This window comes from Oreochromis aureus, linkage group 15 (assembly GCF_013358895.1).
Source record: "Oreochromis aureus strain Israel breed Guangdong linkage group 15, ZZ_aureus, whole genome shotgun sequence".
Lineage (NCBI taxonomy): Eukaryota > Metazoa > Chordata > Actinopteri > Cichliformes > Cichlidae > Oreochromis > Oreochromis aureus.
In genome coordinates this window covers 8,509,054-8,739,911 of record NC_052956.1, presented here as the reverse complement: position 1 = coordinate 8,739,911, position 230,858 = coordinate 8,509,054, and the positions used below count along the sequence as shown (strand labels likewise).

Sequence of the window (230,858 nt, the reverse complement as noted above, 5' to 3'; positions counted from 1 at the left end):
GACCAGGCGGCGCTGAAGGCCGCAGGTGTGCTGGAAGCCGGAGGCTGAAGAGGCCGCAGGTGACGGCGAGGAAGCCGGAGACGAAGAGGCAGGGTGACGAAGCGAGGCAGAAGCCGGAGACTTAAGAGGCCGGAGGTGAGGCGCAGGTGAAGGCGAGGAAGCCGGAGGCGAAGAGGCCGCAGGTGACGCGAGGAAGCCGGAGGCGAAGGCACTGCAGCTGGCGGCGTAGATGGTGAGGCTGCCGCTGGCGTGGATGGTGAAGCTGCAGCTGGCGGCGGCGTGGAGGCGAGAGGAGGCGCTGCAGCTGGCGTGAATGAAGAGGCGGCAGCTGGCGTGGAAGCCAGAGACGAGGCGCTGCAGCTGGCGGCGGCGTGGAAGCGGAGGCGGGCGCTGCAGCTGGCGGCGGCGTGGAAGCTGAGGCGAGGCGCTGCAGCTGGCGGCGCGTGGAAGCCGGAGGCGAGGCGCTGCAGCTGGCGGCGGCGTGGAAGCCGGAGACGGAGGCGCTGCAGCTGGCGTGGGCGAAGAGGCTGCAGCTGGCGGCGGCGTGGAAGCTTGAGACGAGGCGCTGCAGCTGGCGGCGGCGTGGAAGCGGGACGAGGGCAGGCGCTGCAGCTGGCGGCGGGCGTGAAAGCGGGGGAGGCGCTGCAGCTGGCGGCGGCGTGGAAGCGAGGCGCTGCAGCAGGCGGCGGAAGCCGAGGCGCTGCAGCAGGCGGCGTGGAAGCGGAGGCGCTGCAGCAGGCGGCGTGGAAGCCGAGGCGCTGCAGGCTGGACGGGTCCCTCGGATCCTCCAGCAAAGGCTGATGACGAAGGCGGAGCGGTCCTCGGACCCTCCAGCGGAGACTAGAGACGAAGGCGGGCGGTCCCTCGGACCTCCAGCGGAGACTAGAGACGAAGGCCGGAGCGGTCCCTCGGACCCTCCAGCGGAGACTAGAGACGAAGGCGGGCGGTCCCTCGGACCCTCCAGCGGAGACACGAGGCGAAGGCGGAGCGGTCCCTCGGACCCTCCAGCGGAGACTAGAGACGAAGGCCGGAGCGTCCCTCGGACCCTCCAGCGGAGACTAGAGACGAAGGCGGGCGGTCCCTCGGACCCTCCAGCGGAGACACGAGACAAAGGCCGGGCGGTCCGCCGGACCCTCCAGCGGAGACACGAGGCAAAGAGGCCACTAGCCGACATAAAGGCAGCTGGCACTGCACGGAGCACTGGCTTTGCCCAGGCAACGCTAACATGGAGGAGTTCTCTGAGGGCTGCTTAATCTTCAGGGGTCCAGTAATAGCTGGGGTGAAACCTAGCTTCTGGGGAAGCCCTGGAGTGCATAACTCGCCTGAAGCAGCTAAAGAGCAAGAATCTCCTGGGTGGAACTAAGATCTTCTCCCTGCCTAAAGCGAGAGTGTGACACTGGAGCTACGGGGGCACAGGGGCCTGAGCTACGGGGGCACAGGCGGCACTGGGGCCTGAGCTACGGGGCACAGGCGGCACTGGGGCCTGGACTACAGGCGGCACTGGGGCCTGGACTACAGGCGGCACTGGGGCCTGGACTACAGGCGGCACTGGGGCCTGGACTACAGGCGGCACTGGGGCCTGGACTACAGGCGGCACTGGGGCCTGGACTACAGGCGGCACTGGGGCCTGGACTGAGGGTGAAGCTGAGAGCACTGGAGACTGAACTACAGGTGAGGCTGGGGGCACTGGAGACTGAACTACAGGTGAGGCTGGGGGCACTGGAGACTGAACTACAGGTGAGGCTGGGGGCACTGGAGACTGAACTACAGGTGACGCTGGGGCACTGGAGACTGAACTACAGGTGACGCTGGGGGCACTGGAGACTGAACTACAGGTGACGCTGGGGGCACTGGAGACTGAACTACAGGTGACGCTGGGGCACTGGAGACTGAACTACAGGTGACGCTGGGGGCACTGGAGACTGAACTACAGGTGACGCTGGGGGCACTGGAGACTGAACTACAGGTGACGCTGGGGGCACGGGAGACTGAACTACAGGTGACGCTGGGGGCACGGGAGACTGAACTACAGGTGACGCTGGGGGCACTGGAAACTGAACTACAGGTGACGCTGGGGCACTGGAAACTGAACTACAGGTGACGCTGGGGGCACTGGAAACTGAACTGAGTGTGAGTGAGCAGGTGACGCTGGGGCACTGGAAACTGAACTAAGTGTGAGTGAGCAGATGACCCTGGGAGCTGGGCTACTGGAGGCTGGGCAGCTAAGTGAGCCACTAGAGGCTGGGCAGCTAAGTGAGCCACTAGAGGCTGGGCAGCTAAGTGAGCCACTGGAGGCTGGGCAGCTAAGTGAGCCACTGGAGGCTGGGCAGCTAAGTGAGCCACTGGAGGCTGGGCAGCTAAGTGAGCCACTGGAGGCTGGGCAGCTAAGTGAGCCACTGGAGGCTGGGCAGCTAAGTGAGCCACTGGAGGCTGGGCAGCTAAGTGAGCCACTGGAGGCTGGGCAGCTAAGTGAGCCACTGGAGGCTGGGCAGCTAAGTGAGCCACTGGAGGCTGGGCAGCTAAGTGAGCCACTGGAGGCTGGGCAGCTAAGTGAGCCACTGGAGGCTGGGCAGCTAAGTGAGCCACTGGAGGCTGGGCAGCTAAGTGAGCCACTGGAGGCTGGGCAGCTAAGTGAGCCACTGGAGGCTGGGCAGCTAAGTGAGCCACTGGAGGCTGGGCAGCTAAGTGAGCCACTGGAAGCTGGGCAAGAGTGACGGAGCGAGGCTGGGGACGAGGAGGTGGGAAGTTTGTGTAGCTCGAGCGTGGAAGTCCCAAAAACAAAGCAAAGGATTGTAGCGGAGTAAGCCCAGTGTCCTCCACCACATAATCCTTCCTTCGCCGCTGCTTGCTCCTCCTGCAGGACCTGGCTTCTGAAAGCAGCGGTGGAGTGACACCAGGAAACTGAGCAGAGCGGCTGCTGAGCAGGCGATGAGCTGTTCTCAAAATCATCTGCCGCACAGAAGACAGCCCCAGAATGAACAGTCACATAGTCCGAAAAAGAGCCCTCACTCTCCACAACCGGCGAATTAAAAGTCCGGATGTCCGGCTGTGGGGTGGCGCGCCGGCGCGCGATCGACATTTCCTCCCGCCGGCGGCTCCGACGGGCCAGGCAAGATCACATTCGGCGAGTCGGGCGGCGAGGCAGGAGTGGCAGAGAGCAGGTGAGGTGTGCGCTGAAGGAAGGCCTGAATGGTCGGAGAGAGCGAGCCAAACAGCCACGGAAGACCAGAGAAGAGCCGATGTGGCGAGTTTCCACAGCGACGAAGCTCCTCCGGGATGTTCCAACCACAGGCTGAGAAGGTTCTCAACGGAGAAAATGATGTCATCCTTCAGCTCCTCCGAAGGGTCGCAAGCTGCTGGGTCCATGTTGGCTGTTTCGTGCTGTCACGGTTTGCGGGTGCAAGCCGTGTGGGAGTTAATTAGTGGGACCGGCAGCAGCAGCTCAAGTGCAAGTAAGAATTTATTAACAGAAAGGCAAATAAACAGGAATGGCAAGTGACACTAACAGGTAACCTAAACTGGGAAAACTAACAAAGCAAACCAGAAACGAAGATGCAGGGAGGTCCGAGGAAACACATATGGAGAAAGCGAGGGACATCTGGGGAACCAACACAGGCGAAACAGCAACTAACAGAGGCAGACACGAGGTTTAAATACACAGAAGGATAACGAGGGAATGAGACACAAAAGGAGGGCACAGCTGGGAGTAATCCGACCTGACGAGACAGGGGAAAAGTAAACTGAACACACTGACGTCAGACACAGACCTTCACAATAAAACAGGAACTACACAAGCAAGGACACAGACTAAGAAACGCGGACTAAACACAGGAACACATGGGCAGAACTGAATAAACACTGCACCGAGGAAGGACAGAACCAAAATCACAATAATAGAAAACACAAAACGCTGGGTCAAAAGGACCCAGGATCATGACAGTAGTAATAACTGGGGCCTTAAAGAAGCTACAGTCCTGTGTAATGAGCTCAACTGTGGAGATCCAAAAAATTCCAAAGACATCTTTTACTTTGGTGACAGCTCACTGCAAGGGTTCACAAGTAGATGCTCTGATAATGTGAGCTCTATCAGCCAATGTCAGCTTCAAGAACACACAGGATCATGTGAAGGTGTTTCTCTTGTATGTTTAGGTAAGGGGCAAAACTATACATATGCTCTGCTACTGCTTGCTAAGAATAACAAAGGTCATGTTTGCTCATTAAGAAAAGACTGTCTTATGTGCATTCATTAATTTTACCTTTTATTTAATACTGAATTAAATAATAGGCTTGTCAAAAACATTCAACTGAAAGTCTAAATCTGAAAGACCAGCCCAGTGAAAGACACTGACATGTTAAAGATAACAGAACGAGTTACAGTTGTACAGTTAGGTTTTTATAAATGTCTTGAGATTTTTGCAGTATAACTCTTAAGATGCTGTTTATCTTCCACTTTACTGATGTTTTGAATCAGTGGTTTTCTCTCAGTCTCATATTTCTGACAGTTTAATAAAAAACATGTTCGAAGGTTTCATCTTCTCCACAATAGTTACATTTCCCCATAAGGTGTTTCCTTACTTTTGTTACAATAGTATAACAACTCTGATTTCCAGGTAATGTGAGATTAACCGGTGGATCCACTCATTGTGATGGAAGAGTAGAGTATTTTGATGAAGGCCAGTGGGGGACTGTGTGTACTGAATCATGGGACATGAATGATGCAGCAGTGGTGTGCAGACAGTTGGACTGTGGGAAGCCCCATAAGCTTATTCAGCTTGGCCCTGGTACAGGACAGACCTGGACTGATCAAATTGAATGCAATGGAAAGGAGCCTACATTGAATCAGTGTCCACAAAGACCATATCCAGACAGAACTTGCAACAACACTGTAGTGGCTGGTGTTTTCTGCACAGGTAAGAAAAACATGCAAACACGATTCCATAAAAAGTTTGATGTCTTTTAAACTATAAATAAAAACAGAATGTAATGATTTGGACATCTCATAAACCAATATTTGATTTACAATAGAACCTAGAAAACACTATTTTGTATTTTGCATCTTAGTACTGCTTTTCCTGAATTGTTTCTTTGTACTCCCGGGTTTTGGTTTCACATATAGTTCTGTTCATGGTTTCAGTTTTATTGTATTCCCCGTATATTCCTGCCTCTCTTTTGTCTGTGTTTTGTCTTTTATCTTTTTTTGGTAAATTAGTTGCGTTTTCTCCAGTCTGTTGGCTCCTTTCCTGGTTTATTTTGAAAACTGTAATAAGATCTTTAGTTCCCTTTTGTGTTCTTTGGAGTCCCAGTGTTGTCAGCATTTGTCCTTTGTGTTTCCATGTTCACCTGTCTAGTCCTTTTGTTCCCCCTATGGTAAATTAGTTTTTATTTCCTGTTCAGTTATGTCTACCTATTTTACTGGGGTTGTTTTCTGTATCGTGTGCAGAAAATAATTGTGTTTATTTCCCTACATCGTGTCTATAGTTTCAAGCTGTGCTTGTGCTCTTTTCTCTGTCCCTTATTACCTTGTATGCATTTACAAGAGGTATAAATACACAGCTTGCCCTTTCTCATGTCCTCCAACAGTGCCCCTGTGTTCTGTGTTATGCATAGATCATATTTTTTCCATCTCTGTAGTATGCCTTCTTGCCAATTGGTCTTCCCTAGATTTCTGGGTTTTTTTGGAAAACCCAGAAATTAAAGCTGTTAGGTTCCCATTTTCCACTCATGAGTCCTGCATATTGGGTCCTAATCCTGCCAGTCACACAGTGATTCATCCAGAACAGTTAATCTCGTGGAATACTAGACAAGAATGGGACAACATCTCTCTCCCCAAAGTCCAATAGTGGGGCTCCTAAGTTCCCAGATGTTTATAGACTATTGTCTCTAAACTAATATTTTTCTTAGTACACTTTATCGATTTAAACTCTGACAGTTTTCTAGTTTCTTTATAGTTTCTTTAAAATATAGGTTTATCATTAAATTCTGTTTTAACATACATTTCATATAGGATCCTAACTTAGATTTCTCCATAAAATGCCAAAATGTAACATTAGCAGTTTAATTTTTTTCTTAGTTTCTTATTTTTGAAGATATTGTCTTCCGAATTTCAGTAGTATACATACCAAATTACGTCACTGTTTTTGTTGATTATTCTTCTACACCTGTTCATACTTTGGCTACATTTTTAGTTTGCTTAAATTCACAGAAAGCTTTGCAGTCCGGTTGGTTAACAGCACTGATGAGTGCTCTGGAAGAGTGGAGGTCCGTCATGGTGACCAGTGGCACACAGTATGTGATGAAGACTGGACTCTAAGTAAAGCTGAAGTGGTGTGTGAGTCGCTGGGGTGTGGACGTGCAGTGAAAGCTCATGGCGGTGCTTTCTTTGGCCAAGGCACTGGGTCAGTGGTGGAGGCTAGCAATGTGTGTTTTGACAACGTGACTTCTCTTCAGCAATGCTCAGTCAAAGGGTTTAGAAGCGCAACCTGTGGGCATGAACATGATGCAGGTGTTCTCTGTGCAGGTAAGGCCTTTTATACGCTGTGCTCAAAAATGTCACATATTTTTTCAACAGATCATAGACTGTACAAAAGATCGCTTTAGTAACCGTCATGTCAAAAACTGTTTAAAGTCCCATTATGGAACACTGAGATGAGTATTCACTTTAAGTATCTCACTATGGGGAATCCTCTCTCTGTGTCGTCTACTGTATATCATTATTCCACTCAGAATGGACCGATCCAACACCTTGGTCCCTGGGTGTTAGCATAGGTCCTGTTTCCAGCTCCCACTCTTTTAACCAAAAAGCCAGGTTGGAGATTGTGTTAAGCTGGTTTTGTGGTCCTGAAAAGTTGGCGCCTTCACTGTCATCTCCACTGCAGGCAGACTGTCAAGGCTGTGTAGCTGAGTGCAGAATTTGGACCCCAAAGCAGACACAGTAGACCGTGATTTCAAAGGCACTCCCTTTTATTAAAAACAGAGTTCTTAGTTATGGGTGGGGCAGGGAGAGTGACTCCCACGGGAGCATCCACTTTAACAGAGGGAGAGGGAAAGGAGAGCACACCCTAGTGCACTGGAATGTGCATGGAAAAAAAAATATATGCTGAAAAACATTATGCCCTCAAACTGATCATGTACAGCAGCATTTATCTGTTGTCACTGAGGACTATTCAGTTCCCAGGAGCTCTGAAATGGGGAACAGATCTGCTGTTAAGGGGGGAAACCACAATACTGGGACTGGACCCTGCGCCCCCAGATGGTAACCCAAATCTGGACCTGGTTTGGCCAGCCACAGGTCAACCTGAGGAAGAAAACTCATTGTCCACTGTATTTCTCACTGAGGGAATAGGAGGCTACACTGAGAATAGACACATTCGAATATGAATGGCGGCATACTCCACTTTATGAGTCTGAGAAAAAGGCTTAAAGATGATCCTGATTACACTAAGGTGGGCGAGGTCCCATTGGTTAGCGGAGATGATCCCCCTTTTGTGGAGCCAGGCATGGCCTCTCCCCCTGAACTAAGACCTGGTCTCCAAGGCCAGGGGAAAGATTTTTTACCCTCACCCAGAACACCTAACCTCAGGACTCCCCCAGGGGGTCACAGTGCTTTGACGCTGTACACTTAATGAGAATGTGGAGGATATTTGAAGTGTGGTTTGGAAAATCTCTCACGATCTCCCTTTAGTACTTTGTGACAGCGATTCTCTTTTCTCCAAGAGCCGACCCTCCTTCACCCAGGCATGACGACAGTCAGCCAATGCTGGTTAAAGAAATGATAACGCTGAGAGATTGTTCCCCATAGTGAAGCAGTGAAGCCCTCAGCTGACCAGCAGTCCCTTTTTGATTGCAATGGCTCTCTCCCAATACTATTTCCAGGTCTTCTCAATCAGCAGCTAGGGCTGGGCAAGGCTCCAGTATCTAGCGTAGTAAGACACGTCAGCCAACAAGTGCAATGTCCTTTTTATTAGCAGAACTGTATTTCAAGTATATTTACAATATACTTTTATATTTGCTATTTAATTGTACTCACTGTTTTATTCTGTGGAATGAATGCATGAGTGAAAGCATGTAAGAATATATGTATACTAGTCTTCTAAAATGTAAGTTCTAATGTTTGAAAAAGGTAGACTGCATGGCTATGTGCTTGATTTGATACATTTGTGACAGTGGGATTAAATGAAACATCAGGATTCAATGATTAAGAGGTGTGGCATAATAGTTTGGTCCACATAGCATATATTTACACACTGAGATTATTTTAGCCAAGAAATACAAGCAGACAGTGTTGTTAAACTATATTTTGGGAATCCTCTTTAGGTGTCAGCACTAGTGCTGCTCAGCTGATTTTGTAATAGTTTTCGTCTGGAAATGAACCTGAGCTTTAGCACCAAAATTTCCTGGTTACATTTGGTGAAAGACTGTTTTGGGTTAAAATACACCTTAGGGCTGGGCGATATGACCCAAAATTCATATCTCGATATTTTTTAGCTGGATGGCGATATAAGATATATATCTCGATATTTTTTTAAAGCCATAAAGTAAGAACAAAAAGAGAGTTCTTACTCAAAGCTGTGTCCCAGATGTCACACAGGCACTTTTATTAACATACAACATAGATGTACATGAAAAAATTACTCAAAAATAAATTATGAGCATTTATTAAATAACAGTGTTCCAGAAATAAAAGAAAACAATGTTGTTTTTGTGCATAACAAAGAGCTCACAATTGTGCAGTCAAAATGTAAACTAAAAGACGCTGAGCATAATAACAAAGACAGACAGATTTCACACCTGCTCTTCCCAACTTCTACTGCGTGACTGACAGCCTTGAGTTTGAAATCCGCTTCATAACCATGTCTCTTAACAGGTGCCACTTATGGTCCTCTTACACACACAGTACGGTAATATTACGTTGAAGCACAGTACGTATTACTCCGCGAGGCTCCTCGGTAGCCGTAATGCTCCGACAATCCATCAAGCGATGCAGCTCTGTTGCTTACCAAAGTCGTACTAAAACATTTTTTGACGTATTGCTGAGCGCCGTGTACCACATAAAATCGGTTCGCGGTCATCAAGCACAACCAGAATTCATACATAAGGCGCGCTGTCAACTTTTGAGAAAATGAAAGGATTTTAGGCCGTGCAGCCCCTGTGGGCTGCATAGCGTTAGCGTGGTTAGCTCGTTAACACGTTGACGGCGTCCAGCCCCACGCACGGGGCGATGCGCAGTAACTCGTTAGATTTGCCGTGTCCATCTTGTCGCTGCCTGCAGGTGAAGCGATGGGGGAGGAGGGGGAGTTGTGTTCAGTGAAGGAGAGGCGAGGTCGAGTAACGTTGCGTAGAGACAAAAGTGGATGAAAGAGAGGCAAACTTGTGGCTCCACAAGTATAATTAGTATTGTATTGTCACATCTTATATCTCGTATAAAAATATATCAATATTTTTAAAAAACTCAATATATCGCCCAGCCCTAATACACCTGTTGAAAGTAGCCACATGTTAAAGTTTCTTGGATAACTACATACGACCAGTCCAGTATGAGGTATTGTCTGAAAAGGGGGACAGCCATTAACTTTGGGTTGTAGTTCAGATAATGATGGACTCTTCTGAGCGTACTGCATGGTGAAAATAATCCTTAAAAATCTGTTAACACTGAAAAACTGAGAGATTGACATATTCATTGCTATTACTTTCATGTGTGTCCAAAGGTAAACCACCAATAAGGCTTGTGAATGGTGCTGACCAGTGCTCTGGACGAGTGGAGATTCTGCATGAAGGCAGGTGGGGAACAGTTTGTGACGATGAATGGGACTTAAAAGATGCTGAGGTGGTGTGCAGAGCCATGGACTGTGGACCACCTCAGAGAGCCAAATCCAGTGCCTTCTTTGGTAAAGGCCAAGGAAAGATCTGGCTTGATGATGTCAACTGTCTGGGTAATGAGACGTCCCTTGGGCACTGCAGGCATCCATCATTTGGAGAAAATAACTGTGGTCATGGTGAAGATGCAGGAGTGATTTGTTCAGATAAAAACGATTGATGTTTCGTTTAATACAGTGTCTTTTTTTAACATTTAAATGTCATTTCAGATTTTTTTTTGCTGATCACAAATTCTGTTTGTGGTTATATTGCAGTTATTTCCACGACACGAGAATATCACATGGATTTCATTTAATACAATTTATGGCACCAACTAACTATTGTTTTTCTCTGTTTTTAAGCCATTCGACTGGTCAATGGGACTGACATGTGCTCAGGAAGGGTGGAGATCCACTATGGTGAACACTGGTCACCAGCATTTAATGTTAACTGGGGAATGAATGAAGCTACAGTGGTGTGCAGAGAGATAAACTGTGGAGAGCCTGTCAAGATCTCAGAGTCATTTGGTCAAGGTGGAGATCTGAGAGGATATGAGATCCACTGTAATGGTACAGAGAGCTCTCTCAGACAGTGCATGTTTAGAGACTTTACCAGCTATGCCTCTGTGGTATGCTCAGGTAAGACTTGATGTCAAATAAAAACTAGGGTTTAAAAAAGTCAATGCATCGTTGATATTCATAGCTAACAGACCAATGATGTTGTTGGCCAAAACCACATATTGATGCTTGTGGTTGTACCAGATACGTTATAAATTGTGTCACTATGTTCACATATGTGTGCTATGGCCGTACATGTACTCTGAAAGAGTCAGTAGGATTTTGCCAGCCAAAACACACACAGATGAATAAGCACACAAAAGGTTTAGCCTGGATTGTATATCTCATGAGTTCATGTTAAGACGATTAACATCATGCTCAAGGATAAGAAGTAAGTATCGTGACTTTAAAAGCAATGGAGTCACTAAATAAATTAATAATAACGATTAAAAAAAAAAAGCAGGCTGGCTGTACGTGTTGCAGACCCAACGTTTTAAGCATTAAGTTGCAGATTTACTCTCTTCTTCCACCTTAGTGATTTGCTCTTAATTAATATTACATATCATAAAACCCTATCATTAAACAGGTCAAAATGACTTTTGGGACACTTGGAAATGAACAGTTTGCTGCTAGTTGGAACAGATGTGATATGGCAATTATTTAATGCCTGGTCACAGAGTTATTTCACTATTAAAATTACCAGCATTTAGCAAACACAACTTTAATGTGACACAGCAGATACATATTAACCACTTACAATGTTAAATTCTATTTCATTTGACAATGTACTAATATCAGCCAGTGAGGGCAATACAACCCCTTTGCTTTAACTACTTTTATTATCAACAAAACTGAAAAATTGTGAAGCAGAAGGAGAAAAAATATCTGAATGTGTACATCAATCAGTCTAGGCTTGATTTCAAGCAGACTCACATAATTCTCATACAATTCTGCAGACCACTTTGAGTGATAAGTATGTTGAAATTAACTCAATCAAAAGTAGCTGATTGTTTTATACTAAATAAAACATAAAATAAAGAGCAAAAAAAGGACAGTTTCTGTTTAGACCTCAGCCACAGATCAAGTCATGAGCTCGTACTCACAAACCAGTAGAGTTAGCAGTGAAACTTTGTCAACACACTGTTAAATTCTTTTTTTCCTTCATGACTTTGTAGGATTTTTATTACATAGATGGGGGAACACAGAAGTACCCATTTATGTGTGTAAACTATTAGGTTTAACAAAATTTAAAAGAAAAAGGGGAAAAGGCACCAGATAAAAGACATGGTCTTATCCTTTTTAATAAAAAAATAGTAAAGTTATTTTAATTTTTCATACACAAATTTAAAATTTGAGAATGGAAAGGAAAAATCTTGATATTAATATTAATGTTGTTTATTTTTTGTTTATTTGTCTTATCTTTTGCTTCTTTGTTTTCTTCTTCTCCTTGTTTTTGAAACAACGGGGAGCCACTAGAGATGAGCAAAAGTTTGAGATCCTAGCTGCTACCACCCTATACTGATATTTGGCTTTATGTCTGTGTCATAAACTGTGTGCAGCAGTTAGGAAGGGAGGACCCAAATGCAGACTTCAGGACGCAAAACGTAAACTCATAAACAGCTTTATTGCTGAACAAGGAACACCAACCGAGTCCAGAAATAAACAAAAACAGAGTTCAAAGCAAAAAATGCTAGAGTTTCAGAAATCAAAATCAAAATCAAAATCCCAGCAACAGAAGTCTAAAACAAAACCGAGGAGCTGGGTCAACCATGAGTCCAAAGAGGCACTTTGTTTTCAGCTGGGAGTTGTCTGAAAGTGCTATATAAATAAATTGCTTGCTTGCTTGCAATGTCCAAAAGCAGTTCCGGGTGCCGACCCAGAGGCCAATGGCACAACAGTCCATAATAGAGCAGTTCAGGGGGCCGACCTGGGGATTGACAGCACCATAGTCCTCAACAGAGTAGTTCCCGAGGCTGACTCCGTGGACGGCGGCGGTGACAGAGCAGGTCCGCAGGCCGACCGTGTGGAATACAGCAGCGGCAACAGAGCAGGTCCAGAGGCCGGCCGTGTTGAAGGTGCCAGCAATTGTGGTGAAGCTGGTCCGGAGGCTGACCACGAGGAAAGCAGCGGCAGAGCAGACATGGATGTAGGCGACAACCCTCGGGTGCCAGGCGTGCTGGACGTGGCTTGTTGGGCGCAGGACCAGATATAGGAGCTGGAGCTGGACCAGATGGTGGTGTGTCAGCCACAGGTGATGGAGCTGGGCCAGATGGCGGCGTTGCAGCTGCAGGCGACAGAGCACACGGTTGCACCGGTGGCAGTGTGGCAGCTGCAGGCGGTGGAGCAGGTGGTGGTGCTGCAGATGACGGCGTGGAAGCCGCAGGTGGTCGAGCAGGCGAGCAGGCGATGGCTGACTCCCAAGAGCTGTCAGTGGACACGAGGAGGTGCTGCAGCGGCCCACCGGAGCCACCAGCGGACACGAGGAGGTGCTGGTCGGGCTCTCCTGAGCCTCCAGCGGGAACAGGCGGCGACTGAACAGGTGGCGACTGAGCAAGTGACTAACTCTGAAGTGTTCTCCTCCGGGGAACAGGAACCAGGTGCTGGGCCTGGCCGAACAACAGCCATCCCCACTCGAGGAACATATACGGGTGCAGTGACGAACTGGTTTTTGGCTGCCCTTACACTGGGAACTGGCATAGATGCAGAGGAGCTGGTACGGGTGCAGGGTGAAGCCATGCCCGAGCAGCCCTAGGAGCAGGTGGCAGAGACGGCTCACCAGAGGCTCCAGCTTCGATAGAATTTCCTGGTGTCCAGAGTCAGAGTCACTGGGAAAACCAGGTTAATGGTGCCAAACACAGTTTCACAAAATATAGATTTAGGGCTGGTTGGCCTTAGAAAATCGGCTGTTCTTAAGCTCTCCAGGTTAGAACTAGCAGTCTTCGGAGAGGTTAGCTCAAGAAAGCTGAACTTAGTCTTTGAGGTGGCCTGTTCATGGCTATAAGCGTCCTTGGCTACCTTAACCACCGTTGCTACAGGAGGGTATTTAGAATTACCACTACTGGTGGTAATTAGTACTTTGCAGTCTGGTTGCGTGTCCCTCACAATTTTATGTGTGATAAGCACAAGAGTACAGTCATCACCTGGCACATTAGTGAGCCCTGAGACACAAACCTCACTGGTTTCCAGGTCAGGCACAAAATTACTCTCAGAAACTTCAAGCTTGGAAACAGAGGAATCCCTGAAATTACAGTCACTCTCAGAAACACAGTCACAATAACCCTCCGGTGCAGATGTTACAAACTGTCCAGCACTCTTCAGCCCAGGTGTGCACAACACTGGCTTAAAAGCTGGCGCACAGAGTCAAACAGATGAATGTGGAACAGTTCAAACTCTTGGCAAAGTCTCTTGGCTAACTTAGAGGTTGAGGTTGTCTCCCCATTGCCCTTAACATTAGCTTGTTGAGAGACCAAATAAGCAGTCACTAATTGAGAAGCTGGCTGAGCAACACCAGAGACTTCAAATGACAGAACAGGTGGAGTGACAAAACAGTCAGTAGGAGGAGCATAATGGCTAGCAGGCTCTGAACTAGGAGCAACACAGTCCAGGGAAGAGACAATGTATCAGTCTAACTAGTCTTCAACAATGAGGCAGTGTTACTCACGGGAAGTGCAGGCTCAGAAGAAAAAATTGTCTGTGGCTTAGACTTGGAACGGCATGAATGCCACTTCCTCTTGGGAACCGTGGCATGAGTTGCCAGGGTGCCTCCGTGGCGCTGGCTGACTGAGCCTCCAATGGGCCGAGCAGCGGAATTAAACATAATATAAAATGACAAAAACACAGGAAAACTCCAAACAGTGGGTCAAATGACCCAGGACCATGACAGTCTGTGTGTCCCTATAGTAAAGAAAAAAAGACAAAAGCCCACACACAGTGGTGGGGGTTAAGTTAGATTTGATGTACAATAATATAATACAATAATATTTGTTACATTAATATAGCAACTATCATTTCCAGGTAATGTGAGATTAACTGGTGGATCCACTCCTTGTGATGGAAGAGTAGAGTATTTCAATGAAGGCCAGTGGGGGACTGTGTGTGCTGAATCCTGGGACATGAATGATGCAACAGTGGTGTGCAGACAGTTGGACTGTGGGGGGCCTCATAAGCTTATTCAGCTTGGTCCTGGTACAGGACAGACCTGGACTGATCAAATTAATTGCAATGGAAGAGAGTCTACATTGACTCAGTGTCCAAAAAAACCACATCCAGACAGGACTTGCAACAACACTGTGGTGGCTGGTGTTTTCTGCACAGGTAAGAAAAAACATGGAAACCCAAGTCAGAATTTTTTTTATGCTGTGTAAAATATAAATAAAAACAGAATGCAATGATCTGAACATCTCATAAACCCATATTTGATTCACAATTGAACCTAGAAAATACAATTGCCTAATCCAAATCTTAAATTCTTTTTGGAAAACATGGAATCTGCATCCTCCAAAATAAAGAGGTGAGGGACTTGTTATCAGCATTTAGTTCCTTCCTATTGGAAAACAAACTGCACCCTGTGTCACATTGTGTCACAAATTTGGGAGTCATTATGGACTTGGATTTTAAATTGAATGAATAAACATATTAGTTCTGTGTTGCAAAAAAGCTTTTTCCAGTTAAGGCAAATAGCAAAGCTGAAGCCAGTTTTATCAAGACATGACACGGAGAAGGTAATACATGCCTTATTTCAACTTGGCTTGACTACTGTAATGCACTTTATGTTGGAGTCAGCCAAGGATCTCTGCACGTCTTCAGCTCGTTCAAAATGCTACTGCCTTCCTCTTGACTGGTACCCACAGGCATGAACATGTAACGCCTATCCTGTCCACTCTTCATTGGCTTCCTGTTCATGACAGAATTAATTTCAATGTACTAACGCTGGTTTATAAATGCCTAAATGGTCTTGCTCCCCCATACCTTTCCGAGATACTTCAGCCTTATATTCTGACCAGCTGCTTTTGGTTGTCCCAAAATCTAGGCTAAAACGTAGAGGAGCATGAGCCTTTTCAATTATGGTTCCCAAACTTTGGAATGCGCTGCCTTTAAATATTAGACAGGCATCTTCATTTCCTGTTTTTAAGTCACTTTTGAAAACACACCTTTTTTCAATAGTGTTTAGACTGGTGTGAGTTGATATGTTTATTATGTGTATTATTATGTGTTTATGTGAGTGTCAGTGGTTTTTATCTTGTGTTTTATCCCTTTGTTTCTGTACAGCACTTTGGGCAAACTTTGTGGTTTTAAATGTGCTATATACATTTATATGATTTGGATTTGAATTTAAATAAGCTTAATCACAACAGCATGACTATTGTTGAAATGACCATCTTGCAATCAGAAAATTCACCAATTGAAAACATTTTAAGCATCACAAAACATGACACAGAAGACTCAGGACTTTTGAGTGGACAGAACCCTATGTAATAACATTCCTATCACAAAAGTTTAGGAACTGGTATGCTCAGTTCCCAGATGTTTACAGACTGTTGTTAAGAGAAGGGAGGATGCTACAGAATGGTAAACATGGTGGAAAACAAACCTTTGCCAACTTTCTTGGAACATGTTGTTGCCATAAAACTCAAAATAAGCAAGTATTTTTCTTAAAGTTTTATATTTTCTCAATTTAAACATTTGACTTGTTTTCTATGTTCTATTGTGAATAAAGTATAGACATTTTTGTCGAAATTTTATTCATATTGTCTTATTTTTAACTATATATGTCTGAATTACAAAGTAGTGTACAATATACCTAAATGCATCACAGTTGTTTGTTGGTCATTCTTCCATACCTTTGGCTACATATTTACTTTGTTTGCCTTCACAGAAAGCTTGGCAGTCCGCTTGGTTAACGATACTGATGAGTGCTCTGGAAGAGTGGAGGTTCGTCATGGCGCCCAGTTCCACACAGTATGTGACACGGACTGGACTCTAAGTAAAGCTGAAGTGGTGTGTGAGTCGCTGCAGTGTGGACGTGCCCTGAATGCTCATGGTGGTGCTTTTTTTGGCCGTGGCAGTGGGTCAGTGGTGGAGGCAAGCAATTCATGTTTCGACAGCGTGACATCTCTTCAGCAATGCTCAGTCAAAGGTTTTACAAGAGCAACCTGCGGGCATGAATATGATGCTGGTGTTCTCTGTGCAGGTAAACCCTTATTATTGTGTTCAAAATTCAAACATAATTTTTCACGAGATCACAAACAGTATAAAAGATTGTTTTTAGAGGAGCATTTTTACCATCACAATCTCGGAGTTTTGAAACTAGATGTGTGTGTGTGAGGGGGGGCGGGGGGGGGGGGGGGGTGTCTTTAAAAAGAATGCAGATTCACTTTTCAGACACAGGGCATTCGACAAAGGGCTGCAGGTTGGATTTGAACCTGAGCCGACTGCTCTCAACCAGTGAGCTAAACAGGCACCGTCGAATTCTGCATTATTTTGTCTTTTGTGTCTATTATTATTTTCCAGTGCTTACGAGTTTTATTTATGTTTTATTTATGTTTGTAGCTGTTAGTTACTTCTCCAATTTTGTTCCCTTTCATGTACAGTCCATCTTAGTCTCGTCTCTGTGTTCCTCCCTAGTTTTCCCTGTTTGTAGTCTGTCTCTTCTCCATTTGTTTCCTTTATTGTCACTGTGTGTAGTCTGTCTCTCTGTTTTCTGTACTTCCTGTTTTATTTTGTAGTCCCTCATCATGTGTGCTTTATGTTTTCTTAAGTTTCTGTCACTCTCTGTGTCCCCTTCCTCCTGTGTCAGTTCCCATGTATTTAGTCTATTCATGTTCTTTTTATTTAGTGATTTCCCTGCCTTTTTCTTGTGTCTTTTCCCCATGTTTCATCCTTTTGTGTGTCCTTGTGAGGTCATTCATGTCTCTGCTTGTTTACTTTTTATATGTGTCAATTTCTGTGTCTTTGTCTGTAATTATGCTTCCTGCTTTACTTTGGTAGCCTGTGTCTCTTGTGTGTCATGTTCAATGTTGTATCCCCTGTCTCGGTACTGCTGATTTGTCTCTGCTGTGTTCTCAGCTGTCTCCACTTTCCAAATCATTCTGTGTATATAGACTGAGTATTGTCTCAGTCTCCCATTGTTTGCTTATCGAATGTCATTCATCTTCTCTTCATGTCTTTGAACTAAGTGTTCCTCTTTTCTTGTATTTCTAGTGTTATTCACCAGTATAGGTTTCTGTTAGAATTTCTTACTTCCCTTTTATAGTCTTTGGATTATGTAAATTTCTCTCCCACCAAAATAAGTTGCTAGCCTTTTGGTTAACCTCACCTGCCTGTGAGTTTGAGTTTTGCCCATAGCAATTTCACCTCTTTGGGTCATAGGCAGCCAAAGAGCTGAAATGCCCCAAAATTTACTTATTGGGGGCCCAAAAGGGCAAAACTACCGTTGGCCATGTGTGGGCACACCCAAATTGGGCTTACAAATGATAAGTGTGGTATTGTCTTGCCCACATAGCTCCACAGTGCACCCACAGCTACCCACTGTAGGCCTGGATGGCCTTTTTGGTGGGATTTGCTAAGCAACACCCCCTCTATGTCTTTGTATGGTAAGGGTTTTTTAAACAAGTGAAATAATCAGACAATTTTGTTAATATATATTTTGGTTTTTCCCCTTTGGTGTCAAAACTATTGCTGCTCAGCTGACTTCTAAATATTTTTCTTCTGGAAAATCATATGTGGTGTCGTATGATAATGTCTAAGGCAGGACAGATGGTAGGACAGATGACAGATGGGGGACCCAGGGCCAAGGTCCCAGGGTCCCAGGTGCCAAAGAACTGCCCGGCACCTTGCAGAGCCTCAAAAACTCAATCTCAGTTTCTAAACAGTGAAGCCCTGAAGCTGACTAGCAGTCCTTCTTTGACTGTAGTGGCTCCCTCCCAATACTGCTTCCAGGTCTTCTCAGTCAGCGACTAGGGCTGATCGAGGCTCCAGTATCTCCACTGTCTCTCGTTGTAAGCCATGTCAACCAGTGTCTCTTTCTCTGGCCCATGTACCGCAGGTAGTAATGGCAGAGGCAGTGGAGGTGCCTGAAGGCATTACTGTGCAAAAGTCCTCTGCACCAAAGTGTCTAAAGGATTACAAATGTATTGCTTTAATGTTTAGAGTCATGAAATGATTTGAAAGACTTCTCCTGTGGTATAGAAAGACCTGCCTCTCATAGAACCTGGTCTCTTATCAGTTTGCCTACAGGGCAAACAGATTGGCACAGCCCTACTCACAGCAGTCTGGCACGTCAAGCAATCAAGATACTATATCAGAATGCTCTTCATAGATTACAGTACAGTTTCCTATTTTATTGTGTTAGTCATCTTCTGTGTGCATTATGTTCTGTTCTACTTCCTATGTGTCATTAGCTAGATTTAGTTCAGCTGGTTATTTACCTTTTTCTAATCATCCTCATTATCCAGTGTATTTAAGCCCTCAGTTTCCTTCAGTTCCTGGCCTTGTTATCGTGTGTTTTGTGGAGGTAAACACAGACGACACGAGAGCTCTCGATTAACACTCCTCGTTTATTACTCATCACCACACAACTGAACACTTTTCCCTCCTAAACCCAGCAACAACACTTCCTGAGAACTGGGTGTGAGTGGAGCCCTCCAGTGGTCCACCACACATGCCCCCCCACGAACACCCAGTAGGGTCATCCCCTAGTCCAGAACCCTTGCTTTAATCAAACGTCCAGAACGGCTGAACCGGGGAGGTGGAGAGCTGGCTGAGGAGAAACGAGCCTGAGGACCAGGCTGGCATGGGCGGTCAGGAAAAGCTGAAGATAGCTTGGGCCCCGCCAGGTGGGGGGCGTTCCCAGAGGATGAAGCAGAGTTGTCCAGTCCAGTGGAAGGCAGATGGCCACGGCGGGGGGCCTGAGCCAGCACCACCTGATCATCCAGAAGCACATGTGCCGGTTTAAGTCTGTCAATAGAAACAGCCTCCTGCCGACCCCCAAAGTCCAAAAGGAAATGCTTCCGGCCCGGTTGAATAACCCTAAAGGGGCCGTCATACAGAGGACGCAGCGGAGGCCTATGAGCGTCATGCCTGACGAAAAGAAACTGCGAAGAGTCCAACGACCTCGGAACAAAGGTGTCGGGCAGACAATGGTGCACTGGGCCAGGAACAGAAAACGAGTCTCTTGGGGGACGGAGAGACAGCACAGAGGGAGCAAAGCACGGGGGTGGGCTCTCAGGCAAGAATTCCCCGGGGACCCGGAGGGGCTGACCGAGGACAAGTTCAGCCGGGGAAACCCCGAGGTCTTCTTTAACCGCGCAGCGCAACCCCAGTAAAACCGATGGAAGGCGGTCAACCCAGTTGCCATCTGTGAGAGAAGCACGGAACGCGGCCTTAAGCGACCGGTGGAAACGCTTGCACATCTCGTTGGCCTGCGGGTGGTACACAGTGGTTCGGTGGACCTTGACCCCCAGGCCGTCAGCCATGGCAGACCAAAGCTCGGAAACGAACTGGGGGCCCCTGTCTGAGGTGATGTCGGCGGGGAGACCGAAACACGAAACCCACGTTGACAAAAATGCCCTGGCCACCGCTGCTGCTGTAGTGGACGCCAGAGGCGCTGCCTCGGGCCAACGGGTTGTGCGGTCCACTACAGTCAAAAGGTGCGTGAAAACTTGTGACTGCGGCAGAGGACCAACCAGATCCACATGCACATGATCAAAACGCCTCCCTGGAACGCGGAAGGATTCAAGGGGCGCCTGTGTGTGCCTATGGATCTTAGCGCGTTGGCATGGGATGCACGCCGCTGCCCAGTCTTTCACCGATTTACGAAGGCCTGGCCAAACGAACCTAGAGCTGACCAGCTTGACCGAGGCCCGGATGCCTGGATGAGAGAGGGCGTGTACGGAGTCGAAAACGCGACGACGCCACGAAAGGGGAACTACAGGACATGGACGGCCGGTGGAAACATCACAAAGCAGGCTAGGCCCGCCGTTCCACACGGGTCTGTACTCCAGTACAAGGCCCGTTTGCGCAGACTGAAGGGCAAGGACGTCCGGGTCGGCCCGTTGGTCAGCGGCCATAGTGTCAAAGTCTATGCCAACATAAATGGGAGAAACCAACACGCGGGACAGACAGTCAGCCATGCGGTTGGACTTACCAGCCACGTGCTGAATGTCAGTTGTGAACTCGGAAATGGCTGCCAACTGGTGTTGCTGGCGCCCGCTCCACGGGTCAGAGACCTTGGACATCGCAAATGTCAAGGGTTTATGATCAACGTACGCGGTAAAGCTCTGACCCTCGAGAAAAAAACGAAAATGCCGCGTCGCGAGGTGCAGGGCCAGCAACTCCCTGTCAAAAACGCTATATTTGCGCTCACTGTCCCTAAGCGTGCGATAGAAAAAAGCGAGCGGTTGCCAGACAACGGAGACCCGCTGTTCTAACACTGCGCCCACCGACACGTCCGACGCGTCGGTGGTCAACACAATCTCCGCCGACAGAAAACGGGTGGGCCAGCAGGGCGGCGTTTGCCAGCGCGGCCTTGGCCCCAGAAAATGCCTGGATGCGTCCAGGGAGCCAATCAATCGGGTCCTTAGCAGCTCTGGGAGAAAACGGTTGTAGAAATTGACCATCCCCAAGAACTCCTGCAGCGCTTTAACGGACGTGGGACGCGGAAAAGCCGAAACGGCCCGGACCTTGTCCGGCAACGGAACCACACCGTCAGCGGAAGAAATCCAGAACCGGCAACCTGAACTGGCACTTGGAAGGGTTGATGATCAGGCCATGTGCCACCAAGCGCTGGAAAACCTGACGCAGATGGGACGAGTGCTGACTCTCAGAACAGCTGGCCGCCAATATGTCGTCAATGTACACGAAGACGAAAGGCAGCCCACGCAAGACAGAGTCCATCAACCGCTGAAAAGTCTGGGCGGCGCCTTTCAGGTCGAACGGCATGCGCAAAAACTCAAACAGGCCGAAAGGGGTAATAACGGCAGTTTTGGGAACATCTTCGGCGCGCACGGGAACCTGGTGACACCCCTGCACCAAGTCAATTTTAGAAAAAATCGAGGTGCCGGCGAGGTGGGCGGAAAAATCCTGGATGTGGGGAATGGGGTAACGGTCGTTCTCCGTGACATTATTCAAACGGCGAAAATCCCCACACGGCCACCACCGACCGTCTGATTTGGGCACCATAGGCCCAGGCACTATTCGAGCGCTGTACAATGCCGAGGCGCTCCATAGCGGCAAACTCTTCCCGAGCGACGGAGAGTTTCGCGGGGTCGAGGCGGCGCGCGCGTGCGAACATCGGGGGACCGACCGTCGGAATATAATGTTCAACCCCGTGCTTCGTTGCCGTGTTCGAGAAATTAGGAACAGTCAGTGAAGGGAACTCCAAGAGCAAACACTGAAAAACATTCCCTGAATTCACTAAATTAGCCTGATTCAGGGGCTTGATGGCGCGAGTGAAACAGGGTATTGAAGAAAAGGACAGGGCATCGATTAAGCGTCTGTTAGCGACATCGACCAGCAGTCCGTGGGCACAAAGAAAATCGGCGCCCAAAATAGGTACAGAGCTAGGGGCAACAACAAAGGTCCATTGGAAATCCCAATCATGAAAACAAACAGTCATGAACCTTTCCCTGAACGTTGCGATGGGAGAGCCATTAGCCGCAATAAGCTGCGGTCCGCAGCCCGCTGCTAAACTGTTGGCGCCGGTCAGGGGAAGGAGGCTCTTCTGGGAGCCAGAGTCGACCAGGAAACTTCTCCCGGAGCGCGAGTCTTCTATGAAGAGCAGTTTTTCTTTGTCGCCAGCGGTCGCGGCCGCTACTGCGCGCTGGCGGGGCCCGTGTCCCAGGGTCGGAAAAGCGCAAGGCAGCAGGCAGTGGCGTGCTCCGGCGCCAAAACGCTGATGGTAGAAACAGAGGTCCCGTCCGCGGTGTCGCTGTGCCGCGATCTTTGCCGTCAGCGAAGGATCGGATACGTCGGGGCAGGTCGGCGGGGAAGTGGAAGGTGCCGCCGGTGAGGCTGGAACTAGGTTGTGATCGTGGAAAGTGCGGGTAGCCAAGAGAATGCGATCCGCTTCCTCAGCCAGGGAGCGATAATCCTTCGTGCCCAGAAGCGGAGAGTTGGCGAGGCTGGCTCTCACGGCCGCCGGCAGCTGTCAGAGGAAGATGTGGGTGAAGAGGAATCCCCCGTCGTCCGGTCCGAGAAAGGATAGCATGTGCTCCATCAGTTCGAGAGCCGTACCGCTACCCAGGCCTGAGAGGGAGAGGAGCTTCTCGGCTCGCTCTGCGTCGGAGAGGGCATAGCGCCGAAGAAGCAGCTTCGTAAGGGCAGCGTATTTCCCTCGGGTAGGTGGGTCCCGGAGGAGAGTCAACGCACGACGGGTGGCTAGTGGGTTGAGAGAGGCCACCACATGGTCATATTTCGTGTCGTCAGCCGAGATGCCACGAAGGGCGAATTGAGCCTCCACGTGCACGAACCACGACAGGGATCGTGAAGCCAAAAGTCCGGCAGCTCGAGCGCCACAGCAAACGCAGCTGCAGCCGGAGGCAGAGGGCTGGCGGCTGCTGATGCATCCAGAGCGGAGTCGGTGCCACCATCGGACTGCAGCATGTTCGAGTCAGGGGTCACCAATGTGGAGGTAAACACAGATGACACGAGAGCTTTCGATTAACACTCCTCGTTTATTACTCATCACCACACAAATGAATACTTTTCCCTCCAAAACACAGCAACAACACTTCCTGAGAACTGGGTGTGAGTGGAGCCCTCCAGTGGTCCACCACAGTTTCCCTGTTCAGTTCAGTCAGCCAGTCATTCTGTTTCAGTCAGTTTCTCATATCCTGTCCATCCAGTCTTTATAATAAACACCGTCCACATCCTCAATCTGCCTGGGAGTCCTGCATTTGGGTTCTCTCTTCACTTTATCCACATACCGACCACTTGCATACCCTGGACAGTACCCGTTCAACCTCATGCCCTCGGGCAGGAGGTAGAGGTGTTTAAAAAACAGGAAAGCCAGGTTGAGAAACAGCTTTTTTTCTCTGGGCCATCAGAACACTTAATGCTAAGCCACAGTAGATCATTGTACAATATGCTAACATAGCATGGTGTAATACTCAAAATTGTTTACACTCTATGTCTGCTGCTACCTACTGACAAGTGCAGAACTACTTTTCATGTGTATTTACAGTGTACTTTTATATTTGCTATTTGATTTTACTCCCTATTTTATTCTGTGAAATGAATGCAAGAGTGAAAGCATGTAAGAATGTATCCATCTTACTCTTCTGAAATGTAAGCTCTGCTCCACTTTCACTGTGTGATGCCTCAGTAAAGCAACAATAAAGGAATATTTATTGTTATCCTCACGAATGAATGTATTTGGCAATACAATGTATCTAGGGAGGAAGACATTTCATGAACAAACTTGTCGCAAAGGTGGCATTCTATACTACCAAGCTCAGATTTAGTGACCTCTTTAGTGAGAAAATAAGGATACTAATGTCTGAAAAAGGTAGACTGCATGGCTAGGTGCTTGACTTTATACACTTGTGAAAGTGGGACCAAATGAAACATCAAGATTCAATGATTAAGAGGTATGGCACAACAGTTTCTTCCATATAGCGTATATTTACACATTAAGATTGTTTTAGCCAAGTAATAAAAGCAGACAGCATTGTTAAACTATATTTTGGGAATCCTCTTTAGGTGTCAGCACTAGTGCTGCTCAGCTGATTTCTAAATAATTATTTTCTGGAAATTGACCTGAGCTTTGGCAACAAAATTTCCTGGTTACATTTGGTGAAAGACTGTGTTTTGGGTTAAAATACACCTGTTGCTGAAGTTAGCCACATGTTAAAGTTTCTTTGATAACTACATACGACCAGTCCAGTATGATGTATTGTCTAAAAAGGGGGACAAGCCATTCACCTCTTTTGGTTGCATTTCAGATAATGACGGACACTTGTCAGCATACAGCATGTTGAAAATATCCATAAAAATCTGTTAACACTGGATTTTAAAAAGAGTAAGAGATTGAAATATTCATTACTAATACTTTAACGTGTGCCCTCAGGTAAACCACCAATAAGGCTTGTGAATGGCGCTGACCGATGCTCTGGCCGAGTGGAGATTCTGCATGAAGCCGAGTGGGGAACAGTGTGTGATGATGGCTGGGACTTAAAAGATGCTGAGGTGGTGTGCAGAGCCATGGACTGTGGACCACCTCAGACAGCCAAATCCAGTGCCTTCTTTGGTAAAGGCCAAGGAAAGATCTGGCTTGATGATGTCAACTGTCTGGGTAATGAGACGTCCCTTGGGCACTGCAGGCATCCATCATTTGGAGAAAATAACTGTGGTCATGGTGAAGATGCAGGAGTGATTTGTTCAGGTAAAAACGATTGATGTTTCGTTTAATACAGTGTCTTTTTTTAACATTTAAATGTCATTTCAGATATTTTTTCTTTTTTGCCGATTAGAATTGCAGTTTTTGGTTATATTGCAGTTATTTCCACAACCAGTGTTGGGAAGGTTACTTTTAAAATGTATTCCACTACAGATTACAGAATACATGCCCCAGAATGTATTTTGTATCGTATTCCGTTCCGTTCCGTTACTCAATGAGAGTAACATATTACATATGAATACTTTGGATTACTTAATATATTATCATGCATTTTACAACTACATAAATGTATTATTGCTGTGTGATTTATTACTTTTACTGAAGGTTATTTGCCATACCAATACCAACTAGATTTTTAAATCTTAATATAAAATGAGTAACAGTAGGGTGGACAATAGGTAAGGCTGCACTTTTTGCAGCGATCTCATATAGAAAACTGTCACGGCTCGGGGCAGCAGCCGTGTGATGTGTGGAAGGAGGACTCAAATGCAGCACTTATTCAGATGTGAGGGTGGTTTATTAAGAATACTGAACATAAAGTGGGGATGGCAAAACAGAACTAAGGATGAACTAAACTGGGAGAAACTAAACCAAAGAGTAGCAAACCTGAACATGGAGGGAGGACAGCAGGGAGAACACGCAGGGGATTCACGGAGAAATGCAGAGTACGCAGGGTGACACAGAGGATGAACACAGACGACGCGACGAGGACCTGAGGGAAACACACACTATAAATACACAGAGGGACACTAACACCAGGGACCAACAGAGGGAGCACAAACCCAGAAACCCAGTATCTAAAATCCCAAAACACAAACCATCCCAAAACAGCCCACAAATAATAACAATAAATACACCAAACACAAAATTACTGAGTCATGGACTCAGGACCATGACAGTACCCCCGCCTCAAGGGCTGGCTCCCGACAGCCACAGAAAAACACCACCAGACCCGGGTGGGCGGTAGGGGGTCCAGGACGGAGGGACCGGACCAGGACCAAAATGGAGGCCCTAGAGGCCCAAACAAAACGTTCACAAAACACACAGGGGAGCAGAGTCCGAAACATAGTACAGGTGGCCGGCCTGGGGCCCGATAGCACAGAAGGCCAGGATGGGGCAGTTCAGGAGGCCGTCCTCGAAGAAGGCAGTGGCGGCAACAGAAGTCCGGAGGCCGGCCACGCGAAAGGCGGTGGCGGCCACAGAAGTCTGGAGGCCGGCCACGCGAAAGGCGGTGGCGGCCACAGAAGTCCGGAGGCCGGCCACGCGAAAGGCGGTGGCGGCCACAGAAGTCCGGAGGCCGGCCACGCGGAAGGCGGTGGCGGCCACAGAAGTCCGGAGGCCGGCCACGCGGAAGGCAGTGGCGGCGACAACCTCGTTCAGGAGGGCGTCCACGTCGGCGAAGATGACCAGCCAGCGGCCTAGAAAACGGCCAGTGAAGATGAGGTGCCAGACGTGGACCGGATGGCGGCGTGCCAGCAGCAGAACCAGGCAAGGATGAGGAGAAGGATGAGGCAGAAACTGCTGCTGAACCCAAACCAGACGGGGCTGGAGCTGAAGCAGAGGCCGGGCCAGGCGAAACTGAAGCTGATGCAGAGGCCGGGCCAGACGGGGCTGGAGCTGAAGCAGAGGCCGGGCCAGGCGAAGCTGGAGCTGATGCAGAGGCCGGGCCAGGCGAAGCAGAGGCTGGACCAGGCGAGGCAGGACCGGGCGGCAGCGTGGCAACCGTGGAAGCCAATGAAGCTGAAGCAAGCCCAGGCCTGGATAAAGCTGATGCTGCAGGCGTGGGTGAGGCTGATGCTGACGCTGCAGGCGTGGGTGAGGCTGATGCTGACGCTGCAGGCGTGGGTGAGGCTGAAGCTGCTGCAGAAGGCGAGGATGATGAAGCGGATGCAGACACGGAGGCTGGACCAGACGAGGATGCAGACACGGAGGCTGGACCAGGCGAGGATGCAGACACGGAGGCTGGACCAGGCGAGGATGCAGACACGGAGGCTGGACCAGGCGAGGATGCAGACATGGAGGCTGGACCAGGCGAGGAAGAAGACACGGAGGCTGGACCAGGCGAGGAAGAAGACACGGAGGCTGGACCAGGCGAGGATGAAGACACGGAGGCTGGACCAGGCGAGGATGAAGCTGATGCCGACGCTGGACCAGGCGGGGATGAAGCTGATGCCGACACTGGACCAGGCGGGGATGAAGCTGATGCCGACGCTGGACCGGGCGGGGATGAAGCTGATGCCGACGCTGGACCGGGCGTGGATGAAGCTGAAGCTGACGCTGGACCGGGCGAAGGCGAAGCTGAAGCCGAAGCTGGACCGGACGGGAATGTTGCTGCAGGCGGCGGCGTGGAAGCCGGAGGTGGTGGCGCTGCAGGCGACGGCGTGGGAGCCGCAGGTGGTGGCGATAGCTGGATGGGCTCCTCGGTCCCCCCAGCGAAAGCAGCAGGCTGAAGCGGTTCCTGAGACCCCTCAGCGGAAGCTGCTGATGATGGCGAAGGCTGGACGGGCTCCTCGGTCCCCCCAGCGAAAACAGGCTCAAAATCAGTAGGCATGGGCGCCCCTGGCACACAGAATACAAAACCAGCAGGCTCGTGGGCCTCTGGTACCCGCGAAACAAAACCAGTAGGCACGTGGGCCTCTGGCACACACAAGGAGGGCTGCAGCTGCACAGAGCACTGACCCTGCTCAGGCAGTGACAGCCGGGTGCAGTCCCTAGCTGGCGTCTTGGCCTCCAGGGGTCCAGAGTTAGCTGAGGGTTGTAACCCAGCCTCTGGGGAAGCCCTGGAGTGAGTAGCAGTCTCTAATGTAGCCAGCTTTCGAGGAACAGGTCCATTGTGACACAGTTTGTCTCCCTGCTCAGAAACAGTGGCGGAAAAACAGTCCTTTAAGGGGCGAGTGAAGATTGTGACTCAGCCCGCAACTGAGCTACTGACTGAGTCATGGACAGGAATATGGGTTGCAGTGATGTTAGTGGTGATGGTAGCTGAGTGTCTGACTGAAATGGTGGCTGAACAGGAAATAGTGCACTTGGGGAGGCTAATGGCGGTGCTACTGACTGAGGAGCTAACGGCTGAACACAAAACTGAGCTGGAGGGTGGCAATAAAGTCCAGGCTCGGAAGGAGCGGCAGAGACACAGTCTTTAGGTTTAGCAGACGGTGTATAGACACCCACTTGGGAAGGGTCCGTTACCACAAAGGTAGGTAATCTACACATACTGTCTCTCATCCCACTCTGAATAGCCCCAGAAAACAAAGTCCCGGAAACTGGGGAAGCCAAAGTATCCCGCTCACTCACCGCATCTGGCTGCACGAAAGTGAATGCAGACGGGGGATGAAGTCCGAGATCCATGAGAAGAAATTCCTGCTCCCACGGATATAGCCAGAAGCCATGGGAGACCGGTCACCAGACGCTGTAGCCGCCTCTCTATAGCACGCTGGGACTCGTCATCCTGGCTTTCCAGCCACAGGTCGATTAGCTCCTGTGTGGCATTGATGAGATTCTCCCGTAGCTCCCTAGACGGATTAAGTGCTGCTGGGTACATCTTGTGGTCGCGTCGTACTGGCACGGCTCGGGGCAGCAGCCGTGTGATGTGTGGAAGGAGGACTCAAATGCAGCACTTATTCAGATGTGAGGGTGGTTTATTAAGAATACTGAACATAAAGTGGGGATGGCAAAACAGAACTAAGGATGAACTAAACTGGGAGAAACTAAACCAAAGAGTAGCAAACCTGAACATGGAGGGAGGACAGCAGGGAGAACACGCAGGGGATTCACAGAGAAATGCAGAGTACGCAGGGTGACACAGAGGATGAACACAGACGACGCGACGAGGAACTGAGGGAAACACACACTATAAATACACAGAGGGACACTGGGAAATCACACACAGGTGGGAGACATAGCTGGACCTGATTAACCTGACGAGACAGGGGAACACTAACACCAGGGACCAACAGAGGGAGCACAAACCCAGAAACCCAGTATCTAAAATCCCAAAACACAAACCATCCCAAAACAGCCCACAAATAATAACAATAAATACACCAAACACAAAATCACTGAGTCATGGACTCAGGACCATGACAAAAACTATTCCGCACGAATATAAAACAGGTCTTAGGATCCGAACCGTAAAGGGTTCCGTGTCGGGCTCGTAGCTGAAAACTAGCTTTACTTTGTTATCTGGGTCAACTTTGTATATATATATTGTAACGATGGTTAAATGTTATTTTACAGTGACATGTTGGTTATCTCTGCACGCTGTCATTTCTTTAAGATACATGTTTGGTTGTGCTGCAGGAAAAAGGGAGTTAATGTGTGCAGGAAGGGGAGAGGGGTCCTTGTTGTTGTGTGTGACTGTGCGGGGCTGAAGTGAGTTGTTGCACGAGAGCACTCTCCCCGGAGTTAACGGCCCGTTTGCCTGTGCCACTGAATAAACAGACAAACTGAGACCAAAACGTCTGGTTCTTGAGAACGTTACACTGGTGTCAGAAGTGAAGAACGACCACCTAAACCGCCCGACACCCTGTTGCTGGCGACGCTGACCGTCACGAGACACGAGGATGTTGCCGGACAAGATTAAGAGGGAGACGGAGGAGAGGGAGGAGAGGGAGGTTCGTCCGTGCTCGCCTGCCCATAGAGTGAGGGAAACGGCGTTGCGGCTGTCTGCTGAGGCTGGATTTTCTCCAGGTTTGACTAGGCTCGGGACATTTTCGCACCGTGGCCGCAATTCCGGTGGGAGGGAGTCGACCTCGCTCGGCGCGCCGTCACATGATGTAAACAAACATGGCGGCGCCCAGCAAGCTGCCGCGAACATAAAAACGCCTAAGTTCAGCTGCAAGACGCCATGGGAAGTGTGTATTGCACAGTTTGAGCTGTTAGCTGTTGCAGCTGGCTGGTCTGAGGAACATAAAGCTCTCCAATTGGCTTTGTGCCTGTGTGAGGATGCAGCTGCATGCCTGCTGCTGCTGACCGAGGAGCAAAGGGGAGATTATAATGCTCTGGTTGGGGCACTTCAGAGACGTTTCGGGCAGTATAACCAACCGGTGCTGCTGAGGTCGGAGTTCCACAACAGACGCAGATTGCCAGGAGAGCCCCTTCGCATTTTGGCCCATGAAGTCGAGTGTCTTTGCCGGAGGGCGTATGACAGCATGCCACCATCAGTGCAGGCGGAGTTAGCTCGGGACCAGTTCCTGCAGGCCCTGAGCCCTAAAGAGCTCCGTATGCAGACTCAGCTTGCTCGACCAGCCACGCTCAGTGCGGCCCTGGAGCTAGCATTGGAGAGGGAGATGCTTGCAGGATCCTCTGGGGGCGCTGATGACACGCATGTGGTGAGGGCTATGTCAGCATCCGCAGAGCAGATGGAGATGCCAGTGGGCCCGTGCAGTTTGGTTCAGACGGCTTCTCTGCAGTCGCCTTCCCCTCGGGCTGGCCCACGCCGCCGACCACAGGGCTGCTGGGGATGTGGACAAGTCGGACACCTCATCAGGCAGTGCCCCAAGCTTGCAGCGGTTCAGGGAAACGCCCACGGGCCCGTGTAGGTGGGAGTACATGGGCCAGGGAGAACGACATCCCCACACCACCGCCATTTCCACCCAGTGCGGTCATCGCTGTGGGCTGGACCCAGGTTGGCGACTTTTGCCATGTTCCAGTGATGATTGCGGGGGTGTCCTGTACGGCCCTTCTGGACATGGGGTCCAATGCAATGCTGGTCCGACCCGATGTCGTCCCAACCGGAGCTGCTGTGCAACCGACTAACGTGCAACTTAAGACTGTGACCAGGGATCTCGCCCCAATTAGAGGGAGGGGAGTGTTCCAGTTTAAGGTGGGGGACCTCGGTGTGCCTTATGCTGCCTGGGTGGCTGACGTGCAGGATGCCTGCATCCTTGGGCTGGATTTTTTGCGAGCCATTGGTGGTGTACTGGACTTGGGCAAAGGCTTCCTCATACTCCCTGATGGGAAGAAGGTGCAACTTATTCCTCCCCCGGTCTGCCCAGCATCTGCCGCAGCATCCACCTCCACCTCGGAGACCCCCGCAGACCTGCCAGCAGAACAGCAAGCGGGGGAGGAGGAGAGGCTCTCAGCAGTGAGGAGCATCTGGTCAAAGAACTGTGAGGGGCTGACTCCACAGCAGCAAGAGAGTCTATGGCAGGTACTAAGAGAGTTTAGTGACATTTTTGCCCTGAAAGAAAGTGATGTTGGCTTGACACACTTGGTAGAGCACATCATTGAGACCGGGGATGCCCAGCCTATTAAAGTGCGCCCCCGCCGCCTGCCCCTGGCTCATCAGGAGGCTGCTGACAGAGAGTTGTGTGAAATGATGAAGGCGGGCATCATAGAGCCATCTGATAGCCCGTGGGCCTCCGCTGTGGTGATGGTGCCTAAGAAAAACAGCCCAAGGATGCGTTTCTGTGTGGACTACAGACCACTCAACAAAGTGACAAAAAAGGACTCTTACCCCCTTCCCAGGATTGACGAGTCTCTCAATTTAGTAGCCGGATCCTCCTGGTTCTCCACCCTTGACCTGCGGAGTGGCTACTGGCAGGTGCCACTGTCCCCTGAGTCCAGACCGAAGACAGCCTTCTGCACCAACAGGGGACTATGGCAGTTCCTGCTACCTTTGAGAGGCTGATGGACAGTGTGCTGGCTGGTGTCCCACGGCAACGGTGTCTGGTCTACCTGGATGACCTTCTAGTACACGGGAGCTCCTTTGATGCTGCCCTGGATGCCCTGAGACAAGTGTTGGGGAGGGTGGCGGCTGCAGGCCTGAAACTGCACCCCGACAAGTGCCACTTCAAGAGGAGGGAGGTGGAGTTTCTGGGCCACAAGCTGGGTCAGGAGGGCATCGGCACTTTGGAGGAGAAAATTCACGCCATTACTGAGTGGCCCACACCAGCAGACCAGAAACAGCTCAAAAGCTTCCTAGGACTGGCGTCTTATTACAGGAGGTTTGTGAAGGGCTTTTCCTCTATAGCTGCACCACTCTTCCGCCTGCTGCAGAAGGACCGTGACTTCATCTGGACCCAGGACTGTCAGCAGGCATTCAACACCCTCCGCAGATCGCTGACAGAGTCCCCAGTCCTCGCCCCCCCTGACCCCACCCTACCTTTTGTCCTGGACACTGACACAAGCAATGTGGGGCTGGGAGCTGTGTTGTCGCATGTTGGGCCGGAAGGTGAGAAGGTGGTGGCGTACTTCAGCCGGGTCCTGAACAGGAGTGAGCGGCGCTACTGTGTCACACGACGAGAGCTGCTGGTCGTGGTGGCAGGGGTAAGACACTTTAAGTACTACCTGTGTGGCACATCATTTGTTATCAGAACTGATCATGCTGCCCTCCAGTGGCTGATGTCTTTCAGGGAGCCAGAGGGACAGGTGGCTCGCTGGCTGGAAGAGCTCCAAGCCTTCAATTTCACTGTGGAGCACAGAGCGGGGACGCACCATTCTAACGCAGACGCCCTCTCTCGCCGCCCATGTACTGCAGCTGGCTGCCGTTACTGTGAGAAGCGAGAGGAGACAGAGCGGGAACTCACAACAGTGGATGGAGCAGCACAGCTCACCTGCAGGGCTCTTCTGGTGGTGGATGCAGTGGAGTGGAGGGCATGGCAGGAACAAGAGACTGACCTGCTGCCAGTCCTGCAGTGGCTGGAGAACGAGGAGCGACCCCTTTGGGATGAGGTCACTGGGTTTTCCATCTGTACCAGGGGGCTGTGGCCCAAGTTTACAGCTCTCAGGCTGAAGGAGGGGGTGTTGGAACGTGCCTGGAAGGATCCTGCCACAGGGGAGGAGAGGTGGCAGGTTGTGGTGCCAAGGTCGCTGAGGTCAGCTGTGCTGGAAGCCTGCCATGGGAGCACTGGCTCCGGCCACTTTGGGGTCTCCAAGACCCTCCGCCACCTCCGCCAGGGCTACTACTGGGGTCAGCAGCGGAGGGATGTGGAAGACTTTTGCCGCAGCTGTGATGCATGTTCCTCACACAAAGGGCCACAGGACCAGTCCCGGGCTCAGCTTCAGCAGCAACCAGCAGGAGCTCCAATGGAGCGAGTAGCTGTGGACGTCATGGGCCCATTTCCTCGTACAGACAGAGGAAGCCGCTATGTCCTTGTGGCCATGGACTATTTCACCAAGTGGCCGGAAGCATATGCCATCCCAGATCAGGAGGCTGAGACTGTCGCTGATGCATTAGTGGAGGGGATGTTCAGCCGCTTTGGAACAGCAGAGACCCTCCACAGTGACCAGGGGCGAACTTTGAGTCCAAGGTATTTGCTGCCATGTGTGAACGCCTTGGGATTAAGAAGACCCGCACCACCCAACTTCACCCCAAAGCAATGGACTGGTGGAAAGGTTTAACAGGACGCTGGCCCAGCAGCTAGCCATCCTTACCTCAGAACACCAACGGGACTGGGACTACCATCTTCCCCTTATCCTCATGGCCTACAGGTCGGCAGTGCAAGACTCGACCCAATGTACGCCTGCCCTGCTCATGTTAGGGAGAGAGCTGAGAACTCCTGCAGAGTTGGCTTTTGGGAAGCCCCGGACACGCCAGAGGCACCACCAGGCCGGGACTACGCAAGGAGGCTGCAGGACCGGCTGGAATCTGCACATTCCTACGCCTGGGAGCAGCTGGCGAAGGCAGGCCTGCGCCAAAAGAGGAATTATGACATCACCACTAAGGGAGGCACTTCCGTGCTGGGGAGCTGGTGTGGGTCTACAGCCGAAGAGAAAGAAAGGACGGTGTCCTAAACTGGGTAGCAGCTGGGTGGGGCCCTGCAGCGCCCTGGAGCGAGTGGGGAAGTTGTTTACAGGGTGCAGTTGCCTCCTAGAGGGAGGAAAGTGGCGCTGCACAGAGACCGGATGGCCCCTATAGAGGGCAGTCCTCCCACCTTCCCTGAGGGACGTGTACAGAGCTCCCATGACCCTGCACAGAGGGACCTCCGGCCGGAGCTGCATTCCCCTCCTCGGACTCTTCACCTCAAAGCCCTGAAGCTCCGTGTACACCCCAGGGGCTCAGGAGGTCAGGAGGAACGAGGCTACCACCCCACCTCAGAGACTGTGTTGTTCCCTCGGGGACGAGGAACTTATTGCTGGAGGGGCAGTGTAATGATGGTTAAATGTTATTTTACAGTGACATGTTGGTTATCTCTGCACGCTGTTATTTCTTTAAGATACATGTTTGGTTGTGCTGCAGGAAAAAGGGAGTTAATGTGTGCAGGAAGCGAAGGGGGGTCCTTGTTGTTGTGTGTGACTGTGCGGGGCTGAAGTGAGTTGTTGCACGAGAGCACTCTCCCCGGAGTTAACGGCCCGTTTGCCTGTGCCACTGAATAAACGGACAAACTGAGACCAAAACGTCTGGTTCTTGAGAACGTTACAATATTATATATTTACATGCTTCCATCTCCCGTTTCTGGTCGGTGACATCTCTTACTTTTCGACTCTTTTTCTCCCTCCCTGGCGCTCACAGACACATAACGGGTATGGCAGTCCATTCTCCCTGCAGCACGGACTACACTGCCCATGAGGCTAAATTCTTTAGGGCTATGCCTGTAATACTCTGCCTACTGCCTTCATATTAAATCATTTTGTGAATAATTTTGAAAATATTTCTTCACGTCATGATGCGCAAGTAGAGGTGACATGGGCGCGAGATTGAGACACAGACATGAGAGCCTCTTAATGCGTGTTTTGTTTGGGTTTCCACGAGCGTGGACACCAAAAATATAGGGTTCATAGCCTTATGAAACAGGAAAATACCGTGTAATCCATTCATTTCAACAAAGTAACTGTATTCTGAATACCACCTTTTAAAATGGTTACTGTAACGGAATACAGTTACTCATATTTTGTATTTTAAATACGTAACGGTGGTACATGTATTCCGTTACTCCCCAACACTTTCCACAACACCAGTGAGAATATCCAAAATACTGAGTAGGTATGACAAACCTTCCAAAACAGAAGCATAAATAACAGAAAGTAGTAGAAGTTTCATGAAGAGCCAGGATGAATAATCTAAAGTAAATGCACATGACTTGAAAGAAGGCATAGCAACTTGACGAAAGACATTTAGATGGCCAACCAGGGGAGGAAGCTAATGTTTAAAGGATGGGCAGACCGGAAATTTGAGCAGGACTTGATTACTTAGGATGCCTAATGTGCCCAGAAACTCTAGACATGGTGGACAAATTGAGTTCTTATCTGAAAGGGGAAAGTTTGAGATGGCTTAGGATGAGTGTAAAGCCTAAATTTGGCTAGTGGAGAATCAGTAAGCAGATAACTGCCAGTCGCGGAGGCTAATAAAAAGGTTGAGCGTTTTATTTTTATGAGTATTATTACTATTATTATTACTATATAAAATTCCCAGGGTGTGGCCAATTAAACAATGATATGAGCACGGGCTGAAGCTGCATTATACAGAGGTTCTGGGAACCCAGACCTATTCGAAATTGAACATGGCTTACTGCCGAACCTAAGGCTGGACTAAAGAGAGGAAACACTGAAATGCTGACGTGAAAACTGCCGGATGGTTGCAGCCGGGCGTAATGCAATGTGAGATCAGCAAATTCTGTTTTCTTACAAGCCTTTCGAGGATGGCGGTGAAGACAGGATCGTAGACTATGCCACGAATGACTGAAATGATTGAGAGCAACTAATAGCATGGACGTGACAAAGACATGGACACGATTGCACGAAGGAGACTGCAAAGGAGAAGTGCAGTGAGATTTAAAGTACGTGGCATGAATGCCGTTTGGCCTATAGAAGGCCGGGAGAAAGTGATGGGACTACACCAGTGATGTCACAAACAGCTTGACAACATGGAAAAGTGGGAGTGATGTCAAGCTTAGATTTAGCCAGAACCCTATGTCATCCAAAAATGGAATAACATTCCTATCACAAAAGTTTAGGAACTGTTATCTTCAGTTCCCAGATGTTTACAGACTGTTGTTAAGAGAAGACAGGATGCTACAGAATGGTAAACATGGTGGAAAACAAACCTTTGCCAACTTTCTTGGAACATGTTGTTGCCATAAAACTCAAAATAAGCAAATATTTTTCTTACAGTTTTATATTTTCTCAATTTAAACATTTGACTTGTTTTCTACGTTCTATTGTGAAAAAGTATGGAAATTTCTGTTGAAATGTTCTTCATATTTTCTTATTTTTAAATATTATCGTCTGGATTACAAAATAGTGAACAATATACCTAAATGCATCACAGTTGTTTGTTGGTCATTCTTCCATACCTTTGGCTACATATGCTGTTTATTTTGCCTTCACAGAAAGCTTGGCAGTGCGCTTGGTTAACGGTACTGATGAGTGCTCTGGAAGAGTGGAGGTTCGTCATGGCGCCCAGTGGCACACAGTGTGTGACACGGACTGGACTCTAAGTAAAGCTGGAGTGGTGTGTGAGTCGCTACAGTGTGGACGTGTCGAGAAAGCTCATGGTGGTGCATTTTTGGCCGTGGCAGTGGGTCAGTGGTGGAGGCAAGCAATTCATGTTTCGACAATGTGACATCTCTTCAGCAATGCTCAGTCAAAGGTTTTACAAGAGCAACCTGCGGGCATGAATATGATGCTGGTGTTCTCTGTGCAGGTAAAACCTTATTATTGTGTAATTGGTAACTGGTAAACTACATGCTTATTGATTAATAATTACAAGTTGTTAGACACTGAGCATACTTTGAAACAGATAATGACTGAGATTTACAAAATGCACTTAATTATTTTTCTATTTTTCCCAAGAGGTCACCAGAGCAGATGAATCTGTATTTTTGATTTGATACTGACTATAAAAAGATACTCTTTCTGATTTAACCCTCCCATTTAATCTGGCTTCAAATGGGCACTGAGATTACACTCGCCTTCTCTCATTGTCATGGTTCCTTTTTTTTTACTTATTGTGGGGTTTTTTGTGGGTTTACGATTCATTTCTGGGTTTACTATGTGATTGATTTCTTTCTACATTTTTTAGTCTTTTGTGTCTATTGGTATTTCCCAGTGCATCCAAGTTTAGTTTTTCATATTTGTAGTTCTTAGTTCCTTGTCTAATGTTTTTCCCTTTGATGTACAGTCCATCTTAGTCTCATCTCTGTGTGTCCTCCCCAGTTTTCCTGTATGTAGTCTGTCTCTTCTCCATTTGTTTCCCTTTCTGTCTGTGTGTCTAGTTTGTCTCTCTCTATTTTGTACTTCCTGTCTTACTTTTTAGTCCCTCATCACTTGTGCTTTATGTTTACTTAAGTTTCTGTCACTCTTTGTGTCCCCTTCCTCCTGTGTCAATTCCCTTGTCTACAACTGTGGTCGATTGAACATATGTATTTATGGTTTTTATTTTGGAGTAGGCTGAACTTGCTCTCTTCCTCACTGACTCTATGTCTGTCATTATGTCACACATTGGCTCACTACAAAACACACCACAAATCCCACCAATGATTCACTTCCTTATAAACCACTGAATCGGGTACAGAAACAGTGACGTACTGAATGAAAATGGACGTCACTGATCATGTGACTCTGGCCAGACAAAATAAGTTTATTTAAGGATTTTTTAAACAAAGAAAATGAGCAGTAAGTATTTTTAAACTGTATTTTGGGAATCCCTTTGGGTGTCTGCACTAGTGCTGGTCAGCTGATTTCTAAATAATTTTCTTCTGGAAATGGACCTTGGCTTTAGGATCAAAACTTCCTGGTTACAGCTGTTAAAAGATTGTGTTCAAGCTTAAAGATACACCCATAGCTGAATTTAGTCAGTCCGATGTTACAGTTCTTGGATAACCAAGACATTAAGAGTCCAATATGAGACGTTGCCTGAAGAGATGGGAACAATCTTTACCCTCTTGTTCTGGTATCTCAGATATTGATGCCGTCTTATTAGCTTACTGTATTTTTGAAAATGATTCTTAAAAATGTGTTAGCAAAGGATTTTATACTGACTGATATGGTGCTCTTTGTTTTTTAACAATTTACATTAAAATATTGAGTTCTTAATAAACTGCTGCATGGATCTATTTGACAGCTTGTAATATTTATTGTTAATGCGTTAATGTTTTCCCTCAGGTCAACCACCAATAAGGCTTGTGAACGGCACTGACCGATGCTCTGGTCGAGTGGAGATTCTGCATGAAGGCCAGTGGGGAACAGTGTGTGATGATGACTGGGACCTCAGAGATGCTGAGGTGGTGTGTAGAGCCATGGACTGTGGACCACCTCAGAGAGCCAAATCCAGTGCCTTCTTTGGTAAAGGCCAAGGAAAGATCTGGCTTGATGATGTCAACTGTCTGGGTAATGAGATGTTCCTTGGGCACTGCAGGCATTCATCATTTGGAGAACATAACTGTGGTCATGGTGAAGATGCAGGAGTGATTTGTTCAGGTAAAAAATATTATTGTGTCATTTAATACTATTTTTTTTTAACATTTAAATGCCACTTTGGATGTTTTTTTTATTTTTGCAGATTAGAATTGCAGTTTTTGGTTATATTGCAGTTATTTTCCACTTTTCTCTTCTGGCTCTTGGCGAAGGCGGTCACACTTTTCTCCTCTCCCTTCCCTTATCTTCCTTGTCTAGTCTCGTCTATTTTTTTTACTCTTCCCTGTTGCGAAATCAGTTTTGCCCCGGTTCTTTTATTCGTCGAGGCATCCAGAGACGGCACCGAACTCAGTAGTCATTTTACAAAATCTTTATTCATCTTTATTCATCTTCATTCAAGCATGCACTTCTAGAAGGGAAGACGAGGCCGGTGTCCCTCTGTAACAATCTTCACCTCTTTGTTAGTCACAGCCAGCTTTATAGAAGCGGCCGCATCATAAAACCCCCACAGTGTGCTGCAAACTCTGTGTCTGTGTCTATATGCACGAGCACGTGAGTGCCTGTGTGTGCACGTTCCCGTGTGTATGTGTGAGTGCACGTGAGTGAGTGTGCATATAGGTGTGTGAGTGTAACAGTTTAAGCACTGTGTGTGTCTCTGGTACGTGACTCCCTAGGGGTCATAAAAAACCCCTCTCCCTTCCAGACCACAGTTATCAAGTTACAAATATTGAGACCCCCACACAGGTATCCTCTGGGGAATTTCCACTCAGCATTAACTCCTCTTTGTCTTACTTTCACAGTTCAATTGGGGGAGGGTCTCCTAAGGTCAGGTCCTAAGTCAGGCCTTTATTTATATCCAGGGCAGTGTCAGTGTCTCATAATAATTCTACATTCTATCTAACACATTTCTAAACTCTAAAATAAGCTAAACATTCCTACATCCCCTGGAACACTCTCTCACAGTCTGTTCTCTAAAACCTAAAAGAGGAATTATGGATTTGATCAACTGGTCCCTGAATGCAATTGACACCCTCTTCTCAACGAGAAGCCTGGGCTCGGGTGAGCCTGAGTGTCCTGGAGGTACTTTCCCTGCCGGATACACAATGGACGGGTGGCATAACTGGAGGGTTGTGTGCCTGGCGGGACTGTCGATTGAGGACATTGAAGATATCTACCTGTTCAGAACCATGACAACAGGGTTCTTGCTGATTGGAGCTGGCTTGGCCCTGGCTTATCGAAGATTAAAGAAAGCGGAATCGGCTGATCAAAACCCCACAAGGCTGCCCGCTGTGATTGAAACGATGGGACGAGTCATGAGCTCTCAAAACGGGCTCATTGAGCGCGGCACGGATAAGATCTTCGAGAAGCTTGAGGCTGCCGTGAACACTCAGAATAAGACCTCTGAGCGAAAATTGGATTACATCTTGGAGAAGCTCACAGTGGTCGTGAGTTCTCAGAATCTGCTCTTTGAGCACAAGATTGATAACATCATGGAGCGCAAGATTGATAACATCATCATAGAGAAGCTCACGGCTCTCCAATGGGAGATTGAGAGACCAGTGTCGGACTGCTAGAACAGCTTTGAAATTCACATGAGTTGTTCGCACTAAAGTAAAACCACCATCATTTCATGCGGCTACCACTTGGCGCCAGCTATGGTTTCAAGGCTGGAGCTGAACAAAAACACCCTGATAACAGACTCTGCATAGACTGTTTCTTCCTATCCCACGCAAGGCCACCTGGATTGGCTGGAAGACTGTTTACTTAGCCTGGCAGGGCGAAGGACACTGTCTCAGCTGAACTCTGGACACACACACACATATATATACACATGCAGATATACACTCATCCCCCTCCCCACCAAATGCCTTCGACGCTATTCCTCCCGATGCAGACGGTGGATGTTAGGTCTAATTGTTGAATGTTGCCATTGTGTTTCTTAAATTTGTACAGTCTTAGTTCAAGCAGTATTATCAAAGCTATTCCTTTGATCCTGAGCACCTCTAACCACTTTGTGTTGGGGGAGGTTTTATAGCAGATACATCCTATCTGGAAGATCTACTTCCTTTGATGTAAGCTTCCTGCGTTTACGACCCTTTGGTCAGCAGGAGGACACACACACACACACACACACACACACACACACGCACTTGCAAAACCACAGGCAAGGTACCCTTTGTGTGTATGTATACATCATATGTTAATGACCCTATGCACATTCAAGTAACCTCAATAAAAGGAGTGCTATGGGGAACCTGGCTGAGAGAGTCTGACGGAGGTCAAGTGGGTGGAACGACACTTGGCTCCAGGCAGGCCTCCTCATGCATGAGTAACACAAAGAACGTTGCCTACTTGTGTCTTGTTCTTGCTGTGTAGCAAATTGTCCTGAACGTTCCAGCGAATAGGTTTACGCTACGAACCTATCATTAATTGGTCCTTCGAGCCGGATCCTTCGAATCGACATTCACCGAGGGGAAAAGAGACACGCCGAAAGACTGACGTCAGCCAGGATTTATAGAGATCCTGCAGCAAAGCCCCGAGGCGTGAGAATTAAATCATCGGGCGGTGGATTAGCCGTCTGTTTTTCTCCTCGATGGATGGTGATTGACGGGATTCGGGACTGATGCTACACGCAATAAGCAACACCAAGTAAGTTGGAGAGTGACTCTATAACTGCGGAATTGGGTTTGTGTCCCGATATTGGGTGTGTGTCCTGAGAAATCGCCCTGGGTTTGTGTCCCGAGCGTTCCTTCATTGGGCTTTGTCGCGCGACTGGGTTAGTGTCCCAGAACTGGGTTAGGGTCCCAGGACTGGGTTGGTGTCCCAGTGGTCCGGTGTGAGTCCGGAGTAGGCCTATTTTGTGCTGTTGGGTGGATGTGTTTTGTGTGAGTGGGTGCAGAGCAGTACACGTGGTCTGTGACAGCTATTGTTGTTATTATGGGTTCCCAAGCAACTAAGAGTGCGTCAGAGGGTGACGAGAAGTTTATGATGAAATTTGCTCCTGGAAGCACAAAGTATGTAGGACATTGGCGCAAGAAATATGATTTTGAAGGTAAATTGATTGTAGGACAATGTCAAATGTCAGTAGAGCAGTTGACGGTAAAGGCTGCTTGTGCAAAAGGGAAATAGGAAACAAAAACAAGAAAAAAGGAAAAGAAAAAGAGAAGAGTGTTGCTGTGTTTGTGTTAATGACTGCGGACGCAAGCGATAGACCTATGTTTGTGTGTGTGGGCCAGACGTGGTCTGCGTGTGAGTGTGGCTGATTGTTGTCTTGTAATGGAGACTAAACTGAGTAAGTCTGCCTTGAAATAGGATGAAATACACTGCAAAGTTTTTATTGGGCAGCACGTGGTGTGTGGATCGTTGACGAATGGAGTGAAATTGTGCTCTAAGCAGAAGCGAGTGTGAGAGTGTCTGACGTCACGGTGTGTGTGAAAAGGTATCCAGTTGGGGCAGACGTGATTCTGCAGGTCACCTGCCCAGCGGACAAAGAAATAACATAAGTTGTGTGGTGAATGATAGCACGAAGAGTGTTTGGTGTTTCTCAGCCTGAAACAGCTGTAATGCTACTTTCTGTTTATGAGAGAAGGATAGTTTAAAAGAGAGAGAGAGAGAGATGTGTGTGGTTTTAAGCAGTGATGAGATTAATGAAATGTGATGAGAGGAACACAAAACATACAGAAAATGCATCAACCGTACTAACCCTACATGCATATACACATACAATGATACTCATGAAGACCAGACAGAGTCTAAGCATGAGATTCTGTTTGTCATCTTGTCCAAGTCACTAGTAAGATGAAAGTGATACATAGACTAGTGGACTGAATATTATTAGTAGGACAGATGACTGCATCATAGAGGAAAACAGAATGCTGATGAGGGTCTTAAATGAGTGAGCTGAGTGAGCTGATTGTGAGTTTCTGGTGTGTGAAGAAGTTTTACCATGGCACACATTTGGTTACATGAGAAGAAACTTATTATGTGATGAGACAACAGGGTTATGCTGTATGTTGTGTGTGGCTGATTGGATGAATGTTTGAGATTGATCTGGCTGTTGATTTGTCTTTTGTTACTAAGTTGAGCCTGCCAAATGGGTTGTTACGATTTATCCCCTGGCATGAAGAACACGTGTCATGACTTAAACAAGGCCTTTCTTTCCTTTGCTTTCCTTTATTTTATTTCCTTTCTTTTTATTTTGTTACTTTCATGGTGCACTGAAGGTTTCGTTTGATGATCTCTGTTTGAGCAGATATGCACGATTAGAACAGAAGCGTTATACGACTCGTCGTCGAGAAAACTGTTGCAAAAGTGAGTTTCTCCAAAAGATTAAAATGGGCTCGGGAGAAAGCCACTTATTTGGGACAATCAGAAAACAAGTCCCTGTCGAAAAGGATTCAGCGATGTAATCCAGTCTAAATTCTTTTTTCTTTTTGAAATGACGTCATTGCTGGCAGTAGAAACTTATTGCGTCACGAGGTTCTACTGTCAGCAAATAAAAATGGGGACTGACTGGACTGACAAAAGCTTTCACTGACTTGACACCAGTATGCAAGATTGCACCTCCACCTTGACCTGACAAAAGGGTGGATGTATGTATGTTTTTTTACAGGAGCAGAAAGGTGACAGCAACAGGTTGCATGGGCTTTTGGGCCATGCTGACTTAACCTTTAACTGCCACTTTCTGTGTCTTTGAATTTACCAGCAGTGTGTTATTCTTGACCTTGTATTGTTTACAGTGCAGAGGTCACTGTGAGAAAGTGTGCATACAGATGCGCTGCGCTAACATCTATTTTTCCACAGCAGAGGGCTAATCATATGATCTAATCACATGATTTACAGCAGGACACACCACTGGCTATAGTTTTCTTACGACAGGGCCTGGAGTGAAGCTACTTCAGGGAGAATCCTGGGAATTTTTAAGAGACAATGTACAACTTCATTGTGCATGTCTAATTGTGCTAAGCTGACATAGGGCAAAAGAGAGTTTTCCGGGAAGCTTTCATTTTAAATTGCAGAGACCGTGACATGAGAGATATGGAAGAAGAGACTGAAGTGCAGATCCAGACCACGACCGGGAGAGAAGGCTTCAAGAGGACCAGTGAGAAGCAGGGACCATCTGCAGGACAACTGACAAACGACAGTGGGCTGCACCACTGGGCTTCAAAGGATTGTCATGAGGAGATTTTGAACAGCAAAAATCTTAAAATAAAATGAAAGAGTTTCGACGTTGACGTTGAGGAAGACAACTAAGGTGTACGACGTGCTCTGCCTTAAATCTACAGCGGCATTGAAACGGAAATCAAGGGATGGAGAGAGCGTGCCAAGCTCCAAAAGTGACAGCGCAGAGGGAGACCAGCATTGGAATTATGACTCTGTAAACAGCACAGACACCAGGAGCCATGACTGGGACTGGGAATGACCATCCAATGCTTTTTTTCACTTTGCCATGCAAAGTACTTTGACACTCTGGAGAAGACCTTTCCTCTGTATCATTGTTGTTGCCATTTGCATGTGAGAGCTTAGATTGGGGGAAGATTAAAGATGAACAAAGGGTGGTGAGAGAACAGTGAAGTGAGGATACACAGTGTGAAACTCCTTTAAGTGTAAAATAATGTTGATGTGATATACAGCATGTCAGGAAAGAAATTCTGGTATTAATGTGATTCTTGATTTAAGAATCAAAGGGTGGGATTGTAATGGAATTTCTTTCACTTATGTACTAATCACATTATTTTATCGTATAATGCCTTGGTGCCACTGGATTTTAACATGTCTGACACCCATACTGTAAGACAAATGGTGGGGGTCTAGTTAGGAAGTTGCTGGAAGAAACACTTGGATACATCAAGCGCACTGCAAGAAGGTGACGCACATTCAGGCCAGCTCGGAGTAAGTGGCAGGAAGACCCGGGTACAAAGGGGGGGAAAGCCTCCAGGGCCCCTCGTCTCAATCCGGTGAAGAAACCAACTGAGCCACAGGTACTCATCAGAATGGCTGGGAATGTGCTGTGCGCCTTCTTGTGCCTGTGGACCCAGAGTGGGATGACAGGAGCACATTGGGACAGAGCAAACCACACCCAGTACCCACATGGGGTTTCAACAACTACTGGTGGCAGTTTGGGAACACAACTGCTCACATCAAGAACAAGACCAATTGTTATGTTTGTGCACACATGCCACTGTCTACACATTCTTCTGGACTGTGGCCATATAGCATCACTGAGAGCGAGACAGTTGTTTGGTTGCCTTGGCAACACATCCAGGAGTAAACGTACTTGGAACACTGCCAACTTTTCAGCTTCTGAACCTGAATGGACGGTTGGTTCACCAGTAGCTGGGAAGGTGAACGGCTCTGGTACGACAGACCTGCTAGTCCGACTCCAAGACTTGCTGCAGGACATTGAACAGCTAAATGAACTGGAAATAGGCCAGTTGCCTATGTGTATGAAGGGCAATGGATTAGTCCAAGTTGGAGATTTACCATGAAATCTGAGCAAAGTCAACTGATGTGTTTGAATGTCTATGTCTGTATACAGTTGTATTGTAGTGACATATGATTTTTGAGAATGTTGATTCTTCTTGTTTGACTGTTACATTCAGTTGTTTATTTGCAGGAATACATAATGAATTGCACGACAGGAGTAGATGCACCACAAGGCTGGATAACTTGGATAATGTCTGGTCCTTGGTGGCATCTTCTTTTGAAAATATTAATTCCTGTTTTGGACTGTTGATACTGATTTGCTTACGTATAGGATGTAGTTTACTGTGTATGAGATCAATGAGAAGCAGGTTAACTGCTTACATGTATTAACTGTGAACTTTTGCATCGATAGAAGGTGAATGAAGAGGAGTTGTGTATGAATGAAATCTACACTGTCACTGTCCAAACAAAGGGTGCATAAGTTGAAATTTAAGTATATACAATGACAAAAAGGGGGGAAATGTTAGGTCTAATTGTTGAATGTTGCCATTGTGTTTCTTAAATTTGTACAGTCTTAGTTCAAGCAGTATTATCAAAGCTATTCCTTTGATCCTGAGCACCTCTAACCACTTTGTGTTGGGGGAGGTTTTATAGCAGATACATCCTATCTGGAAGATCTACTTCCTTTGATGTAAGCTTCCTGCGTTTACGACCCTTTGGTCAGCAGGAGGACACACACACACACACACACACACACACACACACACGCACTTGCAAAACCACAGGCAAGGTACCCTTTGTGTGTATGTATACATCATATGTTAATGACCCTATGCACATTCAAGTAACCTCAATAAAAGGAGTGCTATGGGGAACCTGGCTGAGAGAGTCTGACGGAGGTCAAGTGGGTGGAACGACACTTGGCTCCAGGCAGGCCTCCTCATGCATGAGTAACACAAAGAACGTTGCCTACTTGTGTCTTGTTCTTGCTGTGTAGCAAATTGTCCTGAACGTTCCAGCGAATAGGTTTACGCTACGAACCTATCAGTGGATCAAGGAGACCAGTGCATATGCTGCAGGCCCTGATGCACTCTCTTCACTGGCTGTCTCTCACCCTTTACCCATCCCTGTTGCTTGTCATGTGTTTCTATGGTTTATTAAGAGTTTTTCATGTGCTATGTGCAGAGGTGTTTTTTTTCTGTTCTCAAACTGATCTCCCTCTTGGAGCTCAGTCTGGGGGGAGTTCTTTTTTCTCCTTGTCTTTCCTGATGTTGTGTATTTTCCATTGTTCGGTTCCGGGTCGCTGCTTGTGTGGCTGACCCGCTAGCTACCTAGCCTGACCTGTCTCTCCAATGTGATGTATGTATATTGTATGTACGGTCGGCAAGGTCAGTCTCTCAATTGCCCCTCGGGGATAAATAGTCTTCTGAATCTGAATCTGAATCTGAACACCAGTGAGAATATCCAAAATACTGAGTAGGTATGACGAACTTTCCAAGGCAGAAGCATAAATAACAGAAAGTAGTAGAAGTTGCATGAAGAGCCAGGATGAATAATCTAAAGTAAATGCACATGACTTGAAAGAAGGCATAGCAACTTGACGAAAGACATTTAGATGGCCAACCAGGGGAGGAAGCTAATGTTTAAAGGATGGGCAGACCGGAAATTTGAGCAGGACTTGATTACTTAGGATGCCTAATGTGCCCAGAAACTCTAGACATGGTGGACAAATTGAGTTCTTATCTGAAAGGGGAAAGTTTGAGATGGCTTAGGATGAGTGTAAAGCCTAAATTTGGCTAGTGGAGAATCAGTAAGCAGATAACTGCCAGTCGCGGAGGCTAATAAAAAAGGTTGAGCGTTTTATTTTTATGAGTATTATTACTATTATTATTACTATATAAAATTCCCAGGGTGTGGCCAATTAAACAATGATATGAGCACGGGCTGAAGCTGCATTATACAGAGGTTCTGGGAACCCAGACCTATTCGAAATTGAACATGGCTTACTGCCGAACCTAAGGCTGGACTAAAGAGAGGAAACACTGAAATGCTGACGTGAAAACTGCCGGATGGTTGCAGCCGGGCGTAATGCAATGTGAGATCAGCAAATTCTGTTTTCTTACAAGCCTTTCGAGGATGGCGATGAAGACAGGATCGTAGACTATGCCACGAATGACTGAAATGATTGAGAGCAACTAATAGCATGGACGTGACAAAGACATGGACACGATTGCACGAAGGAGACTGCAAAGGAGAAGTGCAGTGAGATTTAAAGTGCGTGGCATGAATGCCGTTTGGCCTATAGAAGGCCGGGAGAAAGTGATGGGACTACACCAGTGATGTCACAAACAGCTTGACAACATGGAAAAGTGGGAGTGATGTCAAGCTTAGATTTAGCCAGAACCCTATGTCATCCAAAAATGGAATAACATTCCTATCACAAAAGTTTAGGAACTGTTATCTTCAGTTCCCAGATGTTTACAGACTGTTGTTAAGAGAAGACAGGATGCTACAGAATGGTAAACATGGTGGAAAACAAACCTTTGCCAACTTTCTTGGAACATGTTGTTGCCATAAAACTCAAAATAAGCAAATATTTTTCTTACAGTTTTATATTTTCTCAATTTAAACATTTGACTTGTTTTCTACGTTCTATTGTGAAAAAGTATGGAAATTTCTGTTGAAATGTTCTTCATATTTTCTTATTTTTAAATATATCGTCTGGATTACAAAATAGTGAACAATATACCTAAATGCATCACAGTTGTTTGTTGGTCATTCTTCCATACCTTTGGCTACATATGCTGTTTATTTTGCCTTCACAGAAAGCTTGGCAGTCCGCTTGGTTAACAGTACTGATGAGTGCTCTGGAAGAGTGGAGGTTCGTCATGGCGCCCAGTGGCACACAGTGTGTGACACGGACTGGACTCTAAGTAAAGCTGGAGTGGTGTGTGAGTCGCTGCAGTGTGGGACGTGTCGAGAAAGCTCATGGTGGTGCTGTTTTTGGCCGTGGCAGTGGGCCAGTGGTGGAGGCAAGCAATTCATGTTTCGACAATGTGACATCTCTTCAGCAATGCTCAGTCAAAGGTTTTACAAGAGCAACCTGCGGGCATGAATATGATGCTGGTGTTCTCTGTGCAGGTAAACCCTTATTATTGTGTTCACAATTCAAACATAATTTTTCACGAGATCACACACAGTATAAAAGATTGCTGTGGTGTGATGTCACCAACTGCTTTGGAGTTTTGAAACTAGATGTGGTGGTGGTGGTAGGGTAACTGGTAAACTACATGCTTATTGGTTAATAATTACAAGTTGTTAGCCACTGATCATACTTTGAAACAGATAATGACTGAGATTCATGCACTTAATTTTTTTTCTCTTTTTTCCCAAGGGGTCACCAGAGCAGATGAATCTGTATTTTTGATTTGGTACTGACTTCAAAACAGATACTCTTTCTCATTTAACCCTCCCATTTAATCTGTCTTCATATGGGCACTGGGATTACACTCGCCTTCTCTCAGTTTCATGGTTTCTGTTTTTTTTTTTTTCCTAGTGTGGGTTTTTTTGTGGGTTTATTATTTGGTGGGTTTCTTTCTACATTTTTAGTCTTTTGTGTCTATTGGTATTTTCCAGTGCGTCCTAGTTTAGTTATTCATATTTGTAGTTCTTAGTTCCTTGTCTATTTTTTTCCCTTTCCTGTATGTAGTCTGTCTCTTCTCCATTTGTTTCCCTTTCTGTCTGTGTGTCTAGTCTGTCTCTCTCTATTCTGTACTTCCCGTCTTATTTTGCAGACCCTCATCATGTGTGCTGTTTTCTGTCACTCTTTGTGTCCCCTTCCTCCTGTGTCAGTTCCCTTGTCTCACGATTGTGGTCGATTGAACATATGTATTTATGGTTTTTATTTTGGAATAGGCTGAACTTGCTCTCTTCCTCGCTGACTCTGCGTCCTGTCATTATGTCATACATTGGCTCACTATTTCTTGCACCAAAACACACCAGAAATGCCACCACTACTAAATATTGTATGTTATTGTGCAGCACACAAGACCGACAGTGCACAATGTGCTTTGAGGTAGCAGCAAAGAAAGATATAGTTTGTGTCTGTGAGCACCCGTGTGCACATCTGTGTGCGTGAGTGCGCTTGTATTCAAAATGTTTCTCCATGTAATGATCTGCTAAAGGGTATGGGGAGCCATAGCCCCGCCCCCCAGGGCATGAAACAGGCATGGAGGAGATCCAGGCCCCAGATATCTAGAGGGCCCCCAGGCGCGAGAGCCCAAGGATGACCATCGGAGGCGCAACCACGCCACCCTCCTGGAAAGAGCTGAAGAAAGCCCCAGATGTGGGGTCACCCAGCAGCCCTGGTGCGGAAGCCATGGGGGGCTGCAGTGACGTGCCCACAGGCTCCGCCGGCAGCCACGCGCGACAGAAGGAACCGAGCCCTGGGCCGGAGGTCCGAGGGCCCCCCACCCGCTGAAAGGCGCCAGGCCCTGCCAAGCAGCCACCAGGAATGAGCCGGTACATACCTGAGCGCCCAGCCCTGGACACTGAGAACCAGCAACGCACCAACATCTGAGGGCATCAGCCACCGACAGGGTGTGTTGTGGGGGTGATAGGTCCCCACACCTGGGGCTGCCTGAGATGTGTCCAGAGAGGTGGAGTCTAAGATCCGACCTGACATAAAGACGCAGACAAACAGGCACACACAGACACAAACATGCATTCCCACCCTCATGCACACATATACAAATAATGGGCACTCGCCCCAAAGTGGAGACAAATAGAAATGGACACTGTACACACACTCACTCCCCAAGCATACTCTATACCCCAGGTCCAGGTATCCTTGCCTCTAGAGGGGTAATCTGCCCCTAGACCCAAGAGATGTTGCCCTTTTCCCTCAGTTGACAAGCACACCGTCCCTAGTCCTGCAGCAGCAGGGAGGCCCAGCATCCCAGACCCCGATCAGATGGCCACCTCCTCCTCCCAGCCCCCTGCCCCAATGAGGAACAGAGAACAGGGGTGTGAAAACCCCATACCTTTCTCCATCCGCTCATATGTAGTTTTGCTGTGTGCTGTTCTAAAGTGCATTTAAAACACGGGAGGGGCATGGTGCTTTGAGATGGCTTCGGATGAGTGAAAAGCCGCTCCGGAGAAGCTATTGAGTTGTTAATAAATTGCTAAATGGGATCTATTTGACAGCTTGTAATATTTATTGTAAATGCTTTAATGTTTTCCTCAGATAAATCAACAATAAGGCTTGTGAACGGCATTGACCGATGCTCTGGCCGAGTGGAGATTCTTCATGAAGGCCAGTGGGGAACAGTGTGTGATGATGACTGGGACTTAAAAGATGCTGAGGTGGTGTGCAGAGCCATGGACTGTGGAACACCTCAGAGAGCAACATCTAATGCCTTCTTTGGTGAAGGCCAAGGAGTAATCTGGTTTTCTTCTGTCACCTGTTTGGGTAATGAGACATCCCTTGGGCACTGCAGGTATAGCCCCTCTGGAAGTTTTTCGTGCAGCCACAGTGAAGATGCAGGAGTGATTTGTTCAGGTAAAAACTATTTTGGCATTAAATACTGTGTCTGTTTTATCTTAAAATATGACTTTTTTTTTTTTTTTTTTTTTTTTTGCTGATCAAAATTTCTCTTTTATTTATATTACAATTATTTCCATGACACCAGTGAGAATATTGCATGGATTTCAATTAATGCAATTTTCAGGCACCAACTAATTGCTGATTTTGTCCTCTTTGCTTTGTAGCTACCATTCGACTGACCAATGGGACTGACATGTGCTCAGGAAGGGTGGAGGTCCACCGTGGTGAACACTGGTCACCAGCATTTAATATAAACTGGGAATGAATGAAGCTACAGTGGTGTGCAGAGAGATGAATTGTGGAGAGCCTGTCAAGATTTCAAGGTCATTTGGTCAAGGTGAAGATCTGAGAGGACATGAGATCCACTGTAATGGCACAGAGAGCTCTCTCACACAGTGCATGTTTAGGAACTATACCAGATCTATCACGGATAGTATTGAAGAGGCCTCTGTGGTATGCTCAGGTAAGACTTGATGTTATATTTCAAAAAGAAAATGAATCCATGAAGTTCTTTATCAAACAGATCAAATATGATTTTTCCAATTTAAAGTGTTTATGCAAACCATCAGATCAATATTTTTGTAGTCTAAACACATGTGTTAATGCATCAGGTACAACCCGAGTTATAAATGATGTCACTATCTTCACATATGTGTGCTATAGCTGTGCATGTACCCAGAAAAGATCAATAGGATTAGGCCAGCCAAAGCACACACAGCCTATTCACAATCACACAAAAGAATTGGACCATATAAGATATAAGATGCTGTAAATAGGCTGTATGCACATGTTTCAGTCAGCTAGCTGGCCGCTACTATTTAGCATGAAGCTGCATCTTTGAACCTTTGTTTTTATATTGTTTTCCTCTCTTCTTCACCCTTCCTTTACACAATTTTGCTATTGAATTGCTCTAAATTATTATTACACATCATTAATCCCTTTACTTATAGAGGTCAACTTGACCTTTTTGATACCTTAAAATGGACAGTCTACTTCTAGGTAGAACAAATGCAATATGGCAAATTATTTTATGCCTAACAAGTTGTTTCACCATTACCAGCATTTAGCAAACACAATGTGAGAAAACAGATGAATATTAACCACTTACAATGGTAAATGCTATTAATTTGATGATGTACTGATCACCCAGTGAGGGTAATATAGCCAAGGGGCAGAAAAATTGAAACTATGAAGAGAGCAATTTCTGAGTCATTTTTGATGCTGTAAAACAGCGGTCCCCAACCTTTTTTCCGCCACGGAGTAGTTTAATGTCCTTACAATATTGTCACGCACCTGCCTTTAAGGTGTCGCAGATAAATACAACGAAATAAAATGATACAGCCAAGACAAAAACTGTGGTATTTTTGTAAATATAATAATAATCATGAATTCACTGTGTAATTGTGTAACTTTATTAGCAGCGTCCTCCTGAAATGTGCCAACAACATTGAGAGTAACATCCTCCTCTCTGCCCCTTAATGCTCTCTGGTTGCTATAGTAACACGTAAATATTTCTTTCAAAATAAGATGCACAACTACAACACGGGAAAAGACAGAGTTAACGATAAAACCCCGAAAACCATACATTTCACACCCGAGCCTCAACTCGTGCCCGGTACCAAACGACTCATGGACGGCACCGGTCCGTGGCCCGGGGTTGGGGACTGCTGCTGTAAAACATATTCCATCTGTAATCATAGCTGATTAAGTCTAAAATGGTCTGTTGGTGTTATGATTATTTGGTATTTTAGCTTTGCATTTTTATTTGCATTTATGAAATTATAGTACATTTATATAACAACTCTGCTTTCCAGGTAATGTGAGATTAACCGGTGGATCCACTCGTTGTGATGGAAGAGTTGATTATTTCAATAAAGGCCAGTGGGGACTGTGTGTGCTGAATCCTGGGACATCGATGATGCAGCAGTGGTGTGCAGACAGTTGGACTGTGGGAAGCCCCATAAGCTTATTCAGCTTGGCCCTGGTACAGGACAGACCTGGACTGATCAAATTGAATGCAATGGAAGAGAGTCTACATTGAATCAGTGTCCACAAAGACCATATCCAGACAGGACTTGCAACAACACTGTAGTGGCTGGTGTTTTCTGCACAGGTAAGAAAAACATACAAACCCAGTTCAAAAAACAAAAAGTTTGGATGTTTTTTGAAATGTAAGTAAAGACTGAATGCAAAGATTTCCAAATCCATATTTGATTCACAATAGAACCTAGAAAACAAATTCACATCATCAAAAAGTGAAATTCTTTTTGGAAAACAAGCTGTGTCCTGTGAAGTAAAGAGGTGAGGGACCACACTTAAAAAAGAGTAAGAGATTGAAATATTCATTGCTAATACTTTAACGTGTGGAAGACTTTTGCCGCAGCTGTGATGCATGTTCCTCACACAAAGGGCCACAGGACCAGTCCCGGGCTCAGCTTCAGCAGCAACCAGCAGGAGCTCCAATGGAGCGAGTAGCTGTGGACGTCATGGGCCCATTTCCTCGTACAGACAGAGGAAGCCGCTATGTCCTTGTGGCCATGGACTATTTCACCAAGTGGCCGGAAGCATATGCCATCCCAGATCAGGAGGCTGAGACTGTCGCTGATGCATTAGTGGAGGGGATGTTCAGCCGCTTTGGAACAGCAGAGACCCTCCACAGTGACCAGGGGCGTAACTTTGAGTCCAAGGTATTTGCTGCCATGTGTGAACGCCTTGGGATTAAGAAGACCCGCACCACCCAACTTCACCCCCAAAGCAATGGACTGGTGGAAAGGTTTAACAGGACGCTGGCCCAGCAGCTAGCCATCCTTACCTCAGAACACCAACGGGACTGGGACTACCATCTTCCCTTATCCTCATGGCCTACAGGTCGGCAGTGCAAGACTCGACCCAATGTACGCCTGCCCTGCTCATGTTAGGGAGAGAGCTGAGAACTCCTGCAGAGTTGGCTTTTGGGAAGCCCCGGACACGCCAGAGGCACCACCAGGCCGGGACTACGCAAGGAGGCTGCAGGACCGGCTGGAATCTGCACATTCCTACGCCCGGGAGCAGCTGGCGAAGGCAGGCCTGCGCCAAAAGAGGAATTATGACATCACCACTAAGGGGAGGCACTTCCGTGCTGGGGAGCTGGTGTGGGTCTACAGCCGAAAGAGAAAGAAAGGACGGTGTCCTAAACTGGGTAGCAGCTGGGTGGGGCCCTGCAGCGTCCTGGAGCGAGTGGGGGAAGTTGTTTACAGGGTGCAGTTGCCTCCTAGAGGGAGGAAAGTGGCGCTGCACAGAGACCGGATGGCCCCCTATAGAGGGCAGTCCCTCCCCACCTTCCCTGAGGGACGTGTACAGAGCTCCCATGACCCTGCACAGAGGGACCTCCGGCCGGAGCTGCATTCCCCTCCCTCGGACTCTTCACCTCAAAGCCCTGAAGCTCCGTGTACACCCCAGGGGCTCAGGAGGTCAGGGAGGGAACGTAGGCTACCACCCCACCTCAGAGACTGTGTTGTTCCCTCGGGGACGAGGAACTTATTGCTGGAGGGGCAGTGTAATGATGGTTAAATGTTATTTTACAGTGACATGTTGGTTATCTCTGCACGCTGTTATTTCTTTAAGATACATGTTTGGTTGTGCTGCAGGAAAAAGGGAGTTAATGTGTGCAGGAAGCGAAGGGGGGTCCTTGTTGTTGTGTGTGACTGTGCGGGGCTGAAGTGAGTTGTTGCACGAGAGCACTCTCCCCGGAGTTAACGGCCCGTTTGCCTGTGCCACTGAATAAACGGACAAACTGAGACCAAAACGTCTGGTTCTTGAGAACGTTACAATATTATATATTTACATGCTTCCATCTCCCGTTTCTGGTCGGTGACATCTCTTACTTTTCGACTCTTTTCTCCCTCCTGGCGCTCACAGACACATAACGGGTATGGCAGTCCATTCTCCCTGCAGCACGGACTACACTGCCCATGAGGCTAAATTCTTTAGGGCTATGCCTGTAATACTCTGCCTACTGCCTTCATATTAAATCATTTTTGTGAATAATTTTTGAAAATATTTCTTCACGTCATGATGCGCAAGTAGAGGTGACATGGGCCGCGAGATTGAGACACAGACATGAGAGCCTCTTAATGCGTGTTTTGTTTGGGTTTCCACGAGCGTGGACACCAAAAATATAGGGTTCATAGCCTTATGAAACAGGAAAATACCGCCGTGTAATCCATTCATTTCAACAAAGTAACTGTATTCTGAATACCACCTTTTAAAATGGTTACTGTAACGGAATACAGTTACTCATATTTTGTATTTTAAATACGTAACGGTGGTACATGTATTCCGTTACTCCCCAACACTTTCCACAACACCAGTGAGAATATCCAAAATACTGAGTAGGTATGACAAACCTTCCAAAACAGAAGCATAAATAACAGAAAGTAGTAGAAGTTTCATGAAGAGCCAGGATGAATAATCTAAAGTAAATGCACATGACTTGAAAGAAGGCATAGCAACTTGACGAAAGACATTTAGATGGCCAACCAGGGGAGGAAGCTAATGTTTAAAGGATGGGCAGACCGGAAATTTGAGCAGGACTTGATTACTTAGGATGCCTAATGTGCCCAGAAACTCTAGACATGGTGGACAAATTGAGTTCTTATCTGAAAGGGGAAAGTTTGAGATGGCTTAGGATGAGTGTAAAGCCTAAATTTGGCTAGTGGAGAATCAGTAAGCAGATAACTGCCAGTCGCGGAGGCTAATAAAAAAGGTTGAGCGTTTTATTTTTATGAGTATTATTACTATTATTATTACTATATAAAATTCCCAGGGTGTGGCCAATTAAACAATGATATGAGCACGGGCTGAAGCTGCATTATACAGAGGTTCTGGGAACCCAGACCTATTCGAAATTGAACATGGCTTACTGCCGAACCTAAGGCTGGACTAAAGAGAGGAAACACTGAAATGCTGACGTGAAAACTGCCGGATGGTTGCAGCCGGGCGTAATGCAATGTGAGATCAGCAAATTCTGTTTTCTTACAAGCCTTTCGAGGATGGCGGTGAAGACAGGATCGTGAGACTATGCCACGAATGACTGAAATGATTGAGAGCAACTAATAGCATGGACGTGACAAAGACATGGACACGATTGCACGAAGGAGACTGCAAAGGAGAAGTGCAGTGAGATTTAAAGTACGTGGCATGAATGCCGTTTGGCCTATAGAAGGCCGGGAGAAAGTGATGGGACTACACCAGTGATGTCACAAACAGCTTGACAACATGGAAAAGTGGGAGTGATGTCAAGCTTAGATTTAGCCAGAACCCTATGTCATCCAAAATGGAATAACATTCCTATCACAAAAGTTTAGGAACTGTTATCTTCAGTTCCCAGATGTTTACAGACTGTTGTTAAGAGAAGACAGGATGCTACAGAATGGTAAACATGGTGGAAAACAAACCTTTGCCAACTTTCTTGGAACATGTTGTTGCCATAAAACTCAAAATAAGCAAATATTTTTCTTACAGTTTTATATTTTCTCAATTTAAACATTTGACTTGTTTTCTACGTTCTATTGTGAAAAAAGTATGGAAATTTCTGTTGAAATGTTCTTCATATTTTCTTATTTTTAAATATATCGTCTGGATTACAAAATAGTGAACAATATACCTAAATGCATCACAGTTGTTTGTTGGTCATTCTTCCATACCTTTGGCTACATATGCTGTTTATTTTGCCTTCACAGAAAGCTTGGCAGTGCGCTTGGTTAACGGTACTGATGAGTGCTCTGGAAGAGTGGAGGTTCGTCATGGCGCCCAGTGGCACACAGTGTGTGACACGGACTGGACTCTAAGTAAAGCTGGAGTGGTGTGTGAGTCGCTACAGTGTGGACGTGTCGAGAAAGCTCATGGTGGTGCATTTTTTGGCCGTGGCAGTGGGTCAGTGGTGGAGGCAAGCAATTCATGTTTCGACAATGTGACATCTCTTCAGCAATGCTCAGTCAAAGGTTTTACAAGAGCAACCTGCGGGCATGAATATGATGCTGGTGTTCTCTGTGCAGGTAAAACCTTATTATTGTGTAATTGGTAACTGGTAAACTACATGCTTATTGATTAATAATTACAAGTTGTTAGACACTGAGCATACTTTGAAACAGATAATGACTGAGATTTACAAAATGCACTTAATTATTTTTCTATTTTTCCCAAGAGGTCACCAGAGCAGATGAATCTGTATTTTTGATTTGATACTGACTATAAAAAGATACTCTTTCTGATTTAACCCTCCCATTTAATCTGGCTTCAAATGGGCACTGAGATTACACTCGCCTTCTCTCATTGTCATGGTTCCTTTTTTTTACTTATTGTGGGGTTTTTGTGGGTTTCTGATTCATTTCTGGGTTTACTATGTGATTGATTTCTTTCTACATTTTTTAGTCTTTTGTGTCTATTGGTATTTCCCAGTGCATCCAAGTTTAGTTTTTCATATTTGTAGTTCTTAGTTCCTTGTCTAATGTTTTTCCCTTTGATGTACAGTCCATCTTAGTCTCATCTCTGTGTGTCCTCCCAGTTTTCCTGTATGTAGTCTGTCTCTTCTCCATTTGTTTCCCTTTCTGTCTGTGTGTCTAGTTTGTCTCTCTCTATTTTGTACTTCCTGTCTTACTTTTTAGTCCCTCATCACTTGTGCTTTATGTTTACTTAAGTTTCTGTCACTCTTTGTGTCCCCTTCCTCCTGTGTCAATTCCCTTGTCTACAACTGTGGTCGATTGAACATATGTATTTATGGTTTTTATTTTGGAGTAGGCTGAACTTGCTCTCTTCCTCACTGACTCTATGTCTGTCATTATGTCACACATTGGCTCACTACAAAACACACCACAAATCCCACCAATGATTCACTTCCTTATAAACCACTGAATCGGGTACAGAAACAGTGACGTACTGAATGAAATGGACGTCACTGATCATGTGACTCTGGCCAGACAAAATAAGTTTATTTAAGGATTTTTTAAACAAAGAAAATGAGCAGTAAGTATTTTTAAACTGTATTTTGGGAATCCCCTTTGGGTGTCTGCACTAGTGCTGGTCAGCTGATTTCTAAATAATTTTCTTCTGGAAATGGACCTTGGCTTTAGGATCAAAACTTCCTGGTTACAGCTGTTAAAAGATTGTGTTCAAGCTTAAAGATACACCCATAGCTGAATTTAGTCAGTCCGATGTTACAGTTCTTGGATAACCAAGACATTAAGAGTCCAATATGAGACGTTGCCTGAAGAGATGGGAACAATCTTTACCCTCTTGTTCTGGTATCTCAGATATTGATGCCGTCTTATTAGCTTACTGTATTTTTGAAAATGATTCTTAAAAATGTGTTAGCAAAGGATTTTATACTGACTGATATGGTGCTCTTTTGTTTTTTTAACAATTTACATTAAAATATTGAGTTCTTAATAAACTGCTGCATGGATCTATTTGACAGCTTGTAATATTTATTGTTAATGCGTTAATGTTTTCCCTCAGGTCAACCACCAATAAGGCTTGTGAACGGCACTGACCGATGCTCTGGTCGAGTGGAGATTCTGCATGAAGGCCAGTGGGGAACAGTGTGTGATGATGACTGGGACCTCAGAGATGCTGAGGTGGTGTGTAGAGCCATGGACTGTGGACCACCTCAGAGAGCCAAATCCAGTGCCTTCTTTGGTGAAGGCCAAGGAAAGATCTGGCTTGATGATGTCAACTGTCTGGGTAATGAGATGTTCCTTGGGCACTGCAGGCATTCATCATTTGGAGAACATAACTGTGGTCATGGTGAAGATGCAGGAGTGATTTGTTCAGGTAAAAATATTATTGTGTCATTTAATACTATTTTTTTAACATTTAAATGCCACTTTGGATGTTTTTTTTTATTTTTGCAGATTAGAATTGCAGTTTTTGGTTATATTGCAGTTATTTTCCACTTTTCTCTTCTGGCTCTTGGCGAAGGCGGTCACACTTTTCTCCTCTCCCTTCCCTTATCTTCCTTGTCTAGTCTCGTCTATTTTTTTTACTCTTCCCTGTTGCGAAATCAGTTTTGCCCCGGTTCTTTTATTCGTCGAGGCATCCAGAGACGGCACCGGAACTCAGTAGTCATTTTTACAAAATCTTTATTCATCTTTATTCATCTTCATTCAAGCATGCACTTCTAGAAGGGAAGACGAGGCCGGTGTCCCTCTGTAACAATCTTCACCTCTTTGTTAGTCACAGCCAGCTTTATAGAAGCGGCCGCATCATAAAACCCCCACAGTGTGCTGCAAACTCTGTGTCTGTGTCTATATGCACGAGCACGTGAGTGCCTGTGTGTGCACGTTCCCGTGTGTATGTGTGAGTGCACGTGAGTGAGTGTGCATATAGGTGTGTGAGTGTAACAGTTTAAGCACTGTGTGTGTCTCTGGTACGTGACTCCCTAGGGGTCATAAAAACCCTCTCCTTCCAGACCACAGTTATCAAGTTACAAATATTGAGACCCCCACACAGGTATCCTCTGGGAATTTCCACTCAGCATTAACTCCTCTTTGTCTTACTTTCACAGTTCAATTGGGGAGGGTCTCCAAGGTCAGGTCCTAAGTCAGGCCTTTATTTATATCCAGGGCAGTGTCAGTGTCTCATAATAATTCTACATTCTATCTAACACATTTCTAAACTCTAAAATAAGCTAAACATTCCTACATCCCCTGGAACACTCTCTCACAGTCTGTTCTCTAAAACCTAAAAGAGGAATTATGGATTTGATCAACTGGTCCCTGAATGCAATTGACACCCTCTTCTCAACGAGAAGCCTGGGCTCGGGTGAGCCTGAGTGTCCTGGAGGTACTTTCCCTGCCGGATACACAATGGACGGGTGGCATAACTGGAGGGTTGTGTGCCTGGCGGGACTGTCGATTGAGGACATTGAAGATATCTACCTGTTCAGAACCATGACAACAGGGTTCTTGCTGATTGGAGCTGGCTTGGCCCTGGCTTATCGAAGATTAAAGAAAGCGGAATCGGCTGATCAAAACCCCACAAGGCTGCCCGCTGTGATTGAAACGATGGGACGAGTCATGAGCTCTCAAAACGGGCTCATTGAGCGCGGCACGGATAAGATCTTCGAGAAGCTTGAGGCTGCCGTGAACACTCAGAATAAGACCTCTGAGCGAAAATTGGATTACATCTTGGAGAAGCTCACAGTGGTCGTGAGTTCTCAGAATCTGCTCTTTGAGCACAAGATTGATAACATCATGGAGCGCAAGATTGATAACATCATCATAGAGAAGCTCACGGCTCTCCAATGGGAGATTGAGAGACCAGTGTCGGACTGCTAGAACAGCTTTGAAATTCACATGAGTTGTTCGCACTAAAGTAAAAACCACCATCATTTCATGCGGCTACCACTTCGGCGCCAGCTATGGTTTCAAGGCTGGAGCTGAACAAAAACACCCTGATAACAGACTCTGCATAGACTGTTTCTTCCTATCCTACGCAAGGCCACCTGGATTGGCTGGAAGACTGTTTACTTAGCCTGGCAGGGCGAAGGACACTGTCTCAGCTGAACTCTGGACACACACACACATATATATACACATGCAGATATACACTCATCCCCCCTCCCCCACCAAATGCCTTCGACGCTTATTCCCTCCCGATGCAGACGGTGGATGTTAGGTCTAATTGTTGAATGTTGCCATTGTGTTTCTTAAATTTGTACAGTCTTAGTTCAAGCAGTATTATCAAAGCTATTCCTTTGATCCTGAGCACCTCTAACCACTTTGTGTTGGGGGAGGTTTTATAGCAGATACATCCTATCTGGAAGATCTACTTCCTTTGATGTAAGCTTCCTGCGTTTACGACCCTTTGGTCAGCAGGAGGACACACACACACACACACACACACACACACACGCACTTGCAAAACCACAGGCAAGGTACCCTTTGTGTGTATGTATACATCATATGTTAATGACCCTATGCACATTCAAGTAACCTCAATAAAAGGAGTGCTATGGGGAACCTGGCTGAGAGAGTCTGACGGAGGTCAAGTGGGTGGAACGACACTTGGCTCCAGGCAGGCCTCCTCATGCATGAGTAACACAAAGAACGTTGCCTACTTGTGTCTTGTTCTTGCTGTGTAGCAAATTGTCCTGAACGTTCCAGCGAATAGGTTTACGCTACGAACCTATCATTAATTGGTCCTTCGAGCCGGATCCTTCGAATCGACATTCACCGAGGGGAAAAGAGACACGCCGAAAGACTGACGTCAGCCAGGATTTATAGAGATCCTGCAGCAAAGCCCCGAGGCGTGAGAATTCGTCATCGGGCCGGTGGATTAGCCGTCTGTTTTTCTCCTCGATGGATGGTGATTGACGGGATTCGGGACTGATGCTACACGCAATAAGCAACACCAAGTAAGTTGGAGAGTGACTCTATAACTGCGGAATTGGGTTTGTGTCCCGATATTGGGTGTGTGTCCTGAGAAATCGCCCTGGGTTTGTGTCCCGAGCGTTCCTTCATTGGGCTTTGTCGCGCGACTGGGTTAGTGTCCCAGAACTGGGTTAGGGTCCCAGGACTGGGTTGGTGTCCCGAGTGGTCCGGTGTGAGTCCGGAGTAGGCCTATTTTGTGCTGTTGGGTGGATGTGTTTGTGTGAGTGGGTGCAGAGCAGTACACGTGGTCTGTGACAGCTATTGTTGTTATTATGGGTTCCCAAGCAACTAAGAGTGCGTCAGAGGGTGACGAGAAGTTTATGATGAAATTTGCTCCTGGAAGCACAAAGTATGTAGGACATTGGCGCAAGAAATATGATTTTGAAGGTAAATTGATTGTAGGACAATGTCAAATGTCAGTAGAGCAGTTGACGGTAAAGGCTGCTTGTGCAAAAGGGAAATAGGAAACAAAAACAAGAAAAAAGAAAAAGAAAAAGAGAAGAGTGTTGCTGTGTTTGTGTTAATGATCATGGACGCAAGCGATAGACCTATGTTGTGTAAAAGGGCCAGACGTGGTCTGCGTGAGTGTGGCTGATTGTTGTCTTGTAATGGAGACTAAACTGAGTAAGTCTGCCTTGAAATAGGATGAAATACACTGCAAAGTTTTTATTGGGCAGCACGTGGTGTGTGGATCGTTGACGAATGGAGTGAAATTGTGCTCTAAGCAGAAGCGAGTGTGAGAGTGTCTGGCGTCACGGTGTGTGTGAAAAGGTATCCAGTTGGGGCAGACGTGATTCTGCAGGTCACCTGCCCAGCGGACAAAGAAATAACATAAGTTGTGTGGTGAATGATAGCACGAAGAGTGTTTGGTGTTTCTCAGCCTGAAACAGCTGTAATGCTACTTTCTGTTTATGAGAGAAGGATAGTTTAAAAGAGAGAGAGAGAGAGAGATGTGTGTGGTTTTAAGCAGTGATGAGATTAATGAAATGTGATGAGAGGAACACAAAACATACAGAAAATGCATCAACCGTACTAACCCTACATGCATATACACATACAATGATACTCATGAAGACCAGACAGAGTCTAAGCATGAGATTCTGTTTGTCATCTTGTCCAAGTCACTAGTAAGATGAAAGTGATACATAGACTAGTGGACTGAATATTATTAGTAGGACAGATGACTGCATCATAGAGGAAAACAGAATGCTGATGAGGGTCTTAAATGAGTGAGCTGAGTGAGCTGATTGTGAGTTTCTGGTGTGTGAAGAAGTTTTACCATGGCACACATTTGGTTACATGAGAAGAAACTTATTATGTGATGAGACAACAGGGTTATGCTGTATGTTGTGTGTGGCTGATTGGATGAATGTTTGAGATTGATCTGGCTGTTGATTTGTCTTTTGTTACTAAGTTGAGCCTGCCAAATGGGTTGTTACGATTTATCCCCTGGCATGAAGAACACGTGTCATGACTTAAACAAGGCCTTTCTTTCCTTTGCTTTCCTTTATTTTATTTCCTTTCTTTTTATTTTGTTACTTTCATGGTGCACTGAAGGTTTCGTTTGATGATCTCTGTTTGAGCAGATATGCACGATTAGAACAGAAGCGTTATACGACTCGTCGTCGAGAAAACTGTTGCAAAAGTGAGTTTCTCCAAAAGATTAAAATGGGCTCGGGAGAAAGCCACTTATTTGGGACAATCAGAAAACAAGTCCCTGTCGAAAAGGATTCAGCGATGTAATCCAGTCTAAATTCTTTTTTCTTTTGAAATGACGTCATTGCTGGCAGTAGAAACTTATTGCGTCACGAGGTTCTACTGTCAGCAATAAAAATGGGGACTGACTGGACTGACAAAAGCTTTCACTGACTTGACACCAGTATGCAAGATTGCACCTCCACCTTGACCTGACAAAAGGGTGGATGTATGTATGTTTTTTTTACAGGAGCAGAAAGGTGACAGCAACAGGTTGCATGGGCTTTTGGGCCATGCTGACTTAACCTTTAACTGCCACTTTCTGTGTCTTTGAATTTACCAGCAGTGTGTTATTCTTGACCTTGTATTGTTTACAGTGCAGAGGTCACTGTGAGAAAGTGTGCATACAGATGCGCTGCGCTAACATCTATTTTTCCACAGCAGAGGGCTAATCATATGATCTAATCACATGATTTACAGCAGGACACACCACTGGCTATAGTTTTCTTACGACAGGGCCTGGAGTGAAGCTACTTCAGGGAGAATCCCTGGGAATTTTAAGAGACAATGTACAACTTCATTGTGCATGTCTAATTGTGCTAAGCTGACATAGGGCAAAAGAGAGTTTTTCGGGAAGCTTTCATTTTAAATTGCAGAGACCGTGACATGAGAGATATGGAAGAAGAGACTGAAGTGCAGATCCAGACCACGACCGGGAGAGAAGGCTTCAAGAGGACCAGTGAGAAGCAGGGACCATCTGCAGGACAACTGACAAACGACAGTGGGCTGCACCACTGGGCTTCCAAAGGATTGTCATGAGGAGATTTTGAACAGCAAAATCTTAAAATAAAATGAAAGAGTTTCGACGTTGACGTTGAGGAAGACAACTAAGGTGTACGACGTGCTCTGCCTTAAATCTACAGCGGCATTGAAACGGAAATCAAGGGATGGAGAGAGCGTGCCAAGCTCCAAAAGTGACAGCGCAGAGGAGACCAGCATTGGAATTATGACTCTGTAAACAGCACAGACACCAGGAGCCATGACTGGGACTGGGAATGACCATCCAATGCTTTTTTCACTTTGCCATGCAAAGTACTTTGACACTCTGGAGAAGACCTTTCCTCTGTATCATTGTTGTTGCCATTTGCATGTGAGAGCTTAGATTGGGGGAAGATTAAAGATGAACAAAGGGTGGTGAGAGAACAGTGAAGTGAGGATACACAGTGTGAAACTCCTTTAAGTGTAAAATAATGTTGATGTGATATACAGCATGTCAGGAAAGAAATTCTGGTATTAATGTGATTCTTGATTTAAGAATCAAAGGGTGGGATTGTAATGGAATTTCTTTCACTTATGTACTAATCACATTATTTTATCGTATAATGCCTTGGTGCCACTGGATTTTAACATGTCTGACACCCATACTGTAAGACAAATGGTGGGGGTCTAGTTAGGAAGTTGCTGGAAGAAACACTTGGATACATCAAGCGCACTGCAAGAAGGTGACGCACATTCAGGCCAGCTCGGAGTAAGTGGCAGGAAGACCGGGTACAAAGGGGGGAAAGCCTCCAGGGCCCCTCGTCTCAATCCGGTGAAGAAACCAACTGAGCCACAGGTACTCATCAGAATGGCTGGGAATGTGCTGTGCGCCTTCTTGTGCCTGTGGACCCAGAGTGGGATGACAGGAGCACATTGGGACAGAGCAAACCACACCCAGTACCCACATGGGGTTTCAACAACTACTGGTGGCAGTTTGGGAACACAACTGCTCACATCAAGAACAAGACCAATTGTTATGTTTGTGCACACATGCCACTGTCTACACATTCTTCTGGACTGTGGCCATATAGCATCACTGAGAGCGAGACAGTTGTTTGGTTGCCTTGGCAACACATCCAGGAGTAAACGTACTTGGAACACTGCCAACTTTTCAGCTTCTGAACCTGAATGGACGGTTGGTTCACCAGTAGCTGGGAAGGTGAACGGCTCTGGTACGACAGACCTGCTAGTCCGACTCCAAGACTTGCTGCAGGACATTGAACAGCTAAATGAACTGGAAATAGGCCAGTTGCCTATGTGTATGAAGGGCAATGGATTAGTCCAAGTTGGAGATTTACCATGAAATCTGAGCAAAGTCAACTGATGTGTTTGAATGTCTATGTCTGTATACAGTTGTATTGTAGTGACATATGATTTTTGAGAATGTTGATTCTTCTTGTTTGACTGTTACATTCAGTTGTTTATTTGCAGGAATACATAATGAATTGCACGACAGGAGTAGATGCACCACAAGGCTGGATAACTTGGATAATGTCTGGTCCTTGGTGGCATCTTCTTTTGAAAATATTAATTCCTGTTTTTGGACTGTTGATACTGATTTGCTTACGTATAGGATGTAGTTTACTGTGTATGAGATCAATGAGAAGCAGGTTAACTGCTTACATGTATTAACTGTGAACTTTTGCATCGATAGAAGGTGAATGAAGAGGAGTTGTGTATGAATGAAATCTACACTGTCACTGTCCAAACAAAGGGTGTATAAGTTGAAATTTAAGTATATACAATGACAAAAAGGGGGAAATGTTAGGTCTAATTGTTGAATGTTGCCATTGTGTTTCTTAAATTTGTACAGTCTTAGTTCAAGCAGTATTATCAAAGCTATTCCTTTGATCCTGAGCACCTCTAACCACTTTGTGTTGGGGAGGTTTTATAGCAGATACATCCTATCTGGAAGATCTACTTCCTTTGATGTAAGCTTCCTGCGTTTACGACCCTTTGGTCAGCAGGAGCACACACACACACACACACACACACACACACACGCACTTGCAAAACCACAGGCAAGGTACCCTTTGTGTGTATGTATACATCATATGTTAATGACCCTATGCACATTCAAGTAACCTCAATAAAAGGAGTGCTATGGGGAACCTGGCTGAGAGAGTCTGACGGAGGTCAAGTGGGTGGAACGACACTTGGCTCCAGGCAGGCCTCCTCATGCATGAGTAACACAAAGAACGTTGCCTACTTGTGTCTTGTTCTTGCTGTGTAGCAAATTGTCCTGAACGTTCCAGCGAATAGGTTTACGCTACGAACCTATCAGTGGATCAAGGAGACCAGTGCATATGCTGCAGGCCCTGATGCACTCTCTTCACTGGCTGTCTCTCACCCTTTACCCATCCCTGTTGCTTGTCATGTGTTTCTATGGTTTATTAAGAGTTTTTCATGTGCTATGTGCAGAGGTGTTTTTTTTTCTGTTCTCAAACTGATCTCCCTCTGGAGCTCAGTCTGGGGGAGTTCTTTTTCTCCTTGTCTTTCCTGATGTTGTGTATTTTCCATTGTTCGGTTCCGGTCGCTGCTTGTGTGGCTGACCCGCTAGCTACCTAGCCTGACCTGTCTCTCCAATGTGATGTATGTATATTGTATGTACGGTCGGCAAGGTCAGTCTCTCAATTGCCCCTCGGGATAAATAGTCTTCTGAATCTGAATCTGAATCTGAACACCAGTGAGAATATCCAAAATACTGAGTAGGTATGACGAACTTTCCAAGGCAGAAGCATAAATAACAGAAAGTAGTAGAAGTTGCATGAAGAGCCAGGATGAATAATCTAAAGTAAATGCACATGACTTGAAAGAAGGCATAGCAACTTGACGAAAGACATTTAGATGGCCAACCAGGGAGGAAGCTAATGTTTAAAGGATGGGCAGACCGGAAATTTGAGCAGGACTTGATTACTTAGGATGCCTAATGTGCCCAGAAACTCTAGACATGGTGGACAAATTGAGTTCTTATCTGAAAGGGGAAAGTTTGAGATGGCTTAGGATGAGTGTAAAGCCTAAATTTGGCTAGTGGAGAATCAGTAAGCAGATAACTGCCAGTCATGGAGGCTAATAAAAAAGGTTGAGCGTTTTTATTTTTATGAGTATTATTACTATTATTATTACTATATAAAATTCCCAGGGTGTGGCCAATTAAACAATGATATGAGCACGGGCTGAAGCTGCATTATACAGAGGTTCTGGGAACCCAGACCTATTCGAAATTGAACATGGCTTACTGCCGAACCTAAGGCTGGACTAAAGAGAGGAAACACTGAAATGCTGACGTGAAAACTGCCGGATGGTTGCAGCCGGGCGTAATGCAATGTGAGATCAGCAAATTCTGTTTTCTTACAAGCCTTTCGAGGATGGCGATGAAGACAGGATCGTAGACTATGCCACGAATGACTGAAATGATTGAGAGCAACTAATAGCATGGACGTGACAAAGACATGGACACGATTGCACGAAGGAGACTGCAAAGGAGAAGTGCAGTGAGATTTAAAGCACGTGGCATGAATGCCGTTTGGCCTATAGAAGGCCGGGAGAAAGTGATGGGACTACACCAGTGATGTCACAAACAGCTTGACAACATGGAAAAGTGGGAGTGATGTCAAGCTTAGATTTAGCCAGAACCCTATGTCATCCAAAAATGGAATAACATTCCTATCACAAAAGTTTAGGAACTGTTATCTTCAGTTCCCAGATGTTTACAGACTGTTGTTAAGAGAAGACAGGATGCTACAGAATGGTAAACATGGTGGAAAACAAACCTTTGCCAACTTTCTTGGAACATGTTGTTGCCATAAAACTCAAAATAAGCAAATATTTTTCTTACAGTTTTATATTTTCTCAATTTAAACATTTGACTTGTTTTCTACGTTCTATTGTGAAAAAAGTATGGAAATTTCTGTTGAAATGTTCTTCATATTTTCTTATTTTTAAATATATCGTCTGGATTACAAAATAGTGAACAATATACCTAAATGCATCACAGTTGTTTGTTGGTCATTCTTCCATACCTTTGGCTACATATGCTGTTTATTTTGCCTTCACAGAAAGCTTGGCAGTCCGCTTGGTTAACAGTACTGATGAGTGCTCTGGAAGAGTGGAGGTTCGTCATGGCGCCCAGTGGCACACAGTGTGTGACACGGACTGGACTCTAAGTAAAGCTGGAGTGGTGTGTGAGTCGCTGCAGTGTGGACGTGTCGAGAAAGCTCATGGTGGTGCTGTTTTTGGCCGTGGCAGTGGGCCAGTGGTGGAGGCAAGCAATTCATGTTTCGACAATGTGACATCTCTTCAGCAATGCTCAGTCAAAGGTTTTACAAGAGCAACCTGCGGGCATGAATATGATGCTGGTGTTCTCTGTGCAGGTAAACCCTTATTATTGTGTTCACAATTCAAACATAATTTTCACGAGATCACACACAGTATAAAAGATTGCTGTGGTGTGATGTCACCAACTGCTTTGGAGTTTTGAAACTAGATGTGGTGGTGGTGGTAGGGTAACTGGTAAACTACATGCTTATTGGTTAATAATTACAAGTTGTTAGCCACTGATCATACTTTGAAACAGATAATGACTGAGATTCATGCACTTAATTTTTTTTTTCTCTTTTTTCCCAAGGGGTCACCAGAGCAGATGAATCTGTATTTTTGATTTGGTACTGACTTCAAAACAGATACTCTTTCTCATTTAACCCTCCCATTTAATCTGTCTTCATATGGGCACTGGGATTACACTCGCCTTCTCTCAGTTTCATGGTTTCTGTTTTTTTTTTCCTAGTGTGGGTTTTTTTTTTGTGGGTTTATTATTTGGTGGGTTTCTTTCTACATTTTTAGTCTTTTGTGTCTATTGGTATTTTCCAGTGCGTCCTAGTTTAGTTATTCATATTTGTAGTTCTTAGTTCCTTGTCTATTTTTTTCCCTTTCCTGTATGTAGTCTGTCTCTTCTCCATTTGTTTCCTTTCTGTCTGTGTGTCTAGTCTGTCTCTCTCTATTCTGTACTTCCCGTCTTATTTTGCAGACCCTCATCATGTGTGCTGTTTTCTGTCACTCTTTGTGTCCCCTTCCTCCTGTGTCAGTTCCCTTGTCTACGATTGTGGTCGATTGAACATATGTATTTATGGTTTTTATTTTGGAATAGGCTGAACTTGCTCTCTTCCTCGCTGACTCTGCGTCCTGTCATTATGTCATACATTGGCTCACTATTTCTTGCACCAAACACACCAGAAATGCCACCACTACTAAATATTGTATGTTATTGTGCAGCACACAAGACCGACAGTGCACAATGTGCTTTGAGGTAGCAGCAAAGAAAGATATAGTTTGTGTCTGTGAGCACCCGTGTGCACATCTGTGTGCGTGAGTGCGCTTTGTATTCAAAATGTTTCTCCATGTAATGATCTGCTAAAGGGTATGGGGAGCCATAGCCCCGCCCCCCAGGGCATGAAGCAGGCATGGAGGAGATCCAGGCCCCAGATATCTAGAGGCCCCCAGAGCGCGAGAGCCCAAGGATGACCATCGGAGGCGCAACCACGCCACCCTCCTGGAAAGAGCTGAAGAAAGCCCCAGATGTGGGGTCACCCAGCAGCCCTGGTGCGGAAGCCATGGGGGGCTGCAGTGACGTGCCCACAGGCTCCACCGGCAGCCACGCGCGACAGAAGGAACCGAGCCCTGGGCCGGAGGTCCGAGGGCCCCCCACCCGCTGAAAGGCGCCAGGCCCTGCCAAGCAGCCACCAGGAATGAGCCGGTACATACCTGAGCGCCCAGCCCTGGACACTGAGAACCAGCAACGCACCAACATCTGAGGGCATCAGCCACCGACAGGGTGTGTTGTGGGGGTGATAGGTCCCCACACCTGGGGCTGCCTGAGATGTGTCCAGAGAGGTGGAGTCTAAGATCCGACCTGACATAAAGACGCAGACAAACAGGCACACACAGACACAAACATGCATTCCCACCCTCATGCACACATATACAAATAATGGGCACTCGCCCCAAAGTGGAGACAAATAGAAATGGACACTGTACACACACTCACTCCCCAAGCATACTCTATACCCCAGGTCCAGGTATCCTTGCCTCTAGAGGGGTAATCTGCCCCTAGACCCAAGAGATGTTGCCCTTTTCCCTCAGTTGACAAGCACACCGTCCCTAGTCCTGCAGCAGCAGGGAGGCCCAGCATCCCAGACCCCGATCAGATGGCCACCTCCTCCTCCCAGCCCCCTGCCCCAATGAGGAACAGAGAACAGGGGTGTGAAGACCCCATACCTTTCTCCATCCGCTCATATGTAGTTTTGCTGTGTGCTGTTCTAAAGTGCATTTAAAACACGGAGGGGCATGGTGCTTTGAGATGGCTTCGGATGAGTGAAAAGCCGCTCCGGAGAAGCTATTGAGTTGTTAATAAATTGCTAAATGGGATCTATTTGACAGCTTGTAATATTTATTGTAAATGCTTTAATGTTTTCCCTCAGATAAATCAACAATAAGGCTTGTGAACGGCATTGACCGATGCTCTGGCCGAGTGGAGATTCTTCATGAAGGCCAGTGGGGAACAGTGTGTGATGATGACTGGGACTTAAAAGATGCTGAGGTGGTGTGCAGAGCCATGGACTGTGGAACACCTCAGAGAGCAACATCTAATGCCTTCTTTGGTGAAGGCCAAGGAGTAATCTGGTTTTCTTCTGTCACCTGTTTGGGTAATGAGACATCCCTTGGGCACTGCAGGTATAGCCCCTCTGGAAGTTTTTCGTGCAGCCACAGTGAAGATGCAGGAGTGATTTGTTCAGGTAAAAACTATTTTGGCATTAAATACTGTGTCTGTTTTTATCTTAAAATATGACTTTGGATTTTTTTTTTTTTTTTTTTTTTTTGCTGATCAAAATTTCTCTTTTATTTATATTACAATTATTTCCATGACACCAGTGAGAATATTGCATGGATTTCAATTAATGCAATTTTCAGGCACCAACTAATTGCTGATTTTGTCCTCTTTGCTTTGTAGCTACCATTCGACTGACCAATGGGACTGACATGTGCTCAGGAAGGGTGGAGGTCCACCGTGGTGAACACTGGTCACCAGCATTTAATATAAACTGGGGAATGAATGAAGCTACAGTGGTGTGCAGAGAGATGAATTGTGGAGAGCCTGTCAAGATTTCAAGGTCATTTGGTCAAGGTGAAGATCTGAGAGGACATGAGATCCACTGTAATGGCACAGAGAGCTCTCTCACACAGTGCATGTTTAGGAACTATACCAGATCTATCACGGATAGTATTGAAGAGGCCTCTGTGGTATGCTCAGGTAAGACTTGATGTTATATTTCAAAAAGAAAATGAATCCATGAAGTTCTTTATCAAACAGATCAAATATGATTTTTTCCAATTTAAAGTGTTTATGCAAACCATCAGATCAATATTTTTGTAGTCTAAACACATGTGTTAATGCATCAGGTACAACCCGAGTTATAAATGATGTCACTATCTTCACATATGTGTGCTATAGCTGTGCATGTACCCAGAAAAGATCAATAGGATTAGGCCAGCCAAAGCACACACAGCCTATTCACAATCACACAAAAGAATTGGACCATATAAGATATAAGATGCTGTAAATAGGCTGTATGCACATGTTTCAGTCAGCTAGCTGGCCGCTACTATTTAGCATGAAGCTGCATCTTTGAACCTTTGTTTTATATTGTTTTCCTCTCTTCTTCACCCTTCCTTTACACAATTTTGCTATTGAATTGCTCTAAATTATTATTACACATCATTAATCCCTTTACTTATAGAGGTCAACTTGACCTTTTTGATACCTTAAAATGGACAGTCTACTTCTAGGTAGAACAAATGCAATATGGCAAATTATTTTATGCCTAACAAGTTGTTTCACCATTACCAGCATTTAGCAAACACAATGTGAGAAAACAGATGAATATTAACCACTTACAATGGTAAATGCTATTAATTTGATGATGTACTGATCACCCAGTGAGGGTAATATAGCCAAGGGGCAGAAAAATTGAAACTATGAAGAGAGCAATTTCTGAGTCATTTTGATGCTGTAAAACAGCGGTCCCCAACCTTTTTCCGCCACGGAGTAGTTTAATGTCCTTACAATATTGTCACGCACCTGCCTTTAAGGTGTCATGAGATAAATACAACGAAATAAAATGATACAGCCAAGACAAAAACTGTGGTATTTTGTAAATATAATAATAATCGCGAATTCACTGTGTAATTGTGTAACTTTATTAGCAGCGTCCTCCTGAAATGTGCCAACAACATTGAGAGTAACATCCTCCTCTCTGCCCCTTAATGCTCTCTGGTTGCTATAGTAACACGTAAATATTTCTTTCAAAATAAGATGCACAACTACAACACGGGAAAAGACAGAGTTAACGATAAAACCCCCGAAAACCATACATTTCACACCCGAGCCTCAACTCTCGTGCCCCGGTACCAAACGACTCATGGACCGGTACCGGTCCGTGGCCCGGGGGTTGGGGACTGCTGCTGTAAAACATATTCCATCTGTAATCATAGCTGATTAAGTCTAAAATGGTCTGTTGGTGTTATGATTATTTGGTATTTTAGCTTTGCATTTTATTTGCATTTATGAAATTATAGTACATTTATATAACAACTCTGCTTTCCAGGTAATGTGAGATTAACCGGTGGATCCACTCGTTGTGATGGAAGAGTTGATTATTTCAATAAAGGCCAGTGGGGGACTGTGTGTGCTGAATCCTGGGACATCGATGATGCAGCAGTGGTGTGCAGACAGTTGGACTGTGGGAAGCCCCATAAGCTTATTCAGCTTGGCCCTGGTACAGGACAGACCTGGACTGATCAAATTGAATGCAATGGAAGAGAGTCTACATTGAATCAGTGTCCACAAAGACCATATCCAGACAGGACTTGCAACAACACTGTAGTGGCTGGTGTTTTCTGCACAGGTAAGAAAAACATACAAACCCAGTTCAAAAAACAAAAAGTTTGGATGTTTTTTGAAATGTAAGTAAAGACTGAATGCAAAGATTTCCAAATCCATATTTGATTCACAATAGAACCTAGAAAACAAATTCACATCATCAAAAAGTGAAATTCTTTTTGGAAAACAAGCTGTGTCCTGTGAAGTAAAGAGGTGAGGGACCACACTTAAAAAAGAGTAAGAGATTGAAATATTCATTGCTAATACTTTAACGTGTGGAAGACTTTTGCCGCAGCTGTGATGCATGTTCCTCACACAAAGGGCCACAGGACCAGTCCCGGCTCAGCTTCAGCAGCAACCAGCAGGAGCTCCAATGGAGCGAGTAGCTGTGGGACGTCATGGGCCCATTTCCTCAGACAGACAGAGGAAGCCGCTATGTCCTTGTGGCCATGGACTATTTCACCAAGTGGCCGGAAGCATATGCCATCCCAGATCAGGAGGCTGAGACTGTCGCTGATGCATTAGTGGAGGGATGTTCAGCCGCTTTGGAACAGCAGAGACCCTCCACAGTGACCAGGGGCGTAACTTTGAGTCCAAGGTATTTGCTGCCATGTGTGAACGCCTTGGGATTAAGAAGACCCGCACCACCCAACTTCACCCCCAAAGCAATGGACTGGTGGAAAGGTTTAACAGGACGCTGGCCCAGCAGCTAGCCATCCTTACCTCAGAACACCAACGGGACTGGGACTACCATCTTCCCCTTATCCTCATGGCCTACAGGTCGGCAGTGCAAGACTCGACCCAATGTACGCCTGCCCTGCTCATGTTAGGGAGAGAGCTGAGAACTCCTGCAGAGTTGGCTTTTGGGAAGCCCCCGGACACGCCAGAGGCACCACCAGGCCGGGACTACGCAAGGAGGCTGCAGGACCGGCTGGAATCTGCACATTCCTACGCCCGGGAGCAGCTGGCGAAGGCAGGCCTGCGCCAAAAGAGGAATTATGACATCACCACTAAGGGGAGGCACTTCCGTGCTGGGGAGCTGGTGTGGGTCTACAGCCGAAAGAGAAAGAAAGGACGGTGTCCTAAACTGGGTAGCAGCTGGGTGGGGCCCTGCAGCGTCCTGGAGCGAGTGGGGGAAGTTGTTTACAGGGTGCAGTTGCCTCCTAGAGGGAGGAAAGTGGCGCTGCACAGAGACCGGATGGCCCCCTATAGAGGGCAGTCCCTCCCCACCTTCCCTGAGGGACGTGTACAGAGCTCCCATGACCCTGCACAGAGGGACCTCCGGCGGAGCTGCATTCCCTCCCTCGGACTCTTCACCTCAAAGCCCTGAAGCTCCGTGTACACCCCAGGGGCTCAGGAGGTCAGGGAGGGAACGTAGGCTACCACCCCACCTCAGAGACTGTGTTGTTCCCTCGGGGACGAGGAACTTATTGCTGGAGGGGCAGTGTAATGATGGTTAAATGTTATTTTACAGTGACATGTTGGTTATCTCTGCACGCTGTTATTTCTTTAAGATACATGTTTGGTTGTGCTGCAGGAAAAAGGGAGTTAATGTGTGCAGGAAGCGAAGGGGGTCCTTGTTGTGTGTGTGACTGTGCGGGGCTGAAGTGAGTTGTTGCACGAGAGCACTCTCCCCGAGTTAACGGCCCGCTTGCCTGTGCCACTGAATAAACGGACAAACTGAGACCAAAACGTCTGGTTCTTGAGAACGTTACAATATTATATATTTACATGCTTCCATCTCCCGTTTCTGGTCGGTGACATCTCTTACTTTTCGACTCTTTTTCTCCCTCCTGGCGCCACAGACACATAACGGGTATGGCAGTCCATTCTCCCTGCAGCACGGACTACACTGCCCATGAGGCTAAATTCTTTAGGGCTATGCCTGTAATACTCTGCCTACTGCCTTCATATTAAATCATTTTTGTGAATAATTTTTGAAAATATTTCTTCACGTCATGATGCGCAAGTAGAGGTGACATGGGCGCGAGATTGAGACACAGACATGAGAGCCTCTTAATGCGTGTTTTGTTTGGGTTTCCACGAGCGTGGACACCAAAAAAAATAGGGTTCATAGCCTTATGAAACAGGAAAATACCGCCGTGTAATCCATTCATTTCAACAAAGTAACTGTATTCTGAATACCACCTTTTAAAATGGTTACTGTAACGGAATACAGTTACTCATATTTTGTATTTTAAATACGTAACGGTGGTACATGTATTCCGTTACTCCCCAACACTTTCCACAACACCAGTGAGAATATCCAAAATACTGAGTAGGTATGACAAACCTTCCAAAACAGAAGCATAAATAACAGAAAGTAGTAGAAGTTGCATGAAGAGCCAGGATGAATAATCTAAAGTAAATGCACATGACTTGAAAGAAGGCATAGCAACTTGACGAAAGACATTTAGATGGCCAACCAGGGAGGAAGCTAATGTTTAAAGGATGGGCAGACCGGAAATTTGAGCAGGACTTGATTACTTAGGATGCCTAATGTGCCCAGAAACTCTAGACATGGTGCACAAATTGAGTTCTTATCTGAAAGGGGAAAGTTTGAGATGGCTTAGGATGAGTGTAAAGCCTAAATTTGGCTAGTGGAGAATCAGTAAGCAGATAACTGCCAGTCGCGGAGGCTAATAAAAAGGTTGAGCGTTTTATTTTATGAGTATTATTACTATTATTATTACTATATAAAATTCCCAGGGTGTGGCCAATTAAACAATGATATGAGCACGGGCTGAAGCTGCATTATACAGAGGTTCTGGGAACCCAGACCTATTCGAAATTGAACATGGCTTACTGTCGAACCTAAGGCTGGACTAAAGAGAGGAAACACTGAAATGCTGACGTGAAAACTGCCGGATGGTTGCAGCCGGGCGTAATGCAATGTGAGATCAGCAAATTCTGTTTTCTTACAAGCCTTTCGAGGATGGCGATGAAGACAGGATCGTAGACTATGCCACGAATGACTGAAATGATTGAGAGCAACTAATAGCATGGACGTGACAAAGACATGGACACGATTGCACGAAGGAGACTGCAAAGGAGAAGTGCAGTGAGATTTAAAGCACGTGGCATGAATGCCGTTTGGCCTATAGAAGGCCGGGAGAAAGTGATGGGACTACACCAGTGATGTCACAAACAGCTTGACAACATGGAAAAGTGGGAGTGATGTCAAGCTTAGATTTAGCCAGAACCCTATGTCATCCAAAAATGGAATAACATTCCTATCACAAAAGTTTAGGAACTGTTATCTTCAGTTCCCAGATGTTTACAGACTGTTGTTAAGAGAAGACAGGATGCTACAGAATGGTAAACATGGTGGAAAACAAACCTTTGCCAACTTTCTTGGAACATGTTGTTGCCATAAAACTCAAAATAAGCAAATATTTTTCTTACAGTTTTATATTTTCTCAATTTAAACATTTGACTTGTTTTCACGTTCTATTGTGAAAAAGTATGGAAATTTCTGTTGAAATGTTCTTCATATTTTCTTATTTTTAAATATATCGTCTGGATTACAAAATAGTGAACAATATACCTAAATGCATCACAGTTGTTTGTTGGTCATTCTTCCATACCTTTGGCTACATATGCTGTTTATTTTGCCTTCACAGAAAGCTTGGCAGTCCGCTTGGTTAACAGTACTGATGAGTGCTCTGGAAGAGTGGAGGTTCGTCATGGCGCCCAGTGGCACACAGTGTGTGACACGGACTGGACTCTAAGTAAAGCTGGAGTGGTGTGTGAGTCGCTGCAGTGTGGACGTGTCGAGAAAGCTCATGGTGGTGCTGTTTTTGGCCGTGGCAGTGGGCCAGTGGTGGAGGCAAGCAATTCATGTTTCGACAATGTGACATCTCTTCAGCAATGCTCAGTCAAAGGTTTTACAAGAGCAACCTGCGGGCATGAATATGATGCTGGTGTTCTCTGTGCAGGTAAAACCTTATTATTGTGTAATTGGTAACTGGTAAACTACATGCTTATTGATTAATAATTACAAGTTGTTAGACACTGAGCATACTTTGAAACAGATAATGACTGAGATTTACAAAATGCACTTAATTATTTTTCTATTTTTCCCAAGAGGTCACCAGAGCAGATGAATCTGTATTTTGATTTGATACTGACTATAAAAGATACTCTTTCTGATTTAACCCTCCCATTTAATCTGGCTTCAAATGGGCACTGAGATTACACTCGCCTTCTCTCATTGTCATGGTTCCTTTTTTACTTATTGTGGGGTTTTTGTGGGTTTACGATTCATTTCTGGGTTTACTATGTGATTGATTTCTTTCTACATTTTTTAGTCTTTTGTGTCTATTGGTATTTCCCAGTGCATCCAAGTTTAGTTTTTCATATTTGTAGTTCTTAGTTCCTTGTCTAATGTTTTTCCCTTTGATGTACAGTCCATCTTAGTCTCATCTCTGTGTGTCCTCCCAGTTTTCCTGTATGTAGTCTGTCTCTTCTCCATTTGTTTCCCTTTCTGTCTGTGTGTCTAGTTTGTCTCTCTCTATTTTGTACTTCCTGTCTTACTTTTTAGTCCCTCATCACTTGTGCTTTATGTTTACTTAAGTTTCTGTCACTCTTTGTGTCCCCTTCCTCCTGTGTCAATTCCCTTGTCTACAACTGTGGTCGATTGAACATATGTATTTATGGTTTTTATTTTGGAGTAGGCTGAACTTGCTCTCTTCCTCACTGACTCTATGTCTGTCATTATGTCACACATTGGCTCACTACAAAACACACCACAAATCCCACCAATGATTCACTTCCTTATAAACCACTGAATCGGGTACAGAAACAGTGACGTACTGAATGAAATGGACGTCACTGATCATGTGACTCTGGCCAGACAAAATAAGTTTATTTAAGGATTTTTAAACAAAGAAAATGAGCAGTAAGTATTTTTAAACTGTATTTTGGGAATCCCTTTGGGTGTCTGCACTAGTGCTGGTCAGCTGATTTCTAAATAATTTTCTTCTGAAATGGACCTTGGCTTTAGGATCAAAACTTCCTGGTTACAGCTGTTAAAAGATTGTGTTCAAGCTTAAAGATACACCCATAGCTGAATTTAGTCAGTCCGATGTTACAGTTCTTGGATAACCAAGACATTAAGAGTCCAATATGAGACGTTGCCTGAAGAGATGGGAACAATCTTTACCCTCTTGTTCTGGTATCTCAGATATTGATGCCGTCTTATTAGCTTACTGTATTTTTGAAAATGATTCTTAAAAATGTGTTAGCAAAGGATTTTATACTGACTGATATGGTGCTCTTTTTGTTTTTTAACAATTTACATTAAAATATTGAGTTCTTAATAAACTGCTGCATGGATCTATTTGACAGCTTGTAATATTTATTGTTAATGCGTTAATGTTTTCCCTCAGGTCAACCACCAATAAGGCTTGTGAACGGCACTGACCGATGCTCTGGTCGAGTGGAGATTCTGCATGAAGGCCAGTGGGGAACAGTGTGTGATGATGACTGGGACCTCAGAGATGCTGAGGTGGTGTGTAGAGCCATGGACTGTGGACCACCTCAGAGAGCCAAATCCAGTGCCTTCTTTGGTGAAGGCCAAGGAAAGATCTGGCTTGATGATGTCAACTGTCTGGGTAATGAGATGTTCCTTGGGCACTGCAGGCATTCATCATTTGGAGAACATAACTGTGGTCATGGTGAAGATGCAGGAGTGATTTGTTCAGGTAAAAATATTATTGTGTCATTTAATACTACTATTTTTTTAACATTTAAATGCCACTTTGGATGTTTTTTTTATTTTTGCAGATTAGAATTGCAGTTTTTGGTTATATTGCAGTTATTTTCCACTTTTCTCTTCTGGCTCTTGGCGAAGGCGGTCACACACTTTCTCCTCTCCTTCCCTTATCTTCCTTGTCTAGTCTCGTCTATTTTTTTTACTCTTCCCTGTTGCGAAATCAGTTTTGCCCCGGTTCTTTTATTCGTCGAGGCATCCAGAGACGGCACCGAACTCAGTAGTCATTTTACAAAATCTTTATTCATCTTTATTCATCTTCATTCAAGCATGCACTTCTAGAAGGGAAGACGAGGCCGGTGTCCCTCTGTAACAATCTTCACCTCTTTGTTAGTCACAGCCAGCTTTATAGAAGCGGCCGCATCATAAAACCCCACAGTGTGCTGCAAACTCTGTGTCTGTGTCTATATGCACGAGCACGTGAGTGCCTGTGTGTGCTGCGTTCCCGTGTGTATGTGTGAGTGCACGTGAGTGAGTGTGCATATAGGTGTGTGAGTGTAACAGTTTAAGCACTGTGTGTCTCTGGTACGTGACTCCCTAGGGGTCATAAAAACCCTCTCCCTTCCAGACCACAGTTATCAAGTTACAAATATTGAGACCCCCACACAGGTATCCTCTGGGAATTTCCACTCAGCATTAACTCCTCTTTGTCTTACTTTCACAGTTCAATTGGGGAGGGTCTCCTAAGGTCAGGTCCTAAGTCAGGCCTTTATTTATATCCAGGGCAGTGTCAGTGTCTCATAATAATTCTACATTCTATCTAACACATTTCTAAACTCTAAAATAAGCTAAACATTCCTACATCCCCTGGAACACTCTCTCACAGTCTGTTCTCTAAAACCTAAAAGAGGAATTATGGATTTGATCAACTGGTCCCTGAATGCAATTGACACCCTCTTCTCAACGAGAAGCCTGGGCTCGGGTGAGCCTGAGTGTCCTGGAGGTACTTTCCCTGCCGGATACACAATGGACGGGTGGCATAACTGGAGGGTTGTGTGCCTGGCGGGACTGTCGATTGAGGACATTGAAGATATCTACCTGTTCAGAACCATGACAACAGGGTTCTTGCTGATTGAGCTGGCTTGGCCCTGGCTTATCGAAGATTAAAGAAAGCGGAATCGGCTGATCAAAACCCCACAAGGCTGCCCGCTGTGATTGAAACGATGGGACGAGTCATGAGCTCTCAAACGGGCTCATTGAGCGGCACGGATAAGATCTTCGAGAAGCTTGAGGCTGCCGTGAACACTCAGAATAAGACCTCTGAGCTTAAAATTGGATTACATCTTGGAGAAGCTCACAGTGGTCGTGAGTTCTCAGAATCTGCTCTTTGAGCACAAGATTGATAACATCATGGAGCGCAAGATTGATAACATCATCATAGAGAAGCTCACGGCTCTCCAATGGGAGATTGAGAGACCAGTGTCGGACTGCTAGAACAGCTTTGAAATTCACATGAGTTGTTAGCACTAAAGTAAAAACCACCATCATTTCATGCGGCTACCACTTGGCGCCAGCTATGGTTTCAAGGCTGGAGCTGAACAAAACACCCTGATAACAGACTCTGCATAGACTGTTTCTTCCTATCTCACGCAAGGCCACCTGGATTGGCTGGAAGACTGTTTACTTAGCCTGGCAGGGCGAAGGACACTGTCTCAGCTGAACTCTGGACACACACACATATATATACACATGCAGATATACACTCATCCCCCCTCCCCCACCAAATGCCTTCGACGCTTATTCCCTCCCGATGCAGACGGTGGATGTTAGGTCTAATTGTTGAATGTTGCCATTGTGTTTCTTAAATTTGTACAGTCTTAGTTCAAGCAGTATTATCAAAGCTATTCCTTTGATCCTGAGCACCTCTAACCACTTTGTGTTGGGGAGGTTTTATAGCAGATACATCCTATCTGGAAGATCTACTTCCTTTGATGTAAGCTTCCTGCGTTTACGACCCTTTGGTCAGCAGGAGGACACACACACACACACACACACACACACACACGCACTTGCAAAACCACAGGCAAGGTACCCTTTTGTGTGTATGTATACATCATATGTTAATGACCCTATGCACATTCAAGTAACCTCAATAAAAGGAGTGCTATGGGGAACCTGGCTGAGAGAGTCTGACGGAGGTCAAGTGGGTGGAACGACACTTGGCTCCAGGCAGGCCTCCTCATGCATGAGTAACACAAAGAACGTTGCCTACTTGTGTCTTGTTCTTGCTGTGTAGCAAATTGTCCTGAACGTTCCAGCGAATAGGTTTACGCCACGAACCTATCATTAATTGGTCCTTCGAGCCGGATCCTTCGAATCGACATTCACCGAGGGGAAAAGAGACACCGAAAGACTGACGTCAGCCAGGATTTATAGAGATCCTGCAGCAAAGCCCCGAGGCGTGAGAATTCGTCATCGGGCTGGTGGATTAGCCGTCTGTTTTTCTCCTCGATGGATGGTGATTGACGGGATTCGGGACTGATGCTACACGCAATAAGCAACACCAAGTAAGTTGGAGAGTGACTCTATAACTGCGGAATTGGGTTTGTGTCCCGATATTGGGTGTGTGTCCTGAGAAATCGCCCTGGGTTTGTGTCCCAGCGTTCCTTCATTGGGCTTTGTCAGCGACTGGGTTAGTGTCCCAGAACTGGGTTAGGGTCCCAGGACTGGGTTGGTGTCCCAGTGGTCCGGTGTGAGTCCGGAGTAGGCCTATTTTGTGCTGTTGGGTGGATGTGTTTGTGTGAGTGGGTGCAGAGCAGTACACGTGGTCTGTGACAGCTATTGTTGTTATTATGGGTTCCCAAGCAACTAAGAGTGCGTCAGAGGGTGACGAGAAGTTTATGATGAAATTTGCTCCTGGAAGCACAAAGTATGTAGGACATTGGCGCAAGAAATATGATTTTGAAGGTAAATTGATTGTAGGACAATGTCAAATGTCAGTAGAGCAGTTGACGGTAAAGGCTGCTTGTGCAAAAGGGAAATAGGAAACAAAAACAAGAAAAAAGAAAAAGAAAAAGAGAAGAGTGTTGCTGTGTTTGTGTTAATGACTGCGGACGCAAGCGATAGACCTATGTTGTGTGTGTGCGGGCCAGACGTGGTCTGCGTGAGTGTGGCTGATTGTTGTCTTGTAATGGAGACTAAACTGAGTAAGTCTGCCTTGAAATAGGATGAAATACACTGCAAAGTTTTTATTGGGCAGCACGTGGTGTGTGGATCGTTGACGAATGGAGTGAAATTGTGCTCTAAGCAGAAGCGAGTGTGAGAGTGTCTGACGTCACGGTGTGTGTGAAAAGGTATCCAGTTGGGGCAGACGTGATTCTGCAGGTCACCTGCCCAGCGGACAAAGAAATAACATAAGTTGTGTGGTGAATGATAGCACGAAGAGTGTTTGGTGTTTCTCAGCCTGAAACAGCTGTAATGCTACTTTCTGTTTATGAGAGAAGGATAGTTTAAAAGAGAGAGAGAGAGAGAGAGATGTGTGTGGTTTTAAGCAGTGATGAGATTAATGAAATGTGATGAGAGGAACACAAAAACATACAGAAAATGCATCAACCGTACTAACCCTACATGCATATACACATACAATGATACTCATGAAGACCAGACAGAGTCTAAGCATGAGATTCTGTTTGTCATCTTGTCCAAGTCACTAGTAAGATGAAAGTGATACATAGACTAGTGGACTGAATATTATTAGTAGGACAGATGACTGCATCATAGAGGAAAACAGAATGCTGATGAGGGTCTTAAATGAGTGAGCTGAGTGAGCTGATTGTGAGTTTCTGGTGTGTGAAGAAGTTTTACCATGGCACACATTTGGTTACATGAGAAGAAACTTATTATGTGATGAGACAACAGGGTTATGCTGTATGTTGTGTGTGGCTGATTGGATGAATGTTTGAGATTGATCTGGCTGTTGATTTGTCTTTTGTTACTAAGTTGAGCCTGCCAAATGGGTTGTTACGATTTATCCCCCTGGCATGAAGAACACGTGTCATGACTTAAACAAGGCCTTTCTTTCCTTTGCTTTCCTTTATTTTATTTCCTTTCTTTTTATTTTGTTACTTTCATGGTGGACTGAAGGTTTCGTTTGATGATCTCTGTTTGAGCAGATATGCACGATTAGAACAGAAGCGTTATACGACTCGTCGTCGAGAAAACTGTTGCAAAAGTGAGTTTCTCCAAAAGATTAAAATGGGCTCGGGAGAAAGCCACTTATTTGGGACAATCAGAAAACAAGTCCCTGTCGAAAAGGATTCAGCGATGTAATCCAGTCTAAATTCTTTTTTCTTTTTGAAATGACGTCATTGCTGGCAGTAGAAACTTATTGCGTCACGAGGTTCTACTGTCAGCAAATAAAAATGGGGACTGACTGGACTGACAAAAGCTTTCACTGACTTGACACCAGTATGCAAGATTGCACCTCCACCTTGACCTGACAAAAGGGTGGATGTATGTATGTTTCTTTTACAGGAGCAGAAAGGTGACAGCAACAGGTTGCATGGGCTTTTGGGCCATGCTGACTTAACCTTTTAACTGCCACTTTCTGTGTCTTTGAATTTACCAGCAGTGTGTTATTCTTGACCTTGTATTGTTTACAGTGCAGAGGTCACTGTGAGAAAGTGTGCATACAGATGCGCTGCGCTAACATCTATTTTTCCACAGCAGAGGGCTAATCATATGATCTAATCACATGATTTACAGCAGGACACACCACTGGCTATAGTTTTCTTACGACAGGGCCTGGAGTGAAGCTACTTCAGGGGAGAATCCCTGGGAATTTTTAAGAGACAATGTACAACTTCATTGTGCATGTCTAATTGTGCTAAGCTGACATAGGGCAAAAGAGAGTTTTCCGGGGAAGCTTTCATTTTTAAATTGCAGAGACCGTGACATGAGAGATATGGAAGAAGAGACTGAAGTGCAGATCCAGACCACGACCGGGAGAGAAGGCTTCAAGAGGACCAGTGAGAAGCAGGGACCATCTGCAGGACAACTGACAAACGACAGTGGGCTGCACCACTGGGCTTCCAAAGGATTGTCATGAGGAGATTTTGAACAGCAAAAATCTTAAAATAAAATGAAAGAGTTTCGACGTTGACGTTGAGGAAGACAACTAAGGTGTACGACGTGCTCTGCCTTAAATCTACAGCGGCATTGAAACGGAAATCAAGGGATGGAGAGAGCGTGCCAAGCTCCAAAAGTGACAGCGCAGAGGGAGACCAGCATTGGAATTATGACTCTGTAAACAGCACAGACACCAGGAGCCATGACTGGGACTGGGAATGACCATCCAATGCTTTTTCACTTTGCCATGCAAAGTACTTTGACACTCTGGAGAAGACCTTTCCTCTGTATCATTGTTGTTGCCATTTGCATGTGAGAGCTTAGATTGGGGGGAAGATTAAAGATGAACAAAGGGTGGTGAGAGAACAGTGAAGTGAGGATACACAGTGTGAAACTCCTTTAAGTGTAAAATAATGTTGATGTGATATACAGCATGTCAGGAAAGAAATTCTGGTATTAATGTGATTCTTGATTTAAGAATCAAAGGGTGGGATTGTAATGGAATTTCTTTCACTTATGTACTAATCACATTATTTTATCGTATAATGCCTTGGTGCCACTGGATTTTAACATGTCTGACACCCATACTGTAAGACAAATGGTGGGGGTCTAGTTAGGAAGTTGCTGGAAGAAACACTTGGATACATCAAGCGCACTGCAAGAAGGTGACGCACATTCAGGCCAGCTCGGAGTAAGTGGCAGGAAGACCGGGTACAAAGGGGGGGGAAAGCCTCCAGGGCCCCTCGTCTCAATCCGGTGAAGAAACCAACTGAGCCACAGGTACTCATCAGAATGGCTGGGAATGTGCTGTGCGCCTTCTTGTGCCTGTGGACCCAGAGTGGGATGACAGGAGCACATTGGGACAGAGCAAACCACACCCAGTACCCACATGGGGTTTCAACAACTACTGGTGGCAGTTTGGGAACACAACTGCTCACATCAAGAACAAGACCAATTGTTATGTTTGTGCACACATGCCACTGTCTACACATTCTTCTGGACTGTGGCCATATAGCATCACTGAGAGCGAGACAGTTGTTTGGTTGCCTTGGCAACACATCCAGGAGTAAACGTACTTGGAACACTGCCAACTTTTCAGCTTCTGAACCTGAATGGACGGTTGGTTCACCAGTAGCTGGGAAGGTGAACGGCTCTGGTACGACAGACCTGCTAGTCCGACTCCAAGACTTGCTGCAGGACATTGAACAGCTAAATGAACTGGAAATAGGCCAGTTGCCTATGTGTATGAAGGGCAATGGATTAGTCCAAGTTGGAGATTTACCATGAAATCTGAGCAAAGTCAACTGATGTGTTTGAATGTCTATGTCTGTATACAGTTGTATTGTAGTGACATATGATTTTTGAGAATGTTGATTCTTCTTGTTTGACTGTTACATTCAGTTGTTTATTTGCAGGAATACATAATGAATTGCACGACAGGAGTAGATGCACCACAAGGCTGGATAACTTGGATAATGTCTGGTCCTTGGTGGCATCTTCTTTTGAAAATATTAATTCCTGTTTTTGGACTGTTGATACTGATTTGCTTACGTATAGGATGTAGTTTACTGTGTATGAGATCAATGAGAAGCAGGTTAACTGCTTACATGTATTAACTGTGAACTTTTGCATCGATAGAAGGTGAATGAAGAGGAGTTGTGTATGAATGAAATCTACACTGTCACTGTCCAAACAAAGGGTGCATAAGTTGAAATTTAAGTATATACAATGACAAAAAGGGGGAAATGTTAGGTCTAATTGTTGAATGTTGCCATTGTGTTTCTTAAATTTGTACAGTCTTAGTTCAAGCAGTATTATCAAAGCTATTCCTTTGATCCTGAGCACCTCTAACCACTTTGTGTTGGGGAGGTTTTATAGCAGATACATCCTATCTGGAAGATCTACTTCCTTTGATGTAAGCTTCCTGCGTTTACGACCCTTTGGTCAGCAGGAGGACACACACACACACACACACACACACACACACGCACTTGCAAAACCACAGGCAAGGTACCCTTTGTGTGTATGTATACATCATATGTTAATGACCCTATGCACATTCAAGTAACCTCAATAAAAGGAGTGCTATGGGGAACCTGGCTGAGAGAGTCTGACGGAGGTCAAGTGGGTGGAACGACACTTGGCTCCAGGCAGGCCTCCTCATGCATGAGTAACACAAAGAACGTTGCCTACTTGTGTCTTGTTCTTGCTGTGTAGCAAATTGTCCTGAACGTTCCAGCGAATAGGTTTACGCTACGAACCTATCAGTGGATCAAGGAGACCAGTGCATATGCTGCAGGCCCTGATGCACTCTCTTCACTGGCTGTCTCTCACCCTTTACCCATCCCTGTTGCTTGTCATGTGTTTCTATGGTTTATTAAGAGTTTTCATGTGCTATGTGCAGAGGTGTTTTTTTTCTGTTCTCAAACTGATCTCCTCTTGGAGCTCAGTCTGGGGAGTTCTTTTTCTCCTTGTCTTTCCTGATGTTGTGTATTTTCCATTGTTCGGTTCCGGTCGCTGCTTGTGTGGCTGACCCGCTAGCTACCTAGCCTGACCTGTCTCTCCAATGTGATGTATGTATATTGTATGTACGGTCGGCAAGGTCAGTCTCTCAATTGCCCTCGGGGATAAATAGTCTTCTGAATCTGAATCTGAATCTGAACACCAGTGAGAATATCCAAAATACTGAGTAGGTATGACTGAACTTTCCAAGGCAGAAGCATAAATAACAGAAAGTAGTAGAAGTTGCATGAAGAGCCAGGATGAATAATCTAAAGTAAATGCACATGACTTGAAAGAAGGCATAGCAACTTGACGAAAGACATTTAGATGGCCAACCAGGGAGGAAGCTAATGTTTAAAGGATGGGCAGACCGGAAATTTGAGCAGGACTTGATTACTTAGGATGCCTAATGTGCCCAGAAACTCTAGACATGGTGGACAAATTGAGTTCTTATCTGAAAGGGGAAAGTTTGAGATGGCTTAGGATGAGTGTAAAGCCTAAATTTGGCTAGTGGAGAATCAGTAAGCAGATAACTGCCAGTCGCGGAGGCTAATAAAAAAGGTTGAGCGTTTTATTTTATGAGTATTATTACTATTATTATTACTATATAAAATTCCCAGGGTGTGGCCAATTAAACAATGATATGAGCACGGGCTGAAGCTGCATTATACAGAGGTTCTGGGAACCCAGACCTATTCGAAATTGAAGCGCATGGCTTACTGCCGAACCTAAGGCTGGACTAAAGAGAGGAAACACTGAAATGCTGACGTGAAAACTGCCGGATGGTTGCAGCCGGGCGTAATGCAATGTGAGATCAGCAAATTCTGTTTTCTTACAAGCCTTTCGAGGATGGCGATGAAGACAGGATCGTAGACTATGCCACGAATGACTGAAATGATTGAGAGCAACTAATAGCATGGACGTGACAAAGACATGGACACGATTGCACGAAGGAGACTGCAAAGGAGAAGTGCAGTGAGATTTAAAGCACGTGGCATGAATGCCGTTTGGCCTATAGAAGGCCGGGAGAAAGTGATGGGACTACACCAGTGATGTCACAAACAGCTTGACAACATGGAAAAGTGGGAGTGATGTCAAGCTTAGATTTAGCCAGAACCCTATGTCATCAAAAATGGAATAACATTCCTATCACAAAAGTTTAGGAACTGTTATCTTCAGTTCCCAGATGTTTACAGACTGTTGTTAAGAGAAAGACAGGATGCTACAGAATGGTAAACATGGTGGAAAACAAACCTTTGCCAACTTTCTTGGAACATGTTGTTGCCATAAAACTCAAAATAAGCAAATATTTTTCTTACAGTTTTATATTTTCTCAATTTAAACATTTGACTTGTTTTCTACGTTCTATTGTGAAAAAAAGTATGGAAATTTCTGTTGAAATGTTCTTCATATTTTCTTATTTTTAAATATATCGTCTGGATTACAAAATAGTGAACAATATACCTAAATGCATCACAGTTGTTTGTTGGTCATTCTTCCATACCTTTGGCTACATATGCTGTTTATTTTGCCTTCACAGAAAGCTTGGCAGTCCGCTTGGTTAACAGTACTGATGAGTGCTCTGGAAGAGTGGAGGTTCGTCATGGCGCCCAGTGGCACACAGTGTGTGACACGGACTGGACTCTAAGTAAAGCTGGAGTGGTGTGTGAGTCGCTGCAGTGTGGACGTGTCGAGAAAGCTCATGGTGGTGCTGTTTTTGGCCGTGGCAGTGGGCCAGTGGTGGAGGCAAGCAATTCATGTTTTCGACAATGTGACATCTCTTCAGCAATGCTCAGTCAAAGGTTTTACAAGAGCAACCTGCGGGCATGAATATGATGCTGGTGTTCTCTGTGCAGGTAAACCCTTATTATTGTGTTCACAATTCAAACATAATTTTTCACGAGATCACACACAGTATAAAAGATTGCTGTGGTGTGATGTCACCAACTGCTTTGGAGTTTTGAAACTAGATGTGGTGGTGGTGGTAGGGTAACTGGTAAACTACATGCTTATTGGTTAATAATTACAAGTTGTTAGCCACTGATCATACTTTGAAACAGATAATGACTGAGATTCATGCACTTAATTTTTTTTCTCTTTTTTCCCAAGGGGTCACCAGAGCAGATGAATCTGTATTTTTGATTTGGTACTGACTTCAAAACAGATACTCTTTCTCATTTAACCCTCCCATTTAATCTGTCTTCATATGGGCACTGGGATTACACTCGCCTTCTCTCAGTTTCATGGTTTCTGTTTTTTTTTTTCCTAGTGTGGGTTTTTTTTGTGGGTTTATTATTTGGTGGGTTTCTTTCTACATTTTTAGTCTTTTGTGTCTATTGGTATTTTCCAGTGCGTCCTAGTTTAGTTATTCATATTTGTAGTTCTTAGTTCCTTGTCTATTTTTTTCCCTTTCCTGTATGTAGTCTGTCTCTTCTCCATTTGTTTCCCTTTCTGTCTGTGTGTCTAGTCTGTCTCTCTCTATTCTGTACTTCCCGTCTTATTTTGCAGACCCTCATCATGTGTGCTGTTTTCTGTCACTCTTTGTGTCCCCTTCCTCCTGTGTCAGTTCCCTTGTCTCACGATTGTGGTCGATTGAACATATGTATTTATGGTTTTATTTTGGAATAGGCTGAACTTGCTCTCTTCCTCGCTGACTCTGCGGCCCTGTCATTATGTCATACATTGGCTCACTATTTCTTGCACCAAAACACACCAGAAATGCCACCACTACTAAATATTGTATGTTATTGTGCAGCACACAAGACCGACAGTGCACAATGTGCTTTGAGGTAGCAGCAAAGAAAGATATAGTTTGTGTCTGTGAGCACCCGTGTGCACATCTGTGTGCGTGAGTGCGCTTGTATTCAAAATGTTTCTCCATGTAATGATCTGCTAAAGGGTATGGGGAGCCATAGCCCCGCCCCCCAGGGCATGAAGCAGGCATGGAGGAGATCCAGGCCCCAGATATCTAGAGGCCCCCCAGAGCGCGAGAGCCCAAGGATGACCATCGGAGGCGCAACCACGCCACCCTCCTGGAAAGAGCTGAAGAAAGCCCCAGATGTGGGGTCACCCAGCAGCCCTGGTGCGGAAGCCATGGGGGCTGCAGTGACGTGCCCACAGGCTCCGCCCGGCAGCCACACGCGACAGAAGGAACCGAGCCCTGGGCCGGAGGTCCGAGGGCCCCCACCCGCTGAAAGGCGCCAGGCCCTGCCAAGCAGCCACCAGGAATGAGCCGGTACATACCTGAGCGCCCAGCCCTGGACACTGAGAACCAGCAACGCACCAACATCTGAGGGCATCAGCCACCGACAGGGTGTGTTGTGGGGTGATAGGTCCCCACACCTGGGGCTGCCTGAGATGTGTCCAGAGAGGTGGAGTCTAAGATCCGACCTGACATAAAGACGCAGACAAACAGGCACACACAGACACAAACATGCATTCCCACCCTCATGCACACATATACAAATAATGGGCACTCGCCCCAAAGTGGAGACAAATAGAAATGGACACTGTACACACACTCACTCCCCAAGCATACTCTATACCCCAGGTCCAGGTATCCTTGCCTCTAGAGGGGTAATCTGCCCCTAGACCCAAGAGATGTTGCCCTTTTCCCTCAGTTGACAAGCACACCGTCCCTAGTCCTGCAGCAGCAGGGAGGCCCAGCATCCCAGACCCCGATCAGATGGCCACCTCCTCCTCCCAGCCCCCTGCCCCGATGAGGAACAGAGAACAGGGGTGTGAAGACCCCATACCTTTCTCCATCCGCTCATATGTAGTTTTGCTGTGTGCTGTTCTAAAGTGCATTTAAAACACGGGAGGGGCATGGTGCTTTGAGATGGCTTCGGATGAGTGAAAAGCCGCTCCGGAGAAGCTATTGAGTTGTTAATAAATTGCTAAATGGGATCTATTTGACAGCTTGTAATATTTATTGTAAATGCTTTAATGTTTTCCCTCAGATAAATCAACAATAAGGCTTGTGAACGGCATTGACCGATGCTCTGGCCGAGTGGAGATTCTTCATGAAGGCCAGTGGGGAACAGTGTGTGATGATGACTGGGACTTAAAAGATGCTGAGGTGGTGTGCAGAGCCATGGACTGTGGAACACCTCAGAGAGCAACATCTAATGCCTTCTTTGGTGAAGGCCAAGGAGTAATCTGGTTTTCTTCTGTCACCTGTTTGGGTAATGAGACATCCCTTGGGCACTGCAGGTATAGCCCCTCTGGAAGTTTTTCGTGCAGCCACAGTGAAGATGCAGGAGTGATTTGTTCAGGTAAAAACTATTTTGGCATTAAATACTGTGTCTGTTTTTATCTTAAAATATGACTTTGGATTTTTTTTTTTTTTTTTTTTTTGCTGATCAAAATTTCTTTTATTTATATTACAATTATTTCCATGACACCAGTGAGAATATTGCATGGATTTCAATTAATGCAATTTTCAGGCACCAACTAATTGCTGATTTTGTCCTCTTTGCTTTGTAGCTACCATTCGACTGACCAATGGGACTGACATGTGCTCAGGAAGGGTGGAGGTCCACCGTGGTGAACACTGGTCACCAGCATTTAATATAAACTGGGGAATGAATGAAGCTACAGTGGTGTGCAGAGAGATGAATTGTGGAGAGCCTGTCAAGATTTCAAGGTCATTTGGTCAAGGTGAAGATCTGAGAGGACATGAGATCCACTGTAATGGCACAGAGAGCTCTCTCACACAGTGCATGTTTAGGAACTATACCAGATCTATCACGGATAGTATTGAAGAGGCCTCTGTGGTATGCTCAGGTAAGACTTGATGTTATATTTCAAAAAGAAAATGAATCCATGAAGTTCTTTATCAAACAGATCAAATATGATTTTTTCCAATTTAAAGTGTTTATGCAAACCATCAGATCAATATTTTTGTAGTCTAAACACATGTGTTAATGCATCAGGTACAACCCGAGTTATAAATGATGTCACTATCTTCACATATGTGTGCTATAGCTGTGCATGTACCCAGAAAAGATCAATAGGATTAGGCCAGCCAAAGCACACACAGCCTATTCACAATCACACAAAAGAATTGGACCATATAAGATATAAGATGCTGTAAATAGGCTGTATGCACATGTTTCAGTCAGCTAGCTGGCCGCTACTATTTAGCATGAAGCTGCATCTTTGAACCTTTGTTTTTATATTGTTTCCTCTCTTCTTCACCCTTCCTTTACACAATTTTGCTATTGAATTGCTCTAAATTATTATTACACATCATTAATCCTTTACTTATAGAGGTCAACTTGACCTTTTGATACCTTAAAATGGACAGTCTACTTCTAGGTAGAACAAATGCAATATGGCAAATTATTTTATGCCTAACAAGTTGTTTCACCATTACCAGCATTTAGCAAACACAATGTGAGAAAACAGATGAATATTAACCACTTACAATGGTAAATGCTATTAATTTGATGATGTACTGATCACCCAGTGAGGGTAATATAGCCAAGGGGCAGAAAAATTGAAACTATGAAGAGAGCAATTTCTGAGTCATTTTTGATGCTGTAAAACAGCGGTCCCCAACCTTTTTTCCGCCACGGAGTAGTTTAATGTCCTTACAATATTGTCACGCACCTGCCTTTAAGGTGTCGCAGATAAATACAACGAAATAAAATGATACAGCCAAGACAAAAACTGTGGTATTTTGTAAATATAATAATAATCGCGAATTCACTGTGTAATTGTGTAACTTTATTAGCAGCGTCCTCCTGAAATGTGCCAACAACATTGAGAGTAACATCCTCCTCTCTGCCCCTTAATGCTCTCTGGTTGCTATAGTAACACGTAAATATTTCTTTCAAAATAAGATGCACAACTACAACACGGGAAAAGACAGAGTTAACGATAAAACCCCCGAAAACCATACATTTCACACCCGAGCCTCAACTCTCGTGCCCCGGTACCAAACGACTCATGGACCGGTACCGGTCCGTGGCCCGGGGGTTGGGGACTGCTGCTGTAAAACATATTCCATCTGTAATCATAGCTGATTAAGTCTAAAATGGTCTGTTGGTGTTATGATTATTTGGTATTTTAGCTTTGCATTTTTATTTGCATTTATGAAATTATAGTACATTTATATAACAACTCTGCTTTCCAGGTAATGTGAGATTAACCGGTGGATCCACTCGTTGTGATGGAAGAGTTGATTATTTCAATAAAGGCCAGTGGGGGACTGTGTGTGCTGAATCCTGGGACATCGATGATGCAGCAGTGGTGTGCAGACAGTTGGACTGTGGGAAGCCCCATAAGCTTATTCAGCTTGGCCCTGGTACAGGACAGACCTGGACTGATCAAATTGAATGCAATGGAAGAGAGTCTACATTGAATCAGTGTCAACAAAGACCATATCCAGACAGGACTTGCAACAACACTGTAGTGGCTGGTGTTTTCTGCACAGGTAAGAAAAAACATACAAACCCAGTTCAAAAACAAAAAGTTTGGATGTTTTTGAAATGTAAGTAAAGACTGAATGCAAAGATTTCCAAATCCATATTTGATTCACAATAGAACCTAGAAAACAAATTCACATCATCAAAAAGTGAAATTCTTTTTGGAAAACAAGCTGTGTCCTGTGAAGTAAAGAGGTGAGGGACCACACTGCTTATCAATGTTTAGTTCAAGCAACAGCATCAGTATGAGGGTGCATTAATGCCCATGAAACTGGCAGCTTGAAAATCTGGCAAAACACCAAAAATGCTGAAATCCATATACAGGTTTGAGAGAAACAGATGCTTCCAGCAAGATGACATCTTTTTCCATGTATATTTCAGTGACACAGTGCTAAACACCATACTACAGCTAATGTAGTATGGTGTTCTTTTGCACATAAGCTTCATTGCTTCCTTCTTCTTCATTCCTTCATTTCTCCCCAGAAGTCCAGCAGCTGGTCTTCCCAGTTTGCAAAAGTTTACAGACCGTTCATACAAGACATGGTCTTGTTCCAACTTTCTCTAGAGTTGCAAGCAAATTTAAAATACACTTGGAATTTCTTAAAATGAGAACTGGTTGCAGGGGTCATTTTGAGCCCCTCCAGCATCAACAGTAATAATGATAAATAAATAGTCTTTTCAGTTCAGCTTTCTGTTGCTCAGATCAGCCAGAAACCCAGCCAGTTCTCCACACATTTGGGCACACACTCCCCCGCTCTGTACTATCCTGCTGTACCCTGGCTCTGCATCACACAGGTGATATGTGGCTACAGTCCCCTATATATTTATTTGTCAATCACATCTAGCTAGCTCTGTCTTAATTTTCAGCAGCTTTCATGACAAAAAGTGTGTAAACAATCGTGTTGTTAGACAAACCAGGTGCAGCTTTTGTGATTTTACATTAATTTCTATGTGGTCAAAGTGACATCCTCAGAGGTTCCAGGTAATATTAGTACTTTTATTTGACATACTCCAAGTTCTGTACTAATAATAATGATTAGACTACAAGTTGTGATGTTAAAATTGTACATTTTCTCAGGCTGAACATTTGATATTTTCAAGATTGTATTATGAATAAAATATGAATTAATCACGGAATTCTGTTTTTTCATCATTTTTTTACAGAATATTTATATGAAAAATGCCAAAGAGTAATATTGGCAGCTTAAATGTTCTTTATCATTAAAAAAAAAGTTTAATATTGTCTTCTGAGTTTAACTGGTGTACAATATACCTAAATGCATCACAGTTATTTGTTGGTCATTCTTCCATACCTGTGGCTACATATTTAGTTTATTTGCCTTCACAGAAAGCTTGGCAGTCCACTTGGTTAACGGTACTGATGAGTGCTCTGGAAGAGTGGAGGTTCGTCATGGCGCCCAGTGGCACACAGTGTGTGACACGGACTGGACTCTAAGTAAAGCTGGAGTGGTGTGTGAGTCGCTGCAGTGTGGACGTGCCGTGAAAGCTCATGGTGGTGCTGTTTTTGGCCGTGGCAGTGGGTCAGTGGTGGAGGCAAGCAATTCATGTTTCGACAATGTGACATCTCTTCAGCAATGCTCAGTCAAAGGTTTTACAAGAGCAACCTGCGGGCATGAATATGATGCTGGTGTTCTCTGTGCAGGTAAACCCTTATTATTGTGTTCAAAATTCAAACATAATTCTTTACAAGATCAGAAACAGTATAAATTATTGCTGTGATGTGATGTCACAAACTGTGGTGGTGGTGGTTGTGGGAGGGTAACTGGTAAACTACATGCTTATTGGTTAATAATTACAAGTTGTTAGCCACTGATCATACTTTGAAACAGATAATGACTGAGATTTATGCACTTAATTTTTTTTCTCTTTTTTCCCAAGGGGTCACCAGAGCAGATGAATCTGTATTTTTGCTTTGGTACTGACTTCAAAACAGATACTCTTTCTCATTTAACCCTCCCATTTAATCTGTCTTCATATGGGCACTGGGATTACACTCGCCTTCTCTCAGTTTCATGGTTTCTGTTTTTTTTTCCTAGTGTGGGTTTTTATTGTGGGTTTATTATTTGGTGGTTTTCTTTCTGCATTTTTAGTCTTTTGTGTCTATTAGTATTTTCCAGTGCGTCCTAGTTTAGTTATTCATATTTGTAGTTCTTAGTTCCTTGTGTAATTATTTAGACATTTCCCTGTATGTAGTCTGTCTCTTCTCCATTTGTTTCCCTTTCTGTCTGTGTGTCTAGTCTGTCTCTCTCTATTCTGTACTTCCCGTCTTATTTTGTAGTCCCTTATCATGTGTGCTGTTTTCGGTCACTCTTTGTGTGTCCCCTTCCTCCTGTGTCAATTCCCTTGTCTACGATTGTGGTCGATTGAACATATGTATTTATGGCCTTTATTTTGGAATAGGCTAAACTTGCTCTCTTCCTCGCTGACTCTGCGTCCTGTCATTATGTTACACATTGGCTCACTATTTCGTGCACCAAAACACACCAGAAATGCCACCACTAATATATATTGAATGTTATTGTGCAGCACACAAGACCAACAGTGCACAATGTGCTTTGAGGTACCAGCCAAGAAAGATAAATTTGTGTCTGTGAGCACCCGTGTGTACACCTGTGTGCACATCTGTGTGCGTGAGTGCGCTTGTATTCAAAATGTTCCTCCATGTAACAATCTGCTAGATGGTGTGGGGAGCCATATCCCCGCCCCCCAGGACATGAAGCAGGCATGGAGGAGATCCAGGACCCAAATATCTAGAGGCCACCCCAGAGCGCAAGAGCCCAAGGAGGACCATCGGAGGGGCAACCACGCCACCCTCCTGGAAAGAGCTGAGGAAAGCCCCAGATGTGGGGTCACCCAGCAGCCCCGGTGTGGAAGCCACAGGGCGCTGCAGTGATGTGCCCGCGGGCTCCGCCGGCAGCCAGCCGCGCCAGAACGAACCGAGCCCTGGGCCCGAGGTCCGAGGGCCCCCCACCCGCCAGAAGGGGCCCAACCGAGCCACAAGCGGCAGGCCCTGCCAAGCAGCTACCAGGAATCAGCCGGTACATACCTGAGCGCCCAGCACTGGACACCGAGAACCAGCAACGCACCAACATCTGAGGGCCGGCAGGGAGTGTTGTGGGGGTGATAGGTCCCCACACCTGGGGCTGCCTGAGATGTGTCCAGAGAGGTGGAGTCTAAGACCCAACCTGACATATAGACGCAGACAAACAGGCACACACAGACACAAACATGCATTCCCACCCTCATGCTCACATATACAACTAATTGGCACTCGCCCAATGTGGAGACAAACAGAAATGGACACTGTACACACACTCACACTCCCCAAGCATACTCTATACCCCAGGTCCAGGTACCCTCGCCTCTACAGGGGTAATCTGCCCCTAGACCCAAGAGATGTTACCCTTTTCCCAGGGAGGTGCAGGGAGGCCCAGCATCCCAGACCCCGATCAGACGGCCAACTTCTCCTCCCAAACCCCTACCCCAATGAGGAACAGAGAACAGGGGTGTGAAGACCCCATACCTTTCTCCACCTGGTGTTGCTGCATGCTGTTCTAAAGTGCATTTAAAACACGGGAGGGGCATGGTGCTTTCTGCCAGAGAGTAGCAGGTGTCAGCACAGCCCCTCACGAGAAGCTATTGAGTTCTTAATAAACTGCTTAATGGGATCTATTTGACAGCTTGTAATATTTATTGTTAATGCTTTATGTTTTTCCTCAGTTAAATCAACAATAAATGGACCTGAACTTTAGCACCAAAATTTCCTGGTTACATTTGGTGAAAGACTGTGTTTTGGGTTAAATGTTAAATGTCAAAGGTTCTTGGACATACGAACAGTCCAGTATGAGCTATTGTCTGAAAAGGCGGACAGCCATTAACCTCTTTTGGTTGCATTTCAGATAATGACGGACACTTATCAGCATACAGCATGTTGAAGATATCCTTAAAAATCTGTTAACTCTGGATTTAAAAAAGAGTAAGAGATTGAAATATTCATTGCTAATACTTTAACGTGTGCCCTCAGGTAAACCACCAATAAGGCTTGTGAACGGCATTGACCGATGCTCTGGCCGAGTGGAGATTCTGCATGACGGCCAGTGGGGAACAGTGTGTGATGATGAATGGGACCTCAGAGATGCTGAGGTGGTGTGCAGAGCCATGGACTGTGGACCACCTCAGAGAGCAAAATCCAGTGCCTTCTTTGGTGAAGGCCAAGGAAAGATCTGGCTTGATAATGTCAACTGTTTGGGTAATGAGACGTCCCTTGGGCACTGCAGGTATAGCCCTTCTGGAAGTTTTTTGTGCAGCCACAGTGAAGATGCAGGAGTGATTTGTTCAGGTAAAAACTATTTTGTCATTAAATATTGTGTCTTTTTTGTAATCTTTAGATATGACTTTGTATTTTTTTTTCTGATCAGAATTTCTGTTTTATTTATGTGGCATGATTGAGTCACGGCAGGTCCAGAGGTTGTTGTTTAGAGCCATCTTTATTATACGTGGCTGCAGCTCTCAGCTGCAACCACACTTACACCAACTTACAACATTGATTCCCCATGTTTGAACACAGAGGGCATGATTGCAGATGCCGTGCTGGTGCATCTGCACGGCACCGCAGTCCACGGCCCACCACAATTTACATCACAGTTATTTCCATGACATCAGTGAGAATATTGTATGGATTTCAATTAATGCAATTTTCAGGCACCAACTAATTGCTGATTTTCTCCTCGTTGCTTTGTAGCTACCATTCGACTGATCAATGGGACTGACATGTGCTCAGGAAGGGTGGAGGTCCACCGTGGTGAACACTGGTCACCAGCATTTAATGTCAACTGGGGAATGAATGAAGCTACAGTGGTGTGCAGAGAATTGAATTGTGGAGATCCTGTCAAGATTTCAAGGTCATTTGGTCAAGGTGAAGATCTGAGAGGACATGAGATCCACTGTAATGGCACAGAGAGCTCTCTCACACAGTGCATGTTTAGGAACTATACCAGATCTATCACGGATAGTATTGAAGAGGCCTCTGTGGTATGCTCAGGTAAGACTTGATGTTATATTTCAAAAAGAAAATGAATCCATGAAGTTCTTTATCAAACAGATCAAATATGATTTTTTCCAATTAAAGTGTTCATGCAAACCATCAGATCAATATTTTTGTAGTCTAAACACATGTGTTAATGCATCGGGTACAACCCGAGTTATAAATGATGTCACTATCTTCACATATGTGTGCTATAGCTGTGCATGTACCCAGAAAAGATCAATAGGATTAGGCCAGCCAAAGCACACACAGCCTATTCACAAGCACACAAAAGAATTGGACCATATAAGATATAAGATGCTGTAAATAGGCTGTATGCACATGTTTCAGTCAGCTAGCTGGCCGCTACTATTTAGCATGAAGCTGCATCTTTGAACCTTTGTCTTCTTCACCCTTCCTTTACACAATTTTGCTATTGAATTGCTCTAAATTATTATTACACATCATGAATCCCTTTACCTATAGAGGTCAACTTGACCTTTAAATGGACAGTCTACTTCTAGGTAGAACAAATGCAATATGGCAAATTATTTTATGCCTAACAAGTTATTTCACCATTGCCAGCATTTAGCAAACACAATGTGAGAAAACAGATGAATATTAACCACTTACAATGGTAAATGCTATTAATTTGATGATGCACTGATCACCCAGTGAGGGTAATATAGCCAAGGGTCAGTGTGATGGACCGAGTTGAAAAACAGGAGGAGTCCCAGGAATTATTAGAAAAATATAGTTTTCATTTCTTTAACCCCCAAAAATTATATTTACAAAAGTAATAAATGTTGAGCTCATAAAAGAGGTCAAAGAAGCAAAACTGAACTCAGGCAGACTGCAAACTTAACAAACCAAATGACTGCCCCAAACAAACATAATTGACCTAACATGAAATGACACACAGGGGTATATATAATGGCTGATCAGACCATTGTGACACATGAGGGGTAACAAACAAACACAATCATAAATCACAAAACAGTGCAGTACAATCTAGTTTGTTAATAAACTAAACACCAAAGAAGAAAATCAAAAACCATTAAACCCCAAGCTCAAATATTTAATTAAATACAAATACTTTGTTTTTAAATTAAAGAAAACACACATTCTCCCCTTCAGTAGGAAGTGGTGGTGTGGTCCAATTATCCCCCTTTGCATATAATGGTTTCAAACCCTGGCTACCATCTTTTGTCCAGCAACTCCCAGGGATGTTGGCAGGTAAGAAATAAAAAGACAAAGGTTAGTCAAAAATCAAAGTAATGAAGTGGTATGAATACATAAGTAAACTAAATGTGCGTGCTTACAAATAGAACAAATGTATCCAAACCAATCAATAAAGTTATTGGTAACTAAAATGTGTTACTATGTTCAAATGAAGAAATGAAAATACAAAAGTTACCGACTTTAGAGTGTGGCCACGGGTTTGGCCATCACACACCCTCCCACTTCTGGATTTTCCATCAGGCAGCGAGAGAGGTAATCAGCAGTGGTGTTGTCTTTACCAGGGATATAGTGAACCTTAAACCGGTATGGCTGCATAGCCAGATACCACCTGGTGATTCTCCCATTAGTGTCTTTCATTCTTTCCAGCCACTGCAGGGCTTTGTGGTCAGTTTGAAGGATGAATTCTCTTCCCAGCAAATAATATTTGAAAGAGTCAAGTGCCCATTTAATGGCCAAGGCTTCCTTCTCAACTGTTGCGTAGCGGCTCTCCCTTGGTAGCAGCTTACGGCTGATGTAAGCGACAGGATGTCGATCCTCTGGTGGTCCCTGCAGAAGCACTGCTCCCAGACCCCTTTCAGAAGCATCAGTCTGCAATGTAAAGTCTTTTGTGAAATCTGGTGAGTGCAGAACGGGGTCCTTACTCAGGGACTGGCGAATTCCCCAAACTGTATCGATACTGTGTCGACACAGTGTTGCTATTTTGCTCCATACTGACACCCGCTGGACCTTAAATATCATTCCAGGCAACTTGAGACTTAAACAGACACTGATTCAATGACCTAGTCATACTTGTATACATTGTAAGGTATTGTATTTTCCATGGAATCATTTTATATCTTTTACATTTCAAATATTGTAGACATATTTAAAATATAGTGTGAAAGACATTAAGTGAAAATTAAAATGAAAGTATTGTGAATGTAATATTACCCATTTAAATGTAATTGACTCAGAGTTTATTATAAATTTTTATTCAGAAAAATAACTTTATCCAATGTTTTTGCATTCAGTCTATTGTGTTTTTTTGACACCATTTCCCTAGCTTTGGAAAACACACGCTCACAGGGCACAGATGAAGCTGGGGTACACAAAAACTGTAAAGCCAGGTGGAAAAGGTTTGGATAAGATATCTTCCTATTCCCCCAGTACGTTAAAGGATCCTCTGATCTTGGAATGTTTCTCTCCACCAAGTAGCGCTGGACCTCAATGATGGAGTCCACTGTTGCATTGTTGGTTTGTCTGCCAACTTCTTCATCGAGCTGTTGCCACAGGTTTTCTGAAATAATAAAAAATGCATGGCCGTTTTAGTTTTTGTCATCTACTCCAAATTAGTACACATTAGCATCAAAATAAATGTGCGAATAAGCTGATAATACTGAAGTTGCCTGGAACAGGTGACTGCTCTGATGAAGGTCCAGGCTGTGGCTCAGATGTTATGGGGGCAATTACTGCAGACCACTCCATTTTCACTCGTTCGAGTTCCTCCGCATGTTTTTTGGCTATCAATACCTTGATGGTCTGAAGATGAAACAAAATGAAATCAGTATGCAGGACTTAACATCAGCTACCTGATGAGACATTGTCTATATAAACCTTTCTGGTTGGCAAAACGTATGATGGATCAAGGACCTGAACCAGCTGCCTGAACCCCTCACTCTCCACAATACTAAGGGGTTGGCAGTCCTTTATAATAAAATTCAGGACTGCCTGGTCCAGAACAATCTTCCTAGATGCTTGATTTCAAAATAATATAATACATATTAATAAAAAAAATGATGATAATGCTGCTCGATGTCTATATAGGCCTACCTCTGTTCATTCTCGGTGTGTTTGTCTCCTCATTTTCATGTTTGACTCTGTAATGCCTAAACATTGAGGAGGTGCTTTTGTTTGTGTGAGAAAGCTCCACAGAACAGATGCAACATTTAACCTGCATAAAATAAATAATTTACACTGCAAGTCACATTGCTGTTTTTCCTATGTTGATAGATTACACTGAAACAAAGAGAAACAATTACCTTATTTGCAGTTAAAAGATCGAAATGATCCCACACAGCAGAAACTTTTCTTTTTCTTTCGGGCTCCATTTTGTTATGGAGAGATGTGTATTTTTTTTTTTTTATCTTTGCGAGAGTAACTTTGTTTATTTTTTGGTGGCGACTCATTCCGTTGACAGATGCAGATGCGGTACCTTTTAAACACAGTTTGGCGCGTTGGCAATGAGCGATACAGCAGCTGTATCAATCACGTGACTTTTTCGTAAAGCGCCGCACGCACCGATACAGGCTTCGCTCTGTGAGCTTGATACATGCGCCGGTGCGTCAGTGTTGGTGGACCCATCACTAGCGCTTACAAATAGAACAAATGTATCCAAACCAATCAATAAAGTTATTGGTAACTAAAATGTGTTACTATGTTCAAATGAAGAAATGAAAATACAAAAGTTACCGACTTTAGAGTGTGGCCACGGGTTTGGCCATCACAGTCAGCAACATTGAAACTATGAAGAGAGCAATTTCTGAGTCATTTTTGATGCTGTAAAACATATTCCATCTGTATGATGCAGATATCATAGCTGATTAAGTCTAAAATGGTCTGTTGGTGTTATGATTATTTTGTATTTTAGCTTTGCATTTTTATTTGTATTTATAGATTTATGTTAGATTTATATAACAACTCTGCTTTCCAGGTAATGTGAGATTAGCCGGTGGATCCACTCGTTGTGATGGAAGAATAGAGTATTTTGATGAAGGCCGGTGGGGGACTGTGTGTGCTGATTCCTGGGACATCGATGATGCAGCAGTGGTGTGCAGACAGTTGGACTGTGGGAAGCCCCATAAGCTTATTCAGCTTGGCCCTGGTACAGGACAGACCTGGACTGATCAAATTGAATGCAATGGAAGAGAGTCTACATTGAATCAGTGTCCACAAAGACCATATCCAGACAGGACTTGCAACAACACTGTAGTGGCTGGTGTTTTCTGCACAGGTAAGAAAAACATACAAACCCAGTTCCAAAAACAAAAAGTTTGGATGTTTTTTGAAATGTAAGTAAAGACTGAATGCAAAGATTCCAAATCAATATTTGATTCACAATAGAACCTAGAAAACAAATTCACATCATCAAAAAGTGAAATTCTTTTTGGAAAACAAGCTGTGTCCTGTGAAGTAAAGAGGTGAGGGACCACACTGCTTATCAATGTTTAGTTCAAGCAACAGCATCAGTATGAGGGTGCATTAATGCCCATGAAACTGGCAGCTTGAAAATCTGGCAAAACACCAAAAATGCTGAAATCCAGATACAGGTTTGAGAGAAACAGATGCTTCCAGCAAGATGACATCTTTTTCCATGTATATTTCAGTGAGACAGTGCTAAACACCATACTACAGCTAATGTAGTATGGTGTTCTTTTGCACATAAGCTTTATTGCTTCCTTCTTCTTCATTCCTTCATTTCTCCCCAGAAGTCCAGCAGCTGGTCTTCCCAGTTTGCAAAAGTTTACAGACCGTTCATAGAAGACATGGTCTTGTTCCAACTTGCTCTAGAGGTGCAAGCAAATTTAAAATACACTTGGAATTTCTTAAAATTTGAACTGGTTGCAGGGGTCATTTTGAGCCCCTCCAGCATCAACAGTAATAATGATAAATAAATAAAGTTTTTTCAGTTCAGCTTTCTGTTGCTCAAATCAGCAAGTTCTCAACACATTTGGGCACACACTCCCCTGCTCTGTACTGCTCAGCAGGATAGAGCTAATCAGAGTCTGCCTGTGTGTGTGTGTGTTTGTGTTTGTGTTTGTGTGTGTATTTATATGGATGTTTTGTAATGTTTTACTTCATCCATTTAAATAATTTTTATTTGATTACATTATCCCTCTGTTCAGCACTTTGGTTGACACTTAATGTCTTTTAAATGTGCTGTATAAATAAAGCTGACTTGACTTGACTCTACACTGGTTCAGCATCCCACCTGTGATATGTAGCTACAGTCCCCTATATATTTATTTGTCAATCACATCGAGCTAGCTCTGTCTTAATTTTGAGCAGCTTTCATGACAAAAAGTGTGTAAACAATAGTGTTGTTTAACAAACCAAGTGCAGCAGCTGTGATTTTACATTAATATCTATATTGTAAAAGTGACATTCTCAGAGGTTCCAGGTACTATTAGTACTTTTATTTGATGTACTCCAAAGTTCCGTATTAATAATAATGATTAGAAGTTACAAGTTCTGATGTTAAAATTGTACATTTTCTCAGGCTGAACATTTGATATTTTCAAGACTGTATTGTGAATAAAATATGCATTTATCACTGAATTCTGTTTTTGTTTGTAATTAACCAAATTCTGTTTTAACATAAGTGAATTCTGGTTTTACATATATTTTTTTACTGAATTTTTACATAAAATGCCAAAAAATATTATTGATAGCTAAAATGTTCTTCATAATTTTTAAAAAATATTGTATCTGAATTCAAATAGTGAACAATATACCTAAATACAACACAGTTGTTTGCTGGTCATTCTTCCATATCCTGTGGCTACATGTGCTCTTTATTTGCCTTCACAGAAAGCTTGACTGTCCGCTTGGTTAACAGTACTGATGAGTGCTCTGGAAGAGTGGAGGTCCGTCATGGCGAGCAGTGGCACACAGTGTGTGACACGGACTGGACTCTAAGTAAAGCTCAAGTGGTGTGCGAGACTCTGGAGTGTGGACGTGCCATGAATGCTCCTGGCGCTGCTTTTTACAGCCCAGGCAGTGGGCCAGTGGTGGAGGCTAGCTCTTCATGCTTTGAGACTGTGACTTCTATTCAGCAATGTTCGAGCAAAGGTTTTACAAGAACAACCTGCGGGCATGAACATGATGCTGGTGTTCTCTGTGCCGGTAAAGACTTTTATTATTATGTGTTAAAAATTCTGGCACATTTTTTCTTAAGGTCATAGACGGTATGAATGATGAGGGTAACCCTAACTTTCCTCACTGCCCTGATGTACCGTTATGGGGCTTTGAGATAAGTGTTTTCACCATCACCATCTTGGTACTTTGATACCCCCAGCGCTGGGTTACACTAACTTGTGAACTTGTTTTGCTGAGTTTGTTATACATACCAGTCGCAAACTGGGAATTTGTCACCTGTAAGGCAAATGTTTTTACCAGTACACTCCTGACTTACTATGATTTTAATCAATCTGACCTAACTGAATGACTGAGACCATGAATTCAGAATGAAAGTTTTCATAGGCATCAAGTCAGAACTCATTTTCCATCAAACTTCGGTAGGACAAGAGGCGTTTTGCAACCACAGATGTCGCTTCCTGGTGGCTGTTAAAAAACATGTAGGTTTATTTTTAAGAACCTGAAACTAATTTGATGTTTTGTTTTACCGTGTGAGACAAATACATAATATAGAGGAAATTCATCAGCATTTGATTCCACAAAAACTGAGGCATGACAAATTGTGATTTTATTTGCACAATGCAAATAAATGCTTAGTTTGTTATTTTTGGAAATACAATGTTTTTTACATTGTCCTGAACAAATAAAAAATATCTACAGCACTTTCGTGCTTGTAAGGTAAGGAAGTAGGTAAACCCAACCGCTTTGTATAACTTGTTATAAATTGGTATACGTAAGATTTAGAGGTGCTTACAGGTATGTTTTGTAAAAGTCAGGGTTGGCATTTCTTCCTTCACAGCTACCCTAACTTAGTTCATTAGTTTCTTTTCTTACATACTGTATACCTGAGTAGTATACACATTTAATGTTTGATTTTAAATAAAAGTGACTAAATGCTATATAATATCCAAATAATATTACATTAAGTAATTGTAATTCATTGAAAATCTAAAGAGTCTGTTAGCTGCATTTAAGCTATATGATCTACATATTAATATGAAAATATTGTACAATATATTGTGCACACATGTAGAGTAAATGTAGTATTTACTCCTTCTGTTCTCTCATGCAGTACAAGTCCGGTTGGTGGATGGCTCAGGTGAATGCTCCGGCAGAGTGGAGGTCTTCTATAAAGGACAGTGGGGAACTGTGTGTGATGACGATTGGGAAATGAGCGATGCTGATGTGGTATGCAGACAGCTTGGTTGCGGTCATGCTGTTTCAGCACCTGAAAGTGCTCATTTTGGTAGAGGCTCTGGTCCAATATGGCTGGATAACGTGGAATGCTCAGGCCAAGAGTCTGCACTTTCACACTGTTCACATCCTGGTTTTGGAAAAAATAACTGCGGGCATGGTGAAGATGCCAGTGTTATCTGCTCAGGTAAGAGGCATAGCTCATTTTGAACGGACAAATTATGTCAATACAGAAAGCTGTTTTGGTTAATAAATAACAAACATTGAATTTCTGTTTCTGTTGCTCTACAGAAGCCTGAAATCATAATGAACCCTGCTCCAGAGGTAAACTGGAGTGACGGAAATGAAATTATCTACATTATAATAAGAGAACACATGTGTTTGACATTTCTCCCATAAATTCTCCGATCACAAATCTTTATCTGACATTATCCTCATGGAAATGCTTCTGACTTCTCTGTTATAGATCAGTAACTTTGTGCTTTGTTTGCTCAGTTTTGTATAATTGTTGGTAAATCTATTTCTGATATACATACTATGATAAACATATTTTTGCCTTACTGGAAAGGCCCAGCATCTCCCTGATGTCACCTCATACAATGGTGATCTAAAGTCCTGACACAATATCAGTCGCTCGAGGCAGCACCTTCACTTGCCTCTGTTCATTCCACATACCTGTGAGTTCTGTACAATAGAATATGAGCACCAAGGACAGTAGATCTCTCTCTACAGTGTTAGCATCTCCAGAAAGTCCTTCTGTTCTTTTTCAGTTTGGACCCTCTATATCGCTGCAATATAAACCATTTATTATAGACCTTAAGGTGACTTTTGTGATTTGGCACTATATAAATAAAATTTAATTGAATTAAATATGGTTGTCCTGTCTGATTTTCTTGCTGATGATCAGCCAATAAAGTGCATTTGACTGATTAACACCTGGCTGCCTCTTACACTCTTAATTCCTATGGAAGCAGTAAGAATAAACTTGATTCTGCTGATATTACTCGTTAAGTAAGAAGTAATTAGTACATTAGCTTAAATAATTTTACTTATATACTGTAAAAAAATCTAACCTTGTTTTGTAGTTTCACAGCTTATTATACAGAGGTATGAAAAAGTATTTGCTATCTCCAATGATTTCTTTGGGGGGTTTTTTAGCATATTTGCTATGCTTAATGTTTGAGATCATCAAACAAATTTTAATTTTAGACACAGATAACCCGTGTCAATACAAAATGTAACTGTTAAATGATGGTTTAATTTATGGGAGAAAAAAAGCTATTCAAACCTTATGTTTGACACCCCTGTGTGAAACTTAATTGCCCCGTAACCAACTAACTGGTTGTGCCACCTTTTGGCAGCAAGAACTGCAATGAAGCATTTGAAAAAAACTGGCATTGTGTCTTTCACATCACCTAAGAAAATCAGAACAGAATGCCTTGGCTTATTGCTTTTAGAACAAGGATGTCAAACTCATTTTACATCGAGGAGCACATGCAGCCCACCATGATGTTAAGTGGGCCAGATGAGTAAAACTTCACTTTCTGTTGGTGTAAAGAAATTTAACTACATTGTATAACTGAGATGTCTTAATATAAGATAAAAAAGTATAATTTAAATAACAAATCTCAGTTTTTCTACATGATAAATTTGCAGAATTACAGAAAAACTTATGGTGGCTCACTGCCTAGACCAGGGGTGTCGAACTCCAGGCCTCGAGGCCCAGTGTCCTGCAGGTTTTAGATATCACCCTGGATCAACAGACCCGAATCTAATGATTAGCTCATTACCAGGTTTCTGGAGAACTTCAAGACATGTTGAGGAGGTCATTGAGTCATTTAAATCAGCTGTGTTGGATCAAGGACACATCTAAAATCTGCAGGGCACCGGCCCTTGAGGCCAAGGCCGAGTTCGACACGTGTGGCCTAGACTATCCGGTAAAGTTTTTGCTGATTGATGAAAATTCTCCCTTTTTTCTTAACAAAAATTTCTATAGCAGTGTTGATCTTCAGGGCCCATGACCCCTATACAGGAAGTCTTTTCAGGTCGCATCTTTAATCACATAAGGCTGGATGTTGAGACCTTTTACCCCTCTCTGTTATGACGAGCAGAGGGTAAAAGGAGGACTGCAATCTTTCTCGACGTCATGTCACACAAGAGTAGACAGTGAAAAAACAGGAACTTCTGTCAGTTATTTGTTTATCTATTACTTATCTACTTCTGTGTAGTATGAATGGCTGTTGGTTTATTGCAGGAAAAAGCTATAAAAATTAAAATATATTCAACAATCCCAAAATGTATGTCAGTCTTCATATTTTCCAAAGCTGTCCAGTGGGCTGGATTGGAGTCTTTGCTATGCCAATTTTGGCTGCTGGATCTTATGTTTGACACCCCTGGTTTAGAAGAAAGGAACACAAGTAAAATAGTCTGGAATTAGGTGCTCAATAAAGTAAAACACTTTGTATTGTCTGACCCCTGATGCTAAGAAAAGAATAGAAGGAAATAGTGAATTCCACCATGAGCAGGCCATGGTACTATGAGATGACACAAAGTAATAGAGATTATTTCAGCAGGATGCACTGTGTCTCTGAGGCAAGTGGACAAAATTGAGGCACTTTATATTATTTATACTAAACCAGATGCATCTTCTGTTCGTGCACCTAACAAAATAGAACAGGGTATTAAGGGGGATGCTTTCTCAAAAACAAAGAAAACCAGTCATCCATTATCAGAATAGTTACTGTACTGCGTCCCTAATAAATCTCTGAGGGAGAGCCCAGGCATCCTTTGGAGAAAGAATGCATGTAATTTCAAATGTTGCATTAGAAATTATCTGAAAGTTAAAAAAAAAAAGAACAAAACAAACATTACTTCCTTTATGGCCACCCCTGTTCTGTAATGCTTATCAAATGTTATATAGTACCAAGGCCACAACTTAGGCACACATGCACTTCCTCCGGACCGGCCCACTAACCAAGAGTAACAAACCTGTATTGAAGAGGAAAGAAGTAGAAAGTACAGATATTAATTTAAAAATGTAGGGAGTAAAAGTAGAAAGTTGTCAGAATAATAACTACTCATGTAAAGTACAGATATCTGTAAATTCCACTTTAGTACAGTAATGAAGTACAACCATATCACGGTTAGCCAGCAGTGTGCCCTGTAGGTCAGGTCTGGGTGACCATATTTCAGTAATAGCTGCTATAGAGTCATGTGGTTCACCATGTGCTTCTGTGGGGAGAACTGAAGCCAGGTTTAGAACAGTACATCTTTTAACTGTGACATTTCCAGTAACACAGTGTGATACCATAGCTAACAGCAGCAAATAGATACATAGTTTTTATCATAGGATGACTCTACAGCCTTATTCCAAGATGGATTAAAGTTTACTCAATTGAAAAGAGTAGAGGAGAAAAATCAAATTTTCCATTTTTTTTTTAATGGAATGGAAGTGTGTTCCTATTTGTTTTAGAATCATAAAATTAGTGATGGTCCATTTGAAGCTGATGCTCAGGTGTCTCAACCCCCCACCCAAAAAACCCACATTTGGTTCATCTGGTCAGAGTCACGTGAATCCCAGCTGTCTATTTTAAGTTTTGAGTGTGTACTAAAATGAAAATAAGTATTCTAACATCTTACCTGTTTGTTTTTATTCAGGCATTACATGTATACTATTTTTATTAAGAGAAATTAAGCTTGTGTTTCTGTCACGTAGTGCTTCTGCTTAACTATGAAGCTTATTAGACGTTATGAAACAGATGATGCGTAAAAGCGAATTTTGCCAGTGTTTAAGATACTTTTTTTAAATTATGTTTTTTCTTTCTTAAAGAAATCTACTGCATCACGTGTATTTTTTTTTATATCATGTGTAATTTCCATTGCAATTATTAATCACAGTTAAATTAAGAGGGGATGACAGTAAAAACCCCTTAGAGAAGATGTCATCAAGTACACTGCCATTCGAATGATCGCGCTGCGTCCGGACTCCCATGTGAACTTACGAAGTCCGGACTAGCGAGAATGCGAGCACGGATAAGGAAGTGATTGTTTGCGGGATTTGTGGTGTTTCGGTGCAAGAAATAGCAAACCAAGGTGCGACACACACTGGTTTTTACATAATCACGTTGAGGCAGGTACCTCATAGCACAAGCATTACGCCCAACCTATTCTAAGAGTGTAAATATACATTTAGAATTATTTTTTTATTTAATTGTTTACAAGTGTCAAGAGTCACAAACAAAGGGAGAGCACAATGACAAATGATAAATTTGATTAATAAACAAATAGACAACATTTTTTTCACTCCAAAATAATACAGCACCACAATGGTATGACACATAATTGTCACATGGTATTAAATAGAAGCTGTCACCTGAGCTCTTGAGCGGGAATTCATAATGAAGCAGTTTAATTTGTAGTATCAAGATGCTCTTCATGTTTTGGGCCACCAGATGCCACCAAAGAGAACTGTTGAAAACCGTTTAATAATGAACCCTTTTTCAATACAAGCTTCAGTGCTTCAGAAAGCTTCATTTGCCCATCACTACTTAAAATATGATATTGTATAATAGCCTAATGGAACAGAAGTGCTGTAGTTTGAACTTGTCCCCAACTACATCCCAAAGATGCTTGATTACATTATATTGCTGAAACCAGTCATCAGAAGATGGGTGCACTGAGGTCATAAGGGGATGGTTAGCAGCTACACTCAGGTAGGCTTTGGTGTTTGAAAGCTGCACAACTGATGCTAAAGGTCCCAAAGTGTGCCAAAGTTCCCATATACCATTATACTACTAGCACCAGTCTGAACCGTTTATACAAGCAGGATGGATCTATGCAGTGATTTTCTCTTTTTTCCTATACCACATATTTTCCCTATACCACATATTTTCCCTATACCACAGTAGGGTTTTGTTACAATCCCAGTAGATCAGCAGTTTCCGAAATAGTCAGACCATCCTGTCTGGCACCAACAACCATGTTCAAAGTCATTTAAATCCCCTTTCTTCCACATTCTGGTGCTTGGTTTTAACTTTAGCAGGCATGTCTCTTTCCCTAAAATACACTAAGATGCAGTCATGTCAAAGGCTGATTAGATGGTGTAGCCAACATAGTGATTGGTAAGTGTATCTGACTTTATTTTCTGTGGGGAAACTGCAGTGGCCGCTATTGGACTTGCCAAAAATGTTAGAACAATTCAAGCTGAAGTAGAGTGAGCGTTTGAAAGTTAAAAATAGTTCCTAACTATACAGTATTGCCTTTAATACATAACTTAAGGTCTTCAAAATATCTTAAGGAAAAAAGAAATAGATTGCCTTGTGTCAACAGGTGAACAGATGTTTGAAACTTAAACAGTTCTAAACTGACAGCATCAAAGCTATTCATTTCTGCAGGTCCATTAATTCATTGTGATTCACAGTATGGCTGCTAAGCTATGTTTTAAAAGCTTTTAATAATGCCATCTATTCCAGCAAAGTACTTGTCTTAAGGAAGTGCATGAGGTCTTTACAACAGTCTAATATTAACACAAATCCAAGCCAATAACAAGATAAAAATGCTCCTAGCGCTGCAATCGCTGTTTTAATTATAACTCTGGTGTATACACGCCTTTCTACTTATTAGACTATTATCCTGTTTGTGACATGACCACCCTGTTTATCAGACTGCACACAGTGTCTTCTTTTCATGTAGTTTTGTGATGTAATTTCCTATCAGAGAACCTCAGATCCTGTAATAATTTACCCAAATGTCAATATGTGTTTAACCTGCTGTCCTTTCAAACTCCAGTATTCTCTAACATTAGTTTCAAATTCTGCCATTGACAAAGTTTGGAAATAGAAGATTGCCAAGACTCAGTTCAATTCATTTTGCCAGTTAGTACTTTCACGTTATTCACAGCCTCTGGTTGTGCTGGCTACAACCCATTTTTTTCCTCAAACAGTCCCTATAAGGACATTTTCACTGCATGTAAGCTTTTAACAGATGAACCAAGTACTTCCCTCTGAGGACTGTTTTATTTCTTGCCAGGACTGAGGCAATAAGACTTTGTAACAAATAATATAAAACTGAATAGACAAACAAATGTATCTATTTTTTTCTATCACTTTATTCCCACACATCCTACTGAAGATGCTAAACTCTGGTTCTGAAGTATAAAGAAATGAATGGAGAGTGTTATAGAAATACACACATGCATTTTAAAGGAATCAACCTACTATGTGACTTCATTTTATGCAATATATGAAAAAATAGAGTATATATAGCATAGAATTTGGCCACAAGTCTAAGAGCAAACACAAACCAAGCAAAGCTGAAATATTTGGCCAGTCATCCACCCATTTTCTTAGCTGTCACCAGTCTGTTGCAAAACTAATCCAGAGAGACGGAAAACCATTCTCACAAACACACCTACAGTCAATTTACAATCAACAGTTAACTTAACATGCATGTCTTTAAACTGTGGGAGAAGACCAGAGTACCTCTAGAGAGGACGTAAAGGAATCGGAAGAACATGCAACTTCAAGATTCAAATCCATAAGTTTCTTGCTGTGAGGGGACAATGCTAACCTTTGCTAACCACTTTGGATTTTTCTGTCATTTGTCTGGCCACCCACCCAAGGTGGCCAGACAAATGACAAAAGTTCATTCACAGTATATCATAGGATATACAAAAATAAGTCAGTGTGGAAAAGCTCACTGTAGCATCCACAAGTGCCGGTTAAAGCACCGCCATGCAAAGAAGAAGTCATCTATGAACAGTCTTTTCTGGGTCAAAGCTCAATTAAAATAGACTGAGGCAAAGTGGAACATTGGTCTTTGGTCAAAGGAATCAAATTTTGAAATTATTTTTGGAAAACATGGACAACACATCCTCCAGACTAAAGAACAGAGGGACCATCCAGCTTGTTATGAACATTTAGTTTAAAAGCCCGCATCCCTGATGGTACAGGGTGCATTAGAGCCTATGGAATTGGCAGCTTGCATTGGAAACTCACCATCCGTGCAGTGAAAAGTAAATGCTAGGTTTTAGAGCAACATATGCTCCCATCTAGACAATGTCTTTTTCAGGTAAGGATATGCCAGCAAAACACTGCTAAACGGCATACTGCAGTTATTACAACGGCATGGCTTCACTGCAGAAGAGTCCACATGCTGAACTATCTGTCACTACCTGAAAACATTTGAAACACACCATGAAATGAAAACTATAAAAGATGACTTGTGACTGTCGAGCAGCTATAATCCTATCAGACAAGAATGGGACAACTACTCATCTCCTCTTATTGCTCAATAGTTGCTCACGCCTCAACAAAGCAGATAGGGCCATTTTAACACTGTGTAGGATCCCCTCTTCTTTGAACAAAAGTATGTAAATGGCAACACATTGGAAACAAACCATCAACTTTCTTCTCAATATTTTTCATTTTCCTTATTAAAATGTTGTTTTCTATTAGGAAAGCAAATATGAAGGAAAAGTAAGGAATAAATTGAGAAACATAGGCTGGAAAAAAGAGGAAGTTAAGATGATGTGACGCATATTGCTCTGTGTGACAACAGATAACAAAATCAGCCAAAATCAACTAAAATGCTGAATGGACAAATTAATTAGGAAATAGCAAGTAAAGAGTAATACAGCCTGCATGTACATGAACACAGTGTTCTTAGAAATCAACAAAACATTTCATCGAAAGGTCATTTTAAACGTCATCAATTTCTTATTAATCTGACTAATGAAAGTAATATATGCTTTTAGTATTTACAACTAAAAGAGGAACAGATTTATAAGACTGACTGAGACTCAGAGTTTCACAACAGGAAGTGCTTTGCATACCCAATCCCAGATGAGAACGCCTTGAATAATAAAATACAGGACAAGAACTGGATCTGAATAGTTTAGTGAAGGGACAAACTTCAGCAAGTTGAGATCTGGTACCTCAAACCAGAGTTATTCTTCATTATACTGATGAACAAAACCTACACTAATCTATTTTAAAGGTAAGAACATTATTTGCAAAATATATTCCAAATAGCTTATTTAAAGTTTAAAGTTTGGTTCATCTAACATAACAAAAGACTTCTTTCTTATTCTTATATGTTAGATGTACAGAGAGGAGAATAGAGATATCCTGCACAATAATCCAGGTCCAGAATATATATGAAAACTGAAATTCCACTAACATGTGTAAACGTTATTGTGATACTAAAACAACTACAATTAAGATGTATATTCAAGACAAATATCTGAAGTCAGCTGTTCTCTTGAGGGCTTCCTAAGAGAATCTGTGATATAGATTTTTATTTTAATTTTTTTAAAGGTTGTTTGCACATGAGTTCATCCTGCTTAGTGGAATTAAATAAAAGGATTGTTGCAACATGTACAAATGAAAGATGAAAGCACTGCTGTGAATGATAACCAGAGGTGGGGGGAGGCAGGTGAAGAGGGTGGTCAGTGGTCAAGTTCACCAATCGATATTTCACAAAAATCGCCCCTGTGATCTCTATTTCCCAATTATCTATGTTGCGTGCAAAAATAATTCTTACTGTTATAACTCTTTTCCAGCATAATGTTAAATTGTTGTTTCTCTTTCTGCTCAATTTCACACCTGTTTTTGTTTTAAATATTAATGTAGGCTTTGTGTAAAAAACAAAATCCCCTCTCATCATCTCCCCTTTAATGATTGATCAAAATGTCAACATGGATCCAGTTTGCAGTCCAAGTCTAGGTGGTCCCTTTTGATTCATAACAATTACTGGATATGTTCATGGGGCTTTTATCCTTGGGGTATTTCAAACATGAGCAAGTTAGTGTAAATTTTGATTTCATTTTAACAGTGTTCTAGACTTTGTGAATTTAAAAGGTAAGAGGACTGTATGATCACCTTTTGGATAAAAACAAAAAGGCTTAAAAAAGCTTTTCTAAACACAGCAGGAGAGGTAAAGCCGCTGTTTTAATTTTACAAAAATATTTTACAGCATTTGATCAACACTGAAGACCAAATATGATCCTCATCTCGGATGAAAAACGACATTTTGTTTTTTACTTGTCTCTTGGTGAGTTACTGGAGGTTTTTTCTCAGTCTGACTTCTTGTGTTTTTTCTTGAGCGGACACAGTTTGATTGCTTGTTAACATCATAAGTGAGCAATGGGAGTTTCAGTGTCTGCACTGAAATACTCTTGGATGACTGAAAGTGTTAAATATGCTTTACTGGATCAATTAGAAAATATTCTAGACTGTCTTATGTTCCATATTTATAATTTATTTAACATATTATAGCTATGACTGCAGTATAAGCTGGTAACTGAAGAGTATGTCTAAATTTACATATCAGGCCTGTGAGGCTTAATCACATCATTTTGCTATTTCTGCTGCAGGCCTCTTGAGTTTTCTACAGTTTACCGGTCAGTAAGTAACACATGAATATTAATATTATTTTTTTTGTAATGGCTTTATGGGCGAGGCTACACATTGTGCATCCTTTATGGTTTTGTTTTTCTCATATCCAGAATGTGAGAAAATTAGGCTGGTCGGACCTTCACGTTGCTCTGGTAGAGTGGAGATCTTCTACCAAGACAGTTGGGGAACTGTCTGTGATGATCAGTGGAGCATTGCCAATGCTGAGGTGGTGTGTCGAGAGCTAAGCTGTGGGACAGCTATGGAGGCCAAAAAAGGTGCTTTCTTTGGACAGGGAAAGGATGAGATCTGGTTGGATGACGTACAGTGTGTTGGACATGAGTCTTCCATCCTTAAGTGTCAACACAGACCATTTGGGCAAAATAACTGTGGCCATAGTGAAGATGCAGGAGTGGTCTGTTCAGGTAAGCCTTTATCAAATAGCACATTTTCTCAAAGAAGATGTTTGTGTATTTTTTTTCCTTATACACATGTATTAAGACCTTTGCCAGTCTTACTTTAGGTTCAAATATAATATTGTTTTGATGAGTGCAACATGTTTACATATGATTTTTTAAGGATTAAACAAGCAACACATGAAATGTTACACTAGCTGAGAAGGTGGATTTTGTCATTCTCAGACAGTCTGGCTGTTTCTACTATTCTCTGATTTTTCTGCTAAGCTAAGCAAGCACTGTACTAACCATTATCATTACCACTGACAGCAGTCACGCAGAATTCCTTCATATGAGCGAGGTGTCAGCTCAGCAAAACCCCCAACTGTCCCGCTCCATGAAATGTGGAACTGTAGTTGAAATTGAGAAATACTGCACAACTAAAAAAACCAGCTAACACAGCACTTATGTTAGGTTGTGGCATTATTGTATCTCCTGTTTTAAGTTCCTCTGTGATTGCTGCTTGTTGCAGCAGTACAACAGCAAGGTCAGCGCACTGATCTAAATATGAAGTCCAAAGTTCATGAGTATTTTTTGTTTGTTTGTTTGTTTTGAAAAGCAGGATTGATTATTAAAACTCTGCTTCACTGTTTAACCAGCTAGCCTCATGCGCAAAACAAAAATATAACTGATAGAACTGAATTTTATATATTGCTGTAGAAACCATTATAACCTATATAAATTGTAACATGCAATCATGTGTTCATGTGTTTGGTATTGAAATACAGACAGCTATCTGTGTATATTAAAGAGAAGATCCACTTATTTGAACAAAAATATGAGTAAAGATTTTATCACACAATCACAAACATTCATTTTTAGTCTTTTGTTCTTGCCATGCCCAACTACCCTGCTTTAAAGAGGTAATAGTGTTTTCCTCCACTTTTTTGGACTATTGAAGTAGTTCACGCCAGGAATTTGATATTTATTAGATTTATTATGTGTTGATACTTGCTATAAAGATTTAAAGGTTGTGAAGGCCTACATTTAAAGCATATTTTACAATCAGTGATGCTGTGTGTATATATATATACACTGCAGTGTACAATGTAACATGTACAATATATGCATTCATATACGCAAGACTATAATAATGTATAATACTAATAGTACTAATAATAACATATACATTAATATACACAAAATATATGTTTCTAATCTTTATTACTTAATGTCTAGTGAAAGTGTCAAATGAAAAGAGGTAAATTAACAATTTGGCTTACTGGGAAGTACACGTATACCTGTTACTGATCACTGATTACTAAGTAAATCATCTTAAACAAACAAGATAAACCTGTCTGATGGTGATAGGTGACTCCAGTTTTGATTCTGGCCTTAACCAGCCAGCTCCTGGCCAAGAAGTCTTTAAAATTAGCAAGCTAACTTACCAAGAAAACTTCCATCCATCCATCCATGTTATTTAATACCGACTTACCTCTTAGTTTTATACTTAAGAGATATTTGTTGATTTTATTACATTTTTTTTAAAATATAATTTTTATTTTTTATTTTTTATTTTTATTTTATTAACCATTTACAGAACATGTGCGGTTTACAAATGGAACCACTCGTTGTAATGGCAGAGCTGAAGTCTACAATGAAGGTCAGTGGAAAAAAGTTTGCAATGACTGGGGCAAAGAAGCAGCTCAGGTGGTGTGCCGAGAGGCCGGCTGCGGTGATCCTCTCGCTCAGACCGAAACACCCTATTTTGGAGAAGCACGTGACCTCACCGCAGTCAAAACCATCTGCTCTGGAAATGAGACCTCTGTCTCACAGTGCTCAGTTCTAAAAGTCAATGAAAGTTGCGATGATGCTACTGTTGTCTGTGGAAGTAAGTCACACATGTGCCCACAAAACTATCAGTAATTTGTTGTAAACGGACACTGTTAGACTGTCCCCTTTCTGAATAAACTTACCTTACCTACACTTTTTTTTAACCCAACAGACAGTCAACCCATTCGGCTTGTGAATGGGACTAATCGCTGCTCTGGTAGAGTGGAAATTTACTATAGTTCACAATGGGGAACAGTCTGCGATGACAGATGGGGGATGCAAGAAGCAACTGTGGCATGTCGAGAGATGAACTGTGGGAATGCTCTCGCAGTCAAGTACAAGGCTTACTTTGGGAGAGGCCAGGAACAGGTTTGGTTGGATGATATTGAGTGCACTGGTCATGAGATGTCCCTTGCTCAATGTCCTCACAGAGGTTTTGGTGAACATGACTGTGACCACAGTGAAGATGCTGGTCTCGTGTGCTCAGGTAACGCAGGCTCCATTCTGTTTGTTGCTCAAAACTGAGTTTTAAAGAAATTCTTAACAACACCAAATTTTGCTTTGCAGAAACAGTCAGATTGATTAACGGGACTGACGGTTGTTCTGGCAGACTGGAAGTTTTCCACGATGGCCGATGGGGGAAAGTTTGTAATAATAACTGGGGCCTTAAAGAAGCTACAGTTGTGTGTAAGGAGCTCAACTGTGGAGTGCCAGTAAAATCCCAAAACAACGTCTTTTTTGGTGACAGTTCACTGCGAGGGTTCACAAGTAGATGCACTGGTAATGTGAGCTCTATCAGCCAATGTCAACTGCAAGAACACATGGGATCATGTGCAGGTGTTTCTCTCGCATGTGCAGGTAAGAGACTAAAGATACAGATAAATTGTGCCACTATTTTCCAGGGATAGCAAACGTCATGTTTGATTATTTAAGAAGAATAGCTTATGTTCATTATCTTTTTTACTAGTTGTTTACTAGTAAATTAAATTAAAGGTTCAAGGCGCATCAGAAATATTAAATCTACCAACCCAGTGGTAGACACTGACAAGTTAAAGATAACATAATGGTTTCCAGTTATGCATTTAATAATTTATAAAGGCAAAAGTCATTTGTATTATAAGAAAATATTGAGTGAATAAGAATAGTAGGGAACAGTATAAATGGTGGATACAAAGTTATACTTTGTATCCACCTGGGCCACATCCATGTTACATCAAAGTTGTAGGAATTGCTCAGCGATGAAGTTCATGCCATGAAGCTCCTAGCACACAGTTGTTGTGCTGACTTTAACACTAGAGGTCTGGAACAGTTATTAAGTCAGCAGAACACATTAAACTATCCTACGACACTATCCTAGCTAATATAACCCTTGGGGTTCATGTGTGGACACTCGGCAAACCTACACAGCCCACAGTGGGCTGCCTAAATGGGACCACACTGTGGTCCGAACATGTGTCATGTCTCCTCCCATGCCCAAACCAGGAATATTTGCCTTTTAGCAAAACATATAAACCACTACCCTTTGGAGTCACTTGCTCTCAAAGAGAAAAAAGTTCAGATCCTATCAAACAAGTTTGTCTGTCTGTATAAACACATCTAGAGTGAAAAGAAGTGCGTGAAGAAGAAATGCTCAATGCATTATGGGCAACTTCCAGCAGCCCAGCTCTACTGCAACATAACTAGAGAGCATTTAGGCTTACCTGATCTAGCCATAACTATAACTTTTAACAAAATAGGAAAGCTTTTAGTCCAATCTTAAAAACAGATCGGGTGTCTGTCTCCTGAATCCAAACTGGGAGCTGGTTCCACAGGAGAAAGGGGGCAGAAAGCTGAAGACTCTGCCTCCCATTCTACTTTTAAATATCCTAGGAATCACAAATAAGCCAGTAGTCTGAATGTGAAGTGCTTTATTGGGCTAGTATAGTACTATGAGGTCTTTAAAATAAGAAGGTCCCTCATCATTCAAAATTAATTATGAGCCTGTTATTTACAATATGCATGTAACTGCATTTAGCTTAATAGAATCTATTTGAAAGTTTGTAATATTTATTGCTAATGCCTTAATGTGTGCCCTCAGGTCAACCACCACTAAGGCTTGTGAACGGCACTGACCGATGCTCTGGCCGAGTGGAGATTATGCATGACGGCCAGTGGGGAACAGTGTGTGATGATGAATGGGACTTCAGAGATGCTGAGGTGGTGTGCAGAGCCATGGACTGTGGAACACCTCAGACAGCCAAATCCAGTGCCTTCTTTGGTGAAGGCCAAGGAATGATCTGGCTTGATGATGTCAACTGTCTGGGTAATGAGACGTCCCTTGTGCACTGCAGACGTCCCTCCTTTGGAGAAAATAACTGTGGTCATGGTGAAGATGCAGGAGTGATTTGTTCAGGTACAAACTGTTGATGTGTCATTTCATACAATGCCTTTTTTTTAACTTTTAGATGTTACTTTGTTTTGTTGTTGTTGTTGTTGTTGTTTTCTGATTAGCATTTTATTATAAATTATACTGTAGTTATTTCTACAAAACTAATAAGAATATCACACGGATTTCAATTAATTCACTTTTTCTTTCATATGAACACCAGCTTATTGCTGATTTTCTCCTCTTTGCTTTGTAGCTACCATTCGACTAATCAATGGGACTGACACATGCTCAGGAAGGGTGGAGGTCCACCGTGGTGAACACTGGTCACCAGCATTTAATGTCAACTGGGGGAGGAATGAAGCTACAGTGGTGTGCAGAGAGATGAATTGTGGAGATCCTGTCAAGATGTCAGGGTCATTTGGTCAAGGTGGAGATCTGAGAGGGTACGAGATCCATTGTAATGGCAGAGAGACTTCTCTCACACAGTGCTCATTTAGAGACTATAGCAGATCTGCCACGAACCGTGTTGAAGAAGCCTCTGTGGTATGCTCAGGTAAGACTTTATGTCAAATTAAATTAGAGTTTCAAAAAGTAAGTGAATCAATGATAGCCTTCTTAAAAAATATTAAATATCAGTGGTTCCAATTAACGTGTTGATGCATCTGGTACCAATACCAAAAACATGGTCGCTATGTTCAGACATGTGAGCTATGCCTGAGCATGTACTCTAAGAAGGTCACTAGGATCAGGCAAGCCAAAGTACACACAGATGTATAAGCACACAAAATAATTAGCCTGCAACTTTTTAAAGCAACAATGAAATACATAGTTATCTCATCTGTTCAGATGATTAACCTCCTCTTCAAACAGCAGGTATGAGTATCATGAATTCAGATGCACAGACACTGAAACTTAACAAAGGCTAAGACAATGTAAACAGGATCTAGTCTTTCTGTTTCTGACCTGGCCCCTAAGTTGGATTTCACGTACATAAATTTAAAAACTCTGATTTCCAGGTAATGTGAGATTAACCGGTGGATCCACTCGTTGTGATGGAAGAGTAGAATATTTTGATAAAAAACAGTGGGGGACTGTGTGTGCTGAATCCTGGGACATGAATGATGCAACAGTGGTGTGCAAACAGTTGGATTGTGGGAGGCCCCATAAGCTTACTCAGCTTGGCCCTGGAACAGGACAGACCTGGACGGATCAAATCGAATGCAATGGAAGAGAGTCTACATTGACTCAGTGTCCACAAAGACCATATCCAGACAGGACTTGCAACAACACTGTAGTAGCTGGTGTTTCCTGCACAGGTAAGAAAAAAGCATACAATAAAGGCTGTGAAACTATGTGAAATATCAATAAAAACAGAATTCGGTAATGTGAGAATCTTATAAATCCATGATTGATTCACAATAGAACCTAGAAAAAAACAAAATTTGACATTCTTCTTGGAAAAAATGGAACCCACAAAAATAAAAAGGTGAGAGGCCATACGGCTTGTTGTCAGTGTTCAGTTCAAAAGCCTGCATCTCTAAACGTATACGGGTGCGCTGATGACTATGAAATTAGCAGCTTACAATCTGGAAAGAACCAAAATGCTGCATATAGGTTTTAGAGCGTTTCCATGCAAGATGATGCTTAATTCTGGGAACGCTTTGAGCAGTTAGAAATATAGCAAATATTTTTCTTACATTTTGTCAGTTGAAACATTTGATATGTTTTCCATGGTTCTATTGTGAATAAAATATTTTTTTACTGAATTCTGTTTTCACTTAGATTTTAAACAGTGTCCCAACTTTTCAGGAATTGGATTTGTACAAAAAATGCCAGAATGTAATGTCAGCAGCTCTTCTGAATTTTAATAATGTACAATATATCACAAAATGCTGATTCTGTTCATCTGGATGTAGCATTTTCAGTGGGAGAAACATTTCATCACTCATCCAAGTGACTTCTTCAGTCTCAGCTGACTGCAGGTCTCCTCAGCCTTATGAACAGTACATGATGAGGTCCATTCCTTGATCATTAATATTTGATCAGTGGTTGTTGATCAGTGGTCATGACAATTTGCATTTTAATGATCAAAGAATTCACCTCGCTCATTGTTCATTCAGTGGTGCTGGTTTCAGTCATTGTGCAAATGTACTGTTTATAAGGTTGGGGAGACCTGCAGTGAGCTGAGACTGAAGAAGTCACTTGGATGAGTGACAAAATGTTTCTCCCTCTGAAAATGTTACAGCCAGATGAACAGAATAAACCTTTTGAGATTTACTTAGTTGGATGATTGAGCATCCATCAAGACAGTATACAGCATACCTGAACACATCACAGTTATTTTGTTGACTATTGTTCCACACCTGTGGCTACATTTTTGGTTTACTTGACTTCACAGGAAGCTTGGCTATCCGGGTGGCTAACAGTAACGATGAGTGCTCTGGAAGAGTGGAGGTCCGTCATGGCGACCAGTGGCACACAGTGTGTGACACGGACTGGACTCTAAGTAAAGCTCAAGTGCTGTGCGAGGCTCTGGAGTGTGGACGTGCCATGAATGCTCCTGGTGCTGCTTTTTACGGCCCAGGCAGTGGGCCAGTGGTGGAGGCTAGCTCTTCATGCTTTGATAATGTGACTTCTCTTCAGCAATGCTCGAGCAAAGGTTTTACAAGAGCAACCTGCGGGCATGAACATGATGCTGGTGTTCTCTGTGCAGGTAAAGACTTTTATCATTATGTGTTCAAAATTCTCCGATATTTTTTCCTAACATCAAAGACAGTAGAAAAGATGAATGCAGCGCCAAGTGCCACCAACTGGTTTGTGAAGTTTCATTATGGAGCCTTGAGATGAGTCGTTTTTCGTAGTCACCATCTTGGTGTTTTAAACTAGAGGTGATGAGAAAGAGGCAGTTTTAACTGGAAAACCACATGCTAATGACATAATTGTAACTAATGTAATTACCGAATTTAACCAAGTAATGTGTTACATTACCACGTTACTGGGAAATGTAATGTGATTACAGTTATTTTGAAACCCGTTAAATAAACAGCACTGCTTATCTTACTCTATAGATTAAAAAGCAAAATGTAAAACATATTAAAATGTTGTTTTTAATATTTAATTTTCAATCAAAGTCACTAATAAACTATATAATATAAGTAATATTATACTTCAGTATTTGTTATTAGTTGAAAAAGTCTGTATATGAGCTATATGATTCATGTACTAATACAAAAATATTGTTTTAAGGACTTTCCTTTGTACTTGTATTCACTCTTTCTGCTCTGTTATGCAGCACAAGTCCGGTTGGTGGGTGGCTCAGGTGAATGCTCCGGCAGAGTGGAGGTCTTCTATAAAGGACAGTGGGGAACTGTGTGTGATGACGATTGGGAAATGAGCGATGCTGATGTGGTATGCAGACAGCTTGGTTGCGGTCATGCTGTTTCAGCACCTACAAGTGCCCATTTTGGTAGAGGCACTGGTCCAATATGGCTGGATAACGTGGAATGCTCAGGCCAAGAGTCTGCACTTTCACACTGTTCACATCCTGGTTTTGGAGAAAATAACTGTGGGCATGGTGAAGATGCCAGCGTTATCTGCTTAGGTAAGAGGCATAGCTCATTTTGAACTAACAAATTATCTCAGTGCTTTTAAGAATACCGTGTTGTGTTATACAACATTAATTTTCTCTTTTAGGTGCTCTGCAGAAGCCTGAAATCACAATCAACCCTGGGGTAGAGGTAAACTGGGGTGACAAAGTTGAAATTACCTGCACGCTAGTAACAGAACACATGGGCGGGACATTTCTTCTGAAAAAAACCCAAGGGTCATTTCAAATGGAGAAATTCTCAGATCAATCATCTGCAACCTTTGTCTTCCCTAAAGTGGACTTTAGCCAAAAGGGTTCATACTACTGTGAATATCAAAAGAAAATGGCCAGTCAAATCATCTACTATCCTCAAGGAATTCCTGCTGACCTCTCTGTTGTAGGTCAGTGAATATCATGCACAGTTTTTGTATACTTGTTGGAAATTTGACTTTTTCTGATATATATATATATATATTTATATTGTTTGCAGTTAAACTGGAAAAACCCAGCATCTCCCTGGTGTCCCCCCATGCAATGGTGATCTACAGTCCCGACACAGTATCAGTCACTCAAGGCAGCACCTTCTCCGTCACTTGTTCTATTCATTCCATTTACTCTAAAGGTTTCTTCAGTTTGACAAATTTAAACACGAACAATACCAAAACAATGACAGGATTTGGCTACTCAGTCTTATACCTGGCCACTTTTGAGCTCCCTTCAGTAGATATTAAAGACCAAGGATCGTATACTTGTCGCTACAGCGTTAACGTCTCCGCAATGTCCTTCTCTTCTGCTCCTTCAAGGACCCTTTATATCTCCGTTACCTGTAAGATCTGAAATTGAAAACGATAAATATATATTACTTTATATATTGTTTATGCGCTTATTATGTCTAATTTTTGTGTTAACTCTTTTTATTCCTACAGCAACCTCATCTTCTTCAGTTGTCGCAGCTGTTGTGGGTGTGCTAGTATTATTGCTACTCCTCGTGGTTGTTATTTTCCTGGTCTGGAGAAGGAAGTGGGGGGTTTCTGGTAAGAAACAGTTTTTATAACTCCATTATCCTCTTTTTTATGATACATATTGTCTTTTTATAGTGCTCTAAACTATTTTGATGTTATCAATGGACAAATCTACTATGCATAATGTACAAGGTGGCACTTGTAGAGATGAACGTACTCATTATTATTTAGGTATTTTAAAGCAACTTTGGGGTCTTTGTTTTGATTTTATAAACACCAGCATTATTCTCTGGTAAATCCAGTGAAAATCTTTCAATTGAGCAGTGTTCAGTCATATCAAACTGGTCAAGGAACTACTTTACTACTTACCTTTTCAACTTTCTTTCAGAAAAATTCACAAAATTGTACTTCTGGGATTAATAACTCATAAAAAGTTATTATAATACCATACAATACCAACAATACCTTCAATTCTCTCAATCACATTTGTAAGGCAGAAAACTGTGAGAAGAGTATGCAAAGTTCAACACTGAAAAGACACAATACACACATAACTTTGCAATTTTTAACCTGTAAAATGTGCTTTTTTTCATAAAATAGCATGTTTTCTTCTTGAAATTTTACCACTTCTTGCTCAGCCTGGTTCTGCGAGCTATTAAATCATGGCGCATACTTAATGTTTCACACATTGCTTCTGCATTTTGGCTTACTTTTTGTGATTTAAATATCGACATGGTTTAACATGTCATATTTTGTAGTTCAGCTGAGGTTGTAGTTAGATCATTTTAAGATCTGCTAAAGACCGGATTATTTCCATTATGTCTTGATAAGTAAAACCTTGGAAGTAAAAGAGGGTGCTCTTTCTTTTTCACATGACTGTAAGTGGCAATATGTTGAATGTCTCACCTTCATAGTTAATAGTTTGTTGCTGAAATGCTGCGACTTATAAACACCGTGGTGTATCATGATACTGTAATACTGTCCATTTAGCTGCTAAAGATATTTATATTTACCGTACTTTCCAGACCAGTTGGTGTGATATGCATAACTCCTGAGAGTGAATTTACACTGAAACAACAGAATCTCAACCCAGTGCAGTGTTGCTCACAGTCTTCCTGAGGTGTAACTGAGCAACTGATTACACTGTTATCAACTTTATTTCTTTATAATGTCAGTGTTGAGCCTCAGCTGCACCTTGAATCAGTTCATTGGCTCACTCTAACGTTAAAGAAATGACTGCTAACGTTATGGTGATGTTTGCTCCATTTTCAGAAGTCATTGTTCAGTTTAGTAACAGATTTGGAGCAGCAATAAAACAAGAAATGGAGGACAAAACCACTGTAGCCCTTGATGAAAGGTAAGGGGAAAAATGAAACATGCATTTCAAACATGCACAAATATTTTGAATTTAAGAAAGTTTAAAAAATATATGATATGATATGATTATAATTGCCAATTTTGTGCTCTTTGTTCTCTCCTTCAGAGAGAGGAATAACCAACTGTATGAGCCATGCACTCCCAGCCCAGAACAGAGTAAAACTGATGCAGATACTGATAGCAATGCTGAGAGAGCACCCGAAGACCTGGCTGGAAAAGTGTGTTATGAGCTTGAACCTCTTGTTGTTTCATGATAACGTGTATGAAAACGTAACCTCAGTAATGTGGTTTTAGTAAATATAAAGAGGAGTATAACAGTAGGCTGAAAAACAGAACTTTAGTGAAATATTTGCAAAAAGTTTCATTTCTCTTTTTACATTTAAACCACATCCATAGTGATGTTGCAATGGCCTACTCTGAACCATAGTTTTCAACACAACAGCAAAGTGACTACCAAACTATTTCAGATCAGCAAAGTAAACACTTTCAGTCTGTGTAAAGTTGCTCTTTAGGACTGTTTAAGGATTGTCGGTTTTTAAATTCTTTTTTCAACAAATAATTCATAAATCTTCAGACTTTGTTTCATTAAACCTAAGCTGTTTCCAATCTTTTAAGAGAACTTTAAATGATTTGTTTAAAATAACATGTATGCTTATCATGTCAGAGTATTCCTCTTTTGCGCAAAAGTCTTTTTCATGTGTTTTTATTTGGTAATTTTTGTCTTCACTGGGTGATTCTCACACTTCAGGGTTCAAGGACCTTTACGAAGATGCCTATTATGAATATCTTGTTTGACTTTAACACTGACTATATTTCATGATTAATTTTTTCTGGTATAAGAATAAATATGTACTTCATATACAACATGGGTCATTTGTTATACACGGGCCATTTTGCACATCATAATTTAATTATCATAATCACAGATTAAATATATACTTTATAGAGGTCCTTCAAGTAATCCTGCTATCCAAGAGTATCAAAATGGACTATATCAATAGTGTATCATTTGGCGATAGTGGAAAAATATATAACTTAGATATTTCATATAATATAAATATATAATACTTGTACATAAGTTTTTAGGAAAATTCTCATCGTAATATAAAAATATCTCAGTAGACCTTCGGTCAAAATGCATTTGTAGATTAAATGAGCCCCGGCTCCGACAGTCTCGGTCGTTGTGTCCTTGGGCAAGACACTTCACCCGTTGCCTACTGGTGGTGGACAGAGGGCCCGGTGGCGCCAGTGTCCGGCAGCCTCGCCTCTGTCAGTGCGCCCCAGAGCAGCTTTGGCTACATGGTAGCTTGCCATCACCAGTGTGTGAATGTGTGTGTGAATGGGTGGATGACTGAATGTAGTGTAAAGCGCTTTGGGGTCCTTAGGGACTAAGTAAAGCGCTATACAAATACAGGCCATTTGCCATTTACCAAAAAGTACAATATATTTAGATTAACAAAATTAAAAGTGCCAAATGCATATCTTGATGCACAGTACCTTTGCACAATGACTGACCTCACAGCCCATTGCTCATTCAGTGGGCTAGTTACAGTCATTGTGCAAATGTACTGTTTATAAGGTTGTGGAGACCTGCAGTCAGCTGAGACTCAAGTCACTTGGATAAGTGATGAAATGTTTCTCCCACTGAAAACGCTACGGTATTTACTGGGATTTACTTATCTGGATGATTGAGCATGCATCAAGACATTTTGGATTTTAGTTTTTAAAGAACAGTTTTTTTATTGTGCAATTTTTTTTAATGGTGTTTATTCCTGTTTTCCTTCTCTGGGAATAACTTTTTCTGATTGGACCTGCTGAGTCTGTGCCCTGGGTTCTGATTCGCTTGCTCCCTCTTGTATTAAAGAACCTCCTGGTGTGACATTTAGGCCCACCAGCTTTAGTGTCTACATATACACTATACTGCCAAAAGTATTCAGTCACCTGTCCAAAACATTGAATTCAGGTGTTTCAAACACTTCCATGGCCACAGGTGAATAACATCAAGCACCTAGGCATGCACATTGCACCCAAGCTATACATCACCAAGTGAAATGCAAAGCGTTGGTTACAGTGGTTTAAAGCATGTCACCGTTGAACTCTAGAGCAGTGGAGATGTGTTCTCTGGAGTGACACTTCTCCATCTGGCAATCCAATGGACGAGTCTGGTTTGACATTTCCCAGGAGAATGGTACTTGTCAAATTGTGCAGAGTGTAAGTTTTTGTTGAGTGGTGTTGTTGGTCGTCTCCTTAGTTCCAGTGAAAGGAACTCCTAATGCTTCAGCAAACCAAGACATTTTTGGACAGTTTCATCCTCCCAACTCTGAGGAAATGGTTTGTGGATGGCCTCTTCCTGTTCCAACATGACTGCACACCAGTGCATAAAGCAAGGTCCATAAAGACATGGATGAGTAAGTATATGAAGTCAAAGGCTTCATATGTGTGTATAGTTTTCTAGTTGATTAACAGTTGTTTTGGGTAAACTCACCAGTGTCCTAGTGACAACCAAGGCGAACATGTATACAGAGCTAAATGAAATCCTGGCAACTTTTGTCTGTTATTTAGTGCTTTTACTTTACAAGTCAAAATTTGTCTGTAACACAGCTTACGCAGTGGTGTAAAAAGTACAATAGTTATCTGTGAACTTTGATGAAATGAAAGTGCCTGAGGAAATGTAGCAATGTGGTTATCTATCTATCTATGTGTGTGTATACATGTTTAGACATCTTTGTGAGGACAGGAAATTGGCATGTCACTATGCTTGTAGGGGGACAAAATGCCTGTCCCCACAAGTTTGAAGGCATTTTTAAGGCTCAAAATGTAGTTTTAGTGTCAGGGTTACAATTAGTTTATTGTTAGGTTTAGGCTAAGGGTTAGGGTAACACATTCATTCTTGATGGTTAGGGTTAGGGTAAGCGGCTAGGGAAAGCATTATGTCAAATAGATGTCCTCACTAAGATATGAAATAGAGTGTGTGTGTTTGTGTACTTGACTGGTTTCACAACTGAAGCAGACAGGCCACAACTCGAATTGCACTCAGTCCTGTAGGTGTGTCCTTGCAGACAGGTAAGAGTTGTCCAAACCTGCTTACTTTGTGTGTGGTTGCACCAGCAGTGCATACCTGCATATCTAGCACAGGATCACTCTGTGACTTTCCACTTCTCTCTGCGCTTCTGTCATTCCCACTCTGTCATTCTGTGTTTTTCTTTATTGGACTATTCCTGTTAATATAGCAGAAATGCCAGTCAAAGTGTTTTTTACAAGTGTGAGTGGTTCTACACAGGTACAGTACACAATCTTACTTGTCTTGTTCTTTTATTTCTAGCCAGTGATTAATATATATTACTGATATTATGCAAAATATTGTAAGTATTTTTTTACTTTTATAGACGATGTAACTGCTCTCTATGCACAACTCAGCAACTTTTATTATAAAAGAAAACTTTTTTAACAAGTCACACAGCTAATAGTCTTGATAACCGATTAAATATGCCTTTTCCAGACTAAGAAGAACCAAGATAGAATCTTTTCTATCTTATCCGCCAAGAAGATCCCCTTTCAAACTGTGGACATTTCTCAGAGTTCTGATGATAAGGATTTAATGAGGCAGGGAGCAGGAGATCCGACGGCGCTCCCTCCACAAATATTCAATGGAGACGTCTACTGTGGAGTAAGTCACACAGAATAACTTGTGAATAATAATAAGCTGAACCTGCGGTTCAAAACTTAAAATTATGATCAGGTGTGTTTTATTTACACGCTTGCTGATGTCGTCACACAAAAAAAGAAAAGAAAACCATGTGGTTAGTCTAAGGCGTGGACACAGTTTTAAAATCAATATTTACACTGTATGCTAACTACTGGTTGTTCACACAGTTAAGCCAGGGGACAGAAATACATGCAGAAATGCATACATACCAATACTTTGACTTGTACACTCCCTATTCACTCAAGCACTCATCAGATTTCAGCCTTCCAGTTAGACTTTGTGAGACAAACTATTTGCGTGCAGAGTATTCATTTAATCCTTCCAACTTACAAATGGTATCTATACAGTTATATCAGAAGACTGAAAGATAGGAGGAAAGAACCTGATTGGCAGCTTTTGGTACAGACATTTATGTACCCACAAGTAATGAAGCATGTTAGTGTTTCGCCACAGCAAAACTTTAGTTTGTGTAATACTTTAGTTAATGACCAAATATCTCCAAAACAATGAAACCTTTTAACTTCACTATAGCCTGTGTTCAATTCACTTTTGCTAACAGGTAAACACTACAAGCATGCAAACAATGAATATTGCCAAAAATACCTTAACCCTGTAAGACCCAACCCATCAAAAAATAGCCAGAAAATTATGATTTTTTGGAATTGAGACGTTTATTAACCCTTATAACCAGACAAAACATTTTTGCTATATCATGTTGTGTATGATATATTTTTATTATATATTTATTATATATTTATTGTATATTTTTTGTATCGCATTTGATGCATTGGGTGTTTGGGGCAATGTTTTGTTAACAACAATGTTACTTTTAGACAAAATAAAGAGTTTTGTCCATAACATTTTGAAATTATGGCAAGTGTTGATCATGTTGATGAGATAGAGGTCACAGAAGCTCATGAATCAAATATGATACCAAGGGCATTATAGGGTTAAAGCTCAAAAAATGCTGTGGAGTGTACAAAGACAGCGTCAGAAAGAGGTGTGAGACAGCCCCGATAGTCTTTCCCAAAGATATTAATTATTTGAGAGCAGTAAGCCAATCAGCCACAGCAGAAGCTGTTTTAAGATTTCAACTTTTTCCTGCCACAAGGCAACTTAATATTGTTCGTTTTTCTTAGACTCTTTGATCTGCCAGTTTTTTCTTTTTTATTATCTATAGCAAGAACAATTTAACTGAAAGAACTGGGCTATAAAGGAATGGAACTCATTGCAAAGAAAGATAAAACAATAAACCCTTATTGGATTAAAAAAGATTAAACTATTATCTGTTTGCCATGGCCTAAAGTCACATTCTGATCAAATGAACTGGGTTATTGTGTGTGTGTGTGTTTTTATATTTTGCTGTCACAATGCGTACCCAACAGTAGGGAGCTGTTTTGTTTGTTCATGTGCAGTTGAATTTCTGGCTTGTTGTGTTGTATGTCATATTGGACAAATGTACAGTACACAGTGCAATACTTTTTAAATAGGTTAAGAATACCTTTGTACTAATAGTGTTTTCACTCTGTGTTTCTCTGTATCCATCATGCATGTCTTCTCTTTTATAGGACATCAATGCATTTGACAATGCAATAGAAATGGAACAACTGGAGGACTTCCTTAAGCTCTGAAAGGAACAGTGATGCTCAACTACATTGCCATAACCAACTAAATCTGTTAAAGAGGTGTTTTTTGTTCTTCAAATCATGTATCATGTATTCAAATTTCATCAGAGCTAGTTATAGAAAATGCCATTTTGTTTTTGTTTTGTTTTTTTTAAATAAAAAATGCTCAGAATAGAATTGCAAATGGCCTTCAGTGACATTTTTATTTGTGAAGTTTATGTGGGACCACATCCTCTGTCCTCTTCGTGTAACACCTTCTGTGGGATTACTTGCATAGTAGCATTCAAGCTGTTGGTGTCCACTTATGCCTTCTTGTTCCAGTAGCCCACTATTATGTGCTGCGCAGATGCCTCTGATGCTATCCAGCACATGAGTATGCACTTGGGTCCTCATCCCCACAACACATGACCAGCACACCCTCTTTTTACGTATAAAGACACAATGAAAAAAACAATCCTTCTCGTTCTTGACAGGTCTTTGATAAACACAACCTTGGATGAACAACAATACATGGCTTATTACAGTGTGTTCCATTTATTTAACAGGAGCTAACCTTCCAATGTGGCTGAATTAAAACAAGTTTGAAAGAAGAGTGAACCAAAATGGCTCCACAGTCAAGTGAAACACTCGTCACCAGTGAGTGATGCAGAAGCAGTGCGCGAAAAATGTCCACAACTTACTGCTTCCATGTGCTGCTAATCAAATGCACTTGATTAACTTATTATCAGCAAGAAAAGAAGAAACAACAACGATATGAATGGTTTATATCACATTGATATTGAGAGTCTTCGAAGGAACTGAATTGAAGGATTTTTTGGCGATGCTAACGCTGTAGAGACAGGCATACTCTCCTTGCTGTTCATGACTTACTGTAGCGAGCTCAAAATTGGCCAGGTAGAAGGCTGAGTGGCCAAATGCTGACTTTGATTCAGTAGTGTTTGTGTTTAAATGTGTGAAATAGAAGACACCTCTAGGGTATATAGAATGAACAGAGCAAGTGACAGTGAAGGTGCTGCCTCGAGAGACAGAAATTGTGTCAGGATTGGTGAGTTCCATTGCACTGGGGGACATCAGGGAGATGTTGGGTTTTTCCAGTTTAACTGCAAACAATATAAATAGATATATCAAAGTATGTATATTAGTTAAATTTCCGATAATTGTGCAAAACAGAGGAAACAAGGCACAAAATTACTGACCTACAACGGAAAGGTCAACAGGATTTCCTTGAGGATAGTAGATGACTTCACTGGCCAACACCTTTTGATATTCACAGTAGTATGAACCCTTTTGGCTTAAGTCCACTTTAGGGAAGACAAAGGTTGCCGATGCATGATCTGAGAATTTTTCCATTTGAAATGACCCTTGGGTTTTTTTCAGGAGAAATCTCCCACCCATGCGTTCTGTTACTAGCGTGCAGGTAATTTCAACTTTGTCACCCCAGTTCACCTCTGGAGCAGGACTTATTGTGATTTTGGGCTTCTGTTGACCACCTGAAGCAGATAATAAATGTTTCTTGTGTAACAGCCAAAACAACTTTCTCAGGAGCACTGAGATAATTTGTCAGTTCAAAATGAGCTATGCCTCTTACCTAAGCAGATAACGCTGGCATCTTCATCGTGCCCGCAGTTATTTTCTCCAAAACCATCGTGTGAACAATGCGTAAGAGCAGACTCTTGGCCTGAGCATCCCACATTATCCAGCCATACTGGACCAGTGCCTCTACCAAAATGGGCGCTTAGAGGTGCTGAAATGGCATGACCGCAATCAAGCTGTCTGCATACCACATCAGCATCGCTCATTTCCCAATCGTCATCACACACAGTTCCCCACTGTCCTTTATAGAAGACCTCCACTCTGCCGGAGCATTCACCTGAGCCATCCACCAACCGGACTTGTGCTGCATAACAGAGCAGAAAGAGTGAATACAAGTAAAAAGGAACATCCTTAAAACAAACAAAAAGAAGACAAAATTCTAAAAGGACTTGAAAGGATTCTTCTGTATCCTTCTGTATATATAAGTATAATATTATTTGGATATTATATAGTTTATTAGTCCATTATGTTAGGCAAAAGGAGTATTGCAACAGCTGTTTTAAGTCATGGGAAATATGACGTTTTTGCTTTTTAATGGATGAAGTCCATACTACTCAAGTCTATGTAAGATAAATAACTAGTAAGCTAGCTGAGCTTAGCTTAGCTATAAACAAAGCATTACCTAGACTGGCTTTGTCTAACAGTGACCTCTACAGCTTACTGTTTGGCAATACGTAGCAAGCTATAGGCAAAACAGTTGCTGGCTAAACCTACTTCCTAAACCAGATGTAAAAAAGTACATTTTCTAAAGAAAAAAACCAAAACACAAAAAGAAAATAATTTTGTTAAACATTAATCTGCACATGGTTGACCAAATTAAATACAACAGTTTTTCACTCCAGTGTTATAATTTGGAAATTTGTGAAACCAACTACTGATGAGTTTTACATTGTATTATTCATCCCCCCCCCAAAAAACATTTTGATATAAAAGGCCTTACCAGCACAGAGAACACCAGCATCATGTTCATGCCCACAGTCTTCTCTTGTAAAACCCTTCACCGAGCATTCTTGAAGAGAAGTCACGCTGTGGAAACAAGAAGTGCTAGCCTCCACCACTGACCCACTGCCTTGGCCAAAAAAAGCAGCACCAGGAGCATTCACGGCACGTCCACACTCCAGCAGCTCGCACACCACTCCAGCTTTACTTAGAGTCCAGTCTGTGTCACATACTGCATGCCATTGCTCGCCGTGACGGACCTCCACTCTCCCAGAGCACTCATCAGTACTGTTAACCAACCGCACTGCCAAGCTCCCTGTGAAGTAAACAAAAAATATAGCCACGGGTATATAAGAATATTCTTTTTTAAACTGTAATGTGTTTACGTATATTACACATTATTTAAATTCAGAAGACAATATCTTAAAAAGTAAGAAAAAGAAGAAGAAGAAGCAGAAGAAGAAGAATCTGCCAAAATTACATTTAAGCATTTCATGTTTGCTTCTTCTTACCTGTGCAGGAAACACCGGCAACTACAGTTGTGTCACAGGTTCTGTCCAGACCTGGTCTTTGTGGACACTGATTCAATGTAGACTCTCTTCCATTGCATTCAATTTGATCAGTCCAGGTCTGTCCTGTACCAGGGCCAACCTCATTAAGCTTGTGAGGTTTCCCACAGTCCAACTGTCTGCACACCACTGTTGCATCATTCATGTCCCAGGAATCAGCACACACAGTGCCCCACTGCCCTTTGTCATAAATCTCTACTCTTCCATCACAACGAGTGGATCCACCGGTTAATCTCACGTTTCCTGGAAATGATAGCTCTTATATTAATGTACATGAAATACAACTTGACACACACAACTCCATATAGTGCACTTTATGACTTTTTTTTTGGTGTTTTGAACTAGAGATGTACTGCTGACTGATTAAGTGGTTAATATTTTTGTGTTGCATCACATTAATTTTGTGCTGATCCAAACAGCAGTGGACAGTCCAAGCACGTAAAACATGCTTTATGTTGAAAATGTAGCCATACTGTAATATATCGACATGTGTGTGATATCTGTAGAAATTGGTCTAATGGAAATGACCGTTGAGAGAGGAAATCTATGAATGGGTGTGCTTGTCTGATACAAAGAAGACCTGTGGTTAATGGGCTTCTAAGATTTCATTCATGTTTATAGACATTACATGATTTATAGACATACAGTTATCTTTAGCAAGGCTAAATCTGTTTTGGGTTTGTGGTGGCCATAGTGAGGAAGATGATGTGAATTTGAAGCTTGAATAAATGTATTCATTTATGTTGCATTGTCTTAGTGTTTGATTATTTTTAGTGACTGTGCTTGTGAAATCTTGATATTTTTGCTTCATGTCTGAGTAGGATGAATTTTTGTGTGGTATGTCTGGACTAAGCCTACTGAGCTTTTGACAGTATACGCAAAAACATAGCACACCTTTAAAACTCAGTATATAAGACTGTTGGACAGTCTTAAGTTTTTGTGCCTTCTAATCTAACCTGTTAGTTCCACATAGTTTCCATATTTATTCTAGATATTCCATATCTAGCCTGGTACCTGACAAATTACCGCTTGGGGTTTGACTACATAATTCTGAATCTGGTGTTTTGCATGAACACAGTGTTTCACTAAATCACTGGTCTTTTTTCTAAAGTTAGTCCAGTTTTCTGTATTTGTTCATGTAACTGAAGCCCTTGTACCAATATTTAAAGGTTATGTGAAAGGGCCAGAAACAATTTCCATCTTAGTGTTTTTTTAAAGAAGAATATGATGGATTCATTTTCTTCTTGAAAGTCTAATTTCAATTTGACATCAGACTTTACCTGAGCATACCACAGAGGCGTCTTCAGTACCATCGGTGATAGATCTGGTATGGTCTCTAAACGTGCACTGTGTGAGAGAACTCTCTCTGCCGTTACAGCGAATCTCGTACCCTCTCAGATCTCGACCTTTGCCAAATGACTCTGAGATCTTGACAGGATCTCCACAGTTCATCTCTCTGCACACCACAGCAGCTTCATTCATTCCCCAGTTAACATTAAATGCTTGTGACCAGTGTTCCCCATGGTGGACCTCCACTCTTCCTGAGCACATGTCAGTCCCATTGATCAGTCGAATGGCAGCTACAAAGCACAGTAGAGAAAAAGTATCAGCAATTAGTTGGTGTTCATATGAAAGAAATGTATTAATTGAAACTCCATCTGATATTGGTGTTGTAGAAATAACTGCTATGTAATCAATAACTGAACATTTTTTGGAGTACATAGTAAAAAAAAAAATGAAATAAATATCCAAAGAAAATGCTACATCCCAGAACTTTTTGGGTCCCAAAGGTAAAAAAAAAAAAGACACTTTGTGAAATGACACATCAATAGTATGTACCTGAACAAATCACTCCCGCATCTTCACCATGACCACAGTTATTTTCTCCAAAGGAGCGATGACTGCATTGCCCAAGGGACGTCTCATTACCCAGACAGTTGACATCATCCAGCCAGACCACTCCTTGGCCTTCACCAAAGAAGGCACCAGGTTTAACTCTCTGAGGTGTTCCACAGTCCGTGGCTCTACACACCACCTCAGCATCTCTTAAGTCCCATTCATCATCACACACTGTTCCCCACTGGCCGTCATGCAGAATCTCCACTCGGCCAGAGCATCGGTCAGTGCCGTTCACAAGCCTTAGCGGTGGTTGACCTGAGGGCACACATTAAACAAATAACAATAAATATTATAAGCTGTTGCGTTTTTTTTTTAAGGTTGTCATCAATTTTAAAATTTGTTGTAACAGATTTTTTATTTATTTATTTTTTGGCATCTTGGGGACAGCAGAAACTAGCTTTACAGCAATATGTTGTGTAGCTTCATATTTAGCCATCATACATGAGCAGTCTGAGACACAGCCTAAGAGCAGACTACATGGCTGAGAGCCTGATTCAGAAATCAGTGTTGGCAATGGGAGTAGAATTCAAAGATTAAGAAGTGTGGCCCAGTACTTTTCTCCATTTAGTGTATATCATGTAACAATCAGAGTATGTGGATATAAATGAGACGTTAATGTCTTGAAACAGAATGCTTTTATAACAAGCTCTAGGTGCATAAAGGCAAAAAACAGGTCATTTTAGTCCATTGCTAGTTGGTTCCAGCCTGATGGTGTCATAATGTCAGGAGTAACTGAGGTCGTGTAGATATAAATTACCTGTTACTGTGGTTAAATAAAATGATACCTGTTGCAGGCAGACAAACATTAAAAATAGGTCATTTTAACATGTTGCTAGGTGGTTGCTAGGCTACATAGTGATATAATAATATCTGATATAGATAAGAAACTTCAAAGTCCTAAGCTATGCCACGTTTAGTTGCTCAGCTCCTAATTGTAAAGAAGTAGTTGGTGGACAACGAAACAGACAGACAAACAGAGAATGCAGAAATGACTTTATGAAACCTTTATAAAAAGTTAAAGTGCAAAACTGTAACCCATTATATTGTCTTTAACTTGTGAGTGTCTATCAGTAGACTGAGCCTTCAGGATTTTAGTTTAAATGCTTTTGATGAGCCTCAGACCTTTAAACACATTCATGAGTACATATTAAGTGAAAGAAATACTCCACATGAGCCAACCTTTTCTTTTAAAAGTTGTCCAAACATGACGTTTGCATGGATTGCAGTATATCTGTATCTTTTACCTGCACATGTGAGAGAAACACCTTCACATGATCCTGTGTGTTCTTGAAGTTGACATTGGCTGATAGAGTTCACATTATCAGAGCATCTACTTGTGAACCCTCGCAGTGAGCTGTCACCAAAGTAAAAGGTGTCTTTGGAATTTTTTGGAGCTCCACAGTCGAGCTCCTTGCATATGACTGTAGCTTCTTTAAGACCCCAGTTGTTACTACAAAGTTTCCCCCATCGGCCATCGTGGAAAACCTCCACTCTGCCAGAACAAGCGTCACTCCCATTTATCAATCTGACTGTCTCTGCAAAGCAAAATTTGGCATTGTTAGGATTGTCATTAATTGTCATTGTCATTAAAACTCAGTTTTGAGCAACAAACAGAACAGAGCCTGTGTTACCTGAGCACACAAGACCAGCATCTTCACTGTGGTCACAGTCATGTTCTTCAAAATCTTTGTGAGGGCAGTCAGCAAGTAACATCTCATGACCAGTGCACTCCATCTCATCCAACCAAACCTGATCCTGACCTCTCCCAAAGTAAGCCTTGTACTTGACTGAGAGAGCATTCCCACAGTTCATCTCTCGACAAGCTACAGCTGCATCTTGCATCCCCCATTTGTCATCACAGACTGTTCCCCATTGTCCATTATAGTAAATTTCCACTCTACCAGAGCAGCGATTAGTCCCATTCACCAGCCGAATGGGTTGACTGTCTGTTGAGGAAAAAAAAAAGAAAAAAAAAAGTTAAGGGCATGGTTATTCTTTCAGAAAGGGACAGTCTAACAGTATCAGTTTTACTGGGCACGTACAACTTACTTGCACAGACAACAGTAGCATCAACACAGCTTTCTCTGAAATCTTTAAGTTTGCACTGTGAGATTGAGTTCTCATTTCCAGAGCAAGTGGTTTTGATGGCAGACAGTTCATGTGCTTCTCCAAAATAGGGTGTTTCGTTCTGACTGAGAGGATCGCCGCAGCCAGCTTCTCTGCACGCCACCTGAACTGCTTCCTTGCCCCAGTCATTGCAAACTCTTTTCCACTGACCCTTGTGGTAGACTTCCACTCTACCATTACAACGAGTGGTTCCTTTCTCAAAGCGCACATGTTCTGCAAATGATGTGGATATGAAATGTATTAAAATAATAATGTTTCATAAATAATAATACAATCAGCCAGTGTGTCTGTATTTCCCATAGTCTATGTACAATAATACTACTAATTCTAGTGAAGATTTATACTTTGTCAGAACCAAATTGGAAGAAACTGGCATCTAAAGCATATTACCAAAAGAAAACAAAAGAATGTCTTGATGCATGCTCAATCTTCCGGGTAAGTAAATCCCAAAGGTTCATTCTGTTCATCTGGACGTAACGTTTTCAGTGGGAGAAACGTTTCATCACTAATCCAAGTGACTTCTTCAGTCTCAGCTGACTGCAGGTCTCCCCAACCTTATAAACAGTACATTTGAACAAAAATAAAACTCAAACCAGCCTACTGAATGAACAATGGGCTGTGAGGTCAGTTCTTTGATCATTAATATGCAAATTGTCATGACCATTGATCAACAACAATTGGTCAAAGACCACTGATCAATGGCCATTAGTAGCATTCACAGAGAGTTGGGGAATGGCTGCAATCACAGTGTTTTAAGATGGTGAAAGATGTACCCTTAGGCCCCTTCCTCGATTCAGAGATGGTCTTCCCCTTTTCACGTAAATGGACTCCTTGACTCCTCGCTCCAATCAGCGTTCCTCCACGATGTGTACATCCTCATCATTGAAAGAGTGTCCACTGGCCTGTAGTCAGCTGAGACCGAAGAGGTCACTTGGATGACTGACAAAACGTTTCTCCCATTAAAAACACTACGTGCAGATGAACAAAATCAATGTTTTGGGAAAGCAAAAGAATGTTAAAGGTCAACTGGAGAAATTGATACTGCTTCAAAAGTATCTGCTGATACCCTCAAGACTGGAAAAATGCTCTTGCCAGCAAAAAAATAATCTGTCTTCCATTATCACAAAAGCTCAAGTTTACTTCCCAGGAAGCCAAACTGTTAATTTACCTGTTTTTAATTGATATTAAATTCTTGATAATGCACAAAATAATTGTTTGTAATCAAAGCTAAACTTTTAATGTATCAGGAGTTATACACTGCAAATTGTTTTCAACAGGACTGTGTGCGTAATGTTTGATAAAAATGTTTTTTAGTGTCTGGGCAAGATAAACATACTAATTAATATATCTTAGCACAGTTTAAATACATTTTTTAAATATACTGATTCATGCATAAAAGTATGTGACATCATTTTTCTTTCCACAATAGAAGGAGCAAAAGCTAAATTAAACAAATCAATCATAAGACATGTACGTTATCTTTAAATGCTATAAGTATAGCACATTTGCTTCTTTCTCTAACTCAAGAAGAGCAGATGTGACTCCATGATGACTGTTCTCGAAGTTTAATTGTTGAAGAAATGTTGCAGCAACGAGAAACCTAAACCACATAACATATGGTGAGCTAACATAATTGCTGTGTTAGCTGGTTTTCTTTTAGGTTGTACAGGATTTCTCAATTTCAACAATAGTTCCACATTTTACGGTAAGGGACAGTTTTGACATCTTGCTGATGTGAATGAATTCTGCCTTACTTCTGATAACTTTAACTGTTAATGCAGTGCTTAGCTTGGCAGAAAGACTGGAAAATGGTAGAATGTGACAAAATCCACCGACCTAACCTAAACATGTTGCATTTGTTAAAGTGATATTATATTGGACTGAGAATGCTGTTAACATGTGGCAGCAAATAAATAAATGTCTTAGCACATTTTCTCGAAGAAAAGGTTTTCAATGAAGGTTTGTGAAGGAAAACAAAAATATGTCAAACATCATTTAGGCTTACCTGAACAGACCACTCCTGCATCTTCATTGTGGCCACAGTTATTTACCCCAAACGGTTTGTGCTGACACTGAAGGATGGACGACTCATGCCCAGTACACTGTACGTCATCCAACCAGATCTCATCCTTTCCCTGTCCAAAGAAGGCGTCTTTTTTGGCCTCGATAGCTGTCCCGCAGCTTAACTCTCGACACACCACCTCAGCGTTAGCAATGCTCCACTGATCGTGACAGACAGTTCCCCAACTGCCTTTGTGGAAGACCTCCACTCTGCCAGAGCAACGCGAAGGTCCGACCAGCCTAATATTCTCACATTCTGGATATGAAAAAAAAAAAAAACCCACAAAGGATGCGCAATGTGTCACCTTCTCCTCAACCAAATTTCACAATTTTTATCTTTTTAATGTAGAAATCAAAGTATCTGAATATTCATGGGTTACTTACTGACCTGTGAACTGCAGGAAACTCAACAGGCCTGCAGCAAAAATACATATTGCAAAAGTGATCTGATTAAGCCTGACAGCCCAGAGATATAAAACAGCATTGTTCAGTTAAAAGCCTTCACTGCAGTCAATAATTTGTCAAATATTTTACAAATTGGGAACATAAGAGGGTCCCACATAATTTTAAATTCATCCGGTAAACAATGTTTAACACTTTCAGTCATCAAATAATATTGTGGCGTAAATACTGAAACTCCCACTTCTCACTCAGTCTCCACTCAAGAAAAAACATGTTCACATGAAGTCAAACTGAGACAAAAACCTCCGGTAACTCACCAAGAGACAAGTGAAAAATAAAATGTCGTTTTTCATCAAAAATGAGGATCATATTGTGTCTTCAGTGTTGGTCAGTCACTGTAAAATAATACCATAATACTTTAGTCATTTTGTTTTCACCAAAAGGTGCTCATATAGGCCTCTTACCTTTTTAAATCCACCAAGACTGCTGCGCTAACAGAAGGAACTCAGAATCTTTAATAAAAACGTTCTCATGTTCCCCAAGAACAGATCCAGTAACTATTTTAAATAAAAAGGTCCGCCTGTATTGGACTGCAACCTGGACACATGTTGACATTTTGATCAATCATTAAAGATGAGACGATGAGAGGGGATTTATCTTTTTTTCCACAAAGCCTGTGGAAATATTTAAAAGAAAAAGAAAACATTTAACTTAACTTATTAATGGAAGAAGATTGAGGTCATTTTGGTAGAAAAAAAAATTGGGCCATGAGATTTTTTCAGAATTCATGCTTTTTTTCTCAAAACATCCTGTTTTGAGAAAAGTCTAGCAGAGATCCTGTATGAATAATATGACCACTTCTGCTTTTCCTCTTGTTACACGTCAGGAAGAAAGAAAAGCCTTTAAAAGAAAGCTACCCTTTTATGGGCTTTAGATGGTTTACATTTTATATATTTGTGTAACAGTAAAATTGAAAATAACTTATTATGACATTTGGCAAATCAGACCATTTATTCTTCTTGCAGTGAGCATATGTCTGCATATGAAACTATGCTGTATTTCCTTATGTTTCTGTATTGTATATTGTTTTAACACACAGTGTTCAATAGGCTTCTGGGATTGAATTAATAGGAAATAAAAACAAAGAAAAAAGATACAGTTGTTAATTTCTGAACTGCCTTAATTCTGTGCAGCACATATTCGTCTGAGATTTTGTCCATGTTGACATGACAGCATCACACAGTTGCAGCAGGTTTGTTGGCTGCACAGCCACGTTGTGAATCTCCCATTGCACCACATTCTAAAAGTGCACTACTGGATTGAGATCTAGTGACTGTGGAGGGCATTTAAGGACAGTGAACTGAGTGTCATGTTCAAGAAACCAGTTTGTGATGATTTGTGCTTTGAGGAATGGAATGGTGCTTTGTCCTGCTGGAAGCAGCCATCAGTACACATGGGCACACTGTGGGACGGACACTGTCAACTGCATTACTCAGGCAGGCTGTGGTGTTCAACTGATCTTCTACCGATGTGGTACTACACCCAAAAGCGTCTGGCCCTAACCCTTACCACATTCAATGCCACTTAAATCACCTGTCTTCCTCATTCTGATGCTCAGTTTGAACTTAATGAGGTTGTCTTAGCCATGTCTACCCTACTAAATGCACTGAATTGCTGCCATGTGTTTAGTTGATTAGATATTTGAGTGAATGAACAATTGAACAGGTGTACTTTATGAAGTGACTGGTAGGTATATTTCACTTGCGTGTTAAAGAGTTTTATTACTTCAGAGGCCAGAGGGTCTGAACATTATGAAAACACTTACTGGCCCGTTGTATTAAATATTGCCTTTTTCTAACTTTATTGAATATCAGTAACAGAACTAGAAACTAGAATTAGAGAATACTTTTGTTTGTAATGGACAACAAGTTAAGCACATATTGACATCTGGGTAAATCATTGCAGGATTTGAAATTCTCTGATGGGAAATTAGATCACATCTTTATTTGAACAAGAAGGCAACACGCGTGACCTGATAAACAGGGTGATTATGTCACAAGCAGGATAATAGTCTAACAAGTAGATATAGAAATAGTGTCAGTGCATTGCTAGGAACATGGTTATCAGTTCATGTGCAGCTGTTGTGACCTTATGTTCTTGCTTTAAAGCAGTACATATCTAAACTTAGTGGCATTATTAAAAGCGTTTACTTTAATGCATCACTTCTCATGAACAAATAAATTATTTTGACCAACCTTTATTTAAATTTTGCATTAATATAATTAAAATTGTGTCTAAGCACTTAAATGTGAGTCTGTCCTTAAGATGTACTTGTTTAAGTTAGCTTGATAACTGTGTTCGTCTCTGCAAGATATAGTGTGAGGGTAAACGATGATGCTATTTTGCTATCTTGTTTACTTTCCCCCCCTGTCTGAATCCGCAATGACTACATCTCGTACAGAACAGGTGGAAAATGTCTTTTGATTTGCTGTAGTAAAATGAAGAAAGGAAACTCACTAACAAATTTCTAAACTAATCATTGACGTGAAATGAAAATTGGTGCGAATTTCAGAGAAAAAGATTCAAAAGACATCCAGGCAATTCTTTTTGACTTTAAGGCTGAATTGATAAAATCAGGGTGTCTAATGTTAAAGCAACAGAGCTCCAATGAAGCTCAAGTACAATAAAATGTGATCCAGTCTTAAATCATGCATTATAAAGTTCTCTGCAGAGCAATTTGTTGCTGTAAGTAGACTTTAGAGATGCATAGGGCCCCCGCAGCCACTAGGGGGCAATTTTTGAGCCACTTCACTAAAAAGCCAGGAAGTAGCATGGTCACGGTTTAATGTGGCTCCTTTAAAAATACAGCATCAGTCTTCCTATGAATTTGGTCTGATTATCCACACATCAAAGTAGATGCTTATTTATTGTATTGTATGCTGTTTTGTTTTCTACATCTCATGTTGTTGTTTCCATATTCATGTGAGAGCTGGTTAAATGTATTTATTATTTTTTTTAGTTGGTAGGGGAGATCATATTTTATGTTATTATGTTTTCTATTGAAAAAATGTATTTCCTAAAATTAAAAAAAAAACATTTCTGAGGAAAATTATGCATCTGTTGCATTTATGGACTATTATTTACGTTTTATCATTTTTTTTTTAACGTTTTCTTAAGGTTTAAACTTCTTTGGTTTGCTTGTTTTCCTCTAAACATTTAAAGGAAGAAAATTCCAGTAAGATCAAAATCCACCGTTTCTGAGGAGGATCAGTGTTTACACTGTGAAAATATCCAATGGGAAATGTTTAATGACATTAAGAAGTACCCCATATGACGAGTTTATCTAACGACATGAATAAATGTGTATCTATCCTTGAGATGTATTTGTCTGAATTATGTCTGTGGGTCATAAAACGTGTTTTTCGCCTGTATTGGCAGACATGAATAATATCTAGGAGGCAACTTGTAGTTTCAGCTGTTAACTAAAGCTACAACAGGCAGCTCATCTGGCGCCACAGTGAGGCGCAGATTGGGGCCTGCTGGCGTTAAATTCGCGTCGCGGGCTTATGACGTCCTCTTTACTCGCTGCTCATCTGCAGGAAAGGTGCGTTCCCTCAACTCCTGACAGAATCGTCTGGATTAATCAAACATCCTAAGTTGTACATTTATAAAAGTGGGCGCTTTACAATGGATAATAACTTTTATGTCACATTTCTTCTTCATTGCAGAACTTTTAGTTCACCATCCATCGCAAATCTACAATGGCCGAGGAAGGGTGAGCAAGACGTTTGCGTCTATGATGACTTGATAATAAAAGTTACTTAAAAGAGCCGTAGTTAAACTACAGCTAAAATTTGTTTAGGAGAGGATAGTGACCTTGTAAACATAAGCTTTTTGGTAACAGTGTGCTTCATAGCGTAAAAGGGTATTTCACATGAGACAAGTGGCTAGCTTGGCAGGGATAGAGGTTCAGTTATACTACTGGCACGCATGTAGCAATTTACAATAAAATTGAATTGAATAGGCCTTTATTGTCATTGTACATGTACAACGCAATTGTGGGTGCTCCACACCAACTGTGCAGGAATAAAATATAAATGGTCACCAGCCAGATAAATGGCAAACAGGAGAAATGTATACAGTCACAAGAAATATGTACAAATCAAGAGAAATGTGTACAAAAACGAGAGAAAGGCACACAATAGAAAGCTCATAAATGAGACATGTCCATAGTCCGGTCCAGGGGGCTAATGTTTAACAGGTTTATACAATCACACAATAGTAAATCTAGTTTAAAATTAACCTGAGATACTGATATGCGGCAGCTTCTTTGACGTTTACAATTCCTCTTCCCTTTAATGATCACTAGTATAATCACCTTGATCTTTGTTATATTGCACATATGCCTCGTTATACAGAATTCTGTAATGCACATGGATCCAGTGCAAGACTGCCAATGCCAGTCAGCAGTCTGGCTGCAACATTTACAACTGATTGTAACTTGGCAATAGAGGAATCCCAAACCGTCGTAGTCTAGTTTAGATGCAGGAAGGCTTGATAAACCTGTTATAGATGGAAGTTTTTAGTCTGGATATTATTCTGAAATTTCATTATTTTATTTTTTTTCCAGCTGAGCTTTTGTGCATGACTGATGATCCTATCTTTTGTCGGATACCCCTTCACTCTACAATGAGTGAGACGCTCGCCGCTCTGACATGCCAAAAGCTCAGCTGAAGAGACCCCAATTTCTTGTGCTCATCTTCCTCAAAATTTTAAGATTGTTTTCATCTTACTTCCAGCAGCAGTCCTGCCGGAGGTGTGATGGATGTCAACACCGCTCTACCTGAAGTGCTCAAGACCGCACTCATCCACGATGGCCTGGCCCGCGGTATCCGTGAGGCTGCCAAGGCTCTGGACAAGTAAGTCTTAAAACTTTTAGAGACCTTTAACTTCTCACGTGTATCTGAGCCATCCTATCAGTTTAAAGTGTGAATGGTATAATGTAGTAGCCTTTAATGTGACTTAATTTTTATTTTTTTTTCTGTTCTTTCATAGACGTCAGGCCCATCTCTGCGTCCTTGCTGCCAACTGCGACGAGCCTATGTACGTCAAGCTGGTGGAGGCCCTCTGCGCCGAGCATCAGATCAACCTCATCAAGGTACTGAATTTGCTTGGGTTTGGTTTGATCTTCATGGACAGTTGGACTGCGTTCTTACTTTATTTTTTTTAACCAGTTGCATAAAGAGAATGTAGCACTGCTGTATCACTGATGATAATTTGGCTCCCTCTACTGAACACTGTGAGGAGATTGCCAATTGTTACCCAATTTCTGTCTGAGATACAGTTGAGCCTGGACTATAATGCACTCTTCTACCCGTGCTTATTATTATTTTTACTGTATTGAGTTAAATTCGTTCATGAAGTTGAAGTGACCTTTTAAACTCTGGCAGGTTGATGACAACAAGAAGCTTGGTGAGTGGGTTGGTCTGTGCAAGATCGACCGCGAGGGTAAACCACGCAAGGTGGTGGGCTGCAGCTGCGTCGTTGTTAAGGTAATTATGCTGATTTTGGCAAGTCTGAATCCACTTCATTAGCCTTTTGATCTATATAGGAAACTTTAGAGGGATATCGCTGAATTTCCATTTAGCATAACGGGGAAAGAAACAAAAGTTATGAGTTAAGATTATATTTGCCAGTCAAGTGCAGTTGCTGTGCCTCATGCCATGCAGCTGTTTAACTCCTGGCTAGAGAGGAGCCAGCGTACAAGCCCCGTCATCTGTCTGTGATGTCCGGGGTCCCTAAGGATGGCTACATAGAGTACCAAATGACAGTAAGCAAAAAAGGTGCTATAAAGGCAATCCATGCAATTCCTCTTCCCTTTAATGATCAGTAGTGTAGTTATAAAATCAGGGTATCTTGAGTTGGTGCATTTTACCCAGTCTAAGCAGCATACCTATACCATAGCTGCAGTAAACATGTGTGCCTGAACTAAACAAATTTCAGAGGTGAGTTGTTGTCAGTGTAACAAGCTGATCACCTCCACGCTGCATTGAGCCATAATTTATGACAAAGACCGAACCAAGTAGTGTTTAAATAAAGCTGGACATGTGTTTATTGTAGCTTGTTTCCCTCACATAATAAACTTGCATTCATTTCCAAATGGCTGTTTAATGTCTGTTGTCATACATGTCTGTGACGTTGGGCTCAGTTGACCTCAATTTTATTTATTTATCCCCCCCTTCCAGGATTATGGCAAGGAGTCCCAGGCCAAGGATGTCATTGAGGAATACTTCAAGTCCAAGAAATGAAGTCTCAATAAAACGATGAAATGAAGCTCTTGAGTGTGTTATTGATTTGAGTTGCTTGGTTGGATATTGAGCATTATTTCACAGTGTACCAATCTCGTAGCTTGGTTAGTGCAACATTTCATGAGCTCATTCTCCAAGTTGAGAATTTCAGATTTTATTTTATTTTTTTTAAATGTATTTTATTTATTTTTAAATTTTGAAAAAGCTCTTTGCCCTCTGGATAACATTTTTACTGCTTAGCCTTGCTTGATGGTCAAGCAGCATGGATCCCCAAATTTGTGAGTGTGAACGAGTTAAACTTGAACCGTGCAGTGTGCAGTTTTGAAATTCACACCATAGGTGCATCTAATAAAAGTTCAAATCCCGGTGACCTTAACTTAAGGTCACTTACTATGATTTAGGCCCTTTGTAGTGTAGCTGTCTGTGTTAGCTGGTTTGACTAAACCTAAAAAGCCATTCAGATAATGAACATTATTAAAGCTTTCAAAACTTATCTTTTGGTTGAAGCCTGGAGGTTTGGGTTTTTGTTTTTTGTTGTTGTTTTGTTTTTGTTTTTTTTAACTAAAGCCTCCTGGGGCCTGTTCTTCGTACCTCGCTAAGTAAGTTAGCCGGATTTGAATGTTGACGATTTCGCGTGATCTTGGATCGTTCGGTTCTCCGAAGCTCATCTGGGACTTGCTGTCATAGCAACAGATCCGTAAGCGTAAACCTGCTCGGGAGCAGGTTTACAGGATTAGATCGCGGCCACTCAGGTATGTCCGCTGCAGTTATATGAAAGCAAGAGCGATATTTCGCCACTGTTTTACCATAAATAAATATTAGCAATGTAACTAAAGATAATGTATTTGATTCTTTTATTGATTTCATACAGATACATACAGGTCATTTCCGAAAAAAAGGGAAATGTACTATTAATCATTCTATTACATGTAGTAGATCATGTCAGATGTAATTCATATTTTAGAGTAGTAATAGTAAATTACTACGTGCAATCAAGATGACAGACCACGGCTAAAAAGCGAAGGTGGATTTGGGAAGTCTGTCGCAGCCATGTCCTGTCCGTTTGTACGCGAGCAAGGAAGGTGCAAGATTGATAAGGAGAGTTTACAGAATTTAGCGTATATTGCGGGATAGACGGGATCCTTTAGCTCGGCGCGACGGTGTGCTCATAGAGATATCGATTCTCCCGTGAGGGTATTATTTCTCTCTCTCTCTCTCTCTCTCTCTCTCTCTCTCTCTCTCTCTATATATATATATATATATATACTTACTGTACTGTATATACTTACTCCCGACTTACTGTGCATGCTTCAGTCACCCCTTGCATGGGAACAGGTAAAAGTGATGGAGTGTTATGTCAAACTACACACAAAAAAACCCACAATGTCAATAAATGTCACAGTACAAAAGGGGTGTGACGAGGGGTGCAGGACCACCACCTGTCTTTATTTGCTCTGCCCTTTTCTTGGTTGCTGTTATAAACAAACAAACAGATTATTTCAGGGTCTCTTGTCATAGACTAAAAGCAATATAAGTGATAAATATTACCATTCTGTGGAATATTTTTATATTTCACTTTACTTTTTCCCATGTTCTAGTGGGTCCTGTTGTGGCTCTAATGTGAAAGAGGATATGATGTAATATAATATAATGCGGAATAAAATAATATCACATGATATAATGTAATATCATGGATCACTTACGAGTTTAATTTGTCAGCAACTTTCTGCCAGCCCTCTCTCCTTGCTTTTGCAGCCTTTGCAGTGTTCCCCTGCGTTTTAATTAAACTCTGAAACTCCTGATATCCCTCAATCAAGAGTTCTTGGTCTGCTGCCGTGAAATACTGAGCGCACTCCTTCGACATCTTCGCCGACCAATCACAGGGTTGCCGATCAATGTTTCTACTATCGATGCGTAGCCCCTTTTAAGCCACCCAGTGATCTCAGATTACTTCATCCAGCTATACTAATCGTCAACAACAGGTGTGTTCGGAGAACCGGATTAGCGAGCTCAAAGTTAGCGCGATGATTTGATCTTGGATGTGTCATTTGATCTTGGATGTAGTAAGCGAGGTACGAAGAACAGGCCCCTGGATGAGTTGAAACGGCTTCTTTTCAAGCAGGATGTCTGTCCTTTAAAAACATGTAAATTGTTGTTCTATTGGTTGTAGTTTAACACTGAATGCCTCCCAATGTATTACATTGGACATTAGAGGTTTGAAATGTTAAAACTAACACAAGCATCAAATGAATGCACTTAGATGGAACATTATCCAAGAAAGAATGTAAAGGAATAACTTTTACCTAATTGGAGAGAAATTAAATGTTTGAGATGAATGCCATTGAAGTAATTGGTTTTCTAGATTGTTCTATTTGCTATAGTACTAGTGCCAAAAAATGACATGTAAACCAAGTCTAATAACAGCGCTTCTGTATTTTATTTTATTTTATTTTTTTAAACAAACTGATGCATGTAAAATCCTTTAGCATGAGAAGCCTACCATTTACCTTGTGCAGCTTGGCAGGTTTGGATACAGGTTACAATCGAGTACATCAAAAAGCCAGACTAACACGAGGTTGTTGCATAATTTAATTCATTTATCAAGTATGACTTGAAGTATTTCAAGCCTTTTTATTTTGGGTTTAATTATAATAGGTTATAACTCAAGGAAATCATACATCAAGCCTGATAATTAGAATATTTCCTACGATCATTAATTTATAATACAGTGCCCAGCTTCATTTAAATGGAACTCAATGGAGTCTCCTTTGCCACAAATTACTGCATCAGTTTGTGGCCCTGCTGAGTTGATAATCAAAGTCCAGTTTGCTTTGACAGCAGCCTTCAGATCATCTGTATTTTGGTGTCAGATTATTTTTCATCTTCCCCTTGACTTTAGCAACTCTACAGAGAACACGTGTTTGTGTTAGATTCAGTTGGGAAGCCATTAGGTTTGGTACTGCAGGACGGAGCTAGGTTTTGCTGGAAAAAGGAAATTGGCATCTCTATAAAGATTGTAAGCAAATGGACGCATGAAGTGCTTTAAAATCTCCTGGTAAATGGTTGTATTGATTTTGGACTTGATAAAACATAATGGACCGACTACCATCAACACTAGTATTTGACATGAAAATCCAAATCATCAGACTGAAAAAACTTGACTGGGTGCATCTCCACTCTTCCTCCAGACTCAGGGACCTTAATTTTCAAACAAAAATCCCAAATTTACTTTAATCTGAAAAGATGACTTGAGACCGCCGAGCAGCAGTCCACTTCTTTTCCTCCTCAGCTCAGGTAAGATGCTCCTCGCATTTCTGGTTCAGCAGTGGTTTGACATGAGGAATGTGACATCTGTAGCCTCTTTCCATCTGGTGGCTCCTGCACTGACACCAGCCTCAGTCCACTCCTTGTGATGCTCGCCCAAGTTGTTGACAATGCCCTCAAGGCAGCGGGCATCCCCATTGCTTGTGCACCTTTTCCTACGACAACTTTCCTTTCCAGTCAGCTTTCCATGAATATGCGTTGATACAGCGCTGTGAACAACCAGCCTTTCAACAGTGACTTTCTGTGGCTTACCCTCCTTATGGAAGGTGTTAATGATCATGACCCGGAGAACTAAGTCAGCAGTCTTCCTTAAGGTTGTGGGTACTTAACCAGACCAAAAGAAAGAGTGTTTATACTGCTTGAAATCAAGTATTCTGATGCTTTTTATGAGCTATAAATAAACCATAATCAAATTAACAGGCTTAGAATTCTTCAATGTACATATAATGGATATTGAATATGGGACAGTTATTGAATCAGTTATTATTCTGAATTTAGAAAAAAAATCTAAATATTCTATTGTTTGTCATCTCTCTCAGTACATTAGCAGAATACGAAATGGTACCTGTGTGGTGTGTGGTTTTTTTGGGGGGGGGGGGTTCATGTTTTTTTTTAAGCAAAAACCATGAAAATAACCTTAAGAGGAGTTTAAATGGACAGATTGCCATAAGGTTCAATGGCAATCTATTCAGGTAGAGCACAATAGGGATGTTAAACTCTAGCTTTAGGCTCAGTGTGCTCACTAACAGATTGCTCTTACTTCTTTTTATAGCCCTGTCATTTTGTGACTTTAGTTTCAGAGTATCACAGGTTGTGTTAACGATCTTGTTTCTTTTATGAAAGAAGATGCATAGGTCATGTGGATAAGTTTTCTCCTTTATATCTACATACATAGACATTTCTGAATAAAGAAAAGACATTCAAACACATTAAGGCACAACACATCATGACGCACATCTTCAAGCCCCACCCACCAGAAAGAAAACAAAATACAAAAACCAGAAGGAAAAAACAAAAGAGCCTCAAAATTTCCAATTATTTGACCAAAAAGAAAAAGAAAAACAACCCCAAAACCCTACCACTGTCATGTAAGTTTATTGTAAATAATTTACACAAATTTCTACCACAGACTGCATTCTTTTGTCGTGATTATTATACCACCGGGAACAAAACCCTTACAAAAAAAGCTGTTATCCCAGTATACATGATATGGTCTGTACAGAGAAGCCTTCAAATTAATGCATAGCCAATGATCTTTACCCCCCAAGTGATGCCGCAAGTCCTCATTTCCACCTGGGTGCTCTGACCACAAACTAGATCTCAAGGGAAAAAAAATATCCTCCCAGTCCAAGGAAGGTCTTAAGCCTTGACAGTTTTAGCCTGCTACAGCTGCAAGAACAGCAGACTGGATTTTCAGAGGTCTGTCCCCAGAATCAGGACCAGCGGGGCTGAGCAAGGATGTCGGATAGCCTTTTCCTAATCCCACTTTCCTCTTCTTTACCTCCTTTAACCTCTTAAGACCATTACGAGTTTGTAAATCCAGACATTCAAAAAACAAGACAGGAAACGAAAGTAATCACAGAAACACTTGCAGTGTCGTGTGTTCTTAAATAGTTATACAAAAGAAAGGGGCTGCCTGGCTGACCGTGTCCATGTGACAATGCAATGAGTCCATATTGCTATAACAGTTACAGGTACTCAAACTCCAGTGCTTGGTGTAATGCCAGCAGGTCAGAGTGACTTGATATCCTCCAGAAAGGCATGTTGTGCTGCGGAGTGGACACACATCATTAAAATCAGACGTACAATTATCACTGTTGCACACCACCACCGCCTAAACACATGCAAGCTACACTACTGTAGCTTGTAGCTGCACTGCAAACAAAAATCCATGCATTTCTAAGGCTTTAAGACAAAGGGTGGCATTTTGGGAATTATGCTTATCCTTCTGTTCAGAAGGTTACATCAGATGACACAGTTTATATCACTCATCTCTCCCTCTTGGTGAAGCTACAGTCAGCGGTTCGTCAGTTTAGCTTAGCATAAAAATTTTAAAAATAGGTACCTTAGCCTTAAAAAAAAAAGCACAAAAATCTATAAAGGGCAATTCTCAATATCACCAACTTAATTGTAATACATATATGTATCAGCAATAATATGTACAAAGAACTTTAAAAAATGTATGAAGGATAACAAGATTTGTGCTGACTGATGCTAGCCTCTACTTTGAAACACTCATATAACCCATAGAAAATCCCTGCAGCTGTTGTTTTTGACTTTTGTTTTCATTATAATTAAATCAACAAGATATAACTAAATTGGTGAGCTGTAAAGACTCTAAGAAATTTTTAATTTTTAAAACACCAGTTTCCCCAATGTTTCCAGCCTTTATGCTAAGCTAATTTAACTTTTTGCTGACTGTAACCTGAAGTCAATAGTTTCCTAAAAAGGTTTAACAATGGTGCCAAAATTGTATGTGGGAAGTTTTTACACCCTGTTCTACATTTTATTATGTTTTAGACTAATCTTGAAATGAATTCAGTTTTTTTCTAAACACAGTCTACACATAATACTCCACAATAACAAGACAACAGAGTTTTCAGAGTCCTGTGATACTGTCCCAAAATTAGAGACAGAAATATTGTCTTCATGCTTAACCCCAAAAACTGTTGGGTCACTCTGTGAAATGTGAATAAAAACAGAATGCAATGATTTGCAAATCTCATAAACCAATATTACAATAAACATATTAAACTGAGAAAATGTACCATTTTATGAAAAATATTGGCTTATTTGAAGTTGATGGTAGCGAAATAGCACAAAAAAAGTTTAGATCGGGACAAGAAAAGCCTAAAAGTGGTGCTAAAAACAAAATAGCTAGATCAAAAGTTTACTACTTATCAAGTTAACTTGAGGAAGGCCATTAAGATGATTGGGTATGAAAGGAGCATCAGGTTGAATTCAGTTTTATTTATAAAGTGCCAAATCACAACAACAGTTGCCTCAAGGTCCTTTTTATTGTAAGGTAAAGACCTTACAATATATAATATGTACATTGAAGGAGACATCCTGGTCAAAAATGACTCCAAGACTCATTCCAGTGTTACTGGAGGCCAAGGTAATGCCATCCAGAGTAAGCATCTGGTTAGGTACTGTATCTTTAAGATTTTTAGTACAATAACCTCAGTTTTGGAAGAGGAAAACTGTTCTGCAGTCAGATGAATCAAAATTTTGGTAACATGGACTAAAGAGTGCTCAGTTCAAAAGCCTGCGTTTCTGATGCTGTGACACTGGACTGTGTGAATGGAGCAATATTCCTTTCCCAAAAGTCCAGCAGCTGGTCTCCTCAGTTCCCAGATATTTACAGACTGTTGTTAAAAGAAAAGGGGATGCTACAGAGGTAAACATGACCCCTGTGTTGTGAATAAAATACGTGTTGATGTGATTTGCAAATTGTTGTATTGCGTAGACTCATGACCCAGTGCCAAATAAGTGGCAGAAGATAGATGGATGGATGATAACAAACCCGTTGTTATGACACTCACAGTTGTGGTGCTTCCTACTTTTATTAAATGTCCTCCTTGTTTCAGCCAAACTCTGTAACTGGGACAGAGGCCATGTAACTAAGAACCCAGTAGTCACTATGAATAAAATCCTTTGTATGGATGGGAGAAACATTAATTAAGACAGTAATCCAATCTGATCTAAAATGAAGACAGACGAATGGAGGAAACTAGGCACTGAGAATCACCTCATTAATTCCAATCCTACAGTCAAAGACGGTGGTAGCAGCATCATGCTCCATCAGTAATTTTCTGTCAAGTACTGGGAAACCAGTAAGGATAGAGGGAATGATGAATGCAGAAAATATAGAGAAATCCTGAGTGAAAACTTTTGTCAGAGTGCTCAGGATTAGATTTCAGCAGGAAAAAAGGTCCTAGTGCAAAGCCAAGAAAGCACAGGAGTGGCTTTGGGAAAACTCCTGGACTGACCCGGCCAGAGTCCAGACCTAAACACCTCTGGAGAGACCTGAAAATGTCTGACTGAGCTGGCTGAGGTTTAACAATTTTGCCAAGAAGAACTGGAGAAACCTTCAAATGAAAGCTTGAAGGTTCATTTCCTTTCACTGCTGCCAAAAGAGCTTTAACACAAGTGAAGGGTAGTCATGCGAATGGGTTATTCCAGGTTTTTATTCTTAATAACTTGACAAACCACTTCAAAATCCTATTATACTAGGTTCTTGTGGAGTACTGTGTGTAGACTGATGGGGGCCAGGAGGGGGACTGAACCCATTTTAAGATGAGCTGAAACATGCTAATCTTGAAAACCATCCAAATCCAATGTATTTAGTGCTCAGCAAGAAAGTAAAAAAAGAGTATATCCCAAAATGCAAAGCCATTTTTGAACAACCCCAGCACCCAGCACGATGAATGAAACCAAAAGCTGTAGAAGAGAGGATTAAGAAAATACCCTGGTGTAGCAAACTTAAAATAGATCACTACTTATCTCTCCTTTTTTTTGTTATACTGTACAACTACAACATCAGTTAAAAACACATAACAGGAGACACGTCACAGGATACGCAGGATCATTGCTCTAAACAAATGAGGCTGTTCACAGCCCAGTCAGCGTGTACATTTACGCAGCCATTCATTAAACAATTTCAGATGCCAATGTCAATCTAATAATAATCTGTTATTGACACAAATTTGGAATAGCTGACGCTGAAAAAGCTGGTGCAAAATATCCATCAGCAGCCGAGGCTCATTCTCAAATTTTCACTCTGACAGTTGCAAAAGTCTCCTGTCACTCCATGAAAAAAAACAAAACAAAAACCAAAGCAAGTAGACCAGAAAAAGTAAAGGACCAACACAAAACTGCAGCAGCAAAGAAAGGCGGGCTTCGTCCAATCAGAGCACACGCTGTGCTGAGTAGGCGGGGGTCACGGTGAGGTTGCGGGTCCATTACCTTTTTGGCCGCCTGTTCCTCTTCCACACCGTCCCCAATTACAACATACACTACTTTCCTGCCAAACCTTTGCATTATGCGTTCAAAGCAACTCTCTTTTCCTGCAAAAAACAAATAAACAAGGGGGAGGAAGGAGGGTCACATGGTCAGAGGGGTCAAAGTTCAGGTGTCATTTGTTTACCTGGCTGGCGGCATGCTCTTCATCCTTTCCATCGCCAATCACAACATATGTAATGTTTGTGCCAAAGCGGGAGACTATACGCTCAAAACAGCTCTCTTTGCCTGGAGACAAACAAATGGCTTTCACAGGTTTTTCCTTTATTTAGATGGAAATAAAACACAGGAAGAGGTAGAGCTGTGCGTACTAGGGTGAAGTGAACACAAACACAAACACACAAGATGGTGTCTAGTTATTTAATAGTTCCATTTAAAAATAGCGTACCCAGAAGTGGCGTGGCATCTGACCTTAAACACTAGTTTTTAAAAATATCAGATTGTTACATCTGTTTGAATCAAGGCGTATCACATAGTGACACACACACACACGTTTCCTGAGTGTTGTATCTTTCTACCCAAACCCCAGTCTGAGTTGTTTTGTTTCCACTCTTCAATAAGTTAGCACTGGCCATGGTTGCGGTACACTGTCGCAACCAGCTGAGGTTAGAGTCCGTTCAGAGTGTAGGCGTGCGGCCTGAGCGACATGTGTGTCGAGGCCAGATCGGGAACACACAAGCTGAGTGCAGATATAATGCTGGAAGAATACTGTAAGTATGGGGATAAGTGAGTCATATTAAAGACACTCTACACCCACACAGGTGACTTCACCTAATGTGGCTAATGAAACATCTGCTGGGTGGAGCTATGTTTCAGATTGTATGACATCATCCACCTCAAAAAGGTCATCTTCCCTTTCAATCAAAATCATTGACATTAGTAGTATAAGAGCACACGTTTAAATTAGTCTTGAGTCACCCCTCACTTGCTTCCAGCTATCCAGATTATCTTGTAATTTGTTTAGCAATGGTCTCGATATTTATTTATTTATTTTGCAGCTTTTTCACCATTTTCAGTCGAGTTCTTATATCTGATCATTTTCACAGGGATGATTTTTTTGCTTGTTAAGCCATTTAACATCTTAACACTGAGTCATTCCAGCACAAAAAAAGGAAAAGGATGCAGTAAAAGCATACCTGGATTTAAAACACCCACACACACACACACACTCTCTTGATGGAGAGGGGAAGATTTGAATGTCTTTAAGAAGCCTGGAGAACTACTCCTGAAGACTTCTCAAGGAAACTACCAGAAAGCCTAAATAAGAGAGTCCAGGCTGTGTATAAAAGCGGTCATATTAAACACTGACTTTCAAACTTGTGTGAATTGTACAAATGGACTGTTTTCCTGCGTGTGTTTGTGCATGTTTTAATAAATCACTGCACCTATTTCCCATTTTCCTAGAAAAACATAAAGATATGAGGAGTGACTCAAGTCTTTTGCACAGTACTGTATCTATCCAGTTACTATTTGATGACTTCCATTCCACAATATATTATATTATTTAATTCAGTCCATGAATGAAATCATTAATTTAGTCTTTGTTTTAAATTTATGGACCGTGTGCGCATGAGTACAGATGCGTGTGTTTACGTGTGCTTACCTATTTTTGTTGCACTGTAAATGTTCTCAATAGGAAAAACAGATCCCAGACTATATAAGAGAACTTTGGCCAGCGCTGGTATGAGCTGTGTTGTGGTCACCAACACATTTACACAGTTACTCCTGAGGGACAAAGAGAAACAATAGGCCATATTATGCACAGTACAGGTGGGTAGGTAAATGCGTGAATAGATCCACGAGTGCCTCTAGTGTCCACTGGTGCTTAGTTCCAACCCTAACACTTAACCACGGTAATCAAAGGAAGAGAGGACTAGAAGAGACATTGCCATCTGTGTAAATCATGGAAATAAAATGGAAAGTGGCACCTGGAGCTGATTATGGACAGGGACTTGAGTGCGTGGGTGAGCCAGGAATCAGTCAGAGCTTCCACCTCAGCTCTGAGCTGCAGCCAGGCATCTCTCTTAGCAGGACCCAGCAGACCTAAAACACAGCACCAACTTCTTTACTCTATAAGCACTCTACAATGCACTCCAATTTTATTTGAGCATTAAAAAATAAGCTGTATTTGTATATATGTCTATACTGTTCCACTATTTCATTGCACAGTGTTCAGTGACAACAAGGGACTATTCTATTCTTCTATTTTGTTATTAATTAAATTAACTTTAATATTTAAATAGTCCTATACAAAGTTAAAAACCCACAAAACAAAACGGTTTTTTAACATCTTATAGATGATCAGGATTGAATGCTCTCCCGTTTCCCAGACAGGGTATGAATATAATTTTAGAACATTTCAACTCCTGTAGAGTTTAACTAAAGTAAAACTCATTTTCAACTCTATTCTGAGTCTATTCTGATTGGCTTACCCCCCACATTGTTTTTGTACGTGCTATACAACTCTTTGACTCGTCGGTAGCGGAAGGCCAGTTTCCTCATCCAGTCGACTCCGCCGCGGACGCCCGTAGCCAGGCACAGGTTTGCGCTGGTTGCAGCTGCATGGAAGCCATCAGTTGCAAAACTGTAAGTACTGTCAATAATAATAATAATATGTTTTATTTGAAAATCTGCTCTGGTAGAAAAAAAAACAAGATGGTTATTTGCATTTTGGTATTGGTATCACAACATAACTGCACTACAAATAAACGCTTGCCGTTAAGTGTCATCTACATACTTCTAAAATTTTAATCATCAAGTTAATATTAAAACACAAACTGAAAAAATGTTGTTAATGTTTGTCTGAATATATGATCTACAGAAATGAATGAATACCCCAACTTTACACAAAAGTTAATTTTTAAATAATCACCTTAAGTCCTGGCCATTGTCATCTGATGACACATCATCAATATGCACCTGATCACATTCCTGTATACAGATACACATACAAATAACAATTATAACAAGCACAATGTGCTAAAGATAGAATATAGACATGTTGTGACATTTACAGTATGTTAACTTCCTTTTCACCACTAGAGGGCAGCAGTTGTATTTAACTGGGTAATGGTTTGGACCTCAGGCTTCCTCCCACAGCCCAAAGTTATTATGTTAATTCAATTCAGTTCTATTCAAATTTTATTTCTATAGCACATTTAAAAGCAACAGAGTTGACCAAAGTGCTTCACAATTAGTTAAGAACAAGAGAAAACAATAGAGAAACAAATACAGATGAATGAGAAGACAACATATTAACGTTATAAAAAAAAAAAAATGTTAGGATAACTGGTGATTGTAAATTGGCTTAAGATGTGACTGTGAGCATGAATTTTGACAGTGGTGTGCCCTGCCATTTGCTCAGTCCCAGCTGGTGTATGATAAGGTGTGCATATCAAATCAGTGGAACAATGACATCCTCAACATTACTCTTTGTGCAAAAGCTGAAGACAGAGCAAAAACTTCAACTGTTGACAATGTTAACAGCTGTGACTCACCTCCAGGTCATTAAAAAATAAGTGTGTGTCAGCCAAGTTGAAGATCATCTCTTCCATCCTCAGACCCAGTGTTACCGCCATGGGAGGGTCCTACGAGAAGAGGAAGATGACATCATCATGACATCAACATGACAACAAATTTCCAGAGTTATTGCTTCCTCCCATCTCAAAAACCACATTAGACACCCCCCCCCCCCAACAAACCCCTGTTTGTATACTTGGTACGTTCCGCTCATCACTGCAGACGCTGACAGACAGGTTGCACTTGTTCTGTCCCATCAGCATTCCTTACATTTTGAGGGGGGGAGCAAGATTGTGTCCCTCCATGTGTGTGTGTTGCAAATTGTACGTACCCTCAAAGGGAGATGCCTGGAGTGTATGTGGTGTGTGAATGGTTTGTGTGTCTGTGTGTGTGTGTGTGTGTGTGTGTGTGTGTGTGTGTGTGTGTGTGTGTGTGTGTGTGTGTGTGTGTGTGTGAAGGCGTTCTGGAGAACGCGGCCTGCTCTGCCAGGCTAGCGCTCAGCTGCAAAAACCATCATCTGTGATAGGTCAGCAAGGGTCGACAGCTTGCCGCACGATTCGCTGACGCTGTCAGACGACCAGAATAGAAAGAAACTAACAGGACGGAGAGTGAAAGTGAGCGGGCGAGGTGGTCAGGCACGGAAAGCGAGAGAAACTGGCGGCATTCATGAGTGTCAGAAAGTGCAAAAGGCAGTGCATCTGAAATCAACATTTGCTAACGGTGAGGAAAACTGGGGACGATCGCCTAAAGTCTTTTTCATTTAATCAAAACTGTCACCACGTATACTTTGAGAAAAAAGGTAATGAGTTTTGTGCCATGACTACACATGTTATGGAAATTTGTCATCTCTGACACAGTGAACGACAGATTGAAGAGCACCTGTTAAATCTCCACTAGTACACATCACTGGCTATATTCTACGCGCATACAAAAGTCAATAACTCTTACTTGTTATTGCTAAATAACTATTATAATATTACTGCACAAAAGAGAATTATTTATTATAAATTGTTAGTTGCAACTGATTTCTTGGTAAGAGATGTAAGTGTCACAAAAGTCTGACTAGTAAGAGAAACTTAAAACTTTTGCACTTGTCCAGAACGTCTCTGGAAAGCAGCGATTTTGACTGGATTTCTTTTTACTTCTTTAACATCCGTCACAGAGACACAGAAATAATGAACCAAGGGACACCAGCTATGTATGTTAGGCTCCTTAAAAGCTGTTGGCTTTTTTTTTGTCAAGTTCAAGCTATCACAGAAAAATCCAGATGCACTCTTCACCTTCGCTGGTATCACTTAAGCTCTGGAAACTCAACACTTCCTCATGATGTGAGCAGCATACTAAGTATAGTAAGAAACGGAGAGTGAGATTGGCTTGTGTGATAAAGACATCTATGCTTGTATTGACGAAAAGGCAAAACATCATTTGGAGCAGCTGTATCCTCAAAGCTCCATGAGTGGGGCACTTAGGTCTTGTGGTTTCTATGTTAATAGTGTAAACACTATTTTGGGTGAGGTGTGAACAGACACAGCTGCTGCAATATTTCTCAACGGCAGCGGCAGGAAATGAGGTGAAAAAAATTCTCTCGCAAATATTTTCAGGCAAATATTAGGGGGCATATCCTTTTTTTTTTAATGCCGATGATTTGCCAGTTGTCGTGAGCCATGCGGGTAATCCGACATGGCGTGCTACGAGAGGGTACATTAAACCCCGATTTGAGTCCTTGAAAACATCTAATTCACTAGTTTGCAAGTCAAGACAAATGCAAAACCTCACTTCTTGTCACAAGCTTCTTTTGTGATATTACCGTTCAATTCAGTGCTTCTCTACAGTAAATACAACACAAAGAGACTGAATTATCCATCAAGAGTGTGTTCCCTCGCTCATGCACATGGCCTTTTACAACTCACCAGGGCCTGTCTTATGCCCATTAAATCCCAATTGCCAAACATTAAAGTCCACAAATGCAGAACAACTAGGAAGCACATCAATGCCTGCAAACCCTATTTGTAAAAAGCCTGGGCTCCTATGGCTCAATGCAAGCTGGGCTCCAAATTGTGCGTGCGCTGTGCCAGCTTTTGTTCGACTGCCAAACAGCAATATCAGAACGGATTTGTGATGCAAAGCCCGTACAGGCGGGCTGGTGGCCACACCGGTGCCCACAGGAAACGACATCACCCAATAAAAATCTGCAGCCTTGGCTACACGGGATGACCACAGATCAGTGCCAAGAACATTTTTTATTAAAATAAAGGGAACTATAAACAGGGATGCTGTTATGGGAGAAGGAGAGACCACCAAATAAGTTCACAGAGAAAAGTGGAATAAACATCAGCCCAAGTAAGAAATTAGCACATTAAATTATCATTCAATTAAGGAAAGCATTGGCAATTATTAATAGCTACATTTTAAGACTTGTTTTATAATCCATGAGATTATCTTCCCAAATTGACCGTAACATTCCTGAAGTGGCTGATGTCATTTTAAACAATCTACAGAGACAAATGAAGCGCATTCACTTTGCGTGCTCATTATTAAATCAAAGTGAGGATGGAAAGTCCGGTTTCAGAGATGGTGTATGAAGGTGGAGTATTAGTATCCCTAAAAATCTGCTTCACTAATAGATCCTCACTACATTATATAATCTATCAATTTATGGTAAATTACCAATTTTAATTTATGTTGATTTTATCTTTTCAAGAAAACATTAACTTTCAAAGCTAAAATTAAACCTAGCATTTAATGTTATTTTCCACCTGTAAATATAAAGAAGAGGTGGGATATGCTTTCAGAATGTGGCCATGTACCACCAAAAAAACGCTCCACACCTCCCTACACCAAAGGGCACAGTAGCCTGAACAGCGAACCATCACCATCAAATTCTTCAAGAGAGTAAGTAAACCCTTGATTAACTAAGCAGCAAGTGTGAGCGCCCTTATAACAGCAGGAATTTTAGCTGTTTGATAGTCCAGATCATTCAGGTGTGTGTTAACATAATGCCCAAATCTCCCCAGCAAATTCACCTTAAAGTTATATCGTGAAATGTTCAGACAAATAGCCAAAACCCCAAGAGCTACATCTTAGACTCTACAGGTCTGTGGTAGCATACTAAATGCTCGTGACAGTGCAATTACTGGTAGAAAAAATACTGAACAAGAATTGCTAGTTTGGAAGTGTTACCAGAAGAAAGGCTCCCGGGCACGGTGAACATGGAGGCAGAATTTAGGGATGTAAAGTTGCTTCTGAACAAACCACAGGAACTTTTAGAACAATGTCCTTTGAACAGACAAGACCACAGTGGAGATGTGTGGCCATAATGTGTGATGTTTGGAGAAAATCAAACCCAGAATATCAGCACAAATGCCTCATACCAACTGTCTGCCACAGTGGTTACACGGGGTGATGGTTTGGGTTTGTTTTGCAGCTACAGGACCTCGGCACCTTGCAGTCATCGAATTGACCATGAACTGCTCTGTATACTAAAGTTTTCTGGAGTAAAATTTGAGGCCATGTGTCTAGCAGCTAAAGCTGGCCCAAATTGGGTCACACAAAGGACAATGACCTCAAGCACAGCAGCAAATCTACAACAGAATGACTGAAAAAGGAAAAAGAAAAAGAAAAAAACAACAAACAAGGCAAGTCCAGACCTAAACGCCACTTAAGTGCTGTGGACATCACACAATTTAACAAGTTATTGCTGCTAAAGCTAGCTGCACAAACTATTGAATCATTTGGTGTACTTAGGCTGCGTTACATAGTTGAGGTGCAGCTTAGCAGACAGCTGCTGGGTGCAGCTGCTGGTGTCAGCACCAACACGCCACACCTCTAATAATGCGTAACATTAGGTGTCATCATTTAACTGTGTGAGTTATAGTAAAATTTACCTCCCGTTCTACTTTAACAATTTTTGTTTTCTTTTTGTACCAGATTTTTAAAATGAGTATCTAGATGAATAGACTCACTTGGGGAGTTGAAGGTTCAAGAAACAACACTGGCTTTATTTTCATGCCCACCTTTTGTAAAGTTCAAGATTAGGCCCTCCTCTCTTTGGCTCGGTTATTACGGATGATCTATTATGAGTTGTGTTAGTAGTCAAACTGATGCTCAAGCTTTAAATCTGGCACTATGTGAAGGTTCATTGCTCGTAAATCCAATGGGCAGTCAAGCGTGGATACATGTAGAAGTTTTACGAACAGTAAACTTAACATAGCACGATGGTGACACAGTAAAACAGTCTTACCTTGCCATATTTTTGTGCATAGGAGCCTGTGAGCAAAGAATGGAAGACAATAATCGTCTCATCCAGATCCCAAACAAACACCCTCTGCAGATCACAACAAAAAAGACACAATGCAAGAAATTTGAGTCTATTCTTCTAATTTTACAAATGGCCCTTAGTTAATAAGTACATTTATTTATTAAGTACAAATGTTTCAAGCACAAGTTACTGATTTATCAACATTTTCATACCCGAATTTACTTATACTTCATGAACAAATGTAGAAGTGAATCTGTACATGAAAATATTATGATTGTCTAGGTGGAGTTAGGAAACAGACAAACTTAGGCTACAATCATTATAGTAAGATGATAGCATGACTATTATAGTACTATTATTGCCTATTGGTTATTATTTACCATTTTCAAAAACACCATAAATCAATAAAATGCTCAGAATTACAGTTAGATTTAACCCAAAATTAAATTGTATGTAAAGAAAACAAAATAGGAGATATAAAGATGCAGACTTTAAAGTTTTTACTTAAACATATCCCAGCATTCCTTTCTCTTATCTTAAACTATCTGGTCTTCCATTAAAAATGACTTCTATTATTGCTGGATGTCATCACCTACAGTCTAATATCTTGGCACTATCCCACTGGTGCTTTTTATTTATTTTTAATGAGTTTCTCATCACAGGCTGACAGATCATGTTCTCCTTGTCGTCCATCTGTTTTCTTCTTTTTCTTATATTCTGTTAGCCTTTTTTTCACATCAGCTTTGATGTCCAAACCTGAGCCACAGCGAGCGTTCTCAGGAGAAACAATATTCTAAACCTCTGTTATTTCAGCCGGAGCCTCGCTTTATGAAGAGGGCGCCTTTTCTGTCCTTGTCTTTGGACGCGATTGTTTCCGTTTCTTCAGTCTGTCTCCTACTTTCTTGCTTTAGAGATGCAGGCTCAACTCTCACAACGCTGTCACCACTTCTTTCTTTTTTTTCCCTGCTCCACCTGACGGTAAATGCTTCCTTATATAGAGAAATCGGGACGGAGCAGTATGCAGATTGCACAACCCTGCTGTTTCACAGTTTGATTTACTAACATAATGCACAGTAGTAAAAATAAAATAGTCCGGTGTGCAGATTTTATAAATCTGATGTTAATATATCATCTACACTTTTTTTGTTTGTTTTACATATGCGCATATTAGTAAATAAGGGCCTGTATTGACAATGACAATGACTCTAATAGCTTCTCCTTGATTGAATTTGGAGACTAAAGTAAACAAAACGGACAAAGATCAAAGAAAATACCATGTGTCCATGGAGAATTGAATGGAGCATTCATTCAGTAATCTCGGTGCTCTCGGTGTATGTTTTCTAGTCTCTTACCTCCAGGTCACTATCGGGAGGAGGGGAGGGGTTGTTCTTGCGGCCCCTGCCCCGAGACTTAGACCCCCCACTCCGGCAGGCTCTGTCATCCAGCTCTTTGATGGGTGTGGAAGGGCTCTGCACTGTATCAAAGTCCCCTGAGAGTGTATATAAACACACACAGGGCTTTTGAAACATTTTAAATTTACATGTGATCAAATATCTGTCTTAAACTGCACAAGCAATCACAAACTAAAGTCACTCCATTAAAAGCAGCACTAATGATGTGGTTTGAGGTGATCCCACAGGTGCTCTGGAGTTGTAGCCACTTCAGGAGAAGCAATAATTCAAACCCTGTACAGTAATAAGCCATGTTGTCAGGTTTAATAATTCAAGGTAATTGGCATGACGGATCAACTTAAAGGCTACCAAGAAACCTAAACAAAAGTACCACCGGTATTCTGACTGATTCATGACAGCGTGCACATGCAAAGATTTAACAGGGGAGTGGGAAGATTGAAGTGTGCAATAAATTAGTTAGGTTAGGTAATGTGATGCTTCTTGCTAAGATACAGTACATACAATTTTCTTGAGGAGAATACATGGGAATGCTCCCAAAGGCTCAAACACACACACACACACACACACACACACACACACACACACACACACACACACACACACACACACACACACACACACACACACACTTTCCTAACGCCATATGCTCCCACTGCTGCGCGGTAACTAGAACCAGACTCTGAGCTTCGGCTCGCATATTATTATGTCTCAATCAGGGAGAAAAGGGGGTGGTGGTGGATAAAGATACTCACACACATGAAAAAGTTGGTGACAAAAAAAAAAAGACACTCCTGGACAAAGAGCGAATGAGAAAAAGTGAGAAAGCCAGCAGAAGAAAAAGAGCTAGTGACAGGAAGAATGATAAGCTCCTTTAATCAGGCTTCCTGAATTACAGCCAAAATAAACCAAATAATAATATGGAAAAAATGAAAAGCCGAACACGAATCCATATTCCTGAGCACAAGTGTGCAGTTTAAGTCTTTCTTGCTTCCCGCTTTCTCCTCCGGCTTGCCCACCAAAGTGCAATATTTAACGTGACTTGTCTCTAATCAAAGTCTCGGACGCTAATGTAAACACATGTCGATTCTCCAATTAGCCAGCGCAATGCCAGGTAACTATGGCTACAGTCTAAAGTTACTTCCTGTGCTTCATCATAGTAGAAAGAGGGCTTTGAACTCGGTTAACTTAAAACTGTGGAAACAAGATTATGAAACCGCAATCAGAAGTGGAGAAAAAAAAATTCTGACATTTGTTTGCATATTTATGAAGTTAGAGCCGGGGTGTGGTGTTGGTAATTCGACTGCTTCTTTCTAAACTATGCCCATGTTAACACAAACCTGGGTGAAGTTCAGCGGCCTGTCCGGTTATGGCGGGGGTGGGATCTTGCAGCTGGTAGGCTGCTGTGGAACCGGTGCCATCCACGTTGTTGGAGGTCATGTACGTCCCGTAAGGGGAGGTGGAATAATACTGAGCGTACTGGTTTTGGCCAAACGTCGTATATGAGGGATAATCCTGCGGAAAATAACAAGAATTATGATCACACGAAGACATACCAAGCAAACAAAAAGAAATAGGGAGACGGAGATGTTTTCCTGAAAGGACCAGTCTGACTTCTGAGGACAGATTTTACAAGTGTTCCCTCTCATGTCTCTGATCTTTTGTCCCTGCCTTTCTGTATTTTATATCTCTGAAACAATTAAAACCTCGTGCTGCTGCTTTTTACAGACCCAGTGGAGATGGACGCTTTTTATGAGTCAGCTCTCTAAACCTGTCACTACATCCATCTCCAGAAGTCCTTAAACAAAGCCACACACAATAAGAAGGCACAGTTGGTGTGTAGTCATACAGTGCAACAGTAGTGCAACAGTAGTGCACAAGTGTGCGCACGCTCTGAAGTATCGAAAGAAGTAAAGGAAAAATGTAAATGCATAGTCATAGAAAGTAAGCTTGTTTCTACATAGAGATTTTTACTTTGACTTGCATTTGTTTCCCGGAGACCAACCATGACTTCGACTTTCTTAATGCTTACCCAACAAGCTTAACCCTAACCTTAAACCAACTTAAATGTTGCAATTCATGCAACTGGGACTTACTTCTTTGTCCCCAAAAGGGAGGCAGGTCCCCACAGTGTGACTGTTTAAAAAGATTTATGTCCCCACAACATGAGTAATACGAGTACACACACGAACGCACACACTATATTCCCCCTTAATCCACCCACATGGGCCAAACCTTGACTTTCTTCCTGTAAACAGCCACATCTATCATAGTGAGACATTAAAATCCCCCTTTAAGCATTTTTACTACCACAATGCAATTCATCATATGGACATAGAGAAATATTCAGACCATAACACTCGTTCACAAAGACTAATTGTCTGTTTCTCTCCCAGAATTTTCCCTGTTGCAAGTTTGCATTGTGATGATGAAAACTGCGTGGGAGCATGCCTGGAAAACCATTTCTGGTCTGAAATCCTAATGCAACTAATATGAAATTCGGATCTTTTTTTTCCCTTTCTTTCTTTCTGCTTTGGAGACAGCATTATAAGATAATCACATTAAAATGACAACAAAGAGCTAACACATTAGCTTCGTTTGATAGACCAACCTGTGTTCACAAATGCATGCAGTCGTACCTGCTGTGTGGCAGTGTAGTTGGCGGGGTTGGACACAGAGTTGTTGGTGGTGTAGAGGCCTGAGGAAGGAGTGAAACTGGAACCTGTTCAAAAATTAACCCCCTTTTTAGCAAGAACTTAAATACCAAAAATGTTTAAGTTAAATAAAAGGCTGGATTATAAACAGACCTGGCATTGGATAGGGGGAGTAGGCAGTCTGTCCAGGCTGAGGTGTGGTAAAGCCGGGGCTGTAGCTGAGGCCTGTCTGCAGAGGAGACTGACTCTGGGCTAGGCCGCTTTCTGTTTTTATGCCGGGAAGCATCACACCGAGGTCTATGGCAATAGAAAAAAAATAATGATATTAAATGTTTCAGCTTTAATTTGCAGAGTTTAACAAAAGTCTCTTCTTCCTCTGAAGACTTAGAGACTTCCATCTGCAACTGAGGGTGCTTAAGATCTTCTACTCCTGCACCATTGAGAGCGTCCTGACGGGAAACATCTGCACCTTTGGGAACAGCACCAAGCAGGACAGACAAGATCTGCAAAGAGTGGTGCGCTCGGCTGAATGCATCATTCGATCAGAGCTTCCTGACCTGCTGTCCATCTACACCAAGCAGTGCAAGACTAAAGCCAGGAAGATTATGATGGACCTCTCCCACCCCAACAATGGACTCTTCTCATTTCTTTTTATTCATAATTTCTTACGTAAACTGTTATTTGCACACTTTTACTGTAAATTTCTAAGTTAAAATCTGCAAATTTTGTAGTAATCTGTAAATATGTAAATCTTACTGTCAATTCGTACTGTCATTTAATGGTTGGGTATTGCACAGCAATTTCACCACATGTCGTACTGTGTATGGTTGTGTGTGACAAATAAAATTTGAATTTGAAAAGTATTGCATTAACTCATTATATATACATAGTCCCCAGTTTTAGAGGCTCGAAATATACTGAACAAACTAACCTAATTTTAAATATAAGGATTATTTATTATTTAAGGGAAGTCAAGATAGTATGGGCATCACTAAATGCTTCTTCCACAGTTGAGATGCTCTGCCAGGCCTTTACTTCCACCACCTTCAGTTGCTGCTTGTTTGAGGGTCTCGCTGCATTCAGTTTTGTCATCAGTAACTGCAAAGCATGCTCTGATTGGCTGTGATCAGGTGACTGAAAAGCCTATCCCACCAGAAAGAGTCTCTATTTTTCTTCCTTTCAGAAACTCTTGGTTGCTTTTGCAGTTTGCTTTGGGTCATTAACGTTTGCACTGTGAAGTGCTGTCCAATCAGTTTTGCAGCTGAATCTGAGCAGAGAGTAAAGCCCAGTACACTTCACAATTCATCCTGCTACTTCTATCAGCAGTCACATCATCAATAAACACTAGTGACCCAGCTCCACTGGCACCCATACACATTAATCTCAGTTCCATGTGTCCAAAGATTTTTGTCAGAACTGTGCAGACTCTTTTAGATGTTTTCTGGCAAAGTCCACTCTGGCCTTCTTGTTCTTGAGTGTAACCAGCGGTCTGCACTTTGCTGGTCTTTATTTCCATTCATGAAGGTGTTGCTTGATTGTAGACCTTGACAATGACACACCTATCTCCGTGAAAGTGTTCCCGATGTGTTTAAATGTTCTGAAGTTGTTTTTCTTAACCACGGAAATAGTTCTGTCCTCATCCGCTTTAGTTAGCCTCGGTGTTCTTTCAAGACTTTTGGTGTTGCTGAGATGGGCAGTAACACCAAGATCAACCAGATTGTTGATTTGGGCACTGTCTCTCTGATAGGTTTATTTGGGCTTCCCTCACTTACATCAACATCTCTTTAGACCTCATTTTGACAGTTTTAATGAAGAGTAACCAAAATGTAATGTAAAAACACTTTGAATCAACTCCACATTTTCAACTGCTTAATTTTTCATTGAATAACAGTCAACTGCGCAACTAATTTTGAGCCTCTAAAAATGGGGAGACTGGTATAAAAAATGGCTGTAATTTCTAAACAGTTAATACAATACTTTTGTTAATTCAATTTAATTAAAGCTGGAAGTCTGCTCTTCAATCACATCGTGATTGCTTGTTTTAAAATCCAGTGCGGTGGTGTACAACAGGAAAAGTTACAAGAGATTGTTTCATCGCCCACATACTTATGGATCTAACTGCATATTATCCTCATTCTGCTACAAGTTCACTTTCAGTTCAGTTTATTCGAATCTTTGGCTGTACCCAGTTGCAATGATTGAATGGGTGAAAATATTTAATTTCTCCCCAAATATAATACAGCATAATGAGTTTACTTCTAGTTTTTAAAGGGCATCCAAACCAGTCACTCAGCACAAACACATCAACCCAGTTGCATGGGAAAACTTAGGCTTGAGTTTGAACAATGTCTTCTACCACAAAATAATACCATATAAATAAGATTCCTTCTTTAAAATATTTTTTTCTTTCACACAACACTTGCAGTTTAGTTTGTAAATCTTCAAAAAATCATTTGTCTGCAGTTTTTGTATGGACATGTGTGGGTATAACTATGTGGCTTCTTCAGCGTGTGTTGGTTCACACCATAGGTAGACAATCCGTAGGCCTGGCCTGTCTGAGAATAAGCAGTATAGACGGTTGATTGCTGCATGCTGCTGAACTGAGGTTGGCCGGTGTACGTCGGCATGGAAGGAGCTGCCGGCGTGGAGAGGATGTGAGGGTAGGGCCTATAAGAGAGAGGAAAGTGACAGTAGGTGTAGGTGAATTAGCTACTTGGTAGATTATAGCATTTAGGAGTTATTTCGTTGAGTAAAATTCAACTTTAGCTAACCTTACAGAATGTAAACAAAGATGCCTGTTCAGTTTTAAAACTTAGACTTACTTGGATGGGTAGAGAGGGGGGGAGTACTGGTGGGCTGAACGAGGGCTGTACCCGCTGCTGGTGATTACTAAAAACAGCAAAATAATCGAGAACAACAAGGCAAAAACATGTTACGGATGGTGTCAACTCAAAAGTGCTGTTTTTCTGAGCATTAACCAAAACCACTCCTGAGCAGGACAATTCGGGGCCTCCAGCTTATTTGAGCCGAGATGCCGTTCCAGTAAACATAATTTGAAGCATTTTGAATGGAGGGGAGCCAAGTTCTTCCTTTAGAGATCACCGCAGTCCCTGAAACCCTTACAGTGGGCCTCATAGTAAAACACAATGTCTGTTTGTGGTCATTGAGATGTCGGAGCTCAGTACTGACAAACACCCTGCTGGGTTTAAACCCCTCTTTCTGTTTTGTGGAATGGCTTTGTGTGTGTGTTTTACAGTGTGAAAGAGAGTGGGGACGTGTGTGAGTCTAAAAAAAAAAGAAAAGAAAAAAGACAAGTGTAAAATGTCTCTGCCCCTCTCTTATCCCTCTGCCAGCCTTTGATGATGATGCAATCCAAGGACAGGCAATATTTCACAGGATTAAAGCTTTCAGCAGGTCTACCAGTGAGCTCAAATGGATGATGGTGTTTGTGTGACTTCTGTGCATCTGAAAAAAAACAGCAAGTCAAGCGGAGACCAGAAGGCATTTAAATTTTTGCGTCTATCTATGGCTGATTCAATCGTCAACTCACTGTCCTCTTTTTTTTTTTCCATCTAGTCTTACAGCAACTCCAAGTGCAGAGGGATTTGACTTTTTCAAACCTTTTTTTTTAAAAAAACAGTATATTCACCTGAATCACAGAATGTATATTATATATTGATCAGCTTTCTGACCACTATCACAACTACTTATACAACTACTACTACTAAAAAATAAATAAAAATAAAACACGGTCAAAAGGTTAAACTCAAGCCTGCAAATTTAAAATTAGCAATAGCTGTTTTGGGGAAGCAAGTTAAAAATTATCTATGTAAAATACACTTCTCCTTCTGGTTTTGTCACAAGTCCACACCCATTATCCTGCCCATGATGCTTTGCAAATTACTAGTCTTCCTTTTGGATTCTTAATGCCAGATTAATGAATAAACTCCGATTGACGGGTATGGACTTTGGTGATATTTATGAATTATGTGAATATTTATCCAAGGGTCTGTGCTTTACCTGAGCCTGCGTATGTATCCAGGGCTGTGTCCCCTGTCGTAGTAACTGTATCGCTGTTGTTCAACGGCTCTGTTTTCACTTAAAGGAAAAGGAAAAGGTCAGTATTAGCGTAAAGCAGTAAAAACTTTCCACAACACACAGACAGAAACAAACCTTAGTGGGTAAGAGCAGAAAACGTCCATGCAATTCCAGCATGTCAACTTAATGCTGCGTGCAGGGTTCCCATTGCAAGCGCTATTGAATTTCACTGTCTTTAAATGGCTCTCTGTAACCACTATGCTCGAAGCTTTTTACTTCGTCATTGTTTTCTGATGCTATTTTTAAGATATGGATGACTTTGAAAACTATAAAATCTAAGTAACACATTCAAAAATGAATTAATGCAAAGTGATCCTTAGCAAATATTTGTGATTTCTTGCCCTCAAATTCGCCTCTTTTCAGAGGGTCTTTGGTAGGAACCCTGTAAATATACTGTAAAAATAAAAAAATAAAAAAGAGAGAAAGAAACGTCACACACAGTAATAAACTGGGATGCAGAAAAACAATGAAGATTCAGAAAGCAGAGAGAAAATTCACAGCAAACCAAAAATCAGTCAGAGCAACTCTGGCAAGAACCAACAAACCAAACCAAAAAAAAAACAAAAACAAAAACAACAAGTCAACAACCGTGGCTAGCTAAAACTAAAGAAAGGCATCCCTTATGCTTTTACTGTATTGCTGTAAAATTTTTGCTCTGGGATTCACACACATGCACCTCTGTACCATATTCCTTGGAGCCTGTGGCAGGGGATGGGCTGCTGCAGCCCAACAGCCAATCAGCCGTGTTAAGAACGGTCATGCTTTCACCTATAGGGGTGCAAGGTGGGAAGGTGATGAGGATACGACCCACTGAAAACCAGATGCAGGTCAAAGGTATACGGGGTCACATGGTACTGATCTTTTCGTAGACATTTGCGTTAAATATAAAAGAAAAAAGAACATTCCCAAAATAGTTATATTATGGGAATATTTAAAGGCTTGTGTTTTTTTCCCCATCGACTTGCTTTCATGTTTCAAGTGTTAATAACAAGAAAGTTATTAAGACTTGGCAAGAAAGTCTTAATAACTTTCTTGCCAAGTTATTAAGACGGTCAGTAACAATTTTGTCTCTATGCTAAATATGAAGCTAGAGTAAGGAAATGGTTAGCTTATACAACTGGTAGAACAGCTGCTTCCCAGCGCTCCAAAAGCTTAGAAACAAAACGTCAGTAAAGGCATATATAACCCCCCAACCTGCCGATTTTTTTGTACAGATTAAACCAAACTGATTTCCGAACTCTAGAGGTGCTGGTAGGTGGATTTTGTTACCCTTGGACAAAGCCAGATGAAATTCTCCCACCTGTTAAGTCTAGTTTGAGTCTTAAAGCAAAGGTAATATATCCATTTGGGTGTAGGTCAAAATAACCTTTATTTATCTCACACTGGATTTTGGGTAAGCCCTTCAATTCATTCTCTGTCTGAATAATTTTCCCTTTAAGGCATCCCACTTATGCAAACTTTCTTGTAATTGGCTGCCCCTTAGGGAAAAAGAGAAAAGAAAAATAGCTGGGTGAGTCAATGTGGTGCGAATGGTTTTCTGTCTCTATGTGTTAGCCCCGTGACAGACTGGCGACCTGTCCAGGGTGTACCCTGCCTCTCACCCTAAGACAGCTGAGAAAGGCTCCAGCCCACCAGCGACCCTGAATTGGATAAACGGAAGAGAATGGATGGATTGGGCTCCTGTGCTCACATCCATAACCAGAAGGCTGTGATGATCATATTAAGGATATCCCCTCTTTATGATATCAAAGATTCAATAAAACTACTTTCTGAAACTGAGCATGTTTCAGAAGAAAGAACTGATGCTGCCTCAATTGGTCACACAAAGTCACACAGCAACCCATGTAGTAAGTCTTTCATGTCACTTCGGAGGAATTTTGGCCCATTGTTCTTTGCAGAATAGTTTCAATTCAACAACATTAAAGGGTTTTCAAGCATGATCATCCTGTCATGCCAAAGAATCTCAATCAGAAGTCCAGACTATGACTAGGCCACTCCAAAACCTTATATTTCCAGAGCCATTCAGAGGTGGAATGCTGGTGTTTCAAATCATTGTCCTGCTTGAGTTTCAGGGAATAAACTGATGGCCGGACATTCTCCTCATTCTCCAGAATTTTCTGGTAGAGAGCAGAATTCATGGTTCCATCAGTTACAGCAAATCGTCCAGGTCCTGAAACAGCAAAGCAGCCACAAACCATCCCACTACCACCACCATGTTTGACTATTGGTTTGTTATTTTTATGAAATACTGTGTTAGTTCTATGCCAGATAAAACAGAACTCAAATCTTCTCAATCTACTCAAGTTCAAGTGTTGTCTCATCAGTCCAGAGAATATTTTCCCAGAAGTCTTGGGCATCATCACATTTTTTGGCAAATGTGAATCTTTGTGTTCTTTTTGGTCATCAGTGGTTTTCTCCTTGGAACTCTCCAATGGGTGCCATTTTTGCCCAGTCTCTTTGTTATTGTTGAATCATGAACACTGACCATAACTGAAGGAACGTATGGCCTTTTAGTTCTTTAGATGTTATTCTCAGTTCTTTTGTGACCTCCTGAATGAATTGTCGATGCTCTCTTGGAGTAATTTCGGTAGCTTGATCGCTCTGGGGAAGGTTAACCACGGTTCCAAGTTTTCTCCATTTGTGGAAAATGGCTCTCACCATGCAGTCCCAATGCATTGGTTGGAAATGGCTTTGTAACAGTTTCCAACCAATGACTTTAACCGATTCTAAACAGTTCTTACATTTCTATAGATGGTGGCATGATCTGTGACTTTTTGAGGTCTATCAGCCTATTTCACTTTGTCATACAGATTCTGTTTCAATAAGTTCTTGATTTAATAGGTCTGGTAGTAGTCAGGACTGGGTGTAGCTAATGAAACTGAACTGAATTTTGGTTAAACACATTTAATCCCTGATTTATCCACAAAAAGGCACATTTAGATAGCTTGAGTTAGAGTGAGAAATATAAATACATATACATTCTGGGGACATGTGAGACTAACATTAATATGTCAAAGTAGAAGGATATGCGACTTTTAAGATACAGCTATTTTATTATAATACATGACAACTGTATCTGCTTTAACAAACAGCAATGAGATTAATCTCCTGATATTTCTGTCTATACAAATATGTTCTTGCTAAAGTCTCGAGCTATTCTTCTAATCAGCAGCTCATCTATCATCACGTGATTGCGCTTTTTAAAAGACGAGGACACCTGTTAATCAGTTTATCATTCTACATAATGTTTTTCAGGGGTTTCTTTTCTAAAACGCCCATCACCAGCAACCATCTGAAAACTCAATTGAGTTCAGGACAACTTCATTAATCCCCTAAGGGAACAATACAATCCACTGGACAAGCTGTAATGAAGACAAATGAATTGCTATGGAGATGGCCTGTGGGCCTGAGCGCTCGCTGATGTCAGGTGAGGGGAATGTTGAGTATGTAGATTGTTTTGGCTCTCTGTGAAGCCCGAGCTCTGTCTGCTTAAATCATTAACTGTGAGCTCATCAAAAATGATTTAATGTGCTCTAATACGGTCTCGGTGTGCTGTTAGCCCACACTGAGCATGGCTATTTCTGTGACTGCGAGTATGTTAACACATCAAAATGACTAAAATGCAGCATCTCACTTTTTCCATGACATTATTATTATTATTAGAAGTGGTTTCCACCGCCTGGTAAATCAGCAATAGATCAAAGGATGGCCCCTCAACAAAAGCACCATGTCCAGTGCTATATCATCAAACTGTCCTGACAGAAATTGTTCCAGAGGACAGAGCATGAGAAAGTGGGAAGATCAAGGGTGAGAGGAGAAAAAAAGATTAATAGAAAGAAGGAGAAACGCATACGGACTCAGAGTAAAGAAAAAGAGAGGAGCGGGCTCACTGGTGTTGACATATAAGAGAGCAGTGATGCTTTAATGCTCTTGTAGAGGAAATAGTTTCCAGTGGGATTTTGAGCTTGCTCTCCAACACACACATACAGACACTTTGCCAAGCCGTTAGCGGAGGAGAGCCGAAGTGCTTCGCCGTGTGTTTACACACATTCTCCAGTGGTTTATTCAAGAACTCATGCCAGCGTGGAAGTGTGTATGCATGCATTTGTATGTGCGTGTGTCCCTCCATCTCTATAATTTCCTCAAAAAGTATTTATCTCTACATGCTGAAAGGCTTTCTGACTGATGATTTTGCAATAAATTTCATTGCATTACATTTTTCTCATCAAATGCTCTTGCCTTAAGTGACTTTCAACATGTGCATTGGACCTCCTTTGGCATTAAGATTATATTTAATAAAAAAGGAATAAAAGACAATGAGTATTCTGAATGGAGGAGTTTAGACTTTCAACTACATTTTACACAATGTAAAAAAAAAATAGAAATCAGTAAGTTCATAGTTCCTGCATCAATGGCTCTCTTCTTTCTTCAAAGAAATAATTCACCCTTTAACTTTAATACATCACGGACATTTATGCAGCATTTCAAGTAAACGTACATACTGGCAAATTTGTTTTCTAGTTTAGAATTAGAAAGGACTAAAATCATTTTCAGAGGGTCAGATTAGTTTAGCCTTGAAACATGGAGAAACTGTTGGCTTTTTCCTGTCCAAATGTAACCAATCTGGCTTACCAGCACCTTTTTAAGCTTAAAAATGAGCAAATCTTGTTTGTTTAGTTCAAAAAGGGAAACATATAGGTTTTATTTATTTATTTCATATATAGTATATTTGATATTTATGTATCTGACATCCCCCATGTTGGTGTTGTTCCTGGATAAACATTGCAACTGACGAATGATGTTGTCTGAGCAATCAGTTGGCATTAGCCAAGAAGTTAGCTAATGCAATAAAAAACTGTAAATCACTGTAGCAAAGCAACATGAGTGACCTAAAATTAAATCTAAATGTAACCCAGACAATATTTATCTTACTGTATAAATTAATAAAGAAAATGCTTTACCATTTGTTCCAGGAGAGAATTTTATACAAACAAAAGGCACCCCCCCCCCACCCCCCAACATTACAAAGCTATGACATCACAACATTATTGGTCAGCTGTAACATTCATCCTGGACCAACATTAATATGATGATGTGGGAAAAGCATCCACACAGGGATATTAGGCCTTTGACTACAGCTGGCCATAGTCAGACAGTGGTTTTGTGACACAGTGGGCAGTCAATAATGCAAAGATTTGTTGCAGCAGCACATCAGATATCCTTTTTCATGGAAGAAGACTGCAAACAAAGAAAGATTCATATAATTTAACGCCAACCTTTATTTTGGAAAAATAAAACTTAATTTTTTAAAATTCTTAGTTCTTTTTTTTTTTTTTGTTCTTTACTTAAACTGGTATCTTAGAATGGGAGGGAGCTACTCAGCTACTTGAAAGTAATGTGGGATGTTGGAGTAGTGTTGGGGTTGCCATGAGCCCATAAGCCCACTTTTTCTAAGAGAACTATTAAATCTATGCATTTGCCATCATATTGACTTCCTCTGGGAATGTGTGCAGATTTATTAAGCAATCGAACACATTTATTTTTCTTTCAGTTTCAGATACACAGCTGAGTACAAAATACTGGAGCCCCTAAGAAAACTTCCTAAAACTCCCATCTTCTCACCTCCTGTTCCATTGGTGGTGATAGATGGGCTGCCAAGGTTGTTCTTGTCCAGCTTGGAGCCTGTCGAATCTCCACCTCCCACTCGGTTATGAGGACTGGCTAGGTCCTGCATTTCCATAGACCTATTTGGGGACAGAAGATGGCAAGGAAAAAGAGGTAAACTGTCTTCTACTTTTATTTGTTTTGTTTTTTTAATTTAATGAATAGCAGATCATGATATGTTCTCACAGGTGGGAATTTACATTGACCATACATAATGTTAAGATCCCGCTGTACTGTAGATCCTCACAGTCATAAACTTCATACTTCTCAGCACCAGTTAGCTTACATGAGCATGTGTTCAGAGGGCTACACCTTGTATGTGGGCCTGCTGGCTCTTTTATGGTGTGGCTGTGTGTGTGTGTGTGTGTGTGTGTGTGTGTGTGTGTGTATATAAACTTCTGGGCTCCAATACAAACCCACAGCCTGCCAGCATGCTTTAGTTTTACAATGTGTTCCACATGCATGACTGGGACGAACCAGCACACAAGGTGGTAATGGTAAAGTGAGAGTGTGTCTGCGTGTGTGTGTGTGTGCGCGGATGACTGGAAGTGGAAGTAAGTAAGACATGAACAGAGTGCAGATGCACACAGTGGAATAAACGTCTGCCTTTTGTGTATTACAGTTTATTGTGGCAACAACTGCTCTCTCTATAGGCTCTATAACCCCTAACTAAGAGGTAAAATTCCTATTAATACATTTTTATGTTTTAGACTTCAAGCAAATGTATATTAAATACTTTATTCAGACTTTTCACCACTGTTACCACAAACCCACATTTCAGTACATTCGGACCAAGATTATAGTTTCATGTTGAATCGGTCTGTGTATGGACAATACTTCTTATGAATGTGTGTGTGTGTGTGCATATTTGTGAGCACTGACTCATGCTGCCCGCAGGTTGGTCACACTTGTGCTCTTGTGTGAGACATCAAAGCCAGAAATGACAGAGATGGAAGAAGAATAAAACAAATGCGGGCCGCTGCTGCTCGGTGTGTGTTTATGCGCGCGTGTGTGTGTGTACGAAAAGAGAGCGTGTGCATCTGTGTGGCGGTCTGGCAGAAGGCCATCTCAATGCTATGGGCAGATAGTATCTCCACACATGACTGCAACCCACAGTCGGACTGACGGGTATAAACATATAGCTTTCAGCAAACGAGAAAGACCCTGCTAAACGGTGCAAAATGGAGAATGCGTGAAAGATAAACACTCTAAATCAGCTCTCTCCATTTCGGTCAACTCTTCTTTTTGTTTCCTTATTTACGGCTAAACACTCATTTTGTTCTCCCGTTCATTGCATGGACGTCAACGACAGTTTACGGCAGACAAAATAAACGAGCAAAGTCCTACCTTCAAACAAAGGCCTCAAGTGTATCTGCTACACAAGGGAAAAGTTAAGAACTTTCACAGATTATGTTGCCGCCACCACCTCACTTCCCACCCCCAACCCCCATTTTTTTCTTTCTATCATGTGCTTAAAACCCTTCATCCATCCTTTTCTTTTGTCTTTCAACAGCAGGAAATGATTCTGTCTCCCCTTCTTGTTTTTTCCTCTTTTCCCTCTGTTTCACTCCTCTCGGGAGGCGATGGCAAGAGTTGTGGTGTTTCATAAACTCTTCTCTGGTTTTCACATCATGGCCGGTCATTGAAAAAATATGCTCTATATTACCGAGATGCACGGCGCGTTTTGTTAAATTAGCAGATTTAGGCCTGTAGCTGGCTGTTTTTTATTTATCTACTCCTTTTTGTTGCAGTTGCAGTATAAAAACAGAAGCACATTTCAGAAGATTTTTTTATGCAAGAAAGTGCCTTCTTGTTAATTCCTTCTGAAGGCAAAAAAAGAAGAAGAAGAAGAAAAAGAAAAATAGCTAAAAGCTGCAATGCAGTGGGATGTATACCAAGACTGTTAAGAAGTATAAACTGCTTCATCAATAAGCTGCCAAAGGGGGACAAAAGGGGAAAACAGGCAGTAAGAGAAGAATGGCAAAGCTACAGGATCCTGGCATGCAGTAAGTCAAATCTCCAAATTATCAGGTTGCAGCTACTCTGTTTCTGCAATTTAAGCTATTTCAGACTAGGATAAGTAGTTAAAGTGGATAATTTTTTTTTTTTAAACTGTCTACGTTTGTCAGCACTTCAGGCTATCAACAGCTAACTAGACACAGCATGCTACAGCAGTCTTTTGACACTGTAAAATTTTTTGACTCTAGATGTCTGACTATTGAAAACTCATGCCATGAAGCTCCCAGCGCACAGTTTTTGTGCTGATGTTAATGCCTCAATAATAAAGCTTTCAGCTGATCATGGAATACCCAAGAGGGGAATTCCACAAACTGGAGGTGGCATTGTAGTACAGAGACAGACAGACTGCACTAGGGGTGCTTGATTTTACCGAATTCAAAGATTCAGAGGTGTGGCCCAGCACTTTAGTGCATATAGTTGATTTCCATTTGATGTACTGACTGTGTGTACAGCATGTTCCCTTTGCTTGTCTGTTTGGTTTGATGTATGTGTGTGTGTGGAGGTGTGCAGTTTTAGGACACCGAGGTCTTGGGGAAGTGTTGATGACCTCATCACTGCTTGCAACTGCAGTGAAACCTCACCTCTCTGCACCATGACTAAAGAACTAGGACACACACACGCACACACACACAGAACTGCATACCAACACACACACAGACTTCTGAAAAAGCACATTCTGTATCTCACATTATGCAAACAGACACATGAGCGTACCTGACGTCTGAAGGGTCTGGAACATGAGATTCACTGTGTGATTTCTTTACCTGCCGAGACAGCAGAGGAAAGGAAATGTTATTAAGCACACACACATACAGTTCATGAGAAAAAGCATTTAGTGTGTCATAAATGAGCCTCATAAACCAGTTTATAAACAGGACAGATTATATTAGTATCAACACCGAAGGGGCTAACACATTTGACTAACAAATTAAAGTTTGCCAGTTTGGTCCTGGGAGGAGACACAAATCCCTTCGGGCTTGCATTTGGGAAGGGCATCCCGCATAAAAATCTGCCAATTCCAACATGTGCCACTACCCGCCGTGTTAATACGTGAGCAGCTGAACACAGATCTTTTCTTTTCTTTTTTTTCTTCATATACTAGAATCATGAAACGTTTTGAACAACACCAAATACAGAGAAAATTCTGCCAAGGAGGCATTAAAAACCCAAATGGCATCATCAGTTACCTCAACAGGAAATTACATCACATTAAATCTGACTTACAAATGTTTTCATTTTCAAATGTTAAATGTTTAAAAAGAAAGAAATCAGGACGTGGTGTCAGTAGCTGTAGCCGCCACTGTGACAGAAGTACTAACTGCCATCTAAGTGACAGATATTAATTTTCCCTTGTTCACCCGTGACCCCACTCCAGCTCACGCTCAAGCCTCATTTTCAACCCTTAAAGAGTTGAAAGGTCACGGCGGGGTCATGTTAGGTCAAAGCACGGGGTTTAGTCTTCGCCGTTAAACAGATCACCACAGACACTAAAACGAGCCATAACTTTTTTGTGTGGGTGGGGGGACATTTGGCCATGTCAGTTAGAGTGTGCTGGAACTTTTTACTTCATCACTGATGTAGAAAAAAAAAAAAAGAATCAAGAAAACACTCTTCAGCCGCAAACTTTCTCCCTGTGCTCACACGCAGGCTGGGGATTTGTGTGTGTTGCTGTGTGTGAGGGTATGTGCAGCTAGACTGCAGACCAGTGGTTCTCTATTAAAATTCCTCTCTCTTATTTGCAACAGGAACTAATTAGAACAGTAAATGCAAGGCGGAGCGAGGGCCAATGTGTACCAGCTGCCCTATAATCACTGTGTCAACACACTGTTGAGGTGTAGGGCACGTGTGGGGTGCCAAAGACACACACCCATACATGGAAATGCGCATACAAACGCACACCCACGGCCAAATTCAAGCAGTCATTTGCACATTATCGCAATCACAGGTAAGTATACAGGGAAAGCGCATGGCTAAGCAGACTCTGAACTCCAGGTATGTAGACATTTCAATATTTGTGTGTGTGTGTGTGTGTGTGTGTGTGTGTGTGTGTGTGTGTGTGTGTGTGTGTGTGTGGAGAACACACTGTGCTGTTATGGTTCTGATTAGACGGTCCTGCTGTGAGTGAATAAGAAGCAGCACTTAGCTGTTTAAGACAGGGTTCAAAGGTTAGCCGGTGCCCTAGTATGGATCACTTTACACACACGCACACACACACTAAGTCACACACACAAGCCACTTTCATGTCACGTTTCATGCTTTAGTGAAATTTAACAAGGCTGTCACTCACGACATCAGCGGCATGGCCGTGAGAAACTGCAATGCACATGTAACGTAGACATAGGGCTACATACAGCACGCAGGTGTACGCACAGCCCTCGTGCACACATACACACACACACACACACACTTGAAAATACACAAGCCGGGCTGTTTCTGTCCCGGCATGATCTGTGAAAGCACACGCGGGCTTTGATCCTGAAAAGCTTTTATCGTCAAGCTTTATCCCCGCGCACGCTTTCCCTCCGCGTCGCCCGCGGTCTAGAGGCTCTCACCTCTCTTAACATCTCGCCAGTTTTATCTTTTTCAGTCGGATCGAGGATAACTAGTTTCACGTTTAAAAAGATTCCACACATTGATTTCACTCAACTCTCTTGCTGATCTAATCACATCACAATTTCTTTTTAACATAATAAAACAATTAAAAGCATTATTTTTCCTGTTTCATCCAGCTTTCATTTGTTCCACTTGTTTGGCTTTGATCAATACAGACTTTAACAATTTTCATGGACTATATTGTAAAACTACATTATTGAAGTGAACTTGCAGCACATTAAGAAAGGTACAAATAAATGATGACTAAGCCCCGCGTTTAGATAGTCTATGCTATTCTTCCTTTATTTTGTAGTACAACGCACCAAGTTTCATCTCTAATACTGAAACGACACACCTCTGAGTCCACTCTTTGGTGGCCACTATGCTTGAAGACCCCAATTGTGTCACCTGAGCCATTTAAATAGGTGACCTTTGACCTGGTTGGCCAGGTGACCGGTCCAGAACACTACCTACGCAGCCCGAGCCCTCCCTATGGGAAAAATACAAGTGCTACAGGTAATTAACACTAATAACAATGATTTATTAAAGGGAATTATATACTGCTCTGTTTGTGTTACTAATGATGTTTGTTCAGTCTAATGGATGTAATAATAACGTGAGGCCTTCTTTGGCCTTAAGAAGCACTAACGCGTATATGAGAGTCAGAAATAAGCAGAAGCTGCTCTTGGTCTAGTCAGAGTTGTGTTTCCTTCTTTTGCTTGTTCTTCTAAAAGGAAAAGTTCACTACAGAATCCAAAAGTGTTCATAAAAATGGTGCTTGAACAAGTGTTTTGTTATTTTCTTTGATAAATTATGGAAGCTCATTGCAGGGGGACAAAACAGGGATGGAGAATGAATAACAACATATAATCCAGCACATCAGCAATGATGTGCTGGATTAATATTTGATGGGTTTAGAAAGCACAATTTCTACATTTGTCTACATATAAGATTTTATGGTTCACAATTTTAAAAAAAATTCTGTCACTATTCTACTTTGATCAAAATTGTCAATTTTTGTAACCTTTTAAAACCTTTTAAAAACTGTAAAATACAGATGAGGTTACATTTTCTACATTAACATTAAAAAAACAAGTTGAATATTTTACAGTATATGTGAAAACAGTACTATGAAAAAAAAACCCCTTGTATTAAAAGCACAAAGAAAAATGTATTTACACAGAATTACAGTAAAAGTGCCTTATTTAAGTAAAACAAGGGTTAATCCAGTAACACTGCTGTCACCATACCTTTAAAAATTCTCTGAGTGCTGTGTCAAATAATAAAAAAAAAAAGATTTTATATCAAATGTCCAACTTACATTTGTTCACAAATGAGCAAAATACGTAAGAATATGGAAAATATCTCAGTTGCTTGAATAAAAATAACTAGCATTACTCTGAGCGTGAAACACACTCACGTTCATACAGACTGGGAGATCCTTTTCTTACCTCAGGGTGTAATCGGGTCCGTTAGCAGTCCTTTACTTCCACAAAGCATTACAGAGCTGTACGATCCGCCAGCTTCCCCTTCACAGGCAGGCTCACTGGTCTCTCACACACACTATCAGAAAACACACTGATCGCTCGTCTCTGTCTACCTGCCTCTCCTCACTTTGCACTCCAGGTGTTACGTTTATCTAGTTTCTGCTTTAAGGGAGCAAATGACGACTTTTTTCCTGCTTCCTTTTGTGACGCTCCCTTTCACTCAGAAGAAATATCTAGGGGCTAGAAAATGACGACCGCACAAAAACCAAGCGTTTTCTCTTCCTCTCTGTCTCTAAGGTCAATCCATGCTCAGCTTCTGTCTTCTCGACTCCAGTAATGGGGAACATTTCACTCGTCCCATTTCCCTCCTCCTTTGCCTCCACCCCCTCTTTTTCTCTTCTCCTCCTCCTCCTCCTCTCTCCCTCCCTCTCCCTCTCTCAGCTGTCACTCATTACAGACTCACTCAAGCTTACGTTTAAACCCAAAGAACTTTTTAAATGTAACAGATGTCATTTTTTTATGTGTGGGTCCAATCCTAACATAGCACCGTTAAACTTAATTCCCCAACTCGATTGTGAATGAAAACATAAAGGCAGAGAATTTAAATGAAAAACAGAAGTAACTAAGTTAGGAAACATCTGAACTGCACACACGTTTTTAGGATGTTTCCTAAAATCAAAGACATCCACGTATATAAATCCTGCTGATGGTAGCTCTGCTGTGATTACTTCCATGAAGCTGAAATGGTGTGGATGCAGTGTCAATGTCTTGCTGTGCAGTAGAAAGTACAGGCCAGACCATAAACTTCACACCATGCAGGAGACCCCCCCAACACACACACACACACACACACACACACACACACACACACACACACACCGCTACCCCCACACACCCTCCCCCATCTCACCCACTGACTCACATGTGCACCTGAACACACGCGCGCACACACATACTTTCAATCTGTGTTAACTGGAAACACACGGCTGCACATCTGTGTCATATGTGAAGTCTAACAGAGCTAGCGCAATGAGCTGAGTGTAATATCAAATCACACTCACACACAGACACACAAGCGGCCAGTTTCCTCTGTCTCAAGATGGCACCCTTTCACAACAACAGGGGTCAAAGTGGGCTCGGAATGATCTGGACCGGCGTTCCGGCACTGTCAACTAACGAGCAATTAAATCCAAAAGGCAGCTTAAGACGTGTTACGGTCAAATGAGTTAATGTTTCATGGAGATACTTGCTCAGTAATAAGAAAATAAAGACATCCCACAGCCCACTTAAACCCTCCACACATCCTTTCCTCTCATCCGTGTGATGCGTTCAAGGTGTAGATATAAACTGCTTCTCAACTAGCTATAGCGGTACAGAATGGAGCTTTAAACAGTAACTTTTATGTCTTTAAATAGGAGGTAAACTCAGATGCATCTTTGTGAGCCCCTGAACAAATATCAGCAAGTACACAAACAGGAATATTTTTGTCACAAAATGGAGAAAAATGTAAGAAAGAGGACAAGAGGTAAGGACTGCTCAGGAAGTGGCGTTTGCTTAAACTGGACTTTGAAATCTTACTGTTGTCATTCATTTGAAAGTTTTAAAATCACATACTGGATCTATACATGATGTGTTGCCGAGTTATGTTTTTCTAAACTGTCTTGCAAAACAAACTGAAGCACATTTTTGTGTTGTTGAAACTTTCCATGAAAATACTGCAGGCCAACAAAGCATTTTAGAGCAGGCTAAACAGGTTGGCTTGTACTATTATGGTGAAGTTCACAGTGATACACTATATGCTGGACTGGTACACAGGAGACACGGCATTCAAGATCAGTGTTAGGTTACATCAAAAGGTAGCAAAAATCTGTTTATATTTAAGGTAAAGATGCTGATTAGATTCACTCACTGAATTCTACCTTTTATATTAGCTTCACAGTGTCTAAGGATTGGAAAATCAGCCATGGCTCATGAAACATTTGCTTATATCTTGTAGAACCCACAGAGAGCCATAAATCAGGGTAGCAGCTTGGGTCAGCTGATCACAGCTTCACAAGTAATTCTTTTACCCGTACTGCGCCTCTACAACCAATCTTAGGGTTCCCCAACATGCCAAATCCCACTTTAACCCCTGGAGACAGACTCAAACACACATTTGCACACTCACTAGGAGTTAAGCAAACACAAGTGAATGATTTCACACTCATACATGCGCCTAAACTAGGCCACTGCAAATTTCTGACACTCACTTCTTTACCTAAACGTCACCATAGCACCAATACTGGGATCAGATCGCCCACATTACAAAATTGGCTTTTTTACTTTTCTGTATCAGCACAGGATCATGCATAGTTTTGAGATACATGTTTCTGAGATTTCCCAATAAACAGAAGACCATAATTTGAAAAAAAAAATTAGTTTTAAAGCTGAAAGGACCTAAAAAACAACAACAAAAACACATTTAACACAAAACCATTTGAGAAAAATATTTCATGAAGCAAACTCTTGACATCTGACTCCCCCAACACATTTTGGAGAGACGTGGCCCAATTTTAGTCCTGTTTAACCCAGAGGGGAAGACAATTCAGTGCTCTTCGTTAACTTTATATTACATGAAGGTGACTTGTGAAAAGATTAAATGAATTTAGGCACAACAAAACTCCTCCTGTTCACATTTTAGACCTCATATTGTTGCATATCGCTGGGGAAACCATGGATCCTGTCTCTTTTAGATTTATGCACACAAAGCATCACATCTCTAAAGTTTCTAGTAACATTTTAGTTTTAGTTATTGTATTTTTTGCTCTTTCAATATGTGTGTAGATGGGTTTCAATGTCAAAGCACTTAAAATTCTGTCAAGGAAAATGTGAGATGTAAAACATGATGTGTATGCTTTTTATGCTGGTGATGCCACTTTAAATAGACCAATCAAAAATGAACTGACTGTTAATAGTTGCAAATGGTGGCTAGATATGATTATAACTAAGCGGAAGTTTTAATTGGCATGAATGATCCTTCAACAACATTCAGAACATTTTGAATGTTGCTGTGTGCGTACACGGCAATAGAAAATAGCTAAGGGAGCAGTAACAAATCTATACAGGCCTGGAGACCAATCTGGAACAGAGCCACTGTCTCCAACTGTGCTCCAGCCACCTTTAGCTCGCTCACCATAGTGACAGCATGCGGCCCCGTCCCAAAGCATTTATCCCCAGCCCCAATAAACACCGTGATTGATAGACTGTCTGGAGGACCTGTGTGCACAGATCAGGGCGAATGTCTGTTGAAAGTGTGTTATATGTGGATGCCGACGTGCGTTCGCGTGTGTGTGCTGGACGTTTGAGAGTGAATGTGGAGGACTGGCTGTCAGAACAGATTAGGGTGTTGCCGAAGCGCTTGACAACTCAAGCACTTTATTATTAGCCAGGCTAGACCCGATCGGGGGGCGGGGGGTCGTCCAAAAACATCCCCGATGAAATATTTTCACAGCAAGTGGAGAAGGGAGCAGGGGGAGGCGTCCCAAAACACGCCTGATGAAATGCGCTTGCGCACACACACACACACACACACACACACACACACACACACACACACACACACACACACACACACACACACACACACACACACACACACACATACATACAAAAAGAAAAAAAAAAAAAAAACAGGAGTGGGGCATGGGCACATCTGAGCAGTGAACTGAGCAGAGGAAGAGGGTATTATATTAATACAGTCAAATAGCAGCACTCACTTTTGGTTTTTGTTGACTTTAGGAGTGTTTTCAAAGGGTCTGATGGAGGTGGCTCACTCACTTTAAAGAGGCCCTTGAGAATAACTGTGTTCTTCAAGTGGAACAACAGCAGTTTATCTCTTCACCTCCGACAGGAGGGCTGACTAAGACAGACCCTGCTCCTTTTTTATCTAGCCGTTTTCATGATTTACTTATATTTTTTTTAGCTCCATCATCACACTTTAAAAATCCACTTCTGAGCACTTTGATGTTGATCTAACAAATTTAGAATTGATTTATTAAATCTGGCCTACGCATAGGTTCATTCACTTCATCAGTTAAAGTTAGCCAAGAAGATCAAGTCAAGTCAGATCAAATGTGTTTTATTCATATGGCACATTTAAATCAACAGAAGTTGCACTAAAATGCGTTCCAGACAAAAGCATTAACATTCCAGGTCTCCAAAACCCCCATTTCAAGACACAATATTGCACCAGAATTCCCAGCTAAGGCCAGTGTTTGGCTAGGTTTAGTAAGCTAACCTTAGTGGTGTTAAAAGTATTCACATTCTTTATATCCTTAGTGCATCCTTTTAAAGTACTAAAGCACCACTACTTTAAAACAGCCCTTACAGGACATTTTAGTTAAAAACACAATGATCCAGGTGGTGCTGTGAGTGAGCACCTAGCAACAAAGGAGAAAAAAACTAGATAAAAACACCCTCCTTTTAATCTGAAAGAGCCAGACCCAAGGAATCTATTACCGAGGGGTGACCAGCTTAATTATGGAGTTTTTTCTTCTTCTTTTTCATAAAATGATTGATTATATGATTTGGATAAAATTCTAAAAGGTGTGAAAAAAATAGTCACAGCTGCTCTAAATAGTTACTCATGATAATCCTAAAACTTGAAAACTGTAAATGTAAATGGACACTAAATGTTTTTCTGTATTAAATAAATTCTATAGTTTTAATTAAATTACAATTTAAAAAAAGGCTAAAAACCATCAGGATCAGACAAAGAATGTAGCTGTGTAGTCTTTAGTTGCGTAGTTAATGGGACACAGAGGGACAGTCGTTGCACACGCGCACAAACACGGGCATGCACGCATACACCTGTGCAACACGATCACCCAACCATCCCTGCCTGCGCCATCGGCTGGTGTGTCGACCACAAAACATTCATGAAGGATGTTACTCACCACACAAACACAAGCTCCATCTCGATCTATACTCTGCATTTTCCCCTCGTGCACGCATATCCACACACACACACACACGCACACAGAGTCACCCGTTTACCTGTCCCCTGCTCAAAGCTCTCTGCTCTCCACGTTTGTATGAGTGGTTATCGGGATGGTAACTCTATCCCCTTCCTTTCATGTAAAATACATTGTGCCGAGCCTCCACCCTCCAGCCCTCCCTCCTCCTACACCCCACAGTTCCCCAAGCCTGGGGAGGTGTAAATCTATCCCTCTCTTTATGCCTCCAAAAATGCCCCTTTTTCAGGTGTAGGAGGAAGCTATAAAGGAGAAAAAAAGTGAGGGAGTGAAAGGAGAGAACAGTTTGTGGAGCAGGGAGAAGGAGGAGGTGTTTGGGTGAAATAGGTACTCTCCGAAAACCTCTCTCACTCTCTCTCCCTCCATGTCTTTCTAGCTACGTATACTTCGCTTCACCTGGTCATGCTTACATAAATTTGCCAGCCTGGTGTTGCTCACAACTTTAACTGCTTAGAAAGAGACACTAACTCACAACAACGAGTGACTTAGGATGTCTTCAACAAACCATGCCAGGGGAATATATTTGTACTAATATGATGAAGTTAGACAGCATAAGTGAAAGAGTTCACTAAATACAACAAGCAGTAGCTACATTATGCTAATCAATTAAAGACATTTAGAAGTATAAACATTTAAATACAAATAAAAATGAAGCCAGCAAAATGTTGCACAAAACAGAACAGCTTAGAACACAGTAATCAGCTTCTCCAAAGGTAAACTGATACTTTTTAAATATAAAAATACATAAAAAAACCAAGTTTTTTGTCTTTTTTAATTATTTATCCTTTTTAACAAGCTTGCTGACAAAGGTCAGAATGAGCCACTAAAGGCTAAGTGGGCTGCCTACAAGGAGTCAATGATTATCGCCCGCCTCGTGGATCTAGTTTTTGTTTCACGCGGCTCGCTGATAAAAGTCGCACTTTTACAGTAAAACTGTGTTTCTTTTTCCATTTATGTCTTATCACAATATAAATTCTGGGCGTTTATGTTTAAGCAAAACCGCAGATATCATCAGTGCATCTTACTAATCTTGAAGTCCCAAGCGTTTGTTTTTATTCAGTCAAACTGCGGTAGTAAATCCACGTGTTTGGGGGAGGAAGAGCTGCAGAGGGGAACAGACCAATCTCCATGCTGCTCACCGTGCTGGTGGTCTTCATATCGCCTATTTAAATTGGCTCCTCATTGTCTCAGGGAGTGACGGATCACAGACACGATTTAATGCAGCTTTACTCAGTGGAGACAAATGAAAAGTCAGTGATGGATGTGTGTGTGTGTGTGTGTGTGTGTGTGTGTGTGTGTGTGTGTGTGTGTGTGTGTGTGTGTGTGTGTGTGTGTGTGTGTGTGTGTGTGTGTACACACACTGGTTCTGGGTTGTTAATTGTGCGTTTGGCCTCAACTGGCCCTGCTCAGCTAATCTGATGAGAGTGATTAAAAAAACAACTGGGAGAAACTTAAACCACTCCATGGCTGACTGCATGCACGGACACACACACACATACTGAGGACATCACTCAACTACTTAGTGGTATAGAACCACACTCCAGAACAAACACCTTAATATGAAGTTCTTCAAAGTCTGACAGTAGGTCAGATAAGTGTACAATGAACTGGAAGGATCAGTATAATGCTAAATGCTATTTAATCGATTAAACTGTTGGTTAACCTTTTTCAGACACTTAATCAGTGACCCTTAATTGATCTAAATGACAATATAAAGTATGTGTCATTAAGTGACTCCCATATCTGCGCTGCATTGTGATTAAGTATGCTGTTTAAAGGACCCATGTCAAATTTTATTGAAAGAAAATTCAGCACAATGGCAAACTAATTTGCAAATTTCCCTAACTGTAAGGTAATATAAGTAATTTTCATGCAATAGTTTTCCTTTTGTCATCCTTTCCCCACCTGCATTAGCTTTATCCCCATAAATCGCTCGTTTAGACCCCATGATGCAATCGTACAAATTATGACTAGAATATATGAAACCCCTGGGAAATGTGATATGATTGTAAAAGCCTTGAGGTGAAAGAGAAGGAATATGAGTTTTCAAAGATTAAGCTTAAAAGTAAGTGAGACGACTTTTCAGGACCGTGTTGTTATGAGCTGTTCTAAAAGTCTCTAAGCCTTGATCAAGCAATCTGCCTAACTTGGAACCATTTTACCTGGCCAATAACACCATTTTTAATGGTGTTCTAATTAGACAGACTGGTGACCCTGTATCTCGCGTCATGACCTTGGACACATGGATTTTTAATTATGAATTACATTTTAAACAGAAAATAGAAAGAGGTTTTTGAAGGGCAGAGGTCTTCAGAGTTTTTATTATCTGAACAACATGTGATAGCGGCCCAAGTCATCTAGACTTAGATCCCCAGGCTTTACTGAGAATGGCCCAATAAAGAGAAAATATCCAGTGAGCTGCAGATGTTTGGGTGAAAATGTTTGTTGATGCCAGAGGTCAGAGGAGAATGCCTTGGAACTTAACCAGTCATTACAACCTGTGTATGCATAAAAACATCTATGAATGGACAACATGATAAAGCAGATAGGCTACAGTAATAAAAGACCCCACTCCTGACACTAAAGAACAGGAAACAGAGCCTACTTTTCACACTGGCTCATGAAAATTGGACAACTGAAGATTAGAAAAACTGGTCTTGCTTTCTCCTACAATGTTCGGATATTAGGCTGAGAATTTGGGGTACACAACATGAAAGCATGGATCCATCCTGTCTTGTACCAGAAGTTCAGGGTGGTGCTGGTGTAATAGTGTGGGGGATATTTTCTTAGCACACTTTGGGCCTTCTAGTACCAACTGAGCGTGATCATAGCCTAGCTGATATTTTAGCTGACTGCTATTTTTGCTCTCTTTATAACTACAGTGTACCCATCATCTCATGGCTACTTGCAGCAGGATAACACACCACGTCACAAAGTTCAAAGAATTTCAAACTGATTCCTTGAACATGACATTGAGTTCATTGCACTCAAATGGCCTCCACAGTCACCGGATCGCAATCCAATAGAGCGCCTTTGGGATGTGGAGGGACGGGATTCACATCATGGATGTGAGGTTGATAAATCTGCAGCAATTGTTTGATGCTCTCATATCAACATGACGTAAATCTCTGAGGAATGTTTCCAACACCTTTTTGAATCTATGCCATGAGGAATTACGGCCATCCTGAAGACATTTGGGGGTCCAACCTGACACTAGCAAGGTGTACCTAACAATGTTCTTCAACCATTAATAAAGGCGACACCAGATCCTTGTTAACATTAAAAAGGTTTGGCCCGCTATGATAGCTACAGCCAGAGTGGAAGAAAACGCTGTCTGGGTCTGGTTCTGTACTAATGTTTCATAGTGTGACATGAAGTAAGTTGTTATCACAAGCCATACAAAATATTACCTTCTGCCCAGGCTACAGTATAGAAACCAAGGACTTAACAGAATGGATCCAAAATAAATCCACTGATATGTATGAATGCGATGAAACTAAGGGGAAAAAAATAAAGCAGCAAGTTCTCTGCTGGTGTGAGAGACCTAAAGAAACTCAACACCAGCTTCCTGCAACACCCCCATCGCCAACCTGACCACAGCTACCGCACCCCCTGCTTGGTCTTCATACCGTAGCCCCCTCCCCCCTCAAATATACCCCCCCTACAGCACCTTGACATCCCAAAGGGAAACAAAAATCAATGGGATGTGTGTGCGTCTGGGAAGACATCAGGTAGGGAAGAAAAGAACTGAAAAGCAAAAAAATGTGCATGCAACTACTTGTGTTAAGACTGAAAGACTAGACGGTCTAAATATCCATGGTGGTCATCACTGGAGGTTGTGTGTGTGTGGGGCAGCAGCAGCAGTGGCATCAATAATTAAAGCTAATCTCATTAGGCCTCAGATCCCTTTCAGACGCTTTTAATTAAATGATGAATGGCCTCCCAGCTGCCTGTTAAATAATGCTGCTCATGACATCACAGTGTGCATGCATGCGGGAGGTACAACATAAGGTAGATATCCTTAAAAAAAAAAAAAAAAAAAAGGGGACACAAGGAGAGACTTTCAGTGCAGAGAAAGGTATGGTCTCTCTCGCACACACCCACACACCCACGCAAACACCATCTGCTCATGGATTCTTTATGCGGCTGATTATTAGAAGTTACGGCTGGCCTATGCACCACGGAGAGCGAACAGGAGTTAAATGTCTCAGAAGTGGCAAGCTGTTCCATCATACCAGGCCTTGAAACACTTCATATCAACTTCCTAATAAAATCACTCACAATACCAGATGTCTACAAAAAAGGAAGGCAGATTGAGGGGACAGAGAGAGTATGTAATTGTAAGAAAAAAAGAAAAAAAAAGAGAGATGGTCAAGGAGTTTAAAAAAAAGAAAAAAGAAAAAGGGTGAGGAGTTCGGTGGGTGTGAGGAGGATAAAGATAAAGGACAACAAAGAAGGAAAGACATGTAGACTACAGAGTGAACTTGGAGAATGAGAGCAACAGGTAAAGCAGAGGACAGGTAAGGGTGCCAAACCGCCTCAGGCTCGCAATAGCACGGACGCCGCTACGAGAACACCCATAATCCTGTTTCTCATCCCCCCTGCTCTCTCCCTCTCTCTCTCTCTCTCTCTATCCTTCCATCCACCTCCTCCTCCCTCCCCACCCTCGCTCTTGGGCTTGCTCTGTATCGGATTGCTGACTTCACAATAGGGCCTGAATCATCACTCTGTAGCCAGAGAGACACAGAGAGAGACGAAGAGGCGGGCAGGCTGGCGGGGAAAGAGAAGGTGGGACAGTCAGTCAGACAGATCGAAGAAAAAAAAAAAAAAAAGCAAGGACATGGAGCAAGAAAAAAAAAAAGGGAAAAAAAGGAGAAAAACACAACAAAACCAAAAAAAAAGGATTTCATTTTTTCCTCTTTGGATATCAGTGCTGCAATGATGCAGTTCAGATGTGGTCGCAAAAAAACAAAACAAAAAGTCTTTCATCAATATTAAGATTAATAAATACATTCTTTACTTTCAATGTATCCAGTCATTGTTCTACTGCATGCAGAACTTTTACAGGCTAACACCAGTACCAAATACAAAGCACAAACATGTAAGAAATTAATATTAATATTATTTTAATGTATTCATGAAGGAATACTCTTAAGAGATGGGAAAGCGTGAATTGCACACAAATGCAAAATTCCAATTCCAAACTGTCAGATTCAATGAAAAACTGAAGATCTTTTGGTTTTAAATGGATTTTTTTTTAAAATATGTGACTTGGCCATGCTCATGACTATGAACACTAATAATATAAGACATTAATCTCTGCTTAAAACAAGAAACAAAGTGGCAGATAATGAAAACAGCCATTAGTTGTAGCAATAGTTAAGTCAGCACAGAGACACAGGTCACAGCCTCGCCGACCCTTCTCTCCCACCTCTCTGATTCTGCGCTGCTGCAGAGAAAGAAATCCAATCTCCCAGCAGAGCAACAGAGGAAGTTCTCGCGGCAGGCGAGGCAGAAGGTTCCTCCGTAACCAAAGCACAATTGTTGCAATTTCATTTCCTTCCCAGCAAAATGAGGAAATATGCGCCTCTTTTTGGAACCAATGGCAGATGAGCATTAGCCAGAAGTTGGGGCCAAACAAAAGGTGGGCTATATCGACGGCTCTATTTATGGAAGTTACTGCAAACAAAGAAGAAAATGTTTTACTATTTTAATAATGACTTCTTCTTGGGGTTATGCATTTACTTTTTAAACGTGTTTTGTCTTTACAGAGCAAATTCAAAGCATCAGTTCAGCACGTCAGTTACAAAAAAAGAAAAGAAAGAAATAATAACCAACTATGTTAAAATCTCACATCTGGCAATATAGGGATTTTCTTGAGAAGTCTCAGAGTAATCAATAAAGTGATGAATCTTGGCAAGAAATACAGAGCCCTGATTGACTTCCATTAAACAAGCATGGCCACAGTATTAGACAGTCTCCACTCAGATGACCTCAGCCATCCCACACCACAGAGAGTATATGCGTATAACAGAGAAAGAAACACCTACACACTCGTACTCTCACACAGCAGACACTAAAGCACACATATCATGTGGTTTCCTGTCTGGTGTGTTCTTCTAGAAAGCCCACGCCACTTGCTCTGGCTTCTAGATGGATTCTCCAGTCTGTTTTGGGGGCTTTGACTCTGTCAGGCTTTGACTGGCTCAGGGGCTGTCTGTGACCCGCTGACCTCACACCTAGCTGCCTTTCTCTGGCCAGACAGACTCTCACTCTATTCTCATATATGAGTTATAACTTATCTGAACCAAAGCATGGACTGAAGGGCTTTTGGCGAAAGACAGATGTTTTGGTTGTTTCACGCGTCTTAAATAAAAACAATGTGAACACACAAAGCTCGGTGGAAGTTATTTTTCCAGTTTTCACAGAAAAGTAGGATCCTGTATCAACGATCACCTGTGCGGATTTTGCCCGTTTTCCAACATTTGGCACAGAAGAACAAAAAAAAGACTGATTCGATTACTTAAATTCAAAGAGGACAGGAAACAACACACAGTAAAATAATCAATTATTCATTGTTTGATATGCAATAACACAATATAACAGTTTAAAGTTTGGTCATAAAATAAGGTTTAAAGGGGGTTTGGGTGTTTTTTTCCCTCTGCAGGTTACATGAAGGCTAACATACTGAACAACCCTCCCTCACAGCACCAGGACGATTCATGGTATGGATGCACTAAGCCAAGGAAAAAAATTGTGCTGTGCACTTCCCTACATTTTTATTACAGTAACAAGCAGCTATGCAATGTCACACGTTTGGAACTGTTGGGAATCTGTTGTGAGTCTTATCCATTGTTGCATCAGTGCAACAACAGGTTTGGCTTATTTAGCGGTTCAGGTGCTGATGAGTGATTTAGTGACTGGGGAAAGAAGTCCTTTAGAGATTAAACATGTGTCCAACAGTTTAACACACTTTTCAGTGAATTTCTCCAGTTTAATGTGATTTTTTTTTCCCCCACACGCACCATTGAGCTCAAACGGTGTTGCCATGGTAACCCCGTTTTAACTGACTGGCCAAAAACTAGCATTTCCTGCTAAAATTGTAAGCACTTACCATATTTGGCTCATGCTAAAGTTTGTAGATATGCTTTAACAATATGTTTAGTCAATCTGAATACTACATTAATATAAACTTTGGGATGGAGGCTCAGAGTTTGTCGGTCCTTGAAAGGCATTCTCTCAATTAAATATATGTACATGTGGAAATTCTAAGCATTCTTCTGCATGCAATCTTAAAACTATCATAGCTACTGCTATGCTATGATTTTCTGAATCTGCTCCCATTTGCTTGGCTTTCTTGTCAACATTTCTCTGCAACTGCATGCAGTGTACCAACTGTTTAATATAATTTAGCATTTATTGTCTACATTGTGCATGCCATATTTCGTATCCTGCCCTCCCTACTCCTCTGCCTTCTCCCGTGCTGATTTTACTCAAAATAATCTGCAGCGTTTCTTGCACAGAGAGAGAAGACTCACTCAGCAACACTCAGCTGTCAGCTACACATAAATCTTACGAGAAGCACTGTACACCAAGCTGAAATTGAAGTGCCCCTTGGTGCCACAGCTAGGATGCCAGCCTACTAGAGGGATGCCAGTGGGGTAGCTGTTACACTCCACACTTCTGTGATCTGTCCCGTTGCCGGGCAGACTTCGAAACGGCCATCTATGACGCCAGTGCAATCTTAGCAATCAGGGTTGGGCTGTAGTCGTATTAAGCTACTGCTGCTGCATGTAAGTTTGTGTGAATGTGTCTGTATGGGGTTGTAGGGGTGAAAGAGGGGTGCAACCTGACCCCTTTCCTTCTCCTACTTGGTCTCTCGCTCTGTGTCTCACACACATGCACACACACTAGGACAGCTGCCATACTAGGGGCCTCTCCCAGTGCACCAGAGGAAAAGGCTAAAGCTAAAAGAACCCTTTCCCCTCCTGTTTCAGACGCTTTTTCCTTCTTCTCCATCTCTCTTACTTTTTTCCCTTCAGGTGGCTCAACATTTTAAATCCTGCAAAGCTCCCTGGGGTCAACAAATGCTCCTGCTCCCCCATCTCTCACTGCTTCCACCCCCACCAAGCCAAAGACTGGAGACTTCAATCGGAGCTCTGTTGGATCAGGAGTTCTTCAGACTGTGTGTGGAGTTTGTATGCGTTTTCTGTTTTCTGTGTGTGCACTCAATGACTGACGCTGATCTGTCATTGCAATCTCCTTATGTTCACAGCTGAATTCATATACAAAGTGTTGTATTCGTCTACATCATCTCATAGAGCATCACCTAAAAATCAACGGCTTTTCTCCAAATTGAAACAAAATATGCGACAACAGGTGGAGCGAAACACCTCAAGAAGCTGAAAGCAGCGCTTCAGAGCGAACCAGTGCGAGCGCCGTCTCGGGCTCCTTTCCAGCGCTCCCAGAGGACCCCAGACGGCAGGCTGGCTCTCGACAGGCAGGCGGCCAGAGAGGACGCCGGACCATAACCCAGATGACGTGCGATGGATGTGGTGGGAAAAGGGCGGGGTGGAGGAAGTAAGGGTACTTTAAAGGGTAAAGAGGAGGAGTGGGGGTATTAAATATCAACAGACAACTCCCCGAAACCTTGTGTGTGAGGTCTGCGTTGTTTTCTTAGTCACCCGAGACACGCCTATTTCAATGAAGGAGCGCGGGGAAAGAATTAGCCAATTTCAGTTTAAAGACTAAAACCAAAAGGAAAGCTTTCCAAGGAAAAATTTTTTTTACAAGTATAGGATAAGTTTATAATTTAAAACGTTCAGTCAGACCTTAAAGCTGTCATTCATACTTAGAATCAAAGGTTTAAAGGTTCAGCTGTAATCAGACTGAAACAATACGAGCAAAGCTGCAAATTAAATTTCCATTTGAAGCCTTGAAAAAGAGGTTGAATGTATTTGAGGTTGATATATTTTGTACTGTTTTTAAAAGGAAAAAATGTCAGCTGGTTTAACCGTTTCAGATGAAATTGCAGCTTTCTTTATCTTTTTGATAAACCTCTGAAATTAGACTGCAGTTCAAAGTTTAGCAATATACCTGAAAACAGTGGCCCCCTTACAGTAATTCAGTCTCAGTCCTGAAGTACAGTTACAGCATACTGTCGCGTGTTGGAACTGGAACTTCCCAAAATGACCCTCAATTTTTCCAATAACTGAAAGTAGGATTAGTGCAGGGCTATTATATTGACCTGTATTGATTTTAGCTATGTCCACATGTGAAAACCATATACCGAGTTTCCTAAATACCAACACACCTGAATTCTCCCATTTTCCACGTTACAAAGTAAGCTTTGGCCCTTTTACAGAAACCGCCGAGCCTGAACATTTTAGAAGTCACAAATCTCAGCCTATAAAACCATCGAACTAATAAAAATCTCTGTCCTTGCTCCGATATCTCATTTCCAACACGAACAATTAATCAATGTCTTTGAGCCGCAGCTCAAATTCACTTATAGATGATATCACCGCCCTATTTAAAGTAGGTGAAGTAACTGTGGAATATGCACATCAATATTTGATGTCGCGATAGCGGCAAGACAAGATGGATGTTTTTCTCTGTTCTCTCTTTATTTCTGTGTTTTTGTGTTGTTTTTGTGTGCGTGTCTGTGTGTGTGTGTGCGCGCGCATTTTATGTATGAGTGACATGTACTCCGCCGGGGTCCGCCTGTAATCCAACCTGAAGTGAGACTAACAGAGCAGCACAAAAAGTCGGGGGGAAAAAAAAACAACATACTTCGTGGGCTCTGTCCCACTTTGCGCTATTATTACTGTCGAGGCTGGCAGGTCAGAGAGAGGGAGGGAGAGGGAGAGAGAACGCTGCTTCATGGAGGAGGAGGAGGAGAAGAAGATGAAATTACACCTGTTCTGGTGGCTGACTAACGACTTTGAAATGCGAGTGGCCCTCGCTCGCCGCCAAAATCATTTTCCCAACAATACGGCCTGATCTTTAAACAAGCAGAACTGGGACGCTGCGCTGAAGTGACGCAGAGATGGCCCGCTGTCCTGGGACGCTCACAAACCCTCGGGCTCAGTGTGGTGTGTGTGTGTGTGCGTTTGTGTGTCTGTGTCAGTGTGTGACTGAAATGTAAAAGATAAAGCACACATTTTTTTTTTAAATTACCTCCTTTTTCAATTGAATTAGTGATTTAAATTGCATTACACACTTCGGCTCACAAAATTCACACACACGATTCTTAAATTGACGTCTGTGCCCAACATTGTTTCTCCTGAAGTCTCATTCACTCTGACTGGTGCCATATGGTTACTGTACGCTCGCTGAAACACAGCTGCTGTGTATTAACCTGTGCACACACACACACAATGTATGTCTCTAATGCACCCATGCCTCACACTTGTGTGGCCGATACAAGGTATACTTACTCGCTCAGCCACACACACTTACATACAGTAGCCTTTAACTCACCATCTGTTCGCTGAGGTCCTGTGAGGCCTCCATGGCTCCTCTGGCTTTGATCTGCCACACACTTGAAAGCCAAAAAAGAAAACAGGAAAATAAAATAGATGTCAGAAGCCTAAAAGTGACGCTTTGTTTACTTTCAGTGCACGTTAAAAATGGTAAAAGATCATCTGATAGATTGAGATGTTTTCCACCAAAATCCCAGCAAAAACAAACCACTCTTTTGGGAGTTTCATGGCTTATATCGTGAATGAAATCGCGCACGGTTCAGCATTTAAGTTACTTTGTACGTGTGTGTGCATCTGTCGGTTAGCCCTTCAGTCACTGCGTTTATGTGTGAGCAACAGGAGAGCGAAGGAGGGAAGCGGCAGCGTTAACTTCAGCATATCATCTTCAGCCGAGGGTGAAGTGGAGAGATAATTGCAGAAGTAAATATCAACAATGAAAATGGAGAAGTGTAAGTGATAGGGCCGCTTGGCTGCCTCTGGACCACAGACACAGTGGCTGGCTAGCGCACGAAGACAGTGAGTGACCCTATTAATACTAGACAGGAGACAGGTTGGCGGAGGAGTTCGGAGAAGCCTGAGGTGATTGTCTACAAGTTAAGCGAAGATGAGGCGTTGCGATCAGCCAGATGAGGACAGAAGCTACAATGCGTCCTCGTCTTGTTGTCGCTACTGTCACGCACGGAGTGACGCGGCAACAAAGGACTGAAAAAAACAAAACAAAACAATGGAAAACAGTGCCATTATCCCAACAGGGTGACACTGAATGGCTCCTTTCTGGTATGTTGCGCAAAAGGTGTCAGAAAAAAGAATAAGCTGCAAACACACACACACACACACACACACACACACACACACACACACACACACACACACACACACACACACACACACACACACACAACCTGCAAACACAAAGGTCCTCTCCGTCATTAGATCTGTTGTTCCCAGCAATGTGGTAAAGAGTGCCACTAACTGTACCTATCTCAAGTTCTCCATCAAAATACACTTTTTATTTACTGTAACCCTTTTTTTCTGTAATAGTGAATAATACAATGTGCATACATGTGTGTTGCTCTTTCTAAAAGACAGATACAAGGGATTTGTTTACTTTTACCACAAAGACTGATCAGGGTCTAAAATGGTTTTCCTAAAATATGGACAGGTATGAGCATAAAATTGGGGCACTCCAAGTTGTTCCTCTATCTGAGCAGCATTTTGTTGCCGAGTGTGTTTGCGTGTGTGTGTACTGTGAAGTTTTCTGGCTCGATCCTTTAAACTAACTGGCATCCTTTTAATTTTTCATAGCGCTCAGCTCCTCCTAGCCTGAAACCGAAGACAATAATGCGTCTCTCAGGTGAATTGATTTGTGCCCAAGCCTCCCTGCTTCCCTCAACCCCCACCCTCACCCTCTCTCTCCCTCCCGCCCTCTCCTCCTCTCTCTCACCTTTGTGGAGGACATAATCAGCCTTCTATTCGATCTGGCTGGGTTTCACCCTTCCCTTCATGATTTATTCTTCTTTAGCGGAAACGTGATGGGCAGTAAACCCACAAAGAGCAAAGTTTACTTCATGCTTGTAATGGAGCATTTGTCTTAGTTTTCCTTTTTTATTTATTTTGTTATTTTGTTAAACTATAGCACAAATATGCAGCAGCTGACCTAAAGGGAGTTTTGCTGATTAAAAGGGGATGTTGCTTTTTTTTTTTTTTTTTTTTTAAATGTCAGACTAATTCTTATTAAATGATGCTGTCTATCTGCCCCAGCTGTCCTGCACGGCCCTAAAACCCACCCAGCAGTTACCTGACACTAAACAGGGAATCAATAGTGCCTGCCATTTCCTTCAGCGTCCCAGAAGAGAGAATTATATTTCTCACTATGGCTATTGACAGCGACATAAGAAACACATATGGGACGGCGGAGGGTTAGAAAGTGGACCAAATAGCTACACTGCGGTAATTTCACGCTATAAAAGCCGAAGGAAGGAGAATGTTGAACAAACCGCAGACTGCTGCTGGTCGGAGGGACTGCAGTGAAAAGTCACATGTTAAATTCGACTTTAACCTCGCTGTCTTAGCAATCGCTTATATGCAGCTATCGATCTTTAAATGACACGAGCAGTTTCCAAGATTACCAGTTAAGGATTAATCTGTGCAAAATTTAAACTGTTTACATTAAAAAAAAAAATCCCTAAGGCCTCTGACGTTTAAATGGTCAATATTTACATTTGTTTTTAACCTAAAAAGTTAAAAAAAAATACATTAATAAATACATTAATAAAAATAAAATAAAGATGAAGCGCACATTACCTGACATGAAGATAATAAAATCTTTTCTGCTAGGCAGGTTTAGGCCTAACGCAACATTTCTATAAACAATACGATATACATATAAGAGTTAATTTTTTTAAGTACAAAAAAAGACTTAGAAAATGTAAGAGTGCGATGCTGTTCTTTATTCTGGTCATTTTAAAAGGGATAAAACAGTGTGTTTTGCAGCCCTCCCCGTTTCGGGACAGGGTTCTACTCCTAAAACAGTTTCCAGATAATGAAACGGATACTCTTAGAGTTCTCCCACTAGAGGACAAATATAATGAATAAATAGAAACAAATGTGACGTGTGAAATACAGTATATATACGGGATTATTTAATGCCTTAAAATGGCCTCTAATTAACAAATAAACAAATTAACAAATTAACAATAATTACAAAAAAAAAAAAAAAACACATTGAAAAAATTTAAATATACTAGCAAACGCCAACACCCACAAATCCCCTTTGGCTGCATTAAAATATTTAATTCTAAATATTTCACATTTCTGGTGAGATTATCAGCCTTAGAATAACCGAGCCGTAATGTAAAATGAGATAGAAGGCCAGTGCAGTAGTTTACAATTTTCCAGAAATTCTCCACACTCTAAATCTTGCGCATTAATGCGCGTTGTTTAAGTATGAGCCCTTAATGTGAAATCTAATCTGTATGGATTACGGAGCAGTAGGCCCCTATCAGATTTTGAGTCGGCGTGTAACTTGTCATGTTGTTAGAGGCAGGCCAATAGCCAGGGGCCATTCAAGCCCTGAGAGCCCGGCAGTGGTATAAGATTCCCATTTCCTACATATCAAATATAAACACAAACTCCACGTGGGATGAGGGGCGAGATGGAGAGAAAAAGCCGTGGACACGCGGAGGGATGGAGACTGAGAACTGAGGGGACACCAAGGGGACTAAACTCCTTCATGTGTCCACAAACTGAGAGGGGAAAAAAAGGATGGACCGCACTGACCTGCAGTTAAAGATTGATGTATGACAAAAAAATAATCACTGTAATTTTATCATTCTTTTCTTTTTAATAGGAAAAACCTTTTGCACAACTATTCAATTTTACAAGGAAGGATCTGACGTCATTTCGCCATGTTTCAGCAAAAAAATTACAGCAACCACTAAATCTTTATTAATATTATTTTTTGTCCACTTGTATAATATCAGGTAATCTATCGGTGAGCCGAGATTCCGGGGCTGGGATGAAGTCTGAGAAAAATGGACACACACTTAACACATCACTGTTATTAACGGGCATGCACTGGCCTTACAACAACAATAAGGTAAAGTAAAGACTTATATTAGTAATAATATTATAGAAAACTGGAGTCTGTCACTCTTTGATGGAGGATAATTCCTTTAATTGTTACTGATACATTTTACAGATTTTTTTATATATATAAATGTTTTGAAATCGGAATTAATCAAACTCAACAAAACCATGACAGTTTTCTCGCTTCTGCCACCTGACCTACAATTTAAGTGTCTAATAATAAAGCCACAGCCGTGTGGGAAAAACACAAACTAGTTTAAACATACCTGTGTTAAAAGTATTGTCGTCCCAGCAAGAAATCAGCTCCCAGATTCTCTTCACTTCTTGCGAGCGCTCATAATCAAGTACAGCGTGATCGCCGCACAGCTCTCCCTGCCGTCTGCAGGCTGTCACTGACCGGGATCAAAACACTCAGCTACTGCTTACCATTATCAGCAAGAGTCCAAAAACAAGCCGATGAGTTATTCAGAGTCCTTAAAACAATTTTACAAACTCAAACACGAGTCCCGAGGCTCGCTTTCGGTGACCGGAACGCTCGCCCCCGCGGGAAACAACATTATTTTCAGTCCGCGTCCAAGTTTGAGCACCAGGCTGTTCAGAGGCATGGGACATTATTGAAGATTGCTCCTGCGCATGCGTCCAGCTGCCATGCGGATACTACCGGGCAAGAGTCCAAAGAAGTAATGGGGTTCAGAGTGGGGTGGGGTGGAGGGGACCAAAATGATTTCTTATTAATAGTTTGGCCCAAATGATGTGCTCACAGTTTTATATATCCCACTGGAGCAAAAACATCTAACTATCAATCTGTCTATCTGGTTTCCAATTAGTTCATTAATCCAGTATTATAAAGGATTCAGAAAAAACTTGTATATCAAACATATATATATATATATATTTATATATATATATATATATACCTTTTACTGTATTTGTATAGCAAAAAAACAACATCCCTAGAAAGTGAGCTTTTTAAAAATACACAGTACATAAGTAAACATGAAAGGCAAAAATGCAAACTTATGCAAACACACAGAGGGAAAATGTGGTGGTTAATCTGTATACAGTTACAGGCAGGGGATCGGACAGAGGACAAGCATGCCAGAAAACACGCTGGAGATGTAACGAAAAAACAAACAGAAAACAGCATGAGAGTAAAGTCAGACAGGACTGTTTTGGAGACGCCCCAGAAAGATGACAGGCTTGGCCATGGGATCTGTTTATTTGAAATATTGTTTGTTATGGCTTATGGATTCTCCGACTGTTGGGCCCCGCTGGCTTCGGATCAGCGCTCTTTTACCATGCTGTCATTTATTTAAGATCGTGATGTCAGCGACCACTCTGACTGATCGCTGATTGTTGCTTTAGAGATCCTGTTAATGTTCACACACGCATGCCCACACAGACTCCCACTCACACACACACAGATACAAGAAAGGGAAACATGCTTTGCACTACTTTCTTTTACTATCCCTCGCATACACCCACTCACAAACACACAATCTTTGTTTATGTGCAAAGTTTTCTTGGTAATATTATGTAAGATGAAAAGAGCCAAAGTTTCCGTGGTTTCAAATGCTTTGCACAAACACTAAAAAACAAAAAAATGTTCCTCGTTGGACTGGCTGGCAGTTTAACTGGCAATCCCAGAGACAAAAAGTCAAAGTCGCCCTAAAGCAAAGGCAGGAAAGTGGGAGCAGCCCTTTACCAAAACTATAACTTCTAATGGAAGTCTTTATGTTTGTGGGTAAGAACAGAAAGACATTAATCACCCTCAGAAGGTATCTCACATTAAGTTTCATAGCCGCTTTCACGATGTTCATTTTTTACAGTGATCACTAAATGACAGGGCACAGAAATGAGGTCTGTCATCTTCCAAAGTCACACTGCTGCACAATTCAACTTTTTCATCATTTATCACATGGAATTGGACAGGATAAGTAGTGCAAAGTCATTTGATGCCATTTGTAGCTGGCATGACATCGCATGATGACTGATATGTGTGTTTTGGCACCGCATTGGGCGGGTCAAATTCAAACCCTTGGCATGGCTTGTGTACAGGAACTTGCATGGCAAATGGTACCCTGACGGTAGAAGAAAGAGAAAGCTGTAGTTGCATTTACTCTCAAATACACAGCAATTAGAAAAAAAGGCTTATAAAATAGACTTACAGTGTTATTTTGAAAGGAGGTGAAACACAGTGCTCTGTGACCAGTACCCCCACTCTCTTTTAATATAAAGACTTGGAAATATCAGTCTCATTTTCTTATTTGTCACCTAGTTTAAACTATGTAAACAGCCAACTTGTTGTTGTGTATGTGTCAGTCTGTTTCACCTGTGCTACCCGCTCATCCCCTCTAACACCCCACCTCTGAAGAAAGTCTATGAATAGCACAGTTTAGTTGAATCCTTGTTTGACTCCTTTAATAAGGCCTAGCCTGTTGTGCCTTCCTGCTTCTCAGTCCAGCAGCAGAACCCGGGCCTGGACCCCGCTGCTAAGTGATTGACACATTCTGGCAGAATGAATTAAAACCTCGTGCTGTGACACATCCCAGAATAGCAAGAAGCTGTTGCTGAACTGCAGTCTCTAGTGCCGCATGTCAGCAAGCTTAAAAAACTTGGCAGAACATTCTGCACAAAGGACGCATGTACAGGTGTTTGTGTGTTCCTCTCGGTGTGTGTGAGTCTGCCTGAGCGTATGAGCCGACATGCGCTGACGTACAGTATGTTAATGCTTCAGCTACATCAGCAGTCTAACGAGTTAATCCAACAGGCGGCCTAAAGCGGACCCGGTGTGCCAATATTTGTCATGTTTTACACGATTTTGTGAAGCCCGATTGACGCTTTTTCAATTAAACTGAGACCACTTTGGAATTTGAAGGCAGTGGCAGATGGATCTATTTTTTTGGCCAGCTGTTCTCTGGAGGGTGACGCTGGGGTGGGGTGCGGGGGGGCTAAGCCCCAAGATGTTTCGTGGCGTAGGACTGTGAGCCTGTGTGCCAAGTCACAGAGCTCCCGGTTCTTGCCAAGCAGGGGGTGGGTTGAGAGAAAATGCCATTTAGCTGGCTGGTATTTATAGATATGTGAGGAACTTGTGCTCAGTCCTGGCCGAGGTGCTGACGACGTAAAACGAGAGGACGATTCCAGAAGTCGAGTGTCAGGGCACACAGATAAAAATACCCGGTGAAAGATGGGTCCGGTCATTAGTGGTGCAGTGTGGCATGTGACATGGCAGCATTTCAGAGGTGATTTATGGTTATTACTACAGCTAACCTATACCTCTCCCTTTCCTGCCCCCACCCTACATCTCAAATTGGTTTGCAAAATGGAATGGCAAATGGGGTTTATTTCAGGGGCCGAGTGCCCAGAAAAAAAAGAAGAAGTGTGGAGCAATTTAGACTTTGGCAAGGTGCCACAGCTTGGTGTAAGATTTTACCACAATACTGGGAAAACATGATGATAAATTACACTTCTAACAGCTATTTAAGCTGGAAATGCAGAAGGCAAAAGCTACTTGCATGTTACCACTAACCCCGTGTTACTGCAAGAGCTGAAAAAGAGCATATGAAAAGATTTCCAGTCAATCATATCATACTGAACAAAAATTATGTGGGCTGATGATAGGTTGTGGGGGTAACGAGCTCACTTCAGGTCACTGCCTTCTCTAATTGCCCGGAGCAAGCTGCCACAGGGAGGAACAAAGGAAACATTTCACACGTCATAAATTCATGTAATGCCCTGCTGCAGAGCTGCTCCTCTGGTTACATTGCTCCTCAAAATTTCTTTTTGTTTTGTTTTAACTTAGTTAATCATTAAAAAATAACAATTTGCATTCAGATAGTGAAAGTTTCATATGTAGCAGGCCTAAGGAGCCACATTGCAAGCTGAGGCTGAGCAGCTTTTTTCCCCTGCTCTGTTTCAGAGCTGATGCATGTGTACCTGCCTGTCCTCTGCTCATCCTCTGCCCCAATTTGTGTGTCACAGTGACAAAAACACACACTGAGCAGAGAGGAAGAGGAGGGGCACAGGCGTAGTAAGGATAACATTGGTCTACTTGGTGATGTTTGGTTGCTGCAACCATAGGTGTAGTCCTTTAGTTTTTGAAAGATGTTATCCAAAATGAGCCACAATGTAGAAATAAAATTGTGTTTCATCTTACCCACTAGCCTTTATATACATCATAAACTGTGCAGTCACAATTTACACTCAGATGCAGGACGTAAACTATTCAATTCAATTCAGTTTTATTTATTTAGCCAAATCATAAAAACAGTCATGCCAAGGCGCTTTATATTGTAAGGTAAAGGTAAAGACCCTACCATAATAGAGAGAAACCCCAACAAGTAGACCACCTCCTATGAGCAAGCAATTGGCAACAGTGGGAAGGAAAAACCTCCTTTAAACAGGAAGAAACCAGACTCAGGGAGCGGCAGCCATCTGCCACAAATGCTTGAAATGTATTACTGGTCATATTTTAGTAATTTTGATCATTTGTTAAGAAGAATTGTATGAGAAACATTTATCTGACACATTTATCTTAAGAATATTTATGGCTATGAAATTCACCTTCTTAATGTGAGTCAAATCTTTTCTCCCATCTTTTTCTGCTCTTTTTTCCCCCTCCTCCCCAACTGGTCATTGCAAGTTGTTCCTCCCTGGTCTTGTTTTATCTGATGTTTCTTCCTCTTAAAAAGGAGTTTTTCTTTCCCACTGTCGCCAAGTGTTTATTCATTTTTGGTCATCTAAAAAGTTTTCTCTTTATTTTTGTTGAGTCTCTACCCTGCAATGATAAAGCACCTTGAGGTGACTTTTATCGTGCACTGAACAGAAGAAGAAGACATATCCAAGGAGAACAGTTGCACTTGAAAGAAATGTGTGTGATTTGCATGGCCAGGCAGGAGGGGATGGACATGAGGTCTTTTCTCTCCTCTGACCCACCAGAACGGTGCCCTAGCTGGGTTACAGACTTCCTGATTTACTAATAAGGCACTGATAAGGCCTTACTAATAAGGCCCTCTCCCGCTTAACAAAACACACACACTTCAGCAGTGTAGCCCACCCCTTTGTCACAAGAGAACTTGTGAGTAGGGTTTACAGAGGCGAGCAGTGATTTGCATGTTTATAGATTTGCGGATTCTAAATGAGGTCAATTTACAGTTACACCTTTTTTCATGCATGAAGGTCTAATGTCTAATTATGTCATTTTAATGAGCTGAGATGAGTTTTAGAGGTCTAAAAAATGCTATGAGATTTTTTAAATTTAAATATGTATACTATATCAAAAATGTTCTCCAGTCTCCAAACACATTTCAAATATCATACAACACTTTTCTCCAACACTTGGTGTCTCATTGAACTCCTTCCCAGAATTTAGTCTTTTGTCCCTGGAGGCAGATGATGGAGCATATGCCTTACTCGCTGAGATGGAGATCAAGTGTGTGTTAGAGCAGCTGAGAAAGAAGATGGAAAGAGCAGGAAAGTGTGTGATTTCGTCCTACATTCAGAGGCTCAAGAGGCTACTCTCATGTGTGAAAGCACAGTGCAGTGTCTGTGTTTCACTTAGAAGCATGTGGTTTGTGTGTGTATGTGTGTGTATTGGGTAGGGGTATCAGGCCAACAAAATTAGTTTACCATCAGCTGTGCTCTCGTTCAGTCCCGGCCACCATCCAGTATTTCTTCCAACTCTCTCCATCTAATTGTGGCTCTGGACGGCTTTACAGCACCACCCTTGGGATGCTACTGTGGCCAGATCCAGAACACTAGGCTTTATGTGGATTGAATGTTTTATGGTTATGGACATAATATTTAAGTATAGAAACAGTCGCACCACAGCACCCTGCTCTAATAATTACGCCAGCCTGTAGGTAAGTGGGAAAAGCTGTGTAACTGACCTCACACTGCGTAGTGTGAGAGATGTAGATAACCCAACAGTTGAATCAAATCAATGCCATGTCTCAAGTTGGTTACATTAAGCGGGAGGGGAGAGACAGACTCCACATTTTTTTTAAAGTAGAGCGGGGAGAGCGGGAGCTGTAGTAGCCACATGGTGGTGAGTGCTGTCATGTTAAAACAGTTAGCCTTTGATAGCTGCTGCAGTGGTCAGGGGGCAAATCATTAGAAATTTTCACTGTCTAGAATCTGATGGATGTAGCTTATGTGTGTGCCTTCATGCAAATGCATGGCCATGAGAAAAACGATTGGTGGGGGGAAGAGAATGTAAGAAAATGATTGGTGATGTGCTTTTGCTTGTAACAGTGACTTGATCTAAGTTAGCCATCAATTTGGAAACTTCAGTTTTTATATATGTACCACCAAACTGGAACAAGAATCACCTCAAGGCACTTTACATTGAAAGGCCCAATGATCACATGACTCCCTAAATCTAATGTAGCATAACTAAGGGATGGTTCAGTGTCATCTGATGCAGTCCTAATGAGCTTCATTGAAAAGGCTATTGTGTCATACAAGACAGTAAATCCAACTCCAGTAACTTCCCAAATTCAGTCCCATTTTCCAGGAAAAATATCTTAATTTTTTCCTTAATTGTTTTTAGCATAGCTATGCAGCAGGTGTTTGTTGATCATAATGACCAAACCCAGCCAAACGTAAATGCTATAATTACCGTAAGTGGGATAAACCTGCAATTATGAACTTGATTTATAAAATATATCCTTTCAAGTACTCAGTGCGAAAAAAGTGTAAGAGTATTGCCTTATTTAAATAACACATTAACGCTATAAGAAAGCACTAAGGCGGAAGACACGGGTCGTTTCCAGACATGAAAGTTTGCAAATTAAACAATTCACTACAACACAAATATGTTACACACTGTGAATATTGACTCTGATGTTATTTGCTATTTACATAAACCTGGTTAATTTTAACAGCCTTGCATTTTACTGTTTTTTAATGTTATTTACACATTTTTAATCACCAGTTCATCATCATCAGATAAAATCTCTGATTACAGGTAGGTGTAAGTAGGTGGCACTCATACTCAGAGATCATTTTATGTGTAAGAAGCATCATACTCACATTTTTATGTGAGTATGCACAGAAACTGATGCAGAAAGACCCACTTAATAAAGAAGTTGATAACCACCATTGTGACGTCGGTTATCTCCCGGTTTTACAAACCCGGTTTTAGGTTTTCTTGAGCCAATAAAATAAAAGTATAAAGGGATACAAAATATAGCCTAACTTCAATATACCGAAACTCCTTCATTTGAAAGAAAACATGAGTAAGGTTATCACATAATAATAGTACATATATTACAGTGCACATCATATTAAACTGATAATGCAGAGAATTATCTCCGGGATGTTTGGAATTTCTTTGCTCATTCCCAAGCTTCAGCTTCCCTCTGGTTTGTAGTATGTTAGCTACCTTTAATTCCAAAGTGCACCTGTAACTCCGTCGCCTGTAAAATAGGGACGTTGCTGCTGTAAATCCACAAATACCAGTATTTAATAGCCATAATGAAAATGTAATCAGAATTCTCAAAATACTACAACAGCACCATTTTGGTACAACAATTGTACAGTATTCTACCTTTTCATCTACATCGTGGCTTTTATTTAATCAACACAGTATCATACATCATACATTCTAATGCACAAACAGTTTTTTTCTTTAAGAGTTTTTTTTTTTTTAAAGAAACCTAGGGGAAACTTATAATAATACAATATTTCTTAAGTCCAGTCTTTTTTTTCCCCTTTTTTGCTTAATAGAAATCAACTGGGGAAGAAAAGTATATTTCCTCCTTCTTTGGCCAGAGCAGACCATGTGATTGTGTTTCACAGGGTCAAACAAAGCTCCTCCCCTAGTTTTTTCCTTAGTGGACAGGAAGGAGGTCCGCACCCACAGCTGTCCTACATACTTGGATTTTCAAATGAATATCAGGAAGACAATATAGTAAATAGAACATTTATTAAGGTAGCTGTCAGTTTATGAGAGGTTTTGAAGCTACTTGAACTGTGAGTACTTAAATTGAGGAAACAGAAGTGACTTTTCAAAAGTGAAAGTAAGGCTGCTTAAGAGAAACAGAAAGAGACAACCAGAGGACAAAACAACAAAATGGCTTCTAATGTATCACAGTCTGAACTGGACTGCACCTGCCCTGTTTGTTGTGATATATTTAAGGATCCCGTTGTCTTGCTGTGTGGTCACAGCTTCTGTAAGTATTGTCTTGAGGAGTGGTGGAGGCAGAGTAGCCTTCAGGCTTGCCCGGTCTGTAAAGAAATATTTCCAATGTCTCGGGCACCACGTAACCTGGCACTGAGAAATCTCTCTGACAACCTGAGAAGAGAGAGGAGTCAGGCTGCATCAGCATCTAAGGAGCTCTGCAGTCTGCACGACGAGAAACTCAGACTCTTCTGTCAGGATGATCAGCAGCTCATCTGTGTGGTTTGCAGGGATGCAAAACAACACAAGAACCACAACTGTGTCCCCATCAATGAAGCAGCAGAAGAGCACAGAGTAAGCAGTGCATGGATATTTGTTTTAAATTTGGTAGTTAACAAAAGTTATCAAACGTTTTGTAAAAAATCAACATGCCCATATTAGGCAGAGTTTCTAAGTAAGTAAGTAAGTGATCTCCTGTATACTGTGTAATAATTATTCACTTTATTTGTAGACTAAAATCAAAATTGAGGTGATGCACTTGAAGAGCAAACTGGGGACATTTGAAAGGGAAAAACTCAGATATGATAAAATGGCTAACCACATTAAGGTAACTTACGACGCCATTGAAGGCAAAACAAACATTGTGTCTTGTCTTACATCAAAATTGTGTTTCTGCTCAGCTCCAGGCCCAGGATACAGAGAAGATCATCAAAGGAGAGTTTCAGAAGCTTTACCAGTTCCTGAGAGCAGAGGAAGCTGGGAGGATAGATGCAGTGAGGAAGGAGGCAGTATTCCAGAGTGAGATAATGAACATGGAGATCTTAATAATGAATGCTGAGATCTCCTCACTTAAAGACAAAATCAAAACCTTAGAGGAGGAGATGAAAGCAGGAGACATGGCATTTATGATGGTATGTGTGTAATCAATACTTTTGATTTAGGTTTTTTCATCTAACAAAATCTGAAGTACTGATTATTTAAAAAAAATTTCTTTCCTCTTTATATGATAGAACATCAAATCCACTATGGAGCGGTAAGTACAAGAAAATGCTGGTTAATGGTGTGTTCAAGTATGAAAATCCATCATAACCACTCACTTCTCTTTGGGTGACTAGATGTGAACAAAACGGCAAAATAAATAAATAAATCAAATGAAAATCACTGGCAGTGCATTTGTTTTGTTTTGTTTTAACCTTTATCTATTCTTTCAGATCTCAGTGCACACTCTCAGATCCAGTCACTCCATCAGGAGCTCTGATCGATGAGGCCAAACACCTTGGGAAACTGCTTTTCTCAGTCTGGATAAAAATGAAGACTCTAATCCAATACAGTAAGCAAAATATTGTTTCTGACTCACCTTTTTGACCTTATATCTGAAGTACCTGGGACTTTTGCAAGTACCTGTTAAATGTTTTCATTAAATAAAAGAACAGTGTGTTGTACTAAAACCTTTTATTTCTATTTCTGTCCCCAAAAGCTCCTGTAGTTATGGATCCCAACACTTGCTCCCAGAGAATGACTGTATCAGAACATTTGACTTGTTTAACATCATGCGATTCTACATTATTTCCTCAAAACCCTGAAAGGCTGTATGATTCAGATATTCTTGGATATGAAGGCTTTAGTTCTGGAAAGCACAGCTGGGATGTAGAGGTTGATGGTTACTGGGCTGTTGGTGTGGCTGCTCGAACCAGAGTTTCTGATTCTAAAAAGATCTGGGGCATCTATGTGTGTATGTGCGCTGACATTCTGTTTGAATGTACACCAGAAGGCGATGCCAAAGTAATGGAAGATTCATTTCCTCAGAAGGTCAGAGTGAACTTAGACTATGACAAAGGAATACTATCATTTTTTGACCTTGGGCGGAAAGTGCCTGTACATACTGTCAAATACACTTGTACTGAAAAACTTTTTCCATACTTTCGTGGTGAGACAAAAGTTCTTCCACCTGAATTGTCAGTAGGGATAACACAAGTAAAATAGACATAGTGCAAAACTACAAAGTCTTCATAAAATAAGGACTCATTTGAAACTCTATTTTTTGTAATGTTGTGGAAATTTACAATGTAACCAAAATTTTCAGTGATTGAATGTAATAGATATACAGTATTTCCACAATGTCCCATATTGTGGCTAATATCTGTCTACATGTATGCATAGTATATAAATGAATGGTTAAGAGGGAATACAACATGACAATAGTGTACGACCATCTCGCTCTCTTTTTCAGTCTTTTCACCACTAAAACACTCACATGTACGAATCCAAAGCCGTGCACTGATACTGAATCTCGGTGGTATTACAGCTGGAATGCCTGCTATGTTTTTTCAACTAATGAAAGAATGAAGAAAAACAAACAGAGGGGCCAAATTAAAAGAGAAAAGGGATCGAGAGAAGAAAACACTGAGGGAGGAAAAAAGGAAAGAATGGAAGAACGGGGCATACGGGCTTCATTTAGTCTGGACTCCTCTGCATGTTTTACACAAGTCTGAGTCTGCTTTTGTCAGAGCTAATGAAGGTTCAGATGGAGAATGACTGACAAGCCTGCTTAACTGTGGTTGTGAGGGAATTATGTTTGAATTACTTTAATTTGAGAAATGTGTATTTTTCAGATTTATATGAAGGGAATTTTGCTTTTGCTATTTTAAAAGTTGCAGTTGTTTTAATCATCAGTATATTGTTCATATTTACTGAGTTAAAATTGATTTGTAAATGTACAAACCCTACTGCAAACTCAATTGTGACAAATTTCAAATTCTGGAATAAAAATGTGTTTCCTCTATGGTTTGTTGTTGTTGTTTTTTACGCACACTGTTTTCCCTACACAGTCAATTTCTTCTTCTCAAAATCCCCTTTAAATAATCAATCATTTGATATTTGAACAGAGAACACCCGAAGCCACTGAGCAGAATATGTCAAATGTTATTTTAAAGGAATTTCTCTTTAAATCAAATCTGAGAATTTTCAAAGCTCCATTGTTTTTTTTGTTTTTTAAGTGTGTGGACATTAGTGTTGTCCCAAAACATTACAGAGAAAATCAATAACTTTTTTTTTTTTTTAGCACCAGTTAATTTCCTTAAATAAATTAAGAGGGACATAAATATAATCTTTGTGTGTATATTGTACATGGGATTCAAACATGTACGTACTTTATGTGAGTGCGATGTTCATAAATCACTGCGCACAGGTCAGAGGTAAAGAAGCACTAAACTAACGAAGCAGGACAAAGATATCAAAAGTGGAGCGATGATGTTTATGAGATTGACAACACGGCTCCGAGCAGGAGTGGTAACAGTAAGCAGGTCACAAGTTTAGATAGAAATGGAAAGAAAACAAACGAGATGAGCAAAGGGAGGGGAGCGATGTGCCAACTGCCCTGAGGTTGGAGACATAAGATCTATAGTACTTCGGACCAGCGCCTCTGTAGTCAGACTTGGCTTGGCTTCTGAGGAGATGACAGTGTGTCTCAGTGTATGTGCTCAGTTGGTGATGAAAGAGTTGCAAATGTGCAATACTGTGCCAATTTTCTAAAGAGCCCTTGTGGAGATTTAGATTATTTATCATGTAATACCATCAGGTATCATTCGAGTGACCTCAGATTCAGTCTGCAACATGGAAATGACCCCAAACATGCAGGTCGGTCCTGAATACACTATATGAATAAAATGCCTTATAAAATTATTGAAAAGTACCAGGCCACACCTCTTGATCTTTAAATCCCGGTCCCATTGCCACAACATCAAGCACCTAACCATACACTGTGCCTTTACAAATATTTGCAAAAGAATTGGTCATTCTAAAGAGCTCAGCAAACACAAGAGTGATATTGTGATATGATGCTAACATTGCAAAAAGTCTGTTTATGAAATTTATTCTCCTGTAGATAATCCATTATCAAGTGTAAGTTGAGTGGAAGTGTTTATGGAGCACAGCAAATCAGCTACAAAGTTACAGAAAGTTACATTATCATCAGCATAAAAACTGTGCACTGGGAGCTTCATGGCATGGGTTTCCATGGCTAGGCAGTTCCTATAAGTGTAATGTAAGTGGTCCAGTACTTTTGCCTATGTAGTGTAGCTTGAGTGACAAGAAGAAGTTCAGCAACAGACAGTATGGTCTCCACAGAGCCGTGTGTAGTCCCAGACTCACTGAGTCAGGCTCAAACTACACAAAGAGAACCAAGACACATAGAAAGCCGGAATCCACAGAACTCAATTATATGCACTATAAAAGGCAGCAAATATCTGTTTTTCTAATTTGTTCACAGAATTATTATAACCTGACAATTTTTATTTCATTAAGAGCCTGCAAACCTTTGCACAGTGTGCACAAATGGATAGATGATGGACATACAAATCAGTTAAAATAAGTGGTGGAATAAGAAAAACAGCTATACGCACAACAATCTGTATGCACACGCTACAGTTACTGAAAACACCACAGCAGTCAGTGTACATAAAGTAATATATAGATAAATGAGCACGAGCATGGAAACACACATGTGCATTCTTATGCGGTTGTTTTTCCATCTGCTCCTTGTTTTCAGGTCCTTCTTGGTCACTTTTTACTCTTGTTATTGTGGTCTGGATATCTTCAAGAAACAAGACTCCGAGTATAAGATGTTGTCATCTCTCTCTCTCTCTCTCTCTCTTGCGTTATGTTTCGTTTGGAGGCAATCACCGAGAAGAATCTGAGCAGTACGTGTCCTCAGCAATCATAATCATGAACTCCCTACTGGTCTGATACACACACACACACACACACACACACACACACACACACACACACACACACACACACACACACACACACACACACACACACAGGCCTGATTGCTCCTCAGTCTGGTCTGTATAATGTTATAGATGCAGATTGAACATGCCAGTCAGGACCTCACAGGAGGACACTGGGAGGAAAAGTGATGCAAGAGAGAAAAGTAATAATTATTAGAAAATCTGAGTGAAATTTAGCAATGAAAGAAAGTTAGAGCCAAATAAAATCTTTTTCTGACTAAAAGGATGCTAGACTTTAAGAGACTGGACTTTCACCCCGTAATAAATGATTAACAAACTGTTTTGCAAATGTTGCTTCTTCCTATCTGTAACATAAAGGCGCACACTAATACACACACTTAACGCTCGTTGAGTTGCGATACTCAAGTGCTCTGATAAAGTGCTGTCTGGTGTTCTCTCACTCTCTAAGCCCCCTGAGACTAGATCAATACTCACTCAGCGTCAAGTTACTGCTAATGTCTTCATGTTTTTAACCAGGCAGTGTGTGCGTGTGGTTAGTGAACCTATGTCTGTGTGTGTGTGTGTGTGTGTGTGTGTGCGCCCCTGATGTGACCCAAGTTATAATTATCATTACATGTCAATGAAAGTGAAAGGAAGAGTTAGACTCTCCAAAAAATTCCCAAAATCCTGACCCACAGCGCCCCCTAAGGACAAGTATTGGAAGCTGCAGCTTCCCCGAAAGATTGATTTACATCTGTGAGAGGAAAGAAGCTCAGTTAACTTATTAGAAATTCAATGGTTGACCTATATTTGAGAATACCTTTATCTCTTCCATAATTAGCCTACATTCATACCTATAAATTACAGGGTCATACAGAAGAATACTCTAGCAATATCTGTCCTGAATCAACAAGTATACATTACCTCCAAAACCCAATATAGTGTGGTTTGCAGGATTTTAAATAAAAGGATTCTCTGTCTGAGTAGGTGTCTGCACATCACACAGGAACAGAATAGACAAACTTATTAAGAAGCCTGGCTATGTGGTCAGGTCTGAAGAGAAGATAGAGAGAGTCCAGCAGTTTATGGAGAGATAAATGCTCTAGAAGCTGAAATCAGTTATAACTTACCCGGCACACCCACTCCATACCCTGCAGGTTGTCTACAGTAGCATTTTCAGTCAAAGAGTGCAACTCTGAGCATCCCAAGAGGTCCTTCATACCCACTGTGATAAGACTATTTATAGAAAATTAATTATATTGTTTTATCTGCATATTTGCATGTATGCAAATGTTAGTTATTGACTGTTTTATTTATTTATATGCTACAAACTTTATTTTGCTGTTTGGGATATGTAGTGTTATATCCGTGTTGTAGTTGCCGTGGCAATGCAATTTCCTGCAACAGATTAATAAAGGATCGATCTATCTAACGGGCAGAGAAAGCACAATATGCATTCTTAAATATCGGGAATAATTTTACATTGCAGTGGAAAGCCACAGAGCAGTAAGCTTGGTAAGTTAGTTATCCTGTGTCCTAAAGGTTGCATCTTTTTTTTTTTTTTTTTTGCCTTTTACAAATATTACTTTAACAGTATTTCCAGTCCAGGAAGTAGACATAAAGCAATAAAAATGCCTTGGTTGTTTTAAGAGAGATCACTGTAAAGTCAAATGTTTAGAAGAATTGACAGAAATGGACAACTTGGATAAAAATGGATTTAAATTAGGTTGTCTGAGACTGATCAAAACCTAGTGGTCTGACTTTTTTTTTCTAGATTTCAGGAAATTGGTTGTAAATAATGGCAAAAATAAGGCCAGGGTGAATGAAAAAGACTGAATCCTTTCTATCAAATTCAGAAGGCAGGTGGAAGTCCTGTACATGCAATGCTATATACAAGCTTTGACCGTTATAATAAAAAGAAGTGTTTTTCCACATTCGGCCATTCTCTGATCTCACCTCCACCTCTCTTTATCCGTCCCCTCATCTCTTCATCCCAATCAATCTCTCTCTCTCTCTCCCTCTCACTAATGCACTCTTTCATGTGCTCTCCTATTTCTCTCTCTCTCACTGCTGCCCTCTTTCCCTCACCCTGATGTCTCATGGCTCTTTTGTAGGCCCTCTACATTTTTGGGGGTAATGTGATCTCCCCTATTCCTCCCCAGGGTGGTCCACTCCTCTCATTCAAATAACAAGGTCAGGCTGAATGGAGTTGGTGAACAGAGGAGGGACAGTGAGAGAACAAGACTCAAAGAGAGAATGGGGAAAAAGTTAGATGACGGGTAGGTAAAACTGCCATTATATCTCATTTGTGTTCATTCGCAGATTTTGCTACAGGTAGGGTGTGAATAGAGTGTTCAGTGTGATGCATTGCATCATGCAAGCAGAGTGTGTGTGTCTTAGCAATGTACCTGTGCCATCTGTTAGATCCCATCCAGCAGCTGCTGCTGTTTTCAACCCTTCGAGGGAAGCCTAGTATTTTCCCAAAAAAGTATTCCATTAAAATCGACCTTATCTTTATTTGCACTCGCACTGTAACAAAACGTACTTATTTCATGTATTCAGTAACATTTTTCATTAGAGTACTAATATCTAGTGCTTCACATTTCAAGCCACACTTATCCATTCACACGTCTCTTTTCACACTCAAACAGATGGATATATTTAGAGCTTTGCCAATATATCGGTCAATATTAGCTATTTGTCAGTATATTGGTATCGGTATTTAAAAGGCGATTGAGAGAGATAAGAAACACCTTGCTCATCAGAGGTAAACTTCCCAACTTCCCTGTGTACAATAGATCTGTTTGGAATACCGTGAACTAAACAACCGACTGATCAGAGCAGAGTGTAAACAAGTAATGCATGACTTGCTTTAACAATAAAGCAGGATTCTTGTTAAAAGCATTTTCACTGTATCTGAAAGAAAAATGAGTCCTGCCTAAAATCACTTCAGTTTGCAGAGACCAAACACTAACCTTGCTATTAATGAACTCTCAGCTTTACTTCCTGAGCAGCAGCTGTTTAGATCTCATCATGTCTTTCATTTCTGGTGGTAGACCGATAGCATATGATACCTTTAACCCCCCGGCACCCTAGATGCTGGATGAATGCAATGAGAATGATTACAAAATATTAATGTTACAGGCTATGAAGCCAAATTAGCAATTAGCAAATGCATTCCACATTAAACATTAGTTATCTGATGTACTGCCAATGTAAACATAATAAATCAGAATTAACTTTATTGATGCTTTTCCACAATTCAGTAACAAGTTTCTCTTTCTGCAATGTTGTCAACTGTTTTACTTGGATTTCCATATAATGAAACTATAATGAAACAGTATGATTAAGATGGCATTAGTGAAAGTCGTGCACAGGCCAGTCAGGGTTTAGTATTATTGCCGCTCTGTTTATAACAGCAAATCTTACAAATAAGGATTTTAAGCATCCAGAATAAAAGCAAATTTACTTGCAAAAAGAAATAATATATAGTATTATTCCCCGTGTTTCTGCGCCATTTTTTTGGTGTTTTTATTTCAGTGCATTTTTCTTTGTTTGCTCTTACTGTGGGTTACTATCTTTCGTATGATAGACTCACATGTTTACCTCTTTTTCTACCACAGGCTGCCATCTTTCTTTCCCTGTGCATGAACCACACTGTTGCCTTACCAGGAGATGAGTATGGACACCCACACCCATACACACACCTATGGACACCGCTGCAGTGCCCCAGACAGCACTCCACAATGTGGATGCCCCAAGGGAGCATGGGTAACTCAGTCCCCTCTATCTGCCAACTGCTGTGTCACAAAGAGGCTCGCATTACACACACACACACACACACACATACACAATTAACCACACAAGCTCATGCATTTGTACAAGCACATACTCCATATTTTAGCTCTGGTTGTCATGACGCAAACACATTTCAAACACATAATCAGCCAAATTTCTTTCATTCAAACCTGAAGCCAAAAGAGCGAGGATTAAGAGAAGAAAAAAGTGAAACGGAGCTAATGTCCTAACACGCTGTCAGGAACGCTTTAAGGCATTGTACACACTCATCGCTGCACACTCGCTCACACAACAACACAAACCACCCATTTGCTTTTTTACCAGTGCACACTGAGAAAGTTATTTCAAGGACAAGTTACCCATAATTAAACGTCTTTTTGGAAAGCTGCGTGTTCAAATGAAAATCATTTTCACCATCACTTGTCACCTCACAACGTGCAAATGTGTTTAACAAAGTCTGTGTTTGTGTGTCAGTGTGTGTGCGTTGGAGTTTAAAATTGTTGTTATTGGCTGGAGGAATGAAGTTCAGCTCAAGTTTGGCTGCAAGCTACAAACCTCAAACACATACACACACACACACACACACACACACACACACACACACACACACACACACACACACACACACACACACACACACACACACACACACTGGTCTGCTAAAATGTACAGAGGGAATGCTGTGGTCACACCTGGGAATGCTCTTTCAGCTAACCTGCCGAACATTTTCTCTCTCCCCATCATTTCCTCTCTTTTGCGGGGGAAAGTACCAAATCAAACTGACTTTACTTATGTTTACTTCTACTTTAAAGCAGAGCTTTAGATGTAGGAAGAAGTGTAAAAAAGGAACCTTTGTTTGTGTGGAGAGAAAATCAGTTCATGGGCATTCTGATTCTGTCTAATGAATATGCACTAACACATCTAAAAAAGCATCCATCATGCATGCTATAATATATATTATAGAGCACATATTTTCTACACTGAAATGCGACAGTTGTTTTTCAGTTTGTGCTGTTTAATAGAAATATTTGCTCAAATAATGCTCTTAGTTTTTTGTTTGTTTGTTTCGTGCTTTTATTTCTTAGTTCTGTGAAAATTATTAACCTCCGTGAGGAGACTGTCACAACTATAACTGAAGTAAATATTACATTAAAGCCAGGAGATTGTTACCTCCCATCATGTGGACTGGAGACAGACTTTCTAATATTTTCTTTGTTATGCTGTAAGGAAATCACCTGACACTGAGGTTTACACTGAATTATTGAATGATTATTGATCATGACTGACTACAACCGGAAGTTTCTCTTGGCCAGCATAAAAGAGACTTGATTGACTCATTGGATTGAGAAATACTCAGAACAATGGGAAAGTCCAAGAATCAAAGAAGATCTAAGAAGAAGAAATATAAACTACAACAAAATTATTGTATGTAAGTACATTCAAATGTGTCACCACTTTGGAAGAAAGCCCAAACTGATCCTTGGTGGTTCAGGAGGGTATCATGAACAGAACCAGTGTTACTATCCACAGTGAAGTGAGTTTTACATTGCCACTGATGGAGAGGCTGCTGACCAGGAAATAAGTCCTTGCTCCAAAATCTACATCTTTAGGCTTGACTAAAATTTGCAGCTGCTTTTTAAGTTTTATGATCAGATGAGGCCAAAAATTGACAAAATGAAAAGACGTATTTTTGGAGGAGTAAAGGTGAGGCTTTCAAACCTAAGAAAACTCTACCATCAAGCATGGTGGTGGCATTTTTTGCTGCCAGTGGTTCTGGAACATTGCACAAAATGGATTTAATGATGAAGGAGGAGGACTGCCTTCCTATTCTTTAACTTTACCTCAAATCAACAGCTAGATGATTGAAATTTGGACACAGTTTAGACCAATAGAACAATAGCTCACCAGGAACCCAATCACTTAAAATGAACTCTACCAATTCTTCCAAGAGATATGGTCGAATATCCAGGCAGAATTATGCCAAAAGCTTGTTGATGGTTACCAGAAATGTCTGGTCGAGGTGCAACTGTCTTAGGAACATTTAAACAAATATTAGTGGAGGTGTATGTGTATATTTGACCCCATATATGTACTTTTTACCCTCAATTCAAACTTGTGTGCCCTGGGGAAAGAAAAAGAAACTGTTAAAAAACATTAAATACCCCAGATTACCAAAACACTCATGCCCATAATGAGTGTACGTAAACTTCAGACCATAACTGTATGACCCACACATATTGTTACAATGGTGAATGTTCATATTAAACATGGACAAAGTTTCAAATAGTCAAATAGGGTCAAAAGATTGGGACATTGGATGTCAGTAAGAGTGAACATCTTTAATTAGGTTAACTACGAGGCACAGCTCTTGCTGTGAGCATAGAAGCCCCACCCACCTCCTATTCAAACCGCCTTGTTCAAGGAACAGCCAATCACAACAAATTTGGCTTAAAAGAGGAGCTAAAGCAGCTGGTTTCATACCCAGGATGAGCTGATGAGCTGCACCAGTGCTCAGTATATGATACATAAGCATTATTTTAATCTGGAAAGCATGGAAACTAACTGTAGTAGTATTCAGGAATAAAGATCTGGAGCTGGAAATAAGAATAACAGGTCCCCTGTAACTATAAGAAATAACTTAAAATTATTTCCTCCTGTGTTATCTTTAGTTACGTTAAGCTTAAATATTAACAAATGTCTTGTTCTTGACCTTTCCCTCTGACCACAACAATTAAATGGAATATCCTTTTAATAATAGTGCTGTGGTTTCTGTTAAGTAGACCCGGTTATAGATCTCCTATCTCAGTGAATGTTAAACACACACACACACACACACACACACACACATACGTGTTTTCGTGAAATATCAGGACCTATGACAAAAATGTGACAAATGGGAACGTGCCTTTCTGAAGGTCCTAGAGGCATGGGAATCACACAAAGTTTGACCCATGCTTCCAGGAACACGCCCATCTGTTGAGATTTTGGCTAGGGTGAAATTTTGGTCAAACCTGAATTTAATGCTACTTGTGAGGACACTGTCAGGTTTATGTGACTTATGAGTACCATAAGGTCACACACTGATATTTCATGTTTAGGTGAATGTGAAGCCCATGGAAACACATAATTTTCAAGTATATATGACTTATAAGGACCAGGTAAGGGTAGGTTCTGTATTTTTAAGCTTGGCTCCTTTTGAGATTACAATATAATAGGCATGGATGCACAATAGTAATGCTCACCAGTCGGGTAACTTCTGACAGAAATATCAGACATTTATGTGTTAATAAAACAGTAAATATGAGCTGTGTAGAGACTTAAAAAAAGACATAGGTCAAATGTGGTCAGTCTACTTTTTAAGTCTTAATATTGTAATGCATTAATTCATTTTGTAGTGAATGTTCATGTCAATAAAAACGTGGAACATTATCTGCCTTTCTTATCATTTAATTGAAAAAGCACCCAGCATAAACCACAGATTTATGAGTAAGAACAATGCAATACAGAAAACTACAATATTGACATAACTGTGGAAGCAACAAAGTATCTCTCTTGGTTGTTTCTTTTTTTTCCTTGCATCTTTCTTTTAATGCAATGATCCTGTTGTGGATGTAGTACTTTATGGCAACCCAGTCTCTGCCTTTACGAGCTGCCGGCTCTGCTTGGAAGCAGCAGTCACATTCCTTTTACCTGGTACTTTGCAGCAACCTTTACTTCATCATTTGTCCACTTGCTTCTCACCTTCCCAGCTGTCATAAATGGAAACAAAAGAAAATATCTTAATGTGAATGCAAGAAAAGATAGAAAATATTCTAGTTTATAGTTTATAATGTGAATACAAAATGTTCTTAAACCTTGCTTTCTACTGGAGCACTTTAAAGGAGCAATGTAACACAAACTAGAGTTGTTGGTTCTACCAATTGAGAAAGGCTACAAAACACATTCATGTCCTTCACAGCTTAAAACAATATGAGGACAATGTAACACAAAACACAAAAATATCAAATTTAGTAGGAATAAATATCAAGCTGATGCTTTAAAGGGAAAGTTAGAACTAACAAATGGTACGCCAATTTCTTTCTCCTAAGATCTTCACAAAGAAGTAAAGCTAATGTTGATTTTGGGAAACTTTGACTCAAACTGATTGTTTTAATACAATCAAAGTGCATTTAATTTATGCACTAGGCCCAACTGACACATAAACTTGATTACTAAATACAAAAAACATGATGTGTAACCTGTTGGAAGAATGAAGTGGGTATGTCACTCACCAATTGGTCTGTATGAGGCTGAGACAGGACCTCAGCACTTGGTGTCTGCAACAAAAAGACAACAATATAACGTCAGAAACATTCTCTAGTATAAATCCCGACTAGATGATCAACTACAGATCATATTTGTAGCAGTGAACATTATTCACAGAAGGATCCGACTTCCTTATACAAGATTCTATAGAAACTTAACACTGTACAGTTCTGCTACCAACAATATGAGGACAGTGTAACACACACTAGAGTTGTTGGTCCAACCACATGAGGAAGGCAACTGAAACACACTCATGTCCTTCACAGCTTAAAACAATATGAGGACATTGTAACACACACTACAATCACTGGTCCTACCATATGAGGACTTCTTCTTAAACACACTCATGTCCTTCACAGCTTAAAACAATATGAGGACAGTGTAACACACACACTACAATCACTGGTCCTACCACATGAGGACTTCTACTTAAACACACTCATGTCCTTCACAGCTTAAAACAATATGAGGACATGACGACTGAACACATGTAGAGTTCATGTTCCTGACTTCTAACTTCTCCTGCTGTTGTCAATAAAAGCTCTAAACCCAACACTGATGTAAAGCCATCTATTTCCCCAGAAATTAAATCATGTAAACTGATCAGCGGGAGGTTAAATGGACAAAAAACATGTGTAAAAGGACAAAAATATCAAATGTAGTCAGAATAAAGATCAAGCTGATGCTTTAAGGGTAAGTTTGGACTAACAAATGGTATAGACCAGGGTGCCCAATCCCAGTCCTCGAGAGCTACTGCCCTGCAGCTTTTAGATGCGTCCTTGTTGAGCACACCTGAATCAAATGAATGGCTCGTTATCAGGCCTTTGCCAGACTTGATGGCATGCCGAATTGGTAATCCAACTATTTGATTCAGCTGTGTTGGAGTAGGGATGCATCTAAAAGCTGCAGGACAGTAGCTCTCGAGGACTGGGATTGGGCACCCTGGTATAGACAATTACTTTCTCCTAATGCTAATGTTGATTTTGGTTAACTTTGACTGAAACTGATTGTTTTAATACAATTAAAGTACATTTCATTTATGCACTAGGCCCATCTGACACATATACTTGATACCAAATACAAAAATATGATGTGTAACCTGTTGGAAGAATGAAGTGGGTAAGTCACTCACCGATTGGTCTGTATGAGGCTGAGACAGGACCTCAGCACTTGGTGTCTGCAACAAAAGACAACAATATAACGTCAGAAACATTCTCTAGTATAAATCCCGACTAGATGATCAACTACAGATCATATTTGTAGCAGTGAACATTATTACAGAAGGATCCGACTTCCTTATACCAGATTCTAAAGAAACTTAACACTGTACAGTTCTGCTACCAACAATATGAGGACAGTGTAACACACACTAGAGTTGTTGGTCCAACCACATGAAGAAGGCAACTGAAACACACTCATGTCCTTCACAGCTTAAAACAATATGAGGACAGTGTAACACACACTACAATCACTGGTCCTACCATATGAGGACTTCTACTTAAACACACTCATGTCCTTCACAGCTTAAAACAATATGAGGACATTGTAACACACACTACAATCACTGGTCCTACCATATGAGGACTTCTTCTTAAACACACTCATGTCCTTCACAGCTTAAAACAATATGAGGACATGACGACTGAACACATGTAGAGTTCATGTTCCTGACTTCTAACTTCTCCTGCTGTTGTCAATAAAAGCTCTAAACCCAACACTGATGTAAAGCCATCTATTTCCCCAGAAATTAAATCATGTAAACTGATCGGTGGGAGGTTAAATGGACAAAAACGTGTAAAAGGACAAAAATATCAAATGTAGTCAGAATAAAGATCAAGCTGATGCTTTAAGGAAAGTTTGGACTAACAAATGGTATAGACAATTGCTTTCTCCTAATACTAATGTTGATTTTGGGAAACTTTTCCTCAAACTGATTGTATTAAAACAATCAAAGTGCATTTCATTTATGCACTAGGCCCAACTGGCACATATACTTGATACCAAATACAAAAACATGATGTGTAACCTGTTGGAAGAATGAAGTGGGTATGTCACTCACCGATTGGTCTGTATGAGGCTGAGACAGGACCTCAGCACTTGGTGTCTGCAACAAAAGACAACAATATAACGTCAGAAACATTCTCTAGGATAAATCCCGACTAGATAATTAACTACAGATCATATTTGTAGCAGTGAACATTATTACAGAAGGATCTGACTTCCTTATACCAGATTCTAAAGAAACTTAACACTGTACAGTTCTGCTACCAACAATATGAGGACAGTGTAACACACACACTACAATCACTGGTCCTACCATATGAGGACTTCTACTTAAACACACTCATGTCCTTCACAGCTTAAAACAATATGAGGACATGACGACTGAACACATGTAGAGTTCATGTTCCTGACTTCTAACTTCTCCTGCTGTTGTCAATAAAAGCTCTAAACCCAACACTGATGTAAAGCCATCTATTTCCCCAGAAATTAAATCATGTAAACTGATCAGCGGGAGGTTAAATGGACAAAAACGTGTAAAAGGACAAAAATATCAAATGTAGTCAGAATAAAGATCAAGCTGATGCTTAAAGGAAAGTTTGGACTAACAAATGGTATAGACAATTACTTTCTCCTAATGCTAATGTTGATTTTGGTTAACTTTGACTGAAACTGATTGTTTTAATACAATTAAAGTGCATTTCATTTATGCACTAGGCCCATCTGACACATATACTTGATACCAAATACAAAAATATGATGTGTAACCTGTTGGAAGAATGAAGTGGGTAAGTCACTCACCGATTGGTCTGTATGAGGCTGAGACAGGACCTCAGCACTTGGTGTCTGCAACAAAAGACAACAATATAACGTCAGAAACATTCTCTAGTATAAATCCCAACTAGATGATCAACTACAGATCATATTTGTAGCAGTGAACATTATTACAGAAGGATCCGACTTCCTTATACCAGATTCTAAAGAAACTTAACACTGTACAGTTCTGCTACCAACAATATGAGGACAGTGTAACACACACTAGAGTTGTTGGTCCAACCACATGAAGAAGGCAACTGAAACACACTCATGTCCTTCACAGCTTAAAACAATATGAGGACAGTGTAACACACACTACAATCACTGGTCCTACCATATGAGGACTTCTACTTAAACACACTCATGTCCTTCACAGCTTAAAACAATATGAGGACATGACGACTGAACACATGTAGAGTTCATGTTCCTGACTTCTAACTTCTCCTGCTGTTGTCAATAAAAGCTCTAAACCCAACACTGATGTAAAGCCATCTATTTCCCCAGAAATTAAATCATGTAAACTGATCAGCGGGAGGTTAAATGGACAAAAACATGTGTAAAAGGACAAAAATATCAAATGTAGTCAGAATAAAGATCACGCTGATGCTTTTAAGGAAAGTTTGGACTAACAAATGGTATAGACAATTACTTTCTCCTAATGCTAATGTTGATTTTGGTTAACTTTGACTGAAACTGATTGTTTTAATACAATCAAAGTGCATTTCATTTATGCACTAGGCCCAACTGGCACATATACTTGATACCAAATACAAAAACATGATGTGTAACCTGTTGGAAGAATGAAGTGGGTATGTCACTCACCAATTGGTCTGTATGAGGCTGAGACAGGACCTCAGCACTTGGTGTCTGCAACAAAAAGACAACAATATAACGTCAGAAACATTCTCTAGGATAAATCCCGACTAGATAATTAACTACAGATCATATTTGTAGCAGTGAACATTATTACAGAAGGATCCGACTTCCTTATACCAGATTCTAAAGAAACTTAACACTGTACAGTTCTGCTACCAACAATATGAGGACAGTGTAACACACACTAGAGTTGTTGGTCCAACCACATGAAGAAGGCAACTGAAACACACTCATGTCCTTCACAGCTTAAAACAATATGAGGACATGACGACTGAACACATGTAGAGTTCATGTTCCTGACTTCTAACTTCTCCTGCTGTTGTCAATAAAAGCTCTAAACCCAACACTGATGTAAAGCCATCTATTTCCCCAGAAATTAAATCATGTAAACTGATCAGCAGGAGGTTAAATGGACAAAAACATGTGTAAAAGGACAAAATATCAAATGTAGTCAGAATAAAGATCACGCTGATGCTTTAAGGAAAGTTTGGACTAACAAATGGTATAGACAATTACTTTCTCCTAATGCTAATGTTGATTTTGGTTAACTTTGACTGAAACTGATTGTTTTAATACAATTAAAGTGCATTTCATTTATGCACTAGGCCCATCTGACACATATACTTGATACCAAATACAAAAACATGATGTGTAACCTGTTGGAAGAATGAAGTGGGTAAGTCACTCACCGATTGGTCTGTATGAGGCTGAGACAGGACCTCAGCACTTGGTGTCTGCAACAAAAGACAATATAACGTCAGAAACATTCTCTAGTATAAATCCCGACTAGATGATCAACTACAGATCATATTTGTAGCAGTGAACATTATTCACAGAAGGATCTGACTTCCTTATACCAGATTCTATAGAAACTTAACACTGTACAGTTCTGCTACACACAATATGAGGACAGTGTAACACACACTAGAGTTGTTGGTCCAACCACATGAAGAAGGCAACTGAAACACACTCATGTCCTTCACAGCTTAAAACAATATGAGGACATGACGACTGAACACATGTAGAGTTCATGTTCCTGACTTCTAACTTCTCCTGCTGTTGTCAATAAAAGCTCTAAACCCAACACTGATGTAAAGCCATCTATTTCCCCAGAAATTAAATCATGTAAACTGATCAGCGGGAGGTTAAATGGACAAAAACATGTGTAAAAGGACAAAAATATCAAATGTAGTCAGAATAAAGATCACGCTGATGCTTAAAGGAAAGTTTGGACTAACAAATGGTATAGACAATTACTTTCTCCTAATGCTAATGTTGATTTTGGTTAACTTTGACTGAAACTGATTGTTTTAATACAATTAAAGTGCATTTAATTTATGCACTAGGCCCATCTGACACATATACTTGATACCAAATACAAAAACATGATGTGTAACCTGTTGGAAGAATGAAGTGGGTAAGTCACTCACCGATTGGTCTGTATGAGGCTGAGACAGGACCTCAGCACTTGGTGTCTGCAACAAAAGACAACAATATAACGTCAGAAACATTCTCTAGTATAAATCCCGACTAGATGATCAACTACAGATCATATTTGTAGCAGTGAACATTATTACAGAAGGATCCGACTTCCTTATACCAGATTCTAAAGAAACTTAACACTGTACAGTTCTGCTACCAACAATATGAGGACAGTGTAACACACACTAGAGTTGTTGGTCCAACCACATGAGGAAGGCAACTGAAACACACTCATGTCCTTCACAGCTTAAAACAATATGAGGACAGTGTAACACACACTACAATCACTGGTCCTACCATATGAGGACTTCTTCTTAAACACACTCATGTCCTTCACAGCTTAAAACAATATGAGGACATGACGACTGAACACATGTAGAGTTCATGTTCCTGACTTCTAACTTCTTCTGCTGTTGTCAATAAAAGCTCCAAACCCAACACTGATTTAAAGGCATCTATTTCCCCAGAAATTAAATCATGTAAACTGATCAGCGGAGGAGGTTAAATGGACAAAAACATGTGTAAAAGGACAAAAATATCAAATGTAGTCAGAATAAAGATCACGCTGATGCTTTAAGGAAAGTTTGGACTAACAAATGGTATAGACCAGGGTGCCCAATCCCAGTCCTCGAGAGCTACTGCCCTGCAGCTTTTAGATGCGTCCTTGTTGAGCACACCTGAATCAAATGAATGGCTCGTTATCAGGCCTTTGCCAGACTTGATGGCATGCCGAATTGGTAATCCAACTATTTGATTCAGCTGTGTTGGAGTAGGGATGCATCTAAAAGCTGCAGGACAGTAGCTCTCGAGGACTGGGATTGGGCACCCCTGGTATAGACAATTACTTTCTCCTAATGCTAATGTTGATTTTGGTTAACTTTGACTGAAACTGATTGTTTTAATACAATTAAAGTACATTTCATTTATGCACTAGGCCCATCTGACACATATACTTGATACCAAATACAAAAAATATGATGTGTAACCTGTTGGAAGAAATGAAGTGGGTAAGTCACTCACCGATTGGTCTGTATGAGGCTGAGACAGGACCTCAGCACTTGGTGTCTGCAACAAAAGACAACAATATAACGTCAGAAACATTCTCTAGTATAAATCCCGACTAGATGATCAACTACAGATCATATTTGTAGCAGTGAACATTATTACAGAAGGATCCGACTTCCTTATACCAGATTCTAAAGAAACTTAACACTGTACAGTTCTGCTACCAACAATATGAGGACAGTGTAACACACACTAGAGTTGTTGGTCCAACCACATGAAGAAGGCAACTGAAACACACTCATGTCCTTCACAGCTTAAAACAATATGAGGACAGTGTAACACACACTACAATCACTGGTCCTACCATATGAGGACTTCTACTTAAACACACTCATGTCCTTCACAGCTTAAAACAATATGAGGACATTGTAACACACACTACAATCACTGGTCCTACCATATGAGGACTTCTTCTTAAACACACTCATGTCCTTCACAGCTTAAAACAATATGAGGACATGACGACTGAACACATGTAGAGTTCATGTTCCTGACTTCTAACTTCTCCTGCTGTTGTCAATAAAAGCTCTAAACCCAACACTGATGTAAAGCCATCTATTTCCCCAGAAATTAAATCATGTAAACTGATCGGCGGGAGGTTAAATGGACAAAAACGTGTAAAAGGACAAAAATATCAAATGTAGTCAGAATAAAGATCAAGCTGATGCTTTAAGGAAAGTTTGGACTAACAAATGGTATAGACAATTGCTTTCTCCTAATACTAATGTTGATTTTGGGAAACTTTTCCTCAAACTGATTGTATTAAAACAATCAAAGTGCATTTCATTTATGCACTAGGCCCAACTGGCACATATACTTGATACCAAATACAAAAACATGATGTGTAACCTGTTGGAAGAATGAAGTGGGTATGTCACTCACCGATTGGTCTGTATGAGGCTGAGACAGGACCTCAGCACTTGGTGTCTGCAACAAAAGACAACAATATAACGTCAGAAACATTCTCTAGGATAAATCCCGACTAGATAATTAACTACAGATCATATTTGTAGCAGTGAACATTATTACAGAAGGATCTGACTTCCTTATACCAGATTCTAAAGAAACTTAACACTGTACAGTTCTGCTACCAACAATATGAGGACAGTGTAACACACACACTACAATCACTGGTCCTACCATATGAGGACTTCTACTTAAACACACTCATGTCCTTCACAGCTTAAAACAATATGAGGACATGACGACTGAACACATGTAGAGTTCATGTTCCTGACTTCTAACTTCTCCTGCTGTTGTCAATAAAAGCTCTAAACCCAACACTGATGTAAAGCCATCTATTTCCCCAGAAATTAAATCATGTAAACTGATCAGCGGGAGGTTAAATGGACAAAAACGTGTAAAAGGACAAAATATCAAATGTAGTCAGAATAAAGATCAAGCTGATGCTTAAAGGAAAGTTTGGACTAACAAATGGTATAGACAATTACTTTCTCCTAATGCTAATGTTGATTTTGGTTAACTTTGACTGAAACTGATTGTTTTAATACAATTAAAGTGCATTTCATTTATGCACTAGGCCCATCTGACACATATACTTGATACCAAATACAAAAATATGATGTGTAACCTGTTGGAAGAATGAAGTGGGTAAGTCACTCACCGATTGGTCTGTATGAGGCTGAGACAGGACCTCAGCACTTGGTGTCTGCAACAAAAGACAACAATATAACGTCAGAAACATTCTCTAGTATAAATCCCAACTAGATGATCAACTACAGATCATATTTGTAGCAGTGAACATTATTACAGAAGGATCCGACTTCCTTATACCAGATTCTAAAGAAACTTAACACTGTACAGTTCTGCTACCAACAATATGAGGACAGTGTAACACACACTAGAGTTGTTGGTCCAACCACATGAAGAAGGCAACTGAAACACACTCATGTCCTTCACAGCTTAAAAACAATATGAGGACAGTGTAACACACACTACAATCACTGGTCCTACCATATGAGGACTTCTACTTAAACACACTCATGTCCTTCACAGCTTAAAACAATATGAGGACATGACGACTGAACACATGTAGAGTTCATGTTCCTGACTTCTAACTTCTCCTGCTGTTGTCAATAAAAGCTCTAAACCCAACACTGATGTAAAGCCATCTATTTCCCCAGAAATTAAATCATGTAAACTGATCAGCAGGAGGTTAAATGGACAAAAACATGTGTAAAAGGACAAAAATATCAAATGTAGTCAGAATAAAGATCACGCTGATGCTTAAAGGAAAGTTTGGACTAACAAATGGTATAGACAATTACTTTCTCCTAATGCTAATGTTGATTTTGGTTAACTTTGACTGAAACTGATTGTTTTAATACAATTAAAGTGCATTTCATTTATGCACTAGGCCCATCTGACACATATACTTGATACCAAATACAAAAACATGATGAACCTGTTGGAAGAATGAAGTGGGTAAGTCACTCACCGATTGGTCTGTATGAGGCTGAGACAGGACCTCAGCACTTGGTGTCTGCAACAAAAGACAATATAACGTCAGAAACATTCTCTAGTATAAATCCCGACTAGATGATCAACTACAGATCATATTTGTAGCAGTGAACATTATTCACAGAAGGATCTGACTTCCTTATACCAGATTCTATAGAAACTTAACACTGTACAGTTCTGCTACACACAATATGAGGACAGTGTAACACACACTAGAGTTGTTGGTCCAACCACATGAAGAAGGCAACTGAAACACACTCATGTCCTTCACAGCTTAAAACAATATGAGGACATGACGACTGAACACATGTAGAGTTCATGTTCCTGACTTCTAACTTCTCCTGCTGTTGTCAATAAAAGCTCTAAACCCAACACTGATGTAAAGCCATCTATTTCCCCAGAAATTAAATCATGTAAACTGATCAGCGGGAGGTTAAATGGACAAAAACATGTGTAAAAGGACAAAATATCAAATGTAGTCAGAATAAAGATCACGCTGATGCTTAAAGGAAAGTTTGGACTAACAAATGGTATAGACAATTACTTTCTCCTAATGCTAATGTTGATTTTGGTTAACTTTGACTGAAACTGATTGTTTTAATACAATTAAAGTGCATTTAATTTATGCACTAGGCCCATCTGACACATATACTTGATACCAAATACAAAAACATGATGTGTAACCTGTTGGAAGAATGAAGTGGGTAAGTCACTCACCGATTGGTCTGTATGAGGCTGAGACAGGACCTCAGCACTTGGTGTCTGCAACAAA

The 230,858-nt window shown here is 41.9% G+C and overlaps 9 protein-coding genes and 2 non-coding genes across 19 annotated transcripts; 9 read left to right on the top strand and 2 right to left on the bottom strand.

Moving 5' to 3' along the window:
- The first annotated feature begins 4,613 nt into the window (after positions 1-4,613).
- Positions 4,614-10,507, top strand: LOC116327227 (deleted in malignant brain tumors 1 protein-like). The gene is made up of 4 exons (XM_031748753.2): positions 4,614-4,910; positions 6,203-6,517; positions 9,705-9,777; positions 10,215-10,507. The coding sequence occupies exons 1-4, from the start codon at positions 4,709-4,711 to the stop codon at positions 10,237-10,239; spliced, it is 615 nt and encodes a 204-aa protein (XP_031604613.1). The 5' UTR covers positions 4,614-4,708; the 3' UTR covers positions 10,240-10,507.
- Positions 10,508-16,387: 5,880 nt separating this feature from the next.
- Positions 16,388-36,244, top strand: LOC120433200 (scavenger receptor cysteine-rich type 1 protein M130-like; the record flags this gene model as incomplete). The annotated part of the gene is made up of 3 exons (XM_039599077.1): positions 16,388-16,599; positions 24,475-24,789; positions 36,075-36,244. Coding segments are annotated over exons 2-3 (351 nt in total), but the record flags the coding sequence as incomplete, so codon positions are not given.
- Positions 36,245-36,249: 5 nt separating this feature from the next.
- LOC120433199 (deleted in malignant brain tumors 1 protein-like) lies at positions 36,250-89,413 on the top strand (the record flags this gene model as incomplete). The annotated part of the gene is made up of 15 exons (XM_039599076.1): positions 36,250-36,388; positions 37,849-38,163; positions 47,352-47,492; positions 49,434-49,551; positions 52,009-52,244; positions 55,852-56,166; positions 57,626-57,940; positions 67,113-67,427; positions 69,531-69,845; positions 70,061-70,360; positions 71,715-72,014; positions 75,613-75,927; positions 77,380-77,694; positions 86,872-87,187; positions 89,291-89,413. Coding segments are annotated over 14 exons (3,729 nt in total), but the record flags the coding sequence as incomplete, so codon positions are not given.
- Positions 89,414-112,006: 22,593 nt separating this feature from the next.
- LOC116309535 (deleted in malignant brain tumors 1 protein-like) lies at positions 112,007-124,912 on the top strand. 3 transcript variants are annotated; one of them, XM_031726169.2, is made up of 17 exons: positions 112,007-112,130; positions 113,109-113,186; positions 113,509-113,535; positions 113,641-113,952; positions 115,523-115,813; positions 115,928-116,242; positions 116,323-116,613; positions 117,833-118,147; positions 118,377-118,676; positions 119,140-119,439; positions 120,522-120,836; positions 121,416-121,724; positions 121,817-122,110; positions 122,200-122,535; positions 122,636-122,743; positions 123,944-124,028; positions 124,155-124,912. In XM_031726169.2, exons 2-17 carry the CDS (start codon positions 113,135-113,137, stop codon positions 124,300-124,302), a joined length of 3,798 nt encoding a protein of 1,265 aa, XP_031582029.2. In that variant the 5' UTR covers positions 112,007-112,130; positions 113,109-113,134; the 3' UTR covers positions 124,303-124,912. The 3 variants fall into 3 exon arrangements, with proteins under 3 accessions (XP_031582029.2, XP_039454805.1, XP_031582028.2); XM_039598871.1 differs by lacking the exon at positions 112,007-112,130 and adding an exon at positions 112,822-112,936; XM_031726168.2 differs by lacking the exon at positions 112,007-112,130 and adding an exon at positions 112,866-112,993.
- A 2,223-nt stretch (positions 124,913-127,135) lies between these two features.
- Positions 127,136-129,563, top strand: zgc:153284 (uncharacterized protein LOC751696 homolog). Its single transcript, XM_031726248.2, has 3 exons — positions 127,136-127,328; positions 127,548-127,715; positions 129,323-129,563. The coding sequence occupies exons 1-3, from the start codon at positions 127,284-127,286 to the stop codon at positions 129,383-129,385; spliced, it is 276 nt and encodes a 91-aa protein (XP_031582108.1). The 5' UTR covers positions 127,136-127,283; the 3' UTR covers positions 129,386-129,563.
- Positions 129,564-129,836: 273 nt separating this feature from the next.
- LOC116309587 (deleted in malignant brain tumors 1 protein-like) lies at positions 129,837-139,570 on the bottom strand. Its single transcript, XM_031726247.2, has 14 exons — positions 139,434-139,570; positions 139,287-139,364; positions 138,956-138,982; positions 138,512-138,823; positions 136,429-136,719; positions 136,011-136,325; positions 135,624-135,914; positions 134,320-134,634; positions 133,761-134,060; positions 132,424-132,723; positions 131,913-132,227; positions 130,968-131,276; positions 130,576-130,869; positions 129,837-130,479 (listed from the first exon to the last, which is right to left on the bottom strand). Exons 2-14 carry the CDS (start codon positions 139,336-139,338, stop codon positions 130,142-130,144), a joined length of 3,459 nt encoding a protein of 1,152 aa, XP_031582107.2. The 5' UTR covers positions 139,339-139,364; positions 139,434-139,570; the 3' UTR covers positions 129,837-130,141.
- Positions 139,571-142,448: 2,878 nt separating this feature from the next.
- rps12 (ribosomal protein S12) lies at positions 142,449-145,302 on the top strand. 2 transcript variants are annotated; one of them, XM_031726231.2, is made up of 6 exons: positions 142,449-142,573; positions 142,698-142,744; positions 143,769-143,888; positions 144,025-144,127; positions 144,420-144,521; positions 145,215-145,302. In XM_031726231.2, the coding sequence occupies exons 2-6, from the start codon at positions 142,731-142,733 to the stop codon at positions 145,275-145,277; spliced, it is 402 nt and encodes a 133-aa protein (XP_031582091.1). In that variant the 5' UTR covers positions 142,449-142,573; positions 142,698-142,730; the 3' UTR covers positions 145,278-145,302. The 2 variants fall into 2 exon arrangements, with proteins under 2 accessions (XP_031582091.1, XP_031582092.1); XM_031726232.2 differs by having other exon boundaries at positions 142,450-142,573; positions 143,772-143,888.
- LOC116309608 lies at positions 143,612-143,688 on the top strand. The gene has a single exon (XR_004198637.1). It is a non-coding gene; the product is annotated as a small nucleolar RNA SNORD101 (small nucleolar RNA).
- LOC116309609 lies at positions 144,229-144,312 on the top strand. The gene has a single exon (XR_004198638.1). It is a non-coding gene; the product is annotated as a small nucleolar RNA SNORD100 (small nucleolar RNA).
- Positions 145,303-149,465: 4,163 nt separating the features above from the next.
- On the bottom strand, positions 149,466-201,025 carry eya4 (EYA transcriptional coactivator and phosphatase 4). Of its 5 annotated transcripts, none has more exons than XM_031726210.2 (20): positions 200,674-201,025; positions 196,818-196,878; positions 177,959-178,008; positions 175,184-175,305; positions 170,246-170,329; positions 169,484-169,561; positions 168,286-168,352; positions 167,988-168,130; positions 165,617-165,760; positions 165,449-165,531; positions 164,150-164,324; positions 162,753-162,889; positions 161,383-161,466; positions 157,121-157,210; positions 156,496-156,554; positions 156,056-156,216; positions 155,552-155,666; positions 155,227-155,348; positions 153,751-153,851; positions 149,466-150,370 (listed from the first exon to the last, which is right to left on the bottom strand). In XM_031726210.2, exons 2-20 carry the CDS (start codon positions 196,848-196,850, stop codon positions 150,290-150,292), a joined length of 1,929 nt encoding a protein of 642 aa, XP_031582070.1. In that variant the 5' UTR covers positions 196,851-196,878; positions 200,674-201,025; the 3' UTR covers positions 149,466-150,289. The 5 variants fall into 5 exon arrangements, with proteins under 5 accessions (XP_031582070.1, XP_031582069.1, XP_039455359.1 ...); XM_031726209.2 differs by lacking the exon at positions 153,751-153,851 and adding an exon at positions 153,570-153,670; XM_039599425.1 differs by lacking the exon at positions 170,246-170,329.
- Positions 201,026-208,228: 7,203 nt separating this feature from the next.
- LOC116309566 (zinc-binding protein A33-like) lies at positions 208,229-211,305 on the top strand. 2 transcript variants are annotated; one of them, XM_031726212.2, is made up of 6 exons: positions 208,229-208,883; positions 209,041-209,136; positions 209,210-209,440; positions 209,540-209,562; positions 209,741-209,859; positions 210,007-211,305. In XM_031726212.2, the coding sequence occupies exons 1-6, from the start codon at positions 208,482-208,484 to the stop codon at positions 210,510-210,512; spliced, it is 1,377 nt and encodes a 458-aa protein (XP_031582072.1). In that variant the 5' UTR covers positions 208,229-208,481; the 3' UTR covers positions 210,513-211,305. The 2 variants fall into 2 exon arrangements, with proteins under 2 accessions (XP_031582072.1, XP_031582073.1); XM_031726213.2 differs by lacking the exon at positions 209,041-209,136.
- Positions 211,306-230,858: the final 19,553 nt, after the last annotated feature.

Coding starts and splice junctions, on each gene's coding strand:
- eya4 (XM_031726210.2), bottom strand. CDS start 196,850: ATGGAGGCCTCACAGGACCTCAGCGAACAGATG. Junction 162,890..164,149: donor GGCCGCTGAACTTCACCCAG/GTTTGTGTTAAC, acceptor ATACACTCTCAG/GGGACTTTGATACAGTGCAG. Junction 156,217..156,495: donor GACAATGGCCAGGACTTAAG/GTGATTATTTAA, acceptor TATTATTGACAG/TACTTACAGTTTTGCAACTG.
- LOC116309587 (XM_031726247.2), bottom strand. CDS start 139,338: ATGATCCTCATTTTTGATGAAAAACGACATTTTATTTTTCACTTGTCT. Junction 138,824..138,955: donor GAGTTTCCTGCAGTTCACAG/GTCAGTAAGTAA, acceptor TTTCATATCCAG/AATGTGAGAATATTAGGCTG. Junction 134,061..134,319: donor TGCGGGAGTGATTTGTTCAG/GTACATACTATT, acceptor TGTGCTTTGTAG/CTGCCATTCGACTGATCAAT.
- zgc:153284 (XM_031726248.2), top strand. CDS start 127,284: ATGCCAGTCAAAGTGTTTTTTACAAGTGTGAGTGGTTCTACACAG. Junction 127,329..127,547: donor GTGTGAGTGGTTCTACACAG/GTACAGTACACA, acceptor TGCCTTTTCCAG/ACTAAGAAGAACCAAGATAG. Junction 127,716..129,322: donor ATGGAGACGTCTACTGTGGA/GTAAGTCACACA, acceptor TCTCTTTTATAG/GACATCAATGCATTTGACAA.
- LOC116309566 (XM_031726212.2), top strand. CDS start 208,482: ATGGCTTCTAATGTATCACAGTCTGAACTGGACTGCACCTGCCCTGTT. Junction 208,884..209,040: donor AAGCAGCAGAAGAGCACAGA/GTAAGCAGTGCA, acceptor CTTTATTTGTAG/ACTAAAATCAAAATTGAGGT. Junction 209,860..210,006: donor GAAGACTCTAATCCAATACA/GTAAGCAAAATA, acceptor TGTCCCCAAAAG/CTCCTGTAGTTATGGATCCC.
- LOC116309535 (XM_031726169.2), top strand. CDS start 113,135: ATGATCCTCATCTCGGATGAAAAACGACATTTTGTTTTTTACTTGTCT. Junction 120,837..121,415: donor TGCTGGTGTTCTCTGTGCAG/GTAAAGACTTTT, acceptor TCTGTTATGCAG/CACAAGTCCGGTTGGTGGGT. Junction 124,029..124,154: donor ACTGTAGCCCTTGATGAAAG/GTAAGGGGAAAA, acceptor TCTCTCCTTCAG/AGAGAGGAATAACCAACTGT.
- rps12 (XM_031726231.2), top strand. Junction 143,889..144,024: donor GCTGCCAAGGCTCTGGACAA/GTAAGTCTTAAA, acceptor GTTCTTTCATAG/ACGTCAGGCCCATCTCTGCG. Junction 144,128..144,419: donor ATCAGATCAACCTCATCAAG/GTACTGAATTTG, acceptor AAACTCTGGCAG/GTTGATGACAACAAGAAGCT.
- LOC116327227 (XM_031748753.2), top strand. CDS start 4,709: ATGAATGATGCAGCAGTGGTGTGCAGACAGTTGGACTGTGGGAAGCCC. Junction 6,518..9,704: donor TGCAGGTGTTCTCTGTGCAG/GTAAGGCCTTTT, acceptor GTGTGTCCAAAG/GTAAACCACCAATAAGGCTT. Junction 9,778..10,214: donor GAGATTCTGCATGAAGGCAG/GTGGGGAACAGT, acceptor TCTGTTTTTAAG/CCATTCGACTGGTCAATGGG.